Source organism: Andrena cerasifolii, chromosome 6, assembly GCF_050908995.1.
Source record: "Andrena cerasifolii isolate SP2316 chromosome 6, iyAndCera1_principal, whole genome shotgun sequence".
NCBI lineage: Eukaryota > Metazoa > Arthropoda > Insecta > Hymenoptera > Andrenidae > Andrena > Andrena cerasifolii.
The window spans coordinates 13,136,787-13,422,823 of NC_135123.1; the positions used below are offsets into that span (position 1 = coordinate 13,136,787).

At 48.3% G+C, this 286,037-nt stretch overlaps 10 protein-coding genes and 2 long non-coding RNA genes across 36 annotated transcripts in view; 8 read left to right on the forward strand and 4 right to left on the reverse strand.

Annotated features, from left to right (window-relative positions):
• Positions 1–28,507: 28,507 nt before the first annotated feature.
• Oli (basic helix-loop-helix family member olig) lies at positions 28,508–31,955 on the forward strand. Of its 2 annotated transcripts, none has more exons than XM_076814259.1 (5): positions 28,508–29,309; positions 29,403–29,625; positions 29,862–30,100; positions 30,232–30,455; positions 30,548–31,955. In XM_076814259.1, exons 2-5 carry the CDS (start codon positions 29,488–29,490, stop codon positions 30,775–30,777), a joined length of 831 nt encoding a protein of 276 aa, XP_076670374.1. In that variant the 5' UTR covers positions 28,508–29,309; positions 29,403–29,487; the 3' UTR covers positions 30,778–31,955. The 2 variants fall into 2 exon arrangements, with proteins under 2 accessions (XP_076670374.1, XP_076670373.1); XM_076814258.1 differs by having other exon boundaries at positions 28,508–29,305.
• A 971-nt stretch (positions 31,956–32,926) lies between these two features.
• Positions 32,927–65,405, forward strand: Axud1 (AXIN1 up-regulated 1). 3 transcript variants are annotated; one of them, XM_076814232.1, is made up of 6 exons: positions 32,927–33,062; positions 58,745–60,920; positions 61,026–61,276; positions 61,542–61,958; positions 62,433–62,838; positions 62,984–63,306. In XM_076814232.1, exons 2-6 carry the CDS (start codon positions 58,760–58,762, stop codon positions 63,166–63,168), a joined length of 3,420 nt encoding a protein of 1,139 aa, XP_076670347.1. In that variant the 5' UTR covers positions 32,927–33,062; positions 58,745–58,759; the 3' UTR covers positions 63,169–63,306. The 3 variants fall into 3 exon arrangements, with proteins under 3 accessions (XP_076670347.1, XP_076670345.1, XP_076670346.1); XM_076814230.1 differs by having other exon boundaries at positions 62,433–65,405; XM_076814231.1 differs by lacking the exon at positions 32,927–33,062 and adding an exon at positions 57,095–57,935 and having other exon boundaries at positions 62,433–65,405.
• LOC143369854 (uncharacterized) lies at positions 33,938–34,689 on the reverse strand. The gene is made up of 2 exons (XR_013085514.1): positions 34,462–34,689; positions 33,938–34,158 (listed from the first exon to the last, which is right to left on the reverse strand). It is a non-coding gene; the product is annotated as an uncharacterized LOC143369854 (long non-coding RNA).
• A 538-nt stretch (positions 65,406–65,943) lies between the features above and the next one.
• On the forward strand, positions 65,944–99,831 carry Rgl (Ral guanine nucleotide dissociation stimulator-like). Of its 7 annotated transcripts, none has more exons than XM_076814243.1 (7): positions 65,944–66,760; positions 86,594–86,810; positions 95,222–95,326; positions 95,527–95,956; positions 96,385–97,007; positions 97,157–97,471; positions 97,790–99,831. In XM_076814243.1, the coding sequence occupies exons 1-7, from the start codon at positions 66,744–66,746 to the stop codon at positions 98,441–98,443; spliced, it is 2,361 nt and encodes a 786-aa protein (XP_076670358.1). In that variant the 5' UTR covers positions 65,944–66,743; the 3' UTR covers positions 98,444–99,831. The 7 variants fall into 7 exon arrangements, with proteins under 7 accessions (XP_076670358.1, XP_076670357.1, XP_076670362.1 ...); XM_076814242.1 differs by having other exon boundaries at positions 86,598–86,810; XM_076814241.1 differs by lacking the exon at positions 65,944–66,760 and adding an exon at positions 79,200–79,540.
• A 147-nt stretch (positions 99,832–99,978) lies between these two features.
• Positions 99,979–176,200, forward strand: Dysc (whirlin protein dyschronic). Of its 7 annotated transcripts, XM_076814234.1 has the most exons (16): positions 99,979–101,993; positions 123,178–123,525; positions 124,337–124,626; positions 127,989–128,000; positions 133,961–134,091; positions 143,683–144,006; positions 144,195–144,427; positions 144,607–144,907; positions 145,149–145,208; positions 148,214–148,365; positions 152,733–152,814; positions 152,965–153,075; positions 169,529–169,759; positions 173,562–173,867; positions 174,026–174,104; positions 174,432–176,200. In XM_076814234.1, exons 2-16 carry the CDS (start codon positions 123,203–123,205, stop codon positions 174,572–174,574), a joined length of 2,778 nt encoding a protein of 925 aa, XP_076670349.1. In that variant the 5' UTR covers positions 99,979–101,993; positions 123,178–123,202; the 3' UTR covers positions 174,575–176,200. The 7 variants fall into 7 exon arrangements, with proteins under 7 accessions (XP_076670349.1, XP_076670348.1, XP_076670351.1 ...); XM_076814233.1 differs by lacking the exon at positions 127,989–128,000 and having other exon boundaries at positions 124,337–124,686; XM_076814236.1 differs by lacking the exon at positions 127,989–128,000.
• On the reverse strand, positions 156,059–162,623 carry LOC143369852 (uncharacterized). Of its 2 annotated transcripts, none has more exons than XM_076814262.1 (2): positions 162,206–162,623; positions 156,059–156,949 (listed from the first exon to the last, which is right to left on the reverse strand). In XM_076814262.1, exon 2 carries the CDS (start codon positions 156,924–156,926, stop codon positions 156,741–156,743), a length of 186 nt encoding a protein of 61 aa, XP_076670377.1. In that variant the 5' UTR covers positions 156,927–156,949; positions 162,206–162,623; the 3' UTR covers positions 156,059–156,740. The 2 variants fall into 2 exon arrangements, with proteins under 2 accessions (XP_076670377.1, XP_076670376.1); XM_076814261.1 differs by lacking the exon at positions 162,206–162,623 and adding an exon at positions 161,272–162,063.
• A 9,953-nt stretch (positions 176,201–186,153) lies between the features above and the next one.
• On the forward strand, positions 186,154–212,647 carry LOC143369847 (uncharacterized). 2 transcript variants are annotated; one of them, XM_076814255.1, is made up of 9 exons: positions 186,213–188,183; positions 188,452–189,078; positions 190,767–190,870; positions 192,090–192,266; positions 192,534–192,716; positions 193,152–193,334; positions 209,124–209,303; positions 211,768–211,852; positions 212,044–212,647. In XM_076814255.1, the coding sequence occupies exons 2-9, from the start codon at positions 188,672–188,674 to the stop codon at positions 212,111–212,113; spliced, it is 1,389 nt and encodes a 462-aa protein (XP_076670370.1). In that variant the 5' UTR covers positions 186,213–188,183; positions 188,452–188,671; the 3' UTR covers positions 212,114–212,647. The 2 variants fall into 2 exon arrangements, 1 of the variants encoding a protein (XP_076670370.1); XR_013085512.1 differs by lacking the exons at positions 211,768–211,852; positions 212,044–212,647 and adding an exon at positions 201,352–201,500 and having other exon boundaries at positions 186,154–188,183; positions 209,124–209,267.
• On the forward strand, positions 209,321–211,540 carry LOC143369853 (uncharacterized). The gene is made up of 2 exons (XR_013085513.1): positions 209,321–211,266; positions 211,450–211,540. It is a non-coding gene; the product is annotated as an uncharacterized LOC143369853 (long non-coding RNA).
• An 85-nt stretch (positions 212,648–212,732) lies between the features above and the next one.
• On the reverse strand, positions 212,733–219,277 carry L(2)k09022 (HEAT repeat containing 1 homolog l(2)k09022). The gene is made up of 3 exons (XM_076814229.1): positions 214,465–219,277; positions 213,146–214,369; positions 212,733–213,011 (listed from the first exon to the last, which is right to left on the reverse strand). Exons 1-3 carry the CDS (start codon positions 219,244–219,246, stop codon positions 212,841–212,843), a joined length of 6,177 nt encoding a protein of 2,058 aa, XP_076670344.1. The 5' UTR covers positions 219,247–219,277; the 3' UTR covers positions 212,733–212,840.
• A 293-nt stretch (positions 219,278–219,570) lies between these two features.
• On the forward strand, positions 219,571–222,313 carry Galla-2 (MIP18 family protein galla-2). The gene is made up of 3 exons (XM_076814260.1): positions 219,571–219,978; positions 220,642–220,721; positions 220,781–222,313. The coding sequence occupies exons 1-3, from the start codon at positions 219,858–219,860 to the stop codon at positions 221,048–221,050; spliced, it is 471 nt and encodes a 156-aa protein (XP_076670375.1). The 5' UTR covers positions 219,571–219,857; the 3' UTR covers positions 221,051–222,313.
• Oxa1l (OXA1L mitochondrial inner membrane protein) lies at positions 221,229–223,363 on the reverse strand. 2 transcript variants are annotated; one of them, XM_076814257.1, is made up of 8 exons: positions 223,204–223,363; positions 222,933–223,110; positions 222,770–222,853; positions 222,346–222,663; positions 222,200–222,285; positions 221,833–222,102; positions 221,561–221,726; positions 221,229–221,498 (listed from the first exon to the last, which is right to left on the reverse strand). In XM_076814257.1, the coding sequence occupies exons 1-8, from the start codon at positions 223,267–223,269 to the stop codon at positions 221,335–221,337; spliced, it is 1,332 nt and encodes a 443-aa protein (XP_076670372.1). In that variant the 5' UTR covers positions 223,270–223,363; the 3' UTR covers positions 221,229–221,334. The 2 variants fall into 2 exon arrangements, with proteins under 2 accessions (XP_076670372.1, XP_076670371.1); XM_076814256.1 differs by having other exon boundaries at positions 222,770–222,868.
• A 913-nt stretch (positions 223,364–224,276) lies between these two features.
• The window catches only part of LOC143369846 (LIM/homeobox protein Lhx9-like), a 103,430-nt gene continuing 41,669 nt past the window's right edge, over positions 224,277–286,037 (forward strand). For 4 of the 7 annotated variants that reach the window (XR_013085511.1, XM_076814248.1, XM_076814251.1 and 1 more), the window contains exon 1: positions 280,057–281,488. Coding sequence is in view for 3 of the 7 variants with exons in the window: in XM_076814248.1 (XP_076670363.1) it covers positions 281,441–281,488 (48 nt within the window). In the remaining 4 variants the exon portion in view is untranslated. Of the gene's footprint in view, positions 224,295–224,614; positions 225,093–225,243; positions 225,357–280,056; positions 281,489–286,037 lie in introns of those variants that run through there. The other 3 variants (XM_076814252.1, XM_076814253.1, XM_076814254.1) reach the window with 2 other exon arrangements.

The window sequence follows — 286,037 nt, forward strand, 5'->3', positions numbered from 1 at the left end:
CGTGCGCTGATTTCAGTGGCGTGCGCATCCCTCCACCGCCGGAAGCGACTGAAATAGTCGAGCGTGGCGGCGGAATGGGACGGAGGAGCACGGTTACGCCGATAATTTGCGTAATTCGCGGGCGCTTCGTTGAAAGGACGCGATCGAAGAAAGTTGAAGGACCGGGGAAGTAAGGAGTTGGTAAACACCGCTCGCACTCGCGTCACCGACCGACGGGGGAATTAGATTTCGAATGTGTTTAGGGGCTTGAGGAAAGGGGATGATAAATATTCATTTATCTCGATGGCGGGCGATGTAACGCCGGGGGGGAGAGGCTCGAAAGGATGTAATTAAAGCCTGCACAGGAATCGCGATGCTTCGATACAGCGCCCGGGATATTGAACTAGCTGCGCACCGTAATTGCACCCCTCGAAATTTCCGTTTCGGGTAATTTGATATCGCTGGTTTAAGGAACTTTTAATATTTTCAAAGTTTTGAGCACCCTAGGAAAGCATTCTTTCAGAAAGTTTCGTATAAAGCGAACTTTACGGCCACTAGTCCGCGAGCAGCTCGTGTACTTTACGGTAGAATAATCGATGGAATTTAATGGCGATCTTGTTCGGAAATATTGAATACCGGCAACGTTACGGTTCCGATTTTGCTAGGACTATATTAGGGGATTGATTCACTGATCCCATTGGAAAACTGTCTTACAGGTGTCGACTCCTATTACTTTTATAGATTCCGAGGTGATGGTTTCAGAAAGATGCTTTGGGAGCCGTCGATGTCGTGGTAATATTTCATGCGCTACTGTGTCCGATTCCCGTGAAATTCCGCGAGTAAGCCCGCAGAAGAGGAGCGAACGTGCTAGTTGCATCCGTATCTCTTCCGCTACGTTGTTTCGATTAAGCATCATCATCTATACAATACTCCGCGCTCCTACTCGATGCCAGTGCTAGGAGCTAGATGATGCCACCCACATTTTACTTCATCCTTTCGATAAAATATACCCTGTAATGAGCATCCTCGTTACGCAACTCCTTCCTCGACTCCAGATTAAATTTCTAAGACCATTTGCTCCACACACTCAAGTTCTACTCAGCTCTCCAATCGATGTATTTTATTCTACTCGACGATAGCCAGAAAAACTACTGTCAGATATAGAGAAATAAAGAAATCTCAGTAACGAAATACGGTCCCCGATCGCGCCTCCCTGTTCCATAAAATCAACTAATTTAGGATGAAACGCGTGCCCGAGCGCAGCCTCCTCACCTGAATGAAATTTATTCCTTGATCCAGGAACGCTCCAGGGGGATGAAAGGCCCACCTGCCTCTCCCCTCGCTGCTTGTCTCACCGAGAGGCCTCTTTGCCCCTTTCAACCCCCTCCGGGTTCTTCCTATTGGTAAAGTGACCTTCATCTGAATTTCTTTGTCGCGCCCACGCTCGCCGCCAAGCAGATGGAGCGAGAGAATTTCAGCGGTGGTTAGAGGGTGGTGTCGAAAATGGCATAGCCTTCCACTTTTACCTTCGAACGGCCTTTGGGGACGGCGTTTGTCTACGGTGCACGGATTACCGTGGCGGTGGTCTCGCGCTCGAGTAGATACGATAATGGTGCACCGGTGGTCCCTGCGCGAGATAATGACCACGATTTCACCCCGCGAGCGAGGATTAAAGGAGATTTGATCGATGAGGGGCGCGGCGCTAGCTGAATTACGGTTCGCGGATGCGAAATTCTTTTATGGAGTTCTGATAGTCGAGGACGGATCGATGGATTTCCCATTGTTGAAAATAAGTTACATAAATATTCCTCCGCGTTCATCGCGAGGAAGCTATCCTTTTTCTTTCTCTTCTTCAGAGTTACATGGACTCTGATTCATTCACAGTGCCTTCCAGAGAAGTCTTCTATCCGCTTCGCGTGAATTCATACGGTTAAGGGATCCTCGGTGAATACTACCACGCGAGAAATAAAAAGGGCCGACGAAAGAACGCCAGAGTCAACAAGCGTTTGCTCGGATTATACTTTATTGCGCGATCAATCTGTCGACCGTTTCTAATCCCATCGCCTCTGCTCTCGACGAGGGAAACGGAGACAGGGTGAACGGGAAATCGGCGGTACGGTTGCAAAGCTACGCGTGTTTTATTCAGAAGCGACGGGAAAACAGCTGCGCGATTACGGGAGGAAGGTTTCGATCGTTCGGTGCATTTTGTGATTCACTCAGAGACAGTACCACGATGTTACGTATGGGTCGTTTATTCAAGTGACATTACACGTCATGCAGTCGGAACATGTTCCATTACACTCCATTTGTATATACAGGTCAGACAACTCTTCTCGTACGCAAACAGATTACATTAAGTATATGTACAGCTACGTTCAAGTCTTAACTACAGACAAGGAATCAAAGGAGCCCGTAGAATATACAAAATAAGTAGAATATTCTATTTGTAGTACTAGCGCTACTTCTACGTGTGTCTACGATCTAAAGTACCATCGGTTTTGGCAAGAGAATCGATCAAGCAGAATTAATAGCCGACGGTCTCGGGAGAAGGATGCAGCAAAGTCGTATCGATTCACAGAACCCTCAAGCAACATCCAACTCACTCGCTGATAATCATTCCATTACCTTCGCAGCAATAACTCTCGCCTCTAAAACAAACCCCTCTATCGGCGCTCTTACGTTTCATAGCGACCCTAATCCACACGTGTAACATTAAATCCAGATGATCGTTCCGCCAGCCGAGATCCATCGCACGAGCCACCTTTTTTCCGGCAGTTGTTCACGCTCTCGCGTGTCCGATAGGAAAAACGGGAATTCGCCGGGTGTTAATTTCCTCGTCCGCGACGATCGTCAATAATCCACCGGTCCAGCCGCGGGCAGAGGAGCGGCTAATTCGCGTTCTCAGACTTCCATTATCCCGGGGAGAGGAGTCCTCGGCAGCCTCCCCCCCGATGCCGGTGAAAGCTGGAAGAAAAGAAAAACGCGGGCATCCCGGTGTGCGGGGGTGGGCGAGCGAAAAAGGGACAGTGGTTGAGCATCGGAGGCCCTGAATAATGGAGGAAGCTGCGTGGAGTGTTGGACGCTTTGGAAAGAGGCAGAGGTGCTCCCGAGGACAGGGGGGTGGCTCGGTGGTAGGCAGCGTATCCGGGGGTGGCGGCGGTGGTGTTGGTAACGCGACGTCGAGGCGGTCCAGGGGGGGATGCTGCGAGAAGGGATGGGTTGCCAGGCAACGTACGTCCACCCTTAAACCTCCGTCCAACCCCTGCCGCCCTCACCCACCCTCTTCCCGCCTCCCTGGCCGACCCTCGCTCCCTCCATCGTCCCGTGTTTGCCCGTCCCGCGGAGATGAGGACTCGGTCGATACAACCAGCCGCTTTCGTCGTACGCCCGGGAATCCCCCAATTTCCATTACGAGGGTTCTCCGACTTTAAGCCCGCGATCGGCGCCCACCCCTGCCCACCGTTTGCGCCACCGTGGGACACTTAAAACGATTGCTAACCCCGCTTTCTCTCTGGCTATCTGGCTCTCTATCCTCTGTCTCTTTATCCGCTCGTCGTCGATGCGCGAATCGCCACTTGAAACGAAGGACCGCGATATCTTCGACGGAGTAAGGTCTCCGATGGTCGGGAGGAGGTCGCGGAGGATCGACTCGAACGTGTCCTTGGAAGGTATGCGACGAGGAGAGGGTAGTGATTCGGGTGCGACGTGACGCAGGGAACAGATCGAGAAGATGTCAGGGGGTGTGGAGTCCTTGGAAGGCGATCGGGTATTGTGATTTCTGAATGTCTGGGGTGCACAGGAGATGTGCGAAGCTGGGAGGCTGAGGAGTGATAGGTTGGGTGTAGCTTCGACGAAGCGATGAGAGGGAAGGTTCGAGGGGCCTTACCTGCTGGAGGAAGCAGTCGATGGAGAAAGAGAGTTGTGATGGAGAAATGATTGAGAAATGCAGTAACATCGTACGGAGGACGACTTTTTTTTTTATTTGAAAAGAAAAATTGTATATACAGAGTTGAACGGGGGATGGTTGCTGTACGTATCACATTGCCCAGTGGAAGAACGAAACTGTGCACAGGAAGCAGGATGAAAAAAATCCGAGAACAATCATTAGCTTAATCCGTAGAACGAACTGAACGTTGGTAGGCGAACCTATTCAGGATGCTACTAGGGTAAACATTCAACTGGTTGCGGTAGGCTTCGAGCAAGCTATGGAACGAACGAAGGAGAAGTTAAGGGAGCCATGGAACTCGATGGAAAATAATATTTCAGCCTCTACTGACCTGTCTTCTGAAATTGCAACGCGCCGGTCACGCACAACGCGCGATGCGCCTTGGAGTCTCCCAGTTCTCTGATCGGACTCGTTAGTGGAACTCGCCGAATTTGGTCTGCTCTTGGCATTCACCGCGTGCCTTATGAATTTTGAAAAGTTGGCACATGGAAGCCCGCAGTGAACGCCAGGAGCACAGACTCACGCATCTTCGATCTTCAATGCCTCCGCATCGACCACACATCTCCTTCCCCCGAAGTAATCCACGAAACCCGAGTCTAACAGCTCTGAAAGGTACACTAGCATCCTCGACGTTCCTCTCTCCATATTAGATCATCTCGTCGTACCGTTCGGACGATCCTCCGCGACGTTGTCTTATCCGAGTATCTCGAAGGAGTACAGTCACGATGACGAAGAGAACAGGAAAGCAAGAAGAGAAGAATCGAAGGGAACCGTGGAATTGTAGCAGTCGTTCAACATCGCGTCACAGTTGGCCAAGTGTTCACCCTCCGTCACCGTTACTGGCCATAGAAACCACGATCCCGCAGCAATGTTCCACCGGCGCGTAGTCCACCGTCAATTCGATCTGGTTATTCCCAGGTTGCGGCGCGTCGCGTCCCGGTTGAACGTTCGATAATCGAGAGGATCGACGACGAGGGGGTGAGAAAAGAGCCGGGGTACACGGGGCGCGTTGCACGTCGCGATGCGAACTGAGCTTGATGAGCGTCGAAACTGTACTATGGAACGATACCACTCGTCCCATTGACCCATGATCAAAGGGGAGGGCGGCCGAGGTGGGGCGGGGTGCCGGGGGGCAGGAAGGAGGGCTGCAGGGGGTTCGTCAGTCCCGCCATAACTTATTGCTTATTTCGCGGGAGGGTGTACGACCCCGTGATATCCAGGACCGGGGAGCAGCTGACGTTGGGGTTCCATTGTCTGTAGATATTCGCATAATCAAGAAAGCCACCCCATCCCGTACTTTTTCGCCGCGTGGAAAGGGACATATGGGATGCCCTGACTAATATATATCGACGCCGATCTTGATGGATGTTCTGCCCGGAGGACGTTCCACGACCAGGAGCCGTGTATTTCCCTTCGGCACCCTCTATCCCGTTTCGACACGGCGTGCAACTTTGGAAGCTGCGGGTTTTATGGTCGACGGATCCGTTCGATCGGATCAATTCTGCGGCCAAGGTTCCACGGGCGCGGAGAAATCGCAGGGAAGCTAAATAACGCCCCTGCAGGATTATGCTCTTTGATTTTTGGGGTAGCGAAAGGTTTGAAGGGAGCGTTGTCCGTTGGAATGTCGTTCTTAGCCCCGAGTCGAGTAACTTCTACGCACGGTCTGATATATAAAGGGAACACGTAACTTCCCCGTGACTTTCAAGGTGGAATGTACTCGAGCTTTAACAACTGCCGCTCCGAAAGTTTCGCCGCTTAAAAATCCATCGTCGCTGAGCAAAGCTTCCCTCGCCGACGCGGCAAAGCGGCTCGTTAAAACGGACACATATGCGCGCGCGCGCGAGTATCAGACGATAAAGAAGATGGTGTATAATGGAGGAACGCAGCGAACGAGCCGGAAGCCCATAATTTTCGCCGCTGAGAGAGGTGACTGGCCGAGCGTGTCTCTCTGGCCGAGTGTCCCAGAAAAGGACAGGGGTCCGGAGACCGAAAACTCTCGGCCGAAATAAAAAAAAAGGGTGTTCCTCGTTTTAAAGGGCGCGTGTCTGGACGCGAGGGGTTCCAGGCGCGTGCTCGAAAGCTACAGTCGCCCTAAAGCCCAATTCACATCCGTCGGGCGAGGAAGAAACAGAGGGGGGAGGGTACCGGTGGCACAATGGAGCATTCCCTCAGAAGGGCTGGGACCTCGTCTGTCAGAACTGTGGGTCAGGGTTATACCAGGGGGCTGGTGGAGAGGAGAGTGGGTTTCATCCATCGATTTAAACCCTCCTCGTGCTGCACCCCCCTCTTACACCCCCTATCCTCCACATACTACCTCACCCCTGGCCCGATATCTCAGCCTATTAACCCCTCGGACGAGAGACACCCTTGGAGACGAGGAATTTAATACCCAGCTATTTAAACCCCGGGCGTCGTTGATGTTTAACAGCGCGTCGAGACTGTCGTTAATTTTCCGAAAAAATTTACCACGCTCGCTTGGAAGTGCCCAGCTGAAAACGATCGGATTATTCGTTCCAATGGTCGGATAAAGTTTCGCGACAGAAATAGTGCAGAGGTTGCATTGAGAATCGAGGATATCGCGTATCGGCTGGGGCAGATGATGGCCTGCTTCGTTTTCAGGCGATCCGGCTACTTTGGCGATACATTCTGGGGGCACGAAAGTGACGTCTCAAAGGGAAGGTCATCGGAGTGCGAAGAACAGGGGTGTGTAATCGGGCGCGTCGATACGAGACTAATCGTACGACCAATAAAATCTCAAGGACGCGAGCATTTACGGTGTTTCGACAGCGAGCTTGAGAGTGTTATGGGAGACACGTTTGAGAATTGAATAGGGGTAGAGGAGCATTCTTTTACCATTTTACACCCTAAAAGAAACTCGGACTGCCTCGAACTATTTAGGAAGTAACATCGACCCTTCGAAAGAAGATGAAAAGAGCGTTCTTCCTTGATATGCTTACATGAGGAAGTTACCATTAAACCTTTCCAGTACCAAGTGCACAAAGGACAACCCTTCCCATTCAACATCTACGAAACAGCTCCAGTTGAATGACCATAAAACGAAGAGACGTTACAGAATGTAAGATTGCCCGAGCGAAAAATAGAGCTATCGACCCTTACCACAGACACCCGTCTCGTTATCGTCGCGGCAGCAAGAGGAGGACCTTGAGGATCGACCAAGTCCCTGTCGAGGCAGGATAAGCTGAATGGCTCTATTCTCGCCCGAGTCCGTGGTGTCCTCGTGACGTAATCGAGCACGTGCTCTCCGTTTGCGGCCTTCTCAGGTGGGGTTGAAAACGTCACGGATACCAATCCTCCCCTGAAGGCACGCCCTCTTCATCGATCCTGGCGAACCCTCCTTCATTCATGAGAACCCTGGTACCAGGCCGACGAACCGTATGGCTCTACCTGGTATCTGGAACAAATGAACAGTTTTCACGAGCGGAACAGAGAAACACGGAAGGGAGGAAGATGAGGCAGCGACAGGGGGGAGGTGAAACGCGGCGAGACGGCCCAGGTAGCTGTGTGGTCGTAGGTCAGCAACAGCTTTTCGTCGTGGCTATAAATCCTCACTTTCCACAACCTTTCAGCCTTTCCTCATCCAATTAGAGTGGAGGAATCGAACGTGCCGACGCGTAGGGCGCCATGGAGAGAATAGGGTTGTCACTCTCTATGATTATGGATTTGCTTGTTGAATGAATCCGAGCTGTGACTTGGAAGAGCCTAGCAGCACGGATAGGGAACGGTTCTTAAGGGGAGGATATCGGATTTGGGATGCAGCTAAAGTTCGTCCAGGTGACGGGGGAGGCTGTCAAGGGTATGGATCCCTCGCACGGTTAAGAATTGAATTTCTCTAGTGCAATCGAGCTGTCGAGCAACGTTTCAGCGACCGTCGGTTATAAATAGGAGTCCGCTATGAAACCCCCGATCGAGTTCGTCAGCTGATCACATATTGACAGTACGATAAGTTGCCTAGATGGTATCGTTCAATCCTCGAAACTCCTTTCCGAGCAATTAGTCGTACGAGCTCTCTAAGACTTCCATCTTAATCTAGATGAATTTGGAATATAAAAAAAGTCGCATCGAAATGGGGCCAGAAGTGGGAACTGTTGGAGACTTAATTATTTAAGAGCGTTGATCGATCAGTACTTTAAGTTGTACAAGTCTGAAAATATGGGGGAAGGACAGTGTAGGTTGGCTATCGATATTAGAACGATCGATAGATCCATAAGGATTGCCTGACGAAAGATTTTTCTCGTCGCGGCTTTCGGGGTACTTTGGGCGCGATCGGGCGCCCGCTTTGGATGGCGGCTGAAAGTCAGTTTCGTGACAGAAAATTACGAAAATGGTAATTAGGCAGCCAGCGGCGACGTGCCGGCAACGGCTTATTCATACTTCGTAGCCATGGCGATCCTGCACTACTGATAAAACAACAGTACACACCATAATGTACTTACGCGGAATAGGGGAACACCTTGTCTACCGGGTGTCAGAGAAATCGGGACGTTTCGCGGTGGTTACGAAACGGAACGAGGAGGAACGCTAATGGGACATGTAAGGGGAGCTTCATAAGCACTCGTTACCTGATTTTATAAAAAGTTATATTTATATTCATCGACAAGCACGGGATATTGTTACGTGCAGAGACGGTGGCCTGGGGTAGTCGAGTTATTTACTTTTTCATTTGGGAAATTGTGTTTTGGAACTCTGGCATAGATTATAGAAGAGAGTGCTGGTCTAATGAATTTTGTTCAATCTATTACAGTGGACTTTCGTGCTCAGGGAAGGATCATTTTTTTCCAAATTAATTTTACGCTTTCTGAGAGCATTAGCCATATGGCAACATATGGTGACTCTATGGAATGTAGATTCTCCTTTTTTTGTCGAAATTTATAGTCGATCATATGCCATTGAATTTGTCGTCTCGGATGGTGGAACTTGGAGTAAACGATAATGAATTGCGGGTAATTATTTCCAGACTCGAATAAATTACGAATTTCGTGGCGATTATTTTTTACGATATTATGTGCGATCTTCTGAAATGGAACAAGATCAAAACTCGATTTTTTACTTTTACTTTTTTTTCTTCTGAGTAATAAATTGATGTGTTATCATTGTCTTATCACATATGATACTTGTAAAGGTGTATTAACAATTTGATGACCAAATATTAAATTGCCCATGATCGATAATTCCCCCGAAGACAAACTACGTCTCACGAATCTAGGGGAAAAACTTGCGAGCGCATTAGCGATGACCCTGAAGTAACGCGAACGTCACTCCCTGCTCTCTGGATAACCTTGAACCACCAGAAAATTACGTATCGACAAGAATCCTCACCGAGTGCCGCCACCCAGAGACCAATCTCCACGCTCAAGCATCCCCTAACTCCTACCTCGAACTCAAGACACTAACAAGAGAAATTTAACCAAACCATCCCTCCTGAAGACTGACCTTGAGACCGCCGACGTTAGAATCCTGAAATATATTACCTGCGAATGAACTCCGTTGCCCCAGAGATCTTCATCCTACGGTGTCTCGGATCCTCCGCCCCGAATCGCCGTTTGGGGAACGGTTCGCGGGCCCAGCGGTGCGGCAGGTCCAGATGGTGGAACTCCGGTGAGAAATCTCGGGTGGAAATCCATCGTCGGGATGACCTGATGGACGTCGCGTCGCCGTCGGATCGACGCGAAACGGAGGACGTGGCCGAGGTGGTCGTCGTCGCGGTCGACTACAGTGGAGCAGGACGTGTGGACGAAGAAGAAGAAGCAGCAGGCAGAAGAAGAAGAAGGGGGCACAGGAGGATGCGCCGTTTTGTGTCGGGACGGTGTTGTTGGTTTGATGGTCGCGGGACCACTGCGCCCTCTCCGTCTTCGCCCACCTAGCCCTGCCCCTCGATATCAACCCCCAATCCCCCTGCGGGTGCCCCAGGGATCGACTGTTCTCCCTCCTACCAAGCCGGCTCTCGTTTTAGCCCTCTCTGGAATCCCCCACCAGCCCTCCGATGCCAGCGGTTTCCACCCTGGAACGTGGGATGCCGGCTCTGGAGCCTCCCCCCTTTTATCCAGTCAGCCCCCTCTCTAGGGGAGAGTACGTTGGTCTGGGCTCGTCGCGAACAGGCTGCCGCGCCGCGCCGTGTCGTCTGTGCCGAAAACCATCGGCCAGCCAGCCAGGGTGCACGTTCTCTCGTCGTCGGCCCTTTTCCACCCCTGCCGCGCATTTTCCGCGGCCAGACGCGGGGTTGGCGATGCTCGTGATCGCACTGATGGTGGTGCCAGCCGTTTCTCTGCCAGCGGTTTCGTTGCCCGCCTGGAGGATGGCGGAGGTGGTTGGTCACCGATGCTGGTGGTGGTTGGCTGGATGGCGCGAGCGCGGTTTAATGCTCGTCGCGCAAGCGTCACCCAGAAAATCGAGCCTCGTACACCGCCGCCGTCGTCGACGACGACGACCAGCGTGCTCTCTCTGTCTCTACCCGCGGCCCGGCCGCCCTCCGCTATATTACACCCCCGATGCGTTCGTCTCTGTTCGAGGGATGCACGTCGTAACGCTCCTGTTGCCCGTCTTCGTTCAAGGGCGTGCAACCCCCTTCCAGCGTGCAACCTTCAGGGAGAGAGAGAGATCCAGCGGCTGCTGTCCCTTTCGCGCCTCCTCGCGCCATCCTTACTTCCTTCCTTCCTAATTCTTTATCTCCCTTCCACCAGCTACCAGCTTCACTCTCTCCTCTCTCCTCGCATCTCCACCCTTCGCCGACCAGTCGGCGTACCGCCCGTAATGTGCTCCTCTGTTCCTGCGTTTCCGCGCGCCCCTCTCGCTTTATCCCAGCATTCTCGTCGTCATTCTTCTTTCACCCACGAGTCACCCAGAAACGAGAATCTCCGGGCCGGTGTTTTCGTCGGGTCCCTTCGGATTCTGCCCGCGTAGAGGGGTAAATTTCGGGGTGCAAGGTCTCATCGCTCGCCACCTACACCTTAGGGGACTCGCCCCCTCTTTGGGAAAGGACCTGCTCGTTGCTCGCGCAACATCTCCGATATTGCACAAGCGAACGAAATAGATGGATGATGATGACAGTAATAGCTCGTTTTTCTTAGGCACACTTTTACAGAATATTCGGGCTTCTTCGACCAACGCACAGTGGGGAAATTTTGCGATTTTATGGCCAAAACTACAGAAATTAAATTTTTTAATTTTACAAATTCAATACAAATGTCAATTGAAGAACTATATCCATTTTCGTGGTCAAAACCTCGAAATCGGACACTTTTTGGAGTAACATTTCGGACGTGGCTGAAATTTGAATATGTTGTAGTCTTTAGGGATATATAAACATATCTCGAAGGATTTTTGACAATTTTGAAAAATGTCGATTTTACAGCTGTTTGAAGGTAAGTGCTAACTTTTATTTCAATAAATTATAACTATGGAAGTAGTAAACGGATGGAGATGAGGTTTACGGAGATTTGTAGAAAAGACATTGAAGTTGTAAGAAAAAATTATTTCAGTTTCAGAAACAATTTTTTTTAACGATTTTTGTGCAATTATTTTAAACAGATACAGTTTTTTTTAACAACGAGCGCGATTTTAAAAATTAGAGAAAAAAACAGAATATAGTGCTATCCCTCCCCTTCGTGGTCTAATTGTCAAAATATGGGCATAGGGTCATAGGGTACCATATGGTTGAATTTGTCTTGACAGTCGCTTTCATATTGAGTAATCAAATATATTACATTCCATTTCAAAAAACTAAAAGTGCTTAGTGTAAAAACCCTCGTTTCAAGGAAAATATTGCGAACACCAAAAATTGAGATACCGTATTATGTTGGATATAAAAAACAGTAAGAATTTTCCTCCTTCAGTTTTTTTTCAAATACTTACCATTTTCGAGAATCCTGTATAAGAATATCAGGTATATTCTGTTTTTTTCAGATTTTTGTAAAATTGGTGGCATTTGATACTCATATTAGTTCTTCAATTGACATTTGCATTTATTTTGTCGAAATCAAAAATTTATTTTTGTGGTTTTGGCCATAAAATCGCGAAATTTCCTCACTGTGCAACAGCGCGAAGAACTAGGGGGGACCGTGCTGCTCGGAAATACATACTTATTCTCCAAGCTACCTTGGGATGTAAACGTTCGAATGATCCTTAGCAAAGTGTTGTAACGTTGTAATTAACCGATATATAGGAACGGGTATGCTTCTCGCGAATTTTCCATACAATTCGTACTATTCATCCATTATTTCGTATCCTATTCGACGGGACAAAGGCGCCGTTCCTCAATCGACTTTCCTTACCTTGCAATTCTAAAAAAAGCCACCTTTACACGGCGCGAGGCGAGATCCTTTGTCAAAGTTTTTGTTCAGCGCGAGAAGACTACGGGCGTCTTGCGCCGCACGCGCAAAAGTATCCGCCGGCAGAGAGGCCTTTTACCAGATTATTTCTCCATCGTGCTCGGGGCGAAAAAAAATTGACTTTGATCCCCCTGCCTCCCTTTGTACGCGGAAAACCGAAACGACTCGTTTACGCCGCGCCATTTCCGTTTCTTGCACTCGGCATCCTCGCGTCGGGGTATTATTAGCGACCTTTTCTTCCTGCCCCTGTCGCAGAGTCGGACAAGAAACGCGAAATACAAAGGGAACGGGGGAAAATTAAAATCCATTTCCTCGCCAACAGGTAACAGCGCCGCACCCCTCCCAGCGGCGTGTACGTCGCGTGCAAATCGGTTAGAAATTCGTTTCCCACGCCGTCGGTGAAAAAAAATCGTACGAGACTCGAGTCTCGGAAGCAATTAGCAATCCCGGCCGCGATTTTCATCGGGAACAAACAAGAGCCGACCGCTCCAAGTTTGCTATCCACTACATTTTTAACCGCCCGTTCCGCCCTATTTCCTCGGCCTTCCCTCAACTTCCTAATATCAATTAGGCTTCGACACACGCTCCGCGGAGCCGAAGCAACGTTCAGGGAGAAAATCTAAGTTTCATCCGGTCGCCCCCGTTCTGCTTCCTCTCGCGAACACTATCGTCGATTGCCCCTCCTCTAATAATCATCTCCACCCACGGCTCCCTCCGTGGGCTGCCGCCATCTTTCGAGTTCGAAAGTTCTTTTCCTGTTGGAGATGAAGTTCCCGAGAAGGGAAAGAGTGGCCCTGGAAAGCCTTGCCTCGTACTTCCACCGGATTTCCCTCCTCCCCCCTCCCCTCCCGCCTCTCCCTCCACTTTTCCTTTATGGATCGTTCCCCTGGCGCGAGTACGAAAATTGTACGTAAACTTTTGTTTCGGCGTAATAAGTCCGTCACGCGACTGAGAGGCTGCGAGCGTCCCTTTTTCCCCGCTCGGTAGCGCGACAACGCCGCGGAAATTGGAAAATTGATCGGCAATTAGCGGAACGGGGCGATTGCTCGTGGGACTCGGCTGCTCGAATCGAGCGGTGCAATGAAATTAATGCTGCATTCATGCGACGAGAGACTTCGCGATTTAACGCGCGGCAATGCGAGCGAAGCGAAGGAAACTGGCTCTATCTTGTTTAAAAGTACGGTGCAACTCGTATTTCGCGGATTGGAGAGCTTGGTATTGGCTCGCGTTCTTCCGCAGCAAAGTTCCTGGATTGTTAACGGGGCGTGATATGGGAATTGCGGTGATTACGCGCGCTCTAACATTTTCGCCTCTTTGAATGCGGTCTAACAATGTTTAGAGGTATAGTTGCATTTGGATGCTATACGAGGGCCAGGTAACGAGGTTCCCTCAATGGTTTATTAATCATCGATGTGCAGAAAATTGCATTGCGTAAGCGCGTGCACTTCGAGGCACACAACCGTGTTATCTGTCACGAATATGTGGGCATATTGGTCGAGCACTACACTGAGCAATTAACTGGTAGTTGACATGGCCACTGTGTAAACCAAAGGCACGCGAGGGCAGCGACTACGTAAATTTGGAGACAGAAGGGCAGTCCATTATTAAATACGTGCCCGATATACATGGGACTTCGAAAAATTCTTCGCGAACGCTATGCGGCCACGTTAAAGAATTTAAAGGGCATTCAACGTGCACGGGCCTCTATTTACGAAGCAAATTCGGTGGGCGGACTGGTCGAACGTAACGGCGATTAATTATTTTTAATGGCAGAATTTAATGGGTACATTGGGAGGGATTAATGGCCCCGTCGATAACGAAGGAGAATATTAACATCTACTGTAAACGTTTCCGTTAAAAGTGTGATAATCGCTGTCGATTACGCAATGCTGCGTGAAATGAATTGGATACCTTACATTCATTTATATTGATGGCATTCAATTATTGCGCGGTCCGGTGCCTAGATTGGCGGTAAGTAGTATTGGACACTTGTTGGTCAGACGCAGGCGTCTGGTGATGATCGAGTACTCGTCAGATCTACTTTGTTGTCGGAAGATTTCTCCGGTGTCATTCCCATATCCACTGCGCGTTAATTATATGAAGGCTAATATCACCTGCATAAATTTTTGCACTATATTTTCACGCTTTTCTCGAGCACCGGCAACGAAGAATCGAGGATCTTAGCATCGCATTGGCATCTAAAGATTTCCAAACTTGTCGAGGCTGAATCTCAAAAATGCAGTTGTAGGTGATAAAACGCGATGGATACAGTTTTTCCTTCCTCGAGCGGAGCGAATCACGATCACCAGGATTATCTCAATCGCGTAGGATTGTGGGCATCGATTCGAGAAAATCGAATCCCGAGAAGAAGAGCCTTGGGAACCATAAAATTGCAAGCCCGAGGTTATCAGTGAGTGTCCTAGGCGTCGTGGGGCTGTCTAATAGCCAGCCGCTGTTATAGAAGCGGAATCCTCGTGTCACCTGCGGAGAGCCAACAGGATTTGTGTGTCTTGAGGATCAGGGACGCGTTGATGATAGGTCAACGGACGTGCAGACGTGAACCTGGTCTCAGTTTGCTACTGGCAGATCGATCTTTGTGGTCTAGATACCGTGGAGTTAATAACACATCGACTTCGAAGGTTCATCTTCTCAAATACAGCCAGTCACGGTTAATCATAGTTCTTCGGGAACAGATTTATGCGTCACTGTAGATAGAGCGAAGTATAGGGAGTTGAATGCGAGTCAATTCGTTTGGAATTTTTAATTTCTGATTGAATAATGAAAGCTGTCACTCCTGCAACGTGTGGAAAACAGAATTTTTGCCAAAGATCCAGCGGGAAATGGAGATTGGTCACCGAGCCGGGCTCACCGTGACCGTTGGCTCCGTTCCAGCCGACCTCCGCCTATCATCAAAGGGATTATTTTTTATGTTTGAATTAAATTGCCCGAAGCGACGAGCGTTATCGACGTTGGCAGAGGTGATGATTGCCATTCTAAAAGGGAATTGGCCCACGTTTCGGCCAATTTTGAACTTTCACGTGCTCCCCCCGTCCGTGTGTTTTGTTTCCTACACTCTCGTCTTTTTTTTTTTCCACCCGTCCTTTTGTTCCTCCCCCGGCGAGTCGAACATGCCGCGCACGAGTTTGTCGCGTTCCGAATGAGCACGACGCGAAAATTACCCGTTCGGCCAAACGGTCATTACGGGCTAATATCGGACGCCCGCGATTCATTAGCAAAAGGGCTCGCGTATTTCATGCACGCGCACGGTTGAATAAAATTTCATCCGCGTCACGGCTGATATATGAAGCGAATCTGCTTTAAACAGAACCACAGTCTCCATTATTCTCGCGGGATTGGAAAATGCTCGCGCGGTTAAAGTAACTCTGCGCGTATGCCACGAATCGTTGACAGTATTTGGCCTTTTATCGATGGAGATATTAATCTCTATCGCCAGAGTAACTCGGTGGCTTTCACTCGTTAAGATATTCTTTGCGCAGGATTTCTGTTCCTATTACTCCGCATTATTCAATGTACAACTAAACAGGAATCGAAGTAAACAGAGGATCGTCCACCGGATCATTTTAAATAAAATCCAGCTTATCTTGCGAAACACTCGGGGCTCACGCTGCTTCATCGAGCAGTACGCGCTTCCCTCGAAGAATGAAATTGTCGCAGGCGAACGGAGACGATCCACGGGGACAGAAATTTGTTACCTGCACCATTGGCCGGTGATCGAATGAGAAATCGAGCTTCACACCTAACCGGGCTCGCGTTCGATCGTAAAAATCGAGGGGAACGAGGCTGGTGGTAACCAGGGGGTGGCTCGACTGTTCACGGGGCCAGGAAGCCGGCCAGCGGCGTGGCAAAAACAAAAACATGTGCCCGGTGTTCTGTGTGCGTACGCAATCTCTTAACCGGATCTTTTGGGCGGGTGAATGAAGCTGAAGGCTGTTGATAGTAGGTACACAGCGTGGGTCGATAGAATTCGGGCCACGGCCTCCTTGCGAGAGACCGTCAGGGCTAGTTTCCGCCGAGCTGGTGCGAGAGGAATCCCTAAAGGGGGGTAGGAGAAGGAAGTGGGAAGATAGGACGGGGCGAAGATCGTGGCAGGGGGTCGAGGAGCGAGGAAGAAGGGCACGGAGGATGGAGGAGGACGGGCCGCCTATTCCCGGTTCTGTCGCGGAGTGAAAAGACACGGAAAACCGACGAGGAAGCTGCCACTCGTCGGAAGGAAGAGGAACGAGGCAGAAAAAGGAAAAGAAAGGAAAATGGTCTCAGGGTTGTGGAACGGGAGAGGGGGCGATGGACGATCGCCGGGTGAAGGGTGTGGGCGGAAGAGGGGCGAGACTAGGGAAGAGTACTACGGAGCGTCGAATGGAAAAGAGATCAGGGAGAAAAAGAAACAACGGAGGAAAAAAAGGGGGTGTACGCGGTAACGGTGGTGGTGGTGGTGGTGGTGGAAAACAGCGTAACGGGAGGGTTGGAAGAAGGAGGAAGAGGGCATCGGTATTTCGAGAGACGGACACGCGAACGAGAAGGAGCAAAGGGGAGAAAGACGAGCGGAGGATCGTGGCTGTTGGCGGAAATGGGACAGAGAACGCGAGGGGTTGAAACTGGGGGAGGCAGCACGAGCCAGTAAATAGGGGGATTGGAAGGGAAAGAGAGGCGCTGGCGAACAGAAGAAAGAGAGTAGGGATGCTGGGGTCGCTAGGCAACCCCCATGAGCCGCTCGAGGTGCACCCTCGGTACACCCTTATTGCCTTTCCAATTTTGGTGGTTCCCATGCACCTATCCCCCCTCCGTCCACGTGGACAACCGATACCGACTGTCAAGGCTGCATTCGGAGAGCCCGCCGTTAGGGGGAATCGATAAAATTCTGGGGCCCCCTCGATTCAACGTTTCACGGGCTCACGATGAGAACGCGAGAAACTCGCGGCCCGGGTTAATGAGCCCGAACAATCGGATAAAGCGAGTTTTCCACGGCGTTTCTGCGACGAGCGTGTTACGTAACGATATAAATAACCACTCGATACGCCCTATCAAACGGGACACCTTCATCCCCCGACATCCTTTTAAAATATGAAAGAAAATAATGGAAGCACTCGAAGGACTACAGCAAGGCTGCACAGAAGAATTCCCAGTCGAACGTCCGAACATTTTACATATCATTTCAAGCGTTCCCCAGCTAATAGAGGTGTCAGCCCGCGGAATGGGGTGGAAGAAATTGGAAAAGCAGATCGAGAAAACCCCAGTGGCGTGCTTTCGTTCCTTTCCTAGACGTGGTTTCTCGGTCACAGTACGTAGCCGCGACCACCGATCCCATGGGGAAGAGAGGAGAGGGACGAAGATAGAGAGAGAAAAAGTGAGAGAGAGAGAGAGAGAGAGAGAGATGAGACTGTGGAGGAAGAACGCGGCGGAGAGAAAGAGAAGAGGGTTCCGCGCAGTCGAGTTCGTTCCGAGGGTGAAAATCCGTCGGGACGACTGGCGTCACACTGTCTAGCTCCATCGTGTGCGGGACACCGACCTCCTGATTGGTCACGGGGGGTGATAAAATTTGGGATCAGCTGTAGGTTGCCGGGGAACCACGTCGACGGATCGGCAGGAACAGCACTGCGTATCGTCGCGGTCTGTGTGGTAAAGAAAAACACTCGAGGAAATGACGTCTCGCGGTGTTTCCTCTTCTCCCTGAACTCCGGTAAACGTCAGAAGACGATGCCCTCCCCAGCGTCACCGACCACCTCGGGCGAACCCTTTCTACCCCGATCTTTCGCCGGGGACAGGTGCGTCCCTGTTCAGCTTATAGACGTTCAACCCTTGGTCGTTCCTTTAACCCCATTGTGCCGCTGGAATTTTCGACGATGAGATTTGAGCTTCGATCTAGAGACGCGGTAGCGTCTCGACGCCAAGTACACGAAAGACACCCTGTATATGTCGACTGTCAAACGGTAGGATTTTTCTTCTGATTCGTCATCTTATTCCCCAACCAAATTTTGTCGACATAATACGTATATGCGTGACACGCACACCTTCAGCCAACAGAAAGTAACACATGTTTCGTTCGTCAATCGCTATCTTCACTATAACCAAGTTATAAATGTGTTTTTACAAATATGTATCGTTGTACCATTGATTTGCAACCAAAGTGCAGACTCAAACACAAGGTAACTTGCCGAAATTTGAATCGCGACATATTTGAATATCATCAAACTGTTTTTCATTTGTAACTAAACTGAGGAGTTTATGTATATATAGATAATCGAAGCGTGAAATGATGCTGTGACTGAATTTATCCTTAATTCTGTCCCGTGATAATTTGTAAGTTAAAATATTAAAAACTATCTGAAGTCATTCCCTATGCAAATTATATTTGTAAAAAGAAGTGAAATCGTCATAAAAAAACTTCAAAAAAGTAAAAAATACGCCAAGTACATACATAAAAAAAAGTCTAGATCGAAAAAGAGTATTATCAAATAAATCACAAAAAATATAAGATAATAATAAATATAATATTAAAAATTATCTGAAGTGCAGTTGGAAAGCATCTTTATGTACTTGCAGCTCATTTTGATTTCACATCATTTTTATATATGCTAATTATTATTATCTTCTATTCTTTTGTGATTTATTTGTAGGTGAAATACAACCCCTTGCGTACCGAATTAACTTGTCCATTTCTTGTGCATTATAAATGGTCCTAGCTCCTAAGGCCACTGCTGCTATCGAAGGGTTTGAAAGTTGAAATGCAGCGTACAGACCGTTTTCTAAGACACTCGAGCGGCTATGGAAGAACGACTTTTTACCTGTTTTCGAGAGAATAATCTCGCGGGGGTGCAGAAGAAGGCAGCGATGTAAAAAACTGTATGATCGGGGGGATTGAAGACGGCGGGAGGGGGGGGGGGGATATTTACCGCGTGTTTCACAGTGGGAACTCTCAGGAGGGACATATATAAGAGGAGGAGAAAAAAAAATAGAGTCAAGAACCACCGTCGTGTTCCATATAAATTGCGCGCTTAACCGAGGATTCGATTAACGAGGCTATAAGCGGCGCGAAACGGCGGAAAAAGACGCGGCGAGTTTTTAATGAAATTAAAGGGAGGTTAGAGAGCTACAGTTAGAAGAGTCATCTGCGTGGAGCAAATTGTCGGTTTAATCCGTCGGATTTCCATCTGTCGGAGGCCCTTTCGATGTGCACGCGGGATTCATTAAGGCGGGGCACAGTGGGGAAATTTCGAGATGTCCCAATTACTAATAGTTGCTAATCTTGTAATTATATGCATTTTTTGTAAACACGATCCTGTGTGTCTTGTCTAACGTATGACATAACTGTGACCGAGACTGGTTCACATGTTATACATTACAATCCTTTTTATTCATTTTTAAACGATTTTATTCAGCTTCTGTTTGATTGTTTGTATTATGTATGTTTGTTTGTCGTCAGAAGCGATAACCCTTCTGCTATGCTCTGCTGCACTGTAGTAGACGCATGCTCGAACAAAGAAAAATGTGTATAAATGTAAAGAATAAAAAAATCTTTATCGTTCGTAATTTTTGTAAGTGCTGTTTTTCGGATAATTTATTTTCTCATATATTAGAACGTAAAAGAGCCGAATTTTATATATTAAAAATAAGTTTTGAAGTTTTGACCACGAAAATGGATATAGTTCTTCAATTCACGTTTGCATTAAATTTGTAAAATTCAAAAATTTAATTTCTGTAGTTTTGACCGTAAAATCGCAAAATTTCCCCACTGTGCAGGGCAGAGAAATATCGAAGGTATCCACCTTAACGTGCCCAAATCCTCAATAAACTAATGTCCAAAACTGCTTTCGGGCCCCTGCCGACTCCCTTCCACCCGCTATAAATCCGTCCGATCAGAATGACCCGGGACAATCCGCTAAATAAGTCCGCGATACTGCGATATCAATTTTCATTTACAAGCGCCCGCGTCCTCGTAATTTAATTCGCCACTCGAAAACATCCTCGAGCTCCACGTGTTCCCGCGCCGCTCTGCTCGGCTCGTCGGCGTCTAAGGGCGGTCGCGCCAACGCCGCCTCTTTTCACTGCGACTCGGATTTAATTAAACGCCCCGCTTTCGGCCGGAAATAAGAAATAAAGTGAAGAATGTTGCGGGAAAGACGGGGATCTACGAGGAAGCTAGGTGAAATTAGAGGAAGAAGCGCGTAATCGATGATATAAAGCGTGGAAAAAGAGGAAGTGAAACGGAGAGGGGTCCATAGAGGGGGAGGAGGGGTGTCGGGGGTGCGTCGGAGCCCTTTGCCCCTTTCGCGCCCATCCATCGATCGATAATGCGATCCGGCGAAGGGTGCACCGGACGAATCGCAGAAATAAGGGCTGCTCTCTCTTTCTCTCTCCCTCATTCGCATCTCCCACCTTTTCCCTCGTTATTCCTCTCTGTACCGTGTTCATCTTCGCGACTCCACCCTCACCTGAGCGAAGGTAGACGAAAGGTGTACGCCAGGCAGCCAGGCAAGGTTACTCACTTTCCCCCGATGCGTACTACCGCGGATGCTGCGTGAGTATCCGCTCGTGTACGCCCGTCTACGTGCAGGACCGGCCGCGTGTACGCCTGTGCGTGCACCCTCGTCCGTGCACGGCCACGCGGGCTAGGGGTGGTTGTGAACGTAGAAGGAGAAGAGTGTAAAGAGCGGCACACCGATGAGGTATACAGCGGAGATCGGTTCTGATGTCGTCGGTGTTGGTGATGGTATCGAAGGTGGTGTTGGTGGTGGTGGGTACGGAATACAGTGGTGGCGATAACCATAGAGGGGTTGCAGATCGATGGAGCAGTGACGTCACAGGGAGCGGGAAGCTGCGTCTCCATGGTGACCGCCAACGGACCCGGCAGCTCTCTGTGTACGGTTCGACCAGCGAGCTTGAAATTTTATTAAATTTCATTTGTGCCGTTCTTCTTGCTCCTATGTTTCCTCCCTTTCTCTCCCTCCTCCTCTCTCTCTCCTCCTTCCGTCGTCCTGTCCCATTCCGGCCGCGGCTTTTGTCCTCGTCCCGCTCTTGAACGGCCACTGTTCCCTCGCCCTCCCCCTCCAGGCTCTCGTTTTATTTTCGACACTTCCTCGCCGCTTTTACGCGGCCCAAGGAAAAACGACGTTTCGCTTGTAAAAAGAGGGAGGAAAAAATGACACGGCACGCGGTCGACCACCGAAGGGATGAAGAATCGGCCCCAGCCGCTTTAAGAAAGGAACTTGGGCCCTTTCTTCTTAATAACACGCCTTTCACCCGCCTTGTTTGCGTTTCAGGAGTGGCCCGGTCAGCGTTAATAAATAAAGTAAATCAAGTAAAACGCCGTTATCGAAACCAGGTTACGATCGACGACGATTCCTTTTGATTTTCCTTCTCCTATCATTTTCGCCTTTTCGATGGCACTTTTATCGCCGATTCGACTACCCTCCGTCGCTGGAAACAGCCTCGCTTGGAATCAGAACGATACAACGGGTTTCCGATTAGCCTTTGATCCCGCGCTAGCCGCCATTATTTCTCCCGATGACACGTTCCTCGAGGCACTGCCGTGGCACGAAGATGTAAGGAGAGGAGGAAGAGAGGCACGGCGGAGGAAAGCGTCAGTTAATCTTCCTCCTCTTCGTTAATCTTCGAGCCGAGAGAGAACTTCTTTTTTGGCACCAGTAGCGAGTCCTCTTTCGCCCCCTTATCCCCGTTGAATTTACGAGCGAAATGATGGAGAGGGTGTCTCCTTGTGTTTTCCATGGCAAACTCGCGGCGAAGTTCCGCCGGTTACCGCCGCTGGAAGTTTATCCTTTTCCACCCTCTAACCCCGAGATCTGTCCTGTGTACCGTGGTGAGGAGGTCGTTGATCATAATCAAGAGACCTTCCCCGAGCATTCGTTTTAATCGGCCACTGAATTTCGAGCATCGTCGCGAGTTCGTAATCTCTTTATCCTTCGGGGCGAAATTCGGGGGGGGGGTTGTTTCTTTTTCTCCCGGTTCACTCTGGGGCGTTGAAGTTTTCGGCGCGGGCGAAATTTTCAAGGCGAAGGGCAGCGCTGCAGTGTTTGGGTAAGAGTGCCCTGGTTAAGGGCAGAGATTAATCTAAGTTTCGGCATCCCGGAAAGTTCTAAGCGCTGATGCGGCTCAGTATTGCGATTTCACGCAGTTATGATCTCGCCCAAGTTTCCATGGGAAACGGAGGCTGCAGATCGACGAAGGCAGCGCCAGTTTCAGCCAAGAATCATCAATTAAGCTGCTCGACGTATGCGATGACCTTTTCTCTCTCTATCTCCGCGATAACCACCCTCTTCCTCCTATCATTCTACTCTCCTTTTTCCCTACACCACTCTGTCGTTGCTCTAATTACTCTCGCGCACTCACATCCTCGTCGTCGCATTTGCGGCGCTGAGATCGCGCCATCGAAAAATCTCTGGGCGAAGTTTGGAGCACCCCCCTTGTTTCCGTGATTAATTTCAGGGAACGAGGGAAACAAGACCACCGCGACCGCCACGGTATTATGGTGGGAAGAAAGTGAAAATCAACCCTCTTTCGGCTACCTGTCTGAGGCTGTCTCATTACCACACCCTCCTTTTCTTTCCATTCACCGTGACGTCACTTTAATTGAGTTGAAAACTGTAATTCCAGCCGGCCGCGATGGGAGCGGACAGAAAAAGGGTGGAAGGAACGTCTCGAGAAAGCTGGCGATTTCGACGGACGACGAGCCGTCGACGCGACCTCCCCTGTTTCTCTTATTCCTCCGCTCTTTGCTCCTTTTAATTCGCCGCCCGCGACAAAGTGGAGGCTCGCGATGACTCAGAGAGATAGAGCCGGCGAAAATGGAGCGGCGAGCGTCTGCTCCGAGTGATTTACATCCCTCGCGTGCTTTCCACCGTATAAAACCGAAATGATCAGTCCGATTGAATTTGTTCATCCGCCGCCCTTCACCCTCGTGCGTCACGCTGCCAACCAAGGAGCGCATTACGAGCAACGAGACACGCTATTCGGACAACGGGCTGCAATTTATCTGGTTCGACGTTTAGAAGGACGCGAGAGGAGGCGCGCGTCGCGGGACGAATGCGATTTCGGGGGCCGTGGAGGCGAATTTGAATAAACTATGCCGCGCCGAGAGCACTCCGGTCGTCCTGTAATTGCTGGAAATTCCTGGTCGACCGAATTCCATTAAAAAATAATTAAACCCGAGAGGAAATCATATTTCAGGTTGACGAGGATGTCAATCGATCGGTAAACTGCCCGATGTGAACGACCGTAGCTCCGCTCGCGAATGCTCAGATATTTTTCCGCGAGCGTGACGTTGGATTTATCGGAGACGCGGTACGTCTAGTTTCGGTCTGTGTGTCTGGGGTAGTTCTAAATTTGAAATCAATTGTCGCGAACCCCGTACATCCCGGAGCGGCTGCGATTCACCCCGAGACGGTTACCACTGTGGAAACCCGTCGATGATCGCCACAGCATTGATGATCGCTGGGGATACGTCGATTTCGTATCTGCCCGAATTTGGATTGTGTTCCTGATGGCACCGCGCCGCCCCATCCGTGCCAGCTGCGAGAATAGAATAGTCACCCCGATGTCGAATGCCCAGCTTAAGGGGGTATTCTACCCAAAAATTCGATTTTCTTTTTTTTTGATTTTCTAATAGTTTAGGGTTTCGAAAATATGTCTCTAAAATATTAAGTTGAAATTCGAAAAACTTCGAGAGTTATAGGGGCTTAAGGCCGCAGCGTGGCCGGCAGTCGTTCCCTCGACTCTTGTATCTAAAGAGGCTATGACTGCCAGCAGAGAAGAGACAGCTGCCCAACATGATTTTTTTTAAGCTCAGGAAGGTTTGCTCTACGGTCCTGGTATACCAGATTATGGATAAGTTGCAGAAATTAGTTGTTATCTACCGCAACTTCAGTCGTATAGGTCGTACTGCATGAAAAACTTTAAACGCGTTTTTCTCGAAACAATATTTTTAGATCTGGCGCACATTTTTCTGAAAAACTACTGGACCGATTGAGCTAAAATTTTACACACATTCAAAGTGAATGTGTACCTATAACCCGAACTAGAATTATATCAATAGTTTTAATACAACCTCCCCCACACCTTGTTTTAGCTCAAGAAAATTCGAAAAAATCAAATATAAATTTTTTAACTGCTGCGATTTCGGTAACAATGTCCGGAATTGGTTACATCTAGTTCGGGCGATAACTACATTCATATAGATTAAAAAAATCTTTGGTACTTTCGTTTCAGATAACTAGAACGGCCGCAATTCGTGCGCCTGATGGGGCCGGTTTTTGATGGCATGGCCTGCGCTTCGGCGTGTAGCTTGTACAAATTTCAATATAACGCATTCCAAAAATTTGTGTTGATGGTTCAAACACTACGAAATATGTGTGCGAAACCCCTGCCCTGTAGGTGCGATAGGTTTTCCAGAATTAATTTCCAAATATCACCTCCAAAAACGAGTATCTAGACTAGAATACCCCCTTAATATTCCACGACTGCTGGAAGAACGGCTGTGAAGATTGTCTGGAATGAAACGACGCTACTAAATTAGAGGGACGAAATCCATTTGCTTCCTAGGACCGGCAAGGCAGGATTTCGTAACTCCTCGCGAGGAAATAAAAACGAAAACGGTTGTCAATAGGGACTTTAACATATATAAGGTGAGATCCGAATATTCGGTGAAAAAGGAGCAAGGTGGCGATAGAGCGTCGAGTACAAAATCCATAAAAAGAAAAAACAGCCCAACTGAAATCGTCACCTACCAACGTCGCAATCGAGAGCTCCGTGTCCAAAGCCAATTACAGACTTCGAACGTTTTACGTCCCGTCATTAAATCCCTAATTAACCGCGCCCCGCCGCGCTAGCGAGCCCGCGATTGTTTTCGAGGATGACCCACCGAAAACGGCGCGATAATTTTTGCGATCACTGTACCGAGAGCCCGCGCCGGACAGAAGCGGGGTCGCCGGGGGGATGGATAAAGAAAGAGAAAGAGGCCGAGTCACAACCCCAGAAAGGGGAGAGGCGCGTATACATTCAGCGAATAAAAGAGAAAGAAAGAGAGAACGAGAGCGGGAGAGTGGATAGAGGAGCAGAAAGAGAGAGAGAGAGCGAGAGAGAGAGAGAGAGAGAGAGAGGTAAAGAGCCGGAGGGTAATCGAGAAACGAGGCAGGAGAGAAAGAGAAGAATGGTGGTAGAGAAGGAAGATCTCGGGAGAAACAGCAAGGATGGAGCGGGATGGAGGAAGGGGTGGTTGGGTTGCCAGTGGGGGTGGCTGGGTGTCGAGGGGGTGTGTTTGGTCCGGGAACTCACGGTGATGCTGTATTGATCCGAGTGCACGAGCGGAGCTAAAGTAAGCCGAGGCTGGCAGAGCGTTGCCTTGGCAACCTCCTCCCTCATCCCTCAGGACTTTCCACCGGTCGCGGACCAGCCCCTCGCACCGAAAACCACCCCCGTACGAACCTGGCGTTTCTGCGCGCCTATATTCCTCTCTCTCTCTCGCTCTCTCTTCCTCCTTCTCCCTCGCTACCTCACCCCGTCCCATTCGCTTCTCCGTTCCTCTAGCCTCTCTGGCCCCTTTGGCCTCTCTCTGTCCTCACCAGGTCGATCTATAGGTGTTAAACGAACGCCTGGTTTCGCTGTCTCGTTCTCTCCGCTGCCTCGCGTCCGCCCCCCTCGTGCACCACCGTGGATTTCGTTGTGGACGGAGGTTTGTACGTTCTGGGCGTACGCGAAAGATCCTTTTTCCAGTCGCGCGCACGTAGAATCGCTCCTTCCGGGGTCTTCGACACGTATCTTTTCCTTTTGCTTTTCGAGGAAATAATCTCGTCTATCCAGCGGCCCCCAGCCGCCCTTCCCTGGTTACTGGCAACGTCTACCCGTTACTTGCCGTTGTTGTTGTTTCCTCGAACTCGTCCCGGGGCACGGGACCGCGGTATAATTGCAGAGAATGTTACGTACCTAAGCTTCATGGATCGGCTGCTGGTCCTTCGCGCGTGATTGGCTTTCGCTGGGGCGAACTTCGAGTGGAAGTTGCTAGCGTTAAAGTACGACGCTCGTGATTCAGGATACGGAAATTCAAGCATAAAGTTTGGAGACTGTAGGTCGTTTTTTGTACTCTCAGTATTATGAGACACAGGGCGGGTTCTATCTGCCGGAATTCTGACCCCCTGCGCGCTAGAATTCATCTATATCCTGCTCGTAAGAACGAAAGTGAGAAACCGTCAGATCCAAGATCGTGTTATCTCGGAAAAGTGCGACTCTGTTGGACATCTCGCGTACAAGATAAATGCCCGCCGCTTTCCCGACTGCCCGAAATTCGAGAGACTCCTCCGTCGAACGAGTCGTTTACGACGGAGGGTGCTCGACCCAGAAAGATTCTGTATTTATTTTGCCTGAAATAGGAAGCTTGCCACGCAGAATTTATCGACTGCAGTCGTCGGGGCATAAATTCTACTCTATTCGCTGTCACTATGCAAGAGAAATTTATGGGGATGCAATGCAAATCTATGGCGCCTGAATTCTACTATCCGCACCAACTCTTATTCGAAGCGAAATGCTAACGACAAAATTCTGTCAGCTCCAAGCGCAGGAAAATTCGGGGAAAGGGATGTTAGATGAGGGTGCAACTTCCGCAAACTCCTTAAACAATTCCAGCATTCTCTCTACGTATCACAGCCCCTATTTCTGTGCCAAAGATTCGACCACCTCCAGAACAGTTGGGGTCGGAGAGACTGCAACATTATGCCGGATTGCGTACAGTAAACACTTCGGGCAGAAGTAAGACCAACCCCCCAGCAGCCACTATTTCTATTAGAAGGGATGGATCCGCCGTATGATTCAGACGCGAGGGATGTCAGGGTAGCTCGATATTCTAGCAGACGGCACATCCACACGAATCTCAATAAATCAATCGTACATACTCGCCAATTTCCAACCACCCTGTATACCGTACTTTTTGGGAAGACAATATATGACGAAGAACAGAATCTTCGAATAATATCGCAGACTCGCGTAGATTTCATTCTCTCAAAAAATCTCTGGCCCTCGCGAGTCCGCTTTACATATGGTTCGGTGCCAAGTGTAACGTCGCTGATTTTTCCCCCGATACTTTGAAATTCTGAATGAATTTCCGTAGCAAAATCCTCTTCGTTACGATGTGCGCGATCATACCAGTGGCCCAGTGTTCCGATCCAGCTCAGAGTACCTTCGTGCATTTATAAATTACTCCTCCCAGTAGATAGATATTTAAACAGGAGTCTATCGAGAGGAGGAACGGAGCACAGAACTCCCGCATTTTTCCCAATCACAAAGGGACTAACAAAAAAAGCGGGGAGGGATGATGTTCGAGTTTATCGATTCCCGATGTTATTTTTACCGTGAAACTTCGGCGCGTGTAACACGTAGAAAAAGACCAGGAAGAAATTGAGGAAAATCCTTTGTTCCTCTTTACCGATTTCACGGGCGCGCCTCGTTTCCGCTCGGCATTAATTAAAACGAAAACGGGGTGGGCAGGGGAAAAAAATGTTTTCGCCACGGCGAAAAATTCCCATTGTTCCATGGGCAAAAGGCGGGCGATACAGAGTTTTCGTCGAACGTGTTCGTTGCGAATGACAACCACCACCCCCCCTCACCCTCCCTGCCGTGTGTGTCGTGCACACGACAGATGCAGCGGACAATATGGCACGACAGTGTGCGCCCGTAGTCGGTTTTGATTTCGGGCGTTATTATGCCCACGGTCAGGTATAACGCACGCGGTGAAACGTGTCAGCCGTCGATCCGTCGTTATTTCGTGCACCATCGCCGGGCCTTCCTCCGTTCGCAAAAATTGATCTGCAACGTTACGCGCGACCGTGCCCCTAGCTGGCTGATGCACTCCGCGCTGCATTTCCGCGCGCCCGCCCACCAGAGCCCATTTATGAAATTTTCTGCATCCCTTTTGTCCGCGCACTTCGATCCCTATTCTTCCTGTCCTTCCTTTCGATGCTATTTCGGAATTTGCCCTCGCGCCGCTCGTGCGACGGTTCGAAATACCTTTGAAGCTACTGCGGCTGATGAATGCTCTTCTCTCAAGACCTGAAGTGTCCCATGGAACATTACGAAAGTCCTTACTACCGTCAACATTCGGAGAAACTGTTACAGCATAAATTTTGATACACCTCGCGTGGTGCGAGTGGCTTCCAAGCAATTTTCTGTATCGTGAAACGACAATCAGCGTGACTCGATGGTCGCTGATGCCAAAGAATCGAGCCATCTCAGAGAATATCGGGGAAACGTCCGAGTGACGGCAGGGCAAAAACCGTGTTGCACACCCTGCGAAGGACGAGGGTCCCTTCTCGATCCATCTGGGCATCGACCTAACCAGATGGTAAGAAGCAGATGTAGCATCCGTTGTGAAACTTAGCCGGGCGTTCGCCAGGGTTCGCCAGCCGTTGGTCCAGGCCAGCATCCCACGCTCGACACTTACTCGTCCTGTCGGAGGCGGCTCGAACTACATTTGGGGTTGCACCGGGTGCAACCTCTGCGCAGGCCATCCGCGAACAATAGACGCGTGCGTGTTCTGCTCGGAAGTATCCCGTTCGTGGGCGATAATTTCGTTAAGCCGAAATGTGTAACGGCCGCAGTGATGGTAAAAAGAGAGATGAACGCTAACCGGCGCCAGGGAGGCACGCGGTCAGATTGAATAACCAAGGCGAAGAAAGGAGTGGGCGGAGGAAGATCGGCAAGTGGACGCGAGATGAACAGCTGGACCCCCTAACTCCCTCGCGCGAATGGAACATGGCTGTGATTAGCGTCGCCTGTGGTCCTAAACAGTGATTTATGTGCGCTGCTCGGGGTTGATGGGAAAACGCATCGATTCGCAAGATAACAGCTAAAGGGAGCTTCGATTGACTCGAGCTGGTGGTGGTTTCGATTGCACGCCGAGGAAGGGTCTCATTGGAGGGATGGCTTGTTACGCGGTGGTGCGCAAAAAATTTTGCTGATCCTCGCTGCATTCGGAGGATCCTGCGCCGTGCATGAACGGGCGGCGGAAGGCAATTTTTGGGTAAGTATCGCGGTTGCTATTGATTACGCTATGCATATCCGATATTCACGCGTGGGGGATGATAATCGAATCGGGGACTTTTACGCGGTTCGCGCAGTTACCTGTGCAGGCGGATTCGTAGCGATTGCGGGCAGAGGCGAAGGAGAAGTGCAGGTGAAGTTTAGACGAGTATCGCTTGAGACATGAGGTCCTATGACGGTGAGAGCAGCTCGACGGAGGACGACGACAGGAGAGAGGGACTTCCCGAGGCGCATCTCCAGCAAGGATCCTGGCAGCGATCCGCCTCGCATCCTACATGGGCCTGGGAGCACCGTGCATCTGTGGGTGATAATACTTGATAGTTAACAATTCTATCGGCTTTGAAATTAAACTTCTATGATCAATGGAACGCCTGGCACATAAGGTTGTTTTGTTTCGAGATGATGCTAAGATATTAAGAGCTTCGACGATGCTTAGGTACTTGGAAACGAGCAAAGAAGAATTAGCTCGTTTTGTACCTAAACAGCAGCCATCGTACTATCTAATCGAGTGCTATAAACATAATTGGACTTCGCAGCACCCGTTACCGCCGCAATCCACAGCCTCTCTCGAGTCCATGTACTCCGTGCCGGGGGCGTCCCACCCTAGCGTTTCCGCTCCTCCAGCTGGCTACTCATCGGAGCACCCTCAGAGCGCACCTGGAAGGAGGACTCCCTTGGGTGCCGTTGGCCTCGGTGGTTTCTATTTTCAGCAGCAACCGCAGCCCCACGCTTCCTCGAGCGCTCTGTCCGATGAGAACAGACCAGGCCACGAAAGGTATATTAGGAGAACTCTTTCTAACAATTCTATTCCCTAGGATCTGACGACCTTGTGGCCGCACAGCGGCCATACCTTTCGAAATAATACCGAACTAATTAAAGATGACGAGAGTTCTGCATCGTTTCCAGACCAGGGGCGTCCCGATTGAACTGCCCGCCGAAATCCAAGTCCACTAGACAGGGGAAAAGCATGCGACTGAACATCAACGCGAGGGAGCGCAGAAGAATGCACGATCTGAACGATGCGCTTGACGAACTTCGGTCCGTCATCCCTTACGCTCATAGTCCGTCCGTGAGAAAATTGTCCAAGATTGCCACGCTGCTTCTGGCAAAGAATTACATTCTCATGCAAGGTGACGCACGGAATATTATTCACGCACGAATGTCCCTGAATTTCGCCTGCTGGTACCACTTCGTTTGCTCACGAACGGTTCCCTTCGTCTAGGAAACGCTCTAGAGGAGCTCAGGAGAGTGATAGCTGTTCTGCAGTCACCCCACGCTCACACCACCGCCCTGCCACCCACACCTGTCTCCTACGACCTCCTGCACGGCTTCCCAGGCAAATTGTTCCAAGGTGTGCAGGACATGCAGGGACTTCCTACCACCGACCATCACAGCGTCACAGCAGGAGGACCTCCGAACGACGGCGCCGTCACCAGCGGCGAATCGAACTAAGCATTCCAGGCCTTTTCTCTCTTCGATTAGATGTAAGATCGACGCGAGGGTCTTTATAGAGGGGGATGCGGTAGACGCGTCGGAAGTATCCAAGTATTTCATACCAAGGCTAATTAGCGTAATATGATAAAGGGGGGAACGGCGGAAAGTAATTACTTTTAATATCCGCGAGATCTTTGCGGAGATTGCGGAGTACGCTGGAGAGAGGGCTCGGAGGAGAATCTGACGATGGTGTTAGAAATGTTAGCCCGTTAGTTTCGGGCACCGAGGCCGCTTGTTGATAAACGGCGAAAGTATTAACCAAAGAATTAACAGGTCCTCTGGCACACTCTGTTACGAGTTCGATAAACAATGAGTCAATATTTGCGATAGGAGTTACTAAGATGAAAGTCGATGAAAGTACTAGCTATTAACGATTTAAAATTTACGGTCTATGATTACTAACACAGCAATAAGCGACAGCACGTTTCTGTCTCTGGTGAACGGAAAGCTGATTCCTAGCGAGAAAGGCGGTCTTAATGGGCGAGTCCTCTCAGAGAATTTTTGTCTCCCGTTTTTTTATTAACAGGAACTGCCAGAGAGAGAGATGGTGTATGGATGAGGAATGAAACTTCCAAATCCCGTCCGTCAACGCGATAGTCAATATAGCATGTGATACATGTCGAGATATTATATATATATATATATTATATTCTAGTCATACAGATCTTAAATATTCATATACATATTATATACATATATAGATTATATATATATATATTTAATAATTCGAATTGAGCCATCGATCTTATAACTTATTTATATACATAATGCGTTTATTAAGAGTTTACTAAGATGTGCCAAGAGTTTCTCCACTTCTTTCGTGCGAAATAACAATCGAAGGGCGAGATTTCGTGAATTTAATAATCAATTTAATTTATAGAACTTTGCCCCTTGGAATTTTCGCCCTTCGATAGGCCTCTACGAAGGAACGTTGTGAAAATGTTTCACGGCAGCGTTCTAACGTCAAGCAATAACGATTCTTATTTATTTCTATGGGATTTCCAATGACGGCGGTCGTTACGTAACAATAAAAAGCGCGCGGATATTGCTGCTGACGGGTGAACAGACGAGAATGTTTGTTGTAGAGTGTAGATATCACTGTTTAGTGCTCGAATAAAATCTATTTAAGAAAGTTACGGATCGAACGGACGCTCTGAGAGAAGATCGTTGAATTCTGTTACATTATCAGCTTTGCAAGAGGCGCGAGGTCGAACAAAATTATGATACCGATTGGTGTTCTATCAGAGTATTCGTACTGTACGACTTGAATTCGTGGGTACGCGTTAAAACGAGCCCACGTGTTGATAACATTCTTTTTCAATAATACAATAGTATCAGCGTGCAGTGTCGTGCGAAATTTCCGATTTCTTCGCGCGCGCGCGAGCCGGTGTCTTATTCTCAAACAACGAGGCACAAGTTCATCGCTGAGCTTGCGGTTTTTCGCTTTAATCCGACGCGAAGATATCGGAAGCATGCTTCACTTCGAAATAAATTTGTCGGCTAGTTTCGCAACGGTGAACGCGATACTCACCGGTACCGTCGCCGCGATCGCCGAAGCAGCTGAAAAGCACAAGAACGTCGCCCACGAAACGATACTGGCTAGAAATCCGACTAATCGCACAATTACCCAACAACTTATTTCGCGCGGTGCGTGACGACAATTGCGAACTTCGAAACGGTAACTGTCAACTAAATCGTAACCCACGCGACCGACTAGTGGCGCCATCGCGCGAACCGCGCGACGAAGTAGCGATTCAACTCGTTTCAAAGACTCCCCTCGAATCCCGCGCAATTCTATCGCGAAACGTGAATTAGAATCGACGTGATTGCGCATTGTATCACACTGTGTTGTACGAATCATTACATCGGACCGGGCACGTTGATTCCCGGGGGGTGCCAAACGAATTTCCCTCGTCATCGAGGCGTTCGACCAGTGGCGCCATCATGGCCGCCACTTTGGCGGAGGCATTCACTCGTTCGTCTTCCGTCCTTCTGGGAGGACCTTTACGCCGTGTGTGCCTGATCTTGACGGGGTTTATTGTGTGCGTGCCTCGCCAGTAGCTTCAAGATGGCCAGCAGGCAGCTACTACGCGCCATGGTGTGATCGTTTTACTCAACGGTGCTTGGTGTCCAGCCGTAAACGTTCCGCGGAGAGAAGTTCGCCTTGGTGGCAGGACGACGACGTGCAACGGCCGGCTGGTAACGCGGGGCAACCTGGAAATGTGACGATCGACTGGAAACCGGTGAGTCGTGTCACCTACAATGCCCACACACCGTCGCGTGTTTTATTCCGCTCCGCGAGATCGCTGGGGGCCCGCCAGTTAAGAAAATGGATTTTCGCTGGCCGGGCTCTAGCTACGTGGGTCGTCTCTACGGAAACGTTCTATCCGCGAGAAAGCGAACGGAAATCAAAGGAGGTAGCGGTAGTCCGTGACAGATAGCTTCGCTAAACCACGATCAAACTGTCGTCTCTCCGCGACGAATACACCGCGGTGCGATAAAACAGTAGTCCCCAAGCGCGATTGTTTTCTTGTACGAGCGCTGCTTGATAGGTTATGATGTCATAATCGTCCGATGGTCGCGTAGTCTCTTTGTCTCCGTCGCACGGTCCCGATCCGCGTACACGTTCGTTAACCTTGTCTCCCTTGCGCTAAGTAGAACGAAACCAGACTAGGCTAACTTCGAAAGAAGAGAAAAAGGAAAGGGGATTGCATTCCGCGGACAGTATCGTGGCTGCGATTGTCCCGCTGCATTTTACGCAGACGTACAGTGCACACTTTCCGTAGAGTAAGATTCTCCGTGGCCGCGAGTGGGAGAACTAACCTTACCTCTCGATTGGCCGAAAGACGCACGACGGAGCCGCTATTGGTAGTCCTTTCTAGATACCTGGCACGTAAATGATAGCTGCATTCTCGGTTCTGCCAAGCTTCCATGCCTTCAGCCAAGCTTTTCTTTCCCTCGTCATTTCCTACACGCCGAAAAATCCACCTTTGCCGTTTGAACTCCGCTCCCGATGGGGGCATGCGCGTCGAAACGCTCACTGCCAAAAATATCGATGTGGAAACATTCGTGTCCGGACAATTCGTGATGGATCCACTCGAAATGAATATAAACGATATTCTAGGCAGCGAGTGATTTGCATTTAATGAAATTTTCTTGTATTTAACTAGCTTTCGGTAGGATGGATAACTGCTGGCCTCCTCGGTTGGTATGAGAATGTCGGTTTCGCTCGTGAACCAGCCATTGGCAATGCTTATTTGCCCGTTGACGTCAATTAAGATCAAAACACCTTGAAACTCTTGATTCACTGCCTCGTGATGTTTTGTGATGCAGGATTAACTGTGAATGTTGTAGGAACATGGTAGCAGTAAAATGTATAGAAATTAGAAACGCATAGTGATGGGCATTAGGGCAAATAATAATAAACACAATATAGATATATTCGATCGTGGATCGAGTCCACTTCCAACGAAATATTTGTATTCCTGTTTGCTATATTCGAATGTCTTTCATAGTAAATTGCATGGCTTCACTGTCGTTATGCAAAGGTGTAAAAATTCATTGGAATGGAAGTGCAGATTATTGGGAATATGATGAAAAGTGGTGGAACTTGGCGCGTGTGGTGTTAATTGCAGAGCTTACGTACGGTGCTTCCACCCGTACTTCGTGTATGGTCATTTTCCTTGATCATTCGTAGAGAACAGCTGGTGTGTACTTTTGAAGGGATAAAGGTGATATTTCAGCCGCGTGAACCGTGTTTTCACGGCATCGGAACTAGACTCGGTGGAAAAGAATGCAGGTTCGGTAACCGAGCGGGCAAAAGAATTTCCATCGTTATCTGTTTCGTTCGGGTTGACCTAAGTACGAAAGAAGTCGTTCGTGACGCATTTCCGGTGAACTTATCTCAGGTGCACGCGTATGTCGGGCATTCGGCACGCGTGACGTACAATTTATGATAAAAACCGCTTTACGTGCACGTGACTGCGCGTACGTAGGCATTCGAATAAGAACATTACAATGTGCATTGAGCAAGTGATAAGCATTCAGATGCATTGATTTTCACCAGCTCGCGTATCTGTCGGCCTCGAGGTTCGCCATCGTTGCGTAGAAATTTCGCAACTACGATATCGTATTATCAAGAAATTCTTCCGAGTAATAGATTTCGTTCTGAGCGACTAACAATAAGAATGGAAATAATTAAATAATAATCCCGGCTAATTGTGGAATAGGGATAAAAGTATGAGTCAAATGTCGGAAATGAAAGACCTACTGTGCACTTCAGTCCGTACAGGGTGCTCCGAAATAACGAGCACGAAATGGCTTTCGAAGTGGAGCTATTCGAGAATTCGAAGCAGTAACATTTGTCGTGGTTCTTGAAACGTATACTACCCGGAGTTGCCACCTTATCACCATATAAATCCCGGAGTGCCACACATTCCAACCCGGAGATGGAAAAAGCAAAAAGAAAATTTTCTTCTCGAATATCCGGAAAACAAATGGGCAATTCTCTTAAGCTCAAACAATTCAGAATTTAAAAGTGCCTGTTTTTTTAATAAATAATTTTTAATGCCACATATAATACCACAATTTCTTATTATCTCATTTTTTTCTACAATCCGGAGATTTTTCCAGTAAAACCGGAGCCCGGAGACTTGCTTCAAAACCGAGGGGTGGCAACCCTGATAGTACCTAGCTTCTTTAGTGCCTTGAAATTCTCGATTATCAAGGATTGAGTTTTATCTCCGCTCGAATTTGTTTTCGCCCGAAGGACGTTTATCGGTACGGCGTAAACACGATTCGAGGAGACGAATGAAAAATGGCTGCCACTCCAATTGAGCACACCGAGTCGCAACATTGCGGGCTTATCAATCGCGGAGTAGAAATTGATGTCTGCCTGGTGACGAGTCAGTTCGTTATCGATATTGCGTTAACTGTCTTCATCGTTTGCGCACGTGGCTCGCGTTAGTTTGCTCGAAACTGGAATGCTTAGGAGTAGCAGGTATTTCGAAATAATTACAAAGCCAACTACTCCAGCAACTTTGTTGCGTCACGAAATTTAGCAGATATATAGTTACTGTATTAAGTCCTGTATATAGGGTGTTCGAAAATCATGGGCACAGACTACAGAAGCAATCGGGGTAAAGATTCTGCTTCCCATAATTATTCCAGCTTCCTCCAAGATATAGAATTTGCTGGGATCGCGTTACGAAATGGGACAAGGAAGGGCAGAACAGACGGAGGATGCGCGATGCAGCCGCAGACAGATATCTCGTTATTATGCAGAGATATCGCGCGCAGGCATTTTTTCGCGACGTGGCAGCGAACACGGTTACTCCGTTCGCGGAAAACTTTCTAATACCGTTTCTGACGCTTCCAATTTGACCGCCTCCTATACACTCGGCCGGCAAACATTTGGCTTGCGTTGCGTTTCTAGAGAATACGATGCTCCGAAAAGCTCGGGGATCACGTTTCTGGATAATTCTGACCACTCGCTGTCGCGCTGCGAAGAACGGTAAATGCGCTATTGCAAAAGGTAATTCGTTAAAATTGCTTCACGTAATTAATCATGCTACCACATCCCTATCGCACACCTTTGGATGAAGGTAAATACGTGGAAGAATTCTTGGAGTGATAAATTCAGGGACACCCGCTTCGTAGCTTGCTTCTGACCACAATGTTCCATTCCTTCTTTCCACCAGAATTCTTTTGCCTCTCGCCTTAAACGTCGTAAAATATCTGTTTGCGGGTAGCATTTCCGCGATGACCCAACGTCTCTTATCAGAAGAAACAGATAAGCCGAAGAATTCGTAAGTCAGTTTAGCAAACGCAACCCAGAGCTGTCCCACGGTCGAGCGGTTTTTGGCTTTATTATTTCTCGTTAACGAACAAGCCGAAGGAGATCGGCCGATCGGTGAGAGCGTCGAGCGAAAAAAAATGGTGAAACGGGAGAGCAGACGAGAGTCAGAGCAAAGTGGTGGGGGGAGAGAGACAGTTGGAGGGGGGAGAGAGAACGAGGAGAGTTGGAGAGAGGGAGAGACGAAAACAAAGCGAACGCAGCAGCCAGGGCAACAATGGCGCATCGACCCGCCAAAACTCGCGCTGATGCGCAGAAACAAGCGCGTCGCGTCCGCTCCAACTGAGTGATATTCTAAATCAGTCCCCTGTTTCCCTCCAGCGACGGTAATTCTCCCATTCGGGTCGGTTTTACCGCCCAGACTGCCGATCAAGACAAATCGATCTCGCCGCGAACAGAGCAACGCTGCCTGCAAAAGAGATCGAATGGGGAAAAAAGAGAGTAAGTGCTCGCTTGATGCGTAAAAGCATGCGCAGTGGGGGCGTCCAGAAACGACTGACTCTAGTAAACCACGGTAGATTCTTCGGGGCTTCGTTTCCTCCAGGCTGGTCGGGACGTTTCGTTCGGGTCGATCTTTGGGAGCCTAGGTAAAGTGGTTTCAAATATTGCCAGAGAAAATGTTGCATAACAGGAGGAGATGGGAGCTCTAGAGAGAAGGATCTATTCCTAGCCACCTCAGTTTCACTACCCTGGAACTGATGATCGAGACGTTTCCTTGAACCTGGATAAACGGACCTGTGTTCTGTTGAGTAGCCATGTTGGTCGAGTCTATTGGAGCAGACTCGGGAGAGAGGAGAATGTTTATTGCTACTTGCAGAGTAGTCATTTCGATGGTACTAGGTAGTACGGTCTGCACAGAGCACCAGGGCAGCGCGAGTAATTCCGTAGGACTGGGCCTGGGATCCGCGTCGATAGCCGCCGATTTCATGTTCTTTTACTGCTTCCCACCCACATGGTGGACTTTTTCTGCCTCCACGATCGGGAGTAAAAATAACGTTGCTGTCATCGGTGGAGAGGAGATACGACGTCGGGGCAGGTCAAGAAGGGAAAGGAGGGCTAGTAGATGTCGCCACTGAGGCAGGTAGCGACGAGCATGAAAACATTGGTGCACACCGAAGACGCGTTTCTCGCGGTCTCCGGATCGATTTTCCCTGAATAACTTGCTCCTGCATCTATCGTCTGCGTTGCTCTGGCAATTGCGAATTCGTTGCTGCCTTCGGATGTAGAGAGTGCACCGGCGAAGAAGTCCAAATCGAGGGGTACACCTAGGGGGAAGATTGAAGTGGTCCCTCCCGTTCGTCGTGAAGTGAATTTCGTCTCTACGCGCGGCGCAGCTGTCTCCAGAAGTCGCTACAGGTATCCTGAAGGACCGTTCGTCCCAGTTGGTTCCCGTGCATGGGCCAGGACTGAGAAGTATGGTCCAGGATGGATGAAGATCAGGTGCCGCGGTTACCCTGGCAACCGGCATTGATCTCTCCCCTCTTGTGTTCTACCGTCCTTTTCCTCTCTCCTCCAGCACACATTATTGGTCTCTCTCTCTCTGGCTCTCTCTCTCTCTCTCTCTCTCTCTCTCTCTCTCTCTCTTGCTCTCTCGTTCCCTGGCCCTCTTTCGCTGAACACACGGCCACGAATGCGTGCACGGCTGCAGGAACGTTGAAGAAGCAGCGAGAGACAAGGAGAGGAAAATCCTCCTTTTTGCCTGGTTTTCTGCGTAATTTCAGCCTCGTGTCTATCTTAGCCAGTCCCTTCTCTTCGTCTGCGTTCAACGAATCTTGCCTCCTGGTTAGCTAGAACCCAGCGTCGATCATTCTCCGCTCGATTCTGAGCCACGGAGAAGCCAGGGGGTGGAAGAGTCTAGGGTGCAACGGAGCGGAAGGACCGAGGAAAGTGCGCGAACGCGCTCCGGGAAGAGGATGGTTGTGTTTAGCAGAACACGGCGGCGAAATCGAAGAAAGGGGTTGCAGAGGGTGGGGGAGGCGAAAGTAGAATGCGTCCTCTTAACAGACCGTTGCCAGGCAACAGATATTGTTCTCATTGTGGCGGCCACGGCGTAAATATTTGAGGCGAGCCACGAAACTCCTTCGGCCTTCCTTTCTTTCCTCATTTCCCTGCTCATGGAAGTGCCGAAAGTTATGAGTCCTCTAACATGGAATCGCGTCGGGATTTTCGGGCTTCCTGCTTGATGATACGCTGCTCCAGTGGATGCTTGCCGCGTTAGGACCTTCTTTGTTAGCGCTGCGCTGTCTAATACGGATTACTCGAGGGTGGTTTCAACCCTTAGCTGCTAAGATAGGTCAGATGACTCCATACACCAGGATCAGTTGAAGAAGCTGCCACAGCTTGATCACTTCCTTCTGGGACACTGTAACAGTCCAAGTGCTAATCAAAACTGGAAACCAGTTCTTTACTGAAACCTATCCGTTTCACTTCTACTTCCTGGCTACTTTCTTCGCTGCTCCGTTCTCCGGTTCTCTCGTTAGCACCCAGTGGCATCCGTAGGAGGAAAGGCAAGCTTGTTTACCAGCATTTGTTCCTCCGATCCCTTCGGGGTGTAAACGAACACCGCCAAGCGCTGACCTCGCGGTCAGGGGTTAACCTACCCGCGGTTGGGGCGGATTAGGGTAGGTTAGGGTCATGGACCAGTGGATTACCATGGGAGGAAGGGCTCTCGTAAGGCGACATGGCTCCTCCTAATCCATCTGCGAGTCCTAGAGGGATTGGCCTGGCGTTGGAGCACGGGTCTGCGAAACGACAGGCTGGATTTTATTGCGCGACTTAAACCGTCTTTGCGACTTGGCTCTGGATGGTTCAAGGTTAGCTCGTAAAGCGGCGCTTGTTTGATTCGACATTACTTCTCAGGAGATGCGCCGTAGTCTAACGATCCATTTTCTTTCGATTTAACAGCGACCTCGAAGATTCTTCCACTGCAAATTTGATCACTCACGGTATTCGATATCCTCTGGATGCTCCCACGCTTCTCACGACGCGCGAAGGTCGATTTTCTATAAAAGAATGGGACACCGCGATCAGACAATTTGATCCAGATTCGACAGGAATTTGGAGTATCCGTTCACCGACCGCGTTTATCCATCGTCTCTGCACCTACCGGTCAAAACGTTTGAAAAATACGTGATTTTCAGGAATTAAAAAAAAAAAGAAACTGAACGACATACAGTAAAAATCATTTTTGGACTGTATTACTTTATATTTGAAGAATAAACAAAAAATTATTCTTCGAATTTTATAAATTTTTGCCTTAGATATATAGCATTCATTGTACCACTACAGAAATTAGAGATTTTAACGGGCGGCCTGTAAGAAGCTTAATTATGGACCGATTTCAAAAACTCTTACGGCATTCTACTCATAATTAGACTGGCTATCGCCTTATCGACAAAGAGTAATTTTGGATCACCCATTTTTTTTTATGGGCAGATTTTTGCGCAGAAAAACTGCTTTTTGCAACATTGTGCTTAAACAAGTGCTAAAAATCGCCGGATTGCTTGTTTGCAATGAAGACGGATAGGGCGATAACCGTTCACATATATTTAAAGAATATTTTTAGTTTTTTTATTTCAGACGATCCTGTCACGAGTTCTGATGGCGCCCGTCAAGAGCTCTAATTTTGTACAGTGGTAAAATGAATTCTGCATGTCTAATGGAAAAATTGATAAAATTCAAACAATAATTTTTTTGCTTGTTCTTCAAATATGTAGTAATAATGTCCAAAAAGCTTTTTTGCTGTATGTAGTTCAGTTCCTTTTTTTTTAATTCATGAAATCACGTACTTTTCAAGCGTTTTGACCGGAGAGTACCCTTAAATGAAAAAGGTTATCAGCGAATTCCACGGAAGTAGTTCAATCGTTTATTCCCCAAATCGATCAGATTTAATTGCACTTGTCGAGTGCGGCGGATAAGGGCGAGAGGGAAAGTGAAGCCTCGACGGAGATTAACCCGCGAGCCACGGCAAAAGTTGGGAATTAGGAATGGTCAGTTACCCGGGAAATCGAGACCCACCCCCTCGTTCATTCTACGCGCTCCACGCGTGGCATCATCTGCCCAGCGGACGCTATCGACGCGAGTTCTTCACGGTCCACCTTCTTGCCTTCCTCTAAAATCTAAAACTACTCGACAGATCTCCAACCCCTCTGATCTAAACTCCAACGACATGGGATGCCTGCGTTTATCAATCGCAAACATTTCATTTTGGAGTGGGTGCATACATCTGGCGGATCCACTACCCCAGCGTGAAATTCAATTTCGGCGAAGAGCACAAAGGGCCCCGAAGCTTCGGCGGGCTTCGTCCTAAGGTTTCTATCGAATTTCATTCGACGTTTCGAGGGTCGATGCACCAAGTCGCCATCCGGGTGTCGACTCGTGGAACAGTCTTCCATTTCGTCCTCGCCGCCTCTAAAATTGATGCGGTTTCGACATCGTTCCATCTAACAATGGCCGTTGTGAAACGCTCGCAATGCACCGGCCAGCCAGCCGGTCGGGGCCGAGCGATCTCAGGATGATTTTGCAACAGGCCCGCGCGCTCGTGCGTTCGTTCTACTTGCATTCTGCCTTTACTGGTCCGGCCTAGGTTACTTTCACAACCAACAAAAACCGTCGTCCTAATTGCTCGTTACTGATAATTCCATTCTGTCCGACCGAGAGGCTGCCGATTAAGCAACGTGCTCTCGCAGGTGCCATCGATAATTCGATACCCCACGCGGGAAATGCGCTCCGCCGTTTCGCCGAGAAATTCCAGGGACCCTCCGCGATCGAAGATCGTCGTGATCACGAGGGTACCGAGGAAACAAGACCTTGCCCGGCATTCGGCGAGAGGACACCGAGGCTGTAAAAAGTTTCGGCGGCGAGTAGTGGGGGAGGAAAAAAACATAGGAAAGTCGAGGGATTTGAGTTTGCTGGGGAGGCGTGAAGGACAAGTTATTGCAAGTTCTTTCGCGGCGCGGAGCTAACCTCAGCGGCCAGAAGTGGGTCAGGCCCGTTCTCTTTCATCTCGGCGAGGTTTCTGCGGGGCGCGTTCAATGATTTTTTTTCTGCCTCCTGCTGGTCGAATCGCCGGCGATCGGTAATGACATTACATCGCCGCGTAACGAGGCCGTGGAGCTTAATTAGCTTCTCCCTGTGTCGTCCACAATCGTCCGCGATTCTGCACCGTGGCTGCGGCAAAGTTTACGGGCGAATCCACTTGTAGCATTTTATCGCGAGGAAATTACTTCCTCAACTCCATCTGCAGTAAATTTGGCGTCGCTCGGGTGGAGACGTTCAGCCGAAAGTTTTGGAAGGAAAAGCGCCTTCCAGTGACTGTGGGGGTGGAGAATGGACTCTTGTAACAAGATTGTACGTAGTTCCGGTGATTATTGGCGGTGAAAGATCGTACTAGCTGCCGGGTACGATGTTTAATTGGAAATGTCAAGCTTCTTAGCCATATTCCGTTGGTGGGAAAAGATGGAGGTACAAGGGGTGTCAATTAGTAGCGGCTGATACCCCCAAGTATATACCTTTATCATTTGTAAGCACACCCTATTCGATAGAAGCTGTGCTGTTAATGGAGAGTTGATCCTCATGAATATTGCTTCCATATTTTACGAAGCCGTGCTCTATATTAAAACATGTATAATTCCCCTTCGAGCCGATAGTAAGTTACAACTAACTGCGTAGTAATTCCTTTCCTCGTTCACCCTGCGTTTGAAACTTTTCAATTTGATTTGCACAACTGCGACTCGTTCAGAATCCGTTTTCTGGCGCTTCACTCGCCAGAGACGTGCTCTCCTGAAACCTGTAGCTCGGCCGAACGCCATCCTTCGTCACTGTCCCGAGAATACAGCGCATTAACCGGCTGCGGCAAAGCAACCCCAGGGGTTAACCGCGAAGGCTCCCTCCCGGTTTGTTTTGGCGGCGGTCCGCGCGGGGTTTTTGCCCCCGAAAAACGCGGCGACGCGCGTGCCCCGCGAAAGTGGCGTCACCCCCGCGGATACGTGACGGAGCTCGCACAACACGGTGCTTCATATAGACGTGTGCACATGCAGATGACGCGTACATGCGCGTATCGCGCGAGCTGCATGCGCCAGCGTGCATGTGCAACGCGTGTAACGCGAGCTGACGGAGCCGCCACGGTATTTTCAACGTTTGTCATCCGTTCTGTTTGGTCCCTACGTCTACGTGACGTCAGGCCCGACGCTATTCTGGTCCGCGGAGATGATTCCTACGTTCAGCCCATTCCCCGGCCTCGAATCGACGGGAATCATAGCGATCGTTTCGCCGACACTGATCAGCTCGATTTCTTCGGCTTGTCGAAAGAGTAATTTACGTGTTACGATGAATATTTCGCGGCGAAATGCAGGGGGAAAGGATGGTAGAACGCTTGGGCGTACAGTGGCGGACGAAAGAAGGTATACAACTTTTAAAATCGCATAACTTTTTCGCGAAATTTCTGAAATCAGTGATTTTTTACCTTATTCTGCGGTCTTTAAGCGTTTATAGCTCAGAGCAACGTTAACCGATTTTGATGAAATTTTAGGCAGGTATACAACTTACTTCAATCCTCCAGCGGGTTTTTTGAATTTTCATTATAGGCTCACAAAAAAAGTTTAAAAAACGGCACTTACTATTTTTTTTTTGCTATTCCGGCCAATGCATTGTTTTCTAACCGACGAAACACGTCACTTAGCAAACTAATCCTTCTAGCTTCTAAAAAAAAATCATGTCGTTTGGACCAATTGCAAAAAAAGTTATGCGATTTTAAAAGTTGTAAACTTTCTTTCATCCACCACTGTATATGAAGTGGTTCTAGGCTATAGGTTTCTTTCAATTATTCGTGATAGCATCTGCGTATGGTTTAAGCTACCGTTTCTTCGCTTGGATAGCTGCAAGATCACCCCAGAGTACTATATTTCTCTGAATGTTTAACCGCCACTGTTGAGAGACTCTGTGGAATGAAAAAGTGTGGAATTTTTATGCAATATCGACACGTTTCGTAATCGAAGAGTAAACATTCGTAAGAAGTAAATGCGAGGTCGTGACAAGTCGGCGTTGCTGATTCCACGAGCGCGTAATTTGCCTGGGGATCGATGCTACGCTGCACCCGACGCTTATCGATCCCGTGGAATCGTGGCAGTCCAAAATTTCCCTCGCGCGAACCTACCGTGGATGACTCTGGTGGAACTTTCGTCCACGACGGGGTCGAGGGGGTTGTTCTCCCTTAAGCACAGATATAAATCAAGGGTGGACTTAACGAACATCTCCGGCATCGACCGATGCACGTTCCGCGCTTCAAACGCGGAGCTATTGAAAACGAAGGTTCCCTTTAAAATTCTTCAGGGGGGAAAAATGATAACAAGCCCTCGGCAAGGCGAGGCTGGAATATTCTAGGATGTTTGCCTTATTCTAAGGGAACCTCTCGACATTCCACCGTTATTGTATCGTTATCGTTCCATGAATAAACCATTGCCGCGAAAAAGGACCGAATAATAAAGGGAAGAAATTAATGATTACCCCCTTGCCCCACGATTGAAGTTCGACGCGACGGGTTGACGATGGTTCGACTTAGGCGGTGATCTAATTAAGAAAGGAGGCGCTCGCGTGCTTCGAACGGAGGCGAAGTTTTTATCGAATAATAGGATCCCTCTTCTTCCCCGCGCTGTTTTGTTCGATTTTATGTAAGCTGGCCAGACATTGGGGATCTTGCGAGCGGCTGCGACCCTGAAGAAGACCCTCGTGGGACGATCGACGCGTGTAAGACGGTGACGAACAAGTGGGATATGGAGGATAGTCAGTTCTCCGCACGAGGAATATAACGGTGCCTCGCGTGCTTCCGTTAAACGAACGATATTTCCGCAAGAACCGCTCGTTTGATTCCGTTTCATCGTTCCCTGGTCTCCTACCACAATTTTCCAACGGATCAATCGTAACGTTCCCTTACGGCTGGCGTATTAGTCGTTCAAGTAGCACACCGAAACGCTTTTTACGCAACTGCAGCAAGCCACCAACAATTTCACCTCGGCCAAAGAAACGGATGGAATTGAACAGTGGATAGAACATTCCGAGGGCACCAACGGCGAACGAAACTTTCCACGGTTCGGGCGTCGTGCAATTTGGCCCGACGATTAGCATTCGCGATGCTCCATTTATAATCATTGAGAGTTGCAAGTAATTCCAGGCGAACGAGGCGAATTGCGACGGATAAGCAGAAAGTACAGACTCCATTTGCGAAGGAAAAAGAGGGAAAGGAGGGACACTGGCGACGACGGAGGCAAGGAGGCTCACCTGACCCCACCGCTACGATCCCGTTAACCAGGAGTTCATTCCACGGTCTGGCTCTTTAAGCGAGGGATGTTACTTCTTCCTTCGGCTAAGAAGAAATAATAAGAATCCGTTTCGAGAGGCAAGGGGTTCTCTTTCGGGGCCACGATGTATGTACGTGCGCTGTGCCGATCGATACCGATGTATTTTTAACGCCTCGATGCTGCTAATATTTTCCAAGCCACGGCGCTCCATGGCCGCTATATTTGTTCGGTGGGCAATTAAAGTTTCTCTTTCACCTGTAGGTTTAACCAATTACGGCGACGGAGCTGGGTACCATTCCGCGCACTCGCTTCATAGGTGTATACGTGTACAGACGATTCCGTTCGCAATTACGGAAGGAATCGTTTCGTTTCTGCAAGGATTAGGAAATGAAGTTTAAAAATGATACTTTATCTTCCTCGTCGTTCGTATTCTCAATTTCCTTTCGACCAGCGCTGCAAACGAACTGAAGCTAACTTTTGTCAGCGCGAGTATGGTTACGCACTTGATTAAATAATAATTCCTTTGGTTCAGATTAAGTTGATCCCTCTGCTGGTTACGTACCAAGTATTTCATTATCTTCTTCACCCTCCCCCGCCAATAGTCTCTGTATCCACTTGAGCCCCTTCACTACACCCACCCATCTGCCCTACCCCCTGGGTCATTTCTTCTCCACTTTCTCTCTCCTTTCCTCCTTCCTTCTACTTCCACTGTCGGATCACTCTTCCCCTCGTCATCTTCCACCCCTTTATTTTCTCCCCACTCCAATCATTTTAAACCTCCCCTTCCCAAGCTTCCCTCACCACCACTTTCTCATCTCATCTCTCCCCTTCCACGCTTCTCATCCGCCCCCTTTATCTCTTTACTCCTCTCCCTTTGTTCCTTCCATCCCCTAATAGCTAAAGTTCTTCCTCCATAACCAACAGGTCATGAATAAATACGTGCAACCTCTCTTCCAACCCTTCTTTCGGTCACTTGCTATTCTAATTAAGAAAGGCTGTCCATTTCGTCGAATCCACCCGCACGCCTAAGTCGATCGAGCTGCACGCTCGATCCACGCGTGAGCAAACAGGCTAGTGCACAGCGCGCATCGTCGATGAATGATTTGGACACCTCCCTATATCCGCTGCGGCGCGCTGCTCTTGGTACTCGAATTTAAATTTGCCGAGCAATCGCAGGGAAATCCTCGTCGTCCCTGAAATTCGTCGATTTTGCGTGGCGCTCGATCGTAGCCCTGTGTCATCTTTCGTTTACAGTAAAATTCTGCCCCCGAGAGCGACTACCGCCGACACACGCCGGCCCCGTAAATTGCATCGCAGTTAAATGTGAACGAAGGCTCCCGTACAGCGCGTAATGCTCTCAAACCGGAGAACATGCACTCTGCGCTGCATGCACGTACAAGCGTGCATGCACACACCGGGCTACGAGAAATCTATAGCACCGTCTATTGAACCGAGTACAATGAGCGACGGCTATGGCCGCTGTACCAGCCGGCGTAGCCTCGTATTTATGCCCGTGTTAACGTTCCATATAATCCGTGGAAGCGTGGCTTTACGGGAGGTGAACGTAATTAGGGAAGGCTGAGTGCGTGAACTTGAGTCGTAACTGGCCGTTAAACTCGTTACTTGCGCGATAACCGGCCACCTTGCTATTAATACGTAGGCACGTGTGGCGGTCAGGTGCATTCGTTAATGCCTCCATCAATGTACCCCCGAAACATACTGCAAGCCCTGATGTTGCATCGATAGATCGTTGCAGATGTCACGGAGAAATTAATTGTTTCGAAAAAATAGTACCTGGTCGTGTTTCTTCTGTTTCTCAAATTTCCCTGATTTCTACCCCCAATGAATTGTCGGCCAAAGCAGCCTGCCTGCTACTGTGAAATGCGTGCGTCCATTGTGCACGACGACACACGTAATAATACTCCGCGCCCGTTATCTTCCCACACCTCCCCGTTTCTCTCTTTCCCACTCCCACGCTTTCGATTTGCAGCCTCGATATATAGGTGCGTTTTGTGACTGCAGCCCCTGCATCAGCCGTGCACGAGTAGTACTACGAATTGAATGAACGCGTGAGTAATCCTCGTACAGGATATCCAATCAGCGCACGAGGATACAGCGTGGTAGTTTCGCTTGTATCGATTTATAATAGCACCATTCCGCACTGTATTGCTCCGTTTTCGTGTTAGCTGATCGTTCGGCTGCTTGCAAGCGCTAATTTCCAAGTATTCAGCTCTGAGACAGCACAGAGCGCTTAACTTCTAAATCTGACGCGTGGCAAATGAAATATTCAGCTTCGATGCCCTGACCACCGACCCGATCGACAGATCCTCTTCCCTTCCTCGCTCCAAGGAGTAATGACCAAATCTTTGCGAACTTCTGAACCTGAATGGACTCATAGATACTGACCAAGGTCTCACTTGGTAGCTCAGTAAGGCGAATGTCCCAATTTCTGCTCATTTAAGAGGTTAGTCATTATAAAGAAGGTGTAAAAAAATTGTTTGTGATGAAAATTTGCAGAGTAATTGATTAATTCTTTAATAATAAATCAAACAATTCAAAAACTGTTTAAGAAAGATATTTCAAGATGTTTAACTATTAGTAATTTGTAATTGAATATAATGCTCTAAATGTCCGTATTTCTGGTCACGAAAAATAGCGATGTACGTATTTCTATTCAGCATTTGTACCAATTTCTGCTCACATAATATGTTGCATTTTCAGGTTAAACTAAGTTACATCTTTTATGGAGAGGTTTTATAACACAACAGTAGAGCATAAAATAATGATAAACAAAAAGTAAAGTGCTTTCAAATAGAAATAGGGTTTACAGCATACATTGAATTGCGAGGTTACGTTACTATACCTGTGGTGAGTAGAAATGCGGACACGACGGTGATTCACTTGACCCTAAACCTACTCATCTATTTTCTACTTAAAAAAAATAAAAATAGTAAAAAAATCTAAATCCAGAGCACAATACAGTATCTGTTTTTGTTATTAAATAACAACTTTTACTGCAAAAAACTATTTTCTTCCCAATTATCGAATACCAATAGTGACGCTGTTCCTTAGCGCAACCAGCTAGAACACGATCGAAAAATCCTGAGTCTCTCGTTTTAAAAGTTTTTCGTTGCTTATGCTGCGCTTCGATTAGCCCCAAGCTCGTGCAGCACTCGCATAAATGTTTAAATTACTTAGAATTATTTTGTTGCAACTATAGTACAAACGTAACGCTTATAATAATAAGAAAAATACGAAATGAGCAGAAATTGGGACATTTACCTTAACCTAAAGGAAATTAATTGTGCCACGACTTTAGTATAAAACCCTCAGAAACCCTTTCGCAATGATCCCACAAGAAAATCACCCTTCATCGAAAGGTTTAACACCCTTTGGTGCCGGCGGATCCATTAGTGCCACAGCCTAGTGTTCCGTCCAGAACCCCGAGCGGGGCAGATCGTAAAACAACCGGCTAATTCGAGGGTGGAGGCCCACGACCACGATGGAGCGTCGAACGCATTAATCACGATCATTAAAAAATTTCATTCAGAGTCCTGGACTACTGGCTCCGCTGTCTCGGTCGCGCAGCTGCGCCGATTTGCTACGGTGTGTAGCGCTATGAGCGTGGATAGTACGGGGGAAAATACGATGGCAAGGGGTGAGAGAGGGAGATGAGAGAGAGTCCATGGTATGTATGCACGTGGACTGCTATAGTGCTACACTGCGGTGGGATCGATTCGGCCGGAGGTGGAACCCCCCACCCCCATTTACAAGCCCCAATATACACCCCCGCAGCTCAGCCTCCGTCTCTTTCGCACCCCTGCGAAATATCCGTGGGTTCGTTCGTCTCCCCGCCTCTCTCGCACCCGTTTTTCCACCCTTGTCCTTTAGCATCCTCGCGGTCGTGTCGCTTCTTGTCAGAATCTCTCTCCCTTCGCGTTTCCTCGCTCCTCTTTTTTCCTTCCCTCGACGAGAGGCAGATTTATCCGAGGGTTTCGCGCGGGCGACGATTGTTTATCGCCATTGCGATCATTCGATTCATAGGCACGATTATGGAAGAGGTTTTTGTGGATCCAATATTCGATCCGTTTTCGGGAGGTGGTTTTCGTGGAAGGTGAGCTGTAGATGTTCCGGGGGATGATCGCGGTGGGGAGACAGTTTCCTTTTGTAAGAAGGAAGTTTATGTCGAGTGTACGTGGAACCTCGATGCACTGGAACTCATTGAAATGGTGTCAGGAGACTTAGAGCTCGAAGCTAGCAACCGTGTATATGGAAATTCTATTGCAAAGTCTAGACCATGTGAAAGATTGATCGATAAAAACGTGAACCATGCTGAACCATAACAATGAACAGCAGCCTACAACAACAGCGATCCGATCAGTTTACACGGCTACGCTATGCAGCGATGTTCGTGAAATCAGAGTGCTGCTACCCAGCGGGTTATTAAGCAAGACGCGTAATGAATGGCTCGCTCGCGTTACTCCCGGTGGCCACCGAAATTCTCGGTGTTGGCCGGCGATTCGCGCTAGTAATTGGCGGAATTGCCCGCCGAACGAGGTGTCGGCCGAGCAGAGAAATTAGGAGATCGATCGGGGGATTCGGTTACCCCTTTGCACGGCTGATCAGAATGATTGACGCGATCAGTTTTACAGTCAAGTGATCGTAACACAGTCGATCCAATCGTCCAATTGATTTACAAATAAAATCTTACCCCCACAACAATGGGGAGTGTGATGGTATCTGTCGATAAATATAATCGAGCGTCGTCGTGTCTTTTCCCTCGACGGACCGGAAAGGTCCAATTAGTTTCATTGGCCCGCGAGCTCAACAGCCCTGATTCGAGATTTTTTTAGTATTAATGGGTCCCGAGGAGTGTTTACAACGACCAGCGTCGCGCGCGTCTTCTCTCTGCTGTATACAGGTTGGAAGGACAGGGTGGGTGGTACATTCCACAGCTTCCAGGGAGGCCACCGAGAGCGCAGGAGCCTGGCATTATATTCCGCTCCCTCGGTCTTATTATGCCGAACCGACCTATACCGGCGTGTTCGCGGTGTGTTGGAGAGGCACACACACGCCCGGCGCCGTTCTCCATTCGTGTAGGGGATGCCAACCCTCTTCACGCACACGTCGAACCTCTGGCGATGGGCACAATGGGTGTACGTGCCTGTGAACGCGCGCTCGCTAGTGTGCGCGGACGCAGTATCTCGTGTACGTGTGTTTCTGAAGTGTACAGGCCGTTCCACAGCGCAGGATACAATGTAGGGGAGAGAACGGACAGGGGGAAGCGTGAGTCTCTATCCAAAGATTAGTAAAAAATACGGAATGAGATGTTTGGGTGTGATGCTTCGAGTTCGCGAAGCTCTTTGTGGATTTCTGTTTCGCACCACGGACAATGAGACACCCTGTATATGGGTTTATGTACAGACGTGATTTGGGTGCTCTTTCCGGAGGGGGTGACGCGCGAATGTGTCAGCGATCGGTAAACCAGCAGGTGGATGCCTACAGATTCGTTTGCCAGCGAGTGGGGTTCAGTAGTACGACACGATAAATAGGTTGGCATAGTGAGAGGCGGTGTTCCGATATATCGATCCCTGGGAAATTCGCGATTCGGTTGGACGCGGGCAGTGATGGTCAGAAGAAAGTGTGATCATTGGACGATAGAACGCCGTGGTTTAAGAAAAATGAATTATATACATCACGCGCCTACATGGAATTTTTAAGGTGGGAATCCACGATGAGATTTTACACGAGACTTCTCTATCGTGAGACAAAAATGCGAGTAACAACTAAATGTAAATAGTCGCGAGAGGTGAGATTTTTGAAAATATATCGCGAAACTTGCCTCGCGAAAGTCCAACTTCGTGAAATTAGTGGCAAACTAATTAAAAAATAATAAAATCTTAATATATAAAGCAGAAAGTGTTTGTGTGTTTGTCTGTCGCATAAAAACTTTCGAGCGGTAAACTGTGGGATCGCGAAATGTGTCCCAGCTCATTATGCCACACGAATGTGACTATTTTCACAAAAAAAAATTGTAAAATCATAATTTAAATTTCGAGCGAAGCCGAGTAGTAAAGATAGTAATGAAATAAGTGTCTCGTGTGAAACAGGATACTTTTGTTTCATCGTGGATTTGCACCTTAACTCATCTGCCAACGTGAAAACAGTACGACTGCCAATTTCTCCAGCACCTAGGGTAGATGCACCATTTGTGGCCACTTTAAGGTATTGTACCAGTTTTGGCCACTTCTTAAAAAATATAATATTTTTCCGTGTAAGCAATAAATGTAACCTTATATTTCTGGCGGTATACTAAACAAAATATTTATCATGTGAAATTCTCCACATAATAATGATCTGCAAGCAGTTTAAAAATAAGATAATTATACACATGGCCAAAAACAGTGCAATGGCCACAAACGGTACATTTACCCTACTCCTCGTTCGAAAAGAAGTCATCCTACAATATCGATCTGTTCATCCACCGGTAATCGGCTCCTTCCAGGTCGCAATCTGATTAGGTACCATCCTGCGAGTCACCCGATTAACGAATTCGACTCGTCACAACGTAGACACGAAAATCGGCCGTTCCTGCACCGATTTCGCATATATTATCCTCTTTTGGTTCGGCCTTGTACGTGGCGCGCGTTGCACAGAGGGACTGCTATAGTCGCTCGTATAGTTGCGTCGTGCTATAGTGGACGCGGCATAGTGGCCTGCGCAGAGGCGATATGAGAAAGCCAGTGCCTGGAAAGTTGTGCGGAAACGGAGATAGAGCAGGCGGTGTAGATAGAGAGCGAGGGGAAGAGGGAGGAGCGAGAGAGAGGGAGGGGGGAGGAAAGGGGAAAACACAAGCATAGGCGAGAGAGGGACTAACGGAAAGATCGAGCGAGACGCGGTTGGCTGCGGCGGATTTGTGTGCGAGTAGTGGGTGAGAGAAACAGAGAGGCCGAGGGATAGATAGAGGGGAGAGAGAAATACTACTGATGAGAATGGGCCAGCGAGGGAGAGGGAGAGAGACCGAAGTGAAAGAGTATGCGCTATACATGGCGGGGGAGAGGGTGTAGCTCGTGTTCAGACTTGTGTGCGCGGTCGTGTGGGTGAAAGAGCAATGGTGGAGCAGCAGGGGAAGAGAAAATGAGAGAGCAGCGTAGGAGGGGAGGTAGAGAGAGAGAGAGAGAGAGAGAGAGAGAGAGAGAGAGAGGGAGAGAGAGAGGACGCTTCGAACCTTTCCCAGAAAGCAGAAAGCACGACGGAGCAATATCGCAGCGTCTACCGGTGTTGTAAAACTGCTTTGATCCCGTTGCTCTCTCGCTCCTGCGTTGCTTCAATATTTTCCCTCCCGCTCCCTCTAGCCAGCCGGGTTCTTCTTCGCCCCGTTTCTCTTTGGGAGTTTAGAAAAGCCGGCCGGAAACCGGGGCCAAGCCTCGCCTCGGTTCTTTTTGATGAAAATTCGTACCAAGGCCCGATCAAACTGTCCCTTTTAGAGTGTCTTCGCTTGGATTCTGCGCCACGGGGGTGGGGACCGGGGGAGGTTGGCGATTTTCGGGGGACACTGAGGCGTGCGCTGGGCTTTGTTGACGAGGGGATAATCGATGTTCGAATGAATATTGAAGAAAATTGCTATACAGTTAGAACTCATCGATGGGTGCATTGAGCGAAGGATTCGGCTCCCATGCTTCCAGAGAACAAGCTTCTGCCGATTCTCTTATTTCGCACACAAGGCGGGAGCACATCGAATGTTAAGTACACAAATATTGTATGTCCACCTTTAGTGTTTTTGAAAGAAAAAAAAAACAGGTTTAAATATGCAATGGTACGTATGATTCAGGGACATGCAAAGAACAAAGATATTATTTTTGACAAATTTATGAAGCAGATATAAATGTGTGTTTTATACAGCATAAAGAAACAGTCGAGAACTATTTGTTGCGCATAAAAACTGAAATTTCATAAAAACTGAAAGTCCAGCTTGAAAGATGCGCGGTGTGTACAAAATTAGAGACCTTACACAGCCATTAAAAAGGATCAACAAGTTCAACCCTCCGCGCTTCGACCTATTCACACGCAGAGACTCCAAATTGCTACTTTTCACTTACACGGTGTTTAAAATCCGCACACGAGGTTAACTCAAACTTCGCAGTGCCTGGGAGATATACTTGAAGGAGAACGTAATGCACGGCCTGGGAGGCGTGCTAGTAGTGCAAAGGGTTAATAGAGCAACATTTTTCTGGGCTACCTTCCTTAGCACGCCAGGGTTCAAGGTTCAATCAGTGCATACCTTTCCATCAACCATTCAAACACGAAATCTGACATCATATATTGCAAGGCGCGCATTCTTTCCTCGCATGCAAACGTTCGCAGAGGCCTCTCTGGCACAGCCACTTCCAAGATCGTACAGGAAGCTAACGGTACACGCTGAATTGTTTAATCGTCGGCGTAACTTGCAACGAAACCGCGAGAATAAACGTAATGCAAATTGGGTGTTGGCTGGAAAGTAGGCAGGATCACAGTCGTCGATTTCTTGACCCGTCAGCCTTTAAGTCGCACGCACCTGTTCGTCGCGTGCACGTTTACGTGGAGCAACGTGCAGCATGCACGTATGTACTCGGTGCGCGTACGGAGCGGAGTAAACAGAAGCGAGGGGCGGCGCACAGTGGGACGGATCGACGTTTAGGTAGGCATTCAGTTCATTTCTTACAGATTTCATCGTTTAATGATTATAATCTAAGATTACAGGTAATATATTGTATAATAAATACAATAATCTTTTTTTTTTCTCGTCGCTCTTTTTAATAATGGGACTTCAAGAGTCCCTTCATGTTGATTTCCATATATATGGATCGGGGCTTATTAATAAATTATTTAGAACATCTTGATTTGTCATTTTTCGGCTGCTCTTTTTGCGTATAATTCGCAGTAGTTTTTAAAATTATTTCGGGCGTTCTGGGCTTCCTCAGTTAAATATTCTAAAAAAAAATTTAGATTTCCATTTTTAGAAAATGATCAGCTTTTACACATTGGAGTAATTTAGAAAAATACGAATATGGTAACAAAAAATCTTAATTTGGCGATAGAATATAAGTGTTTATATTTTTCGTTACAAGAAAAAGACTAATTAAAACTATTCCAATGTGTAAAAGCTGATCATTTTCTAAAAATGGAAAAATATTACCTGTAATCTTAGATTATAATCATTAAACGATGAAATATGTAAGAAATGAACTGAATGCCTACCTAAACGTCGATCCGTCCCACTGTGCGGCGGGGGAGGCGCGCAAAATTTCGCGATGTGGCTCAAGAACGCGACCTTGATGTTCAATCGAAACGACGACACACGCGGATGGCAAAGAAATCGAACACGGGGCCAACTTCGACGGTGCTCAGTTATGTGGTTACGTAACGAATTGTTCGCTCGTTTAGCGTGAAACGTTGGAGCGTCCCGCTGCTCGAGATTCGGTTTGGACAGCAGGCTGGGTTTCTGAAGAGAATCCTTGAAATGTAAAAGCCTTTGCAACTTGGAGACAAGATTCTGCAGTGCTCCAAGTAATTAAGTAATTAGAGAAGGCTTATCGCTCCGATACAATATTTCTTCGAGGGGTGCTTTCTTCAAATTTTCCCTCCGATTCATAAATCTCACCCCATCGCTCCAAGAGGAGACTCCAATATCTTCCCGAGTGGCGCAGCTGCGTCTTTCTAAATTAGAATATCTTTTTCACGCGCAGCAAAGAGGAAATCAAGGCTGCGGAGTTACATCTGATCGTGATCATAGTCCTAAACGACGCCAAGCTTTTCAATTCCTCCGTAACACGGGGAAATTGGAGTGCAGCGGGCACCGGGAGGAGGACGCGGCGCTGGATAGTCGCTGGCGGCCGGGCCAAGGGTTTCTCGCTGAGCCCGGTGATTTTGATATTTTGTCGCGGGCACGAATGTGCCATTACTTTCTTGACTGGCGGGAAACGAAAGAAAGGAAGGAAACGAAAAGGGGAGAGATTGAAAGAAGACGAGCAGGGTTGCGGCGCTGGTACGCCTTCTACTTTCGCAGCGTAGCGACAATTACGTCGGCCACGGAGGCCCGCGCAAGCGCCACGCTCTCTCGTTCGTTGAACCGCTCGCGAGAGAGACTGGTCTCTCTCTGTGCCCCTGTATGCGTGTGTGCCGGGTTCGACAAAGAGAAAGAAAAATATAAATGCGAGAAACGAGGAGAGATAGAGAGAGAGAGAGAGGGCAGGAGGGTTCCGTAGACAATACCGCGCCAATTCTACGAGTAGCGCTACCAATGCGGAGCTTTCCACTTTTCAAATGCATTACGGTCGACGCAAGACTCGGAGGACCGTGTCGGACCAGCGAATTTTCACGCAGATCGCGTTTCATGCGAAACAAATCGGAACGGTCCGGATCACTCAGGTATTACACGAATCTTGATCGTGGAATCGAGCTTGAGGCTACCAAGGGGTTCAAGGTTGCGAACGAGAGCCTGAAAGCTCCGAGATCCCTTCCATCTGAATCAGTCCTCGTCTCGGCAACAATGTAGCTTCTGGATCATCGGGGCCGTCGATGCAAATCCGCCGCAAAAGTCCGCTGGGAGGGTAATGATAAGAGTGATACAGCCACTTGGCGAATGCTTGCTTATGTAACGACGGAAACCTGTTTGGTACACCGCGAGTGTATCGGCTGTATCAGTGGTTTTCATAGTCCTCCTCTTGCAAGTTCTATGACTGCTCCGTTTCCTCTCTGTATCCATTTTGTCGCGCGTCCACGTGACCGCTGTTATCGCGCCACGTTCCCGACGATATCGCGGCGTTAGCGCGACGAGGAACGAAGTTTACGTTCGGCGTTTCCCGAGCAGAGAGGCTGGTCAATCGGTGGGATCGATGGTGCACATATAGACTTCATACAGATACTCGCGGCTTCTTCGGTTTCGTGATGTTAGAAGACGATGACAGGCATGGAATTCTCTTGCCATGATTCGTACGACCATACGCGGCAGCGTGACTCGACTGCGGTCAGCTTTCCACCGATGATGATAACCCTCGACCGTCCACCGGCAATTGTAACGAGGTTAATTTAAATAACACGACGCGCTGGCCTTCTGGTCGTGAGCGTTCTATCCCATTGTTTCTCCACCGACATTTTCATTAATTACGCGCTGCAATTCGGGCGAAAAGTTGCAAGATCGATTCCGCTGTAACCATGGGGTTTCACTCGATTGAATTGTAGCCTGAACCTGACTGTGCGACAACGTGAACGGTGTCGGTGTCGGTTTCAATTCAGTGATAGGTGTATACAGAATGTTTCAGAAGCTTATACAGATACCGAGTATAACCTCGGTTCTTAATTATTAGACGAGGAAGTATGCGTGAATGTGGCGAGTATCCTATGGAAATCGGACTTATCAATCGAACCCTTCAGCGTCTAAGACTCAGTCGAAGGCTGATAATCCAACGCACGTTCGTAGAGAGAGAGAAAGAGGGAGTTTGGAGGTCTAGTTCCCGTTTCATGGGATCCTCGATCGATGCTTCGGCACAGGAAAAAAGGGACACTCCGTACTCCAATCTAGGAAGGTTAATAATACCCTTCCGTTAATTTTACAGGCGCGTGTGCGCGTAGGCGTAGCCCACGTTGCGCCTCCACACTCGCGAGCGTGTGCAAGACCGTGCAGAAAATAGAATTACTCTGGAAACGCCGCAGAATTTCACCGGCCAGCAATCAATGGGTCCCTCGTTCTGAAATCTCCTTTCAACCCCCTGTTCCAGCTCCTTCCAGATGAACCAGCTAATCCAAGGGAAGCGTCTGCGAGCGTGATTTTGGGAAAAGCCTGGAAGATCGATCGCCACGCGGTTGAATTCCGCGTTCGATCCGCGAACACCGTTGAGAACCACGGCGTTTCGTAGCTCCCCCGTATACACAGTGTGTATTACACCCACATGTGCACCGACGGGCGCGTGCGGGCGTGCTTCTTGGTTCTACGTGTGTGTGCGCGCATGGGTGTACGCGTTCTGTGTAAAGTACGCGTGTACCCTTCGCTAGCGCGGAGGAGAGCCGAGGCAAGCCGAAGCCACACGAGAAGCGGCGCCGAGAGGAGAATCGTCATCGACGCGGCGTCGCGTCGCGGGCACCTACGCTCACTCTGCTCCGAGCTGTCGAACGCGACGCACGCGCCTCCGCTTCGCTTCTTCTTTTCTTCTCGCCGAGTACACCACATACTCTCTCTCCACTGCTAGAGGCACATTTCCCTCGCTTTCACGCTCGCATCGAGTATCATCGTCGCCCGGGCCACGTCTCTGGAACGCTCGGTCTCTTCAGTCTTCGTGAACGTTCGTCTTGCCCCGTCTCTGGGGCCCCATTAGCCAGCCGCATATCCGTGTTCGATTCGGCTCCTCCATCGATAGAGCCTGGCCTCTTCTGCCGCTGCCGCTTCTCTCTGTGTCGCTCTTCTCGGCCACGAAGCTCCTTACGACCGCTGCGCGTTTAATCTCGCTGCTCAGGGCCTCGCTCCTCGTCAGACACTCCTCGCGTCCGCTCGGAGGGGCCACCTGACTCTCGTCGTGTACCTTGGCATTCTGCTTTCGGGCCCGATCCGGTCGTCCTCCTCTTCGTTTGTCTCCGAGCGATATTTGGACCCCGTACGTGACTCCCCGCGCCTCGTTGCTTGCGCCCGACCTCCTCGAGACCCGAGAATCTCGATCGCTCCAGGCAGCGAGACGTTGTTTCGCATGCCGGCTGGCGCGTGGCCCGCGCGGCCCTCATCGATGGAGGGCGCCGATCGCGCGACGGCTCTCGGCGACAGGCTTGCACGCGGGAGGAATGGAGGCGGCTGGATTTGCGAGACGACTTAAAGCGTCCGCGATAAGGCATCGTCGAGGTCTGGCCCCGTGCTCGAAGGAGATTGTTCAGCTTTCGCGAGGGGACAGAGTGGTGCGTAAGGTAGTGGTGGAGGGAGCAGAAGATCGTGCCGGGGCTCGAAGGTAAAAACGATAAAAAGGGGGAGTAACGGAAAGAGAAAAGAGCGTAAGGCAGAAACGAAAGAAAGAGAAACGGAAGGCAAGAACCCTTTTTCTTTTTTCCTACACCTGGTCCGTCGTCGTGTTCTCTGGGGTATACATGGGGTACAAGGTGCGCATGGTAACCGAAGGCAGACAGAAACCTCCCTCCCCCCCCCCCTTTCCTCCGCGTCACCCCACCCCCTCCTTTCCTGCCAGCTTTGAATCAATAATCTCCGGCCAGGATTACATGCAGACCCACGCTCCTCCTCCAACCACCCCCTTTTTATTTGGGTGTTGCGATAAGGAAGATATCGACTGATCGAGGCAGCATCGATCGGAGAACATCCGACGACGTTTTCGATCCGGAAGGGGACCAATCTGGATACGTCCTTCCACAGGGATACACGCCGATCGTGCCCCACTGTCTTTCGGCCTGTTCACCGGCGCGCGGTTATCAGCGCGCGGATTATTGATCCCCTCCGTCCTCCTCCCCGTCCTTTGCTTATGATATTTCGAGGAAAAGAGGCAATGCAGAGGGAATATGATTACCTGGGAAGGGGTCGGGACGATAGTACCTGGAGGACGCCCGGTTCACGGGACGACGCAGTTGATGAACTTGGATCCTGGGTGACGACCCACGAATAACACGCCTTGTATTTTTTTTTTATTTTCCGTTTCGAGTTGGAACCTTCGCGACTGCTATCAGTCCACGGAAGGTTCCACCGTTTCTGATCGTTTCCACTCTGCCCGACACTCTCTGTAACGCAGCTCTGTTTTCCTGTTCCTCGCAGATCGAAACACTCCAGATGGAATCGCCTTCGACTCAGCAGCGCATCGTCGAGGCCCAGGAGCGCGTCGACGAGGCCCAGGAGCGCGTTGCCGAGGCCCAGGAGCGTGTTGTCGAGGCCCAGGTGCGCCTCGTCGAGGCCCAGGAACGTCTTGTCGAGGCCCAGGAGGATTCAAGCGCGGTAGGATCGTCGGGGACGGTCGCCGCGTCGTCGGCGACACCAGCCGCAGAGGTTATTGCCGGGGAGGTGGATAACGACGCCTCTCCCGCGGCTGCTTCCCAAGGAATGCACGATGTTGGCCGTCAAGTCATCGACGACCAGGGATTCGTCAGCCTAGGACCGTGCCAGGCTTCGGTCGCCCCTCCCGACGCACCCTCTGCTCGAGAAGACGCCCAGGACACGCTCGACATGGGACTCAAGTTGGGAAAAGGCGTCGGGCAACCAGTCGAAGATGAGGGAACGGATGTGAAGCCGAGCGAACAGCTCGAGGATCAGCTAGGAAACTGTTGCGAGACTACGTCCACGCCGATTAAGTGCGTCGTTAAAAGCGAGGACAGACTCGTCACTGGCATCGGTTTCATTGGTGTGTCGCCTCTGTCCAGGAAGAGGCCAGCCAGCGACTTCTTGCCTATCAGCGCCGAGATCAAGAGAATCGGCGTAGAGATCCCTGAGATCGAGGCGAATCAATTGAGGAGCGACGTGAGGAGGATCTCGCCGGTGCTGGTGAGCCTTCGAGAGCGAACTCTTGGCGAAATATCCCTGTCCTCGGACTCGTGCCTGTTCGACGAAGACTCTGGCAATGGCCGGTGCATCTCGAGGAACAGTAGGATTCTCGACGGTTCGTTGATGAGCGCTTGTAGACTGAAGGCGAATACGAGCCTTGATAATTCCGTGCACACGAACGAGGCGACGGACCCTGAGCCGAAGCGCAGGGTTTGCGGTGCTTGTTCGCCGGATGGTGAACGCGCGGGCAGTCCCGAGGAGGTGATAGACTGCCACAGGAAGCTCGAGTACACGGATGATGTGTTCATCGACGAGAACTCCTGTTGTTCCCTGCCGCGGGAGAGCCCCGAGAGGGATCTCGATCCACGTCAGGAAAAACAATGCGAGGAGCCGGTCGAACCGAGCACGTGTAAGGAGAGCTCGTCACACGCGGACAACGATTGCACTACCGCGAAGACGTCCGAGGAGACGGACACCTCGGTGCAGAACGCGATCTGTTCCCATGTAGTCGTTATGCTAGAGCGCATCGAATCGCCCGGTGGTCTGACACCGGATAGAAAAGACAAGAGGCCGATCGTCAAGAGGAAGCTGAAGAAGAACGTGGCGTGCGACGACGATGCTAGCGACGTGGATGCCGGGAGCGAGCCCACGGATTCGCCCAGGGGGTCGCGTCTCGCCCAAAGGTGCGCTTACAAGAAGAAAAACGCCCAAAAGACTGAGCCAGAGGACCATTCAAAGAAGGACTTTCCCTCTGCTGCGGGGTCCAGACAGGAAACGACTCACGCTGAAGAGCAAGCGAAATCTGCTCACTCTATCATGGAGTGCAAAGTGATGCTGGAGAGGGTGGCGTCGCCGAAATCACCGAGGCCGACAGTCAAAGAATCAGGCAAGGAGAAAGAAGCGGCGTCTGGTGTATCTACGGGGAAGCTGGACAAGGATCAGAAGATCATATTTCCTTCATCTTTGCCCACCGCGCAGAATGTACAGCCGTTGAACAACATGGATTCGTCCGAGGCGAGACCCAGCTCGCCAACGGAGACGTTGGAACCTTCCACCGATGCTCCAGAAGCAATAGACACGGAGACGGAGACCGAGACTGGATCCGACAGCTCCGAAATGTCGTCCATGGCGAACGTTCGCATTCGAAGCTGCGACGACGACACCGTCTCCGACCAAATATCATGCCCAGAGAGCGAATCCATGTGCTGCGTCGACATCAATCCGGAGATCATCACTAGGTTGGAGGCTGAGAGGCCGGAGGCCTTCACTGAAGACTCAGCGGAGAGTCTGGCGCTTGCTACGGGTGCTAGGGATGAGGTCAGGTCGGATGGAAGCGATTCTGGCCTGGGAAGCGAGATACCTGGGGACTCCGGGCCTGCGCCTGCTCCAGAGAGCGATTCGGAGACTTCTTTCTTGGATAGGATACCCGATGATATTCTCTCAGACAAGGAAAAAGGTAATTGCTGCTTTTTGGTGAATGGTACTAGTTGACTATGTCGAAAGTATTTCGATTGAGAATTACTAGAAGACTGGTAGTAGCAAATGTATTTTCGCATTTCAGCCGTCAATCAATTAGACACATTTGTGCCCAACCCTGTTGTCCCTGGTACGCCACAGCCGCCGTTGGCGAGCTTCCCTACTCCCCCGAAGAGCAACCTAAAGAGAAGATTGACCGACTGCATGGAAGGTGCTCCTACCCCAAAGAGAAGCAATACGGACGAGGCGATGAAGAAGAAGCGAAATATCCAGTTCGATGCCGTCACCGTGTACTACTTCCCCAGGGCGCAGGGCTTCACCTGCGTGCCTTCTCAGGTAAGGATCGCAATGAAACTCATTCTGAACTCGCAATTTAAAAGATCTTGCGTAAACTGTAAAAGTACATCGATGACGCGTTATTAACAGCACGAAAACTTATCGCTACTTATTTATCCACCTCCTCGATATAGTACAACTGTGAGCACAGTTACTTGAATCCGATACACGTGAATAATAAAGAAAATTTCATACAAAGATGCGTTTGTTTTCCAACCTTCCCATGCAAATACGATATACCAGATTGATCCGTCTTCATCCATAGGGTGGCAGCACCCTTGGCATGAGCGCGACGCACACCCACGCCGAAAGGTTCTCGTTATCGGAACACGCAGCGGAGCAAAGGCGAATCCATCGTGCCAGACTGGCGCAGTTGCGCTCAGAACGTGCCGCAAATTGCGTGGCTGAGGCGGCTTCCAGTTCGGAGGATCCCAGCGACGACACAGACGAGGAACCCAGCGACACCGAGGAGCTAGACATCGACAGTTACTATTTCCTGCAGCCGGTGCCCACGTGGCAGAGACGAGCTCTACTCAGAGCAGCAGGAGTGCGCAGAATAGACGCCGTCGAGAAGGACGAGTGTCGCGACATCAGAGCCAGTAGAGAACACTGCGGCTGTGGGTGCAAAGGTTACTGCGACCCCGAGAGCTGTCCCTGCAGTCGCGCTAACGTCAAGTGCCAGGTCAGTAGACTGGCAATTAATATACTTAAGCAATTGGTCCTCTTCTAACGAAAACTCGAATGCTTCGCGTATGCCACGTACGGAAATCGTTTAGTCGTATTTTCTAATCAAGTTAACCACCGTAAAGAATGCATGGACATACCAAACGCATATACGCGACCATAACACTTTACAGTTCAGTACCATGTGAATTTGAAGCACGCCTAACGTAGAATCGATCATATCTTTCTTACTCACGAAGTCGCAACGACATCCTTTGAACTCATTCACGCGCACCACCAATTCCTGCGTTACGTTTCTTTTAATGTTCCTTGTAGCTCCAAGTCCTCTCCCTTCTAGCATGGATTTGATTTTCCCTCGATTGGAACATGTATCTACTACGCGATATTCGGGATTGAATCGTCAAGCCCTTGCGGTAGTCGGATAGGAGTGTTTGTCAGACGTGAATCATGGGAGTCTGGTATGCTTGAATAGGTGGATCGGGCGGGGTTTCCGTGTGGGTGTACACGGGATGGCTGCGCGAACAGTTCAGGCAGGATCGAGTTCAATCCTGTACGAGTGCGGACGCACTTCATCCACACTCTGATGCGGTTAGAGCTGGAGAAGAAACAACGGGAGGAGGAGAGCGCGGATCACGACGCTTCCGACAATCAAAACGGTAGAAGCCCCTTAAGGGAGATCAATCTGGGGTCCGTGATGGAGAACAGGAACGCACAGCCATGCCTAAACGGCGGCGGTTTCACGACGCTGCATTACGAGAATCACGAGGCGGCGGACGGCGGGGCGAATTGTCAGCCAGAAGCACCCGGCACAAGGGAAGATAGCCTGGATCTATACGCGATCAGAGACGATTGTTACCCTAGCGAAGACACCGTTGATGGTACGCAGGGGCCTCAAAGGAAGTTGCATCCTGAATTTAGTCAAGCGTTCCAAACGTTCTCGGGCCAAACCGGCGCTGGTGTGAACTTCCAACAGCCCGCTTATCAGGACTACCAACCTTACGCTAACCTTCCTTCCACGTCTAGGGTGCAATTCCAGCCACAGTTCCAGCCGGTGCCAGGGAACGCAGGGTTCACCCACTACGCGCCTTATGGACAAGATAATGGATCGATTCCGGGGAACTGCCAGGTCCATCCTGGGCAGCATGCTTCCAGCTACGAGGCCAGTTTCGCCCAGGACGAAACCACCGGATCCCAGTACACGAACTTGAACTCGGTGCAGCCGATGAACACGGCCCAGCAGATTGGTAAGCTGGAGCCGTTCTCGGAGCTTCTGTCCGCCAGATACTCGTATTATGGCGAGATCGAGCCGCAGACGCACGGTACTTATCACGGGAACGGGGCGAAGGTCGAGGCGGAGAAGAGCCAAGGGAACGAGCAACAGTCGGAGAGCACGGAAGAGTGCGACGAGAACTTCGGCGAGATCATCAAGAAATCGATGGTCGAGACAGTATCCGCTTAGGTCGAACACTTGTAGATACGAGGTACGTCTGTACGCGGCGGTTTCAAACAAATTTCTCTTTCACTCGTAGTGATTCATTACGAGAAAACAAAAACATAGAATAATTTCTGACGGGCTCGAGCCTCATCGGAAATCTCGCATGCGTGATTGGGGGGGAGGGCGTGGGGTTGAGGGAAGGTAACGGAACTCTCTGACCGGAGCCGTCCTTCCGGCGCGTTAGATAAATCCGAGTAAATTGTTTTACGTGGTTCTCGTCAAGAACGACGGTGTTCTGCTGGAGAATCACTCGCGGTTAAACACTACGACGAGTCCCGTGGATATGTCGTTAGAAAATGGAAAAAGAAAAGTTGTGCGCGTCCGCCCGGGATGGAGACTCCGAGACATCGTTCGTTGTCCCGTTGGTAGAAAGTTTGCCGATCGTTCGAATCGATCGGGCGGGCGGAACGATGCTCCGGAGGCAAAAAAGAATATACCGCGAAGAGAATCCGGGACCGCGAGGTTCGGCGATCGATTTTCGGTGGACGGTCTTCGTCGAAAATCTCCACGAGTACAGTCTCCTTGAAACGGCCAAGGGTTCTGTAACCGGGGTTACAGAAGTAATTCAACGAGGTTGTGACCAAGAAACAACATGGGATCAGCTTTAGATTGCAGTTTATAATACCTTAACTTTAATACTTTAATCGTAGGATCGCGGGTCACGCGTCTTTTTAAACAAAACAAATTGGACAACGGCGGCGTTAAGTAACGTTATTTATTGCGGCAGCGCGCGAGACTGAAAGTGTTCGCTTGGCTGATTGAGAGGGATGGAAATGGAACAGACGATCTATGATATGTACAACAGATGAGCAAACACAAACAAATAAGAAGAGTAACATTTGTACACGACCACGGAACGTGAGCGATTGTGATACTTGTGCATATTACACGAGAGATGCAGTTTGCCAGGCTAAAATAGGTTAAGGAATAAATTATGGGACTTTTTTATGCCAGTTAGTAGGGGGGGAATCGAGTTTCGAATTGTTTTTTTTCCAACCAACGGCTGATGGTAAAACGGCGACCGACACGGAATAAGAGATTTTCCACTCTTGAATGCACACACGTTTCCAAATGTTAGAAGAATCATGGTTGGCTGGCATACCAAGCGCACGCTGTCTAACAGAACACGTAACGTTAAGCCCTCGTACATTATTTTTCCCCTCATTGTTTTCACGGCACCTTGAAATTGCAATATCTTTTGGTACCAGCTTGCACACGTATCAAAGACGCGCGAAACAGTTTTCGGCGGGGGTATAATTGCTTTTATTTTCTTGGATGTTATATGTGTCTTCTCGCGTACTCGACCGATCAACGGCTCAATTCTGTTCCTTAATCGCAATTTCAAGGTAAACGTCGACACGAAGAATGAAAAGAGAAACCCGCGCGGAGTTTTGTTATTCGAACGAAGTCCAGAAGGCAGGATTGCCTTAAGCAGACGTTCTCTTTTGCACACCCATCGTTATTCACCTTGTAGATTTTCAGACACAGACCTGTTTAGCATCCCGGGACGTTGATCGCTGTACCCACGATTAATTGAAATAATTACGCATAAGGAAACAACAATGATAATGACGATAGTATTAAATTTATACATACTGGACGTGTCAGCTCCCGAGCACACATCCACGCTGTACGGTCTTCTGCGTCCGCGTTTTACACCGTGTGTTCATCGTATCGTCGCTGATTGGTGCCTAAAATCGTTGCGCTCGTTGTCCGCGGACATCCAGCAGCAACGAATTCTCTCACGTTCGGGAATAGAAGAGTCGAATGGGGAGGGCGGATGAACCGTACAGTAAAATGCGTTGATAGAGTCGCGAGGGATGTGACACCTCCGTACGACATAATTATACATATAAACTACACACGTATGTAAGTAACTTTTAGAGTATTTGAGTAAAAAAAAAAGGCATACATAGTTGATAGCGTTTTATTAAATGTTGTGAAAAAGTCTCTTGTCTGTCGTGTAATGTGTTGTCTCATTGTGTATGTCTCTTCTCACCGTTCTATTATTTCACTCCCATTACGTCCCCGAAACGACATAAACCCCCCACATTCCCTTTATTTTACGCATGATCGCTGCGTCGGCATTAGTACGCCGAAAGAGCAATCTTAATCATGTTTAATGTGATTCCATCGCATCCTCCAATCCATTCACATTCACATTCACATTAATCATGTTCTAATAACGTGTACATATCCCAACAGAAACAACGTACAAGAACTGTATTCCGTCCGTTAATTACTCTTATATAAAATAACGTCATTTGCCGATCGCGAAACATTATCTGAATCCACGATACGCGGACATTATCTAAACCCTGTATTACAATGATGCAAGAACGTCGCGTTGTGAATCCCCGTTCAAATCCCCCATGCCGCGCGCCGCGGCTGCGCGCGCAGCTGAAGCCGCAATATGGCGTCCGTAGCGGGAACGAAGTGCGCGTCGCGTCCCCTTTACTCGCGATATTTTCCAAGTCGTCTGTCACATTCGGAGCCGAGTTCCGCGAAAATAATCGGCCTTCGTGACACGCTAAACGATAACGCGCCCGACGTAACGCACCGGCCAGATAATTGGCGTGAAAACGTGTCATTTGTGCATCGGTATTCGTACGAGGCGGCCGAGCAGTGGGGGACGACGGGATGGGAAGGGAACGGCATTAGCGAGCGGTCGGGTCGAGTGCCGCTGGAAGTTGGCGCCTGTCCGTGAGCTGGTGCAGAGGTTAGTTTATTTCGTTCGCGGAGCGTTATTGTTCCGCGCCGGACGGTCGGCTGGGAGGCGAGAAACCGGACATACCGAAATCGAAATCGTGCGGCGCGTGGTACGGGCCTCGTGTTCGCGGCGCGGCACGAAGCTCTTCGGCACGGTTTCCGTGGGAACGAACTGAAATACTGGTGTCGTTGACGTTTCGTGTGTCAGTGTCCTCTCTCGCTCCGCTCGCCTGTCTCCCTCTGGTTCCTGGCCTCGTCCTTTCTCGGCATCCCTCTGTCCTTTTCCCCCCCGCACTCTGTCTTTCCCTTGCTGGCCTCCTGCCGCGTACGTTTACCATCGTCGGAGCTACACGGAACCGCGCGTCGTTCGTTGCAATGCCAGATGACAGGTGCGAGGCGGTGGCACCGGTGTCTGCTAACGAGCCATCCGAGTGTCCTGCGGATTTAGGATACGCCGCAGAATGACGAGAGCAAGGTTGTTGGAGCGGAAGGGCGGCGAAAAGGACCGAAGACGACCGCGACCACGACGACGACGATCTCGAATTCCCTCGCGCTAGCGGTGGGCTATGAGCGCTGACAATGGGGACGACTCCTTGGTAATTATCATACCTTTCTCTTTTTTATTGCCCTCTCCCTCTATCGCGCACTTTTTTCGTCTCTGCCGCTCTATGCCTGTCTCCGTTTAATACTGTGCCCCGTGCCTGGTATCGCGGGCAACGAGGCTGGCTGGTTGACAGCACGCCGTGCGGAAATTATCGTGCATTTCGAAGCTCTTTCTCTGATGTAACGCGGTCACGGAGGAGCCGTACCTCCTGGCGGCAATTTCTATCGAATTTGTATTAGATCGGGGCGCGCGGCACGCTTGATTTTCGTTCGCTCTCGACGATACGGCCGTGAGATCGCCTCAGAGAATTCCGTAGGATATTTGATCGAAATGGGCAGCCGTGATTAGAAAGCTGGCGCATACTTGTCGAGGTCTCGGTTTCAACGAAACCGCGCTGGTTTTAGTCGCGAATTCGTGGGGAATTCGTTGGAGCTGGGCTTTATTAAAAAAGCGTTCGAGTAACGCCCAACTGAGATTGCAACGGATCGAATACCTCTTCCTCAAGTTTCAGAAGAATCGCCTCTTAGGTATCGCCTTCGGCGTTTTCCTTACGAGGTATTGGAAAGGCGAGGTAATTGCGCTGATAATTGTGAAAAAGCAAAGGAAATTATCGGCTATCGTTGCTCGCGCAATAACGAAGCAGGAGTACGTTTGGAACTAGGGAATCGCAACACTTGGGGACGTCCGTGTAATCGACTTCGATTCACCTTGTAGCATAACAAGCTTCGACCTTTTGACTTATCGCTAAATAGGATGACTAATCACGTCGTGCGGTATTCCAAACACGAATGTTGTGCTTAAATTCGGTACTTTCGGTCTGCCAGTAAATTCAATGGGCCTCGAATCATGATTTATTTATCAGCCACATATACGTGGCCATCTGTCGGCCTTTGATCTTATATAAATCACTAACTTCCGCGTATCATGAATAACAGATCTACGGATCTTGAAAATGATGATCCTCCGTTCTAAGAAATCATGCTTCTGCGCTTCTGCTTCCTCCACGAGAAATGTAATACAGTCTTTCGATGGCTGAAATTTCTACAAATTTCTCTCTTGTTAATCGGGTAATGAATGAGGAAACGTGAGAGTTTCTCGATGGCCCCCCGACTTTTGAATTTGCGTTCAGCTGTTCTTCTCACAGTCTGACTCTTAGCAACAGCTTGTCCCAGGCTTAGACGAGGTTCAGCGAAAACAAAAACGGAGCTTCGCGTTTATGTCCTGATTACACCGTTCGCCTGACGTTAATCGCTAATAACTCGAACTCCGTCACGTGGTCCACGGACACGTGACCCCGCCACGGGCTCATCTGTACCGAGTAAAAGTAATTTCCACGGCTAGTAATATTTCTTGCTCGATTGCCGTAGGTTGCGAAACTCGCTTTACGTTTCGCAAGTTCCCTGGGAGTTAGAGGGGAAAACAAAATGGAACGAGTGTGGAGCAGAATTTTTATTCAGAATCCATTAGCATCTACGGGGTGATTCGAGAGACTGGATCGACAGGTAGCGAATATTGGAGAATATTTCAGGTCGACCTGGGAATCCACGACGTTCTCTCCTCTTTATTAATATCTTATTGGGAGAACGTCGGGAGTTCCTGCTTCCAAGTCAGGTACGCACCGTTGGCCGTTGTAGCCGAGGTGGATGGAAGCGATCGTAACGCAGCGGGTAGCTTGTAGTTCCATGCAACACGCTCAATAACTCGAGAGAGTCAATGAAACTCGCGCACGCGAAGGTATGCCTACTTGTTAAGGGATGGCATTCTGTTTATGTTGGAGATCAATCTGGTGGGGGATATTATTCTCATGCGCTACACGTCCTCCATCTACTAGCTGCCATATATTAAAATTAGGGTCTCGGATGGTACACTAATATTTTCGATACATTATTTGGAGCAATTACAGTACCTTCGTCATTCAGTATCCAATATTTTAAGGCTTCGGTATAGCGCACCGAGTGGTCTATTTATTTCGATTGCCTAGTTTTTTCAACGTCGGAAACAGGCGCAGGTTCAGAGTTTGCCTTTCCCACCTCCGCGTGTTCCCGCGACTCGACCCCACCGCCGCGTGGAAAGCTTTTTCCCGATTGGAAACTCCTCGATCGCGTCGGCTGCTACGAGCTCCCGATTCCTCGGCGATCTTGCGCGTTAGCTATGAGAAAGGCAGGGCGGGTATATAACGCTTATGAGAATGCAAAGTAATACGTGTCAAGTCTAACGAGGCGCGTCGCGGAATGCAGCAGGCGAAAAAGAAGCGCGAGCGTCGTGTACGTAGGAGCGCGTGCGGCTACTTTCGTACAGTGTGCTCCAAAATACGCGCTTGAAACTGAAAGAATCCGATTCCTCGCGAAAAGTAGCTTGGAAACGTTCCGCGAAATGTTTTCGTACGAGCCTCGGTTCGCGAGGAAACCGACCTCGAAGTTGCCCGAGCAAGCGTTGCTCTTGACTAAAGGCGCGCTCCCACTTGCGAGACACGTGGCGCGGAAGTAATCGCGATTATTAAAGGAACAGCTCTCTTGGAAGGCAGCGCGGGACCTCTGAATGCGCGCTGGAGATGAGTTTCGAGTACCTTTCGCGTCGCGGGTTGCACGAGTGAAGTTTGGCTTTAGTCAATTTGGTTTAGGAGATGAAAAAGGGTACTTTTAAGTTATATCTAAGCATACAAAAGCCGCTCCTTTAGGAAGAGCACGCCTGTGCGAACGTTCGAAACGTGTAAGGGAAACAGAGTAGAAGTTTGTCGGAGGAACTCGAACGATAAACGAGTCGATCCGCCGTGTTCGATAGATGCTAGCCGTGCCAATGCCACGGGTACTGTTACTTCTAGTTATTCGACCCAAGGTGAGGAGAAAATCCACCGTCTCCTCCTACCGACAGAACAAGCCAGAACAGTTTCGATCTTCTTTATCTACCTTCAACCATCGGGCTGCGATAAAATGAATTCTAAAGGAAAGTGTAAAGGTGCAAATCCACGACGAGATGAAAATATCGTGTCCCGCACAAGACTTTAATCTCACTTTTATCTTCAATTATTTTGTCATTAGTTTCATGATTATTTTCAAAAATCTCATCTTTCGCGATTATTTCCATTATTTACATTTAGTTGATGCTGAGATTTTTGTCTGCAGTAAAATCTCATCGTGGATTTACACCTTAAGGGGTCTCCCTACTTTGACGGTCTGAAAAGGAGCGCGATATTTGGGATTTTTTAAAAGAGAAACACTTAAATTATATTAATTGAAAACTTTATATCTACATTTGCACATATTTAGGCAACATTTAAAAAAAATTTAATTTAAAAAAAAACGGTACCTAGAACTTTAAACGCGTTTTTCTCAAAATGATGTTTTTTGAACTGGTTAGCATGATATCTCAAAAACCAATCATCCGATTTAATTCGAACTTCCTATATATCTTCAGTAGATGTCCCATTATCGTTGGTACTAAAACTAAGTCGGTTTCTGCAAGATTAGATTTTTGCGACTTAAAAAACCAGCGAATTCTTTGCAGAAATCGATGTCTGTTTTAGATGCTGCCATTTCTTTTTAAATTTTCAGTATTTCTCATTTAATCTAGTTCAAGCGACAGCCACACTCATACAGACTACTCCAATTTTTAAATTTTCTATTTCAGACAAATACTACGGCTGATTTTATGCTAACAATGCACATATGATTTTTGTAAAGCACTCTAACTCCGGATATAACCATTATTTTTGCATACAATTTTTTTCCATATCTAAAGATTGACAAATAAAGCTACAAAGTTGCAAGTAAATATATTTAATGGTTTTGTATCATAAAACTCCCAAAGTTCGCATCATTTTTCATCCGCCAAAGTAGGGAGACCCCTTAACAGGACCAGGATCGAATCATTTTCCCGAGCGATCCGAATCTCTGCTGCACATCGTCTCCACGCAAGATTCGAGTCAGGCCTTGAATTTCCCTATCGACAAAAAAGCCATGAAAGTTTGAAAGTTATATCACTGTGCCACTTCCCTGACCCATGCCAAGCAGAAAACCAGCCACCCCAGCGCTCATAATCCGTTCGTTTCGCAATCTCGGCCAATTAACTCCATGTAATCCTGCTCCTTCCTCCGTTCTAGTTGCTCTCCATAGGTCCTCGAGTTCGAGGCCTGGTATCGATTCTCAGTAGGTCGGTTCCCGCTGGCCATCTTCGCGTTCGGAGGATCCGGTCCGTCTCGATTTCAGCATAGGGGAAAAATACAGGCGCGTGTGTACTTTCACGTTTCCATCGGGCGACCGTCCGCGGGAAACGGCGATCAGGGAAAGGGGGAAAGGAAGAAGGGAGAGAGGAGAGATTCCTCTCGTTTCGTGCTGAATTCTGAATGGACATCCGCCTTTCTCACGATCGGAGCAGACTCGTGAGAAGATCGATTCCGTGCGAAGAACGCCAAGGTGCGTGCGTAACTGGAGCATCGGTACCGCTCGCGTTCTTCCCTGCCATTTGCCAGGCCACTCTCTTTCGCAGTGACAATATTGAAACGGGCCCTGGTAGCGTTTGGCCAGCGCAGAGGATCGCACCGGTAACGAATCACCGTGGTAATGCCTGCGAAGGGGCACGCGTTCGCAAAGGAAACGACACCGCAGGATGGACCGCGTGGAACGCTGGGCATCCAGTCTACGAGAATGCGCGTCCCCGTATCAATATTTTGCAAACGCTCGGTCAGTTGTCTGGCTGGGAATTCAGCTGGCACCAGGATTGAGATATTAGATCCACTTAAAGCGTTTAACGCGATTTTCTGTCCCGGCGAAGGACGCGCCGCGAAGGTTATAATATTTAAACCGTTGCACGTTGCGCAAATGCAGGCAAGGCGGAGAGCAATCGTTTACGTTGAAACAGTTTATTAACAGCGCCTCGTATCTGACGCTTGTCGACGGTCGATTTCTTTAAGTGCGTCTCAAGCTCAAGGAAGTCGGAATGGTGTTTTCAGGGGAGCTTATTTCGAAGTTGCAGAGCCGTAGTTTATTTCCACGGCAAACTTCCTTGGTAATTAGAGTTAGCTTAACGAAGTCTCGACAGGTTCCGACCAACATCCTCCGCGATTTATTTCTTGCGATCCGCTTTGAGGATTCTTATCGCGGTTTTCAGAGAGTGCGATATTCTTCACGAAGCGCAGGTTCATGATCGTCCTGTTTGAACAGAAGTTGTTGGGTTGAATGGAAAATCTTGCTGTTGTGTACACAGAAGCTCTAGAGCCTAGATTAACAGATGTTAATGTGGAAACATTCTGTGGTGGATGAGTTTCTTATTGACACTGTGAAATTGCTATCGGCTGTTTAAGTCAAACATTTGCACAAATGCCTGACTGCAATCGTTCAAACACCGACGACTGCCTCGAGTAACAACTGTAATTGTAAACTTCTGCGTTGGATAGAACTTCAACCTGCTCCGTATTCGATCGATAAGAGCACTACTCCCTTATCGAACTACCTTGCAATTTCCTATTAATCACATCCCGAATATAAAACCTTATATTTTCATCCCAACTCGGTATCGTTTCAGATCGATTTTATCCAGTTCCCAAGCAAATCTCGCGGACGAGTATATAACGCAAACTCCACAATGGAACATTCCCCGATATCGAATTAGAATGATTAGTTTATCCGTCAATCGACCGCCGTGAACCTTCTAACTGTTTCGACCGATTCGACCTTGATTGCAATATCGCTTCCGCGAGGATTCGCGAGCTAGATCGTTGCGATCCACGCGGGGCGAGGGCGGATTTGAAGATTTGACGCCCTTAGGCTAGCAAGCGTCTGCCGCCTTTTCCGCGAAATACCATCAGATATTTTAATTTAAAAGAGTAGAGAGAATTTCAAAATTAATTCAATGTGGCCACTCACATTTAAGTCATTGCTAATTTGCTGCATGAAAATAAGAATTGTTTTTAGAGTTGTCTCAAGCTTCGGTGTTTAAACCTTTTTCAATTTCTTTCGCTCAAAATTTGCCGCTCCCCAAAAGTTATCGCTCTCCAAAAGTTATCGCTCTCCAAAATTTATCGCTCCCCAAAATTTATAGCTCCCCAAAATTTATCGCTCCCCAAAATTTGCCGCTTCCCATAATTTGATGTTCCCCAAAATTTTCCGCTCTCTCAAATTCACCGGTCTCCAAAATTTGCCGCTCCCCATAATCTGATGCTCTCCCAAATTTGATGTTCCTCAAAATTTGCCGCTTCTCAAAATTTTATGCCCCCCAAAAATTTCCGCTCCCCAAAATTTATCGCCCCCCAAAATTTATCGCTCCCCAAAATTTATCGCTCCCCAAAATTTGCCGCTTCCCATAGTTTGATGTTCCCCAAAAATTTCCGCTCTCTCAAATTCACCGGTCTCCAAAATTTGCCGCTCCCCATAATTTGATGCTCTCCCAAATTTGATGTTCCTCAAAATTTGCCGCTCCTCAAAATTTTATGCCCCCCAAAAATTTCCGCTCCCCAAAATTTGTCACTCTCAAAAATTTGCCGCTTCCCATAATTTGACCCTCCCAAGAATTTGCTACTCCCCGAAATTTGCCGCTCCCCAAAATTTGTCGCCTCCCAAAATTTGCCCTCCTAAGTAGGCTGCAACCTACTTAGCCTGTACCCAAATCCGCCTCTGGATCCGCAACGTCCACCTTGACGATCGCCGTAGAATCTGTTTCGCGTTGGAACACCCGGGGGGTGCGTTCGAAGCCGCCAGGCCCCGACCGCACAGTTTTTCGTGCATCGTGAAAACGCCAGTTGTGGGTCACGCGTGGGACACGCGCGACTCTGTCTCCTCTGTGACTCATTGGACTCCTACGCGGTGCTTGCGAGACCCGTCAAGGTTCCCGTGTGGTGCAATTCGGACGGCGAATTTCGCGTGCCCGGCGGAACGGAGGCGAGAATCCGCGGCAGGACGCGTGCCTCGTGATCGGAGACGTGGAATAATGAATTCGTAACAGTAAGGAGTCTCGAGCGATCTCGGCCGAGGTAATCACTGGAGGACTGCTGGTAATTAGATTCCCGATGTCCGTGCGCGCAGGGGACCGTTTCTGTCTGCTCTAATGACTGGGAACGCGGGTTGATTACCACTGGCTAACTTATGTTCCGTGGCGCTCGTTCTCGTGTGAAAGTGGAGAAAACCTTTCGCGACCGACGACAGGTCTGACAAGGATCTAATCGTGCCTTGGATCCTGACCACTTTTGCGAAAGTCTTTTTGTCGCAGTAGTTCATTTGGTAGGAGCCTCGGCATACTTCGACTAATTCTTTCAACAGTCCCAGTGGACTTGGTCTGCGGGGAAGAATGCGTTGGCAGGTTTAATGCTCTGGTGCTAGTATTTAGCAGGAAGTCGAGAAGTTTAACTCGTGGGGCGAAGTGTAGGGTCATGTGACTTGGTTTCACGAACCATTGTGAAAGTAATAGGCGGAGGTACTTTATCTTCTCAAAAGGTACGGTTCTAGCGACAGAAGTCACCGAAGTCGAGTAAAGTCTTGGTATTATGCATAGATTTTATTTAAAACGTTGAACAAAGCACACTGGAGCAATGATTTCTTTCTTTCTAGTACAGAAATACCTGAACTGAAACATATCCTTTTCACTGAGGAAACAGGGTGGGAGAAACTCCACCAGAAGTGTATCCCATTCCTGCGGAACGGTAAAGGGCTCTGTATAGGATAACGTTAAGCCATTGGAGCAACAACCTCGTTATTCATAGCCCTGCTTTCGGACTCGGGGACTGCCGGGAGCAATTACCATCCAGCCTGTGTGCTTGTCAGTCGTAAGGTCGTTTACTTTCGGTGGCACTCGCCGCGTGCGTGCGCGCCAATATGAAACGCGAGCTAGAAAGCCTCGAACAGCGGTGAGGATAAAATTTTCGCCCTAGGCGAGACGACAGTGTTCATTAACCCCTGCGCGGTTCGTCGAACGCGGATTTATCCTCGGTGCACGGATCCCCTCGCGGACTCGATGACTCTCCAATGATACCGCCGTCTGAATGCCATCTGATCGATGTGTCTGGCTCACCTTCGTGCTCTAAAATATTTAACGAACCTTTCACGCGAGCGTACGGGAATCAATCCGACCAGTGATAAACGGTGTATCGGTGTTGGGGTGAAAGCTCGGACGGCGCGGGTCAGTAAACCAGACGTGTAACGAACGGTGTTGATCGATACTGATTAAGGAAATGGGGAAATAGGTTCGCTGATTAGCGATCTTAATCATGGGCTTCCGATCGGTGGGATAAAGTTCCAGCAGGTCTACATTTCTCGTTACCGAATTATGCTTATCGCGCTGTCACGCGTCGCTCTGATAAACCGTAATATCCCGCATTAACGTGGACCGAGGTTCTTTAGCGCAGCATGCCCTCGCAGGTCCTCGAGGGTGGCTGCATTCGCTTGCCGGCGCAGGCTCAGGTTTTCAAGGAGGGAAACACTTGGAGGATATCTGCGCTTTTTTGCTCGTTATTTGTTTGTACTACAGCGGAGGCTGACGTAGCACGGTTCGGCAAGGCGAAATCCTCGTTTCGCGCACAGTTGGCGGCGTGTTTGCGCGCCGCGCGAATCGCGTACGTGACTTTATTCATCGCGCAGTGGCACGTTTCGTTTCCGTTTCTCGCCACGGCACCGTGCAATTCAACGACCAGTAAATCTTGTTAGCTGGTGCACGTACTCTCGACGAGAGTATATGCCGTCGCCGCCGGACCACTCGTGTGTCAGTCTGCGCGAGAGAGCGCGGGGCTCGACGTAAAATCGATACCGAGCCTCTCACCCCCGGGATTAACGGGATACGAACCCCGCTCTCTCTCTCTCGGCGAGGAACGCTCGCCACTCGAGTTATCCTCGATCCCTTCGTTCAGGCTCCTTTTATCCGGCTCTTTCGCCTTTCAAACGCGCGCTGCCTCGGGGCGAAAACTTGCGGCCGTCCGATTCCACCTAAAGGTCCTAAAGTTTTGCATCGGACGTGTAATGCTATTTCAATCGAGGACCTTGCAGCAAGAGGGGTGCAGCTCCATCTTGAGTTTGAGTGAATTTGAAAAACTGTTTATAAAATTATTGCCTGACTTAACTTTGAAAAGAGAACACTGATTAAAAACTAGATTTTTACGCAATAAGTATGTGGGAGTTATTGACTTGATAAGCTTTTATTTCTATTTTTGGCAAAAATATATTCTATATTAAAAATATTAATCTTGATATTAATATTTCTATTTTGATTTATTTGTAATATCGCTCATTTGTTATCCCATGAAACGTGCACCAAACGATGTAGAGCATTCTCTAAATTAAAATGAACACGCCTTTAAAATGACGGTCAAGACTCCTCCCTGGGGTAATCAGTTTTCGAATGCACGGCCTCCCACTGACGTCCATTCATATCTCGTCTAATTATGAATTAACTTGCGGCTCGGGTGCAGTAGGTGTACGCGCGTAGAATCGAGTTGCAAGGCGATGACGTAGGTGGTGGATTGCGTCACACTCGCGACGTCACGCGTTCGTTTATCACGTGGGACGGCGTGATTCCGGCCTGTCGCGGGCTGATAACGAGTGAAATATAACTGCTCGCCAGCGGCTACAATTGTTTATCGATCCTCGTTGTAGTAAGTCGTTCAAGTTCGTACCACGTCGTGCATCGTGCCGCGCTCGGTCATGCTTTATTAAGAGGGACGAGTAAACCTTAACGCCGTTACGTGTCCTTTGAAATATTGAAAACAAAGATGCTCGGGAAATGTAGCAGGTATAGATTATGGAGACTGTAACGACTGTAGAGACTGTGGAAGCACAGAGGGTAGCTATAGGGTGGCTATGGAGTCGGTCCTTGGATGACCCAGGGTTAGAAACACTGTCTGCTGACTATGCAGAGGCTATAAAGAATGTATACAATACTAAAATCTACATTTATCGTATACTCTATCACCAAGGATCACCTTTTTCCCCAAAAAAACTCAATTTCCCTCCCCATTCCACGGAGCTTTCCAATCTTTAAAAAAATCTAATTTGACCCGTTGTTTTCCAAGTATCTGCGTATATGGGCGTCGTTTCACGGGGAAGCGTTCTTTTCGTAGGGCAAAGGTAGAGTCGTAAAAGAAAGTGGCGATTCACTTATGTAACCATTCGCGCGATACCGTCTATCCGTGCAAAAATGTTCGCAGACATGATTCCATGGTCTGGTTTCGCGACGAGCCTACGTTGTACTCCAGCCACCCTTGGGGCACGGGTTCCATCGCCCCTTAGCACGGTATAGGGTGAATTTGATGACTCAGAGCGCTTTATGGGGAATGAAATTACGCACCCCCATCTCGACGCCAAGGGACCATTGTAGAGAGCAGACGAGCAAACATCTTGACGGTTGTAGTAGCGAGTTTGCTCGAGGGGGTGGCTCTGCGAAACGGGGGGTGCTCCAACAGTGCTCCGCTGCATATGATTCAATCACTTTCCTCTTCTTTATTATCGTTCCAAGAATGCCCTATTAAAAAAACATGCTCGGGCTAATAAGGCCGCAGGATCGGAATAAAGAATCGGTTTTTGAAAAGAATTTTGCCTTTAAGCACCTGAAATTCTCCGACCCACCGGCATACCTCGAGCAATTTAAAAGCATTCACCTGGTACGTGCTGTCGCAAATCTTGCGACACGGACAGCCTTGGAGCTGCATTTCTTTCGTTACTTTGTTTTCGGTGGATGTTTTATAAACACACGTTCGCCGGTGTAATCGGATATTTGCCAATGCCTTTAATGTTATCTCACGCTTCCCGTGTCCCACAAACGACCAGCCGAAGAAGAGGAAATCCACGAGCAAACGAACCCGACCGAATTTTTTATTACCGATTTCCTCTGTTTGGGGACAAATATTTGCTGGCTCCGCTTCGTTGTCCACGGGGATACCTCGCGCACTCCAGATAATGTCCCGATTACGTGTAATCGTGGGAGACAGAGTGTCGGGTTTCCAGGATTCGCGTAGAAAGCGTGACCGAAACGAAATCCAGCGATTCGAAGGCGACCGTGCGAGTACCGCAATAGAGACACGCATAAATTCTTCTGCGCTCACGGTAATGGGCCACGATGATTATGGCATTATCAGCACGCGATGCCTGTATCGTGAAAAAATGCGCGATGAAATTGATTCAGGCGAATTGAGCATTAGTTTACATGTAAGTGCAACACGGTGCTCTTTATGATCGAAGCACCAGCTACTCCGTTTTTTTTTTACAATTTAGATAGTGTGCGATACGCGGATACTGTTGATAGTTCCTTTCTCATTAAAACTGAGTCGCTTCTACCGCGTGTGATTTGTGTTAGCGTATTTATAGGTCGAATTCAACGTAATTCGGATTGTAATGGTGAATTACTTGCTTTATGTTCAATGTCTGGTCAATTCTGTGGGATTCTCTTTATCCTACATGGTAGTACGTTTACTCTTCTTCGTGAATGAACGTAAAGTGTCTCTCTGTCACCTTCCCAGATGTAATTCATTTCCCGAAGCGACGCAACGATTGTTCTTTCCAAGCGCATACGCACGACAAGATCTATACAGTTTTGCCCTCGAGAGATCGAGCTTATCGATCGCTCGTAGCTGCTGGATCCTGCCGATGGTAACGTCATGGATCGACTTTATCCATTGCGTGGGACGAGAGCCAGTACCGTAGCTAGTGAGTCTTGGTTCACCATATCGCTGTGTTCAATAGAATTTGTAATTTTCTGGTATTTTTACGCAGTGTGGAAATTAATTCAAATCCTCGTTCAATCATTCGTAATTCTTCACTTTTATGAAAGAACATCGTACACAGACAAGCCTCCAATTTTATTACAGTACAAATTCCGAGGTCCATTAATATCTAAGACATTTCTGAACAATTGAAGATTCCTTGTAGAAAGCACTGTAAGTGCCAAATTTAGAAAAGTTTTAGTTATGCGAAAATTTTCTACGTGCAAACGGCAATACTGTAATATAGAATTTGATTTTTGGCGCTTACAGTGTTTTCTAGGAAGACCCTTCAATTATTCCATAAACCCTCAATTTCACAAGTTTTCAGTTTCAAAACAAACTGCACATTCCTCGCTAAAAATGTCCACAACGCCACAAAAATCCTCGATGCTGTCGATGTAGGATTAGATCATAAAGCGCAATGAACTTATATCACATCGCTAATCACCTCTATCAGCACTTGAGTCGATATCCGACGCTCATCAGAAAGAAAGCACGAGAATTCAATTGATTAAGATAACAGTTCCGTGATCCCCAAGAATCTAAGAAGGGGGAGACTGTTTACAAGTTAAACTACCCTCCGACACCCTCTTCTTTCTCGCCCAGGTCGCTGGGGATCCCGAATATTTTAAGTGGCTCCCGCGTACTCTCTGATCGCGAGCGTAGATTTGCGTCAGCGAACGTCCCACGCCGTGATAATGGTCGGCGTAAGAGCGTGGTCAGTTCGATTGCATTCAGCCGGCTCGTTCGAATCGCGTGTTTGCGGCGGAGCCAGTCGTTGTCGAGACGGCGAGCCGCGCGGTTCGACCGCGAACAACGTTCCTCGACGCTTCGACACTCGCGTGGACTCTCTTCTCATCTCTTTCGGCTTACTCGACGCTCGTGTACCACCTGCGCCCGCTCCTGTCGATCGAGTGCCTCGAGTTTCCACGACATTGTTTACGGTCGCATGTGCCGGTGCAACCTGATTAAATATATCGAGGCGAGGGGGAAAGGTACGGGAGCAGGTGTCCAACTTTGGCGAGGATCGGACCATCGAATCCGTTCATCTCCTGAGGTTCCAGTCTCTCCGTTCCGTTCTTCGCAGGAGGTTCGAAAGTAAATTTCTTTGCTCCCCAGTGATAACGTGGTATAAAGTAATGGTCCTCTGAGCTTACGATCGTGAATAGTGGTTAATGTATTTCCCGGTCTCGCGATATCGAGCTGCTTCTTTCTTTGTCTCGTCGGAGTCATCGAGGTAAAGAAACTTCGCTTTTGTGAGCAAAATATGGGTTTACTCGGTTTATACTGTCCGCCAGGCTTGGCACAGATGTTCTTGAAGGTGCAAGTGCTGAGCTGTGAGTAGATATAAAATGATAGGGGAATCGTAGAAATTAGAGGATTTTGCAGCGCGCAATAGAAGTGAAGGAACGCAGGGATAACTCTAAGTTGTTATGTCACCCTTGATGCTATTATGCTCTGATAAAACACTTTAACAACACTGAAAACTTCATGATGGAAGTGTTTACTCTGAACGGCGAGTTAACTCGGTGCGGTCAATTGAAAGACCGATTACATTCCCACGCGTATTGGCGCCTGTCGCACAATTGCGTATCCATTGAACGTCGCTATTTACCTTGGTATCGTCAACAATTTTAGTAAGCAAACATCGCGAGGGAGCATCCTGCCGCGGTGACATCGAGCGTCGCTTATCGCCAGTTGAACGTCACATTCGGATCCTAGAAACGTGAAAGGTTATCAGAGCGGTGGGACGCGTGACGCGAGGGTGCACGTGCGCGCCCGACTAGGTTCCCTGATTCTAGGAACACCTTGGAAAAGTGCTCGTTACTCGGCGCACATGCCAGGCACCTCTACGCCTGGAAATTTTGCACGTGCACAATCGTGCATCTAGGCATTAGCGATGTATGACTAACCGTGTGTGTCACGCGTTAGCCACCCGTAACCCGCTAACGCGCTTATTCGTCTTGTCTTAATTGGGACCTGCAGTTATCTCGTCGAACATCGACCGTCAGTGCCGTTCGATACGCCAGGCGAATGATACGGCACAGGTGATAAGCGAAAATGTGGGCTGGCCTCGGTGTGTCGATGAACTTCGAGTACCAGGGGAAAAACTGAATATTTTTTTCAATCGATAATAATTTTGCATAATGAGCTTGTCGTGACGTTTTCATAAGGTGAAGTCTTCTTATCCATGGTTACTCCTAAATTAGGATGCTTTAGCTTAGAAATATCTTCACTTTACTTAGAATTATTACAGTGTATTCAACCTGATCGAATTTGAATTAACTCTGCTCCATCTGCAGTACGATACTCAGTGGCGGATTTAAGCAAAAAGGTGGCAAACATTCTGGGGGTTTATTATTTCCGTATAATAAGGAGGTAGTTTACTAAAAACGAGCTTAGGGTTCAGAAAAGTGCAGAAAAAATATAGTGTTTTGATAAAATCATAATTTTTATTTTGGAGATGGGGCCCAATTTTTATTCTGAAGATGGGGCCCAATTTTTATTTTGAAGATGGGGCCCAATTTTTATTTTGAAGATGGGGCCCAATTTTTATTTTGAAGATGGGGCTCATCGGCGGTCCGTTAAACCCGCCACTGAAGACACTGCTCCGAAAATGTTCAAATAAGAGAATCACACCTCCGCGAGCACCCAAAGCAGAATCGATACCCCATCGACGAATCCCCAGAAACCCAGTCCGATCTCCGCTAATTAAAACACTCTCGCTTCACCCTCTCACCCGAAAGCTCGCGGAAAGAAGCTCGCGGCCCCTAACAATCGATACACCGTGTTTCCGCAGAGAGACGAAAAGAGAAACTGATTGGTACACGGGATTGCAAACTGCTCCCCGTCCACAGACTCTTCCATTCCGCTTCGTCGACGACGGAATAATCCCGACCCTCGAAAGAGACCGACGACGAGAAGTCGGGGGAGCAATCCCACGAACGTAGCCGCTGACCGTTCTGCCAAGTTCGAGGGAATCCGTCGCAGAGACACAGCGAATCGGGGGGAAATAACATGAATTGTGTGGCAGGTTGCAACGTTCCTGCGCGCTTCAATGAATTCCATATCCGCGTGCTGCTCGTTGCACGTGCGGTTGCCAGCGTCCCGGCACGTTCAGGAAACGTAGAAAATAGCGCGATTTCGTTTCGGGCTTCTCGTTGGCACGGATTCCCAAGCGAAACTGTGAAACCGCGCGCGTATTATGGTGCCGCGGGACACGATCCAAGTTTCGCGGGCGGATAACGCGAAAGCAGTCGCCGAAGCGGGTTTCCTTCTTTTTCTGTGAATTTTTTCCTCGAGGGTAGGAGTCGAAAATTTTCGGCGGGAAAGGAACAGTAGCCGGCCAAGGTTAGGCTTATTTTCGACTACCAGATCGGGTATGCAAATGCAACCGCGACATTCTCGCTCGTCACTCTCTCTCTCTCTTTCTCTCTCTTTCCCGGGGTTTCCCTTTCTTTCGTTTTATCAGCGAAACGAGTGTTATCTGACGAGACTGTATGAATTTTAAAATAGCGACTCGCGTGTCGTCGCGAGAGCCTCTTGAATTACACCGAGACGCGACAAAGGCTTCGGTTTTGGTTTTCATTTGGTTGGAGCAAGCTGATAGGGTAGTATTAATTGCAATCCATTTTTCACACCAGTTCCTGGGCAAAGGGGGCAGCTAAAGGCCTGAGATTTACGCTGCTCTTGGATCTTCTCGCGATCTTTGCGCCCCAAAACAGCCTAAAGCCACGTTCCTGTACCGTGGAAATTATTCGCGAGCCGTAAATCAGTCCCATATATTTCCCTGGGGGTCTGTGTTTACTATAAATAGCGGGAGTCCGGATTTGCTTTCCTTTTTACGGCGTGTTCCTCGAACTAGCGAACCGATGCCTGACTCCGCGACATTCGACGCGGTTCGAGGTACAGTGGAGCGGCTAGTCTTCTTACTTTCTCACTGGGCAAAATTTTTCATTTGAATTTCCAGTGGAATTTAAGTGGAATTGGAGTGGATGACCCATTGTCTCGGAATTTTGCATGGAACTTTGCGAACAACTTTGTTCCAGTTCTCCAATTATATGAAAAAAAATATTCGAAACAGAAGAAAACCCCAAGAAAGCACCCGACCTTCTCCGTAGACTAAATCTGTATTGCGAAATATAAAATAACCACTGACTATGGTCGCTAAAAGCCACGGAGTTGATGCGACCTTAGATCAAAATAAAAAAAAACTTTGCCTCATTTCATTGTGAAATGTTTGTTCAAGCCCCAGTTAGATAAGGTGAATGTCCCAATTTCTACTCGTGTTCCCATTTCTGCTCATTTCGTATTTTTCTTATTATTATATACGTTACGTTTGTATTATAGTTGCAAGAAAATAATTCTAAATTATTTAAACATTTACGCGAGTGTTGAGGCAATACATACATCGCTATTTTTCATGAGCAGAAATTTAGAGGATTATATATTTAATTACAAATTACTAATAGTTAAACATCCTGAAATATCTTTCTTAAATAGTTTCTGAATTGGTTGATTTATTATTAAGGAATTAATCGATTACTCTGCAAATTTTTATCGCAAACAAATTTTTTACACCTTCTTTACGACGAGTTGCCGCTTAAATGAGCAGAAATTGGGACATTCACCTTACACGGTGAAGATATTCTTTTTCTCTCGACGCGTCGAACGAAATCGTTTCATTTCATTCGAGTACGGATAGCGGCTTCGAACCTGTTGCCCTGCATGGTGTCTAACACACGATGCTGTGTACAAACAGTCCTGTTAATGCTTACGTCCTGTGGCGAATAACGTGACGTTAACACCGTGACCTCATATTACGTGTTTATCGAACGAGGCAGCTACTCTTCGTAGGGAGTCTCTGCTGGAATGATCTCAGACTATCATTCGATATATTTGCTCGAGATACACGACGTAATTGGCTGTGCAAGAATTTATCCTCTTACTAAACGTAGCACACGCCTGTGACATATTAAAGTGCTCCAAGTCGAGCAGATTTTTGCTGCGTTATGTTATGCATAATGCTTGGAATAATTAAAGGATTTCTCGTGCAAGATAACATTTAATCATTCCGGTGTGCTCACACTGTCACACAAGTGACGCAAATATTTTCATTCCACTTTGACTGTTCCTTCGCTGTTTCTTTGTTCGAGGCCTGACGCGATTCTCACAACTTCAGCTCCATTCGGAACAGCGTTAACATTCTCGGATTCGCGGGAGCAACAATTGAAGGGAAGAGTGCAGAATTTCTCGTGGTCCTAGTGGCACGCCATCGCCCGCGCGTTAGATAAGAAAATAACGTAACAGCCGAATCATTCTAGTCGCCAAATGATTCATGCTCGCATGAAACGCGCAGGCAGCTTAAAGCACACTTCCTGCTGCGTACCGATCTACCGGGCCTCTCTTTATGAACAATACCTACGTTGCATAATGCACACGGATTGCCTCCGTTTCTCGAGCAGCCTCGAGATAGCATTGCGCGAGTAATTTCCTGACTAATTGACGGATTCTCCAGTTTCGAGGGCCTCCATTGTCGCGAAGCTCAGCTGGATCGACACACTTTGCGATATCTAGATATCTCTCAGGTTTTCTCGCAACCTTTTGTGCGCTCTCCCGATGATCGAATGTCGTAACGGTTACCGAGCTCTGCTTAATACTATACTTACCTTTGTGTCATCAAACCGCGACGTGATTCACGCTTCCTTTTATTCGAAGACCTTTCAGCAAGAACGACACAGATTCCAGTAACTTACACCATATCGCTTACCTTCGGAGCTGCTCTAATTCTCGAAGAACTTTGTTTAACGCAGTCCAGAGTCCTCGGAATGCGATTCGCGGGAATAATGAATGGACAGAGGGTTAAGGTCGCGATGTACGGCCGCGTGTTTCTGGTGGCAAGCGGTGACAGGGCGTTTGTTTTATCAGAACGAGGCGTCCACCGGGCATCGACTCTTTTATCAGGCCACCGGGATCCCGTTTAATCGTTTCCACGCTTCAAGTCCCTTTATTAATCGAATCGGTTTTCCGTTTTATCGTCACGCTGATTCGCCTGTTTATCGTTTATTAAATGACAGCGCCGCTTGTCTAAATTTACCGCACGAAATTCATCGAAACAATCAGAATTAGTAGACAATTTCGTTGCGGTTTTTTTCTTCTTTAATTGGAGCACAATCCAAAGAGCAAACGAGCTGAATGTTATAGCAGTGCTGTCGTTTCTTTTTTAATACGAAGGTGGAACTAGGAGGTACTCATCGTTGAGATAGATGCGTTCGCACAGAGCGAGTTCCTGGAAATTATTCTATCATTTGCATTGCTATATTGCATTACTACTGTGTTATGAATCGGCACGTGGGAAATCGTGGATACGTACAATCGACCGACAGTCATGCATCGCGAATCGGTTTGATAAATTGAGAAAAATGCTCCCCTGCTTTGCACGCAGCTCAAACTGCCCTCTCGGAAATAACTTTTCAATCGTTTGTGGAAGGAAATGATTCTTTCTCGCAGTCCTTTACGATCTCCTCCGCCGACACTGACCAATCGCCTGAGAAACTAATGCGTTCACTTTGCTGGCTGTCTTCTTTCGAAATTTCAACTTCCACGTTTATACTGATATAATTTTAAAGGCCTTAATTGAATCGCTACTGCGATTACTGTCTTCTACTCTCACATTCTCCAAAGTGGATTAAAAAATTGGCATCTTTTTCCTGGAGATATCAAACTTCAGACTTGCCACTTTACTTTAAACGAAATAATCGCAAACACTTTAATTTTCGCAACAACTCTCTCTCCATTTTCCTCTATGGTATAACGAACGGTTCATTTTCTTTATTCGAGTGGGTACCCGTGGGGGTGGATGTTTTTTCTTAATGGAAGCTCGTTTGTAGGTTGAATTAATTGTTTAAAAGGTCGAAACATCACGAGGTTGCCCCGACATTTAGAAAATGCGCGAGCTTCAGACGCAGGACTAATGGTCGGAAGTGCAATTCCGCCCACGAAGTAGTAACATCCTCTTTAACGAAAGCGTTTTCCGTCGTTTTGCTCCTTCGACCTTTCGGGCAGTGGCGTATCGAAGCATCGATTGCGACGGGGAGACTCGTGTCCTTTGATCCCTCCCTCTAAATATGAATGCACGTGGGTGGGCGAAGCGATCGTTTCCAGAGGTGCAGAGAATCGTCGGGAAAACGGAGCAGCCCGGCGAGTCGAGGCGCAGTTTGGGAAATAAAAATGATAGCGCAGACGTAGATAGTAAGAGTACGTCTTTATTTAGTCTTCGGCGGAGACGGCGAGACGGACTTCTCTCGATGTCTCAATTCGATTTCGATATCGCCGCGTGGTCTCGGGTCGTCGTTACGCATTAACGTCATCGGTTTCGCTGGGGATCGAGCGTTCAGTCGCTTCGAATGACGACGATCATTCAGTTTCGCGCTGGCAATAGCGCCGCGACGGTGTGCGAACTCCAGGCGCGATCGGACGGTGGCCTCCGCCTTTGAAATTCTCGTATTCATCCATCCGTGCGCGTCGATTCGAGTCCTTGGTTTCGTGGGAACTGGCGGGAATTAACGAAACAATGGGAAGATGGAATGACGCACGTCAATCGAATAGTTAGCGGAGTTCGAAGGATGACGATGCATTAACATCTTTTAAACGCGTCGCGCGGAGCTCGATGCTTGTGTTGGCACGCCTGAATTCTGTTCGTGTCGTAATCCCGCATTTCCCAAGCAGTCGCAGGATAAAACTTGCGTTGGAAAATTTACACAGTTTCCATGAAGGCCACGAAACGAGAAAACGACGCGGACTTAGCTGGGTCTTTATTTTCATAACAGGCAGATAGGCAAACGGTAAACCATATCGCTCAAAGAAAGGTGCAGCTCGAAAGACTCAATATGTAATCTGTAGTTTAGTCTGACGGTGGTGCACGAGGCTCGCGCTACCCTCGCGTACAGTTAGCGGGGACCGTGTGCAACAGTAACCGGAGCTTTTCGCCCTCAGCGTGCAACGCGTTACTACACGCGGTGCGCGCTAATTGCACGGAAAGATTCGAAGCTCGTGCACGAAGCCTCGCGAGAGCAAGGTCGATAAATCGTGGCGAATCTCGCGAGCTATCGGAGGACAGTCGGCAGAACAATCACGAGACAAATTGCACAGGCAGAATCGAAGTGACGGCAGAAGGGGAAGTTCCGCGGACATTCAGACGTGGATGCTGTGGCCCGTGTTGGGGGATGACGGGCTGAGCCCAACGTCGCCCCCGGCCTCGGCCAGCGTCAAGGGGGTTAACAAACTGGCGCCCCTGCTCCTCTGCGCCCCCTGCAAGCCCAGCAGCCACAGGAAGAACCAGAATTCCACGCAGTGGTACGTGCAGCAGGTAAACAGACACCCAAGAGATTCATCATCATCCGTTTTGTTTCCTCGTCGGGGCATTCTTCTTTTCTCGTTTTTCAATTTCTCTTTGCTCTGTATTTTTTTTCTCTCCACCCCCTCGCTGTTTGGTTGCCCGTCGACGGAGCTCTTTGTGTTCCTGCCTGCTGGTTACTTGTTTTCACTGGTTTTCGCGTCTCCCGTTCGACGCGCGGTAACGTTGCAGTAGAACCGAGTCGAGCCTGGTACCCGGGTTCGACGCTCTGCTCGCTCTCTTTCCTTAAATGGAGAACGCCGGATTGCATGGGGATTGTGTCTTGAATATTCCAGAGCTCGTAGTGCCCGGGTTTTGTTTCAGTTCAGACAGCGCCCCTCTGTTGAATTTGTCGGGGATTTCTCGCATCGTATTGAAGTAGGTACATACCGCAAAATTGTTAAAACGTTCATTAGATCGATACGAATTTCTTCGGTTTGTAAGAATAACTTGCCCAGCTAGCCTTCTGATATAATTCAATGAAACCTTACACCCTTCAAACATCAGAAATATCGAACGCTAGCACGTCGAACCCGTTGCTGGAAACCCGATTCCACTCGGTTAGAAAGTGTCGAAACTTTTGCAGGCTGCCTGTTTTCCTCGGTAATGCGATTGTCTCGGTGTTGAGTAAGTTCGACGGTCGCGATTCTGTCCGATAAATCGCGCGAAAGTTTCCGCGAACTCCTCGAGGACTTATCAGGCTCGACTTGGAATCGTTTCCCTGACAAATCCAGTTTCCAAAGATTCCGGGAACCCTCGCGACTCGGTCCAGAGGCGCGGGACTTCGGTAACAGGCTCGTTATTATTCACGATCCCTCGGTGACTGCACGCATCGGCAATCCGAAACGTCGATGCAACGAGATTACCCGTAGTCCCGATAAGTTATCAGCCCGCCGAGCAAACCGCTTTCGCACGCAGAATTTGTTTAGTATTTTTACTGGTGAATCGCAACTGTGTGCCGTGTTGGTTGATGTGTGCATGCCTTGGTCGTAAGTGTACCGCAGTTTCCCGTGCATGAGAAGCGAAGGAGAACTGTCGAGCGCTGCTCAAGCGTAGCACGCTCGAAACTTGTCGGCTTGTTTGTTTGCGCTGCGAGCGAGGTACACGGAATCGGATGCAGTGTATCGCGGGGAAATTCCCAATAGTGCACATGATTTCCCTGGACATTGCAGCTGTTCGAACTTATTAACAGATAACCTTGCAAATTCCTTGCAGCAAATGGAATCGAAGACTCCTTTACCATTTTGCAATCTGGAGCTTCGTTTTCGAGACACGAGCAGCCGAAGCTTGACGGTCCATCAACTCCCGGCGCGCGCTGCTCGATCCTCGGCTGGCTAAGGGCGCGCCGGAAGTCGCTGGACCCTGAAACTTCAGTGACATATCTCGGTAACGGGGCCACGGATTGGAAAACGGTAAAGGACTTTTGGGTCCCTTTGGACGCGAGGAATTCCTGTGTTTCAGCTTATCCGAAGAAGAAAGCAATTCGATCGCTGGGATCGGCAAGAAAAAGTAACGAGCATCGATCGCACGCTCCTTTTTAGCTTGCAGCAAACAACGCAACGAATAATTCTCCTCGTCTCTATCTTCACGTTCTAGGGGCAACTTTTCCATTACTTTCAATGCCACTCCTCCCCCAGTTATCGAGCGTTTCTTCTTTTTTTTTATCCATATCAACCGTGCATTACTTTTGTTTCTTTTCGGAGTACACTTACCGCGCGTTGTTTTTACTCCCGCGCAGAATGTTTTCATACGCTCGCGCGGGCGTGAGCGATCGGATGAATTTCGGGGAAATTGCAAATCCTCGAAGCTATTCCCCCCGTGGAAAGCAAACTGCAAGCATAATAAACGATCGAAAGAGAATCGTCGATCTTGGGATCGAGCGTTCAAGTGCTAGTGATTCACTGTCGCAGCGTGTACCGAGGCTCGTTTTAGTAGTCGCCGATCGGAGGAGGCACGTGGGGAAGTCGCTTAATCGGGCAATCAGGGTCAGAGTGTCATCGGAACTGTATCGTTGTCATTAATGGCCCGGGAACAGCGTGTAAATAGCAAATGAATTATGGTTACATTGACCCAGTTTCCGCGGTGCCGCTGAACGAACTATAATTGCTGGTTAATTAAATGCGAACGATGGGGAAATTAGTTTTATTCGGCGTATCGTGACGGACAATTAGGTGCTATCGATATTTTCGCGCCGGTGACGTTTCTACCCGGCGATACAGTAATTGTTTCCTTGATCTTCGCCTATTTCGTTCCGCGGCTCGCGACTCGATGGCCCGCAATTTACCAGCAATTTTTTAGAATTATCTTAATCGTGTTTAGTACTTCGCTTCGTATCAGGTACCTCTTCAACTAATGTCTCGCGTTAACGTCAATAGATAGGTGTCACTCCAACTATCACTCGATGCACATAAACTCCTACTAAAATTCCACCTTCGGCTTACCATCTCACTCAGTTCCGAGCACCACGATAGCGTCAATATTTCTTTAATTCAAACAGACAGAACTATTTCTGCCACGAATTGACTCACAAGTGCCGAGGGTTCACCTGACTCGGAACTGGATCGAACAAAAGTCCGCCCACGCTCTCTACGGAACGGAGGAAAAGGTGCTTTGACACCTTCTTTTATCGGTGCGCACGTGAGTCATCGCCGACTGTTGCTACCGGTTGGTTTAATTGCTTATCTGGGATCGTACTTTGCGTACCGGCTTATGGGCCCGTGTAATTATGCGTTGCCTGACCGGAAGCCAGGCAGGAGCTTGCGTCTAATAGGACTCCCTCGAGAGGCGAGGAAATTCCTTTGTTCGTGGTACTCGGAGCACGCTGCCCGCGAAACACACATACCGCCGTCCCGCGTGTTTACAAAACACACAGCCGTTGCTTCGCAGTCGGCGTATCGTTTATGCAAAGTCCCTGACGCGTGATATAAAATTACTTGATTAATTACGCGGCCGCGCCGTGTTCTTGCAACCGCGGCCACGCAGGACGTTGCAATACATCGATTTCTAATCACACGGATCGTTATTCCGCCGCGGGAGATAGCGGCGTAGGACCATACGTTTCTTCGTAGACCTTCAATTTATTTTACCTTCCATTGGCAGGAGCAGCATGTATTCGTCAACAGTCGATAATCGGATAATCCGCCATGTACAACGCCCGGCTGTCCTTCGAATTTCATGAAGAGAGAATAGAATCATTGACCCTGACTTCCCTTTGAAGGGTTTCGGCGGCGTCGACACGTTTGCCGTATTGTGCCTCCTGCAGAGGTGTTTTCAAGAGCAGGCTACGTGAGTGGCTTTTGTGCTCGACATCAACAAAGCTTCGCTTTATCACCGTTCGTTCTTTGAACTTCCGGCGTGTCTCCTAGTGCACGCGACTCTTTCTCGCCCGGCACATGTCGCCTTTCTTCTTCCACCTTTCCCTTCGATTCGACGATTGTGGCTATTACAGTTTGCCCGAGAGCTCCTTTGAATATTACATCGCCTGAGTCACTTGGCTCGAGGTGGTAGCTTGTTTTCGTCTTCACTGAGGAGAATGGGTAATTCTTTCTGGATTTGATTACCGCTATGATTCAACTTCTACGTTCCATCTGGATAGATCCCCTAATCTTCGATCTGACATTTAGAAAATTGTATACAGACGTCTCATAATCTAAGAGTTAAGGGAATTAGGATTCATTTGAATCTGGCCTCGAGTATCGAATGCAAAATGATGGAGCAAGCTGAATATTTAAACCCCTTTTGATATCGAAACGTCTACTGTACCAAGTAGCTCGCCTAGTGCGTTTCAGAGGTCAGAAATAAAGTATCCGCGGGCGAATGGAAAAACCTGAGGAACGCCCAGCCCACCGGCTCTTCCGCGACGATAACGCGAGCTGAAACGCCGCACTCAGACAGTCCAGGGGATTAGATCACCGCGCGGATTTATCTAACAGGCTTCGGAAAATTGTTGCTCGGAGCCGTTGCGAAACTCTTTAACCGAATGACTGTTATCTGCACGCGGGGCGGCTCTTACTCTGTCGTATCCTCTTTATTGCACCGCAGGTTCCCGATACACGCCAGCCAATAATTATTAGATCTTATTTATAGTAGCGCACCGGTCCCCGAGTTCCTTGGAGATCAGAGATCGCGTATCGTTTATCGCGGTCCTCGATACGCCGCTCTTTCGCTCTCTGCCGTGCAATAATGGCGGCCATTTACACGCCGCCCGAGGTAATAAAATAATAACGACTTCTTGAAACCGAACTTAATGGTTGGAATAAAAGGAGTACCCTGAAAGTAATCGCCGCGGCGGTGCTCCGGTTCAATTTCCGCGCGGCAGAATGGGATCACCTTTTACTTTGTTTTGACGGGATAGTCTTTACGCATCTTCGGAGCTATAGTACGCTGATTACCGTAGATATAGAGAAGAGAATTCTCGTGACCATCTATTAACACCAGGTTTACGGACATTTCATATAATATTAAGCTGCGCGTTTAAATCAAGTACTAAAAAGTATTTTCTCAGAAATTATCACAGAAGTGGTAACAATAATATTAACGTCATACGGTATTTATTCGGTGTATTTTTGTTGCAAATATACTCATTTTCTTCAGAGCTAGCCCCAGAACAATTTTCACTAATGCGGACATTTTTATTCAATACTTTGTTATTTCTTCTCGACTTAGTCATGATTGCTAAAGAAGGGTGATTGGTCGAAATAAAATAAATACTGTGCCTACATTCCATTATGTCATTGCAGATACTTACAATAAATGGGTAGTTTCTTCGCAAATATATCAAATATATTCACAATAACTGAAACTTTTGTTACACTGTGTGAAACGTTCTTACACTGCGACTGCTGCTTACCTACTGAAGATCGTTCTTTATCCTCGTGCATATCGACAAAGCAGCAATAAAAACTGAGGTCATACGATATATCATTTGAGATATCGGAGCCGGAGTAGCAAATATATCTCCGACATATTATGATTTCTATTCAGTAAGCACTTTTCTATTATTGGAATAGTAATTTCACGAATGAAGCAAATATATTAGGATTATTTATGCAATTAGTCGATCCGTAAATTTGACGGGTTCCGTAGAAACAGATATACTACATATAGATCTTAAAAGTTAGAAGACCTAAGAGGAAATAAATGTGTGTATAAATTCTTTGGATAGAATTATTAATTTACGGTAGAAATTCGTTATAATTAATGCTATGCTTTTTCGCTATTCCTTTTCGAAATTTGAAGTCCGTCAACTCGACGGGTGCCATATACCTAAGTAGCGTTAGAAACATCGAGGTGGACTAGATATTAGAAGCCTGCATGTAAGGAGCCTTGGCCTAGGTATTATCGAGACGTTTCAACGTTATCAATTGAGTCACACCTAACTGCTATCTTCGCTTGTCGACTAAAATTTCTAGGCCACGAGAAAGGCCATTTAAAGAATTGACACGAAATTTTTCTGTTTGCAATTCCTGGGTGCTCCATTCCCGGATTAATGGCTAAGTGCTCGAAAACAAGGAGAATCTAAACTCGAAGGAAAAGAATCATCTCTACCTCGTCCCACTCCTTTCTCAATATCCAGCAGCATGAGCCCACTTCTCAGAGAAATTCAGCTTGAATCGGAGCGACGATTACAGCCTCCAGAATTTAATTCGTGAAATCGATGGCGGGCCGTCCAATTTGTCCTCTGTCTGGTTGGAATATTCCTCGGGTTTCTCGAATCGCGACTTCACATCGACGTTTTCGCGACGATGGGAGGGAGGCACAGACTGGTTGATAGTCAGATATATTTCCATGTGTATCGATCGCCGCGACTCTTCCCCGCGGTAATCCGATGTTAAGCTTTTTATAGGCCGATGTGGAATGATAGAGGCGATGCCAGTTTGTACACACGTCGGTTTCGGTACCTTCTTAGGATTGACTGTTCACTTCGCCCCGCGGGGGAGTCTGAAAAACAGGGGGCTGGACGAGGGCTTCCTCTGGAAGCATTCGTGAAATCGCAGGGGAGAGACTGTTACGCAATTGTATCGCCCTGTATCGACGTAAAACTCATTCGAACTTCACAAAGGCTAGTATCGATTATCCTCCCTTTTGCGAGAATTGTTCGAGCGGGCAAACCATCTATTCGCCGCGGCAGCTCTCCGCGAACAATGGAGAGTTGACGTGTCCGAAGGAGCCGCCTCCAAGGACGAGGGGTTACTAGGACCTTAAGTCACGCTCGGGTTCTCCCTGTAAGCCTCTAATTGCTGCTTCGTTCCGGAGCGTAAGCCGCCTTTTTCCACCGAGTTTACCGCCGTCTGGGCTCCGCAACAGTATCATACTCGTCATCATCGACGAACGTGCCTCGGTTTTACTCGGGACCGTAGTTTCTGTTTTTCGTTGGCAACCTTGCCGGTAGCAGAGGAGGGATTATCTTCTGCCGTTCAGTTGCAGTTGTCCGCATCCTGGGGAGTGTTTCTCGATGGTTCTGCTGCTCAGGTGGACCACCAAAAAGGGAGGAAGTTGTAAGAAGGGATCTGTTGCTAAACGTTAAACTTGGAGGAAAGAGCGGGGCGGACTTAGAAGCATTAAGAGCATCGGGACTAAAAACAGTATTAAGTCCTAGATAAACACAAGCCACTCCTTGTTTTTTCTTTTGATACTGCGGCACTAAAAGAACTAGTCGCGGCAAGAAGAGTAGCCTTGAGCCAGTAATAGAACAATCACTGCACCGATCCACAGTGTTTCAGTTTTATTGAATCGGAATCCACGGTGTCGCGGCGCCATGTTGAGCCTTCGTCTTTGAATCTGTTCGCCACAGTCCCCATTATCCATGCACAAACGTTTTCCTTTTGCAGCGGCATCGATCGAGCAGCGGCTGTATTGTGTGCACACCGCTGCTTCTGCCGGCGCGGTTAGTAAATGTTGCATATTAGAGCCAGAAGCGGTGAACGGCAATGACACGATTCGTTTCTTTGCGCATCGATTCCACAGAGAGCTAGGGGAAATCTGGTACAAGTTCTCGCTGTATTCGCGGGAAACGTATTACGATCCTCTCGTCCTTTGTCGAGTAACTTATCTTATCCTCCCTGCCAGATAACTTTGCCGGCGCTCCGAGCGCTGAAAACGAGGCGACGAAACTGCGCGAACCGCCTGCCTCCCCGGAATACTATTTTTAGTGGTTCCTTTGAGGGTCCCCAAATTTATTCCCTTTGGGGCAATTTTTGAGATGGTAATTGCCACGCAAACATCCCATTGTACCCTCGCAAAGGGGCCGTTCTCTGTGTGACTCGCTGCAGACAGGTTGCGCTCAATTCGTCAATGAAAAAGTATCCGTGGAATTGACTGCATAGAGGACTCTAACGAGATCATTAAAGAATTTATTCGTCATCGATGAATGACCATTGTTACGTAGATACGTAGTGTCAGGAAGGTTAGCCGACGAACGAAGATGAGCCACGAGACGCAATTAAAGTTCCCCGGCGCAATTCTTAAATGCCAATTAAGTATCTAAGTAGTATGAGGGTGTTCATGGTTCAGACGTCCCGTAGAAAACACCAGAGATCCCTATCCCCGGTGCTCCCCCAGCGGAATGTTTATCGTTGCACGGCGATATTACGGGTGTCCCGGAAGTAAATCGTGTAGACACAAGCTGGCACGTTTATTTGTCGTGAAATCTATTCGCGTTTGCATGGACCCGACTATGTTGCACGGTGCTTGTAATCGCTTCTCTCCGTCTCCGTTTTGTCCGTTTTCGCTTGGTTCAGCTTCTGCACGGACGAGGAAGCGGGGCCCTCGCCTCGTTCTCTCACTTGCACGGGCGTCGAAGTAAAGAAGCCCTGCGTCAGTGGCTTCGGAGCGCTTCAAATTGTTGCCCCACCGAGTGGAATCCTAGATGCACCGTTCCGAGTAATTGCGGATGCGCTGTTTCAAAAGCCTCTATTCCATTAGCAATCGAAAGGGTCCAAAACCGTTTCGCTCCGTTCGAACGGCGCTCGTGAATCTGCAAAGAAAAAAAAAATGTGAAACGATTATAGACTCATCCGGGTGATTGCTCGAAGTCGTTGCAACGTAACGAAGCCTGTAGGAGGCTAGAGCTCGAAGATAAAGCGGTCTGCATCCGGCTAATCGCGATTCAAGCCGTGACATGGACGGCCGAGGTCAGTTTCGACCTGGAAGTCAATTATTTCAATAAATCTGTCGACTGCACGGCCGTCCATTGATTAGCTCGTCCTCCCATTAGAGAGACGGTTGCTCGTGACAGGGGGTAGCCCGTGAAATTAGCGGCGTAAATCATCCCCCGGGGCGACGGTTTTGCTCGCCCGTTGTCTTCGCCGCCCACCGGACCTCGCCAGGGATTTAGTCTGCGTGTTTCTCGTTGTGTAATTCTGCCGTTTGCTTTTACTTTACAGCCCACGTGGCGCTTATGGGGCGAGGAAAGGGGCGACGGCGTCATATACACGGTGTACCTGAAGAAGGTCCGGTATCACAGGCCGACCAGGAGCCTCTCAGCATCGGTAAGCCGATCTTTTCAATCCTATTCTTTCCTCCAACTCACGCGCAGTAAAACCATTCGTGCTTGAAAGTCTGAGCAGTTTAATCAGTCAGTTACTTGAGAAGTCAGTCTGCTACTTAGCTGAGGAGAAAAGATCCCGTAGCTTTGCCCTCAGACGTCCCTTCAAGTTCCCCATGCATTAACAGTCGAACTCCTCGACAGGACTCGGACGACGAGATCTCGCACCTAGAATGGGAGACGGTGAGAGTGCGTTTCCTGAAAGCTGGCACCGTCCAGCGTCTGGTAGAGAGTCTGGCCAACGACGACGGGGAGCTCGAGTCTACGTACATCAACGTCTTCTTGGCGACGTATCGCGCATTCACGACGCCGCGCGAGGTTCTCGAGCTATTGTTAGCGAGGTACGACGCCCTCGACGAGGGGTCCGCCGCCCTGACAGGTGAACAGCATCGAAAGACCCTCGTGCAGGCTCTTCATGTCTGGCTGGACGCGTACCCCGGTGACTGGAAGTCACTACCGAATCACCCTCTGCTCAGTAGGCTCTTGGACTTCACGCATCGACGGCTTCCTGGCTCGGAGCTCGAGCTTAAGGCAAGGCATCGGTTGCACAGGTTCCAACGTGAGGATCAGATAGGTAAGGGAATCCACGATTTCCTATGAAAGCTTGCAACATGGCATCCTTGTGGATTGTAAGGAGGATTGCACGTGGAGGAGAGTAGTGGATCTAGTTTGCCTGCTGCTCCTTGTAGTTTCTAGTTGGAAAAATGTCGATCAGCATTTTGGGTAATCCTACTAGAATCACTCAGTACTTTCCTCGTATTCTATTCTGAGTATGTAAGTCACAGCATTCAGCGGTGTCAATCTTTTAGCTTGGATGTCAGACGGATGTTTGTCATGCTGCGTATCACAATTCGGTATGTTTACCCAGATAAAAGCTGCAACTTGACTCGTCACCGGCTGATTCATTAATGCGTCGTTCAAAGAATATATATATAGTCTTTTTAATTCATGTCGTACAGACGAGTTGTTTCATTAACCCACTTCGTCGCACGTTCTCCGCAGACTCCTGCATGGTGTACGACAATGGTCGACCACCACGCGGTTCCCCGGATCCTGTCGTGGATCACTGGGTGAGCTACAACTTCCCAGAGGTTCCGCACCGTCATTTCGCGGAGCAGTTGACCCGTATGGACGCCGAGGTGTTCAAGAAACTCGTGGCACACCAGTGCCTGGGCGCCGTCTGGTCCAGGAGGGACCGTTCGAGGAGCCACGACGCCGCCACCGTGTTGGCGACCGTGAACCAGTTCAACGCTGTGTCTCTTCGCGTCATCTCGACGATACTGATGGACCCGACGACCAAGTCCCAGGAACGGGCCAGGGTCTTGGAGACCTGGATCGACATAGCTCAGGAGCTGCGCGTGCTGAAGAACTTCAGCAGCCTGAAGGCGATCGTGTCTGGTCTGCAGAGCAACCCGGTGTACAGGCTGGAGAAATGCTGGCAGTGCATGCCCAGGGAGAAGCACGAGCTGTTCAGGGAGCTGGAGAGGATCTTCTCGGAGGAGAACAACGCGTGGACGCAGAGGGAGCTACTGATCAAGGAGGGCACCGCTAAGTTCGCGGACACTGCCGGTAGAAGCGACAGACATCTGCAGAAGTTGTTCCAGAAGCAGAATACTCATGCTGGCGTAAGTGATACGTCTGATAGAAGTCTTTTTCGAATGTACTTGCGTGACTGAATGCCGATGTAGAATTATCATTAAGGAAATTCACGTATTGTATAATATTTATGGAAGGAATGATTTGTTACAATGGGGGATCGTTTCCTTCTGTTTAGAACATCAGCTACGGAACCATACCGTATCTGGGGACCTTCCTGACGGACCTCACGATGATAGACACCGCGATACCCGACACGATAGCCGACGGTTTGATCAACTTCGACAAGCGGCGAAAGGAGTTCGAGGTGCTCGCTAGGATACGATTGCTCCAAGGGGCGGCGAACGCGTACAACTTCCGCACCGATCCCCTGTTCGATCGTTGGTTCCATTCTGTGGTGGTGCTGGATGATCGGGAGGCGTACAAGCTGAGCTGCCAGATCGAGTCACCGCCTCCTGGGAACACCCTGAACAATCGTGGGAAGAAGAAACAGGTTAGCACGTTCCCCTTCGATCCTCGAACCTGTTAACTGGGTCATTCCACGCCCAGACATGCCTCCTGCCATATTCAAAAGGCGATCCGACTTGGTAGGTAGTTAAAAGAATCGAAGAGACAACATAGCCCATGTATCTTGATCTTCAGTGACCTTAATGACTCGACATAGGAACAGTAAAAACTGAAACTTTCGCGCCAAACCGGGAGGCATTTTCGAGCGAGTTTACTCGTTCCTCCCAGTGAACAGGTTAACCTGCCTCGTCCACGATTATCCCCTTCCCGGTGTGGAGAGACTGAGCCCAGACTTGTCTTACAGAGTCATCAGGGTCACCGTAAAAACGACTCGATAGCCTCTACGTCGAGTTCGAGCAGCTCCCAGTTCTACTGCGACCTGGATTCACTGCCAAGCTCGCCGCACAACTCTCTCGATCGGCGGACCTCGCCGTCCCAGATGTCCAGCTCCTCGTCCAGCTCCTCTTTACCATCTCTGGACGTGTCGTTGAGCTCCGGGGGTGGCGGAGGGGCAGCTGCCAGCCAGCAGAACCGACTGGCACCGCCGACCGCGATCACCGCTAACGGGAACAGCCCGAATCTCGTCGGCCTCTCCAGCCCGAGCCACTCGCACAAGAGCTCGCCAGACTTCTACATCATCAAGGTGACGATGGAGACCGACAACGTCGAGACGGAGGGCGTGGTGATGTACAAGTCGATCATGCTCTCGAACAACGAGAGAACCCCGCAGGTGATACGGAACGCGATGCTCAAGCTGGGAATCGAGGGCAGCCCCGACCAGTACACTCTGGCCCAAGTGTTGCCGGACAGGGAGATGGTCTTGCCAAACTCGGCGAACGTTTACTACGCCGTGAACACCGCGCACAATCTCAACTTCATCCTACGGCCTAGAAGGGAGCCTAACGACATCTCCACGGACAGCCCCAAGAGCAAGTCGAGTCACAGTCACAAACGGTAGTGCTGAATCGTTCGGCAACTCATAGCTGATTCATCGACACACGATGGTGAATTGAACACGGCTGGAACGACCGTGGAATACTCGACCTTCCTCGTACTCTCTTCAGGACAGAGAGAAAGAGAAAGAGAAGGAGAGATAGAGAGAGAGAGAGAGGGAGAGAAAGAGAGAGAGAGAGATAAAGAACAGTAGCGCGAGGAATGGTGTTCCGGTCGAAGCTGAGAGAATCTCGTTACATTGCGATGGTGGGTCACCACCATGTTTCGTTTTTAATAACCATGACAGTACGTATTCGTTCGGTGACAGCCGCGTAAACGATGGTGCACAACAGTCTTTGCCTGATCACCGTCGTGCAAATTTACTTTCCTGCCCCGATTTTTCGTCACACGTCGCACACCGCTCGCATCTCACGCGAACGCGTTACCCGCCTAATCACACGGCACTCCGAACTCGACGTTTAGATCGTTACGGGGATGTACTTTAGCCGTTAGGTGTGTTTAGCGTGATTCATAGGTCTGTTATCGGCGCACATGCGAAACGAACGGTGGATAAATGGCAGCAGGTTGCGAGGTGCGCGAATTGTAGCGACTTGTGTGTGTTAGTCACGTGTATTTATGTGTGTCTGCCTCGCGGATTCCACGGTGATCCCATGGGGAGAAGAGGGGAACGGCGACACGTGCGATGGATGTCCGCGGGTGGATCATTGTGATTTTGTACATACCTTTTTAGTTCCGTAGCGCGGGCTTCGAGCGTGATCGATCAATCGAGCGGACCAAACGGACTCAAAACGGGAAAATTCAAGTCAATTAATTATTTCCTCTTCGTTGCAGAAACAAGTCGGGATATTGCTGAAACGGTCGTTCGCCCATTCCGTGGTTGATTTTTCTAGCCGCGCGGCCGCGACGACGCGCGGCACAGAGAAGCTGCAAATTCTGTGATATATTGGAATCTCTCATTTCGGCTTTGGAGTACGAGACAGAAACCGAAATCGAGCACGCGTTTTCATAAGGGAGGGGGAAATTCGAATACTCGTTCCGATATCGAAGCATAGGGCACGTTAGCACGTGTGTGTACGTTGATATATTTTTACAAGGGCCTCTCTGCATGCGTTCGTAATAGGGGGCAAAAGAAGCACAGAATAATTATAATAATTGGGAGGATCCAAGCTCGACGGGGTGGCATACGATTCAACGCTCTCGTCGGGCTTGGCTACTCGATGCATCGATTAGCTTAGGCAATTTTGTACTTACCTCTGTCGACCCTGATTTTTCCTCCAGTCGTCTAAGTAGCGTCGTATTTGTTCGTGTACACGTCAATTCCTCACCGAACATTCGCGCAACTTGTGTGTAATACGAGTCGATGAAAGTGACAATAGATGGCCTACGATTTTACACGGCGTTTCGATCTTGGCCATGATTCTCCTTGCAGTACAATTTCCTTCGGCGATCCCACAGATCCCGTTTTAAAGAAATAATCATTCTTCGGTCGGTCATCAATATCCGATACCCGCTAACATTAACCCATCCCGATGCAGGCCAAGCTACGTCACTCCTCATCTCAGAAGTGCCTTCTTACCCAACCGTGACTCGGTTCAGAAGATCAGCCTGCATCATTCCCCAGTAGAACCACTCCTTCACAACCAGGTATATTCAACTCTATCTTCCCTCTTTGAAATCCCCACCCCAGTATCGATTACATTCATCGAGCGCCCGCTCACCTTTACCCATCCACTCCCATTCTAATCTTATTTTGTTACCCATCAAAGATCCCCAGAAATCCCGCAGCTATCCCAGCGTGTCATCGTCGCTTATCCAAGACCTCATCGAGAGTAACACTTTTACGAGGCTGCTATCTCGCCGCGAGGGATGATCAGATCGCGGCCGTGCGAGGTAGAAGTCGTGGCCTCGCTGATGACTTCCTGTACGCCAGCACATCCGGCACGCGAACCTGTTGATCCCTGTTCAGCCAGGGTGCAAGTACCCCGAGCCAGGTAGGTGCACCACGCTCGTCTATGTTAAACAAGGAAACCTGCGGGGTGTCGGGGAGGTTGCCAGCTGGTTAACCGTTCCTACCGGGGTGGCTCGCGATCATTCAGCAAAAGGCCGACGGAGAAGGGCGATCCACCCCTTTTCTATCGTCACGATCGATGCGATAAGGGCGAGCTTCCTCGGGGGAAACCGCGGAGCTAGCCACGCGCTGCTGATATCGCGCCTCCGGTCTGCCAAACTGGCTCAAGGTCGTGCTTGCGTCAGAGCTGGCGATCCTGAGGAATTCGTACGTGCATGCTCGATATATGTACGAAGGCTTAATTGATCCTGAGTATCAATTCCTACAGGCGCGTGCCAGCGGTTAATGGGACCGTAACTGGGTTATTGGGAATATTCCGAGGATCGTGTGGGAGGAACATTGAATTTAATATTCCGGGATATTCACATCATAGTCCGAGGTTCTGTGTCTTTGGGAGTGTTTCGAGGGTGTATGATACTTGAAGCATAAAGTGCTTGAACGCTGAAGTTTGCAGATTACGGTACTCGAAATCTTGGCCAGTCTGTCTTGTTATAACTCTGCGTGTAATTGACGCCAGATGCTCATTTGAAAGTGCATCCATGCACTCAAAACAGAGTTTCGATCGAGAAAGTGTACGCGTGTAAAGCTTTCTCGGTTGTCGGTCGCGCATCAGGTATCGCGTCACAGTTTTAATTTAGAGAGTTATCGCTAGCATCGCGTGCCTGGCCATGATCGACAGCTTCTACTGCGACGCAGAATTAACCGTGACTACCTATAAGTAGGTCTCTTTGCCGTATCATACAGTTTACAGAACAGTTTATCGGGAAAAATTACTGAACTTCGAACAACTCACTCGATCCCTGAATCTAGATCGTCCATAATGTACGCTGCTCTACGTACCTCTACCTAGAGACATCATTTAATTTCCAAGCACGATTAGAACGCAGACTTCTGCTTTAAGGAAATTCCAAATTCACGTGGACAAGTCGATAAAGTGTACCCGAAAGCAAACTCTGAGGACTCGAGTAGCTTCATCCCTCCGTCCCGTTGGAGGAACCGAAAAGCTCCCGCTGCGCGTTCCCACCCTCACCCTCGCCGCGAATCGTTGCAGAGCTTGCGCGCTCGGGGGTCGCGTGCTTTCGCGGGGTAGCCTGCAGACGGCGGTGGTGTATGGTTAGCAGCGCGCCCCCAGCCACCCCTAGCCCCCGTGATTGAACCGGTGAACTGGAGTCGAAGCAACCCCCAGCTAGGCCCTCGGTCGAGAGAGAGGCAGTCGTGAGCTTGGTGCCGAGCTGGGGCGATGCTCGTCGCTCGTCGCTCGTCGCGTGTGCCTCGCGATTGCACCGTGTGCTCGACATTCCGTGTTGCGCGTGCCGTTCGTCCCTAATCGACACCCCCGCCGGTCGATCGTCCTCGTCGTCCTCACGGTTCCCCTCGTCAACGTCGTCGCCGCCAAGGAACGCTGCCGCAACGACCAGCGACGGTGCAACGACCGTGCGACGATCGGACAGCCGCACGTGAGCACGTCGACTGCGAGATGAGAAACGTGAGTTGTCGATTGCACACGTCGATACCGCGATTCAACCGTCCTCTGGATCCCCGTCCCTCGATCCAAGGACGCCTCTCGGGGGTTGGTGTCCAGCGGCAGCTACGGTGGCGCGAGATGGCAGTCTCCTTTCGCCACGCGAATTTCGAATCACGGTTTCGCACCTTGGGGGTTGCTTCTATATTTTCCCGTCGACGAGGCCGCGTAGTCGGCTTTTGCTTTCGCGACGGTTCGTTCGGGGAATCAGGAGGCCCTGTGCACCTGGGTCGAACGGTTTCCCGAGGGCTCAGGTCGCGACGAGAATCCACCGCCTCAAGATCCTCTAGCGACCCTGGTATTCGATCAAGTACCTACTCTGTGCAATTCGAGCCCTCCGAAGTGTCCTTGATCGGGTAACTTGTTGTACGTGGGTGTATCTTGTCGCGGTTTCTAGGTCTGATGGCGGGTTTGTTGAAGGTCTGGTTGCTGTTCCGAGCGACTGAGTTCCTTTGCTATGGAACTGGGTTGAGAATGAATTGTTGGACAATGCTGTTTGTGGCGATCTCTCGCAGAGATCGTACTTCCAATGCACGTAGGTCTTCAATGGTATTCCATGTGCTCTGGATCGAACCAGTTTGACATACTGGCGCGAGTAAGAGCGCACTGACAGGTGTTCGGCGACCTCTTCGAGCGAAATTCGGAGTTGAATCGTTTGATAAGTACTATCCAATGCTTGCGCTCAATCTTCGCAGTGACTTCAACTATTTTTCTCCAAATGCTTCTACGACTTCTCTCACGGTACTTCGCGAAGTAATATTTACCCATCCACCCCAAGCGATCCCACTGAAAAACATCACACTCCGCTTTCTGTTTGACGTGACACTGCATAGAGAAAAAAATTGCATCATGCACTGCCGCGAAATCGATAACCCTGTGTTCGCTTGGCCAATATTTATAAAAACAGGCGCCGTTTCCACTAACGATGGACGCGACGGCGTTTCGTCGATCTGCTCGATTCTCCAACTGCTCGCGAACGAGAGAAAGGACCGTGTTTATTTATTTGGAAAGGGTAGTGCACGAAGCAATCACGTGCGTCGAGCTAAATGCAGCTTACGCTCGGCTGCGTACTTAATTCCGTGATATCGAGAAGAGCCTTCCGTCGACTCCTGGAAAACCACCCCCCTGGCTGAGAGTTGCTGCACTCGTGCCGGTTATTTCCACCGAATTTCCAACGCCTCGCTGTCTTCGTTCCAAGCGTCGCTCTTTGTCTTCCTAGGCCACTTCCGCCCGGCCAACGAGTTACTCGGCCCAAAGTCAAGTGGCCAGCATCCCCTCACACGTCCCCCTCGTATCCTCCTTTTTCTCTTTTTTTTTTATATTTCACGTGTTCATCACGTAACGCTCGCCGCAGCCCCTATTTCTCTTTCGCCCGATATTTTATTCGCCTTCGCTGGGCACTTTCTCTCGCCTGTTTTTACGCCCCCCACTTTCCAGCATTTTTCTCCAGCTAATTTCCAGCTTTTATGTGTACTCGCAGTTATTTGTCTGTCCCGCGCGCGTGTTTCTCCTTCGACGAGGATTTCGACGTTATTCCCTGCTAATATTCCCCTCTATTTTACGTCCCTATTTTCCGTCTTTATCTTCCTTCGACCGCGCTTCGAACTTGGTTTCATTTTCACTCGTAGCTTCGGCTATTGTTCCCTTCGCTCCTTTCATTCTTCCCATTCAGTTTACTCGTCCCTTTTCCATGTAGGCGGGTGTTCCTACTTCATCTTGCCGATTATATTCTCCGTCTGTTCTTTATTGTGACTGATCAACCCCTTTCTGCGTTTTCCTTTTCAATATCTCTTTGCCTTTGTCCATCATCTTGGCTTTAGGTCAATTCTTCTCTGCGCTTTTCTTTCCCTTCTTGTTTCACGTCCCACAATTTTCGTTTGTTTTACACAGTTACTTATGTATAGTGTCTCTTTTATTGTACTGAATGACGCTGAGCAGTAACACAAATTGTATACTGTGGACAAGCTAAAATTGTTATTTAGATCATTCAGGTAAGTTTCTTCTACTTTGTTTTTTTTTTTGTTAATATTCTTAGTTAAACTATAGATATTAAACCAATTATTTGCTAGGGCGATCTTAGATAATCTCTTTAGAAGTTCCTGTACTTGATTTCAACAAGTCTTGTATAGTTTGTATGTTATAACAGTTCTATTCTGAAAAACATGGCTGGGGACAAAAGTAACACGTCACTGTGGGGATGAAAGTAACATGTTACTCGGGCGAGAAAAATAGCATACAGGTTAGGAATTCTTCGGATGATAATGATTGTCTATGTCTGGTTTGTTTGGACCCTGTCAGTGAAAACTGTTCGAGAGAGAAGTGGATCAATGTCTAGATTTTAAGGGTTAGTCCCGCGCAAACTGGGCCATGGGTGATCTTCGCTACGTATGTCAATTTTAATTCGGTGTACGTAAAATTTAATACCTATCATTCAACTAAATACACAATACCAAAGAAATGTCCAAAGCTGGTTATGCTTTCTACCTTTCGTTATTTAAAATTTATTTTTTTTGTTGTTACTTAAAATATTTTACTTAATTCTCCTCAAAATAATTAGTGTTACTTTCGTCCTACCCCTGCAGGACAAAAGTAACAATGACAGTCACTGCGGAAAACTGCCACAACTCTTTGACTACTTATCACGTAAGGGTGAATCTGGACTCAAATGACAGACCAAGAAACATACTATCTTAAGGCATAATTGTCATTTTTATATCTATAAAAGGTAATTGTAGGCTAGGCCAAATGTAAAAAATGTTACTTTTGTCCCCGCTCTCCCCTACACTCAAATTCTTCCCTATTTACGTATTTTAACCGCGAGGTTCTTTGTTCGTTCGGTATTCTCGGTCTCACATTCATTTGCAAGCGAGTCCAATGGTTTCCAGCTCTCCCCGCCATTTCCACCCCCTTTGTTTCTATCAATTTCCCCGCTCCCATCGCTGCTATCAGTCTCACTCGTCGTTCTCCCTCTGTCCATCACAGTCTGTCCTTCCCTCGGTGACACTGCATGTCCACGGCATACAGGAAATATTCCTTCGCTTTTATTATTAGCTACCACCGCCTCCATCACTGCGACGACCCTCCCCCGACCCATCTTTCTCACCCTCCGGCCACGTACTCGCATCCCGTATCGTGTTCTCTCGATATGGTACAGCGCGATCGATCTATCGCGCACGGCCACAGCCGTCGAGCTGACGGGCAGGGCTTGAAACCGTTATTATAAAGATTTCGGTTCTTGAAAGAGTTATGAGGAACCTTTATTCGGAATAACCGTTATAAAGAACCTAAATATCAGACTATATAAGTATAAGTTACGGTTCCTATATAGCTCTATAACTTTTATTTTTTAGGTTCTATATAAGTTACAAAGCGGTTATAGAACCGATTCTTGTAACGATTGTACAGAATTTTACAGTAAATGAAATCACAACATATTACAACTATAGATTACTCTATAGCCGAGTGTATATTTGCTTACTTATTTATAATAATTTTTAAACAATTTGGTTACACACAGTAATCTATAGTTGTAATATGTTGTGATATCATATACTGTAAAATTCTGTACAATCGTTACAAGAATCGGTTCTATAACCGCTTTGTAACTTATATAGAACCTAAAAAATAAAAGTTCTAGAACCTAAAAAATAAATGTTATAGAGTTATATAGAAACCGTAACTTATACTTATATAGTCTGATATTTAGGTTCTTTATAACGGTTATTCCGAATAAAGGTTCTTCGTAACTCTTTCAGTCAGAACCTTTATATAATAGTTTGAAACAGTTATTTTCGAAACCTATTCAAGCCCTGCTGACGGGGCTCTCGCCCTGTCCGACGAGTTTCAGTTTCAATGAATTTTCCAGCCGAGATTTCGAAGGAAAACTCAACGTCATAGTTGTCCCGTTAATTGCACCTTGCTTGTCGCTCGTGTAAACGAATTTTCACGTTTACCGAGGAATCTGTCAATGTACCCGGAGTCACTTGTTTCTGTGGCGAGCCTGTTCGCGTGTGATTAATTCACCGACAGGATATCGAAGCCTGTACAAAATGCCCACTTTGCTCTCGTTTCACACGAGGCATCCTTTTCCTTAGAATAAATAGCTCCAAATGAAAATTAAAAGTGACCCATTCTTTCGACTGATATTTCCACATTTTCGAATTACTTTGGAGAAACGAGGAACCACCATACAAAAGAGTCAATGGCGAATTATTCATTGGCGGGGCCGGATGAACAGGATAAACGGGACGATTCGCGGGGGGGGGGGGGCATTTAAATTGCAAATCAGCTTAGCCGGAAAACTAAACGGATTTTCGGGGCTCGATCGGACCGCGGCTATGAATTCCCAACTCTGGGGGCGGCGTTTCTCACGGCGTTGCTGCCGATCCCTCGCGGAGACTGGTGCAGCCTAATAAAAGTTACGCGAAATTGCTTTGGACGTTGATCGCGACGCGATTACGTATTCATGATCCTCGCACAAAGTATCACGGACTTCTTGGTGGACGGTTTACGACGCCAGGCGTGCCGCTCGAAGCTCTACTTTGAGCTCGTAAACCGCCGCAATGTATTAATAACAGATTTTTGTAACGAGCATCGGCTCGTAACAGGACGTCTATAGTTATTCCGAGGCTTGACGCCGGGACAGAGGACTTTTGCATCGTTTGCTATTACCAGCACGTCTCGGGTCCAGGGGCGCCAGGGGTGATCCGCGGAGGATCCTTCGTCTAGGTTGTGATTTTCACTGCCAACGATGGCAGCCGCCTCGGGGTGATTGACAATAATTGGGTCAATCATTCTAGTAACCATTCTTCGAGCCATTTAGATGATATCTGTAACGAAACCGTTTGCTCGAATTCTGTAACAGGTTTGCAACGTATTTTTCTCTGGCATCGTTCGCCGCCCCCGTTGCATCAGTACCTCGCGGTATAATTGCAATTTAATCACAACTATTGGTGTCCCACCTCGTAAACGTTAATACTTTGTCCCAATTAGCGAGTCCATTCATCAAGAACTTCGTCGATTCTCGACCAATTCCAGCCTGTTCACTCATTCAAATAATCCTTTAATTAGCGATACAGGCTTTCAGTAAATCCCGCATATTTCTCGATTTCGCAACATTGCCAGCTAATTGCCGCGGCGAGATATACTAGAGCCGCGATCTGTAAAATAAATTATCGTGTGTTACACAAAATTTTAATCTTCTTTCAAACCGAAAAGGCACAACGCTTGGACTCTGTAACAAGTCAGCGACACCAAGAAATCCCTTCGGGTAAAGCAACTTCTCCAAAGTAATTTACACTGCCCGACGCAGGGCGGGGAAAAAACACGTTGCGCATCCCCGAGGAGTTGCCATTAACGTGGGCTAATATTCGTTTGAAAATAACTTTCCGCGATAAGTGCTTGCGAGACGGGCAGAGGGGGCGGCTTTAACAGTTCTGAAGAAGGGGGAGACTCGCAGCCGCGATTCCAAAATCGATAACACGTCTCTTAGGTGGTCTTTTTCGTCGCGGGAGCACAAAGGTACGTCGAAATCACCGAACGTCGAACATTTCTGCTTCCGACGAGCGGATCCAGCCAATCGGCCCTTTTGTTCGCCGTTTCCGAATAAAAAGACGCCGGGTTCACTAGAAGTGCATTCGCGTGGACGTTGCTGCGATGTTCCGGGTATTTCCTATAGCGATTTTAAACTAGTCAAATCGTTTCGATTTGCCGTAGAAAGGGAGGCTGCCGGACGGCGCGCTCTCTGGAGGAGATCGAAACGAGAGAATTGAAGAATGGACGTCGTTAGGCGCATATGTTTCGGAAGGAAACTTGTTTCGCCAGCAATTCTTCCGCCAGATAAAATATAACGCAGGGAAAGATCGCAAGGAGGGTTGCGCGTGCAAAATGACCAACGCTCCGACGAGCAGAAATTAAGAGAACCCCCCCCTCGATTCCTACCGTTATCGCTTACGAAATCTTTCTCCCGAGTAAATTGGGTTAGAGGTGTTTGCATGCTCGTGTAACCGCGTGTGCACAATATTTCAGGGCTTAATTGGTGTCACGGTAGCCAAGTAGCCGTCGCGTCGCCGTTGCTGAATCGTTATGTTTTCTTTCGCGGAGGGCGAGCCCGCTTCCAGCTCTGTCGTTTCCTTTTCCAATTCCTTTGCACGTGCCTGTGGTTAACGAACCGCCGCCTCTAGAAGAATTCAAGAGCGTTCGCCCCCGCCGAATAATTGCGCTCGTAATCAATTAGTCGGCGCAGTTCCCTCCAGACGGTAGCCAGCTGCTCCGCTATCGTGTGAAATAAACCTCGGTAATGCATTCGCCAAGGTCCTCTATTTCCAGACGTTCCCTATATCTCCTTCTTTCTAGATCATGGTACCCCACCTCGGGGGCACAGCCAATCTAGAAATCGAAACCACGACAATCACGGCTTCCCACCACCGGATCCTCCTCATTTCCAACGCGCGAAATCTCCGCATCCCCCGCGAGAATCCCCCCAAATGGAACCATCGACTCGCTTTCAGCCCCTTCGAGTCTCCGTGCCGAGAACGGTGACACGCGGTGAAACCACCGACGTCGTTCGGTCCTCCCTGTCCCGGTGACCTTTCATCCTGGCGTCTCGAAAGATGCTTGGAAGGCTGAATTTTTCTAAGAACTCACCCGCCATGCCGGCCCCCGCCACCCCGCGCGCGACGGCTAATAAGCGTCGCGGGTAGCCAAGCCTCTGGCGTTGAATCGGCTCGTTTCCTCCGGGTAGGCAGAAGACTAGGGTCTACCTCCTCTCCTTTCTCCTCTCGTAACACTTTCCAGCCCTCGACCTCGTGGCCGAGGATCGATCCCTGTGACGTGGTGCGTGAGCGCGCCTTGGTGGAAAAAAACGAAGCGGCAGAGGGGGGCACGTTAATAACTAATAGCAATGCTCTCTGAGCTCGGCGTGTATATGCATACAGGCGGCGGCAAGTGCGACGGTCGCAGCATTAACCCCGTTCGGTGATCGCCCGCCGCGAGTACGCTCCGACCCTCGCGATTCCGACTGATTTACAGCCGGCGCGGCTGAGAACGACGCCCGTGAAATTGCTGGGCGGCTCTTGAAACCCCTCGCGCGAGAATCAAGCGTGATTCTTCCTCTTCCTCTCTCTCTCTCTCTCTCTCTCTCTCTCTCTCTGTCTCTCGGGGCAGCTTTTCAGGGTAACGTGATGTTTGAATTCTGGTACTTCTGGCGAGATGGAGGCTTAGAGGACTTGTGTCTGAAGGCTGCATGGATTGTCCGCGGTGGCGAAAGTTTGTAGACCGTAGTGGCTTCGAGGTTTGTCTAGGAGATACTTAATTGCGAGGATTAGAAATATTTGGTCAGAATCATTTGCATAGACTGTGTCATATGTTAGAGAGCTGTGATTCATTCACACTTTCAGACTGTTTATAATATTAATATTGTGGGTTGAATCAGATACTCCTGTCAGGGAAACCTTCAAGTTAGAAGGAGCCAGCACTTTTTCTTTGAACTTGAAATTGCGTTTCTCTAGCCATAGAGAAACAATCTGCATAGAGTATCGCGCGAAGAAACTTCCCACAAGTCTATTTCCACAGACTGAAAATTATGCCCCCCGGCGTCGAGGGAACAGGTATGGGGTGCGTTCGCGTATTATATACGCGGCGCAAGTTGGACGCCTCTATAGAAACAAACGCAGTGTCGTTCGTTACCCGGCTTTCTGGCTGCAGCACGGCGAGCCGTTTGTACATTTACCTCTCGCACACGTGCCAGACGAATCACAAAACCGATACGCCCAGTTGACGAGGCAGCCACGTCGATCGTATTGTTCTGTCTCTCGTGATTTTCGCGCGCATTACGAACGTTGTTGCGTTCTTCTGAAGAGGCCGCTCTCCAAACATTCGCGATGCTCTTGTTCCCGGAAAAGTTTTCCTTTCGTTTGCTGTCAATTTAGCTCGCATATGGTTGTTTTTTTTTTGTTTCACTGTGCTTCGATTTTCCCGGATTTTTATATGGCGACACGATTAAGTATCGTGTTACTAATTTGAATCGCTGCCGTTCGAGCAGTCGAAGGTTCATATCTTCTCGGGCCGCCCGAGAATATAAATATTCCACGCGCAATCTCCCAACCTAAATCTCGGATCACTGGGGAAGTCGATGTTTGTACTAAATGCGCCAATCCCGGGCTCGTGGAAATCAGGAGCAACGAGGGGCCGACGGAGCCCGGTCGAAATATGGAAAAAAGACCCCGAATATATTTACGTTGCACGATATTGCGAGCTTTCAGCTCACGTGGCGCGGGTGCACTAATATCGCGTGATTTCGTGTCGTTTCGCATTCGACGAAATCCCTTCGTGATCTCTTCCACGTTTCATCGATTTCATTGAACAACTCGGAAACAGGATTCCCTTCTTATAGATCGCTTCCTAATTGCATCGTGCAACCGAAGACTCCAACGGTTCACGAGCTTCGCTAAACCCTGGGAATTCATTCGACTATCGTCGCTGAATACAGAGGCTAGGTGAGACCGGGAGGAAATTGTAACATGCTACTAGTTACTCCGCTCTAAAAGCTATTTGCTGACACACCAGAAAAAGGTGCTCTAGACGCACAAGAGAACAATCGAGAATCCAAAAAGTATATGAAAGTATAAACACAAAAGTAAAGAAAGCGAAAAAGAAGATTTCGATAGAATCAGACGAATAAGCAATAATTATTGTTTAACTCATGTATAGCAAATGTTTAATAACGATATGTGCTTTCATTTATATTTTTTAGAAATGTTTATTTGCGTTCATATTTGTATTCAAATAAGTAAAATAGATGTGTTACAATTTACCCTGAGACTGAGGCACATTGTAACAAAATTTCAGATTTGTTTAAGATGAAGCTAGATCTCTAAGTGTCCAAGATTTTGTCACGTACTTTCGCGCAATTAGTTCACCACACATGTAAGTAGTAAATCACGCAAATTACATCCTGACTGAGGAAAACACTTTCGAGAAAAAACTGTGAAAACGTTTTTTGTTACAATCTGCCCCGGTCTCCCCTACCACGAAAAAAAAAACACTCGCCGCTAAAAATCCACGTGAAAATCGCAGGGCAATAGTCACAGAAGTGTGTCAGAGGGTGGTAATCGAAAAGGGAGCAAGCAGCACGGGAAAATTACCCTTATCTTTGCCATCAGCGTTCATGCAACAGGCAGCTAACGAGCACCGCGATCTCGAAGCGAGAAAATTATTTAGCCGGAGAACATAGAAGAACGTGCGCGAAAAAGGCATCGAGGTCCTTTTTATAACGGGGTTTCCCATGATTCGCGATAATGTCGCATAATTCCTCTGGTCGGGGTATCGCCCTTGGAATCTAAACGCGAACCGGCCCATGGCGATTTGCATCGAGGCAAGGGAGCACGTTTTCTGTTCACCCATATTCCACGTTCCTTTCCTCGTACGGTACTCCCCGGCTCCCTAATTCCATGTCTCGCTGGATGAACACTCGGCGAGGCCTCTAGGCCTCCGTTCGTAAATAACATAGCCGCAGTGGCACGTAAACGCTACGTGGACGGATCGGAACTGTCCCATTGATCCGGCACACACGCTAGACCACCCTGAATACACGTGAAGCCGTCACGCTAACCGGCACGGGAAATTGGATTCGATCCCTCTGTTCCGTTTAAAGCTCGGTCGCTCGCTGGGCGACTCCAGATCCGCCGGGACGTTTTTCCCTCCATTCTGCCGGCAACCAGTGTCCGACAGGGGCTTTTCAGAAAGCAGAACAATTCGTCGGACCGTCTTTTTGTCCCGTCTCGTCATCGGCCAGCCTGAAAGCTGCCCTGATCTATCCCGGTGCTTTTTGTGCCTAGCTTCTCTAGGACGGTGCGGATCAATTTGAGACTGCTATCCTCGTCGGGCACTCCAGATTCACGGTCGTTGAAGTACAATCAAAGCGATCGAGTTACCTCGTTCACGCTGGTTAATGCGAATAATAGGGGTGCTAGAGATGCTAAGGATAATGGTGATAATAGAGTCCCGTTTCTCTGTTTCAACGCTTCGGAACACATTTGAAACACCAGCCGTTTGAACCGCGCTATATACAGCGCTCTCCGCATTGCACGGGCGCAGCCAGGCCTCGTAACGAGAGGGCCTCGGGAATCATTCGAACGAACGCGTTCCACGCGCACTCGCCGGTGCAGTCTCGCCCGCATGTGCAACATTGCGACGAATGTCGCCACGCAATGCAGTGGTAAGCCTGTAGTCACGTCAGCGTGACTTCTTAATGCGGTCGTGCACGAATCGCGCGAACGGGGTGAATAGAAGCTGGCCACGGGGACGCGGGGGGCGCGCGGGGCGAAAAGTGGCGTGTAAAGGAGACGCTGAAAAAAAAAGGCCAAGGAATTTTGCTACTGAATATCGCCACCCTCCTCCGCGATCCTCGCTCCTCTCTCCCTCGTTACCCTCTCTGGGTTTACTTGCTGCATAATCCAGCGGAGTTTCGCGACGCGAGCCACGACGCGGGGAAATTAATTTCGACGTGTAAGCGGTCGCCACTTGGGCGAAAATTACATTCTTAACGCGACGGAAACGCTGCGAGATCCACTCGAGAAAAAAACACGGGCGCGCGTGGGACCAGAAGTCGGAGGCCGTGCCTTTTGGTCGCGAGCGGAGTTCCGTTTTCCCTGACGTTTCTTGGTACCTACCCTTGTGAATGGCTCCGCGTTATTGTCCTCCTCGGTCTTGTTACTTTCATCGATTCGGCTTTATTTCGATTGCCTTACGGCGGTGTATTTTTGTAAGTTCAGTGTCGCGAAGCTCGTTGAAAGCGATGTGGTTAAGCCCGCAGTTTGTAGGTCTGTCGGCGATCTCCTCGTAGGAACTAATCTCGCAATTACTTAGCGAAACACTAACTTCGTAGATTGCGCTCTCCGGCTTAATGACTGTGCTTGGTTTGTGCAACGCGCGTTGCGCAGTGCTCTTCTGATGCTATCTAGGTACGGTTTCCGTTTTAAAGTGTTTACAGGGAAGCGTCTGCCTTTATTAATTAACTGCTGCATTAAATCGCGGTAACTCGTCGTTATCGTTCGCGAGCGTTGCGTTTCCGGTGCGTATAGCGGGAAGAAGATTGATAGAGGATAGGAAGAAGGTGCAGTCCTTTAGACATTCGAGAAAACGGTACAAACAAGTACAGATAAGTTTATCCACCGAATCGGGGTCTCTTAAAAAAAAAAAAAAAAGAAACAGACACTTCGAAAAGACAATTTCTCACGGGGGAAAGTTCCTCCTCCCAGTGGAAACGTAAATCCAGGAGTTCGTGCCAACTAATTGAGATTCAAGCCGTTCCACGGTCATCGAGTACCGAGGAAACATTTTACAAAATCACTTTAACGTTTCCTTCTAATGGAAAACCGTTTCCATCCACTGAAAGAAGAGCCTCCGGTTGCAGGATCCGTGGATAATGTACTGGGCGTCCGAAGCTAGACCCAACGCGCAACCACCCCGAGCGAAATGAATTTCCTCGTCCGCGTTTTTAATGGTTCACGCCGGCACAGCAGTTTTAACCACCCTGAAACGTCACCGTTGCGCCCGCTTCTTTTTGTCAATAAACCGGGGAACGTCGAAAACGCGGCCGGGAGAGCGTGCACACAGGATTTGCGTCGACTGTTTTCCGGTTTCCGCGTGCCGTTCCACTCGGAGCCCGGCTTCACCCGCGGGGAAACGCACGCTCGTCCTACCGCGTTACCATTTCCGGCACTCGAGACGCCGCGGCGAAAAAGCTACGCTTCTGGAACGCCGGGGATAATATTTAGGGGACGTTGAAGCTTAGCTTGGCAACGCGCTCCTCGATGGGTGCCGCTTTGGGCGCTGGGGAGCGCCGTTACTTCATCAAAATATAGTTTCCCTGGCGAGCATAAATTTCTACTCTCATCTATTTCTGATCGAAGCACCGGCAGCTTCGTACGTGGAGCACGTTCCCCGTGCCTCGACGGAATGGAATTCGAAATTTCGGGGCGGAAAACAGGTCACTGGGAAGAAATGGCGAAATTTCGGAGCACGGTAGCTGCTGCAGGGTCTATTCAGTTTTCTGAGGGACAAAGGTGTTATGGCGGGTGATATTGATCAGAGGTGAACAAATTTGGGGGACGTTGTAGTCGCAGAAGTATACATCCGCGTATTGATAACAATTCTTGCAAGCTTTTACAAACACAACTTCTGTCCGACCACGTACACTCTTATTCTACTTAATAAACGTTTATTTACAAAGTCGCCTTTCAGATGGAGAGACAGGCATACAAATACATAGGATCATAAACCTCCCTCCTCCTCTCGCTATATACAGTGTTTCTTACATCCTAATTAAACGGAGAAGTTATCAGATTGTTTTTTACGGCTCTAATGGCTCCACATTCCGGAGCGTCTCTACAGCCTTGACCATGTACACACATTTCTCTGCACGGTGTCTATGTACACCTAAATGGAGGGAAAATCTGAATTCCTGCAGTTGCTGCTCCACATCCCCAATCCCCGTGCACCAAAGCCATCATCAGCTCGCAGAGGCTCTGGAAACAGGCCTCTGCGCCGCAACATCCATTTTAATACGATTCACCGGGGGGATAGCGTCCACTGGTGCAGCAGCGTCGTTCAATATTTACAAACGCCGGGTTTATTCGTCTCTGAGAGGCTCGCCGAGACACCTGAGCCACGTACGCGCTCCCGTCGTTGCACCTGAAAGTGCACTGAGGTCAGGCATGCCCCTTTCCGAGGGGCTCGTGAAATATTGTTACTGCAGTCGGCCGCAGCGTTGTTCGAAGGCCCGTCTTATTCCCAGCTACCTAGGAAAACTCCTGTACACAGTGGTGGTCAAAGGAAAGTTCAAAAGGTGAACGACGCCAGAAACGTGACAATTAGTCGGCAGGGATACAGATCCGGCGCAGAGTCAGGGCATTCGTGAGAACAAACTAGAAATAGCTGCGCGGTAAACGTAGTATTAAACGTACTTATGTATGCGTATAGAAATATGATCTTTAAAGTCTCTCCTGACCACCACTGTGTATCGATGCAACGAGGGATGCTCCAGACCATCGACTGCGGATGCTTTCCACGTTTTACGACCCCCTTTACGCGCTTTACCGTGTGCCCTTTCGCCTGACCCCCTTCCCTATTCCTTGTGTCTTCCTTTTTCTTGCGCCTCTGCTTCTCTTCCGCACGTTCCTTCGCGCTTCTCGCGCGCGGCGTTGGCAAGCCTGCCTGAGGAGACCGATACAGTGGGATGGTTTATTAAGGTTCTTGGCGGCGTACTTTATCGCGCGGAAAGTTGCTGTAATTTATAAAACTGGACTTGCTTTATTGGCCACTGGTACGCTGGGTGGTTCATACCGCTCCGCTGCTACTTAATTGCGGGTGATCTAAAATCAGGAGATCGTAGGTTCGCTATTTTTATCTCGCCTCGTTCGTTTCGTCCGGTGTCTCCGAACGTTTCGAAGATGTTATACAACTCGTCCCAGTTGCGTGGGGACAGAGCCGCGGTACTGTCCCAGTTTTCGTGTGTAATTTTTTAATACGAGATTAAAGACCCCTCATCAGGTTTCACTTCGTTTATTCCGTCCGAAACGACGCGCGGCACTTCTCGAGGGGGACCCTTTAATCGCGCGTAAATGGCTGTGTACGAATGTTTACCCTCCTGAATGCGAGAAACAGAGTTCTAACGAGCTCATTCATTAACCAGGCTCGTTAATAAACAGACCCATAATCGATGGAGGCCGAGTTTGCCGCGAAAACGACCGTAGCCCGAGGCTTCTCGCCGAGCATCGTGCCTCTGAACCGAGGATTATATTTAGAACGCGTTCGATAGTGTCACCATACCGACAGGGGTGATAATCGTTAATCGACGCGAAAAAAAATCCGTCGCTGCTGGCTCTGACGACACCCTATCGAAATTAACTCCGGTTTCAGATCGTTCCCGTTGGATTCCAGCGGCGCGTTTCATAATACCGACCGCGATTCGTGGCGTGCCGCGTAATCCTCTAAGATCATTTGCACGGTGTAATGCGCGGGCTCGAAAGTTTTCACTTTCTTCCGTGGCACGACAAAACGTCACGCTCTCCGGCCAGCCGCGCGCACCGTTAGAAAATATATAAATTTCACGCGTCTCTTTTACGAGTTCCGCTCTCGTCGAGCTTCAATAAAATTCCGTCCTATTCTTCGATCAATCTGCGAGCAATTCCCAGGCTGATTCTTCGTTCGAGCCTCCTGTCCGTGCATCCGAAATACGTCAGAGTCGGTCAGGCTGCACTGACGATCATGGAATACTGGCTGACCGACCGCAACCTTACCTCAACGCCGCGGGATCCCGAATTCACGTACCGCGCACCTGTGCCACCCAGCCCCAGCCACAGCCACCCCCCGCATCCAGAGGTGGCCAGGAAACCGAGCAATTTCCCAAATAGACGCGGACGCTCGGTTATTCGTGCCGTGGCAGCAATCAAACTCGTTTCCTCATCCGCGAGTCGGCTTGACCCAACCTTGACACTGACAGAGGGGTGGCTTGTTTGCCGGCGGGGGCTGGTCGCGGTGCAAGTTGCCCCTGGACGTTCCTCGGGGTTGTTGGAGAGGAGACAGAGACGGAAAGGCAGAGGGGTTGGCAGCTGGGATGGAAGGGATTTTGGAGGGGGAGGAGAAGGAAGGCAGGAGATAGGAATGGAGATAGAGGGTGACAGGGGCAAGGTAGAGGAAGAGGGGAAAGAAGAATGAAAGTGATGGAAAGAAGAAAACGAGGGTTTGCTGGTGGTGGATGGGAAAGGAGGTGAAAGAGGACGGGGAACGGTGACGGAGTAAAGAATGGATGAAGAAGGATAGTGTCTGTCTGGGAGGGAAAGTGATAGAATGAAGAAGGCCGTGAAAGAGGGGCCGAGGGTGGACGCGGGAGAGAGATAAAGTTATACCGGGCGACGGTGTGGGTAATGGTAGGGTGTGGAGGGCGCGGAGAAGGAAAGGAGGGATGCTATGTGTCCCGTGGTGCGAGGGTGGGGCGATCAATACTGCAGGAACACCCCCTGAAGCCGGCTTCATTCAGTAGCTCCCTTTCCACCGATTCTCGTGGCTCCGACCGCTCTCACGGCGCTTCTATAGCCGACTATAGTGGCCCGGTAAGGGCGCGAGGGGCAACCGCCGCGATTGTACCGAGATAATCGCGCCTTTCGATTTAATCGTGTTAAAAGGATGAAAGAAATCGCCAGGGAAATGCGTGCACCTTCGTTCCCAACTGTTTTCTTTCTAATAATCGGAGATTCCGCCTGAGAATACGAGAGATTCTTCGCGTCCCTGTGTTCGACTCCGTTCCCCAGTTCGTTCCAGTCACCTTTATGTCCACAATTATTGGAAATATTACCACGCAGACGTCCTCGAAGGCGTGACTGCCACGTGCATCCATTACTGATCACAATACCTGCCCATATCGATGGTATCGTATAATCCAAGACTCCACGTGGACAAAAGCACCCTGACAACCGTGACACGAGACACATCTGAATATCGATATTTCTCAGCACAAACATGAGCAGAGGTACCTACTCCAGAAGAAGATCCTTCGAGTGCAAGCAGAGCCAAGTGCACGCGCACTCGGCGCAAACATTCCACGTTACTTTCCCCGAGAATGCGTTGCCCCACATTCTTCATTCCTCCTGTTCGTGTGTAATCTTCCATTGTCGTACAAGACCACGGAAATCTTGCCGGAGCTCGCGAGAACTCGCCAGTACGTAGCTTCCGCGCGGTGTGGCCCACCGGGACTCGTGCCTCCGCGGGCGGGCGCACAGTGGTCCGATGCGTAGAGGAGAAAGTGGAGAAAACTCATAACTTCGACATTTCTCAATATTTTTTAATCGGAGACATTCCAAGCTTAAGAGCTTCGTCATTTAATGACTGGCGCCTATTTACAAGTCGCAACATGTCGTTCATCTGCGATGGTGTGGCTCAACAAATAACGCAGTTGCTGGATGATGCTGTATTAGTTACACATTCAGCGACTTTCCCATCTATCATCGTAAAGTACAGTGTATGCTCCGCATTAAAAATGCGCCCACGCACATGTACTTCCCTTTTATGTAGCCCTTCGATTTCACTGTCCACACGAATTTTCTCTTCTATTATGCTTGGTGTCTCTTTGATAAATTCAAACTTTACGGCTCTACAATACCTCGTTGAAGACGGTCGAAAATTGTTCCAGACATATTTGGTTTCTTTTTCCGTAGCGTCATCTTCAAAGGTGCAATTGATGTCATAAATAAATTAGACGCAGCAGTATCCAATTGCGGGTCGCAAAATTTCTGAAAACTGGTGCCGATTTCTCGGTAATCATTATGTTAGAAGGGTAGCATTTATTTTTTTATTCTAGTAGCTTCTTATAACTGGGAAATATATTGTGGCCAATATCTGCAGTTGCTGTCCTGAGAGTATTGTATCGGTACTTGGTCAGTTTCATTTGAGTTATTAGTGCCAGAGCAGAATCCGCATCAAAGGCCCTAGTATTAGCTTCCGGAGCAGATGAAGTAGCAGCAGCGTCGATAAGGTCCTGGGAAAACGAGTCTCGGTGCTCGCTTACTTTGTATTGCCTCGCTAGATCGCAACAGTCTTCAAAATTTTTCCTTGGTTTCTTCCAGGTTGGAACCACTGTGGGGCGGTGCGCGTTCCTTTTCGAAGCCAATTTCTGCCGAGAGCGCGCACGTCGCCACGGGGGAAGGTTCGTTTAACGGTGAATCGATCGTCACTTCGCCCGTATATGAATTAAATAGGGGCTGTCGATTCGGCGGTGGCGGCCGATCGATGCGCGAACGAAGCACCGCGGCACGGCTTTGCATACTGTGCATTTACCGCGAACCGGATGACTCCGAAAATTTCTTCCGGCGGTAACAGGAGGCTTCCTAACGCTATTAGACCCTTACCGTGCGGGTAATGCCTCGGTTGTTCTAGAAAATCGAGACGCGGCCGGCGTCGAACCGTCCCCGCCCGACACCTCCCGCCAGATTAATATTCAACGCGCTTCGAGTTCCTGCTCGATTTCGCTGACGCCAGAGACACCCGTTATTTATCGGCCAGAGTCACGAATTCCTTCGGTAATGGTGCTTCCGACAGCTACGAGAGCGCGTTCGTTTGATAACAAGTATTTAACGCTCGGAGGCACCAGGGGGTTGGCGATGACTGGGGGCGGTTTGTTCGTAGATAGATGAATAAGGAAGCGTTAAGAGATTTATCTCCTGGATTGTCTGGTGGGACGAGGGAAGGCTGAGGGGGGACTTGGAATATTTTCGATCAAAATAAGCTGACTGGGAGTCTGAAAGGAGGGTCGAGAGTGGGCGAGTGCTTCGTTTGCTATTTAATCGCGTGGGGATCATCTTCGAGATTAGATAATCAGGATGTTAGCCTGTAGCGTCGCTGTTAAGTTGTAAGTAATAGGTGTAAGCTCCTTAGAGGGGTATTTTTATCGAGTAAAGTGACCGAATCATCCATCGGCTTTTGTATTTAGGAAGAGTTCTTGAGCTTTAAATTTTGCGTTCGTTGAAGTTCCTCCGTAATGAGAGCTTGTTTTACAACTTTCGTGTCCACCCGGAATCTTAATTCGCACAGAATCGTGCAGACTCGTTTCGCTAGGGTTCCGAGTTCCTTTGGGGTATCAATTATTCACTGTGCCACTTTGCAGAGCACATACACGATTACGTACACAGCACAAGTTGTTAACATCGTGAACCTCTTACTCTGTTTAACCTTTAAGCAGCAAAGTCGGACTTACCTGGTACTTCTTTTTATACTACTTATCTTCGTTGGCAGGGACGAGCTAAGTCCCCTTCGGTATTATTCGTTTCGTAACAGACAACGGACACGGTGGATAACCGGATAGCATTATTTGATACGGAAGATTTTGCTCTTCCGCCACCAACAATCGCTTATTTAGAATTCTAGCTTTTCAAAGCAGAGTCTAGCTTTTAGAAAAGCCTCAGGTTCTTGGTATGTTTCACGCGATTGTTAATCCGCTGGCATATATTTGAAATGTTAAAGGTGATTCGACTGGTTACAGTTAGCGAGAGTAATGTCTGCTTCATTCTTTTTATAGCTAGCCGATATAGGATTAGTATTTTACCGGACAAGCGGGAAATGTGATATCATCCAAAGATAGCATCAATTCCATATTCTGATGCGCTATTCTGAATATCGATATAATATCGACATAACGAATTCTGTCACAAAATACGAAATGCTTTGGAAACGGGACACGGTGTTTCATAATGTATGAAACGAACCCGTGCGCGGAGTCGTTCAACCAGCAAACAGTTTCAATAAACCATGAAGCATCATTTTACATTAGAAACATCCCAGGTCCCCTAATTCGGTAACAGTAGCCAATGTTCCCAAAAATTACACATTCTCCGTATCTCGATATTCCCCCCGCAAACGCATTCAATCGCAAAATAAAATATGAATGTCGATGGGAGCAGGACGGTGTTTCATAAAACAAGAACCGTTACCAAACAGTGAACAATTTTAATGGATGCGTACAAAATTTGCGTTGCATATCACACGCGATATTTCCACGTGCCCTGCAATATTCGCGTTCTCCGTTATTAAAATTCTAATTACAATACAATTACCATCAGCATACAGAAAGCAAGAGAGAGAGAGAAAAAAAACGAACAAGAGGAAATATACGTTGACCATTTCAGAGGGAAAAGAAGCATCGCGATCGTGTCGTTTATACAGAATAAATTCTTCGAAACTTCCACCCTCGGCAGCATCGCTAAGAAATCTCAGACCCGTGGGGGGAATCCAGCCCCGCGGGGAGCGAGTAAATCGTAAGAGAGGAGCGTGGGTTGCACGGAGCTTAATGCCACGAACAAGGGAACTTTCAAATTTCTTCCGGCGATAATGGCTGGTTTCCTGGCTGGATTATGACATCGCCACGCCACGGAAAATCGCCCCCTTTGTCGGGGATCACGTGAAGATATTATCGGAGACAGGCGGACCCACGCGATAAGGGAATTTCACCCGCGACGAATTTCACGACTTGCCGCGCGTTAATATGGATCGATAACGACGCAGCGGCTCGGTAACGAGTCCGCTTTGTGGCGAAGGGGTTATCGATCATCTTCAGGTACTCCTCGAACCTTACCATCGATTCGATTCACCCCAGGGATAAGCTTGAAAAGCCTTTCCTTGCAATTGATTACTTAGAAACTATCAGCTCCACTTTTTAACGAATACTTTGCTTCGCTGTTTGCGTTGGGATAGAGGCTGCTCTTGGCTATTGAAAATCCTCTAATGTTGTAGCAACGCGGACCTTCAAAGTTGACCTGTGTATTACTCAGAGCAAACGTTTTCGAACCCGACTGAAGGAAAATTAATTCTCGGTGGGAATGCACGGTTTCGCTGCGTAGAGCCTGTTCTGTTTCCACGGTAATTTGAAAGCACCGTGTTGGTTGAAATTAAGCAAGAATCCACAGCTTCGGTTTAGGACGGATGACTGATTGGACTCGGATTAGTTATTCGAGGACATCCCCGTTTGATACAGGGTACAATCAATGTTCCTGGAGCTCGATCGAGCAACTGTCGGTGCAGGAAAATGTAGGACAAATGTTAAGTTTGCTATTCGGACGTTTTGGGGGGCGCGGATATAGAATTTTCGTGGGATTTCGCTCGGAAATAGTCAGTGGCAGCGAATGCACTGCTGAAGCGACACTTCTTGCGAGAATTTCCTACTCAGACGGGCATGGGTGTAGTTGAAGTCGACGTGCGAGTGTCGCAGGAGGTGAATATTAGATGCATGCGACACGAGAACGGCTTCACGGTCTCCTGAGAGCCTCAGGACCCGACTAATTTATGAGAATCTAGATCGACGGCATCGCTGTCTCTGAAATTCAGGTCGTGTTCTCCATGGAGGCCCTCTTTATCTCCTGCTAAGCTACTTTGATTATTATCAATACTCCCCCGACGAGACACCCGCTAATTGTGTTCTCGTAATTTCGAAATTTGCTGCCTTAAATTCTCAGGAACCGTGTGACAAAAGTCCAGGAAAATGGATAGGTACAGAAACGGCTCTGATATCCAGGAAAACCGTGCGATCTTAATACAGATTTATCCCCTTCGAATTTACCGTACCACTAGTGTTCCTTCTCGGGAATGCTTTCTCGAGAATTTCTCGAGAAATTTTATAATTTCTTATTTCTTATCTCTCGAGAAATACTATAATTTCTCGAGAAACTTAAGTCTAGGAGAAATATTATACATCTCATTTATTTTCGTAAATGAATGTATTACTAGTTAATCGCGAATGCATAAATACATCTACAATTTATAATGCATCTTATTAATAACATTAGATCCTACATGAATTTCAATAAAAAATAACAGTACAGAAGATTCGATAAAATTAACTGCTGAAGGTGTTATTAAATTCTTATTTAAAAATTTAGAAAAATTGTATACTGAATTAAGTACCTAATGAGTTTCTTGTGGCTGTGAAAGAAAAAATATAGAAAAGAGGAGACAAGACTATTGTATCGCGTATAAAATTTTTCCATGATCCAGAATTTCTTCCAAAAGTGTCAAAAGACGCATTTTTTCATTTAACAGCCAAGATAGATATATATAAAACGTCAAAATTATAACAGTAATAGATTTTACCACAAAAAGAAATAGATTCGCTGACGCTACATTAGACGCATTGTGCTATTTAAAAGATAAATTTTAAAACCAAAAAGTAATGCTTTGCTTTGTACAAATTTGGAATAAAATAAATAAATTTACCAATTATATTTAATATCTATTTTTTCATTTACAAAGGTTTTGTATAAATTAGACAGGAATAATCATTTAGTTAAAGTTTTCTTGTGTGTTTGATAAATATTATCAACATTATTCCAAAAATATAATTTTTGCAATATTCCTTTCAATTTCTCGAGAATTCTCAAGAAATATGATCTTATTTCTGATTTCTGGAGAAACAAAAAATATCTAGAACTCAGGAACACTGTGTACCACCCTCCCAACATCACCGAGCCAAAGAACAATCCCTAAATGAGTCGGCCACTCCAACATCCCCACGTATCCTGGAGAGGAACGGTTTTTTCAAACCCCTCGTGTTATCTGCTTCAACACCCCTTACGACGCTGACCATTCGTCTGGATTTGTTTCGCAGGTCTGACAAAACGGATCCCAGAGGCATGGCCAGTAGCACGGAGGATTACGGCTCGGAATTGCAGGAGTTGCAGTGGGGCGGTGGTACCGGGTCTAACTTCCTGCGCAGCGGCTCCCACTTCCTGAGGAGCGGCGGAGGCGGTTGCTACGAGGCAGAGGACCTGGAGCCCACCAGCAGGCACCATGGTGGCCAGCACAGGGGTTATTACAGCCCCCCGGGCACGAGTTACACGATCGTTGAGAGGCCGCCGAGCGCCCCTCATCATCATTCGTCGCACACCACACCGTACAGGCACAGGGGACACGCCACGGGGGGCAGCGGTGCCATTTCCCCTGAACAGGTGATCAGGTACGCTCTTATCCCTTGATTCCACGTAGCATTTATTACATACGCTCTTTCCTGGGTACACTTTACCGCCACGGACTGGGATAAGGAACGCGCAAGGGGCGGTGAGCAGCACGAGTTTTAGTGGGTGGAAGATGTATGGGGTGTAGGGTCGAGGGTGGCGGTAGATTCTGATGGAAAAGGGTTCACGGAGCAGGCGAAATACAGGGTACACGGTGAATGTAAATAGTCGAGAAACGTGGGAGGGTGAGTGGATCCACGTTGATGTAAGATCAAAATTTACTCTCTAGTGTTTATTCTTCTACTCATTGCCACTGTAAAAGCAGGTGCAATGGATGCTATCCAAACCCTCGAGGAGAACGGAAACACAGGATATATTTGCAGTAACTGGCGTATTTTTTACCACACCGACCTGTACAGCACGTTCTTGTCCTTGCTTTCTCGTTAATAATAGACCAGACGTTCCATAACAGAAGCCCCTTGCCTGCCTCAAACTTTTTGCACGCTATGAATAACAACCCAAACAGTAACGTCTCTAAAAAGTGGAACGCCCCTTCGGCAGGTCAGTGTTGTTTCGATAGCGCGAAGGTCTAACACTGAACACACCTCGCAAAGCACTGGATCCTACTAACAATAAGTCGAAGTATTAACGCGATAGCGAAGTGGAATTCGGGTTTGGTCTTCTAAAGTCGTGACACGAATGTTATAGTACTAAAGTCCTCCAAGTAAATCAAAGCCTGAGACCAAAGTCCTCGTTCGAAAGAGCAGAGAGAGAGAGAGAGAAGGCGAAATAAACCGAGAAACTTGGTCGCAGACTTTTCGGCAATGGTGTCGCGGAGCGTCGCCAAGGCGATAGAAGGACGCCAGCCTCGTCACCGGCCAGCGTCTCTGCCGTCAGGACGACGTCGTCCTCGTCGTCCCAGCAGCAGCAACAACAGCAACAGTCGCAGCAGTCCCAGTCGAATGCCGCGAATCCACCTACGTCGCCGAGCTCGCAGCCACTTAGCCTGCAGGACCTCACCGTAAGGACAATCACCATGACGAGAGATCCCCCGGACTCTCATCATGGCTTTGGGATCTGCGTGAAGGGTGGAAAGGACGCAGGTGAGATCCGAAGTACCTTCAGGCTACCTCCGTCGCCGTACTTCGCGCCTCAAGATCGAGGTACCTTCCGACAGCTGTGACTTTCATTGCCGTTTCTCGCCGTTCACTAGACGCCATTATCGAGCACCATCAATTGCGATTGCTGGCAGCTAGGCGAGGGTCGAAATTCACGTTTAATCGGGGGCGTAGGGGAGGTTCGAGGGGCGTGATTGTTTATTTTCTGTATCGTGGGTTCAGAGTCCCGTCGATGGATTTTAGAATTCATTGGGGACCTGGAATTCTTGGAACGTGGTTTATTGTAATAGGATATGGGACGATTATTCGATCGGAATTAGATTGTCCTTTTTTTTCTAGATTTCTAATCAATTCCCTGAATTCTAGATCGGGGAGTTCGTTATTTATTTTCTGTTTTTCCCTGATAAGTTCGCCGTCCACTCTGAATCGTTTGCAGCATTCGAGGTGATCGTCCAGTCTAGGCAACGCTGACAATCGCAATTGATGTAATTCTTTCGCGACGCCCACTGCGATCTTCTCTCTCGTATTTCTATCAGATTCACTTCTTCTCGTTGATGATCGTCGCGCCACCGACACCCTTTGCTTCCTGTGCTTCAGCACAGCTGTCGCGTGTCCTTGATTTCCGGTGTTATCGTCCTCGCGGCCACCTTTATGCTCATACTTTTCGCGTCGGGAGAGAAAAGTTTACTCTATTGGCAAGATACCTCCAGTTGCCGCAAGAACAGCAGATCGAATATTGACCTACGCGCTTCAGCTAAATGTTTTGGCAGAAAATTCATCGTGATTGCGAGCACAAGTGAGAAACAACAGACAAATATTTCTCGGTCGTGCTATCAATTAACATTATATCTTGTCAATGAAATTCCATCATTAATTTTGATGGGAATTAACGTTGATTAGATACAATTATCGGTGATCGTGCAAAATTGAAATGAAAAAGGGGACGACGATCGTATTCGATGGGAACTGAGCCGAATGGCGATCGTTACCGTGGGGACGAAAATCGGAATGCAAGGAAATGGCGAGGGGAAACATGATTTCGATCATTAAGCATCATTCCCATTTCAGCTGCGGTTCTCCCCTTGGCCGTGATTAAAGTTACATACATTCCGATCGCGTTTCTACTCAATTTTCTCCCCTCCTGTTGTTTTCTCTGCGCGCAAGAAGTTCGTGTTTGTTTCGCTTGTCGATGGCCAGAACGATGATGAAAGGAAAATAATTGAAAAACGCGGGATCCTTTTTCCCCGTCGCAGTCGATCGGGCCGCGCCGAGCTTCTCTGGGATACGTGGCAGCTCGACTACCAATTGTCAGACCAGACCGGACAATTTAAAAAGCAATTTGCTGTCCTCCGTTCTGAAACTTTCCATACGAATTCTATTGACCAACGCTTGCAAAGTCCATCGCTTAGTACGCAATCTCTCGCAATACACTCGCAAAAGGATGTGTCGAGCTCTAACAACTGAGACCAATTACCAGCACTCGCAGGTATTCCTCGGGAAGTGATTCGAAACAGGAGGACCCAATTAACAGCTACCCAAACGCCGATCCCCACTTTTCCCCCGGCGATCCTTCCATTTTCCCTTGGCCATATTCAAGGATATTTAAGCGGGTCGTTGAAATAGAGGCAGCCGTAGCAGAGACGGTGCCAATTCCACTTGGTTTCTTTGCGATCTTCGCGTGCCGGGTGCACCCAGCACCCCGCTGAAACGAACGACGCGATTCCGGGAACTGATTACACCGCCAGATACACCGGTCGCAATCATGCCTCGGCTTGATCCGTTTCACCGGCCGCGGAGAGAAGAAAAAAAAAAGTTACGCGACGGCTGCCGGCAATTAGAAGCGCGTCATTAAACGCTCGCCATCCTATCGCCGGTCAATTAGCCGGTATCGCTAATTACCCCGCCGAACGGTGCCCCATTGTAAATACGCGAGAGCAAACGCGTTCGAGTGCTTTCGCCTCTCTGTGTCTCTTTCCCATCCATTCCGCGACGCTTTTTGCTAATCACCGATAGAATTCCCTGGACCCCCCGCTCGAGTGGGATTTAATCGCGGCCCTTGGAATACAATTTGCCGGTGATTGGGCACAATTAGCGGTTCGAAGGGAGGGGTGGGGGGGAGATAGAGGGTGATTCTGCCTGGCGAAAGCTGTGTTCCCGTGTCTTTGATGGGTGGCTAGTTCTCGCGTTCCCATCCGATTTTCACGAACCTGCACGCCTGGGACTCCAACGAATTGGCATCGCCATTTTCGTCGCGGCGAGGGGTGGCGCGAGAGGATCTTCTTGTGAGTGTACGAGAAATTGGCGAATTGGCGCAAGGAAATGGAAAGGGAAGGGAAATAGAGGATTTGAGAAATTCCAGTGGAAGGTGGATGGAAACGAGGGCGGATAGGTACGCGCGCGGCTCTCCAGAGGAGTTCTTCGCGTTCGTGGAAGTGAAATAGAAATGTCCCCGGTCCAGGATCCACGTTCCGCGGATGCCAGGAGCAATAATCCTCGACGCGGTGTCCTACATCGTCGGGGTCCGGTTTCGCGGTTTCGAGTCTCGTAAACCTGGCGCTTGATCGCGGCGTTAGGGCACCGCGCAACGATCTCTCGCTTCACGCTCCGTCCTCGCCGAGATCTCGAGCGTGAAACCCTCGGCTTGAGCAGTGCGGAGCCAGCGAGAGTTATCGCGTCGTCCTGGCACGTGGATCCTGCGGAGGGAGACGCTCACCGGCCGGAAACGACGCGTTCCAGGGTGCCTCGTCGGTTTCTTCGAAAATAATTCCACGTGCTTTTGCTGCTCTAACGAACTCTAACAAGAGGAGAAATTAATGTTACGGACGGTGAAAGAGGTGTCTTATTGTTCAGCGTTTTATTTAGAAAACTGTTGCGGTACTCCCGTAAATAATATCGCGGGTATTACCAGACGAAATTTTGCACTGACACGCGATTATTTAACGACTCAGGGGTGGATGTTTTGCATTAAAAATCTCAATTTAATACGTGACTTGCTGGGGACCTTTTTGTACAGGCACATGAATCATTACTAGAGAAGCTCGTTTGAAATTTTCTTTTTTGTACTCACATAAATCAGCGTTCGAAGAGTTTATTTTCCGAGAATATTCTCGAGCAGCGATTCACTCGTGAAATATAGGGAACCGAGGCGTTATTGAATCGTAACTTTTTTAACGAGTAAAACTTTCGAGCCACGCAAAAGTGGGACAGGCGATCGTCACGCCCGAATGATCGATTCCGCGTTTTCGAAGGAACGTTTCCCCGGCACCTTGGCGTCGCCTCGAGTAGGCCGAAGTCGAAATAAGCCAACTGGCGGTGTGTCTTTCTTGTTTTCTGTTCCGCTGTACCAGAAGCGCAGTCAGGTAACTCATCAACCGTAACGAAACTGAGAGGCAGAGAGAATGTAAGAAAACTGGAGAGAGAGGGAGGAGAGAGAGAAAAATTAGCATATACAAAGAAAACCCCTGGGAAGCTTAGAGGAACCGGCCAAAAAACTTCCAACGAGAAGGAGCCGCGGTCCTCGCCAATTTGCGTACTTTCTTCGAACGGAACTGTGAATTACGAAGCTGCGCACGTCTCTGCCACGAATACATTATTTTCCAAAAATATTCCACGATTATCATGCGACATACACCGGTGTCCCTTAAATTCGCTGGAGAAATTTTACAAACGTTTTCCCATCAGAGACTCTGTTTCAATTTAATTGCAGAAAGGGAAGGATAGAGCCAGTGATACGTCAACAGAAACGATAACAATCCTGGCCCCTCTATCAAGCCCAAGTCAGTCATTAAGCGAAAAATAATGATCCGTAAAAAGCGGGGGGATCGAGGAACGTATTAACTGCGATCAAAGGCAGAGACTACTGCCTCGACCAATGACTCGCGATTTTTATGGACAAGCGCTCGCGATTTATATCCTCATCGGCCGGCAATCTTTAATCGATATGATTTATGTCCCTGATGGTGGCTGCTCCATTCGTAACGCCAGTTTCTCGACGGCGATTCGTAACAGTTTGCAGGGGCCGTTCGAGGGGACAGGTCCGTGTAATCGAATATATCGTGTTAAACGATTGATAATGTTTCTTCGGTCTTCCCTTAGACAGCTTCCAATCTCTAACTTACGTACTCAAATGCAGGAAGGAGAATTTACATTCTTAATCGAAATCCTTGAACGATCTATTGGCCATTAAATGCAGAAACGAAAGAAATTTTATATTCTTCATAGAACAGGCATTGCACCCCTTGTGCTCTTGAGTATTCTTTTTCTGCGTGCCTTTAAAAACCAAGTAGATGCGGTATTCGTAAGCGGCAGTGAGGAAATTCGTTGAAAGTACCAAGATCGAGTGGATCCTTCGGGAGAAGTTGTTTTCGAAGACGCGGAGAATGTGTGACGAGGACCAGCGTGGCCAAAGGTTCCCGTATCGCTCGAAATTCGTGGTCGTTCCAATCTCCCCGTGGTTTTCGAGTATCCACATACACACACGTACACGTGCACACGTTCATTGAGTAACGATCGATGTCGCATGAAAGTGTTATGCGCAGATCGGCCGGGCTTGGGACTAGAGGGCGACGAGCAGCACGAGAGAAAGGAAGCCGGTGGCAGAACTGGAGGAGCAACTTTCGTACTTCGGTCAAAAATCATTGAGACATTTATCTTTCTTACACTCGAGATGAACACTTGCAAGGAATAACTACGAATCCGCAGCCTTTCATAAATTGCCTGAAAGAGGTAGCAAATTTATACCTGAAGCAAGGGTGCACTATTTCGCCGAGTAACAAACAACCTTCCACTGCCTCCAGGAGTGTATAAGAAACGCCAGGATCACGAACCCTTCTTCATCTTCATCCCTTTCATGTCCGACACATCATTCACCACGTCCACTCTATTTCTGCAGCTATTTTCGTCTCCCAATCTCACCTGTCGCCACTCCCACCATCATCCCTCGGTTCGCAATTTTGCCCGAGCTTCGGAATATTTTCCGGGAAATCGGGCACGATTCGGTCAGTCCTCGATATCGATTTTTTTCTTTTGCACCGAGATCGGGTTGCTCGTTGGAATTTCGTTCGCGAGTGGATTCTCCAACGTTAAAAGTAGGAACAGGTGGCCGGGCTGACCACTCGTGGCCGATTCCCCTCGGTGATCCGAACGTGCGGGTCCGATTGTCGTCCCGGTTTCCATCGCGCCGACGATTTCGCCGAAACCTGCCGCCCCCCGTGCTTCGCTCCTTTTGGTATTATCGAGTTCTTTCGCCAGACAAATGCCAGCGATAAGGACAGATTAGCCTGGAAACGTCGCTCGCGCGCCTCTCGATTCGACGCCCCCCAAGATCAAAGACTTGATTTCGAGGGACTCGGGAGGCGGTGGAAAAGACGAGTGCACTCGGCTTCGGGAAATATGAGGGCGGGTGAAATCTTGAAACAAGTTTTGCACTTTGACGGTGGAAGAGTAATTTCTTTGCGAGAGCTTCCTGTGCTCGCCGTAATTCGATGTAGGAGGTTCTCTCTTTTAAATAGTAAGAAAGATGATTTCTTTCACGCGTTTGATTGAAATTGGAAATATCCTTTCTCTCTGTGCCCAGTTCATTCGGCGATTCATCGTCAGAATGTCGCAATCATAGCAGCCGAGAGTTCCTCTAGGCTTAGCACGCCGGCATTACGTTGCATGCCAGTGTATGATGGATATGCGCATAGTTTATGAATTTATAGAAGGACAGCGTACACACAGACACGGACGCATCTCTACACACGTGCATACGTAATTCGCATTGCGGGCAGGAAGCTGGGACGTGAAATTTCAACGGCCCAAAGGGAGTTCATTTAAGGATTCCGTGGAATCACATTAATCGCGGGAAGGAGAAGAAATTAACAGATGACAATTAGATTTCTTGAATAGAAGAGCTGGTGGATTGAAGTCATAGGACAGACAAAACATAGCTCCATCCTTTTTGATCATTCCTCAATTTGGATAATCGTTTTCTCGAAATCGGGTGTACCGAGGCGAGAGAAAGTACGCGAAAACAGTTGTTTGGAATATGAGAATCTTTCCTTAAATGGGCTCGAGACACGAACGACTTTTATTAACCCGTGGCGATGACACAAGTCGAGGCGAGGGCGACGCGACCCTCGCGTAACGAGCTCATTGTTCTTCTTATCTCTTTTATCAACCGGATTAATCCTTGCTCCCGACTCGGCCTGTCGGCGTGGAAGGAGATCAATTACAGGACTCCCGGGGCAGAGCCGAGTCGAGGCACAGTGGCACCAAGTTTCCCCTCGTTTCGACGTCCACCCTTGCCCGAGCGGGAAATTTTTTTTCCGCCCGAAACGCTTATCGATTACATCCGGCCGTGCCCCAACATCACGCGACCCGCGTGTGTCTCGCTTCGTGCCGGGGACAAATATCTGGAGGAATTAAGTATTCACGGTGTTGCTCGCTCTGCAAGTCTAATTCCGTGTCCTTCCTCCCCGCCCTTCGTGTGTCTAATATTTTATTCGGTAGCTTACCGTGGGTGGATGTTGCGGGTATCAAGATGGCAGATTACCATTTGACTCGCCGAGAGTAGACGGCGGAGGAGCAGAACGGGAGATGTGTTGGGCCGATCAAAAAGCCTGGGAAGCAGCTAATTTGTATAACCTATAGCACGTTCAAGTGCATGCAACGCGAAACTTTTCTAATTAGACGTTCGGCCTAATTAGTTCACGCTAACCAGGATCAACGACACTTTCTATGCTCGGGCTCTCCGCGCGGCCCAGGCAACATTTAATTCCGTGGGCAGAAATCTACGCGCTCAGTTAGAAGCCGCGAGTAGTGTTCCTGAGTTCTCGATATTTTTTGTTTCTCGAGAAATCGGAAATAAGGTCATATTTCTTGAGAATTCTCGAGAATTCCCGAGAAATTGAAAGAAATATTGGAAAAATTATATCTTTGGAATAATGTTGATAATATTTATCAAAAACACAAGAAAACTTTAACTAAATTATTATTCCTGTCTAATTTATACAAAACTTGTGTAAATGAAAAATAGATATTAAATATAATAGGTAAATTTATTGATTTAATACAAAATTTGTACAAAGCGAAACATTACGTTTTGGTTTTAAAATTTATTTTTAAATAGCACAATGCGTCTAATGTAGCGTCAGCGAATCTATTTCTTTTTTGTGGCAAAATCTATTACTGTTATAATTTTGACGTTTTATATATATCTATCTTGGCTGTTAAATGAAAAAATGCGTCTTTGACCCTTTTGGAAGAAATTCTGGATCATGGAAAAATTGTATACGGGATACAATAGTCTTGTCTCCTCTTTTCTATATTTTTTCTTTCACAGCTACAAGAAACTCATTAGGTATCGAATCTTCTGTACAGAAGATTCGATAATATTAACTGCTGAAGGTGTTCCTAAATTCTTATTTAAAAATTTAGAAAAATTGTATACTGAATTAAGTACCTAATGAGTTTAATTTATAATACATCTTATTAATAACATTAGATCCTATATGAATTTCAATAGAAAATAACAGTACTGTTAATGTTATTAATAAGATGCATTATAAATTGTAGATGCGTTTACGCGTTCGCGATTAACTAGTAATACATTCATTTACGAAAATAAATGAGATGTATAATATTTCTCCTAGACTTAAGTTTCTCGAGAAATTATAGTATTTCTCGAGAGATAAGAAACAAGAAATTATAAAATTTCTCGAGAAATTCTCGAGAAAGAATTCTCGAGAAGGAACACTAGCCGCGAGTAACCAGCCGTTGTTCGGCATTGAAAGGAAATTCGTTGTCGATCTGTTTAACGTCGAGCGTTTTTTGCCGTTTCAGCTACCATTCGAATATCCCGGTGGGAGCCAAGAGGAATAAATCGGATCACGGGAGATTGATAGCCCGTAATACGAGAATAAATTGGCTGCACCGTTGCAAATGGCCCGCCCGCGAAATCCATAAACGCCCTCTCGTATCTGCGATTTATTTCCAGCGAGGAGCGGAAGGGGTTTCGCGTGCATAATGAGAGGAAGAAGTTATTCATGAAATTCAGATATTTGTCCCGCAACACGAGCCCGTCGGTGTAAAACTAATACGTTCCAGGTGGACACTTTCATTCACGGTAGAACGTCGGGGGATGGACCGGCGAATGGAAGGCGAATCCTTTTCCTCGCGGCAATTTATCACGCGAGATAATGAATAATTCGCGCGCGATTCTGGCCAGGCGGACGTCCCCCGACTTCGACATTCATTGCGAATTCATGATGGTTTTCGAGCAAATTGTCCGCGGCAAATTAATTACGCGGGCGATGTTCGTTCGAGTCGTGCCTCGCGCATCCTCGCCACGGACACTCGTGAAACAGCATCGAAACATTCGCGACAGTTGGTGGCCGGTGACATTACCTACCCGCGCATTATCCTTTTCTGTGGAAACGGCATTACGGTGAGAAAGTATTCGCACCTCGCGGGGCGCCTGTCCTCCGATTGGCGCGGTTCAGTCGAGAATCGAGGCGCCCCAGAAAGGCTAAGTCGCCTGTTTGAACTCCCGGTTCGAAAGTCCCTCTTCTTTGCAATTAAACCGACGAAGTCACGCACGTGCACGACGCAAACCGCCCGATTTTATCGCCCAGTTTCCGCAGAAAAGGAACATCTTTTGCATGCTCCTCGCTCTGCGCGGGAAACACGAACAAGCACTGGCACAGGATCGTAATCTCTGTTCAGAACAGTCTCACTTGTATGCATCCGCATTTACCACCGTTCTTCTACTTCTGTTCTCGTTCCGTTCATTTTAACACACGATCATCTCCACCCATGGCGTTTCCGTTGAGCGGAGATAATTCCTCGGCGGCGTTTGTTAAAAAATGGGAGCTCTCTCGTTGTTACATTTTACTGTGTGTCTGTTGTATTTTAATCAGACCCGCCCTTTACGCGAATTTAACCAACCTGGAGTACTCCAGCCCCGGCCACTAAAATCACTGATAATTAATTACAGAAGCTTCTCACAACCCGTTTGACCCATGAGAAGCATTTCAATCCAAAGCTCACAAGCCACCGATTAGTGGATCCCAAGTTGGCTGTACCACTCCCGCGGTTATTAGAGGGAATAAAAAAGTTCAATTAAGCCGCGGCCCCCATTTTTAAACGCGACCCCGCCCGTCAGCTGCGCCCGAGCGGTTTCCAATGCGACAAAAGAGATTGAAGGAACGTTTAGGGTCCGCATGAAAGGCAGACTCGGAAAAGACGCGCCCTGGGTGGAAGGCTTTAGTCAGCACTGGTCGTGGACCAGTCGCCAGGCAGCTTCCGGCCTGATGGAAAGTCTGTGAATTGTTCTCAGGGGTGGGTGTCTACATTTCGAGGGTGGAGGAAGGTTCGGTGGCCGAACGCGCTGGACTCAGGCCAGGAGACACCATCTTGGAGGTGAACGGCACACCCTTCCGTGCGGTGACCCACGAGGAGGCCCTCAAAGTGAGTTTCAACTTTCATTTTCCAAACCGAGAGAAATCTCACGCGTCATAAAGCTCGTCTAACGATGTGTACTCTTGGCATCGTCGGCAGCACGCTGTCGATAACGCGTGGGATCAAAGCGCCCCTTGCTTTTGGCACTGGATACCCTCTGGAAATCAGCTTTTCCTATTTTCTACATTTAACGTAAGAATTAAGTTTAATCGTTCGATTATATTATCAGAGAATTGCAAGGTCCGACATCAGACAGTGGTGACTCTGGAGTATTAAGGGTTGGCTCTAGAGGTCCTTGGGTCTTGAGACAAAATAGCAATGACTCTGGAATAGCTGCGATCGATTTCAGTGATATGTCAGCGGTTCGTTGGAACTGATAACAGCGACCTAGAATCAGGGAAATCGATTTCTACGATTCTCGAGTCGTGGGAGTGGCCAGCGTCGATTCGCCTGATTCAGGGTCGTTGCTATAGGCCCCTGCGATACCAAGATCGTCGATAATCGACTCTTGTAACCTTGAGTTACTCCCTGCAAGTTTCCACAGCTCCGAACGTATCGATCTCGGCTCCTGCGATTCTAAAGTCGACATTATTGACTCGCTGGAGGCCAGAGTTGTCCTCTTTCCGTGTCTCAAGCAGGACTCCGCTCAGAAATGTCCATCGGGTTAATAGGAGGAACAAATAATTTCGTAAGTTTCCTCCAGCGAAAATTTGCAGTGCCGAGCAATTAGAGAAGCAGACAAGTAGCACAGCTTGACACGAATTTATCTGTCCTGCATCCATCACGTCTCAACTCACCCTCCCTTCGTTGCATCGATTCCTTCGATAGTTGGAACGTTTCCCTAAACACGATACCCTGGCTACGTGCCTGATCTCCCTTAAAAATCGTCGACGAATTATCCCCCGTCAGATGGCAATTGGCGTGCAATCGATTGGAGCGATCTCGTATTTATGAGTGACCTTAGAAGCTAGCGGAACCCCCATCGATTGCGGATACTGGTGAGGCTCTCAACTAAATTATAAGGGGTGGGGCGCACCATTTCCACCGATAAGAATTATCTGACAATCGGCTCGAGTGTTTTCCTCCTTCCGGTTCAGTGATTTCTCATTCGTTTCAGAACCTTCCGCTGATATTTTTTCCCTTGTACTTTGATCGTTACGAGGATAAATATAATCAGGGCAAATAGAATCCGCGGTTTGAGTCAGAGATTCGCCAGCAGAATGGGGAAGACGAATTTTCCAAATGACAGTGAAGGAGAAAATGCGACTTTAGCTGCTTTAAAAAAAAACCTTCTGTCCTGGTTGCTTTCGATTAACGCCAGGAGGCTGCTCTCTGTGTGGTGGCTATCTTTGATCTTTCTTCTCAATTATTCGAAGGGTCCTTCGTCACTTGTGTTTTACGAGCTGTGTACCTCCGCGTCACATTTTTCAATCAGCTTTCTCCTCCGAAGCGCAGAGCTTCGAATTACGCAGCAGCTTCTGCTTGAAGATCGCACGAGTTTTATCGGTTGCTTTGCGTTCCATAGAGATTCTGGCTTTCTAGAAATTAAGTTTCTTCACTTACCTTCGAGAATGCCTCCCATCTCTGCCGAGCGCATCGACGGTTCCTTGACCTTTGCCGAGGAAAGCAGTTCGCCGGATTCCGCTCTGTATTTAATTTAACTTCTCAGCAACTCCTTCAGATTCTGGAGAACTGAAGGTGGCACTAAGACGGTTATAGTAAAAGTTTCAGCAATATTATCACCTGCTGGGAGCAAAGGCGCCCAGCCCTGGAAATTTTAAAGTATCGCTTCCTCTGAAACTCCGCGTACTCTCCAGCGCGCACAGCCGCAACTAAAAAATTATTTCCTATTCTCAAAACTATCCCCGAGACATCAATACGCCTCCCTATAAGTGTACAGAATCTTCGACGATCCCTCAAGAAATTCTCAGAATACATTCCCGGGTATCATCCATCTCAAATCCATTACAACCCCGAGACCACTTCCACGAGAACCACCGAGTGACCTTTCCCGAAAAAGGGCTGACCATACCATCAGGATTCACGTCCCCCCAGCAATTCCCCGGCGATGTCCTCGGAAGGAACCCTCGTATTTCCATCGGTCGGGTCGTTCGATACCGACAAGGTCTCCGCTCGTCATCGAGGCCTGAAAATTCCGCGGCGTTGGGCAGAAAAAAAGTGGGTAGAAGGGGGAGGATTATCGACTGGCCAGATGGAAAGAAGCGTCGCCCGGAGCCACGCCGCGAGTAATCTCTGGTGTAAACGCTTCTGATGGGTATCTCTGGATCCGGTGGCTCGTCATACTCTCATAGTGGCTCGGGAGTTTCTAGACAAAAGCCCGTCGACAATGGGCCATCAGGGTATCAGGCTGGGCTGTCGGTGAAGAGGCGCGTAGCTCGGTGAAAACTGCCTGGGAATTCCGAATGTACAGGGTGTTTCTTCGTTGCCGGGGCCCACTTTAGGGATGAATTCGCCGCTTGAAAGGAACGCGCAGAACTTTCACTCAGAACCCCGCGAATCTCTGCGCTAGAGTTTTATATATTCATTGCTCCTGCATGATGGGTCCATCCATCAGCGAAGAAACATTTTTGCACAGCTCGAGGAGAAACGGTTAAACAGGCACTCTCGGTAAATAACACGGAGTGAAGCTAACGTCAGAATCCCCTGAAATCGACAGTTTGATGCTCCGCGAGGCAAGCCGCGTTGTTGTTTTGTATCTATCGCCGATATTGCTTCCACTTCTCTGCGCGAATTCGTTTGGACCGGCTCGGAGCGTCCCTCCCCTCGCGGCCTCGCCCGAGAGACTTATTGTATTTCTGAAAACTTTGGGGAGATTCAATCTCGAGAGACGGCGGATTGGAGATTTCACGCGGCCCCGAAGGTCGCGCCTTCTCAAAGTCGAGCGGGATAAACAGGATTTGTGACGCAGAGAAGTGACCGAGGGGGAAGGGATGTTAAGGAACTTCGTTGAGTTCGGTGGAGCGAAGGGTCTCGATGAAAGGGACCGGCTGGAAAGAAACGCGCAGTCGGCAGGGATTTGTTAATTAAAGGATCGGGCAGCCTTGACCCAGGTGTTGCAGGAAATTGGAGGAGCCGCGATTCCTAAACGATCGCGACAGGTCAAATGGCTGACCCAGTTGGACGATCCACGGATTAAGTTTCCGGCGCGCTCGCCGCGCTCGCGGGGAACTGTCACCTACTCGTTACCGTAATCAAAACGAAGTTTTGTTGATTCAAGGCTCTCCCATTGAGCTCCAATTTCCGCGCGAACTCGTTGCTTCTGCTATTCAAATTCGCCTCGCCTTTCTTGGGAAGCTTCTCGGAAAGCAGAGGCAGCCGAAGTTCTAACGAGCATCGAAATTCATCGCAGACCCTGTCGCACGGTATTCGGCGCAGTGGTCGCCACGGAATCGATTTCATTTACCCGCGAAATTACAGACTCCGAGCTGGTTTGCTGGAATCGCGCAAAAAGGTCTGCATTTAACTGTAGGTCACGGGTATCGATGTCACATCGAAGGCGCTTTGCTATTCTAGTCGTTGTTTCCAGGAGACTAGCATCCTGCCGGAGTCTACGCCTTGTCTGACATCGATCCAGCGTAAACGTTCGGACGATCCAACCGGATTAAATTGCACGGCTGTCGTAAAGCGTAACGGTGGCGGCAGCTCGTTATTTCGTAATGGCTCGTAGACGTGGCGGCTAGTAGTGTGCCGGAACGCACACAGCCAGAAACGTGCGCTCCCGAGCGCCGGCCAGGGGTCGCGCGCAAAAGTTCGCCGGATTTATGGGGCGTTTTTCTCCTGAATTCATTAGGGCGGCGTTAATTCTAGAGGGGAGGAAAGTTTCAAGTACATCCGGAACGTAATATTCGTTGTATACGACTATTGTTGCAGTGAGCGAAGCCTGTGTGCATCCGTTTGTAATTTTCTACTGATAACTTTCCAGAGATAAATAATAATATCTCTCTCGCATTTTCAGTGAAATAATAAAGGGAAAATACATGGGTACAAAGGTATTCGCATTAAAGTCTGAGTTTATAACCCCAACAGCGCCTGCACTCTGAAATCAGTAGAAAAACCCGTCAGAGGTCAGACAGTAGTACACTCGCCACCCAGCCAGTTATGCAAATTCTTTCTAGACCCGGTGCAGACAGAAGTTACTTGAACCCAATTAAATGCACTAAACACTCCTTTCTGCGAAATGATTTTTCCTTTCGAACTGTCGAGAGTGGAAGCTCGTGATAATTCTACATCAGGTTGGAGGAATCCATAAGCCTGGGGAATATTCTTCATTTTCCACGAAATCTTCCACAATGACCCACTCTTTTCTCTCCCACACACACACACACGCGTTCTCCACGGTCACCAACCGAGTACGTAGATTCAACAATGAAGCCCAGTTCCCCGAGTTTTCCCCTGAAAAAGCTACACACCCACTAGAGAAAAAGGAATGAAAGGACAAAGGGGGAGAACAGGAGCGAGCCTTGCACGCTTCCTGAGCACACGCGCGGACAAACAAAGTCGCCATTAGCCTTCATCCCACGATCCCATTTTTTCCTCGTCCGGCGTCTCTGGTTCGCCTTCTCCGCCTGCCCCGCGTCGTCGCGGCGCCAGCCGTCCCGGCGTCCCCCGGCGAGTCCCCCGTCATTTATTTCCCCTACATAATGCACGAAGCCACCGCGGAAGCTGCTTTAGAATCCCGTCATTGCCCGAATCGCGGGTAGGCAAAGGCGTCTTACCAACACTCGCGCGTCGGAGCGTCGCGTTTATACAGGGGTGATGGCACACGGGCGCACGCAGGGGCGACGATAGATCGATCTGAAATTGCTTTCCCTCCTCGCGCCGCTACGGGGAAAAGACTGTTTGCCCACGCTGTATCGAGCCCCGTCCTTTTCTATTTCCGGAAGCGGCAGACTCCTTTCCGGATCCTCTGCTTCCGTGCTGGAACATGCTCCCCAGTATTGCTCTTTTTGGGGCAGATTGGTTTTTTTAGGCGGCTCGAAATAATATCCATTGGACACTCGCGGTTCCTCGGACGCTCTGTGTTTTTCTTTCATTTATGTTGAAGGGTGTTTCCGAGACGAGTAGTTGTACTTTGGGTCTACTGATTTCGAGGATACACAGAGATGAGATGGTTTCAAGTGTGGTCCGAAAGTTTCGCGAGAAAATAAGGGGACAATCGCGGAGCATCGTGGTGTTATTGTTGCGAGTTTGAGGTACAACCTCTTTTTGCTCGCGACAATAGAAGCTCCAAGATAGAATTGATTTTTCTCCACGTCTCATTGCTCTTCCCCGCGGAAGCTTGTAAGCTCGCGTTTCCAATGGAACCCTGTTACCCGCGCCATTGGGAATCGGAAAGTGTTACTTTATCGCTTCGTTGAGGCACGCGGATCAAGAGAATTCTACTTCCATCGCATTCGTATGACTGCAATTCTGCTGCATGAATATATAAATGAAATGAGGGGTAAATATCGCCGAAATTTCGGCGAACAGCCCTCGCATTTCGAACCCTCTCGCCGCACGAATCGAGCGTCCTGCATTTTTCAAAGCGCCACGCACTCGTCGGTCAATTTGTAACTCTTCATAGGCTGAACGCGAGTTTTTCATGACAATCTCCGTGGATTTTCATCATTCGCGCTGCGGGGAAGGTTCCATGAATATTTAAAGCGTCAATGATAATATAATCGCGATATATTGTAATTCCGTGGAATTCAATCCCCTGTTTTCAATCGATGGGGAGTTCTATTTTCATGGTTCGATCGTAGACAGATTCCATGAACGATTCCCATATTTATAGACCATTCGCTTGATTTCGTGTCGTGTTTCTGGGTTAAGTACCCGTTAAACGGCGAGGACAGGAAAACGGGGCGATACTTTCCTTCGTTGGCGTGGAAGTTTTTCGCGGATCGACGCGGTATTTCTCGCATATGTCCCTCGGCTCGCATAATTCACCGCGGACCCGAGATGCTGCGATTACCCTGCGAAGCAGAGTCGCATGATCGCAATGCGCATTCCCGTGACAATCGGTATTTAGCTCGTGCCGTGGGATAACAGTTCGATCACATTCGCGGATCCTCGGACGACTTTTCTGGGTCAAGTGTTCCCTGCAATAGGGATAAAGGGAGGGAATTTATGGCCGACCATCCCCCGGCTCCCTCCTCAGGCGGCAGAATATTCGCGTTTGTTGAATCTTCTGGGCAATTTGAGGCAACAGTATCGTCGAGCTACGTATAACTCGCCAGCCTCCTGAGAAGATCTCTGCACACACTGGTAAAGTAAGGCGTAGTCAAACTTGAGGATCTTGGATTTGGCCGATCCCTTGTGTTTCAAATGCATTCTGACGTCGATATTAGTTTACTATTCAGGCCAGCAGAGCGTACTCCTCCTCCGTTCTGCATCATTCACAAACTGACTCTGCTCCACCAATTGCGCAACGAGTACACCCTGCTACTGATGAAAATTGGATCATTGGTTGAAACCATTAACTCCCAATCAGTATCTACTTCCATAATTAGAACCAATATCGAGCAGGAAATCAAAGATATAGTACCAACTCCCCACCAGCCCTGTAATCGATTACTCTGTCAGAGATACATTCCCCAGGCTCGTCTATCAGAAATTTATCCTCGTAGAACGTCGCCCAGGGACCTTTATCTCGGCAGACGCGGTTGATAAAGAAATATCGTGGAAAATGTGGAAAGTGAGCAGACTGATTGGCGCTGGTTTACTGTACGCCAATGAGGAGGGGTGGCTGGTTCGCAGGGAGGTCCGAAATCGCGCGGAATCGGGGGTGGGTGTCCCCGGGAGGTCCAATAACGCGTACGTATAGGAGGAAGGTCCTTCCCCAGAGATGTGTGACGTGGTCGAGCGGAAACAGTCCTGGCCAGGACACGATAACGAGTTTCGGCCGACTTGGCTCTCGCGGCTTCGCGCGCCCTTCGACCTCATGAATTATTTATTTAATTGGCTCGCCTGGAAGATGGACGGCGGACACGGAACGGTGGCCTATAAACATCGGCGGAGGCCTCTGAGCGTGCTCGTCGCGACTGCAATTTGTACGAGCGATTTTCGGGGGCGCAGAAATTGCACGCCTGTCAGCTGACACGCGCTCCTGTCCCGCAGTGTCGTATTAAAGCGCATCGTCGCAATCGAATGTAGGGAACACGTTGTGTGGAAGGAGTAGGAGAGCTGATTGCTCGTCGTGCCGTGAACAGAGCAGCAGACGAGGACCTTCCGATGCAATAGCTGGGAAATTCTCTGTCGGTTCATCGTCGGAAAGTTTCCGACAGACCGGGCAAAGGACAGATTAAACCGTGACGCGTAATTTCGATAAGCTGGTTCGAAGGCTAGCAGACGAAACGGACGAGCCGAACCGTGTCAAGAGTTCACGATGGTGTCGCTCATCGGAACGATATCGATCCGCACCCGAATGTTTCGCTGAAAAATCGCGAGCCACGTCCGTCGGGCCCGGCGCAGCGGAAATAAGCTCCGATACAAGGCGGGAGGGTAGGGAGGAACCGCTTCCCTCGATAATAAATAATTGATCCTTCCACGATATGTATTATTAACGACAGTGAAGTCCGTTCTTCGTTTCCCAGTCGCGCTATCTTGCCTCGCAATCGGCGAATTAAATTGTGACTGGGATTTCCTTTCCGCCATAATTACTTGCACCGGTAAACAAACATTTGGTAGATCGGTAGATCGGTAGCAAAACTGGCCAGCTTTCTACCAATCAAACATGCAAGACTCGCGGGGAACGAGAGGAGTGGAGGGATTTTCAAACAGGTCGGAAGAGTGCGCTTCGCAGAAACATAATTGGCTGGAAAACACACGATACCGAACAAACTTCCGCCGGGATTATTAACGATAAGAATCCGCGGGGCTTTTTAATCGTTGGAAAGCACGCGAAACGCGGGTTCCGTTTTGCATTTCTACCGGCCAGGCGACGACCATTATGCCGTTTCTCGTGGAAATGGCTGCGATAATAACGTCCTCCTTCGCGAGGGTAAAAGGATAATACCCCGGGAAACGGGTCCCCGTCGCTTTTGCAGGTAAACGATCGTTTGTACACGCTCCCCTACTGAAATCCGTCACGGACCACATTGCTGTCCGTCCACGAAAATACCAGCCGTAGACGCTTCATCCCTCTGAGTGCTCATAATTGTCTCGTCCGTCGACTTTCCTTGCTCCCTCGCAACCCTTCTTTTCTCCGCCCGGAAGTTACACCTGTGAACTGGACCGCTGCTTTCATTCCTATGGAAATTGCGGTATAAATTTCATTTTTGACTGGTCACAGGCGAAGTTAATTGCAGCTTAATTCCTAGAGATTGTGGGGCGGTAATTTATGGGCATTCGTGCAGAAAGTATTCCTTCGCGCATTCCTGAAGGCTCCAGACGTGGAATAGTGACGCCAGGGCGCATAGCTCGCATAGGCACGACGAAATTGCACCCTCGCCGGGCCAGAAACACGGAATCCTAAGGACGTGAGCCGGGCCTGGGTCAAGGATAGGCAGGATGTGACGTCACGGAGCGCCGGGAGATCGATATCCTAGCTACCGAGTGGCGTCACCGCAAAACGCACTGTCTGCTCCTTGTTGACCTTACACGTGCCAATTTTCCTCCGACTTCGGTTACAGCTGCCAATCCTCGCCGGACGATCTCCCTTCTTCGCCAGTGAAACAGGTGCTTCGTCCCTGCACCTTCACCTCCCACTGGCTTCTACTATTTTCCAAAGCATCTGACTTATTTGCGAAATCTCTGTGAAAGTCTCTTCTTCAATCTCTCGAATCAATTTTCATGGGGATGCTGTAAAGAGTGGAGGTCTGTTGAGATTTCTCTCGATGCGAGAAGCTGTCTCGTCCTTTGTAAGCGTTGATTCTCATCGACGCATCCAGTTAACCCTGTTACGGGCGTCTATGTAACAATAAGTGGGCTGTCCGGGTGGAGTAACGAGCCAAAGGACTCGCGGTCTTTGAAATCTCGCGGAGGATTATTCACCAGTGTCACAGCTTTCATCCTCGAGGAAGAGCACAGGTTCCTCGTTGACCTCACACGCGCCGATTGTCCGTCGTTTCGCTTGCCAAGGCTGGCTGGGAAGGAACCCTTCACGGACAATGATTTCTTTCAGTTTGCTGAGGCACGACATGTATAAGCGATCTATTCTGAGGTCGACAACGAGGAATCCTCTCCCCGTTGATACGTATCGCGGATTCTTTTGCATAAGAGAGCCGCTCTGCGCGGTGAATAATATTCAGAGTGACAGCCTTATTTCCCTGGCACGTTTATTCGCTCGAAAAGTGCCGCGGCGTCTTCCAAACACTGTAATACGCCCCTATTTAACCGCGAAATGGAACTTCGTCTCCTGTTCGAGCAAGATTTCCTACGATTTCCAAGGAACTACTGTACAATCGTTAATTCGTTAAAAACTTGGTAGAGTTATAAATGGTGGATCGCTCAGCAGACTAATTTCTTGCTTTTTTTTTTAATTTAAATAGTTCAATATCCACCCCTTTAAGTTTTAATAATTTTCTGCCCTACTTACAAACGTCTAAGTCTTCTAGGACTCGGGGCATTTCCAGTAACACACTTCGTCCCTGTGCGCAGATGCTGAAGTCCTGCAGGACCCTGAGCATGACGGTGCGTGGACCAGCTCTTGACCCTCGTTGCAGGGTGGGCCATCCTGTGTGGTCCACTTCCGGTCGCCAGCAATCCTGCAGCTGGATGGACCGCCAAGGTCGTCCGGCTTCGCCACCGCCCGTATACCCATCTAGGGACTCCAGGTACTGCCCCAGGACGAGGAAGGTCGAGCTCTGCATCGAACCCGGCCAATCCCTCGGCTTGATGATCAGGGGTGGCCTCGAGTACGGCCTTGGGATCTATGTGACTGGGGTCGACAAGGACAGCGTGGCAGATCGAGCTGGATTATTGGTAAGAATCGATGAACGATAAATGGCATTCAGAATGTTCACTAGAAAATCGGTAGATAGGAGGTTCCGAAGTTGAACTTGTGGTGAATTTCGTGTGAAACATACTCCCTGAGAATCCACCGCTGGCAGGTGTCTGAGAATTTACAAGATCCACTTGTCAACTGTATTCGTCCCACTTTCTGTGCTCAGGTGGGCGATCAGATCATCGAGGTGAATAACCAGAGTTTCGAGGAGGCAACTCACGACGAGGCGGTGCAGATCCTGAAGACGAACAAGAGGATGACACTTCTGATTCGTGACGTGGGGAAAGTGCCGCACTCCTGTACCACCAGCCAGCCTATCGTCATGCCAACGTCTAGGTACCCTGACCACGATCCTCTGCTTCTGGAGAGCCCTGGAAACCATCGACCGCCCAGCCCCACGTAAGAACCACCCCTTCTTCCGAAAACCGTATCGTTCCGTCGTTTCATTTCAATGATAACTTAAGAAGTAGTCAAATTAGAAAGCCAGTGTTAAATTCAATCACTTGGGCCGGATTCGCGGTGTTGCACTTCTTCCTCATTTTCCTACGCGAGAGGATTTCTATCGATTCTGTGTTCAGAATCGCCAGCGATTGGAGGCACCGAGGCGGCGTGCACACGGTTTCCGCCGCCACAGCTGCGATGGTGGAGGAAAAAGCGAGGGTGGTTCTCGCCAGGAGCGAAAGGGCGGCGCTATCTCAGCTTCTTGCCGACTACAGGACACGGAGATTGACAATCGAGGACTTGGTGGTCAGCTTGGGCGATCTGCTCAACACCCACGAGAAATTGACTCTACTCACCGAGCTCAGAGAACTCGTCGATAGCAAGGACAGGGCTGCCTTCGACGATCTGGTGTATAGGCCTCGCGTATCTATGGCAAGGGTACGTTTTATGGGATAATAGTGTCGTCGTTGTTGCATGGGTGAACGTTATTTAATAGTAGCTCAATGGGTCACCCATCCCGCTTATGAAGTTTCGAGTGTTCACTTTAAAATTTCCATCATCCATACGGAAGCATCTTCAACGGAAAGCAATCACAGTAGAGTAGAATAGCGGAAGACAGAAGCAAAGTCCAGAAGACACCTCCGTCCCGTAGCGAAATAATTTTTCCTATCGCTTGCAGAGAAAAGGCGACCGTGCCCACTCGGATCTAATAGTGACGCCATCCCTCCACGATCTTCCGGTGAGTGAACAATGCTGCTACACCCCAACACACGTCTACACATTGGCGACACTCTGTCACACACACACACACACACACACACAGACACACACGAGTCTCACCTGACACACGGTATTTTCTCTCTATTTATCTCTCCGTCCCTCGGGGCGTCTATAGAAAACTATGTTTTATCTGTCTGTCTCTCACTCTCTGTTCTCTGCGTTGTCCACTGTAACTGTTAGCGATCCGTAACTGTTTTCTCTCGTCTTTACCTTTCTGTCGCCGAGATCCGCGAGCAACCTGTGCCCCGGTGATCTCTCCCCGTGGAAACCTGTCCAGGGAAAGACGCTCGGTCAGGTTTCTCGCGAGTAAAGGACAATCTGGTATGCTCGTGCCCCCTCACTGAATGTATCCAATTAGAGCGCAAAGATTCCCACGATAACTGTCCAGAAACGAACCGTTGGAAAGCGTCGATCGTTTCTAGAGGGGGAGGGGGGTCGAAATGAACGCCGTGGAAAAAAAAAGATATGGGGAAGAAAGAATGAAAAGGACGATGAGACGGAGAGATGGAAAAGCGATGTGATCGTCGGTTGGAGAGGTGCGAGGTGGTAACGGATGTGTAACGTCGACGGAACGAAGAGATCGAGAGGACCAGGGGAAGAGGAGGAAATTGCTGGATAAGCTCCAAGGGAATCTTCGAATTACCAGACACGTCTCGCGTCGATTAAGGGGAAACGTCGGTCCGAGAGATGAACTTTTGTTTTTGCTTAATTGCTCTCGGCTATCGCGGTCACCCGTGAAGCATGACTCGGAAATCTTCCTGCAACCCCATCTTCTTCTTTCTTTTCTGCTTCAAAGTAGTCGCGTCTTCATCGCTGTCTGTCTTCTATCGCTTCTTCTGCTTCTTCTACTTTTAACTGCTATCACTTTCTCTCTCTCTCTCTCTTTCTCTCTCTCTCTGTCTCTCTTACTGTGCTCTCTCTTGCTGCGCTTATAATTTCGCTTGGCTTAATCAACTGGTCAGCGTGCTTTCTGTCAGCTACTCTTGCATTGCCTCCGGTCTAAGCTCGTCGGTGTTCCTTTCGAGTAGAAAGTCGATCGAACGTTCTTGCGTAGTGCTTGAGCACGCGAATATTCGAAGCCTGGAGTTTCGTACTGTCGAAGGGAACGGCTTCGGATACTTCAGCATTCTCTTGTGTCTCTGGATGCGATAGGTTAGATGCTTGCTAAACTTGAATGCGTAGAATGCCGCCGTCTGAACGGTCTGCCTCTGGTTTTCTTTCTCACGCTATAACTACATCGAGGGACACTGTACAAAGTGCGATCCTTTTCGGACGAGTTCGCCTGAGCTTTGCTGGATTTCTGTTTCATTCTGTCTTGCATCGATCGTCTGCGTGATCAGGAGAAATAATTACCAAAATCTTGCGCGAGAATTCATGTAATGTTTATTTATGATTCATGAATTCATGTTACTCCGCGATACTGCAACACCATTCGAGCATTCACACGATCGACCGACTGTTCCCAAGGGAAAGCTTCCTATTCACTTGGCATCCTTCGCCGAAAGTGCCTTAAAGCCCTCTGACTGTCTCGATACGAGCTCGATCACGCACTCGATCGCAAGACGCTAAGAGTAGTTCACCAAAAATCGGCCTAATCGCATCTCGCGGCTGGAAAGTTTCCAAAAAGCTTCCTCAGTTCTTGTCACACGGTGCTCCGTTAGTCGATTCCCGCACTGTGCTCGGGGAAGCGACAGAGCATCCGCGAGAGATGCTTGCCAGCCTCGTCCAAAGCTCGGGCAAGCTCGCTGATCGGCCGGTTTCGTAGCCAACGAGTCTCAAACGAGCGCCAGTGTTCAGATCCCGAACGATTCCTCGACAGAGTGGTCCCTGTCGGAACCAAGCCTGCTTCGGTTCCGTTCCATTGTTCTTTGACTTTGAGTTTTATTAGTGTCAGCTTCAACGGTGACGTTACCGTTACCTCGATATCGCGAACTTCGCGCCCCGCTTGTCAGAACTTTGGGGAATGATTAACCCTCGATAGAGCGAGGTAATGGAATTCTCAAAATTTGTCGAAGAAGCACAGACATTTAAACTGCGTGGTCAGTATTGACATTTGAATCACTCGGATCTGAATGTTCGAAAATAATTAATCAGGGATGTCCTTATAAAACGGAAGCTCGCGTGATCGCGTCAGTTTTCGTGATGATGGCAATCTACATTTATCACCTTAGTCCGGCGAGGGTTAATCAACTCGAAGATTGGGGGTCGTTTTCATCGGAATCGCTCGACAAATCGATCGTACGATGTTTGATTAATGATGCCTGGCCGCGCTTTCACGGTTCACGGTCCTGCTACGGCGGAGCGGGGCCGCAGGTTCCGTGATCTTTGAACGGAAGAGAGCCTCCGGAAGTCATCGTAAATCAAGCGTCGTCCGTGCAATGACAAACGTCACGCGCGCGACGATTGATAACAGATTGCCGCTAAATTGGCATATTGACCGGCTGCCTTTGTGGCTAACTGGGTCTATCACTATGATGAACGGGGGAGGGACAAATTGGCAGGGCTCCCAGGGATCGGTAGTTCCCAAAATAGGGGAGTTTGAAAAATTCTGAGGGACGAATCGATTTATTGATTTATCTTTGAAATTCGATACTTCGAATCATTTCAATTAGATGTTATATACTCTCGCTTCTGTCAGACTTTCAGTTCCTTGAGTTCAGACTTCGCTGAGATTTTATGTCATCTCAGTTGTCTTATCTGAACGAGTCACTGTCATTTTACTTTACTTCTGTATAAAACGCGGTGGAATTCACGGTACGGTCTCTCAGACCCGGATTTTCCACTTAAATATTCAGCAAGCGTGCGGCTGTGTCCAAGGAGGACAGTTTAAAGTAATTGGGAATGGTTGATAAAGGGGGAAAGCGGGAGAGGAAAGAACACGGAGTGCTCGTTGGCCATCGAAACCGGGTGGAAAAGTGGGAATGGCAGGCAAACGGCATGACGGGCTCTGGTGATTTCTCGCAGAGGGGTGGCGGTGGTTGTTGCCGTCCGGGACGACTGGTGGACGTCGAGGGAGACCCTCTCGGAGTGACAGGACCTCTCCTGCCGAGGGATAACCAGGAATATAGATCCCCCAGCGAGGACAGCGGTCTGGGGGCCGACATGCCCAGGACCAGGTCGAGAAGATTTCGAAACTGCACCTTCTGTCATTTATACGCGCCACCCATCAAGCTTCCCTTGCTTTCTTTGAGTCTCCTAAACGCGAAGATGCAAAATTCCTTTCTTTCTATCCGACAAACTCTGGGCGATAACGACACCGTACGGTTTAGGTGTTTCGGTTACCTAACGTGGGGGAAACTTCTTTTACGATAATTTCAATACCTGGCTACCGCAGGTAGTTTAGCCTTCTGTGTATATTCGACTGTTCCGAAGAATTAGTATCCTGTGCTTAGTACACGATTAGTTGGTAGTTCGCGGTACAAATCTCGGAGCTTTCTCTGCTTTCGGTTAATTGCAATTTGTAGCGCGGAAGCCGATATTCGATTACCTCGCGTGACGATCGGATTCGAACCGAGCTCAAGTCTGAAGTCTGTCTCCCACTGCGGGCGACAAGTTTCCAGCCATAGTTGGCGTAACTCAATTCTGCCGGGTGCTTCGATGAGAAGCGCAGAAAGGCAAACCGTTTTGTTGCTGTAACGAATCAGACTGATTTCTCGAGTACGAGGCACCGTTTGCCCGATCCGCTTCACCAGTGTCGGGACACTCTTCGAATTTCATAAGCAGCGTTGCAAGCTTGCGGAGGACACGTCTCCGTCCCTTAAGCATCATAGAAACAGGTAGCTAAGAAGAATAATGGATTACACAAGAATGATTAACGACGTCGTCTCAGCGACCGATTAATTAAATAAAAACTCGCGAGCCTCGTCGTTTTACCAATAACCGATTACACGAAACAGGGGCTGTACAAAACCGCGTTGTTCTGAACAATATTGAGGAACATGCTGAACGGAAGATGAGCCCCCGAGCTAAACAACCTTACCCTGCCGACACATCGATTCATCCTATAATGGAGGGCAACCCCCCAGGATCTCCCATCTCTCATAATCCATCGCCTACGATTCGGAGCCGAATTCCTCGACTTCCACAGTGTGCTTCGGGGAATCCTTAATTGATCAGCGAATTCAACTCTCCAGAGGGGAGGTGAAAAAGTAGGGACACGCGATTCGGGGGGAGCAGGGACTGCCGTAATGGCGTTTCTGTGTCGGATATACGTGGTACATCGATATTTCATTTCCTAGCAGGCTCGATCTGGCTTTAGTATCTATCCCGCACTCGCAGCCGCCCACCCCCCCTTCGACAGCCCCGCTCTGGTAGCAGGTACGTGCACAGATAAGCAGATACGCGTAGAATACGGCGGGGGGAGAGGTGAATGGCGACCTGTGCGCGCGAACATGTCTGTCCTTTGTGTACCCGCGTGGGCGGAGGTCGGCTCGTGTTGGATGTGGGTGGGCGAGCGATGTGTCGGTGGTCAGTTCTGTGTGAATCACTCGATCAATTTACGAGATGCACGACAGGCTTTCTTTCTTGTCGCGGGGGTGCGTCGAGGATCCTCGAAGCAGAGGCTGATTGGAGTAGAGCTTGTAAATGGTAGAGAAATGGATTTTTTGATGGGAAAGAGAGAATTACGGGTACTCCAGAATTTTATTGGAATAGAGAATGCTATTTTCTTAATTAAGGGGGTATTCTCGTCTAGAGGGCCATTTTTTTCCTTTCTTTAATCCTCGGTTGTCACAGTGGGTTAAATTGACCCTGCAATTTTTTAAGCAAAAAAATTGTTGTCAGAACTCTTATTGCTTCAATTTTTTTTAAACGCGATGACACTTTAAATGTCAACTTTCAATGATGGGCATTTATTCTACAATGTTCAAACTTTATCTCAGAATTTTTTAGACTTAATTTAACAAATAGTTTTTAAATAACAAATTGACCCAGTGCGACGACGAAGTTCGAAAAGGTAGGTGTGACAACCGAGGGTTAAGGACGATGCACAAAAAAACTACACAGTTTTCACCGATGAGCATTATCCACACGTATTTACTAACATTTCACTTAGTTGTAAAAAAAATAAAAATTCACAAAATGACGGGACTTTGAATTTAAAACTCATATTTTCCGTGTTTTCTTTTCGTCTTTAAACGGCCTTAAACTTGTAAAAAAAAGACTATTTCGCCTTGATTGTGCCACCGACTAGAATTATATGTTTTCTGAAGGTGTACGAAAACGATGTACCAGATTGGCCCACTAGAAGTTGAGATATCGTGCGTGCCGTCATGAAAAACACCGTTTTGAGAAAAACTCATATCTCCATTAATTATTACTATACATGACTGATTTTTTTAAAACTTACTGAAATGTTAGTAAATACGTGTGGATAATGCTTATCGCTAAAAATTGCGTAGTTTTTTGTGGGTCGTCCCTAAAGAGTATAAAGAATCTCGTCCCCCTAGACGAGAATACCCCCTTAAACTCTAACACATCCTCCCTTTAAAATATCTGAAGATTTAGGAACATTGACGTCAATTCTCCACATCGTTCCCAATTTTATCCACTTGAATCGCCACGAGCTTCGAGCACCTTCGTCACAACAGAAGCTACGCCTCCAATAGCACCGAGGATATTGTATCTGCGAAACGGCTCGTCGTCGGAAAAAAAAGCGCTAAACTTCTATTGACCCCGATTGCCGGTGCGGGGACGTGAAAACTCGTCATGCCTCCTGTCGATTCGTCGCACAGACATCTTGCTCAGACATCGGCGGAAGGGTGACGGACAGACCCGTGGCTCTATCTGTGTGTGTGCACGTGTCGCTCCATGGAATTGGCTGTAAGTAAATTCCGTCGAATCGATATCTTCTGATGGAACGGGAACATAGAGCGGCCGACGTGCCGCCTACGCGGATCGAAAACACCGGGAAAATGGAATTTGCATATTTCGACGGGCGATATTGGTTTTTCGACGGTATCCGATTATCGGGCGTTGGGATTAGGCCGAAGATGAATGGTGTCGTTTCTATGGAACGCTTGACAGGATTCGGACTTAGATATCTGATCGTTTACATTGTTCCACTCCTCCTTCGTTATGGTTCAGCTCGTGTCGCGTCGTAAATCCCACTGGTCCAGTAATTGATCATCCTTCGAAACGGAAAGCAGGGCGGTAGGTGTTGGAGAGCGAAACGAGCGAGTTAAAGTGCCAAAGGCCTGCAACTGTGGGGTATGCTATCGAGGGTGGCTCTGAAAATCTTCCTACCGCAGACTGCGCTGAGTTTATGCGGCAAAACGTGCACGTATAGGGAGCACGAATGGCCCTTGAAAATTTAGTCGACCCAGGCTCTAACACTAGGTCGTATCCCGGGTAACGGAATGAAACAAATGGGCCTACGGGAGAGTTAGTGCCGCGATCGTTCCGCGAAGGAAACGTTCGTCGAAAAATGCTGCTGTGCGCGTTGATGGCCGCTCCAGGTCTCGATTTAGATAGAGGAACGAGTCAGTGTCGTTATAATTGAAGGGAGACCTTCTACGATTCAGAGAATCGAAGCGTTTCGATCGAACATCACCGCCCGACAGGTGAACGCTGAGGACATTTCGATTGGAGCGGACGTTGTGGGCGATATCAGCGATTGCTTTCGCCAAGTTTCGCTGTGGCCTGGAGAATCGACCAGCAATTTCGAAAAGTCAGAGTGCAGAATGCAGGCTTGCTGGGCACCGATGAGTCGCGAATTGTGTTCTACTGACTCCTGACCGTGTGCTGGCGCGATATCGACCGATCGATGGGCACCTGTGACTCTTAAACTTCGACGAAGGACGAACCAGCGAACGGAAATAGATTTGGCTTGCACGACTTATGAGCATCTGCAACGGTGCCCGCTTATTGATGGCTGACGTATGCGGTGCTCATTAAATAATCGATAGCAAACATATGCAGGAATAACTGCAACAGTCTCCGTTCCCTGTGCCTCGTGCCTCGTATGTGTTCGACACTCCTTTCGAACTTCACTGGGTAAGATAGGATTCCCTTCGTCGACTCGATCCTCGCAGCATCCAGAAAACGAAGGAGTTTCATCTGTTTCATTCGCACCAACCGACTTCCACTTCCATCTACCATCCTCAATTCGTCGACCTTCGAGCTTCCCCGCTCCCTAAGCAGGATTAAATTGACAGGATCCCCCGGTTCATTAACCAGCAACTCTCTTTGTTCCCCTGGAAATCTACTCGAAGCTCCAGACCAGGCACAATTCCGCCCGCGACGTGCTCAAGTCCGAGAAATCAGTCTGTTTCCATTAAATAGTAATCGATAGGCAGTCCAGAGCGTTCTCCCAACGAACCACTCTCGTGGCGAAGCAAATCGACGAAGAGCCACGCTCGAGACGGGACTTCGCTCGGGAAAGAATGGCGAGGAGATCTTGCACGTGGTTAGATCTAGAGGAAAGGGTTAATCTGGGCGAGGCTCAGGGGTGGGTGGTCTCAAATCGCAATTTTGGCAATTCCAGAGCGGGCTGCAGGAGGGCACAACAGCATCAAGTGACGACCTCCGACCTCGCCCTCTCCAACGACGACGAGTGTGACAACCAGGTACAGAAAGTCGTTCGGGGAAAACCTTTCCGACCTCGGTGCCCTCCAAGACGGTTCTTAGGCGAAGCGTTCGTTGACCCTTCCCCACGAAACATCCTACTCGGCCGGCGAACGCGATAAAAGTGTGTTTTTTATCGGTTTCTTTTGCAGGACTACGAGGACGACCTGGAGAACGGCCGTGGACGTAGGCACAGCTCCCCAGGCGGTTCTCGTGGCAACCCCAGAGACTACGGCCACCACCATCTTCATCCGGATAATTTGGTGAGTGGAGATAGTTGACGTTCTTGCCTCTTGGGACTCTGTATGACGATACCTCCTTGTCTCTTTGAGAACCTCTCGTTTCGATCGGGATTAATCGACCTGTTACACCAACGGGTGCTTTTCTCTGGGGTACATCATGCTGGATCAACCAATGAACAAAATAAACAACTTGCGCAGGGCATCGGGAGAAAGGGGGGTACGATAGAAATTTTCTGAATTTTAAAATGTAGCTTTTATTAGAAACACATTTTAGTCAAATTATAGGAAATGCCTGAGAAATCGTGCATTCCGTTGAAGTGATCACCCTGTATAAGGGGGCCTCAAAATCTTTTGAGTGTTCAGGGCCTCTAAAGGTCTTAATTCGGCCCTGGGTATATTTTGCATTGATCACTGGGGGGAAAAATCGAGTGCAAGGATTTTCGTCGAGACTTACGTTTCGAGCTTTCGGTGAGGAAAAGAACACGATGGATAGGTTTCTTTATCGATATCCCGGAACAGAATTAAGTTACGTGCCTATGTCGGATCGATGGAACAAATGGTTTTCCGTGTAGATCGCGAATGTGAGATTGAAAATGTTCAGCAATTGGTAGAATATTCAGGAGTCTCATTTAAATTGTAGTAGCATCTGCCGAGTAGCACGGCGAACGAGGCATGAGTAACGCGGAACGACTTCCGGAAAGCTGTTTAATTACGTAACTGGAAACTTAAAGCGCTAATTAATTAGTTTCAATAGCGTAACGGCGCAACAGAGGCAGCGGGGTGAAATAAAAGTTGAACGATTGCACAATTTATCGTGCTGAAGCGTCCGCGGGCATTTCGCGATATCCCAACAATGTCTATAATTAAACAAGCAGGTATTCCTCTGGCCACAATTCGTATGAAACGGCAACCCACCCTTATTGCTCTCCCCTTTCTCCGATATGACAATGCCCCGCGTTGCTGCGAGATCCACGGAACTGAAGTTGCAAATAATATCGCGCCGTTTTAATCGGATTCGTTAATGAAGCACTTAGTCGTCGCGCGCATTTGATTGAAAGACACGCACAGGTAGTAAAACTCAATTTGCGGCTGATGTATGCGGGCACTGTCGTAGTAGCTAACGGTTAGCGGCAGTTAACGACGCGGAGAGGCGATGTTTAATATAGGCATCAGATATATGACAAAAGTTATCACCGGTTACGGAGGAATAGCGCGGGTCCGCGCAGGTATCTGCGAAATAACAAAGGTTAACTCAGACAAATGGGGAATAACGTTGGTTAACGCTGACAAGTGAGACTGAACGCAGGCAAACGCAAGTAAAGGCAGGTTACTAAATTGTACCTCGATTAAACACGGATTTTAATCAGATGCATTCTTGTTCTTCTTTCATTTCGAACCAAAGATTCGCTCGATTCATCTTAACCCGCAACCGAATGATATCTCCCCGACTACTTGAGACGATCTGCTTTTGAAAAGAAAGGAAATAACTGATCGCTTGTTTTGTAACAAAAGGAAAGAAAGAGTAAAGGGTGCGCGTGCGGTGCGCGCGAGAGCAGAACAAATAGATAACTGAGGCTGCAGAGAAATCTCTCTAGCAACATGCTTCTCCGTCTGAATTGCTAAATCAATTCCACGCCCCCTCGCCTCTTTATCAATTAGTTTCGTGTTTCGTCGGTTTACGGGGCTCCCAGTGCCTCTGCTTCGCGTCATCGGTTTCCTTCGTCGCGATAGATCTCCGCGCTGATCGAGGTAATAGGATTGATCGGAGGCAATGAACCGCGGCATTTAAATGAACAAGATATACCGTTAACTCGATCGTTGTCCCGCAAGAATCGACCAATTAAGGAACTGTTGTCTGTAACGAGCCACCCTAATTAGTCAGCAGGTCGCGGCTCAGTTCTTGGTACAAGGCGTGCACATCGATTAGAAGCTTTTAGTTCGACAGTTTGCTTTGTAACGCCTCGGAAGTAGTCGCAGAAGGAAACGGTCGTTTCTCGTCTGAAACTGCTGAAATTACCGCCTGACAGAACAATGGGGAGCTCCATTAAACCAATTAGATTCGCCGATCGGTTCTTCGATCCCTTCCACATTTATTCATAAACTAATTTCCTCCGTCCTCTTCGCAACTCCCTCTTGTAACTCGGCAACTCTATCAGTTACTGCGTTTACGCATTCTCTCGAGGAACGACAGGAACTTAAAGTGACGATCAATAAGCAGAAATCTTTCAGACAGGGCCACTTACCTCGAACAAATTCTCGTCGTTTGATTCTTTCCACTCGATGTGACTTCTAAAACGTGGTCTACTTAAGACCAATTCGGAGAACACGACTTCCAATGGCTCCATTCCTCGAGACCAGCATTTTGTGCTCGTCGCGCTAATTTCCCTCGTATTTATCTCGATGGCTGGCGATCGAACCGGTCACGAGATCACGTTCCCGTACGGACGATGATCCAGACCGATCGACTGGATCTTCTCACGGGTCCATCTCGAAGCAGCTGGATTTATGGACGTTGATCACGCCAGGTCGATCCGTGTTTCCCTCCCCGTGCCGCGTATATCACTTGGCGTACACGCGCGCCTATCTCCGCCGCGAGATCCTGGAACCAGCCGACGAAGGTGTTCCAGGTCGGAATTAATTATCGAGGCGCGATCGATCACGGTGTACAGATAGCGGCCGCGAAATGTCTCTATTTCTCGGTGGTTGGCGTCGATGGACCATTCGCGGCCTTGAGGAAGGATCGTCGACCGAGCAAGAGTTCTTGATATCCTTGAAGAAGAACCTGAGATTGAGGGAAGACCTCCCTCGATTCTCCTTTTTCATCGCGCGAAAGATGGAGGAGAGGCTCGACTCCGGTGGATTCCCGCGACGATCAGCGCGCGAACGCGCTTTCGAATAGAGAAGCCTGGCTCAAGGGTGTCTATCCGATCCGCCGCAATTGCAAAGGTTCTCTGTGATAGGCGAAGGGTGGAAGCGAGATAGGAACGATCAAGAAAGGCGGATGTTTGGCTTTGAAAGCTGTTTCATTTGCGACACTGTTACAAGAGTTACAAACGTGTAATAATAGCTCGTCAGTTTAAGATAAAGTTAATAGTATAGCGAGGGTGATATCAGTAGACTGTATGAATGATAGACTCGACGATGACTCTTAAATGTAGATTGGCTACAGTGGCTTTTGGGTACAGTAGAACTCTGGTTGTTCGAGTAAAGTGGGGATCTGCTTCAAGAATTTCTCATCAGCTGCCTAATGCACGCTTCGACCTGCGATTCTTCCACGAATGTTCTACGCTTCCAATCGGTAACTTGGATCCCGCATGACCACTGCCATCACCGTGCTCCAGAATATCCATCGGTCTACTGTACCTAGCAGGATCACTGAACAGCCCCCCCGCGCGTCACGGGGGTACCAAATCGCTGCGTTTCTCCTCCACTCTGGAGCAGCACAGTTCAACCGATTCATTGAACCCGCCAAAGCAAACTCCATTGTCCGTTTCTCACTAGAGTAGCAACTCTGTCGCGGGCATTAGTAAAGAAAGCAGAGAAACGACTCGTCCTCGAACCACCGGATGAGAGGCACCCGACGACGAGGCGACGACGTGGCCGTGTACCCCGGCACGATGATCCACGAAGGGTGGTGATTCGCTCGGTTCGATAAGTTACGGTGCCCCCCAGGAACGTATCGCCGATCAGAGCTTGTCCTGGAGCGCCTGTCGGAGCTCCTCCGTGGCTTTCGCCACGTCCTGGTTCAGCCTCATGTGCACCTCCGGCCGGGCGTGCTGGACAGACGAGTTGGACCGCCTGACCGAGTTGCCGCTGCCGAATTTCGGCCGTGGGATTCTCACGCGCTGCACCTCGCTCAGCCACGATTCCATGGTTCGTCTCCTTCTTCGGCAGGCTGCAACAAAACCGATAAAGTGGTTCCTCTTAATCAAGGCTCCTCCACCTTAACCACGTGACCGCGAATCAAGCAAGGAGGGAGGCAGGGGCCTGGGAACTCTCGGATCTCGGTGCAGGAGGACATTTTCTGGAGGAACTCGTTTGCTCTCGGGACGGATGGTGCGAAAGGAGCACTTGTTTTTAACGGGAACAGATTCATCTCGATATAAATAAGTACAGGTGACTGTCTGATAAGTGACATTGTGCTCGGTGGAGACTTTAATGCTAGCCTTAGAACTTATTCTACGTATTTTACGCCGATGTTCGTGTCTAGGGGATTGCGAACCTTTGCCTTTCAGACTTCTGTCTTGACGTTATCTTTACGGCACTATCGGGGCGACTTTCTACGTCACCTCACTAAGAGCATACCTTCTGTTATCATTCAGCGTTTTAAGCGTTCCCGCAGAACTTTAACGATGCGATTTCGCACATGGAAAGCGAGATATCGTCCGATTCTAAATCGCCACTTTACCCAATTTCGTTCCCCTTTCTAAACAGTGCACTCTAATTTCCGCCGAGTCGCATAATCGTGAATCACGACGCTCTTATCCAGCGGTCTTCTGTAACGCAACTAAACGGGCAAATGGGAGCATCGTGGCCATTGCCAGTCGAGGGCAACGGGTCAGCCGAGATACGTGACGAAAAAAGGGAAGAATGTCACTGGGCCAGCTGGACATTCTGCCGTGCCTGATCTGAATCTTAATCAGCCTCGGAAAAAAATCGGGCGACGTGCGTTACCCTTCAACGTTACTGGGTCACCTTCGTTAGCTCCTTAATGAGTAAAGGAATCCTTCCAAGCCTTCCGATCACACCGAGCTCGGCTAAACGTAATCCGAAGGTGATTATGAAAGACCAGCTGGTCGCCGTTAGAAAGTTGCGACTGTGTAATTCAATTTGCAACGCCATTGGTTCCTTATTCGCCGCCTTGTAGTCGACTTTCCAACCTTTGAGGTTCAGCGACAGCTTCGATGGAATCTAATTCTCCCGGCTCTATTTTCTTTCCACCCAGATGTCTGCGGGAACACCAGCGTCCCGCTTGTAAAACATACGGAGATAGTGTTTTACGCCCCTTTTTCGTTTCTCTTTAATCAAATACACTCTCGGGTATCCCTCTGCCGCGGAGTTAAATCAAAACTTTTACCGACGCAAGAAATTCGAAGCTCTTTTATCCCCTATCTATTCCCTTCTGTCCACCCTGCGGTCCCGCGAGACGTAACTTAATTTGCTGAAACAGCGGACTGCAGAAGGAAGCCCGACGCAATTAACTGGTCGGAAAGATTGAAGCGTGGAGGCGCAGTCAAGTCGCTTTCGACTCGGAGGGAATGCCTCGATCCACCGGGGTGGTTTTACGATCTTGTTTACGTCCGGCCTTTCCGGAGTAAGGAACGCGTATAATATGTCGATGGTGTCGCAAAGCTGAGGGCGCAGAAAAGCTCTGGATTTCTGGATCTCTCTCCGCGGATATGACGCTATTCTGCTCCGACGTCGTAATATTCCCGGGGAATCGTGTTTCGCCGGGAAAACTGGAAAACCGAGGGGAAATGGATGGCGTAGCGTGCGGATGATGATATTCAAACAGAGAATACTATTTGCACAGTACGCCAATTTTAAGTATACCTTGCGGCGAACATACTTAACGTTGTAATTCTATAGAACGTTGGACAATCCTCTGTGCTCCTTTTATTCAGAAGAATTCAAGTACAGTATCGTGTTTCTTCTTACAAATTAAGGGGGAAGCCCTGTTTAGGACGCTAGGAATAAGGTGATTCTTGGGAATTTTTTTCTAAGAAACTGTTGAACGGATCTTTCCCAAACATTCAGGGTATTTTAGTTCACATTCAAACAATAAAAATTAATTTTTTCGTTACAAAGTGTTCGGTAGAAATGGAGATATACGAACACGTTCGTTAGGACTCGCGCGCCGGAGTTGCAGATTTGCGATTGTAATGGTGGCCCAAATTCTTCCCTGAAATAAGAAAACCGAGGTTTTTCTTGTTTCTAGTATAATTACATTGTCGATGGACCTATAACTTTGATAAATAAATTCAATTGAACAAGTCTTTTTTCATAAATAGTACGAAATATCTTGGAGCAGAATCGTAACTTTTTCTTTCAAGTCCCACCAATTTGCCAACTTTTAACTTTTTTCCCGTTTGTTAGGTTCATCGACAATGTAATTGTACTAGAAATAAGAAAATCCTTGGCTTTTTCATTTCACGGAAGAATTGGGGCCACCATTACAATCGCAAATTTGCAACTCCGGCGCGCGAGTCCTAACGAACGTGTGTGTATATCTCCATTTCTACCGAACACTTTGTAACGAAAAAATTAATTTTTATTGTTGGAATGTGAACTAAAACACCCTGAAAGTTTGGAAAAGATCCGCTTAACAGTTTCTTAGAAAAAAAAATCCCAAGAATCACCTTATTCCTAGCGTCCTAAATAGGGCTCTCCCCTTAAGCAATCACAGCGCAAAGAGTTGTTCTAAAGCTTCGGTAGCATGGAATACTCCAACGCTACCGAGTGTATTCAAGTTGGACACGTTATATGCACATGGAAGCGTAGTTCATGCCCAATCAATATCCGTAAATCGCTGCGAATGACTCGCGATACTCGAGGAACTTTCCACAGCCGCTCTGTCCTCGTTAAAGTTTTCCAAGCTGCTTGGGCAACACCGAATTTCGTTTGCCAACCGAGGCAAGACCGAGCGGAATTCACGTGGCGAGCGAATTCGACGGCCGCGATCGATGCTTTCGCGTCGAATTTCACGGTGGCCGTTTCGCTGAACGGTGAAAGGAGCGTTTCGAGGGGCGATAAGAAGAAACGATGGAACCGGTTAAAAAATTACGGATTCCCACAGTCGGTGCTCGGATACCGTATAGAAGAAACAGTTAGACGTAGTCGGGAGGGCAGCCACGTTCAGCCGACCAGAAGCTCCGCGAAGGTGCACGCGAGTTTTCGTTAATGGGATCGTTAGTCCCGTCGCTGACGCGGATCATTATCTCGCGGATCCATTTTTTCTTCCGCGGCTACATTCAACGCGGGACTGGCCCAAGGTAACGTGAGCGCGAAAAACGCGAGGGAAACGGGAGACTAGATGGAAAAACCGCTTGAAACTTGGTCGGTGCATAGGTCGTTGCGAAATGCGCGAGGTCGTTATTGCAGCCGCTAAAACAATAACGAAACGCGCAGAAACCGCGACCAAGCCCGCGATAACGTCGACTATCTACGCGTTTGTCTGCGACTGAACGCGTCTCGGATGCTCCGCGACTTCCGTTTCGTTCCTCCTAGGAAGCTAAAATTATTGACAATTTTGGCAGATGGTCTGGCACGAAGGTGTTCTTCTTGATAGAAAAACTATGTACATCTGGCAAAAGTAGGATGACTACGAGCGCCAGTCTTTGTGCTACACTCGAAGGCCAAGCACTGTGCTAATGAACAAAGAACATTTTCAGTCGATTTAATCACTCTTCCAACAAAGTATCGCTGGATTATCCTATCAGCAGGCCAAGAAGATAAGGAGGAACAGAAGCATCAACTTCCTTTCGTTATCTCTGCAGTACTCTACCGAATTCTATCGACCGGTGATCCCGAAAGCGATACTTGCAATTAGTCCCTCGTTTGGAAAAGCTGAGCCTGGCGATTCTTTGCGCTCAGAGGCACAGAGCCGAATTACACTCGTCTGGAAACGTACAGCATTGCGGGGCCCGTTAAAAGCAACCACGTGAGACTTGCGATTTTCTAAGCCCCATTGCGAAATTCTGCGCTCCTCGTCTTCACTGGCGCCAATTAGATGCTTGCGTCACTGGCAAGGCGACAGGCAGACCAATCGAATCCGGCGAAAACAGGACAAGAAACAAGCGCACTTGGCGCACGTGCATCTCATAATGCACGCACCTGGAACGAGCCGCGAGCGGATTAATGATTTCTCCGCGGCTTGAGATTTCATCAGGCGCGCACTGATTTCCTAATCGAAGCGCCGCTGCACAGAGCCGCATCTCTTTTTTTTCGCAGCGAAAGTCGCTCGCGAGAAATGAAAATTCGCGAGGTCTCTCGCGTTGCGCCGGCGATGATTCCATGAAATACACCTTTGGGACCGGACGTTCCGAGCGAGCTGCCGGAAAATGCACAAATACGCGCCGCGGATTGTTATTCATTCTGATAGTGGGAAGCTGTTACGTTGCACGCGTTTGGCGAGCTGGGGATTTTCAGAAGTTGTTATGGAGATCAAGGCGATACGAAGAATGTTTCTAACTCTGCTGGTCTGCGATCGATACTCACGGCACAGGAGAAAATGCATGGAGACGGTCGTACGGTTTTCGCTGCGCAAAATTAGTCAGGCGCAACGTCAGGTGAAAGAGCGACTCGGTTTTGTTACGGCATTCGTAAAAAATACCTGGGCACAGACTGAGCGCCGATCGAGTATCGGTGGAAATTCCATTTCTTGATAATCATCGAGGTGCGCGCGTTATGAAATCGAGCGCCAATCCAGGCGCGGGAACAGGAAGATCAGCGGAACGTTGGATCACGCGTTATCTTTGCTGATTAGCAAAGGCGCGTGTAAACAAGGAGGCTCGCGATTTCGATTCATGATACGTGACAGTTCACTTTGCCATTGAAAAATTCGATAGCAGCAATTGATCGAGTCTTACATTCACTTCTGAGTCATTTGATGTCCATAACTGTGTTGAAAGTGTGTCATTCTGGATGGAGCGAAGGATTAGAGGTTTTCAAGGATTATCGATTTGAAAGCTTCGAGACGATCCAAGAGATTTTTAATTCAGAGATACTGAATGCCCACGAAGCCATCGCACCTCTTTGAGAAACCACGCGACTTCTCTGATTCCCCAATAAATATTCGCTGGATCTCTGCTAAAGATCTTCGAATGCTGTCTCCGGATCAACAACGCCCCCCGAGTCCTCCAATTTCGCCCGCAATAATTCGATCCCCGCGAAACTTTTCGAATTACAAGTTCCCCAAGAGTTCCACCAGCTCCCAAATGAAAGTCCTCGGCACAGAGGACATTCAACAGTTCTCAAGATTCACCTACTTCAACTTGATCTACTCCAAACGATCCTCGCGCGAGATCCCCCAATTCCCTCGAAGCCCCACAGTTTCATCGAAAACAATTCGACGTCAACGAGCACCTTTGAATGAAAAGTCAGCCGAACGAAGTTTCGCGCGGCCCCCTGATTAAAAGCCCCTGAAACTCACCTCAGAAGCTTTCAGTGACAAAGGTGACTCGGCCAAGTAGTCGTGTCCTGGCGCGGCCCAAGATCCTCAGCGAACAATTCCAAGTCGTCGACGTCCCGGGACTAAATGATCCTCGATGATCCCGATCTGGGGAAGGAGGAAGGTAGACGCGCAGACGGCTCGACGTCGTCGCCACGACTGATTCAAGAATCGAGCGTGAAGTGACGGTGCGGCAGGGCTGAGGTTTACGTTTACCTGATCGTCGGAGTGCAGCAGCGGACAGGGACAGGCCGATCCTCTGGTTGGCGGAAGAGAGAGAGAGACGGGAGCCCAGGTGGAGAACGGTGGGGACGGTGGACAGGTAACAGGTGAGAGGGGCAGAAGGTGGAAGAATGGGCTCTACAACGTTGCCAGGTTGTCTGGCTATCCTCGAATGCGGGTTACGTGTACGACGATGAGTGGAAGCGTCGATCCCGTCGGTGGAAGCCCGAGGAGGATGATAACAGCCGCGGCGACGGACAAAGGGGATGATGAGGCGGCTGGCTGCCACCCGGGACGTTCCGCGTGCAATGTACACATTACGAGACGATGCGCCGATACCGTCGCCAGTAGGACCGGACACTCGAGCTTCTTCTATCTGTCAGGAAACGCTCCGCTAGCGAGAGATACTGAATTTTCCTGGCGGCTCTGGTCCAAGCATAGGTGTGCCTCGTGGGTGGACTTGGACCGGTGGAGGGACCGTCGACGAACACAGAAGGAGAAAGTCCCGTCTGTAATTAGGCAGAGTAGTTGATCGAGTATAAAGTAGGCTGAACGCTGGGGCCATATTTTGGGACACTGTAGATAGGCACGTAGCTCAGGGTAGTCGACGAAAAGCTGCGGAGCAGGAGAAGTTTCGATTCGAAGCTGAGATGCTTGTTTGAAGGAAAAATATTGAACCGGCGTAATAATCATAAGATAACATCTCGAGAAGGATTGCTTAGTGCTCGCTATCCTCTGACTCGAGCAAACAAGTGGAGGACCTTCGTTAATTTATTTCCGCAAAATCTTTCAGCGTTTGCAACCCAAACCAATCAACCGAAGAACACTCCGTGCAGCATGGTCTTAAATAACTTCCTTCCTCAAGTAGAATCACCACGATTATCTTTAATGATTTACCCTAGGCGAGACAGTGAACAGTTCGACGTAATTCGAATGGACGGTAAACAGTGATTTCAATTAACCTTGGTGACTCGTCCCTACAGAGAGCTCTCCAAAGAAGCCAGGCGTTGGATCATCGATAAGCGAGCAAGATTAACGACGCCATCGATCATGCACGTAACAGTCGCGAAAATTGGCATTCGCGTGCTTTCCGCGAACAGATTGATTTATCCCCCGGTTCGAAGCGGACACTCGCGAGCGTCCGGGGATAATTCAGTTACGCTGCTTCGCGCGGCTCGGCCGGTCCTGCGAAATCTTCATTTCCATGGAAGCGCGGAACCGTCGCGAATTTTAATGAGCAAAACGTCGGTGTCTAACAGTTCTCACCGAGAGAAACTACGATTCGTTTTTGCTTCTTGGTCGAGGGGCCAACCAGTCCAGCCGACGAAGTGGCTCTCCTCGATGGGAGCCGTGACGATGAGTCAGTTCGTCGATCAGGGCTTACCTGGAATCGACGGATCAGGCGAACGGTACTTCTTCTCCTCGCTTCCTTGGGAAAACTTTTCGACTCTCCCCTGGCCGGACTATTCCTCGTTAATTGGTCTTGCCGATGTTTTCTCGTTCGGAACGTTTTAATTCCCATCGAGGGTCAATTGGAATGGAAATTATATCCCGGCGATTTAAATGGGGAGGGAAAATCCACCGGAAGGGAGAAGGATTAACGAGACACTCGACTTCATTTTACGCTTTCCTCGGGGCTCGGTCTCACTTAGGAACGAGTGGCAAAGGAGCTTTGGTAACTCGAGCATTCCTGTACATGGGAGCTAAGGAGGCATTGCACGTTCCTATTGGAAGTCCAAGAAGAATTTCTTTCCGACGAAGGCAGCATTTGTCGCTCTCTTGCGTAGATTCGCAACCCTTCTTTGGATCATCTCAAGAGCCACTAGCTTTCAGACACTAAATTTCTAAGTATCGCGAGACACGAGCCGGAGAAAACAATAATGTACCGAAAACTTCTCAGCGCACGGTATCTCCGCGAGCCGAAAAGAGAATCGAATTCACAGGCAACAACGAACGAACAATCACAGCTGGTGTTATCACGATCTCCGTTCACACGGCCAATTAAACTCCCCAGGCCGAATAAAGTTCGCCAGGGCTCGAAGCGAGGCGCATTGAAACGCAGCGACATCGAGCCACGATCACCGCACAAAGGGGGCTGATTCTGCAATTAAATCGATTCATCGCGAGCTTTTGGTCGATGAGAGATTACCTCGAAGCGATCCCCCTCTGCCAGGCTGCGGCTCCCTTTTTCCTTTTTGCGGCCGTAAACGTGGACGCTGACCCTCGAGTGGCTCGTTATTAATTGCAGCTATGCATACACAGTGAGTCATCGCGGAGGCAGGGTATAAAGGGTAGCCGCGAGATAGAAGGATGATCCGCGGATCGAACCGGTTCGTAGATAAGAGATAAACCGTCGAAGGGGGCCGCTCGGTCGGCAGATCGATCGAGAAACCGAACTCGTTCCAATTTTCTTGCCGGGCTGAAAGCCGACAAGCGCCTCGGAGCGTAGCTTAGGCTCCGGTTTTTCTTTCCCCGTCGCCGTCCTCGCGAGGGATCCTTAAACAGTCGCCGGCCGGCGTAATAAATTCGCTGCCACTTAAGTCATAAACGCGAACCGAAGATCTCCTTCCGAAGGCGTTCGAGTCGCTGCTAGTTTATCCTCGGTCCTCCTTTTTCCCGTCGCTGGGTGCTTTCGTTTCGAGGCTGGGTAATTAGGCATCGGCGCGGTGGTTGCTTTTCGGTGTAAAATATGCAGGGCTGTCTAGAGAGCCGGGACGAGGGCGACGACGGCGGACGGCGCTCCGCAACTGAACGACGCGTTGCGAATCTGTGAGATGCGCGGGATAATAGTTGAAATGTGGCTTGCGTTTTCAGGGCTCGTATTCGGGGAGTGGGGTGCTGGGTGATCGGGTGTCTGATAGATTTTAGGGTAGGGGAGACCGAGGCTAAAAGTTCCGATTTCGATAAAACATAAAAAATGACTGGAAAATAATGCAATTATTCTCTTCACTATTGACTAATTTCTTGTTAAGGTTATTATATTTTCTGATTTTAAGCTTGTATTTAATATATTGTAATAGGTTTTCCGTAGAGAGTAATTTATTTGTGGCTAATCGAAGCGGAACTTCTTACCCCTGTATGGGGCAAGTTGTTATCGCATTCGAGTAAGTTGTTACTAAGATATAAGAGTTGCCTTTTAATGAAATATTTCATTTTCTAATGAAATAAAACAGAATTTTATTAGTAATGTTTATTTATGAAGCTTCGGAGCAACAAAAATGTACTATCATTAAGAGAAAACCAAAACGATATAATAGCCATAAACATTATCTTTAGTATAAATCTATAATCTACTAATCAGTCTTACATCCAACTGTACGTAGGTACCTAATAATTGAGATTTGTACTTGTAGCCTACTGTGGCCTCTTGTCCACGTTGTAGTATTTTAATTTCTTTTTATAATATAATTATCTATAATATCGACTTTAAATAATTGAATTAGACCAAAAAATAATGATAGAAATTTTTTACTAATCTGGTACGCGACTAATAGTCCTTGCTTACAACCACACAGTTCGCTGTCGCGGACGCTATTAAACTGGGCGACAGAGTGGCGTGATCAACTCACGCGGAAAAAATAATTTAAAGTACAAAGCTCTTTTTATTTTGAAGATAGAGCCGTCGGAACAACTTACCCCCGGAACTTTTAGCCCCGGTCTCCCCTACTCGATTATCTCGAGTATCGATGGCCCTTGCGCGGACCAGGTTCTGTAGGTGGGTAATGAAGCCTCTATTTTAATTCTCCGATCCCTGATCGTGAAGGGTATTAATTATTATTCGCGGAAAGCGCGACGATCGGGGTGCATCGGTGCATTCAATTGCCCCTTTCTTCTGACACGGAGCAGCTGCGCTTAAATTATCATCTCATCGCGGTCCATTGAACCAAAGTGTTGCATAAGAATTGGAAAGCAGTCTACGAGTGACACCTACGTGCAAAATCTATCGTAATCCGCGAATCGACTCGCATTCGTGGAATTGATATCCCGTTCTAGGCGAGGTCGATATCAATTCCTTGTTATCGCTGTTTCAACACTCCCGCCGTGCACTTGCTCGAACGTAAGAATTCTTGGGAAGGTAAAGCTACACGATTGAATTTGCTAAAAATCGATCGCCTCGTCGCTGGAAGAAGCGACTATCGACAAGGAAGATAAAGGGACTAGGTGACCCCTTTCTAACCAGCCGCACCTCTGTTTCGCGGCCTTTTTAAAAACTCTACCGCTGGATAGTCCGCTTCGACTATCGCCGGCAAGTTTGCGCCTGGTAATGCCGCCTGGTGCACGGTGAATTTCTATCGCGGTTGCTCCAGCTCGGAGCGTCGTTCCACTCTGAAAAACGTCAACCTCGTTCGAGCGACACTCGGCTCGTAATTCAGCAGCCGCGGTTACCCACTAACCTTAACCGACTCCGCGAAACAGCGATGATAATGGCGAGAGTCGATAATAGGTCAGCGTCGGAGAAAGTTTTCGGCGCGTCGCGTCGTTCCGTTATATACCAGGAAGGCGAAGCAGGCCAAAAAGCGGCGAGCGTCTGGTGTCTCGGGCGACGCCCATCGTCTCACGATTTCGCGATCTGGGTCGCTCGTCGCCACGATCTATCCAACATCCTTCGTCGGGTCCATCGAAAATTCGAACAGAATCGAAACCGAACAGTTCACCCTCGGAACAAATTTCTCACTCCCCAACGAATATCTGAATTCGGAGAAACACCTCACCTAGCCATCGGTGGCTTCGGCTACTATCAATCACAAATTCCGCCCGATTTATCGGACGAAACGCGGAAGAGGTAGCTAATACAGGAACCTCAGATATTCCTCTTTATTCCACGCCGATGTCACTTATTTTTATTTACTACCCGCGTTAATTAAAGCCATTCCGGCGAGCAAAATGTCAGACGGCGGAGCACGAATTACGCCCGGCGCGATTACGGTACGACGAATTACGCTTCGCGCGTCCCGTTAGCCCAGCGATCGGTCGAACGGTCCCGACGTTCCGCGTAACGATCCAGGGAACGGTTACCGATCTCCGTCCCTTCTTAATTGCGATTAATCGTCGGCAGCTAATTGCACGGTCCGAGGCGCAACAGCCCCAGCTGGGTGAAGACGATTTTCCGCGAAACGCGTCGCCGATTTCGCGGCCCTTTGCGCTCCGACCGCTTCTCAACATCGTTAATTGCGAACACCTGCTCTAATTGCACGGTGCAATCAGGCATTCGTGCTTGAAAACAATTGGAATCCTAGGATCGCGTAACACGGCGCTCCTTTCATTGTGGGCTCTGGGTAACCCAAAGGAGCAACGACGATGGCAAATATTTGAGTACGTACTGGTCTGGCTATCAGTGGTTCCAAAGATGCATGGACGTAAGTAAAGAGTACAGTTTTCGGTACAACTTTTATCGCTTCGTATTTAGCTTGGGATCCTGGTGAACACGCGATTTTTATTTCACTTCGGACTAGCTCCGCGTCGAGATGCTTTCAACTGTTCGAGGACACCTCGCCACGTTTTTTTAATGTAATTTATACACGCGTCGGGGAGTTTTGAATACCCGCTTGAAATTTCTTTTTTGACTGGAGCCATTGGTTTTTCCCCCGTAGGAACAGGTTCGCCGAAGCGACCCTTTTCAGAATCACCTTGACTCGCTTCCAGCGTAGCGTCGCTTCTTTCAAAGACCGTATATTTTCGCGATATCGACGGTTCTAGCGCCGGAGCAGGGGATGAAAGCTCCGCTGAATATTTCAATCACGGGCCGAGCTTAAAGTGGATCTTCGAAATTCTTTTTCTACCGTCGGAAAACAAGATTGTTCCCGCGTCGATGCTGTGTTCGCAGCGTTTCAATGCAACCCCGCTGGATGCTGTTAATTACGAGCACGTGCTCCAATTACTTAAGACAATTGTGAATCACTGAATCTCATCCCCGTTAGGTGTTCGCGGACCGCGGATTCAAAGTTCGCTGTGCATCAACGCGATGTGCGTCGGTGAACCGATGATTAGGGAAGGCTGAAACCAAAACGAACTCGATCTCGCAATGTGGTGCGAGGAGAGCTCGCGTTCTTGCACAATAGACATAGAAATTTGAGATCATGGATGGTAGCCATAACTTTCCTCGGGGACTGCAATCATCTTTCACCTTCAACTACGAGCAGAACGTTTCAAGCACGCCTTCGGGCCACTGCACAGCCCTGAAGACTCGACCGTTCATTAAACGAGCTTCGACTTTCATTCACCTGCGGACACAACGATCTGTTCGGAATCGAAGGAAGGAAAGAAGTAACACGACGCAACCGTCTGCGAGCCTGTCTACTGCGTTCGCCTGCGTTTGTCTGAGAAACCACGAAGTCGCGAAATCACTTATGGCTATGATCGCACTGGTTTCCCTATAATCTCGGATTCTCGCGAGCTGCTCGGTGAAGCGGCCTTTTTCTTCCGCTGTTGCGTGCCGCGGCGCTTCGCCAGGGGTATCTGATGGGAACGGCTCGTTCGAATTACGCGATGTTGGACGCGATAATGATGATTACCGCGTCATGGTCGTCCAGGGAACCGCGGACATTTTCCTCGATCGCGATATAAATCAATCGCTTCCACGCCAGGGAATTAACAGCGTTAGGTGGATAACGGAATCGTGGGATGGCTCGCGAGCGTTTCCAGCGAGCCGCGTTTTCCGCGAATCATTTTCAACGCCGGGATTGCTCGTCAACCTTCCGGGAAACGATCGATCGTTATTCCAGCTGTATATAAAAAAAAAATCCCTCACACTTTTACCAATTCGTATCTACGTATTACACAGCTGGAAAGAAGCTGCCCCCGTTATCGTCACTTCGGGAATTAATCAATTGCAAATAGGATTCAAACCTGATCCACAGTCTTCTTATCCCGCAACGAAATATTGAAGTCGCAAGGAACATCCCTAGCCCCTCGAAACACTCTGCAAACAATGACGTAGAAAGAAAGGGGGGTGAGAGTTCGGGGTTGAAAGATGCTCCCCCGGAACGATGTAACCCAATTACGTAACGATGTGCCTATGTATCGGCTGACGGGGCTAACACGACGCTTTCGATGTTTTTCTCCCGACGGGGCGTCGCGACGCAGGAGAGCGACGGTGGTTGCGATGGTAGCGACGCCGAGATGATCGGTAACGCGAGACGCGGAGGCGGAGGCGGAACGGAAAGGGAGCGCGATATGGAGGAGGATGAGGACGAAGGAAGGGAGGAAAGGAGCTCGGAGGGTGGAGGTGGTGGAGGTTTCGGTGGTTGGAGGTCCCACTTGCTCGGTGGGCTGACGCAACGTGTGAAATCCTGGTACTGGGGCGCCAGGCCCCTCGTAAGTTTTCTAATCAAACGAACCACAACACACAGATCTACCACGCACAGATATACTTCTACTTTTCGTTCTTTCCGTCATCAATTTCTTTTTCAATCTTTCGATCCCTTTGCGTGAGTCGCGCGTGCTCGATCCTCTCTCGCGACCTCCGGGTAAACTTCCAGCCGCTTCGAGCGCGATCTTGGCTGAGTATCTTAAACGACGCGCGAGGCTCGAAGGTCTACAGATGTTTCGATCCGAAGCGCTTCGACACTTGTGCGTTTCCTTTCGCTTCGAAGCTCTGAGATCGTTCTGTATTTGTTAAGATCGCCGAGGTCCTCGGGAGCTTACCAAGATCTCGGGGCACTTATTGCTCGTGGCGGTTCGAAGTTCACTGGCCAGAGAAACGGCAAGAGAGACAGTCGACTTGCCCATCGCTGTTTGTGGCTTGCAAAACGGCGGGAAGAGGGGGAGACACAGCGGGGGTAGTTTTCGATAGGGACCTGACGCGAGGGAAAGTTTCTTCCGTTTACTTTGCCAATGCCTTTCACCCTTTCGCTCTCGCTCGATAACTAGAATTCCGAAATCCTTTCTGTTTTGTTTCTCTTGAAATTCTAACGTACCTATCGGGCGGAGCCGAGTTCCCGATTCTCTCGACGGGACTTGGGATCGGGAGCGTTCCGAAAATGAAAACTGGCAGAACAGTGAAGCGAAATGAAAACGCCTTTATCCATCGCTAGCCTCGTCCTTTAGATGCAACGATAGATTTAACGGTAGTTGAGAAGTTACGTAGCGAGCCTAGATAGAGAGTAACGCGTGATTGTAAAAAGATTCGCTAACGAATCTCGCCAGAAGTATTACTAATAGAGAGTAGTGTGCGATAGTTAGCCGAGCCTCGAGGTAGATGATAAATGTCTCTAATGAACGAAATTTAGTTCCCGACAGATAGGAGGGAAAAGTTCCAGCAGAGTTGCGCGAGTTCGACCCGGCGCGGCGGAACGTAACTTTTCCCGCGTCGAATGTCGCTCCCACGAAGAATGCATTTAAACGCGAGGAAGACTTTGGCATCTCAAAAGAAAAGTTTGCTTCGACGTTCGGATCGATCGCGGCGCCAATTAATCCTGATTACTAAAATAGGCAACTCTACTCCCTAACACTCCAATTGGCAGTCGGCATTTGTTCAGTCACCTTTACGGCGCGGTTTCTTTCAGAATTTTTTAATAAAACTTTCCCCGCCAGAGTACGCGATGGGTAAAAAAAAAAGGAAAAGAAAGTAACGTCATTTGCGTTTTGAAATTTTCAAGAACGGAGCATCATACTTACTCCGACAATAGAAAAGTTCGAGCCATCGGAAACGATCATCCCCTTTGGCATGAAGTTCTTCCACTTAGATCTCTATCTTTCTTTTACTCTATCTCTCTTTCTCTCTTTCACATTATCTCTCTCTCTCTCTCTGTCTCTCCCTCTCTCTCTCTCGCTCTCTCTCTCTCTCTCTCTGTCTCTCTTTTTCTCTTTTCTCACCAAGATCAACTTCCTTTATGCTCTTAGAGCTAGCGAACTTAGTCGAAATTAGCGATAGGTGTGTACGTGTTTTTTCTTAGATGTCTTGCACATGCTACTTTCGATTTGTCCTTACTATATTCAAGCACGACTACCGTATATCGCGTGTATATAGAATTACACGGCCGCTGGCAGATAATTCTATATATACGCGTAGATCAAAGTATATTTACATAGATGTCTTGGCATGCACGATCACTTTACTCACATCGTAAAGAAATGGATAAAAGATAGAGACGAAGAAGCGGTGATAGTAGCTGTATTCGACCCCCTCCCCTCGTTGATCACGTAGAGCCGATCGACCGAAGGAACGTCGCGTCGCCTCATCCGATTATAACGTTACAGTAGAGACGTACGATCGTAGATTCCCGATAGAGTGTCACTGCGGGTAGTTTTCGCAAAAGAAGAACCTTAGCAGGAAGAAAGTTTCGATCGGTAATGGAACGCTATCGATGACGGTAAATCAGTGGAGAAAGTCCGGACAGTTTTCATCGAGCATGGAAACTCGAGGCATCGCCGGGAAATGGTGGAGAAAGAAACGATTTCTCGATCGAGCTCCCTTAATCGATATATTAATTCATTTCTCACCACGATTATGTCGTTCGATTCTGCGTTCTCCCGCGATCGTTGAATTTCGGTTCCAACGAATGCTTCGCAGCACCCTTTCTTTTATTGATTTCGATCGCTGTTTACACGCATGGTCGACGGGGCGGAATTCGTTTCGATTTCGGTGAATTTCATGGGAAGAGAAATTGCGATGCTCGCGCGTCCGCGCGTCTCGCACGCCCGCGTCCGCGAAACACTTTCACCATTCGCGATGCACGTTTCTCCGCGGAGCGAGCCGCGAAACTTGGACCGCGATTAACTCGATTTCCATGCCTGTCGACCGTGACCTACGGTTCCTGGCTACCGAAACATTCGTGTCGATGGAGACATCGACGAGGGGAAATCCGATTGATAACGAGACACCTCGAAGCGGCGGCGTATCCGATCCAGAGATTTCGACGAGCAGCAAGCTTGCGCTGGGAGTTTAACGAATTTCGCCGGCCAGTTTAACGAGAGCTTTAAAATTCAAATAAGCAATTCGCAACTTAAGTAGGAAGCTTCAGTCGTGCCCGACGGGAAAGAAATAAAATTGGAGAACTTCGCTCTAAGCGTTTAGCAGTTCGATGAAGAAGTTTCGGAATTTCAGATACGAATCCCCTTGGTACGAGAATTTAGCGAGTCGATCGACGAGTTTCAAGGAAACCTCGAGACTTAACGGGAGGCAAATTCCTCGGCGAGGTGTCGCGAGCATTTAGAGTTTAGAAGCGTGCAGGTTCAGCTGCGATCATCTCATGATCCTTCTATTTCACGCGTGACAATCGATACTCGAGTCGTTGTTATTGTTGTTTGACGGCAAGAATCACGATACTTGAATGCAATGATTGCGCAACAACACCACCACTACCACAAACCACCACCACCACCACCACCACTCTGTCCGAGCACCACCAACACCCAACTGCTACCAGCCTATCAGCAAGCATGACTTAATTTTTTAATATTACTCTTGTGACCTATATCGATATGTATTGTCTCATACTTACGTTTCGTCTACACGGTATGTTATGTACGATTGCATATAGGCTGCACCGGATGGAATTATGTGCACCGTTGTGGAGAAGGTGAACCCCGGTAGGCGAAAGCAAGTTGGCCGTCTGGCAGCGTCGAAATTCGGTGTCGAACGCCCCCCCGATTAACTGTAACCCTCGTTCTCTCTTGATGTAAAACACTTCATTAATAACGAGCCTCGCTCAACTCGCAACCTCGACTCGTGTCCAACTTCACAGACTACCAGGACTCCCTTCGACTGCAGGGTGCACACGAAACTCGTCAGCATCAGCCTCCTTAGCTCTTATGTGCTGTCATCGTGCGCGTGCCTGACGTGACTTTGACGGGCTGCGTGACGGTAACCATCTTCCAAAACAACACCTCGAAATTCTCCTCGTCGCTCCTTCCATCTCTGATTGCTCTAAACGCGTCCGGGCCCTTGGCTATTACTCTGACGCGCGAAGAATGTTCGCTATCCCCTGGGAACGAGCTATCGCAAAGCGCGAGCAATCTTCCGATAGACCAGATAGCAATTTGCCAAAAGAGGAGTAGCATTCCTGCATAAGGAGGTGGAGGATCGTGGGTGGCCGTCACGTTGCTGCAAAGTCGAGCGGAAGCAGGACGGAGTGCTCAGCTGTTTTGCGGTGAAACGTAGCTTTGCCCGTTCCAGGAACTCGCGCACAAGCTATCGCGGAGCTTCGACATGCAGGAGGCTCAGCTGCTCGAGGAGGGTGGCTCCGGTGGCGGGCCCGCCGGAGCTGGGGGCGCGGGCGGGCCTCCTCGACGGCACCACAGCGCTCAGAGGCTGGCCAGAAGCGAGTTGTCCGAGAGAAGGGAGGAAGACGGCGCCCTGGTGGTGCCGGATCACCAGGGGAACCTGAGGATCACCGTGAAGAAGACCAAGTCGATTCTGGGCATCGCCATCGAGGGCGGCGCCAACACCAAGCATCCGCTGCCCAGGATCATCAATATACACGTAAGCTGGTCGATGTCCCTCTTGCAATCCACTGTTCCAACTTTCGTCAGGTTTCATTGCTGATTGAAGAGGGGGATAGAGATTTCTTTCTCAGCTAGCAGTACGTGACTCGCGAAGGGGGATCTAGTTGAGACGTTGACGAGGTGTTCTGTTCACAGGATAACGGGGCAGCTTTCGAGGCTGGCGGTCTCGAAGTCGGTCAGTTGATTCTGGAAGTTGACGGCCACAAAGTGGAAGGTAAATTATAGTTATTGTGCTGGATGGGGCGTAAGTCGATTCTTTGTGCTAAGGTAAATAGAAGAAGTGGGATAACATTCTTGTTTACGAGGCCTCGTTAACGAGAAAGTGGACGTTAGAGATGGGTGGGGTACGCGTACGACTTGGCTGACGTATGTCTGTCTGTCACTCGCCGTTTCTACTTGAACTCCTACTACGCTGCGAGTTACGAGCTACGCCCTGTCTAAATCACCGCGAACGGTTCGGACGAAACGGGAGATTGACGATGATACCGTCGCGGAGGCAGACAGGGGAACAGAAAGGCCGCATAATCCGCTTGTTTCGCAGGTCTCCATCATCAGGAGGTGGCAAGACTGATCGCGGAGTCGTTCGCCAGGCGCGACCGCAGCGAGATCGAGTTCCTGGTGGTCGAGGCGAAGAAGAGCAACCTGGAGCCGAAGCCTACGGCTCTGATATTCCTGGAGGCGTAGCAGGAATCTCCCACCTCCGAGCCGGAACCACCGTAGCGCAACGTGGCCAGAGCTCGACCATTGACGCGTCTGCACCGTCGAAGAAGCTGAGGAGATCGAGGGACAAGCAGGAGGTCCGCCAAGCTCGTCGAGGAGAAACGAGCACGCAAAGGGAATCCTGCAAAACTAACGGGGGACGAGCTTGCTCTTCATCTTCGCCGAACGCTGTCGATCAGACGGTCGAGCTCTTGGTCAGGTGCTAATCGAGCCTGGCCCTGGTGGTGGGAACACCCAAAAAAGTAACAGGAAAGAGGAGAAAGACAAGAAGCCTCGTAGAAAGCAGAGGGAGGAGGTTAGCGGCGAGGGAAGCTCGATTAGCGAGTCAATGGGATGATAATTGCGCGATCGTCGACGCCGTTGTTGCTGTCCTCGTTGACGACGAGCCTTCGGGCTAACGGAACCGGTACAGGCGCCTCTGGGCTTGACCTTTCTAGCTCGAGCAATTCGAGGAGAGGTCTGATAAGAGGAGGATCGCTGGGACGCGACGAGGAAGCAAGGAAGACGATCCGTGAACGAAGAGTGCGAAGGGATTGGTCCATCGCGGACGCTGTTGACGAGAAAGACACTTCAAGTGAGACGCAGTAGGACGTAACGAGGGGAGGAGGTGGTTGACTGTGCCAAACTATTAGGGATTGTTTCGTGTATAGTAATTATGATACTATTAATCCTAAGACATCCAACGAGGACGCTGTTCGGAGTACAGAGGCTGCGGGCCTATCTGTTCAGGTATCACTCTGGGATATCCTAAGTGACAAAAGAAACTCGAAGCTAATGGTCCCACGAGGTTAGTGTCACGTTCACGTAGGTGAACGTTCATCCCACCGGCGCTCGTAGCTCCGAGCAAACACGAGCGCAATCACGAGAGCAGAGTTTCCACGCGCATGGGACTCGAGCGTGCTTAAACACCGAGCACGTAGCGACTACGTGATACACGGAGATTCACCGTTGACTAATCCGTGATCGGAGATCCCGGCCGCTGTCGTCGATCAGGACTTTTCTCGACCGAGCTCCCTGGTAGATTTAACGAAGTCACGACGACGCTGGTCACTGACGTTAATCGTTTCAGCGAGATGATAATTTAGAAATATCTCCTGGAAGCTTGCTGAATCATGCGAATTAAGTTTACGTGTGACTGCTTCCCTTTGTCCAAAGCTATTGCTTTTGATTCTCTTTAAAACATCCGCAAATATATTAGAATCTATTCCACCTGGAAACCTCGATCCTACGTTTACAAGGCGCGTGGCAGAAGTTTCTTTAAATCTTCCTCCGAAACATTAGCATAGCAGCGGGAAGAAGGGGAAACGAGGCCGACGAAAGTCCTGACCGACACGGGCCCGCGAATAAACACAGACTTATTATGGGAATTGTTGAGGTTTAACAAAGTATGTTATATATACATATATATTATATGATAATATTATTGACTATCGTAGTGGAATTGCAACTTGTACCTACCGATCGGCTCCGAGCGCGCACGAACGTCCGCGCCGTCGCGTTTGTACGCGCGCGGGCCGCGTGAGAAGATGTAAGAAAGAATTCTATATGCGATATTTTCAACCAAAATAAAAGAAAAAAAAACGAAAAAAACGTTGATAAACATAGCGATCGCGTACTTAGCAACGGGCCTGCTCGTTCGAGTTCAAGGCTCGAGGGATCGCGGACGATCGCGAAATCGTGGCCGAGAAACGAAGAAAGGAAGGATTCCGTGGGAAAATCGGGCGAGAAAGTGTGAAGCGAATTTCGCGCATCTCGCGCATCTGTTAATCGTTTGTTTGCACACAGCGGCGCGCGGCAAATTGTTTAACGACGCGTCACGCTGCGGTGGTCCGTTTCGAAAGCGACGATCGCCCCGCCCGATCTTTGCGCCCCAGTTGGAGGAGCTGGCAGCAATTTCTTTAAACTGGAGCATGCTTCTTCATTCACCGATCCGTGCCCGCCCGCGTGGATAACGTCAGTGATTTTTGTTAGAAACAAAGGACGGAGGAGGAGCTTGATTATCACGCGCATGCCTCGAGTGAACTTGCTTTTGGTTATCGAAGGATCCGAGACGCCCTTGCATTCTCTGTCTTATCTTCACGATTCTTCGAAGTCTTTCTACTTCGTGAAACACGTTTGAATTCTTGAGGTAACCCTGCTGGGGTTCCTCCTCGGCAGCTTTCTCGACTCCTCTGTAGTTTCATCGTTCTGTACGCGATTGTTCTTTTCGTGGCAGGTGGTGCCTCGAAGTAGATGATCGTAGGATTTTCAATTCTGGTTGATCCATTTATTTCGGACGGTCCGGTGGTAGGATTTCTTTCGTGAATCCTCGATATCGAACAGGAGGGCCTCTACGGGATTAGCAGCGAAAGCGACGCAGGATTTAGTTTCCACGTAGAGCGAAGTTGATTTCCTTCCGGAGGGAGAGATGATCGTTTTAGGAGCCGCTTTGTTAGGGAAAGGAGAGTTTATAAAGTAATCGTTACCAGGATAGCTGTATCTAAAGGAGTAGTGGTTACCGATTATCATTCGTGAGTAAATGTAGCGACGTTGTTGTAGTAGTTACGGTTGACAGTTGTCTTGTTTAATATCTCTCTACCTGTTACCAGTTTAAACGTAATTTTACGATGTAGTCGACGCGCGTCCACGTCTGTCGATCCATCGATATCGATCGTCCGCGATCGTCTCGCTTAAAAAAACCGTGCAAGCTTGTGTAGAATTATCGCGAACGCGTTGCAGCCGAATCGGATGGCGAACCGACGAAATAAGCGAGGAGCGAGCCACGATCGGATAACGGGCACCCCAGCGATTCAAACATTCACTTACCCCTGAGTTCCGTTTAATTCTACCGATATACTCTGCCGTCAGATAATCAAAAAATCGCACGGTTTTACCTTGGTACTTTGTGATATTCGAAATCGACTAAGAAAATTAAGTAATGCCGACTATTCTATACAATATTCTACAAAGCAACGCGTCGTTTCGTTAGAATCTCCCGCACTATTAAATTTGTGATATATTCTCTACAAGCAACGACTCCTTACAGTTGTAAAGCTAGAGATTCGATTCTGAATAAAGGATAAAACTGTCCAGATCGAACGGAGGCGAGCGAAGGAAGCGCATTCACCCCGAGGGTATTAAAAACCGAATTATCTGGTCGTTGGTGTGCCATCGCGAGCCAAGGAGACACGTTCAGAACGACGATGTAACTGGGCGTGTGTACTACGTACTCTGGTAAATGTGCCAAAACAGAGAACCAAGAATAGAAGAAGAGGAGACGAGGCGAGAGTAGCCTGGTCGTTTCGGAGCAGGATAGATGGAGGCGCGAGGACGGCGTGCGATTCGAAGTAGAAACGGGGGTCGATACACGGACGGAGAGGGAAGAGAAGAAACAGGAATCGCGGAGGGAAACGCGTGCATTTCGTTTAGCAGTGTGCACCGGAGTTGTTTTCTTCGACGTTAATTTGTAGCACGCACAAGGATGCAATTGCACTGCTATCGCGAGCGAATCGCAAGTTGGAAGGGCGAGAAGAAAACGAGGGACGAGAGGATAGAAGGGGGGCGAGTAAACGTGGCTAGCTGCTTCTCCGGTTAAGACAAAAATATCTCGCACTAGTGCTTCGTTCTTTTCCCCTGGGAGGCATCCATTAGTTGATTCGTCGGAGGGATGGAAAGTCGAGGGGGCACGGAAACTGGAGCGCGAGAAGCGACGAGAAGAAGATATTTTTGTAAAGCTTTCGATGTGCCGCAATCGCAGGAACGGTCCGAAGATTTCAGCTGACATATCCGACAATGCCTTACCGCTTTAAACAGGACGACACTTTGAGAAATCACTGCAAAATGACCGTGATCGACAGTGCGAAGGAATACATTCGTCTGAACTTCCAATTGATCAGCGGACGTTGAAAGGGTTCACGGTGCAAGGACTATTAAAACGCCACTCGACTCTTTTGTAATTCGCGGAACTCGAGCCTGCGGAGTGGTTCAGAATACGCGCCGATGATCGTTCGTGGAAAGAGGGATGATTTCGAACGTGGAAGAAGCTGCGGTCCGAACTTCGGAGTAAACGACGCCAGCCCACTTCCCCGTCGCTCCGTAGGTTCGATTAGAAGAAAAGGTATCAGAGGAGGGAGGAAAAGCAATGAATTACAGCAGGCTCGTGGAGAAAACTGCCAAACATCGCAATTACCTCGGATATCAGCAGCTTCATCGCGCGGCGTGCACTTCACGGTCGCTGATCTTCCACATCTATCGAAATAAGAGAAAGAACATAGATTTTCCAGTAGCTATTTTTCCACGCAAGTCTCAACCGCCTGCCAGCAGACGGAAGTCACGGACATTCCAAAGACGTTCACTCTCGATCGATCGCTTTCCAATCCTCGGAGAACACAGTAGGAGCACAGCAAGAAAGGGACACGATTCAGCGCACCAATTAGAAACTTCTCTTTCCCCTGACAATATCGAGTCATCGGCTGCGCTCGACGCGGATCCGCGGGGAACGGAATCGCGTCCGCGCGCCGAACTGGCGTGTTTCGACAAGACGAAGGAAAAGCGCCATGTATCGCGGGAGGCCCGATTTCAACCCGCGGAAAGGATAATATTAGCCGCGAGGCCACCATTCTCCGAGAAAAGCACCGCGTACTTCTTTTTTTGTTCCAAAACGGTGGCAATATCAGTTTCCAATTTTGTTCGTCCAGGTCACCGCGCGCTCTACCAAGCGTTAAAGTCTCTGCGTTGAAATCTCCGCGCGGGACAAAGTTGGGCGTTGCTCGAACAGCCTTTTCTTTGAGTCTTCAGTATCGGAGTGAAGATTTATTCGAAGAATAATTTGTTCGAGTAAATGTTTGCTCGAGTATATTCCGCGGAATCGTACGGATAAAGTGGACGTCGTTCGTTAGTCATGGATAGTCTTCAGTTGCGCTGATGGACACCAGAGAATCCAGATTCATTTCGAACGATTCGAGTCGCGGATTATTTCCCCCAACTGGTTCCGAGAACGCTGGCATGGAAGGGGAGAGGAGCTCCCGCGTGCCGTAGGTACGCGCAGGTACGAGGGAGTGATCGTAGGCGAATCGATCAGCTCGATATCGGGCTCTGAAGAGGAACCAACCAACCAGTCGCGATAGATACGTAGGTGCTCCGATAGAAGAGTATTAGGCGAGGCGGAGGCGAGTGTTACGCGAATCGACGTTAGTGGTGTGTCTAATATAGTTTTAGCTCCCGCAGAAGCCGAACTGTCGAGGCGCGCGCGACAGAGAAATGAGAGTAATACCTAGCAAAGTGATTTATTTTTTCAAAGAGAGAAAGAGACAAACCCGAGACACGGACTCGTACCATATAAAACCTGTTCAGCTTTCGCACGTTCACCATCCGCAAACTCGCCTTTTCTCCATCGATCGTGGGCCTGTGGGTGCAGCGAGCACGGAAATCGGACACTGTCCGCGATCACCAGCGATTCGGTGTGCCGATGAAAGGCGATCGAACGATTTCGTGGCGGAGATTAGAAACACACGCGATGGAGGATTTACGTTAGTTGGGAACCGGACTCTCTCCCCTCGCGTCGATCAAATTTAATTTATCAATAGCCTAGTATAGCCTTTTGCTCTGAGTTCAGTTGCATCCAATTTCACGGCAAACTTACTGAAAATTTTCTAAAAAAAAGTGGCGCAGATATTAGAATATTGTGTGCGAGAAGGGTGGGGAAGGAGAGAAGAGAGCTCGATGCATCCACAGTGTGATATTCGTCCCAGGTCGATCGGAGAACAGAAGTCGCGAGAATCTTCAGCTTAAGCTTCGTTCACACCCTGGAGAAACGGGCTGAAACATCCGCGAAAACGTGGCAAAAGGGAGGCCAAGGGGGCGGAGGACGAGGCTCATCGAAGCACGACGCAAAACCGATCCGACTACCATTAAGACAAGCGCTAACCGAATTACAATGCAGATGTAACTGTACTCGTAACCGTTTCAAGGGACACTGTACATAAGCGAAACGCTCGTTCACGCGCATTTCATAGGTCATCCTTTTTGCAGCCGATTTCGTACACCCTTAACACCCTTAGCAACACAGGCTCGACACAATCTACCCGACATTCAACACACGGGCGGACACACGCGACGGACGAAAACGATGAGTCGTCGCGCGGTTAATTAACGACTCGTCTATTAATACGCTCATCGTCGCGGAACGGAGGATGGAAGGAACTGTTACAACGGCGAGCACAGACATAGACACGGGAACAGGCATGCACAGGGTGCGAAGAATATGTGTTACAGGTTCACTTCGTTACCCTTCGATTTTTACTTAAACGAGGATATCTTCCTGATGAATCTTCTGAGATCTCAGAAGATCCATTTTCATGGTAATGCTTCAGATTCGATCTTCGTTCTCTCGCGTTTCCAGAATAGATGAATGCTCGGAATATTCATGGGATTTTAGTTAATTTCTCTAATGGGCTAGTTTCTACTCTTTAATTCCATCTTACTGGGCGCTTTCGTTGAATAATCGTCTGAGAAACGAGGATGGATGGTAGTTACGTCTGTAAGTTAGGCATCGGGTAGATCTGAATTATTAATAGATTTCCATCCGCGAACAACAGAAAGTTAATAAGAGCAGCTTTAACGCGACTGATGCGGTAAAGTCACGATGCTTACTTTCCTCGCATCCTGTGCACACACACACACACCGAACCATTCGCGAACACCCGTAGAATATACATACACTCGTGAGAGGACAAGGAAGATTCATCTGAGCGTGCAAATCGCACGATCGTGTTGTTTGATTATTGTTAAACGCGAACGCTTTAATTGTCCGTTCGATTGTTGCCGTTCATCATTGTTACCGTCATTATTATTCTCGAAAGTTACGAGCGTAATTACTGTCACCGAAGTTGCGATTATGTTTTCGCGTGTCGTTACTATAATTCTGATTACTATCATCACTGCGACGATGGCGATTATTATTGTAACTGAATAAAACCGTTCATCACGGAAAGATGTGAATTCCTTGATGTCTGCAGTCTTCGGGTTTTCTCTTTGGAGTTTAAAAAATAGTCGATACCAGTAGTGACCTTTAGCAAGAATCCTTTAACCATCGCTTTTCGTAGTTCGTTACTTTTCAAACGAATTAGTTTTCTAGCATTTCTTTCGATATTCCTTTTTATTCGTACTGTAAAATCAAGTGGATTCAATTCGAAGGACGCTAGACAGCTTTTTACGCTCTTTTTTTTCATCAATGGATATCACGTTGAATATATAATCATCTATTATTAAAGAGTTGTGGGCATATTGACTCGCAAATGAAAAGGTAATTAATGGTAAGTTACCGAGCAGTTAAAACTTTTTATTCAGTTGTATTTCAGTACCATCGTACGTCGAATTTAAATAATTTCTTGTTTGCACTGTCATTTAATGAATGTAAAAAGTTTAAACTGGCCAGGAGATCCCCTGCTTACCAGAACACAGTAAACTTATCACCGATAAAGCAGAGAACACGAAACGTTCCCGTCCGCAGACAATTCAGATACCTATTCCCCGGAGTCTTCCTCCCGTTTCTCCCTCCGCAATCGGAAATCACTTTCGCCAATCAAGGCAGCCAATTAAAAGTATCGAACGGCATCTACGCAGCGGATAATGGGTAATTACTTCAAGTTCGCCTTGAATGGCGACGGGAAAGTATAAATTAATCGCTGACGTAATTCAAGTTACGCGTTAACAATTACGTAACACGGAGGTCGAGCGGGTTTTTATTAACAGCAGCCAGGTGTTTATTACAATAAGCTGTTTGCGGCGCGACACAATACAGGCCCTTTCTGTTTTCAAGCCCACGAATCGACGCGATTCGAAATCACGAAAAGAGAAATTCCCAGAAGCTGTCTACGTCATTTCACAATTCGTAAATATCGCGAAACATATTTCATTTCTGCTCAAACAAAGAGCACCGTTCGGTCCACAAACAATGAGCCGAGAAACGCGAGCAGTTGCCAGGTACGATTCAATGGAACGGCGACTGTGACCCATAAATCTATTGTAAAATAAACAAGAAGCTTTGTTCGATACGCGAACAATCGGAGCTCCGCCAAATTCGCGATGAAAGGGATAATAAATGTATACAAGAGCGAGACGCGACTGCGCCGAGAAGGGCTATTTATCGCCGGCGCCGCTATAATTCAAGGAAAAAAAAGCATCCGTATTTTACATCGAACTGAATTGTTCCTCGAACCGCGGAGATTCTTCCACTGGTCGGAAACCCATTCGGACTGGTCTGATTTACAGGGGAAAAGAAGACGGCCTCCGTAATTTAGAATTCATCCTCGCCTGCCGGGAACAAGTGTTCGCCATTGCGAAACCGTAGCGAGAAGATAAACAGCGGCTGGGTAAACGTCAAAATATCGTAAGGCCTATCCGGATTTCTCTTTTCGCTGCGCGTGGGCGCGAGATACAGGAAGTTTCACCGAAAGAGTTTCAGGAATTTTTAACTGCTCACGTCGCTTCCTAATTGAGGACCTTGCAGCTTAAGAGGGGTGCAGCTCCCAACTTGAAGTAAATTAGAAAACACTGTTTGCAAAATAATTGCTTTGACTTGAAATTAAAAAGAGAACACTAATTGAAGAATATATATTTTCACACTACACGTAGATAGCGGTTATTAAGTTGATAAGTTTTTATTTCTCTTCTTGGCGAAAAAATATGCTGTAATAAAAATATTAATATTAATATTTCTATGTTTATCTATTTGCAATAAACCGCTCCTTTGTTATCGGAGTTCCATCGAACGTGCGCCAAACGATGTTGAATTTTTTTACGTACATATATTACACGTCGTAACTCAAAAACTGTAAAAAATGGGGCTTCACCCCTCTTGCTGAAACTTACTTCTTGCGAGTACCTACGCGGTACAGGGACTTTGCCACATCGATCACGCGAATGTTTTCCTTCCGAACAACCTACCTGCTAAATTGTCGAAGTTTCTTGTACACGTTATGAACCTCCCTGTATATCGCAGACCACCGGGTCGATCGCGGGGGTGACTTACGCAAGAGTATCGTACATGCTGGAGGGCACACGTAATACGTAATCTCGTTAGGAATCTCCAAGGGGGTTGCTGTCTGTCGTAAACTTCACTTAAGTCGCGTACAGGTGGCATAAGATGCTCCACGGACTATATTTACGTAATTCGGTGAAGTTTTACAGCGGGCGAGTAATGGATCGGCATTGAGGGACGCTCTTTAGGACCAGAGGTTATAATTTACTTGCAAAATTAGAATTTTTTCCGGATCTTCGCGCACTCTTGTAGTATTATATTCATGGCCCAACGAATGCTCTGGTCTTCATCTTCGTCACTTTTACAATTAGTTCATTAAGCATGCAAATCCCCCTGATTTCCCAACACGATCTCGTTGCAACAAATTGAGCCTTAATCTGCGGAGACTCTCATCCCTCTTTGTGAAACAATTTCAGATATTCCTGCACTGTCGTTCATCTTCATTAATATCCTCTGAAACCTAATTAACCACCCCACTGACTACCTATCAGAGCCTATTAATCATACAACACAGCAGTTGGTAGAGGCCGGCACGTTCCCAGTGATCCGATCCCTTCTAAACACGACGCTGTAAAAGCTTTCGCCCTGTTACCTGCATCCTCCACCCGCGGGGAAAATAAAACCGAATTAAAGATCCAATTTTACTAAAGTTCGAGAGAATTTGCGTATCAAACGAGCCGTGACTGCTCGCACATGTCGCTATAATTTCACCGAACGCGTGCCCTAAGGGCTCCGTGCCCCCATTCAAGGGGTGGATCGGGGTGGAAAGGGCCGCAGGGTTGCTGCACACCGGACCGGATGCGATTCTTTTCGTTTCACTGGGGAATTGCCCACGAGACCGTGCGTTACTGTTGCTCGGCGATCAGTGGCTAACAGGAATGCAAATATCTATAAGCAAATATATATAAAGTGGAAATCGAGTCGCTTGTGATCACAGCATTCTTTTGCAAGGTAAACAGCCTGGATCAAGGGAGAACAAAGTCCCAAAGAATCAGGCGTTAGCATTGCGTTCTCTTTGATTAAGTATACTTACAGGAGATAACGTAGCCGCATCACTTTAGCCAGCGTTTAGGGTGAAATAAATTTCGGGGCCACGAGAGGCGTAACAGCGGCGCGATCTTAACGCGTTCCTCCTTCAGCAGGCGCGCGTGTAACACAGGCGGCAGATGCTCCATGTTCCCGTTTCCTGATCCTCGAAACATCGGACCACGACGGTGGAGAACCATCCAGGATCTCCTCCTTGATTTACGAACAACGAGGGATCGATGACAACCGGTGTACATCCGTGGAGAAAGGAGCTTCCTGGGACGGCGCAGATGCGCGCGAGAGAACGCACGTGCCACGGACAATGGACCAATCGTGTGCGGAGATGGTCCTCGACGCTCCCGGGGCCTCCCCTTGAACAATGGGACCACGAGGCTTCTTCGTGTTACCTGGAAGAACGGTAAGACACCAGGGAACACTCGTCCAGCGATGTCCTAATAACGGATGTCCACTGGACAGGGTGGAGGTTTTTCGGGGTGTCCTCTATTCACATGGAGATGCGGAATGTTGTTTGCGTGTAGTTTGGATCAGTTCCCTGTGGTTTAACGATCGTGGAAGCTGTTCCATTCGACGGAAAATCGGCACGTCATTGGGGGGCAAGACCGACAGCTGTCTGAATGGCGGATCGATCTGTACAATGGCTCAAGATCAGAAACGAGGGATTAAATGTGGGAATCGGAACAGGGGAAACGTGGAAACTGTGATTTCGGGATAAGCTGGTCGTATTGTTACCCGGCGTAGAATGCGTTCTCGTTGGAAATGCTAGTGTCCACCGGGTCTCCGAGCTGTTTCAAAACGAGGGTGGCAAACGAGGGGGTGTAATAACCAGAAAAATGTGCGAGATTTCAGAGGAGTCTAACACTGCGATAGGGCGGAGAATTTTAAGAATTTCAGCAGAACGGCTAACTTTATCCTGCACCCGCCTCGACAAAGAAGAAAGCCCACCCCATCGATGGAAAGGCGTCGAACATCGCAATAAAAAAAAAACTTGTGCGTCGCGATTCGCGAGGAGCAGCTGTCGAAATCACGGGCCGATCTTTCACAGAAGAAACCAAGCCAGAGATTAAAGGGGAGGATCCAGAGGAGGGAAAGCCACCCTGGCGCGCGTCCGTGCCCCTCCAACACCCTTCGTGTGCCCGAAAAACGTGCACGTGCTGTTGCAGGGGTGGCCCCCTTGAGCCAGAGGATCTCCAACCACTCGAACTTCTCGAGCAACCGTTCGAAATTAATTCTGTATATTCTAATCAGGTAATTAATAGTACAAACTACCTGGCAGGGTAAATTACGAGCTTCCCCCTCCCTCCATTCATCTCCTCGGTTACCATTCCTCGTCCCCATGGGGAGGGTGCGCTTAAGAAGCGTGTCTAATCGACCAACACGTGCTGGTTTCAGAAGGTTGGCGATCGCTGGCGGGGGCTGCCGGCTTCCGGGGGTAGGTTGGACGCCAATGGCTCATAGGATTCGCAGTTTAGGCTGTCAATGTTAGAGGAACGGACTGACAGCACGCTGGCTCGTGGCACACGGCGACGAATGGTCGACAGGAGCGGACACGGTGCGTGTTTCTTCAGTGACGGGCACGACGCCAAACAGCGCGCTCCTTTCATACGCGCTAGTAACCGATCGCCGGCGCGTTTTTTCCTTCGACGTATCGAAAGGGCGGGAAGCCTGCTCGGCCGAGGGAGCAGTGAGTCCCTGGACAGAGGCTCGCTGACAGCCGCTGAAAGAGTCGAGGAACGAGACTCGGGATCTGTCTATTCTCGTCTACTTTCATCCCAGTTGGAGTCGAGTGATCCGAGGTTTTATCAATGAAATGGATATTCGGTGTTTCTCGTCAAGTGTTTACTTTTCACGCGGAACAACGAGCTTCGGTTCTTTTACACCCGTTCGATCTGCTCCCGTTCTCGAAGCTGCAATTCTGTTTATCCTGGACTGTGAATTGTGAGAACAGTGACTACCAAGGTGCCGTTTAACATCGCGAATTCCCAGGGCGAGAGCTCGATTTTGTGCATCCACGGTTCTACACACTCTGTTCACCAGTTATCACGGAGTTATACGCTGCAACGAAGGCACAGAGAAAAAGCGTTCTGTTATCTTGACGAATGGCCCCTGGTCCCTGCGCCTGCTCCCAGTGACTTATCGCGCTGAAACATGCCGGCAGTTTTGAAAAAGTTTTATTCTCCGCCGGCCACTTCCTGCTAGGAAAGCCCGCCGTGGCGTTCCGCCGCTGGACGGAGCGAAAATTTATGTAGAGGAGAAGGGAAGCAGCGAACGGGATGGTGGAAGAGCAAACGACGATTTAGCGCGAGAAAGGAGGGAGCTTCGAGATGTCGCTGGCCGAGATTCGAAGGGGAGGCTAATCTCCGCAGAATGTGTGTACTTAGAACGCGGAAATTGTTCGCGATCGTGGAGGAACAGCAGAGAATGTTGGTCGACAGTGGTTGATTTCATGAATCGGATTACTGAAACACGATCGCGATTGCTAGATCGATCTGTGCCTTTGGGAAGCATATTTAGAAGTGGACCGATTAAAAGGGGAAGGATATTTCTGGAAATTTTAGATTGATCGATAAGTCGGTTGCGATTCTCGTAGCCGTGGCACGAGAATTTCATATTGTATTTTTCGAGGATTATTTATTGAGAACGATAGAAGTAACTTATCAATATATTTTCATACGAGAGGCTGGTATACGTGTACGTTTTTCGTAACATATTTTTGTAAGTTCCAAAGACATATCGTAAACTAAATAGCGAGTGACTGATATCTACCAAAGAAACTTCGATAGTAAATTTAAAGCTCCAATTCTAGACTCCAGATGCTACCTCTATAGAAAAGTGAAAGATTTCATATTAGAAGCAATTAAAGACTCCGAAAGCTTTCGAGTCTAAAATCCCCCAGCTGGAACGACCGGCAGTAAAAGTTCTCCGAAGCTGTATATTTGAAGTGAACCTCAAGAATTCAATCCCAATCGATACACACGTATCACTCCGAGAATAGAAAAATTCCAGGAAAATCCTCGATGGACCCAGTGCTCTGGTTCGACCTGAGGATCTATTTCGACTCGACGAGCGTCTCCCAGGCCGAGAATAAAAACGAAAAAAGACCGTAGACACGCGATTCCAAGTTGGCCAACGTTGGACAAAACGTGCAACTGTGCCCAGGCGTCCGGCATCGAAAACGCGTCCTCGATACTATTCTAATCCGTGCCCTTGAGGTGCGGGTATCCGCCGTTGTCTCGAAGCCTGGAACTTGGCCGTGGCCGATTGATCGCGCACCAGGGGTCTCTTCGTTGTAGCAACAAACCTCGTGGCACCGTTGGAGGGAACCCGAAGATGCCAGCAATCAGCGGGCACGGGCACGCGGGCCGAAAATAAAGAGAGGAGTGATTTTCATCGACAAATAATCGTACCTCTTCAGTCTTTCGGGGCTTATCCGACCTGGTGGCCACGTTCGGGAGCACCCCTTCGAGACTGCACCGAATAAATCTTCGCTGGGACTGCCGGAACGAGAAGGTAAATCACTCCACTCAATATTAATCCTAAATTAAGTTTCCCGTCTGAATCCTTTCTCTCCGGTGCCATCATCGATTCAGGTCCTACAGTAGGTAATGTCAGATTCGTAGAGAAGTGTTCGGAACCGTTTAGCGAAATTTCTCTGGGTGTCCGAGTATGGGAATTGAAATTGTACGAAGCTAGATGTTTTATTAGTTTCGAAAGTAGCCTCCTCCCAATCTCGACTTGCTTCCCACGCCCTTCACGCTGTGCTCCACGTTTCTCGCAGGCCCAGACCGTCGACCTGCCAAATAAAGTGGTCCTCGAGTGTCCGAGCACGGTTTGGAGAACAAGCAGAGCCTGCAGCTCTCCCTGCAAGAAGCAGAGACCTATGGAGGAGCTTGCTGCACCGTATCGACGCACTTGAGCCCCCAGCCCCCTCGAGGAGGCTAATTTTAAGACCCATCTCGAGAGGATTCCTTCGACCACTGTTGTAATGATCAACGACCATGGCGCCAGGAGCAACGACTCTGACAAGTCTTCTGCTGTCGCTGATGGTGATCACGAGGTGCTCGCTGACAGACTTCGTGGGCACCCATTCGCCGTTCGCCAAGGTTCTGAAGGGAGTCAGGCTCCCAGGCGGCTACATGGAGGTGGTCGAAGAGCAGCACTGCTCCCACAGTGTCGTTCGACTCACCTGCAGGTCCTTGAGAGCGTTCATCTTCATGCTGGAAGCAGACTACCTGTCCAACGCCACGCAAATCTGTGGATACGACTCGCAGATGCTAGCGGAGAAGAAGATGAGGAGTCGAGGTAGCATGGCGTTGAGGAGCAAGGGTCTCAGGGGGAACTACATCGATGATCCTGACGAACAAGTGTTCGGGATGATGGACATCCGACAGTCGTTGAACAGAAAGTACGTAATCCTTTTTATTATTCTTCTTTTGCACGCCTTGCAGCGTTCCAGTGGCTCCTAGGTAGACAAGGCTGCTGTTTTTCGTCGGATTTCGAGACAATGTACACCTCCCTGCGGTAATACGAGTCACCTAGGCATCCGCAAGGAAAGGAGAGAGTGAATAATATTCAATTACGCGCGCGCAGACCGCAGAAGTAGAAAACTACTCCAACAGCGTAGTGGCGCGAAGTTGGATTAAAAGCAGACTTTTTGCAATACCTGGCGGTCACAGAAATCGACGCTACTGACCCGGTAACAGAGCTTCCTCGATCCAAAACGGTGCACTGACTTCAATCTTTCTCGGAACACAAAACGTCACTTTCCCCCATTTCTGGAGCAACGAAAGTTCTCGCAGTTTTCGACGCCCCTGCACCACTGCACCCGCGTTACATTCGCCGCGTAGTTGCCGACAAACGTCCCGGCTCACAGAAAACTGCAGGGGTGGCGTCGACAATCGCGTCAGTAGACCCGGCCACCACAGTCGAACGCGGTTCCACGAAATTAGGCAGGTCGTCGCTGTCAGCGCTCACGGAAGTCGCATTTTTTTTTCCCCCGGGCCGGAAGTTCGAACGATCCCTTTGTGCGCCACGGTCACACGATCGCGAACACGCATCTTCGAGGGGGCGGGACGAAATCTCGAGCCACGCGAAATCGTCGTTTGATGTGCGCCAGCAAAGCGTGCGCCGAGTTTTAATTGCCTTTTAAGCGACGTCCGACGCTTGTCGGAGGAGAAATCGCTCACGGGGTAGTGGATCACAGCTCGGTGAACTTTGCAAATAAGGGGTTGCAGCCGCGATAAGGGAGGGAACGAGCTACCCTACCCACACGCTTTGGGACGGAGTTTCTGGGCGTCTTGGTATCGCACCGGGGAATTGATTTTGCCTTCTCCACTTTCGATAAATATCCCATTCAAGCTACTCGGATGATGCTTTTCAGAGACTGAGGTAACTTTTGTTTCCTCAAAATTTGTAAGCGCACCAGGTGGAGTGTATTTCGGCAACAAAAGGACGTGTGAATGCAGGGGCCACGACCCCAAAATGTCGGCTGCGTCGAAAAATTCAAAGGGATTCCTCGCGTGGGTGGCACGCGAAACGTTATTTCCCTTTTATTTCCGGCGCGGGGAGCGACGCGATAATATCGACGAGATAGAAGGGGAGGGCTGCGAGTTGCCGCGCGACGAAAGGGGTTAAAATCGACCCCTAGGACCATTGTCCCCCACGGCCAGGCCACTTTCGATCCCCCGCGCAACAATCATCTCGATCTGAAAACAATCGCTATTTCTCTTTTATTCGTGCGTGGGGTGCGCAATCGCGCCTTCGTCACCCGGTAGACATTCTAATGACCAGCGCCGCTTATTTAATTGACGACTCTGACGCGAGCAATCGATACAATCTCGCGCGCTGCGCGGTTTGCGATACTCGGATTTCCACGCGCTACGTGCGTATCAATCCAGCTGGCGAAAATCGTTTTGAATATTTGCGGATGACTGCGTTTCGTGGATTTTCGCTTTCATATTTGGAGGACAGTTCGATTTCGTTCGAGTTCTTTTGTGGGAGATGATGGAAGAGGAGTTTTAGGGGAATTTGTTTGCGGGGAATAGTAAAAGTGTATTATGTATAAATGTACTAACTTTCGTTTGCCCTTTTCAGGTGTTCCGGACTGAATTATTGTCGCTACAACTTCACCACCGACCAGCCGGGCGCAGGTTACTGGAATCCAGCCACTTTGCGGTTGAAATACGCCTGTATTCCTGGTGAGTGGTGCAAAGAGCTGTTGAATTTCTATTCTATAAAAAACAACCTTTTTCTCACCCACCTAGCAACTTCCTGCTCCCATCGCGCCAGGCAATCGATTTTCTGCCGCGTGTAATCGATTATTTGCAATCTAGATACTCTCGATCGAACGTGGAGAGTGTAGGAACATGGAGTGTCGCTTCACCCTATCAATCGAGGATTACCTGCATCAAATTTCAAACGCTGATTTGGAACAAAGCAAGGTGCATTGGAGCCTGTAATTTTAAAGGATTAGCAGATCGTTCTGAAGCTTCCATAATACCCACGAGATCTTCCGGAAAGCGATGTGTTGCGCACGACAGAAGGCAGAAATACCTGAAGGACGCACTAATCCGTCATTTCTATGCCAGTACGTGCGTCGTACCCGTGAAAGACGCGAAAAGGCTCCTGTGCCACCCGAATACAGATCCTTCGAAAGAGCAAAGCTTCGAGAAACTTTAATCGAATAACCCTCCTCGACTTCAGAAAGACGCTCCCCTACGTCCGGCATCAAAATAAAAAAGTGAAATATAAAAAAGCAAAATATAAATACACTCTTTTTATTTGAACGATCGTTGAATCCCGCCGATAACAAAGGCTGGCCCCAGACAACACCGCTTTTATCGAGCAAAGTCGGGAGGACAGCTCTTTTTCCTGAGGGAAAAGGTGGGAAGGGCCGAGCCACCCCTTCGACGCCCTACAACCGGAATCAGCCCCCTCCAGGTGTAGCTATTTCTCCGGTCGTTTCACCCCTCCAGTGGAAACTGGAGCAAGGACACCCTCGCCCGCCCCTGACACGACATAATGGTGGCCACAGTCACACTCGAAATCGGCAAATGGACCGAGACGGATGCAGATGTTGATCCGCGTCCTTATGCCGCCCAGAGTGTCGTCCTCTCGCGTTCCAACGACGAACAGCACCCCCGGGGCGAGCTGCGAGGGGGTCGGGATTCAATCGAGCCGAATCGAACCGTAGAGAATGGGATCTCCTCGCGTCGGAGACTAATCTATACCCTTTTTTCCTCCCGCGATAATTCATTCGCGCGTCCGGGGTGGAAATTGCATTTCTGCAGCCATCGGGGCGCCGCGGCTGGATCGTAACCAGGAGTATATTTATGGTCGTGGCACGATGCTGCTCCTGTTCTCGTTTTTCAAGGGGCGTTCGTGTTCTAATTTGCGCCCCCTCGGGGGTTGTTTCAGAGGCCGCCGTCAGAAGGTACTGCAACGAGGAGGTGAAGGTGGTTCCCGGCGAGGGTGGCTTCATACGTTCACCGGGGTACCCTCTGTACTATCTTGGGGAGAGCACGTGTGGATGGACCTTCAGGTCGGCTCCTGGGCAAAGGATCGCCCTCACTTTCCACGACTTGGATATACGGGGTGAGTATCGATCGGAGGGGTCCTGCGCCCCCCTCGCGGTGCCGTGTGATTAGGCGATTTAAAAATTATGAGGCGTGAAGCGGATCCCCTCCTACCATCCATTTGCCGTTTATCTTTAATTATTTACCAGTCGCGCAGAACACTCGGCCAATACCAACCGCGCTTTTCACATTCGATTGCGCGGCGACACGGAGGGAATTTTATTTTCTCAGTCGCAAAGGGGATCGTCATTTTTTCAAAACGAGGCGGTGGCTCTTCTCGTTGCAGGCCCTGAAGTGGACGGGAGCTGCGTGGACGTCGTGAGGGTGCGTGACAGGGGTAGAACGCTGCTCGAGTATTGCGGCACCGCAGCTGGCGTCAGGGTCGTGTCCAATTCGAATCTGATCACCCTCGACCTTGTTGCATCGAGCAGGCTCCACAACGCTCGAGGATTCTTCTTGCAGTATCAAGGTCAGTCCAGCCCCGCCGGGGATGACGGTGGACGCTTTTTTATAAATCGAGGAAACGAGATCCGCGCCACGGAGACCGATGGAACTCGACACGTACAAAAGTCGATGATTGCGCAATGAAACTCTTTCAACCAGAAATAACGTCCGACGGGTTATTTTCGGAGCAGAAGCGTGACTCGACGACTTTGAGACCCGCTCCAATGACCATTCCTCGTGATCAACAGAATTAATATCATGTCTCCGTATCGACAGCTCTGCGTATCTCGCGTTCGATTATTATTGGCGCTTCTTTGAAGAATCGTCGAGTTTCCGAGTAATTTTCTAAACGATTTTCGTTGCTCCGTTTCATATTTCACTGCGAAGCTATGGACTGGACAGTGGGCAATTCTAGAGCCTTTTCTAGAACTCTTTAGTAGCAGACGCTTTAATATTACAGTGCTGGCCTGTCCGGATATCTCACCGCCCAACGGAAGTTACATATTGAATGGCACCCTGACTTCGAGGACGTTTCTGTGCGAATTGGGCGCCGTGTTCCCTGACAGCAAAGAAAGAACGAGGATACTCGAGTGCAGAAACGGCAAGTGGAATGAGAGCGTCGTCGCCATACCAAATTGCGCGGGTGAGGATCGTTTCTTCTTTATAATTGCATATTTCATTAACGAATCTTCCTCCTGTCAAACTCTGCGCGTGCTGTTAAACGAGGCATTTAACGCGAGGGCATCTAAAAAAAATTGTCTCTAATTTCTATCGCTCAACACTGAAATTACAATTCTCTCGCGATAGATCTCCCTCCCAGCAACATCACAAAAAAAGGAATCGACCCAAATGTAAAGGAGAACTGTGCAAAATTATTTTCAATCTGTAGACACGCTATACCAGAAACACAGCATAAAGAAGAAGCCGTGAACAATTGGCGATGCACGAGGCTCTCGTACTTATCGATACGTTCCTTACGGGCGTCCCGGGAACCCATGGCTGCCCATCGTAAGGGGAAACAGTTTGGTGGGGGGTATCGTGGTAAATGCTGGATACGAAGAGGGGTTGGAGGGGTTTAGGGGGGCAGGAAGAAAGAAAAAGACGGAGGGACGGAATCTTGGGGCGGAGAAGTATTCGTGAAGGCACCATACATCGGTAGCGTCGAGCACGTAACGACGCCAGCCGTCTCGACGCCACGTGTCTCTGCGCGAAAACCTCGTTTGAAAAAGAAATATTCCGCCCGCGGCTCAATTCGCCGTGCGACCGTGCCTGCTGCTCACGTTTTATCGAATTTCCGCGCGTTGGCGATTAGATAATCAGTGATATCGGTCGCCGGCATTAATATTCGCGAAACGTCTCCGAAGAAGAGTGAGTCGTTCCAAGCCTGTGCTCCGAAAGACGTTCCACGCCTCTGATAACCACCAGGTAATCCGATTCAACATGTGTTCAAAACGTCACTTTGCTTATAAACCTGAGGGAACCGCGTTGCACGCGTTAGAAATCGTTTGATAATTCCGTCCAAGAGATCTGCTTACGCCTCAAACACAGTTGAGTCGACGAAACACGCTTCCACGCAATAAATCATCGATCGTCCGACCGCTTATCAGCAACTTTTCCGCGCTCCTCTTCTTTCTTGTTGTCGATAAAAACCGCTATCAAAAATGATCGACACGGGGTCAGAGAAGTTCACCTTCTTCTCGAACCTTCGCACTCTAGCGAAGAATTCCGAATTAATTGCTGTCACTTAACGGCTTCCTTCTTCCGTGCGACTATCGGAGAATGCAATACTTGCGGGGGATTATTAATTAGCTCGTTGAGCAGCGCTGATGGGGCAAGACTCTTTTGGGACGTCTTCTCCCGCTTGGGCTATTGATTGCTCCGTTTCTGGTTACCTTGGAGGGAAATTGTGAACGTGATTGGGGTCGAAATTAAATTCAGGGCGCTGCTTCTCCGGTGAAATTAATATTCAGAGGAAATTTCTGGTATTTTTTTGGTTAGCTTCAGAATGTTTCTCCATTCATTTGGAGCAGCGTAAAGGCCCCTATCAGAAGAAATTGTACCCGCAATCTCAGCCTCTTATCGGGACTACACTGCGCGAGCTTCGGTATTTACTCGGGTCTCGAAAAACTTTCCCTTATCGCTTCCTTTGCGCAAGCGTTATCGGTTCGACCGCTTCCTCGCCGAAAATCGATTCCGCACGCTAATTCCTATGCTTGTTCTGAATGAGACTGCTGAAGGGAGCATAGTCAACGGCTGCGGCCGAAATGAAAAGTTCGCTCGCGATAAAAAATTGCCCGAACCTCCCGCGGCTTTTCACGCTCCGAACAAAGGGGATCGGGAAGAATGTGTCTCCATCCTTTGTGCCCTCGGCTATTCTTCTCGCTAATAATTCGCGGAGGACCGAGAGGAATTTTTCTGCGAGCATATCCAGATACCTCCCCGTTTGACTTTCAACGAACGCGAGGAATGGCCTGACCATTTGCGTTGCTCACGATTATTGCCTTCATTTAGCCCGAAGCGATTGCTATTTAAACTAGAGGTCCCTATTTCACGTGTAGTAAACGTATCCGAACTTCAATCCGTGTAATTTTTAATACACGGATACCCGTGCGTGCAGACTGCAGTGTCTCATATTTAGATCTGTGAGACCATTCGTACAATAATGCTAAACAGACAAGAGAGATAGGGTAAACCAACCAGTGAATGACCGAAGTGTTGAATCTATAGAGCTTTGATATTAATACTTGAATATATTTATGTATAACAACAAAACAACTGTTGAAATTGCATTTAAATTTATTTTTTTTTGAAATTTCTATAAAAATAATTAAGTATTCTTATCGTAATTTAAAATAAAAAACAAAATAAAATGCAAAACGTGTAGAAGCCCAGTAAATGACCGCATACTTTTAATAAGAATTGTACTTATTAATGTTTGCTTAATACGCGTAACTAAAAATATAGGATATTAAAAGTGCAACTACACTGCATTTATAAACCTATATTAATTTTTAAATTTATAATTGACATTTCTTTGCCTAATGGTCATTCACTGGTATGCGGTCAATTACTGGATGGTTTACCCTATACCAACTAAGCAATCGTAAAATTAATCGTGATGAACCGATTTAAATACACGTGCACACGTATAATAGAAATACTACACGGGTATTCGTGAACAGAACTACACGTGTACTTATAATCCGTGTACCTACACTTGTATTAAGAACACGGACTTTTAATTCCTTGATACACGTTACACGGGACACGTGTACACGTGTATCTAAATACACGTGAAAAGCCACGACCTCTAATTTAAACTCATTCATACAATTTAATCGCATTGAGCCGTATAAACTACTCGCTCTGGACGTGGCTGCCTGGAAATCTTTTCTTGGAGCAAATCGCATTCTCTTCCAAATTTCCTTGCACGAAACATTGGTAAATTAATTCGGAACTGAAAAGAAAAAGTACTAAAAACTAGCAAACTCGTGGCATTTTTTAGGAGCATCTGCTGGCTGCCCGAAACCAATGACAGCTTCTTCAAATTGTAAATAGAAGCCAGGAAATATCGACGAAATCTCAGAATTACCGGTACGCTCTCGAAGCTGGATTCAAAAAGGCGCTTTCTTCGCGCGCAAACGCGGCGCTCCGATTTGCCGGCGATCGCGTGCTGGCGCGAGCGAGCGAACTTTCTAAATTTCCTGCCGAACAGCTGCTCGAGCTTGCGGCATCGCTGGCACACATTACATCTGCATACATTCCGAATGTGAATGCATAATTCAGTGGACGCGCGGTTTCGGGTGCAGCACGTTTTACGGTATGTAACGAGAAACGTGGGAGACGTGGAAGCCGACGTATAACTCGTTCTCGTCCGGGGTCGAGGGGCAGGGAGACGGGAAATGAGAGGAGGGACCAGCGATGGGAGGGGGTGATAGCCCCTATCGTTTCCACCACCATTTCAGCCTCCTTCCTCGCGCGGAGATAATTTTAGAGCCGACAGAATAAAACAACGGCACGGTTGCACATGTTTCGAACAGCTGCTGGGACGCTGATCAGCTTTGAAAACTTTGCGTTTAAATGCAGAGCCCGATGGCTTCGCAGAGAATTTCTCAACGCTTCGCTTTGAATTTTTAAAAGGGACAGGAAGCTTCATTGGTATACTTTGGTTGATAATAAAAAATTAAGCACAGGAAACGCGGGGGTGGGGCGTAGTTAAAAAGGTCTCGAGGCACGAGGTGTCTCGTAAATGTTGGAGCACCGTCTGGCACCCACGAGCCCACGGTGTTTTTACGCTCAATAGAATTTCAAATGAGGATTAGTGATATTAATATTGATGAGCCGTCGGATAAAGTTTGGCACCAACAGTGCCGTAGCGTGAATTATTCTGGTCGGCGTTCCGTCAACTTCCAAGCCGAAAATAGCCGCCCTAATGATTGTGCACCATGACCAAGAAAAGCTGAAGGCACTGTTCGGTCTATTCGAAGATTCGCAGCCTCTTAATTCACGCGTGACGATATTTCAAGGGAGAGTCGCGTTACTTCACGGCTGACAGCTACCCCCTACTTTAGGCAGAGCCCCCTACTCGTCGCTCTATCGAATTCTATCAATTTGCCACGAAAAGGAAGACGAAGAAGCGACGAGCCAGCTGGCGATTGTCGCGTCGGATCGAAAGAGGACAGCCTGCTTCTTATCCTGGAGGGAAGTTGCGTGGGAGGAGGGAGTAGGCGGCGAGCTGGTGGGGATACAGTTGCCCCTGTTTATCCTCCCACCATCCCGGCGACGTCTCTGTCCCTCTTGGCCTGCCCTCACCACGTATGTTCCCCGAGCGAGCGGCTCGGTGGCCGCCTAGGTAGGGAAGCTTCCTCTCCAGTCGTCGTCGGCGTTTCTGATAGTGGGACCACGCGACTCTTGCCGTCTTATCGCCTCAGCTTTTTATCAATGGAGAGCTCGTGTCACCGTCTTTCACGTTCACGTACGCACGCCTCGCGACTACGCTCAACGACGCACGCGCGATACCGTGAGGAGAAGAGGAACAGACGCTCGATTCCGAGGGAAACGAACCTGGGATCCCATCCGACGGGTATTCGGACGGCGACCATCGTCCACTCGCACAGACTCGAAGGAAAGTCGATGGAATAAGCCGCGACCGTGTTGCTCGCTGGGTCGGAGTGCCTTGAAGCCTGGCTTCGCTTCTTCGACGTCCAATCGGCTCGGCTGCCTCGCGAAACAGCTGCATAGAATGCGTCGCTTCGAGAACGGGCGCTGGTGATCTTTGTTCTCGCGGAAAGAGCATCGTCGGTTGCTGGCCGACAGAAGGCAGCGGGGAGGGAAGCAGGGAAGAAGGAAAGAAAACAAGAACCGTTCGAGAACTGAATGCTGGTTCCGTGCCCCGATTTAGTTCGATGGAGTTGGTCAGCCTGCGCTCGAGGAAACACTCGTCCAGGCCACGAATTTGATACGCGCTGGTCCTGTTACCCGAAAGGAGTTTCAGACTCGGGGAAAGTTCGCCAAGACGGCGGCATTGGAAGCGGATCGTTCTTAGGGAAACACAATTGGCTCGATTCGACTCGACCGAACGATTCACGAGCAGGCTTACCTTCGCTAATCCGATACGTGGTATCGAAATAGAAACGGACCGTCCGTTAGGCGCATGAGAGGCTGAAGGCGGGTGCTCAGAGGAGCGATGATCTATCGAGCCGCGATCGGCCGAGGCTCGGACCGTGGATTCGATTAGAGGTGGTTGGATCGGTCGATTCGGCCCGAAGAGAGGTATTTTTCAGGGAGTATTTTGTTTTTAGAATGGCCGCCCGAGTGAATCCAGAAAGCCTGTCGAGAGTAAATTAAGCCCGGGCAGAGTTGAAGCGAACATCGGCCCTTGAATTTCACGCGTAGCACGAAAATAGTTTAGGGAAAAGGCGCATCGCCGGCAAAAAGAGAAATAAAAAAGAAGAGGCAAAGAGGCAGCTGTTTTTCTAATGGCGCCGTAACCACGTTCCGCGCACCCCAGTTCCCAAGCAACAAAGCGAAAATTACCTTTCGTTCGCCTAATATAGCGACAGTCGGACCAGGGGATATAATTCGAAGCGAGATCCACGGAGGATCGCGGGACCCCGCCAGGGAAGCGTCGAGGAAAAAGTAAAATAGGACACCATTGGTCAGACCAGACGAACGCATCGTCAAGCAGGTATTACGAATATTCTTTGCGGCCGGAGAGAATGCCGTTACGCGGCACGAGCGCACGTATAATTATCCTTGTTGCAAAAAGGAAGGAGCGCACCAGTGGGACGGCGGAATGGTGTGTAGAATCCAGAGGATTGTAAAGTCGAAGGAGACGTGGGTCCGTTGTGCACGGGTCGCCTCTCCTTTCTGCCTCTCCTTTGTGTCTCTCTCTCTCTCTCTATCTCTCACTCTCTGTCTCTCTCTCTCTCTCGTTCTGCCACTGCACATCGTTCATTTCCTTGAAATTCGCGTGGCGCGGCGTATTTGTCAGGCAGCAAGGTCAGCTTTCGACGCAACGAAAACATGCTCCTCGCGGGCCGCTTCGGAAATTACGCGCAATTTGGGGCTTAAAATAACATCGACCAGTTGAAAAAAAAGAAGCAGCGTTCGCACCGTTTTTCCCCGAGGAATTTATCGGCAGCTATTATTGGCGGAAACTCTCCTTGAGCATGCTCGTTTCGCGGTCGATAAGAAGTCTCGCCATTTCCGCGCGATTTCCACGAAATGGAAGACACGCTTCGAGGTCGGTCGAACTACTGCGGCTGCCCCCGAAGGCGCTTCTCGTGCCGAGGAGCATCGAATGTGTAAAAGCGAGAAATAGGTGGGGGGATAAGGACAGGCCATGTGGCGTCGTTAACTCAGGGTCGCCTTCAACGTCCGCGATGCCCCGCGCGAGTGCCCGCCACGTTGCTAGTCTCGTCACGCTCCTGTCAGATTTGACAGTACACTCGCGGAGGCCCCGTTCGCGAAACACCCCCCAGTCCTTTTTATTCTCTAATTTGCATCGGTCTCCTGCATTCGCGGCAGGAGCGCCTTTCGCGTAGACGGAACTAACGTCTCGCAGCGCTGCTCTTGCCAGTCCGCGCGGAGCGTTCCGAAGTAGTCTCGGGGAACTGTCAAAGGTAGCCGCGGAATTCGCTCCAGGTGTTTTTAGGCTCCCTCGTCAGGCTCGTTTGTCACGCAAGTAGATTCAAAATACTCGAAACTAAGACCTTCTCTGGACTCCTCGCGATCTCGCTGTCGCGGAAGATTCCTTATCAACACCGCGCAAGCCGCCCCAAGTGTTCTCAAGTATAAAGGCATCCGTGCAAACAGATAAAGATACTCGAAATTGCTCGACCGGTCTCGACGGAACCGTAAACTCGCGGCAAGATGCCATCAATTATTCCACTGGCCAAGAGTCGCTTGGAAACAGGTAGTGGGGAGCGCTGGAGATGCATCGAGCGAGTACGAGCGATAAGAGATAACGGGCCGGAGGATCGTTGCTCGTTTCTTTTTCCAAGCGCGCGCTCGTTTCTTTTCTTTTTTCGCTCGCCATACTGCCCCCAGAGGGTCAAAGGGCATCGTCGTGCTCGCTGGAAACGGAGGCGTCGTCCCGCCACGCCACGCGCTCCTCCGCGGATAATAAAGTCGATGGAATAGCGACGATCCCGCTCAGTTTGCCTCTTCTGCTCCGCCCGTATTCCGCGGTCGCTTATCGAGCTATGACGAGGGAACAGACTCGGCTTTCCTCTGCGACGGTGACGTCACCAGTGTTGTGCCTTCAAACTTCCGGGGATCTTCTTTCGGGAACTATCGATCGAAGCTGAAGTCTCGTGCTCTTCTTCCATTCGCGCCCCGCTCGGACTCCAACTAGTGTCGCGCCTCCGTGCAGCAGGCAATAAAATTCTACTCCAAGTCGAGAACAAAGGATCAAGGTCCTCGGAGCTCGGGTGGCTCAGGAATCTCAAACAAGTCGAGCCCTGATAGTCTTCCATGAAGAGCCATCTGAATTCCTGAGTGATTAAGTCGCCACGAGGGAATCGATCCTTCGTATTGACTCTGCGAGGACGTCTGTCTATATTTGTTGGGCACCAACTTCCTGTTTCCTCGTGGCTGAACGACTCTGTCCAAGGAGCGGGGAAGGTTTTCGGTAAATCTGTTGGAGAAGTGATTGTACGGGGGTCGAAGTGCTATACTTTGTGATTAGTGATTTAAGAGACAGTTCTCCTGAAGGGAGCGTAGAAGTCGCGTGGAACGGGAGAAGGAATAAGATCGAGTGGACGAAGGTGACGGGAGAGAGAGAGAGAGTGGGGGGAGGCTTTGGGGAGAGACTCTGCGAGTGGTTTTTAGCGGGGCCCACTGATGCTATAGTACTGTCGTTTGCTGAGATGTTGCCGGCAGAAGCTTGGCGGTCCGATCGGCACACCCCCATAGGCCCACGTTCTCTAACAAAATCGTAGAAGTAGGGCACACCTGTGGCCCATTGTCGCTATTGGCTGACGCGACAAAGTCGACGAATTCAAAGTCAGCGAACGGGGGACACAGCCGGTGGGAGTGAATCCGAGCGAAGTAGCCCCCTTGCCCCTTGTATCGTCCGCGTTCCTTCTTCCCAGCAAACGACAGTAGCACGCGTATAGTTGTCAGAGGCAGCTAGAGCTGTGCTGTAGTAACCAAAGTGTCGTGCAGGGACGCGTTATGGTGGCGTGTACCAGCTGACAGCGCGCGGCCATTGACAAATTCGGTGTAAGGGAGGACCGTGAAGGAGCTTCTTGCCGATTCTTCATCATGATACGAATATTCACGGACACCTTCAGGAACCTGATAAGTGAGTGTCCTGAAGATTCTGCGCTAGACACTTGTCCATTTCGTTCTGACAATTTTCTCCTCCATTTACTCGCTCAAGGGTAGAGATCGCGCCGCGCGCTTGCCCCCTTCGGAAATGTGTGCTCTGTCTCCTCGGCGACAGAAGAGAATGGAAAAGAAAATTGTCATTTTTATACCGATGTAGCACCAACATCCATTCACCATATTTCAGTAAGATTCTATTGACTAATTGAATTGAATTTACGGAACAACTGCCTTCACACGAAACATCATCTGAACATCATTTCTAAACGTAGCGTAACTTTAGTTTTCAGAACAATACGATTCTTTTTTTTTGTATAAAGGCTATTGTGGGGAGACAAAGACCGGCAACGGACTAAACTTCGCTTTGTCGACTTTGGAATTGACAATGCGACGGTTCTGAAACGACCATGCAGCGGTCGTATTAATCAAATTATTTATACTCGGGGCAAGAGATGCCATCAAGTTCGTTACGCGGAATCACGTGGACGTGTTCTGTGGATCGCATCCGGCCAAAACACTCGGCTAAAATGTTTCTGTGCGCCTTGTCGCGTGTTACATCACTGTGCACGTGCTCGCCGCTCAACTATGACTTAAAAAAAGACCGACACGACCGGCGTTAGACAAAATTCGAGAAGCATCGAACTCTCCCTATTAATATCGAACGGTTTTCAAACGAAGTACTTAGTCATCGAGGAGTCGCTGTAGCCACGGCACTTTGTCGAGCAGAATCGTCTTCAGCTGACGTTGTGTCGTCTTCCACGAATTCCATTCGATCGGCGCTGTTCATTTCGCTGAGTCGATGGAAAATTGCAAGGCTGCGCTCTGAGGCGACATTTATTTCCACGAAATCGAAGTTAGAGTTTCCTTTCTGTTCAAAACAGAATTCATTTCATTTAGTCCATGACTCCAAACGTTGTAACGATTTTCTTACGTTCCAGAATTAGCTATGTTGCGCGAAATTTCTTTTTGAGTATTTATTTCCAAGCCTCTGGTAAATTTTCATCAGCCTCTCGCGCACGCGATCGACCTTGCCATTTTCTCCATGCGAAATTCTTCCTCTCGCCACGCGGTGTACGTGACTGATGCAACGTATCGAAACTCTTGTACGATCCCAATCTAGATCTCGATCCCCTTGCCCTTTTTACTCGAGCAACATTTTCCCTCGCGGCTTTTCGACGGCTCTAAAATTAGGTTCTAACGCGAGGAACCGCGTGATGCAATTTGGGAGCGCCTTTTCAGGTTCATAAGCGCGAGCTATTCTTACTGACGGGCTCTCGATTGACGTTTCCCGCATGTTTATTGCGTTTAACGCTCCCTCTCTTCTTTCTGCGTCTTCTACTCTGCTGAGCTATAGGCAATATTATTGCTATGAACAGGGTGGCGAAGGTGTGGAGGATTTTTGGACCAGTGGGGAATATTTTGTCGACTACCGGGAATTCTATTATCGCCGTGTTATCAAATGTGGGTCAGTTATTGATAAAGAGATAAACAGGGATTCTGACGCGTCCTTTTCTGGCACTTTTGGGTTCCGATGTAAAATCTTTCCAGAGAGGAAAAACACTAGTGAGGTAAAAGGCCGTGTTTTGAGACAGATGCTAGAGAGGGATATGATATTTTCAATGATTTTAAAGAATTAAAAACATAAATGTAGCGAACTTGTGCGTTATTCAATTATTTCGTGTCATCTGAAGTAGAAATAATTTTTATAATGTAAGTATAACGTTGAAGAATAATAATATGATTGAAAAATAGGAGTAATGTGCGCGTGCGTGTTAGAGAAAGTGCGGTATACTTGGAATACCAGTTTGTTTAAGAGGAATAAAAAAATGACGGCAGAGGATGGGAAGAAATACAACTGCGTAATATCATAGGGAAACTAATAAACTTTTATATTTCAAACTCTCAGTAATAATAAAAAAACAAAAAGTAGCTGAAATATTTGTCTAAATGAAAAATGATAGGAAGTACCGATTTTTTCACTTTGTAAACTTAAAAAAACATGTAGATAATAAAATTACTTCCTTTATGATCTAATCAGACTGAAAAATCACAATATAGGAACAATCTTAGGTAAATATAAATGGATAGCGCTGGCCAAAACCGACGCGGCGTTACGCGTGAAACAAAACCATCGCTAAGCTCTATAATATTCCAAATTACCTCCACATTCGGTATTCCCAATTAGCCACATGGCAGTGAAACCTACAATTGCATGACACACTTTGTCAGGGCCGGAGCGAGGATGGTTGGCGCCCTTATGCAAGACAATTTTTGGCGCCCCTAAATTTTTGCACCTGTTTTCTGTTTAATATGTTTTGCCTTTACGAGGTACAATAAAAAAGAATTACATTTAAATTTTGTTTATATGGGAGTTGGATTCCTTTATTATTAAATCTGCGATATAGTTTTTAGCGCCCCCTTCGGCTGGCGCCCTTATGTTTACCCCAAATTACTTGCATAATGGGTTCCGCCGGCCCTGCACTTTGTATTCTCGAAATTATCGCAAAACTGACACGGGACGCGCAAATGAGTAGATTAAGTGTTTAACTCTAAAGTTGTGACATATTTTAAGCATGGTTGGACTGGTTGAATAATTACTGAAAAAGTTTCGCAGATTGACGTTTTCTTACCCTGCAAATGTCATTCGTTGACAGGTCATTATCCTCTGTTGTCTACGGTGCTACAAATTAGATAACGTTAGTAGTTTATTAGATACTTCGGTATTCCAAATTACCAAAAACATTCCAAACATGCTGCACTTCCTCTAAGAAACAGCTTTGACACACCATGTCCCTGGTTTCGTACTGCCTTTACAGAAGATATTACATTTACACTGCAGTTGAATTAGTTTCGGTTCGGAATAGCGTTTAATCGTTTCCACGCGAAAATAGAGTCATTCAGCGTCCACGGACAAGGCATCGATTGTTGACAATCGTGAGCAATCCTGGACGCTTTTGTGCATCGCAAAAATAAGGGGCCACGAGATTGCCACTCTCGCATCGAGCGATAAAGAATTGCAGGAAGTTGTGCAGCGAATCGCCGAAACGATCTGCGAAACGATTCGTGGGACTGACACGAGAGCACTCGGCAAGTGATTTGATTCTAGGAGCTCGAAAGTTCGAAACTGGGTTGAATAGTTTTCTGCGTAGAAACGATCAGGCTCACCACCGAGGCCCGCGCGACGTTTTCGTTAACAATTCTTATCACTTTCACCTATTTTATTCAATTTTTCTAAGTAATTCATAAATGCAACGCACCGATCGTTTACGCCATTCCCGCGCATAATTTCTTCTATTACTGTCTTTAGTTTTAACAATTATTTACAAACAACTTACTAACTTTCTAAGTATCCTATTTATTTATACGTAGTATCTCCAGTTTTATGACCCGAAGTGTCGATTAGATCCCTGCTTCGTCTTAAAGTGGAATAAATCCGCAACCTACATCCAAGTATCTCAGAATTGCGAATCATCCTGAAATATTCAAGTCACCTTGCGCGACGTGCTTCCCATGTCTTTCTCTGACGCCATGCACCAGTTTCCCTCCCATCTTGGACGCGTTTCCACGAACCGAATTCGACACAATCGACCCCAGTTCCCTGAAACGATTCTGCATCACACTGGAGGAAACACTGTGCCCTGCAAGTGGCATCTCGACTGGTTGATCGTTCAAGGATTAACTAGATTAGAGGGTTACCGACAATTGTGGCTGATTGGACGATGACTAAAAGGACCCTTAGCTAGAGTACTCGAAACACGCCCGTTTCAGTTGGCCCGAGTGTCTCGCAAGACCCAGTCGACTGGTAGGAACCCTCCAACGCAATACACCAAAATATTCCCAGAAGTGTGCGACCGCTCCCCCTGAGAACTTTAATTAATTCAGTCACGGACGGAACAAGTAAATTACGGTTGAAAAAATTCTAACTAGTGACTGGTGAATAATTCCCTTAGAAGGTAAAGTATCTCTGATTCCTTTGTACTCTCGAATGTCGTTCATAATTATTAGGACACCTGCTGCATTTGCACCAAAACGTGACATTTAAGATTGAATACTTTTCACTGGATTTAATTCAAAATACCGAGTAAAGTAAAATTTGTTAGAGGTTCGATAAATTTCCAGCGCTTCTCACTATTATTCCACGCAGAGTAGATGCCCTAATATTTATGAATGGCAGCGTATCTTGGCACTTGATTGAACTCCTGCGCTCATTCGCGTCGCGCAGCCTGTCTCGCAATTTCGAGGCGAAATTCGTGCGACTATATCGAGAACCGTTTACGAAATCCAGCCTCGCCGAGCAGCGCGAAAACACTGTCATCGGCGATGAATGGGTGGCAATGTTTCGCGGCGGTTCGCTAATGGCAGATATCTACGCGGATGAAAAGAAGCGATCGTCGCTGGGCTGCGCGAGAGTCGAACGATCCTGTTATCGCGGCATGTGGCGCGTTACGTGGGAAGATTTCGATGAGGCGTACTGATCTGCCGCGGGTCACTGGATATCGCTGCTCCATTCTGCAATTATCATTCTCCGATTCACGATGGAAGCACGCGCCGTTCACGTTCCCCACTCTCGCGACGTTTCGCGTTCCCGAGACGCAACTCCATCAGCGGCCTCTTCCTTCTTCAGGCGCGCGAAAAATCATTGAATGGAACGGTTTTTGCGGGAGGCCTCTCCACTAACTCGCGCGATAATATCCTTTTGTCTTTGAACAGTAGCTCCGTACACTCGTCTCGGTTGAAGTATTCTCGGATCGACTGTGTTTACCTTGGCAATATGAATTTGTCCCGAGCTCACCTCGTTGGATTTATCTCGGAACATTGAATTTTTCCAATCTGGCGCCTAGAGATATGAGATGCATAGAAACTGCATCATGGAAATATAAGAGAGGTGGAGTAGAAAATAAATTGGGAGCACAGTAGTACGTACTTGTACAGGTAACTGAAGAAGAAGAACGTAATTCGATGGAATATCCGTTGCAATTAATATAGCAGGGTATCAATAACCGCCAGGTCCAGATATCGAGGTCGAAAATGTGTTTAAAGTTCGTTCTGCCAGGCTGATAAGCAGTCGTATGACATGCACACATTGGGCAGCTTCTATTTCTATTGACACGAATCCGAACCGCGAGGGACGCGATTATGAAATTCGAATTGGAAAATACAATGTTTCAATTAACTGTAGATAAACCGCGACGGAAATAGCGCGATCGATAGGAGGAGCGGAAGAAAAATTGCTGAAACTGGGTCAGCCGTGATTCGATGAGTAAAAGTTGGGCTATCGACAAATTAGCTGGGATAGGGGCGGATCGACATCTTCTAATTAAGAGTCACTGTACACCGCTGAAGTTAGATTCTGTCTGGCATTCAGATTCGCGTATGTAAAAGGAGAAATGTTTAAAACAAGATGATTATGTAAGGTTACTTTGATAATCTAATCTCGGTGTAAGAAAGTAACAAACACTTTGACACTGCTCTTGCGGCGTTATGTAATATAACTTCTTCGCAGAGGAGATTCTGTGAAAAGTTAACAGCGTATATTGCAACGGGATACACACCACAGTGCGCAGTTCTCTACCTTCTCACTTTTTTCACCAATTATACCGTAAACTGGGGCAACATTGGCAGGTTTTTGAAACATTTTGTTATATAATTTAAAAATTAACAGGTTTACATTTGCTTTAAGTATCCTATCACGACATTGCGTCTTTTGTGATTGTACTACAAGTGTCAAAATGCATGAAATTTTTGTCCTTTTCCTTATTTATATAATACATGTTAAAGACGTTAGTGTACCGGGGTAACATTGGCACATCACATAGATAGCATTAACGGGTTAAATTTCACTACACTGAAATCAGTAAGATACATTGACACTTAAATTTATTTTATTTTATTTTTTACATCTTAACTAAAGTCTACTCGTAATATTGGCACATCATGTAAGTAGCATTAACAGGTTAAGTTTTACTAATCTGACGTAAGACCCCGTGCTGTCAATGTTCCCCCAGTTTACGGTAACCGTGTGCCCAGTCATATACTTGGACTTCGTACCCTCGATCTATGGCTTCACATTATATTTCCACGAGTCATTAAATCATTAAACGTCGCGGAAGTTGAAAGAGTTCGTGGTCGTGTAGTGGTTCAATAAACTGAATTCCTTCGGAGCACTGTAAATTAATTTTTTTCTTTGGTCTCCTGTTTGTAATACAGCTATGATTGAATATCTATTTTCACATGTAAAATAGTTAGAACGGAAGCCTACGTTACTAAAAAGTTCCAAACAGATTTTCTCCTTTCAATGGGCGGTATATAATGAACGTTTCATTTAAATTGTCCGACTGGCTACCATTCGAGTGGCTGATTATTTGGAACAGTGTATTCGTGTCTTATCAAAACGTCATCAGCTCGTAAATTCGTGTTTCTCGCTTTCGGCTCGATAAAGACGCGTGCCTCGTCGCGGGAATACATGTGTAAACGATGGTATTTATAGCGAGCGTCGAATTTATTCTCTCGAACAAGGCGACAGATGAAAGACAGAGAAAGTGCTGCGTTTAATAGTAGTCCATACTCGTTCCTCGAGCGAAGAAGCAGTTTCCCTCGAATACCGCCGGTAATTATAAACAATAAGCATAATTCTAAAAGCATTCTATTAGCAGTTTTTTGGAGATTTGATATTATTTTAGAGAAGCAACAAGCGATAGAAAATGAATTCTCACAGTCCCCTCTTCTCGCACATCACTTTCTTAGTGGCGAAGCAATATTGCACCGCGCGCTATTCGAGCTCCCCGCGATTTACGTGCTCAGAATCATAAATCCCCTGGCCTGTGGATGTTAATCCTTGGAACGAAAGGGCCGCATTCGCGCGGCAGAGAAATCCCCGAGGAAGGAACACCGACCCACTCGATCGTAAACGTGTTTTACAGCCTTGCACGTCTGGTTCTAAGGTGATTCCAATATTATATCGGAAAATGGCGTTCGAGCGCGCTCCACCAGGGCGTTTGTCTTTCCGAGCCGCTTTTCAACGAATTGCAGCTGTAAAATAAAACGTGCGCGACGAAACCTCGCTCCCCGCGTAATTGCAGCGTACAGAAAGGAAGAAACCATCTTGCGTACAGTGCCATTATAACGCGGAAGTTAAAAAGAGAAGCTGAAAATACGAGGACGACACGTGGTTCAGGTTTTTCATATCTACTTCGCGCAGAGATTAATTAAAAAATCTTAATCACAACGACGGTAGAGTTTCCTTTCAAACTATTCAAACAGCCACGCTGAGTCAGAAACTCACGAGTTTTTAAGAAAACTCCGGAATGTGTATGACCCTCGTGCGTTGCAACATGCTCGTCCATTATCAGCCACTTTATCGATTACTCTTCTACATTCGCGTCAGCTCGAAAATGATAAGAGTTCTCGATAACCCTGCACCAACCATCTTTCTTACTTTTACTTAAACTGTAGACTCTCGCGACCTTCGAAATTGATATTCGCGATATTCGTCACTTATTTCGCGCAGGAAGAAAAAATTTGGATGCAGGGAACTACATATTTGTTTGTTACAAACAAGCATCCAATAATCATTGCTGTTTCTCTCCTTATTTTTCGACAGCCACCTCGGCGGTGATCCTGAAGACAGAACACGACCACCACCGGTTGTCCAGTCTCTCGGGGGACGTCATTGGCACGGGGGGTAGAATCGGCCGAGGTGAGGACGCAGTCGCGCCAGGCAACGGGTACATTATGGATTCGGCGCAATCAGCCATGATGAAGCAATCCGACTACGTCGTAGGTCAGTGAACCAAGTTCTTTTCTGTTCCATCTGATTATTGCTAAACAATCGAGTCGTTTCTTCTGAAAACGAATTGTCTCACTTGTGTTTCACGTATTGTTCGAGCCCTTACTGTTCGGGGTTGTTCGCGTCCGTGCCGTGGAATTTTATTGACGCGCGCGGCGAGAGCCATCGTTGCTGAAGCAGCGTGTTTGGAGTCGATGCGGCTATTTTGGAGTGTAAAAATTGCACGGAAACGAGGGGTTATCTGCGAGGTGGTGAAAGGAAGTTTGAGTGCAATTCGCTGGGCTGAGTGATTAGTGCCATTTGCCTATGGTAAATAATATCACTCGACGTTGCTTTGGCGCATGAAAAATGGGAGAATTTAAAAAGAGTGCCTTTTAAAGGCAATGAAAACTGGAAAATGCGCAGAAGTAATGGGTCGCGTTTCGTCGGGTCTTGTTGCTTGCGTGATAAGATAACACGTGCAGCTTGGCAAATGGCTGGGCAATAATTCTTGGCAAGTGGTGTCGAGCTTTCAAAGGAAAATTCTTGCCGCCGCAAGAATTACGCAATAAAGAAGCTCGCGTTTGAAAATGCAGTCCAGCACTTTGTGCGCGTATTACGTAACGTAATAGATGGTTCAAACCTATGAATCATTGTAACATATTTTTCCTGTCTAATAGTATCAGTGTCTTCTAACACGAGTTTCGCGTCAATCATTATTTCCCTTCAAGTGCCTTCCATTTATTTATTAATCGCTATTATTTACCAACCACTTCGTAATTAAACAGAAAGGTCTCGGCTCTTTTAAAATATCGCCCTCCGAACGTATCATCCTGTCAAGAAAGACAAATGCTCTCAATCATTTCGTCCTCCCCTTTTCCGCGTAATTTCTCATTTGGAGCATCGCATTGCCAGCTGGAGAACCGCCTGGAAATTTCTTGACTTCTCATCGCACGACGCTGTACCGATATTACGGAACAATTATCGGGGATAGTGCAAGTCCATTGGCCTTGCTTTGTTGAAATTAATGTCCCGAGCTTCCGAGATAATGGCCGTGATTGCGAAAACTTCACAGTTCCTTATCGCCCCTCATTGTTCGCGTCCCCACATTTGCATCGCCCGTTCTCCGCTCAATTTCACTTTAAAAGCGTGTAATGACAGCTGCGTAGATTGTATACGCCGATGCTCCTTATCGTCGATAGAAAGGGCGATTGGCTGAACAAAAATTATAGGCGCGAGGTTCGTGCGAGAAACTCGAACTAAATGTACGTGGGTATTAATTAACGTTATCCAGATATGATTTCTGATAAGAGACAGGTACGGGGCTGGTTCGAAGTATACAGCTTATTGTTCGAGAAGCGCGGAGTGCTCGTTGATTATTTCCTCGATGCGTTAATGACGAAAACAAGATTTCGATTCTGTTCCAGTCCCCGCGACACCGTTGCCCCTTGATTTGTAATTAGGTATCGATGTCGTTTTAAACGACGGTCACGAACGCTGCGAATGAATAACAGAAACGAGTGTAAAGTCGCCAATTTGCATTTATTAAAATTCATGCCCGGCTGCGGCCAATAAAAGTGACTGAAGTTCAACGTGACAGTTAATCTTGATTTGCAAGTGCTACTTGTCGATTAAATTCCACTGCTGAACTGTTGATTTCAGGGTACTCTGTAGCCTCTAACGCTTTCCTGCGTATTTTTAATTAATTCACTCTAATTCGTAAGCAGTTGATACAGATTCTAAGTAAACGCTTGTAATCAATTAATTCTAAGGCCATTCCAGGCACAAAAGAAGATGTTTATACCGAAGTTATTTAATCTAAATTGAGACTCTTTCCCGGATCGTTAGTTGTGAAGTGAGAATGTCAAAAGTATAGATGTGTTGTATACAATTCTGTATTTTTAAAGCTTCTGCTTTTATGGTACTTTGGAGAAGGAATTCGATGCAAGAAATCAGTCGTAATTGCTGATGAATCTTAGTGAGTCACTGCCATCAACGTTGCTACTAAATTCGTCGCAGTTCGTAGCTTCGAATACAAGTGACTTTCGGGGCACGTTGTGAATTATGAATACATCAGCAGAATAAAAGAATACAATAAAACCTCGGGAACTGGATCTCGTTTGGAGATCAACATGTTCCCGCATAATTCCACTCTTCGCAGAAAGAGGAGGAATTGTACCCACGCTCGGAATCCAAGACTCTGCATCGACTCCAAGCTGTTGATCGCAACGATGACTCAGCACCGCGAAAAACACATTTCCCTATGAATTGCAATTAAAATACCGTCGATTAAGAGGCAATCAGCGCGGAAACGACCGCGCGAGAACGGCAAACTTCGACCGATTAATCAGCCTCCGTCCAAAGTTCACTGTGCCACGCTGGAAGGCGTGGAACTGGACGACGGATGGCAGAGACACGCGATGAAAATCCGCACATGGCTAGATATTCCCTAATCGTATCTTTCCTTTCAACCTTACAGACATCGTCTTGCCGACTGTGCTAATTGCTCTGCTGTTCGTTGGCAATGCCATCATCGTCTACATAATCTTCCAGTACAGAAAGAGGTGAGTAAAGCTTGCAGAAGCCTGGCGCGACCAAGGCAAATCGCACCCTCCACAGTTCCCTTTCCTCCTTTTACGCTGGCCCTTCCTCGTGGTAATCCATGAAACCAGTCCGATACTCTGCCGAGAGGTCTGTCTTCGAGCGAAGACCGCGGTCATCAACTACGTCTAAAGATTTGAAAGTGATTTTCTAGGAAAGTCCCATCGGTCGAGCAAGGGGAGGAGATGGCCCTGCGGAACGCAGCTGAGGTGCCCCAGGTGTGATTCAGGGCGAGAATCGACAATTAAGTTCACGGTGCCAGCAAAAAAAGGAACGTCAGCGAGAGGAGGCCTACGTTGCATTTTTCTACGAGGATGATCTCCAAAAGGAATCGATCTCCGAGAGGGTCGTCGAGAGGCCTCGACCACCATCGTCCCCCTTAACCGTTAAGTCGCGAACAATGCCTGTCGAGGTGGCGGGAGACCCTCGAAATTCGTGTCTATTATATCGTTTGAAAATGTTCTCCGTGGAAAAGGGACGGCCGGGTGAACGAGCAACGTTCCATTCGCGCATGTATTGCGGACACTCTCCAAGAAAGACTATAAATGCGCTCACCGCCGCAAATAAATTCGCTGTCAATATTAGAACTCAGGCGCCTACTTAGTGTTGCCACAATTTTACTTACACTTCCCCACATACACACACACATACAGACACATGTACACTTACGATAATGTATTATAAAGTAAGGAAATAATATATTCTATATTTCGTCCAAATTGTGACTAAGTTACGAATAAACGGATGTTTTTTTAATACTCCTGCCTTATACTGTAATAAGAAGCATATTAAAAGGAAGCTTGCTCCTCGTCATGGTACGAGGGTAAAGAGATAGGAAATATTGTGTAAAAATGAATGACTTATTTTATTACATCGATGACACTTACGTGCGTGGGTATGTACAACTTTTACGTATCTGAGCTATGATGTGAACAGCTCTGTCAGATTAGTTTAGAAATATTTTTGCAGAGGTTCTCCTAAGATCTCTTCGAGTGTACGCACTGCATTCTGTGCACATTTCTCTGTAGCTTCATCTTCGTCCTCCAATAGCTCTGCTAGGAAAGGTATAGTCTCCGGTAACAGTGGCATGAAATCTTCTCCCAGCTTCCTTACGATCTCGACCTGTGTTAACCAAACGCCAACGGTGATCATATTACGTGTGCCATGCCAGATATGTATAGATGTATTCGTATGGCATTTAAGCATCGGAAGATCAATGTATCGGAGGAACGGATTAACAATGAGCCTCTACTTACCAAGGCGTTCAGCGCTGCGCTTCGTACAGACGGTTTCGCGTGCCTCGTCTTCAGCAACGTCTGGTACACCAGCTGTTTGTGCAAGGAATCGTCAGGAATGGCACTGGCGAAGGCTGCCACGCAAGGCACGACCAGTTCACTGGCCCTCTTCTCGTATTCCTCCTTGCTGCCCATCGTGTTCTCCAGCTGGTCCACGATGGGTTGCATGAGCGTCTCGAATCTCTCCTGATTCACGAAATTGTGCGCATCGTAGCTGAAGACCCGATAAAGGGTCAGCAGAATAGCTTCCACCAGCTCGATCCTGCTGGACTCTTCGGGAAGCGTCATTTCCTGGGGCTCTTCCGTGATGGCTGGATTGTTGCTGCTCAACAGGATAGCCGCGTGCTTGAGGAAGTGGCCAGCGAAGAGCACGAACAGGGACTTTAAGCATTCTGCTATATTGGCAGAGAGCCTGTAGAAAGTGATGCACCGTTGCTTGTATTGTGGATTCCTGGCAGCCCAATCGTACAGTTTGTAGTAGACAGGCCTGAAAGTGGCTTCGCTCAGTTTCAAAACCAAGGCGACTAACGATTTGCTAGCGCTCTCCTCCACCATCACCACGTGCTTCAGCGTCACTTCCGAGTCGTCCGCCATCATGCTGTCCTCGGGACTGGAAATGTCCTCGCGGAATTGCAAGACCTTCAAGAAGAATGTGCCGAGATCTGGGATGGCTGGCGTTAAGTCAGACGATTGCACGCTGCTGAAGGACTCTGCCAAGACGATCATGAGAGCTGGTATACACTGGTACGACCTCTTTGTCAGCAACGTGGCGTAGGTCCTGTTCACTGCTGGCAATAGTACACGTAGAGGCACGCAGCTGGACAGCTTCTGCGTGGTCGCCTTCAGACGCGACACCACGATCCCGATCTTTGGATGCTCCGTGTCGGTGTAGAGAGAATTCAACCTCGCCAGTTGGAACAGCAATTGGTCCAAGTACAGGGAGAGGAAGTTTCCTACGGACTCGACTATCTTCTGCAGCGCGCTGACTATGCTGACGACTATCACGTCGGGCACACCTTGGTGGCAGTGGGTCTCCAGTAGCTGTAAGATCGCTGGCACGAACTTGTTCAGCGAGTGAATGGCGTGGATGCGCATGGAGCTGCACAATTCTGCGACGCACAGTGCAGCGCTGCCTAGCACTGGTCCTTCTCTCGTTCGAAGAAGTTCGGTGGTCATCTCTAGGATCTAAAACAGAATAGTAATTCGTTGGAGAATTTCTGCAGGATTGGAATCGTTCTTCTACAAAGATAAAAACACTGAAGCCTTTCTGAGGAACTTACAGGTTTGAACACGGAAGGATGTTCAGTGGCTAGTAATTTGGCCAGTAGCTTCAGGGTGATGAGAACGGTCTGCTGGACGATCTCCTGTTCCTGCGTCTCACACTTCACTCTAACTTCGATGATCCTCAACAAAGATTCGATCAAGCTGAGCAAGTCCGGGTAATCTTCCTCCCCGAACTTCCGTTGCTGGAGACGCGTGTTGAGAAGTTCCAGGGCTTTCCTCTTGACTGTCATCAACTCGCGATCCATCAGGCGCTTGATGCTGTCCAAGAAGATTGCATTCGGCAGCAAATTATTGATCAGATCCAGCACATCGTACAAATAATGCAGGAGCACCTTCCAGTACTTCAAAAACGGTTTGCCCTGGTGCCGATCAGCGGTCTTCGATGTACTTTGGATCAGCAGAATCAATTCGACAATTATTTGATCGTAGTAGGGTCTTAAATTATCCACTTCAGCGGAGTCGAGCTCTGCGATTCTGTTGATGAAGTCCGGCGAGGATAGGAGGTTGCTTAAGAACTGGACCAGAGTGTATTTGTAGTGTCTCAGGTATTTGGGGCTGCTGTTGGCCACGTCGAAGACGTACTTGTACTTGAAGGACCTCGCTGCCTTCCTGTCTTCTTCCTCTTCTATGTCGATCGGCAGCTCCTTCATGAACTGCGCCAGCTTCATGCAGACTTGTATAAGCCTGGAAGGTGGAAACTCCTGGGACACCTGCAAGGCGAACTCCAGTCTCTGACCAGAAGTCTCCTGATCGGTGATGCGCATGGTTCTTGACAGGACGTGCCTCTCAAAGGTCAGCAGGTAATACAGATGGAAATGATTGTCCAGCAGCTGCAAGAGTTTAACGAACAGAGGTGTCCGCCTGTGCTCGGGGATGTCGGGCAGGGAAACGATGAATGTCCTTAGTACTTCGCAAGCGTGAGTTTCGTTCTCAGCTGCGTTTATTATGGGCACCACAGTCTCGATGGTCTTGGAGATGATCTGTATGGAATAAGCATCGTCCTGGCGCACCACCGAGCTGCCCATGAAGGTGAATATGGGCATGATGGTGTAAAGAGCGCAGCGCATGTCCACGACCTTTAACAGCTCCACCAGCACCAACAGCGCGTGATGATGGGTTTGAGGGTTTCTCGAGGTTCTGATGCATTGTGTTATCAAGTCCACCTGCAGATGAGCGTCCCTTATGGGCAATTTCTTCACCGCGAGTCGATGGATGGTCGACAACAGCAGCTGATTGGTGTACTCTATAGGGCTCTGTTCTTCGAAGCTCAGGCACGTTTTCAATAAGTCAAACAGAACTGGATAAAGCAGTTCCTCGCGTTCGATGTTATTAGCTCGTTGCACGAACTCCAGAAGCGTTACGCCACGCTTCCACTCCCTCCTATTAATTATCGTTGGGTCTGGCAGCGAACGTAGAGTCAACCGTTTCTTCGTCTTCGTCTTTGTGTCATTCTGTTCGGCGTCTTTAAGCTTCTTCATATTTTGCAGCTCATTGACCACGAGCTGCGCGTCCATGCGAATCCTCCTGATCGCCCTGTTGGCCGTAGAGATAACGTTGCTTATGTTGCAGTCGGTGACCACGTCCACCAGCTTAGCCAGGATCTTTTCCTGAAGCTCCGAGGACATTTTACCAGCGCTTCGGAAGAATGTCTCCTCGATTTGCCTCAAGAGGACAACGCTCGGCGAGTGTCGAGCGCTGGCCTCTGCGACTATCTCGGCCTTGTGCTCCACTATACTGGCCTCAAACAGTTGCCAAACTGGCGTCAGAGTCAGAGCTGCCACCGTTACGCTGTTGAATCTCTGTAGTATATTCTTCACCACGTTCCCAGCTGATTTGGTGTTGGATTCGGTCCGTAGGGTCTGTAGAAGCTGAAGGCCAAGGGGTGCCAGCTGCTGAACTATCGTCGGCCCATTAACGTAAACCAGGATGTCCAAAAGTTGCGATTTGATATGTATAGGAGTCTCCGGGTCCATAACAAAGTCGAACAACAGTTGTTGCGCCTGTTGGAGCTTCTTTCGTAAGCCAGAATTCAATTGTCCGCAGACATCCGGGTCTGGCGAGAGTAGAACGTAAAGTGTCAGCGATAGCTGGTCAGGATCCAAGGATATCTCTGGACTCCTGATCACCAACTGCTTTAGCAATGCCGACAACGGATTGTCTACCAAGCTCAACGTATGTGTGAGCTTCTTGAGAACATCCAACGCCGCTGCTCGACAATCGTTGTTTCCTCTGGCAAGGGATAGTAACAGGTTCGTCACGAAGACTTTATCTTCGAACGCCCATTGTATGGACTTGCATTCATTCAAGAGCACCAGAGTTATCTTCAGGCAATGATAGGACGTCTGCACTCTGACTGGTTTTATATACAGCTGGGATAGGAATCGTATCAGGTCCTTCACCGTGGAGAAGTGTATCTGGAAGAATATCTGCAAGCATCGGGAGTAATGCTTGCACCAATACTTGTTGTCTATCCCCTCGAAGAACATTTCGAGGAGCCTCAGGATCAAATTGCTGCGGTGTGGGTTGCTCTCGAAGTCGAACTTGGAATTCAATTTCAGATCGAGGCGCCTGTGCACCATTTCCAACACGTACGTGCCGACTTGCAGCGGCAGGACACCTTGCGACGTCAGCTCGATGGCGGTCTGTATGTTGTCCCCCGTTATGTTGTTGCAGTTCTGCAGCATCTTCACTTGGGGGAACTTCTTTATTATCTCCGTAGCCATTTCGATAACTTCCCTGGAAACTTCGGGCTGCAATGAACCGACGGGCACTCTGCACACCGACCCCAGGAGTATTAAATTGAAGAACATGGAGGCTGCGTCACCGTGAGCAATCTGCTGCTTCATAGCGCTCAGTATATGATCAGTCGGAGGCAGCAGTTTCCAGTTTAATATGTTATGAAAAGCTGCAGACGAGACCGCCTCTGCGTTGGGCGATTTGCCCAGATCCTTTTGCACGTGTTGCATATAAGGATTCTTCTTCGCGAAGTTCGAGTTCAGTACTTCCATCGCAATGTTCACGTCTGCGTCATCGTTCGGAAACAAATACGATAGGGACGTGATGAAGACACTAGTGTCGTCCCCTGCCTCGCATAGCTCTAACAAGATCTTCAACGCTGGCTTTGCTAACACCTTTCTGGTCATGCTGTGACACGACGACAGTAAAACTTTCAGCTCATCGATCAACAGATCTACCGGAAGAAGCCTCGTCAGACGTTCCGTAGGGACAGAGAGTAAAGCTCTGATTACATTTACCTCGCTGTCTGTGAATCTAGCTTGCAAGGTGTTCGTCATCATCTCCTGGAAGCTCTCTGGGATATTCACGTTATTCTCTGCCAATGTTTGCAACGCTACGATTCTTTGCTGTGGACTGATGTGGATCAGCCTATCGAGTATCCCCACCGAGTCCTGGGTGTCTCTGGCCCCGTAATGCCAGGAAGTCAGAAATTGCAGCGCCAGTTTGGAATTTTTGTCCGCGTCGCCGCGCTTCATGAGGCTCTTCAAGTAGTCGTCGAATCTTTCCGGGTATGTCTTCTCGAGGCATTGGTACAACCGCATCAGGAAATCTTTAGCCTCGCTCGATACGTCTCTCGTGAGAAATTCCTTTTCCAGAATATTCCACAGTATGGCATCCACGCCGCCGTTGTCCAGCTTTATTCGAGTGAGTATTTCGCTCACCATGTGCTGAACGCGCGACGTTCCCATCGGGTCGCTCAAAACCACGCGACAGCTGGTTTGGAGCAGCGGTACAATGAATTTTAATATATTCGTGTTGGAGGACTGGAGCTTTATCGCTGATTGAATAAACCAAGAAAACTCTGATAATCGAGTAGCGAGGCTCTTTGAAACAGTGGTGAGTTCACATGCCGGCGCGTTATACAGGAAAAAGAGCAAAGTCAGTGCCTCCTCCTTCAAATACGGTTTTTTAAATACTTTTAAAAGTAGCTTCTCTGTGGTCTCCGTGTTGAGTTTCACTTTCGTCATTAGTCTTGCTAAAATCATATAAGTGCTAGCTGCGAAATCAGCGACCGAACTTTCCAAGCCTTTCAGAATGGTTGGTAGCATGTGATTTATCTGAACTTCGGCAACGGTGGTCGATCTATCAATGGTCCCTAATATAGAAGTAGTGTAAAACGCGTACAATGTACTCAGACAACTTGCTCGATCGGAATAAACTTTTGTAGCGGCACTGGCATGGTTGCAAATAAGCTTTAACAGGCCATTGTCAGAGCTGAGGCGATTGATTAGAGTGAGCGAAGCTAATGGAACTCCAGGTTTCTGAAGAGGCTCCAACCAGTGCCATTTATCATCTGTGTCTGATAGATCTACCAACTGTAGAGCTCTAACAAACATTCGAGTCTCATGGTACGGTAGAATTAGCAGTAAAAACTGATCTCTATTAAATTCGTGTATGCGAAATCTGTATATCAACCACTCAAGTGCTTTGTGAGCATTATTTAACAGAAAGTAAGGGGAAAGGAAAATTAGAAATCTTTCAATTTCCCCATCTAACTTCTTGTTAACTTTAACATCTTGTACAGCTCGTTCTAGGCTCAGCGAGCTCTGCGCAAAGAGCGTTCTCTCGAATTCTAGGAACAGGTCGGTCAACTTAACCAACTCTTGCAACCCATTCTGACCGATACTCAAGACTGTTTCTCTATCTAAATTTGCAGCTTCTTTAGGATCGAACAATAAGCTAGCACGTTTTTTGTCCAACTGCAATATACTAGTTTGTGGGGTTCTGAGCTTCTTTAGTTGCTCCGCAAGTGACGTAGCCATTTTAAGTCTGCAACCAAAATTGTTGCGGGTAAAAATCTGAAATAATCGAGAAAATGAGGAAACGATGAAATTTAGAAAATACGAGGATAACCTCACTTATTCTTATATATTAACAAACTCACCGATTGGTATTTTTATATAGTATTCACTGTATTATCAAATGTTTTGTATGAAACGTTGAATAATGGTTCACCTATTTGTAATATATTGGAGTAATCATTATTAAAAAATCAAGCATGTGCCGACACTGTACGCAGCCATTACAACGCAGGCGCACTCTGAAAGTGGGCAGTCTGCATGAAATATAAATAATAGAGTAGCGTAGTGACGTTTTCGTACTAGGGATAGTTCAGATAGTACTACGCGTGAAAAAGCACCAATCACAGCGTTTGATTTCTTTCTGATTCTAGATTCTGTTTATTCATATCAGTTTTATTACGTCGCAGGTGCATTCTAATTTCTGATAGAACCTCGGCTCTACCAATAGCAGAACAGAGAGGGAAGGCCACGAGTGTTTTCCTTGCCGTAAAGTTAAGCTCTTTCCACGAATGTAAACAGTAGGAGTCTGAGCATTAGATCTTGCGTAGCAATGATTGTTTGAGAATAAAAAAATGGGTGACACTTTGGAGAACATCAATCCCAAGTTATATAGAAAGATAGACGATAGACAAGTTACCGCAGAAGACGAAGACGAGGATGTCGCGGACGAATTTGACTCTCGTGAGATCTTTGGTGTGTTTTATTAAAAATTCCATAGGCATAGGGCAGTATTCTCAGTCGCTACTTATTCTTAACCAAATGCTTAAGCATGCGGCATCCTCTACTAACCTAGTAGCTAGTAAAGGATGCCGAATGCTTAAGCATTTGTTTAAGAATAAGTAGCGACTGACAAGGGAACATCCCAAACCCGAAAATTCAAAAAATTCTGAAACTCTGTGAATATGTAGGGGAATTCCTCTTGATTACAACGCAATTTTTGTTTGCTGCCCAACTTCACTCGAAGGGAGTGAAACTGATCTCTAAACATCCGGTTATTTTCCGATTTTATCTTATAACTCGTGAACTATAAAATATTTTTTTTACCAAATGATAGCTCTAATTAAAAGAAGTAGCTTTTGTCTTGAAATTTTTTTCTATCTTTTACAGTTCGCGAGGTATAACTCAAAATCGAAAAATAGCCGAATTTTCAGGGGTTAATTTCACTCTCTTCGAGTGAATTTGGGCAGCAAACAAAAATTGCGTTATAATCAGGAGGAAATCCCCTACATATTCATAAAGTTTCAGAATTTTTTTAATTTTTAGGTTTGGGACCTTCCCTTGTGAGAATACCACCCTTAGATTTGACAATCCTAATTTCTGTGTCCGTACGCAACATTTACTTACTCCAATTTGTAGATCTCATTAGAAATATCAATGATCCCGAACATCCCTTAACGTTGGAGGAATTGAATGTAGTTGAGCAAACACTTATCGAGGTAACATTAATACATTAATAATGGTAGTTTCTTTCAGTTGATTGGATGTTTTATTACAGATTGATAATAAGGCAAGCAAAGTTCATATACAATTTACTCCAACTATACCACACTGTAGTATGGCAACATTGATTGGTTTATCAATTCGAGTGCAACTTTTGCGAGCTTTGCCATCGAGGTTCAAAGTTAACGTTGAAATTACGCCAGGTACTCATGTCTCGGAGACAGCAGTGAACAAGCAACTGGCCGATAAGGAAAGAGTAGCTGCAGCTCTTGAGAACAGCCATCTACTCGAAGTCATTAATCAGTGTATTGGACTTAAATGTTAATAGTCTTATAAGCTACATATAAATTCTGTAAGATATCGTTGGGCAGTATATCGAATGTTTCACCAAATTTAAGTATCTAAAATATTGTTAACGGCATTGACAGTAAAAGGAAAATGTCCGAAGAAAATATAAATTATCCAGCTTGTTAGACACTTTGTAGCTAATCGTAGGTCTGTAATTGGGTTTCTTATAATTTATTATCAGAGCGGAGAATCGTTGCAAATAAGAATCTTTCAACAAGTTAAATATTACAATTTTATCTACAGATAGCTACATGTAAGGTATTATCTCTTTTTCGTTAAAATTGCTGTTGCCGCTGTTCGTTGATTTTTTGTCGGATCGTATCTGAATGTTTTCTGCAAAGGACCTTTTCCCGCTCTGTTGAATTGCATCGAATCTGCATACTTTTTATCTTGCAGCTTTTTAGATATTTTGACGTTGGTCCAAGCTGAAAAGAATTTGAAGATTAATGCATTAAATACAAAGCCTGGGATTCCTACCGAAACTTACATTCGTTTAATCCGTGCACAAAGCCTTTCGGTTCCAAAGGAAGCTCTTCTGTTTTATGTTTTATCAAAGCTGGAATATTAAACAGGTTCCTAAGTCTTTGTGTTTTTAGAACTCCAACTTGCAACAGGGAAATGAAGTTTGTTGATACCCAATAGCACAATATAACCTGAAACAATGCAGTTTAGTATATGCAACAAATTTTAATAGTGGAAGTGTAGCAAAGTATAAGACAGCTTCATTTACGGTAATATATAATAGCAAGTGTTTCTTACCCCTGGGAAGTTTAATATAAACGGTAACATAATGACTGGTATCGCTTTGAATACATATTTCCCTAACCCCAGGTTACCCATGCTACCACTTGTTAGCATGGCCATTTCGATTGTTGTATACATTGTCAAGCTCGTGATTATAGGCAGTATATAATAGGGATCGGGAATTGTTAAGTCTGTGAACCACCACAAACCGCCAGTTCTTAAACTTTCAACAGGAACATTAGCCATTTGCTTCAGAGCCACAAAAAATGAAATGAATATTGGGACCTGGTAAATACATAAGAAAGAATTTCACTCGTTATTGTTACAAAGCAGATACTTTCAGAAGTATTGGAAGTACTTTTACGGATTATAAACTACATACTTGTGCGGTAGCTACTATTAAACTCTTCATAGGATTAAGCTCTTTTTCTTTCATAAATTTCATTAAGTCCTGTGCGCATATAGCAGCTGAAAATAAAATTATAATTTATTCCTATTTATAAGTGTATTAAAATGTTTCTTTCATACCTTCAATTTCATTTCCGCATTGTCTAGCTGCTGTCATCTTCACCTGTATTTTCTGCATTTCTGGCATATTATTGGTCATGTTTGCGGCATTCCTTTGCGCGATTATTACTAATGGAAATATTAGCAGTCTGACGCACACTGTGCCTGCTACAATTGTCGACCACCACGGCATATCACAACCAATGTGAAGCCACTCTAGACACGATTGTATTAATCCACTCGGAGTATATCCACCCAATCCTATACTTGCCAAAGTAGGCTCTCCATTTGTATGCACCAGAACTTCTGCTATTTCTGGAGTTGGCGGTGTAGGTGGATCTGTATGAAATATTATAAAACTAAAGCGTATGCTTTCGCATTTCACGTTTCGTTTGTTATTTTATAGATAAAAGTATTTGCTCGGGGAAGCGTTAAGCTGTTTCACCTGGTAACTCGCTTATAAGAAACCTCTCGGCTCCTGTTTCACTCGTGCTTTTCACTGCGTCTTGAATCTGTGCTACAGGTGGATCTGAAGACAGTTTTTCTATTTGATACAAGGTCGTCTGATAAGATGTGTGTTTAATTAAAAATCACGTAACAGTTCGTACCTTTCGGTGTACTTATTACAGTTTCATTCATCCTCGGCGCATCGACGGTGCTTTGATGCCGAACGGAGTAAATGCCAAGAAATTTCGAATGTTTGTGAATACTGAAGGCATACTGGTCCCTCGACGAGACGTTCAGCGTACTGCAAGCGAGACGACTGAATTTGCATTTTCCTATTTTCTGAACAGATTTACATTTTAACGTGAAAGTATGCTTGTTTATAGATTTAAGGCGCAGTAACATAACCACGACGACAGCTAAACCTCGATTTACCTGTGATCTTAAATTGATATTTACTAGCAACGTTCGGCCAACATTTATAGACAATCGCGACAACATGTCTCTACTTCTGTGGCTTACTGTCAATATTTATGTCTCTTCTCTTATTACAAAAACTCTAAAACATTCGGCGAAGTACTGCCTTTGCGTACTATATATGTCGGTATAAATGCGTGCATATATCGAACACCATGCGGTGTTCTGTAGGTAAATGATGACTGATATAAGAGTTTACTCTGTGCCGTGTCTGTCACTTCTAAAGAAAAGCGTTTCTTTAATTACACATTTACAGCAAATTGTTATTCCCCAATAACATTACAAATCTCTCGTTTCCAAAAGTACCTTGCCAAGGTATTAAATCTATCCACGTTGCTTCGATTCTCTTACATAGGCGTCGCTTCACAAGATGGTGATACGCGACACTTATCATACAAATTCTTAAATCTGAACATTTGCTGGATATCTTAATTTAAATTCACGGTAAATACGTGCTTGCCGTCAATTCAAATGAGAAACTGAAGTTCATAAAGTTATTTACGGATTCTAAGGTATTTAAACAAGTTATAATGCTAATCAAATATGCGCGGGAAAATTTCATGTTCATCTCCCTCTATTGCCACATCTTCCAGCGCCCTCAACAGACAGATTTTCGCAAAATTCAAAGCAGTGTCAGGACGCCGCCGCTCCGGTGCGTAAAATAATGCTTAACAATTGCGATAAACGTTTAAAATAAAAGATAATCTGTTTGTATATTGTACGATCATATTATTGTGGCGTCAGTTGCATAGAATATCGCGAATCAATTCTGAACAGGCAGAAATATAGATGCTTGAGGCACAAATGGCGTTAGGAATAGTACGTTGATCTATCGTGGACAATCTAACCACCAATCCACATTATATCTTCGTGTATTATTTATAACCAGTTGAATATCTTTGAGTTACAATGTTTTCTGACATTCGATATTTCCTTAGGAAGGAAATTTATGGAGGGAACTGTCTGAGACTCCCTCGGCGTACAATTTCTGCGAACAGCAATTAAGTATGTTGGTGGGGAGCATCAGTCGCTTGGCGGACGTTCGAATGGTGAGATATGTTTGGATTCCTTTACAATTGAGGTTAATATACCTCTACTTTCCATCATTTTTAATCACTATTACTACTCTTGTTTAGTCTCCATGGCTATTTCTATCTAATGCTAACACTTTTGATTAAAAATTCTCCGCTCAGTATGCGATTTCTTATGCAAGTTTAAAGTTTCGAAAATTTATGAAAAATCGGGACATATTGTGCTGTAAAATATTCGACAATCTTGAACATGCTTGCAGCTCCGCTGACGGGAGCCCTCGATACATTTCTTTTTTAATTCTCTTCGATTAAATATTTCGCTTCTGTAATGTTGACTTTGTGTTTCTATTACCAAGGGACAAACGATGTTTATGCTTCCAGGTTCATCAATAAACAGTCTCCTGCGGTTGCTGTGTCCCTTTCACCCCACTCCCCTACGCTAAACAGTTTTTCTTTCGGAATAGTATTATGACCGCGCGCAATGCGGTCTATGCAGAGGTAGAGTCAGTGTTTGATGCGTATTGCACATTTTTGTTTACGGTTTTCGGAGCACAGTTGCTCTACAAGGTGAATTCGCCGCTTATACATTAGGGACACTATTGGAGTCAGTATTTGTGTGGTATTATTATTTGCCGAGCTGCGGGGCTCTGATTTTTGTATCGCGAGGGTAGAGTCAGTGTTATTCGCTAATTGATCCCCGATCGCGTTGTAGTCTCTTATCTTTTTTTTTTTTAATTATTAAAAATGAAACTCGTTGGCATTAGCATCAGTGCATCACTGAAGAGGAGTTCGGGCACAGGACTAGGAAGGATGGATGTAAATACAGTTGAATTATATTTTATTCTAGTCATTGAAATTCTCAGTCAATTTTCTTCTTTTAAATTCGAGTACTTGCATTTGATTTGTTATTCAAACTGCTATTACTCTAAGAACAGATTCCAGTATTTTCCACTTTCTTTTACTTCAGGTCGCTATCCGTGGGCCCAGCAGAGCATCCCCTGGGGCAACCACGACGTCTTCCACTGGGCATAGCTACTTCACGCTTCATGCCCGAGCTACCAGACTTGTGCTCCACGATCGGTGAGTCACGCATGCAGTTTGGTTTCTCTACTTCAAAACAAAAGGAAACACATTCGTCTTACGACCATAAGCGACCATATCGAATGCGATAAGGTGCTGAAGCAAAGGGGACTTTGAAAATGTTCGAAATACCATAAGTTCCAGTATCTCGCTGAGATATTTCCAAGTTTCCAAAAGTCCGAAAAACTAAAAAAAAAGGTTTTTCCCTATAAAAGATAAAAAAATCGCATATTTCGGTACATGCCCCCCCTTAAATGTTTAAAAAAATAGTCCTCAAAAATAAAAATTCCATTTTTTTGTTCGCCTTCATAAATAAAAACTGTTCTAGAAGCATTTAACTTATAAAATTTGAGAAAAAAACACTTCTTTTTTTTTAGTTTTTCAAACTATTTTCAAAAACCGTTTGTCGTACGAGAAAAAGTAATACAATATAAAAGATGCTCTTTGTCCCGATCTTCAACTTTTGTTTTACACATTTTTTTATTTAATCAGTAACTTGGAGGATATTATATAAAATCGACTTCGCGAGCTGTTAACCCTTTGGGGCACCCTTTCCCGTTATCCGATGGAGCTCAAACTTTACACGGATTTTTTTATAATTATTTGGAACTATTCTGGAGGGTGCCCCGAAGAAAATTTAAAAGTCGAAAATAAGAGCCACTGTGACGCAAACGCATTTCAGAGTAGTTCCTGAGTTGGACGCTGTTCATGAGCAGATGCCACTATATTCAATCCTCAAATTATGTGTCGGTAACACAGTTTGCGTGCGACACGACTTCCATAAGGTGATAGGTCTATCCTATATCTCGTCTGTGCTTCGCTGTGTCCGTAACATTTGTTCGTTTTCTGGGGCAGAGATGCCACTATATATACGTTAGATTTAATTCCCTCTCTATTGACAGAAATAATTCTCATTGCATAATTTCGATTTCTAAATTTATCATTTTCTAGAGAATATTCTCTTGTTATGTTCTGAACGTGCTTGTCAGTTATAATCAAGACTACATTCGAGTCACTTATTTGTCGACGTTATTTTATGGTAACGAGTTCCGGATTTGGTCGCTAGATGTCTACAATCTCCCTCATTCGATAAATGTTAGGTAATCTTAATATAGGGGCATCCCTCCGCACTCTATCCTCTCACTTCAATCCAACATAAGATTCCCTTCTTCTCTCTGCTTACACCTCAAACACCAAATTTCCACGCTCTTTACTTAAAAAGTATCAATATCCCATCGCTATAACTAAATTCACATCATAGACACTCTTCAGTACCCAGTACTACGAACCCGCCTAGACAATTCGCCACCCCCACAATTTCAATCAGTTTCCTTTCCAATTCCTCTGCATTTGCACCAATTAAGGCAAACAAAAGCGATCGCAATGGCTTCTTAAAACTTCTTCATTCAAACCTCCGCAGCGTCTCGACGAATTTCCTGAAAGCCCACGTTTCCAAGGGATGGCAATGCTGTGCCCATTAGTCCCGACTAAAAAAATGAACTTGATCGATCCCAGTCCTTTTTCCTTGCACGAATCCAAGGGCCACGGTACGCCACTGGCATATTACGCCGACAGTGCCGACTCACGTGATCGAATCTACTGCAATGACAATCAGTTTGGGCCCCGGGACGTGGGTTATTAAGCGAGACCTACTATTAAAGTCCCTCTCGTGCCATCTCCTCGGTTTCGGGGGCCCCCTTTGCCCCATCGCCCGGGCCCCGGAGCTTCTTTTTGGGCCGCGCGCTTGGTACCCGTAGGAGCGGCTCTGTTGATTTAAGGCGATAATACCGGGGCTGCAAGAGATTTTACGTGAAGAAAAAAAGGGGGGGGGGAAAGGAGCGGACGGGAGGGGGCTGGCAGTAGAAGACGGCGCGCTTATAATTACAGATTCGCATTGTCCGTGAAGGCCCCCCTAACCATCGCGCTTTGGTACCGGCTGTCAGTCTCTCCTCGAAATAATTCGGTAACGACTCGTCTTCTCGATGGCGCAACCACGGCCTCGTTGTCGTCCTCCTCACGTCCACGAACGCCCGTAACGTTCAATTATACATACACGAGTCAAATTATTTACCGTGCTGGAGACTTCACCTAACGAATCGATTCGTAGAATCATCCTGACGCCCGCTGACAGGCTACCATGGGTGTCTCCTTCGGAGACGCTCGATTATTCTTCTTCTTCTTCCTTTTACTCCACTTCGTGGAGGACCAATGTTCCTCGGAACGTCGTTACGAAACGTTCGAACAGATTTACGTATTCCATGGCGCGCAAGGGAGCCTGGGAATTCGTTAAAGCTATCCCATTCAGAACCCTCGCGCCAGAAAGTCCTTGATAAACGCAACGAAATACGTTGAAGAATAGCGAATGAACGAGAGTGGGGCTTGCTGTTTCCCCGAAGATTCCCAAGAAACGGGGATCGATCGGTTAGAGATCGAAGATTGCTCGCTGGACAGGACTGCCCACTTTACGCCCGGGTAGCAGGTCAGCCAGCTAGATAATGGGATTGACCGTCCCCCGAAAAGAACAAGATAGTGAAGCTGTCACGGGGAAAGAGATGACACCAGGGCTCGGTCTCGTGTCAATGTCTCTCGTGTCGTATCTCGATCCCTTTGATCGCGCCGATAAAACTCGGGGTCCCAGGTAAACTCTCGCCGTTTTCGAACGCGATCTGATACGGAGGACACCTAGACAGTATGCACAATCATTACCTCTCGCTGTTCCGTTAACAGGAGATCGTGAAGATCCACGAGTAAGATCATAAAACCGCGCGGAGGATAGACGTTTTCGCTGGCGGATCGTCGACGAAACGCAAGATCTTGTCTATGACAAATTGCGCGTAATCCCGAACCCAGCCGTAAAAGCTCGGTGATCGATCCGCCCGGCGCGATTCCATCGCGATATTACCGCCGCGCGAATCACGGGCTCGCCAATTATCGCGGAAATTTGCATGCTGCGCCTTCCTCCCATATTGTTGTTAACGACGACGCGAACGGACGGCGGCGCGGTGACTCTTGTATAAATCAACTTTTAATTGCGACAACGTTTGATCGGGCACGCTGTAAAACTGTTGCTAATACCGTCTGGAATGGTCGTACAGTGGTAAAGGTTTGATTTTTAGTCTTCGGGATTTCAAATATATCAGGATGCATCAAGCAGAAAAATTAATACTTCATAATTGACACCATTGCCAGTAGTGCCTCTGAAACATTAAAATCTCGTTCACCTGGAATCTTCGGATCTCTCGGATCTTCAGATCTTCTTCTTCAGATCACTCGACAGTTTCGAGTCGCTCGCTTTTCGGGTTAAAATCTGAGTGCAACTCCCTCCGAGAATCCATAAGTTTCTTGTCTTTCTCGAGCGTAAAGGTTTGATTTTTAGTCTTCGGGATTTCAAATATATCAGGATGCATCAAGCAGAAAAATTAATACTTCATAATTCACACCATTGCCAGTAGTGCCTCTGAAACATTACAATCTCGTTCACCTGGAATCTTCGGATCTCTCGGATCTTCAGATCTTCTTCTTTAGATCACTCGACAGTTTCGAGTCGCTCGCTTTTCGGGTTAAAATCTGAGTGCAACTCCCTCCGAGAATCCATAAGTTTCTTGTCTTTCTCGAGCGTAAAGGTTTGATTTTTAGTCTTCGGGATTTCAAATATATCAGGATGCATCAAGCAGAAAAATTAATACTTCATAATTGACACCATTGCCAGTAGTCTCTCTGAAACATTACAATCTCGTTCACCTGGAATCTTCGGATCTCTCGGATCTTCAGATCTTCTTCTTTAGATCACTCGACAGTTTCGAGTCGCTCGCTTTTCGGGTTAAAATCTGAGTGCAACTCCCTCCGAGAATCCATAAGTTTCTTGTCTTTCTCGTGCTTTGGTACATCCCGCGGTCCCTTCACAATCACCCCGTATACACACAGGCGAATGAATATCGGTGAACGGCCTATTCATCGTCGCCGCCTTTCAAAGCGGCGCGGCGTCGGCGTCTGGCGACTCCGAAAAATCGATGGGCAAAGTGGAAAAAGGGAGATGGTCGGTGGCGTCCCTCCACCATCCCCGTCTTTCTCTTAGGCCACTTTAAACGTCTTTATGAGTTTCGGCTGTTAACACGCCCGTGGAAGCAGGTACGGCCTTTTTCTTGGGTGACCGCTTTCCTCGTATCTGCGGGATCTCAGGTGGCTAGTGTCTGGCACGCATTCGTGAGAGACCGATGAAGCAGTGATTGGACAGGAAGTATGGCACTGTAGCGAAAGAGCTCCGGCCGCGTCGCCTCCTCTTTGTCCCTCTATCGCCTCTGGATCCGTGTACGTGTCGGACAGGTTCTCGAGGAATTGCTCAATAAAAGTCAAATTTACTGGTTTATCTGTGGACGGCCGTGAGACCACGACCGGCTTCCTATAACACCTCGCGATAAGATTATTCGGGGTCCTCTCTGTGTTCCTCCGCGGAGGAATGTGAATTGAGTCGTTTATTCAGAGATGCCCGCCAGGATGATCGATTTTCAACCGCTCTCCCAAATCTTCCCCTTTGTCTTCTCGAACCTGGACGGAGACACTTCGAAAGGGGATCCTCTTTTTATAAGTGTCTAATAATGTTTGTTGGCTGCGCGCTGCTTGTACCTCTTTCTCTCCTCCGCTTGCTTCCACCAGTTCCACAGATCACATTTACGTAACCGGAAACGAAATTCACTTAACGAGATTCTGTTCCCCGGCGAGCGCGCCTAACGACTTCCTCGGAAACGCGCAGCCACGGTACGATTGAAGTATTTGAAAAGGGAAGTTACGAAAATTTAGTCATCCGTCAGTGTTCCCGCGTAATTCAATTGAGCCGCTTTTAAGAGCCAGCTCCTTTCGATTGCCTGCTTTACTTTCGCCCGCAGCGGAATACTTAGAGAGAATGATTAGGGCTCGAGTTTCAAAGTGAGCATTAATTTTTTTTCACGAGTAACTCCAGCAAATCTTCGTAGTTGTAGATGCATAGATTCGCTGATAAAAGCGGTGTCTGTTAATTCCATTACAGCCCGCGCGCCTCGAGCACCGTATCGGAGTCATCAGCCGCAATTTTTCCTGATCGTTGGCGACCGTTCACCGGCTCGCTCGTTTCCCTCCTCGCTCGCGTGTCGAGGTAATGGTATGTACAGAAGGATAATCTGGTGGATACGTCGGCGGGCAGCGTTTTCTGTGGGATCATAACGCGCAAAAGGAAATCGCTTTACTTTAAGGTAAATGGTCGAGGGGGAGGCAGACGGCAGCGACGTGCGTGCCCCGGCCTCGTGTGAACCACCACCGGTTTCCTTTCATTCACTAAGTTTCTTCATCGCGAGTGTCGCACGATTCCTGCGCCCGATTATCGTTGTGCGAGCATCATCTCCGTGGAAAAAAAAAGGGATTCTTCCGCGGAACCGATCCGCTCGGGGCGTAACGGGACCCCGGAAGCAATTTCTGCCGGTGAAAATGTTTCGAATGCCTCTCGAAAAGCTCCGAACACTAAGCAAATTACTGCCTTCGTCCTCCTGGCGATCCTCTTTGAAAAATTGCTCGTTCTTACGGCGATTCCGGCTGAGATATCGCCGCAAAATCTTTGGCCACCAGCAAGCTTAATTGAAGTACGCGCAGAAAGTGCATTATCTTCCCTGAATCGCGGTCTGATTTTCATTCGGAAGCGGAATCCAGAACGGGTTAATGCGCGGACGTGGTGCCTCGAAAATGACGCTGGAACATCGCAGAGTCTCGCAATTAATCGTGGAATCGGCATTGTCGGGCCGAGGGAAATCTTTTCGATTAGAATTTTTCATGAGCGCGCCCGCGATGCGCTGTTTTATTGTGTGCAAAACGTGAAATGTAGTTCAGGAGATCGTGCGCGTTCGATTGAATCGTGAACGATATTCAGGCTTGTAACAAGAGATGCAAAGCCTGCTGCACGAATTTCCCATTTTTTGGCCTGTTCCAGGGGAAAAGGCAGTGGCCTTTCACCCCCTTTCCATATTTTCAACTTGCAGCTTTAAATCTCATATAGCTGTACACAAAAGAAGAAGACTGTAACAGACTTAAGGAGTCATTCTACTTTGATCGGCCGAAAGATGAAGCTATATTTAAAGTATTTTCTCTCAATAAATACAACATATAATGAAATACATCAGTTTGGAATGTATTAAGCTACTCTTATATTATACAAAAGAAAAATTAAAAAGATTGTTTTTAATTTGTTCATGTTTTTTTTTATAGCCTCAATGTGACACCTACAAAAAAGAGGTATGTTCGAAGCGTAAGTGATTCCCCGGCTCAGGCTTATCTGAAATAAAAAGTTCGAAAAGATTCTTAATTTGTATGAGAGTGGCTATCGCCCGTAGCTGAATTAACAATTTTTGTTGAGGAATAACATAATGGCGCCGGTTAGAAAGAAAAAGTTCCCCGAGTGTTTTCTCGAATGTTCCCCGAGAAAAATCTCGGTTATTTTTCGACAAAAAATTGTTAATTGAGCTACGGGCGATAGCGACACTCATACAGATTAAGAATCTTTTCAAATCTTTTGATTCAGATAAGCTTGAGCCGAGAAATCACCTACGCCACGAACATACCTCTTTTTTGTACGGGTCACATTGACGCTATAAAAAAACATATGAAACAAATTTAAAAGAAACTTTTAAAATTTTTTTTGTATAATATAACAGTAACTTAATAAATTCCACAAAGATTTATTTTATTATATATTGTATTTATTGAGAGAAAAATCTTTAAAAATACTTAACTGAATTCCTAAACGTGGAAATTCAAATACTCTCTCGAGAAATTAAGAGCCCTGTGGTTGGTCCAGCGGAGAGGTGCGCCAACAGAGAACTGGATAAGAGGCACATGTGCAGCTCGGGGTTGGCGTGACGCGTCGCGTCGGCTGAAATTCGTGCGTGGGACAGCGGAGGCCGCGAATTGGCTCGCGAACACGCCACTTATCATAATGCTTGCTTAATGCTGGTCGCGAGGAGGTGCTCTCGCGTGTAACCAGCGCGGAGGAGCGCTCGTGGGACCAGCAAGACCTCCCTCCCGTGATTTGCTGGCGCGAGGATGTGCGAGACTCGCGCGATTTCCTCGCGGAGGCGCATCGAGAACATTCCCACAAATTGACAGTGGCCTGCCCGAGCGGGCGGAGGGGCAGGAAAAACGAGAAGCAAAGAGCTTGTCGTTATGCCAGAGGGATTAACGAACGAAAACTCGGAATGTTTGTTAGCTCTACCACTGGCGCTGGATAACACCGTGGGATTCCGCAGCGCGGGAAGGGTTGGGACCATCGCTATTTCCGCTCTACGCGATGTCCCTCGCCGAGCCTTTTGATCAGACTCGTTGTCACAGATTTTCTGTTGCATTTGTTCTCGTTTTGTTGCTCGTTAACGGCGCCGCCATTCTTCTGTTAGCGATAATGAAAGGTTGCAGCCGGTCCTCTGATAAACGATCGTCATTTCGTGTAGCGTAATGCAAAATTGGCAGCTGGGAATAATTGGGGATGCGTAGAGTTCTTACAGTGAACTGGAACGCGAAGATTGTGGGAGATGCCCTTGTGGACGGTAGGATATATTAAATGTTACATTATTATGGCAGAAATCGCTTCTATACTTTATCTCGGTTAAGTAGAGCACGTAATTCATCGCAAACGTATAGAGCCGAAACAACAATGAGTCAAAGATGACCCGGTTTTCATTGAGCGAGGGTTAAGCAAGCATTTAATTGTTTCCGTTCCGTGTCTCCGATCAGATTCCTCGATGCTCGATTTTTATAGCTCTTCCCTCCGCCTTTTCATTCACCGATTCCTCGTTAACCGTGGCCCACAGCCATTTCGCCTCCTTAGGCCCCGATCGAGAGCCCCGGTTGTCCAAGAAGACAGCTACTGGACTTGCCTCCAACTTTTTGCTCCCTTTCGGATTTTTACGGGGTCATTAAGTTTTCGAGACATCATCGAGCGATGCTCCTAGACGAATTTCGTTCCCTTGTTCCGCCTAATTAGTTAACAGGCAGGTAATAAATCGGATCCACGTATTAATTAGGACTTTGACATTCAGATTCCCCCTTGATCAGAATTAAACGATCTCTTTTAAAAGGCAATCGCTTTGCTAGAAGAGGGGGAAGCGTTTCTGGGATTAGAAAAAAGCGGTTTTTCAACGGCGTGAAGTTGAAAGGGCAATCGTCGATATTGAATTCCACTTTGGACGAAACGACGTCTCGGTTGTTATATGATAAACAGCGCGACAGTATTTTTGGCGTAGGATTGACGGGACGACGCGGTCGCTGGTGGCCGTTCTTCGAATTAGACGTGAACGTAGGTGGACCAGCAGTTACAAAGGAAATCGTGCGCAACGATTACGTGCCGCGGAATTGATATTTTGCCAGTAAGATTAAAGACTGCGACACCGTGTATAAATAGCTCAGGGCGTACCTTCATCTTCCCGTGGACTCTGCGAGTCTCCAATCCTCCGACTCGAACGTGAAAATTGATTCAACCTGGTGTGAACACTCGCCTTTCCTTCCCGCAGCTTGTTCAGAACGATCCCAGGTTCGGTTGTGTGTAACAGAATCGTCGAAAATTGCAAGGTAGGGCGTAGATAGCGTTTACATTGGACAATTTGTATGTAGAGTGGTGAAAGATTGCTTGGAGAAAGTGGAGCGACTAATTAGAAGCTTGTTGGATAATCGTTTCAACTTGCTCAAGAGAGATCTGCGAAATCGGTTGATTAGTTCTTTGTAGTGACGCGCTACAATGGTAACATGTGCTACTCGTTTGGCACGAGCTCCTCGTTGTTCTTTCACTTGCAATTTACACTTTCTACCTGGAAGAAAATTTGCGTTGCTCGGCCACGAAGCACCTCCGTGAATTCCAATTGCCGAGTGATTTCTGTCTCTCAAATCGCACTGTTTTCGGTGCGGAGTTCCGCCCTCTAAGAGCAGAGTGCCAAGCTGAAGGAGTCTCGTTCCCAAGATCTCGCCCGCGGGGTTTCGCATGGAAAAAGAAGTGGAGGTGGATGATTCTCGAACGGCAAGGTTGAAGGAACGTTGATGTGCTCGGGACTAAAACGCTATCGCAATGTTTCAACATCGAGGAGCTTCGTGCTCGTTATACAAGACGGCCAGTCTAACAACAACCGAGGCGTTATCGCTCACGTGCCCCAGAGATGTGTGTTATGAATGCTCGTCCGCGACGATGCGGATGAGCATTATTATTATTATCATCATCGTGTAAGGCATCATGCAGCAGGTGAGGCGAGGAGGCGTGGCGCCGGATGTGTATATATCATAGAAACGTATGCATTTCCGGTGGACAGATCTAGATCGATCTGTGAGCCGGTTTTCGGTTTCCTTCCTGCGCGCCCGAAATTACACGCGGGCTTTGCGGTTGCATTTTGCGAGGGTTCGGTTTTGTCCCTTGCGAAAATACTCGTTATCGCGTCGCCGGTGGGTAATTGTTAATTGCGATTAACGCGCTGGAGTCGAGGATTTTAATTAGGTGGATATTCAGGCGGATAGATATTGAAGTTGAATACAGCAGATTAAATGAATAAGAACGTTCAAACGTTTGTGTTCTAATCTCTGGGACCAGCGATGGTTAAAGCGAGTTGGATAAATTTCGTTAGAGAAATTTGAGTTCTAATCTGTCGACGAATCGATAAAGGAATAATCCTGGACGACGGGGAATAATTAATTAGTCGGCGGTGCGTGTTACAGATACCCACGTGTTAAACGGTCTCTCCTGAAGAGACAGTTTAAAGTCAAGGATGCTCGTCTTCGCCAACGGACGATTTTATCATCCCCTGCCTGAGCTGTAAATTAATGACGAAATGCCCGACCTTGCTTCCGACGATCCTGTATGCAGAGCGTTTTATCATTGTCTGCCGATCGATCCCCGGTATCGCGTATAAATTATGCGCGCCATTAATTAATTTACAAGTGCACCCATGGAGCACCGTATCGCACCATAATACACGTTATAACGCAATCAATAATGCCGCGATGCAGTATAACGAAGCATAATCTATCTGGCGAAAGGAATGAAAGTTTCTCTACCCCTAACGACGGAAGTACACGAATGAAAGTGCACAGTGATAGACAGGAATTGCACCGGTACTATTGCAGTACGTAACTAAAAACGCTGAATTTAGCACAGTGCACCTCTAGCTGCGAATAACCTGAATATTTGTGGTGGGAACCTGTGTAAAGCATCCGAATTTATAAATTCGAATGCAACGGCGGAAAGTGAAGAGAGGCACGTCGAAGCCGCAAATGACCAAACAGAAGCTCGGCCTCTCCGTGGCGAGGCATTTCCCTGCCCCTCCCCCGTGGCCGTGCAACCCTGCCGCATTTTGCTATCGATCCATCGCGAGATAACCACCCGTTTGCCCAGCCACCGAGACGATCGACGTTAATCGAAGCCCGGTAACCGCACGTTTACAGCTAAGCGACATGCAACTAGTGTCCGCAGCCGGTGCTGATGCTGTGCCCGCGACCCCGACACAACCAAAAAGACCAGGAAGAAGCGGAGGAAGGAACGGGCACGAGAAGAAGAAGAGGTTGCGCATTGTGGCTGGAGGGCGGCCTGATTCGATCAGCGGCCATGCAAGGCCATTGCGTCTTCGGGAAAAAATGCTTGTACCCTGATATGGTAATACTCCTAGAGCGCGCACCACGGCTGGTTCAGCTGTTGCTCTGGAGAAACTGAGTACGTACCTACGCCGCATACGTATGTTACGCGTGGGAACGCGGCATTATATAGTTGTCTTCCTCCAGAAATCATACTTGACGACTCGTAGGCTGAAGGAAACTTCACCTCGCCGCGCTCGGCCCACCCAGCGTATGTATACGGACCGAGGAACAGAAGGGACCGTCTAACGCCACCGGCAAGGGAGTTAGGGAGGAAAGGAGCGAAGCCGGAGGCTCGCCAAGTTGGACACTGCTGTCTCGTAAATTTCGCGTGCACCCGTGTCGTTGGATGCGGTAAGCCGTGTAATGCTCGACGGTGGCCGCGCAAGGGGGCGCAGGCACATATCGTGCGCATAAAAATGAGCGAACTCGGTGCATTAAGCCGAGTAATGGGCGCCTTTGGGAGGAAGCAGCGGCATAGGCGCCGCCAGCCTAGGCGTAATACGCCATGACAAAGTGGCGCGTCTGGGCCGGGGGTGTATCCTTGACCATCGTCCGGCCGCGTTTACAGCGCGGCAGCACGCGTTCCAAGAAAGCGTATCCGCCGCGCGTCTACTCGGCCGCTCGGCTCGCCGCAATAATTAATTCGATCGATTCGCGCGGCTCCGGCAATTAAGCCGGTGTCAGTGCGCACCGATAAGTAAACACCTCTAACGGACCATCGATATATTATATTACATAAATAATTTATACACGGGTACGCCTATAGACGGGAGGATCGGACCGTGAACCCGCCAATTTGCACGTAATCACGTTCGAAATTCACCGGGTGGATTAGATTATTAATTATGGAACAGGCTGCATTATGTAACATCGCGTGAACCGGTGCATCGTGAAACGGGCGAGCCACTGTCGAATGGTAATGTCGTGACGTTTAACCACCACTGGAACATTTGTAACAAGGAATTTCTGATCGGGGCATTTAAGTCTGGCTCGCACTGGCTGGTCACGGTGAACAAGTCTCTAAGGAATCGGTATAGTGTGTACACAGCGGTACTTTATCAGGGCGTCACAGTGGAAAGACCCCTTAAACCAAGGATGGGTAGGTTTGCTTCCGAACTTTTGCTCGGTCACTGGCGCGAAACTTCAATTCTTACAATGTTTTCGTTTCAAGAGACACGCTAGTGTCTCGCGCCAAGTTCATGCGCAGCGCGAGACGGCCGTGCCTATATTACGCTGAGCAGGTTTTGGAAGACCCCTTCGATTATCGAATCCCAATAATGGTTGATCCGATTAAGTTTCGAATGGTCTTAATGGGTAGCTTGGGTTTGATTTACATCAGAAAAGTGTCTTCGTTTTGTTCCTACGTGCCTTATGAGCTGAGATATTTCGATGCAAACTTGCAATTTGGCGAATTTTATGTTAAGAGATTTTCTCCATCGTCCAGTGTGGGCAAGAGGGGAACATGAAAGGGTGAGGAAATGTCTCTTAGACATGTCGTTCATTCGATGAAGGTTTCGGCTAATCGCGTAACAAATTGTTGTCACGTGATAGCCAGGCAGAGAGCACACCTGCCAAAGCAAACGTAACTTAGCTAGTGTCAAATACGGTAAGTTGTCAAAAATTTTGAAATAGGACACTGAATTATTGTCTCTGAATTATTTAAAAGAAGGTAATTTTGTGGAGATTATTATACACGGCGGGAAGCATTTTGTTAAGTACCTGCAATAACCCGTGTATATACGGTGCGCGACAAAAAAGTGCAGCCTAAGCGCTGCGCGTTTCGTCCTTCTACGGTTGGAAACCCCGCCTGTCCCTCGAACAGCAACGCACGCGACTGCGCCTGCGTCCTTTGATGCACTGCATGGCAAGTGTTTGGCGCCAACCGACGAAGTTCCCCTTCGCTCGAGCTCGCATCCTCTGCTTTTTTTCACGCGTTTGTTTGCGGAAGAACGCGTAGGTCGATGGCGGTTTTATGCACGGACACGCTGTGACCATGCAAGCGCCGCTCGATCGTTTTTATCGGGCTGCATTCGTTTCTTCCCCTTCGGATCTTCCGCGAAACGCGGCTCGTGAGAAGGAAGTGGGGTAAAGTGGGCTGCATCTATTTGTAGGATCGCTTAGTCCTTTGAGATCCTTCGCCACGAGCGGAGCTGAGATTGGTATTGGCGTCTACTATCAAAAGCTCCATCCCGCGATATCTGTTTCGCGCTTTAGAATATTCCTGGAACTGACGCTGAAAGGTAGGGTTCTCGGTGCAGGCCTTTGTCCATCACTCGTAGAAACGGTTTTCTCGAATCGCTGGAGCACCCAGGGACTTTATCGGCGATAAATAACCGCGACACGGAAAGCCGTAGCCTGCCGAGGGCACAAACGGCGCGGTGAAATAGTAATTATAAATTGTTTGCAGGGTTGTAAACGTTGGCGCCGCGGCAACGGCGATGCGGCTTTTGCGTCGTTATACGTTACACGGGGGCCATTCGCGCATCTCAACCAGACCGTAATCCGCGAGACACGGCGGATGGAAAGTTACGTTGCAAAGAAACGCCTCGGCCAATCCCGTTGCGCGCCGCTTACATAAATTAGAATATTCACTCCCGCGAGACCGCGAGCCTCTAAGGAATCGCGTTTTCTCGACCGTCAGATATCGAAGGCGTTGTAAAAAAGCGTTTTTCTCTTTTACGCCCGCGAAACACTGAGCCGCTTCATGAATATTTAGCCCCGACCGTGTGCAACTTTTCCGCGGGCGCGCACGAACGATGCGGCACACGGGTGATGCAACGTTACGAAATTCTGTTAAACACCGCTCCAATTAATGCAACGGCTCGGGTTGTTGTTTCACGGTGCGCCGGTGCATCGCGCTCCGATGAAAATCCTCCGGATCCCGGCATGAATTTCCATCGAGGATTCGAGGATTCTTCACGGAGGTCTGAAGCTTTATGCCGCGCAAATTGCACGTTACCCGGGTAGATGGAGGTAGATACGTCCTTCCGTAAATCGGGACCCGCTTCGCGGCAGGATTTAGGAATAATGTAACAAGCAGATTGCGTGGTTGAACAGCAGAGATGGTGGGAATCTGTTTTCAGCGATGAAGATAACGAAAGCGATCGAGGAGCGCAGGGGTGTTAAATGGCGGAGGTTTAACGAAATGAATAATTCGAAAGTAAATCAGCTTACACGGGTGTTGTTTGTCGGTGGACGTTTCGAGTGTTGCCATCAGATTATTTTGCGAAATGGGAACAACGTCCTCTATTCTCTTATTCCATCTATTTTCCGCCGGCTTTTTCTCTCGCTCGAGAATTTTCGAGTCGCAAGGATAATATCTGCCGCGAAATCGAGGGGCAGTTTAAAGGCGAGAGCGGCGAATGTTTCTTACTTCTCGTCCCTGGGGCACTTTAAAATGTAGTACCATTAAGAGACTCCCTTGCCTCCTTTTTTTTTCCCGCGTCTCGGCGATACACACTCCCCTTGGCGACACGGCCAGACGGCGAAGCGCGCGTGCACGAGCGTTCGAGCGGATAGTCGAAAAGTAAAAGGAAAAAAGCGAAGATCCGCGCTCGTTATTCAGCGTATCCTGGAGGGCCGTGTAGATGATTTCACGCCATGACACGGCCGCCCGACGAAAGGTGCGTTAAGTGTTGCATTCGATGCAGCCGCCTGCAGGCGCGTTGCGCTTTCGAGCTTACCCACTTCAGGCAGCGTCGTGCGCGCCTTGAAAGAAAATTCCCTAACCATGGAAAGGGTGATTCTTTTCCACGAAGATAGGGGCGCCAAAGTATACTCGCTTATCGGTGGAATCCTCTATTTTCATCTGTATCGAAAGCTCACATTGGTCATGCTTGTAAACGATAGGGCAAGTGTTTGGAAGGTGTCGGTAATTGGTAGTTTCCTGCGCTTTGAACTTCTCCGATAGCAATGTGACCTGCTCGAAACATCAGGGGCTGAGGAAAATTTTTATAAATGGCCAGAGTGACTTCCATTGCTGCAACTATCAGCTTTCAAGTGTTATTAACCCTCAAATATGTTACTAGCTTCTCACCAACGAAGTCGACCACAAAAAGCTACGGAAAGCTTCTAAATGGCGATTCACGGTCGAACAGGACGCCGATTCCGCTGCTAGCCGCCAGAAATACACCGTCAGGACCAAAATTAACTAGCCGACGCGTATCAATACGGCGCGGAATCGCCGTGAGAGCGTCACGATCGTCACCGCGAGACAGAGAGAGGAAAGCACTGGAAAAACGAGAACGAGTTATCCACGGGTGGCGGAGGTCGCAGTCGCCGGTGCAGTTGGGGTGCAACGACGACGGCGAAGGGGGAAGTGTGACGGTAGCCAAGTCCTCATTAGCGCATTCCGCTGCGACGCCCGCGACTCAAAGCGTCGTAAAAACGGCTGAGATGTAGCGAGACAGAAGGAGAGAGGAGAGACACGGCGCGGAGGGAGAGAAGAGGGTCGTAGCCGCGGAATCGCGCCGCTCAAACGCTCATCCAACCCCTCCCCGATAGAAAGGAGACGAGGCGGAGGGTGGCGTGCCTGCGACCTTCTTCTTCGCACTCGAAAAGCCCCTCCGTTCCTCAGCCTCGCTGGTCTATTCCGAGATGAGGCTCTCTCTGGGTAGGAGAGAGCTCGCCTGTGATCCGGTTGCAGCTCGCAACCGCGCCGATTCTTGGGCAACTCTGGGCGATTATTCCCGTGCGTGGATCGTGGAGGAGCAGAAGGAAGAAGATTTGAATCGAGCTTTGTCGTTGGACAGGCCGCGCGGTGTGGCCCTGATATAAAGCACAGTCGCCCCACGAGAGAAGTATTCGCTTCGCGGAAGAACACTTTGCCAAGGGGAACATTCAATCACTCAGCATCCGCCGAGCTGTCTGATCAGAGTCGCAGCCCCAATTAATCCAGCCGCGTAGATCCTCGTGTTTTCAGGGAAACGCTGTGCCAGCCGCGCTGTATCCTCTGGTCCGAGCAGCTATGAGGAACGAAGAGGAGCCGGAGAATTGAGGAATAAGAAAGGAAGAATTAATTAAGCATGGATTAGACCGCGGATACCGTCTTCCCACGGATAAAAAGTTCCACGGCGTCTGGAGGCTGACTTCCTGGATCGAGGCGGCTCGGATCCGAGCACGGGCGATCTCGTAACTAAGACGCGGACGAGCCGAAGAGAAATCTGGGTGATTTATGTGGAGGGAGAGAAAGGGAGGCGAGAGCGCGCCAGTCGAAGTAGAAAGAGCTCTCTCTGGGGGCGACGCGCGAGCAGACGCGCGAGTAGACGTGCTTCGTCACCGTGTTCTTTCGCGGTGGCTTTAAATTCATGTAGCGTGAGAGTGTTTATAAATACGGGAAGCCGGGCGGATTTGTCAAGTCGCGCTCGTTTCACTCCGCGGGATCAGGAGCTGCAACGGAGACGAGGGACACGTGTTACTACCGAGCCAAGGAGAAAGTATCGCGATTCCGCTGCTTTCGATCGTATCGGGACCTCCCTGTACCCCTTTTGATCGCGCTTTTTTCTTCCTCTCCGTCCCTTTCGCTCTTTCACCGGTCAAATACGAGGTTGTTTTTTGAGGAAACACTTACCCTGAGATTTCCTCTGCTATCATACACTGGCCACAATTAAAAAGTGATTTATTCCAGATAGCACGTTGTAAGAAAATCCTCAGCATTAATCAAAGATTTTATCAGTCTTCTGATATTTATGATAATGTTTCGGTTCAGCAAGGGGTCCCAGAACTCGCAGAACCAATCGCCTGTCCGAAGCAAGCCCGCGGTGCGCGTTGACGTTTCAGATATTTCGTAAATTAGCCCCGCGACGATTAATAAAATAGACGCTGCATTAGCATTGCAGTTTGACTGGTCGCCTTCCTGTTGAGAAATCGCCCCGTTTTGCTCGGTGACGTTTTATTGCCCGAGGGAGGGGGGAACGTCGGATCGTTTGTAAGATCGTTGCCACAAGTCCAACGTCTAATCGACGATCTTACTCGCTTTGCATTTTAGACAGCTTTTTTCCCTCGGTCGGCGTCGTTTAACACGATTTATCGATTTTCGCGAGCGTGTCCGATCGCCTGGCCAGTCAGTCGCCGATTCGTCGGACGATTTTACTGCGAAAGTTCGGAGTCGCGACGCGGGAGACCGTCGTTATCGTCGCCGTAGGATCGCTGATGATCTACGAAGATTGATCCGCGTCGGGCGGACAGCGACGATGACGTGTCCTGTCGCTAAAACGTTCCGCCTCTTTCTCTCCCTCTACCTTTGTGCTTTTAATACATCTTGTCCCCGACTATCTAGGAAGTAAATCAGCAATAAAAATAGCTCACCGCGAAGGCAATAAAAAATAATTAGCCCGGCCAACGATATTCACGGCGTATTGTATTCCACGGCGTTGATATTTTGTACAGTTTTACTGACGAGACCGGGGAAGCAGTAAAAAATGTACACTTTTATTGACTTGTTAATTGCAATTACTATTTTATTGTGTGGGGGAAAGATGTTTTTCACGATTAAAATTATTTGTCTCGCTAGCTATCTTATCTCGTTAATGGTAAACGGCTCGCTAAATGCTGGTCGTGCTTGTACTGTAATCTTGGGGGTCGAGAAATATAAAAATGGCGCAGTCAATATATTATGTAGTTTCTGCAGAGTGCATATATTGTTTCTTACAATAAGTCAAGTTCCGATGTTCGTCCTCGCATCCTCTTCCACAAGTCCCCGAAGTATAAAACATTTGAAAAATCGTGTCACCGATGTCGCTCGATTCAATTGCCAGAATCGCCGTTTCACGTGCTCTCTTCACTTGTCAGGCCGCGTTCCACCTCCGTTTGCCCAGCGATCAGTCATGTGTGCCCCGAAGATTACCGATTCTCAGCATCACCGATGCGTGGCGCGGTGTTACATTCACGACGGGAAGACCCCCGAGTGGCAATCCTTTCGCCCCCATCGCAGCTCCCCCCACGAGCGCATCGTTTATTTTAGGGACGAAGTTATAGTGCTGCGCACACAAACGTTTGCGGTCGTGTTTGCCCCGTAGCCTCTGGTAGCCAACGTAAGCCAGTTTGATGCTCGGTTGCTTCGATCCGGGCAGATACCAGCCGCCGAGAGGGGTGACTGAATAATACGCCATGATTATACCGGCCGACCCCGTGAAAACGAGGGAGGCACGGATAATTCCCTGGCCGAGCACGGGGTAGCGGTAATCTTCGCTAAAGGTGCTCGTTAGTTTTGCTTTTGCATCCTTCGGGGCCTGCTGTGTCCTCGCCCTCTTCACGCTGGATGACTCTAAGGGTTGCGCGCGCTCGCCTTTTCCCGAGCCTGCAACGGGGCTGCGGTTACGGTCCTACCAGCTGAACATCATGCATAATTAATTAAAAAGTATTTGATGAATTTTTTAGCAGACATATGTAGCTTGTCCGCTTCCACGCTCAGGATAACACCTCTTCGATTCCCGCCGTTGCCGTTGCGAAAAATATACTCGGAGATCACTGTTACCCACCCTGTAGAACTATGAATTTCGCGTACCTGCTCCTAATAGAGCGATACAAGTGGAACATCGTGTTACGCGTAAGTGAATATTTAACGTAACAGTCGCTTTGAAATATTGAGATAATCGTGCATCGTTAATCTAACGAAAGCTTGCCTGGTTACGCAATACCGTAACAATAACACTTACGTAAACGCGTTATTACGTGTTACGTCGGAGGCAAGTATGCACTTACATAGCTCGCGTCATCTCGATATCGTTCCCCGGCGAGGACCATTATTTCGAACAGGAATGCCATAACGCCGAAGAAAAGTCCGTCCACCGGGCGTCGTAAATTAATTTAGGTAGCGTCCAACCAGGCCGCGCTGCTGCGAGCGGCGGGATGCGTTAAGCGCATAATAACTCATAAATTCTGCTTCCTTGTTTCGCGCGACGACGTCCACGGTCACTTTGTTAGGCGATCATTGTTGCGGGGCAAAAGGACGGGACATGCTCGCCCGTACGCGACAAAAGGTTCAACGAAATGTCGAGAAATTTAGCGTTTTATTCGTTTATTGCACCGTCGAATCGATTCCACGAGGATCAATGAAGAGACAGGACGACGCCGGACGGCGGAAAGGATCGTGTTCGAGGCACGTTGTAAATTTTCGTTTTACTGCTCGGTTTTTGGGTTTCACGAAAGGTTTCGTGAGAAAACTGGATATTAAAGCGGGAAAATATTTACGAGCTGCTCCGATAGTCGTAACTTTGCCACCTCAAGTCGCGGTTAAGGGGACTAGGCAGTCGAAAAATCGATTTTTTTATTGCATTTTCCGAAAGTACTATCCTTTCTGAATAAAATGCCGCTTGGTTTATAGTAAAGTTCGCAAAATTATAGATTTGGTAGCTAAAAACGTCAAGCGGCAACCTATAGCGTCGCCTTTACCCAGAAACTTTAAACGCGTTTTCCCTGAATATGTGTTACTCTTCATTTTTTTCCTGATTGCGAACGAATTGAGGTTCAGATCGGCTTGGAAAAAATTACGGGATATGTAAAACATGTGTCATTTCGGGGCAAACCTCTTATAGTGTCCGTAAAAATACGAGATTTTCATAAAAAAATTAAGAAGTCACCGGATTTTTGTAGCGCACAAACAATGATGGTCTGGGTTAAAAAAACTCGGTGGCTTCTTAATTTTTTATGAAAATCTCGAATTTTTACGGACCCTATAAGAGGATTGCCCCGAAATGGCACATGTTTTACACATCCTGTAATTTTTTCCAAGTCGATCTGAACCTCAATTCGTTCGCAGTCAGGAAAAAATGAAGAGAAAAAAATATTCGAGAAAAACGTGTTTAAAAAATTTTCTAGGCAAAGACGACGCTATAGGTTGCCGCTTGACGTTTTCAGCTGCCAAAAATTTAGCGAATTTTACTGTAAACCAAGCGGCATTTTATTCAGAAAAGATAGTACTTTCGAAAAATGCAATAAAAAAAATCGATTTTTTAACTGCCTAGTCCCCTTAAGCTTTCGGGCTCTCGCTCGTTGTATTGTCCGGCACGAATTCTACATTCCAACTTCTTTTTAAGTTTAATCAAGATGGAAACAGAAGCTTAGAGGCGCCTCCGAGATTGTAGTAGCGATCTGACTCCTAATTGCAATTATGAAGCCTCGGTTGAACGTAATTCGCTGCTTCCCTCGGTACAGAAACCGATATTTCTCCCGCTGCAGAAAATACGGGTTACAACACGCGGCGGCACGATCAAACCGACAAATAAAGCAGATCGAACAGTATAAGGGAAAAAAAAGAGACGTTGGGGGGAGGGAACAGCAAATCAGGAAAGAAAAGATCCCGATCTTGGTGCTGCAGCACGAATACTAATTACCGCATTAGCGCCGCGGCCATTCCCAATTTGTCTACCCGCGAGACGGACATTTTCCCTCGCCGCGGCGTTCCACTCCGTTTAAATAGTTATAAATAAGCCCCCGGGAGGAGGGGCAGCTTTTACCTGCGAGCCTAACCGTAAACCCGCCCGCTGATATACGATTTCGCGCGATATTAATTGCGCTGCTAACAGCATCCGCCTTTTTACCCCGGACAACAACAGGCTGGCGCAGCCGGAGCGAGAGAGAGAACGGGAGAGAGAGAGAGAGAGAGGGAGAGGGGGGAGCGTGGAAGAGTGAGAGAAGGGAGAGGCAGGAGGCATGCCCGTTGCCCGTGTAAAAGCGGAGAATTATTGCCACAGGAAATTCAATCAGACCTGCCCCACGGCTCTTGATATTCGCCTTGATTTTCCAGCTTGTAAGCAAGGGGTTCTCGCTCCCCCCTGCCTCCCCGACTCACCATTTCCCTTGCCCCCAAGGGTCCCGATATCTTCGTTAAGGCCACTTGCATCGCGTGGCCCTCGGTTACAATGGCCCTCGCTAGCAATCGCTAGACCTCGCTGTGTGCCCAACACGCGTAATTACGCGCGAAACTGATAAGATCGATGATCCCGGGCCTATCATCCCGATCACCCTTCGATTCCGTGCCGTATCGATTGATCGCCGGGCGACGTCGGTGCAGCACGAGCGTCACGCCACTCGGTACGCCACGGAACAGTCGCTGCGCGTCGAGATCCCGCTCGACAGGGGTGAGAATGCTCGCCCTGTGAAAAGGATTGGCCGGTTCGTTAGCGGACCGGGATATTTCGGCGCGACGAGGCCAATCGGGCCCGAGGATCTGCCGTGGAAAAGCCTCGATCGCGATTGCCAGCTACCTCCAGCAACCTCTTCAATGGTCTTGCTTCGTGATCAGAGCTTGTGGGAATCTTTGGTGGATAGATAAAACCCGATATCGCGAGCCTTTTTTGCGTGACGTTAAGTGGATTTTGGGGGTGGGTTTAGTGGTGGGCATTGGTCTGCTTTGGAGCTGTTTTTCATGTTACTAGGTGTTGGATGAGGTGCGGAGTATCGAGGAGTTGAGAATTTCTTAAGGGAGGAAGCTACTGTGCCAGTCGAAAATAAAGGCTATTTTCAAGGCATTTTTGTATAATGAAATGTAACTTTCTACGAAAAATCTTTATTACCAACTGAAAATACATATATTTAACTAATATTTTATGCGTCTAGATTGAACAATTTTTGGGTAGTATGGCCACAGCATACGATGACGTTGGGCTCTGTAAACAAAATTTACAACACAGTCGTGTAACTTTCCAACATTTGCTCCGAATTAAAAAATTCGAAGGTTTTCTTAAAGTATATTACAATGGTTTCAGTTAAGCGTACAGATTTAAGAAAATATTAATTTTTGAAGAAATGGCGAGCTTTGAAAAAAAAAGTATTAAATATCAATATGGTTTTTCAATGTTATGATTAGACGAATTTTTCGATCAAAACACATGTACGCTTAACGGAAGATAATTTTATTACGAATATTCCGTCAAAATTTCAAGTGAATCCGATAAAAATTGACTGACTTATTAATGCGCCCGTTTGAAAAATGCCGTTTTGTGATAATCGCGTTTAAAGTTTTGACAGTAGTTATTTTCTGCAACCCAAAGATCGCAATTGTATGCGGTCTCGTCGTGGCTAGTGATTCTCTATATAGTTCTAAACAAAATATAAACTCATAATCACCAAAAACAATAAACTCATGACACCAAGTCACCTATGCGTGCACTCGATTCTGAGCGCTGCGCTACCTATACAAAACCTTCCGTATCGCATAGAATTTTTCGAGATCCACTTTATAATTGTGCAGGTATATTTTTGAGCCCCCAAATATTATGAAAATGCACAAAAAGACAAGTCAGAAACAAAAATTCCACATTTATTGCCATGGAAGAATACAATCAGTGATTCAACTTTCGTCGGTTCTGCGACAGTAATTAAAAGCTGTGGAGATCGATGGACCGTGTTTGGGTCAGTTTCATCCCCCGCCACTTCAGACTTTGCGTTCACACAACATCTAACACCCTCGAAGGTATCCTTTTACACCCTTTGTAAACATCCAACCTCTCCAGAAAGTAAGAGTGGACACCGTCGATAGCACCGCGCTGTAATCTATTTCCGTTGCGCTAAATCCTAGACTCCGAAGAATTTCTCCAAGCTACTTTCCGTGGAAAGGAAAGATCACCAGCTGTAAAAGTACACAGCGAGTGTAGATATCCTCGCAGACATCGTAAAAGTAGCCAAAGTTCTTCAGCTCGGCAAACTCCTCCCATGATCAGATTAATTCTCCCGCTCCACTCTGCAAACTCTAAACTCCAAGTTTACGCAACATTCAACACTCTGAAAAGTTCCAGCTCACCAGGAGAAACGGGCGAACTATCGCCCGAAAGTGTAATTAGTTGGAAGCAATTAAACTTTCAACTTTGTAACAATATTTTTCACGGTGAGAGCTTCAATCGCCCTATCGTGCGTCTGCTTTTATAAATGGCCCTTCTTTAAACCCTTCAACTTTTCTCTCTTCGCCAAAAACTACAAAATTACAGTCGACCTACCACCGAGCATCCAATTGCTCGAGATCTTCGAAATCACCGCGCAGAAGTTGGACCTAGTGCCTCGAAAGAGACAAGAGGAAAGCTGACGCGCGACTCCCGCGGCGTGGCCAGCTTTCCCACAGTTAATAAAGCTATTAACTTTATCTCGCCGGCCGAAACTCATCCCTGGATAGGTACCCGGGTCGCGCCAGTGAATATAATTCAAGTTGTCGTCTTATCCGACGGACATCTACGGGCCCAGTGCGAACTATGGGCTTTTAGGTCGACAGGGACTTTGGCCCCGTTGGTCGCGTGGCGTTTTACCTATGGCCACGCACACAAACGCCGCGCTATATTGTCCAAGCCAGGACTGCCGTTTCCTCGTCCCTCGAAGGACTCCACGGTTAAATGCTATCTGATGAGCCGTCCACCCCAATAAGCCTTCGCTTTTGTGGCTGGCAGAACGCGCTCGACGACTCTGCCTCCAGGTAGACGGAGCGCTCCGGAGACGTGAAAAGTCTCGTAGGAGAAACTCGTGTCACGGAATAGGTTACCGTGCGGATGACCCGGGGACTTGTTTCTCCCGCCGTGCCTTTTCCAGTTCACTGGGAGCCTCGAAACGCGTTTCACGGGTTAAAACGGCGCTGTACTGGTCTGGCCGGTGCTGTTACAGTTCTGTCACTCCGTGTTGCTTTCGTTCCTGGCGAGGCTCGATAGTGTCTTAATGAAGACGGTGTTTGAGGCCGTCGAGGAAAGTCGCAGCGAGACGAGCCGCGTCCTATAGGAGCGAGATGAGTATTCAAAATCGCGGAGCATGTAAAATTTTATAGTTTCTTCATCCCTGGACAGATCAAGCAATAAACACCCGCTCGAAGTTCTTTGACGATGCTGAAATGTTGTGGTTCTCGTTAGCACAGCGTTCACAGTTTGCTTCCAATTTGTAAGCTAGCCCCTAATTGGAGAAGTATCGATGTAAAATCTCTCAGGCCATCGGTCGTCGAAAGCTCTCCGGCCGGTTGGCTGGATGATGGGGCTCGGAAGGTTTCTCTAACAACCCAATAAACCTTACACCACCGGTCCGTACAAAACTGGAGTTTGGACGATCGACGGGACAATGGCCAGCGGTCCTCGCCACCTGGTAGCGCGATTATTGGGCGATAATCGCTTTTACCGGGGCCTGATAAGCACCGGCGGCTCGTCTTGAACGGACTTTCCGCGAAAGGGCTGGAAATGGGTAGCGCGTGCTGCGTTATACGCCGCTGCTCGATGAAGATTATCCACGGGCACAATGGGCGACCGGGGAGAAAGGGGCGAGCTCTCGTGGCTGCACGCGGTGCCCCGGGTTATAATGACATTTAAGAAGGACACATTTTCACGGCTGAACCTGCAAATGACCGGATTACCGGATCCAGGACGAGTGGCTGGCTTCCTACTTCGCTGCCATTTTTGCCGGAATGCGAGAACCGTCAAAGGCGGCCGCCGTGTCCTCTCGACGCCTTTTCAGTCGCTAACGGGGCGATTTCGGCCGATTCAAAGCAGTCAAAAGCAGATCACAGCCACTGGCGGTTGGTACGTTGAATTCGAAAGCCCGATAATTGTGAGGCCCGGGTAGCTGGAGTCGTAGGATCATAACGTTTCACGTTTATCGGCGCTGGTTCAAAAGCAACCGCGGGGATCTTTTGCTCTGCCCTGGTCGTGGCAAAGTGCACTGGGTAGTAATAGCGTATACGCGGGTGATATCTTTCAGCGTGCCCCGCGAAATGTATACGTTCCAACATTAATAGTTTGATAAATGTACAAGACACCGCATTACCCTATCATTACCATCGAGCAATCCGGCCTGAATGCCTACCTGCTCCTCGCTGTTGTCCAAAATATTACTCGCAACAAGCCGAGCATTATCGCTGGAGCGTTAAAGCAGTATCACATTGTTGCCGCCTGCTTAATGTATTCAGCGATCACAACACGATATACAAGCCAAAACGCTGGTCGGCGGCCCAGGAAGGGCTGTCAGGAAGCTTTACGATTTTTGACAGCCCGCCCTCCCTTTCTCTTCCATCGCCTCTGTCTTTCACGGACCGAAGGAAACAAGCCGCGTATACACATCTTTACGCTTTCCTGCCGTCGCGAGCGCTGCTCTTTCCGACGTATCCGGTGCACAGGCTACATCCCCCACCTCCGCCGCTGCCGAATAATTATCAGGCGCTGACTAAGCGCGTCCAGATAAAGATTTCGTCTGTCCAGCAACGGAGAAGGACGGGCTTACGTGGCCGGCGAGAGGAGAGACGCGGACAGAATTGGTCGCGTTCGCTTCTATCCCCGTGGCGTGGCGGAGCAGCGGCGAAAAATTTCTTCTTTTACGAATTAATGGAATAGTTTGTTTGGCTTTAACCAGACGATCTTATCGGGACCGGCAGACCATTTTTTTTTCTGCTTGAGATCACACGTGAAGCGCGGCTGGGTTGGTCGGCGAGCAGGGCAGGCTGGCTAGCAGGCACGCAGCGTGGTTGCGCGCTCTTGAGCTGGCTCGCGCGCCGACCGACCGCGCATGCGCGCTAGATCCCCGATTTCCATGCGCAGAAGAGACCAGGACGCGCGGGCACGACCGGTCTGTCGGCCGATCGAGACCGGGAGGAAGTGGAGAACCGTTAAAATGTAAACGGAAGGAGCCAGAACCGGCGAGATAGCTTGCCCGGCACGAAATAATTAAGCGGACGGCTTGACATTATTATGTAATAAATTCCGTGCAAGGTTTCCCTCGGTATCGGTGCGTGCACGAAATTATGCTCTCAATGGCTCCCTTTAGGTAATCGTGCTAGCTGAGAGTTTCGGCAGGATAAAGGGCTGGCGAATGGACTGTTCGTGGAAGAAGATGATTGGTAACGAATGAGGGTTGCACCCCTCGTTGGTATATAGTGTACAGTCTCTGTCATCTTCAAGGAATCATCTGTAGATGAACTTTCATGTACCTACATGAAGGTAAGGTAGGCGCGAGATGCTATAAAAGGGACAATGATATATTATAGGTATTTAAAAAACAAGTACATAAATAGAAAACGTGTTTATTTCCCTTCAATACAAGTATATTACAAACTCATAAATTGTAATAGAAAATAACAAAATCCTCGATTTTCTAATAAGTGGGAAATGTCCCTCTTACGACTAGGTGGTTTTAAATGGGACATTATAAGTCATGAAAGGGAGACGTTAATAAAAATAAACATATTAAGTATTACAATTATAATTGTACATTCTAATGAAACAAAACAATGGAATATATGAAAAAATTAACTCTTTGTACTATGAATCATAAATATTTTTGACAATCTTCATAGAGTGTGACTTATCGTTAATGCTTTAACAGCTTTTTCAATCAATTGTATTAAAATAGGTAGGTGCGTTTTCATATTACAGATTATAGATTTTATTATTTATTTTTTACAATAAAATTTGTCGCTTTGAATAGTCACTTTATTAATTCTTAAATTTGAAACAATACACCATCGACTAATAATTGATAATTTAAAACAATGCCATTTATGTATCAGATGATACACTAATAACTTTACAGGAAAGTAAAATATAGTGTCCAGCAGTACATGTATATGAGAGGGACAGCCATGAAACAGACGTCCCATTTAAAACTTGTTATAGTGTCCCATTTAAGACTATAAGTGAGTTTAATGTAAAATAACCTCAAAACAAAGTAAATAATCAATTAGGCTTATCTGTTAAGTATTTTCGTTTCAGTTGAATACAGGCTATTTTAATGAGATAACACTTTAACACTTTGTATGTATGTATCAGGGCTTGAAAACTGTTATAATATCGATTTCGGTTTTCCAAACGGTTATGAAGAACCTTTATTGTGAATAACTGTTATGAAGAACCGAAATTTCAAACTATTATCTATTTCGGTTACGGTTCCTATTTCCTTCCTCATATCGGTTCCATAACCGTTATTTTTTCGGTTGTATATCGGTTCCGAAACGGTTGCAGAATCAATTCTTGTATCGACTTTTCCCTAATTGATATCATTAATTATTGTAACTGCAGATTACTGTATATGTGCATATTCTTTACAAAATCCTTATAGAAAAAGAAGAAACATTTATACATATCATATATAACAAAGCGTTGAAATAAATAAATCAGCTACATAATTTTTACATTCACACACACTATATCATTCAGCATAGGAAGTTAAAAGTTATTCCTGTTTCTATAAGGATTTTGTAAAAAAGATGAACATCTACAGCAATCTATAGCTACGATAATGAATGATATCAATTAGGGAAAAGTCGATAAAAGTATTGATTCTGGAACCGTTTCGGAACCGATATAGAACAGAAAAAATAACGGTTATGGAACCGATATGAAGAGGGAAATAGGAAACGTAACTGAAACAGATAATGGTTGGTAATTTCGGTTCTTCGTAACAATTATTTGGAATAAAGGTTCTCCATAACCGTTTTAATCAGAACCTTTATATAACAGTTTCAAACAGTTATTTTCGGAACCGTTTCAAGCCCTGGTATGTATCTTGATCTCAGAAAACGACATAGAAAACCATCAAAAATTTTTCTTTTACTGCCGAGAAACATCAACCGTGGATTACTACTCTGTTGCCAGTGACACCGCAGTGAGGTTTACGTGAAATGACTGGGCACTAGTGTTGACATAAACAACAAATAACTTTCCCATTTAAAACCTGTCCCTGTTAAAACACCTCTCGGCTCTCCCCTACTTATTGCCGATCGATTTTTGCAATCCTCCAGATCCCCTGATTTTCGCACGTGTCGTTCGTTCTGCCACTTAGCAACAACGGTCGAGGGAGATGGTGTAAAGGGATATCGATTGAACGAGCCGTGAATCGTCCTCGCGAGATCCCCATTGTTCCTGCTCGCTGACGTGACCCTGATGAATCCATAACGCGCAAAAGCTTCGCGACTTAGAAGCACACGCGCGAACTCATAAAGGCCACGATAGTCTGAACTTGATGATGATGATCGATTCACGAGGCAGATACCGGCGCATACATAATCGCCCGGCATTATTTCGTGGTTCTCAGGATAGAGGCGCACGGGAGTTCCTCGTTCCCAGCTCTCGATGTGCCAACTGCATTAATTAAAAAATCTGGGATCTCGTTAAGTTCCCGTGGCACCGATCCGGTAAACCATGTCGAACCGCTGTTTCCTCGATTCCAGCCGGTTTTATAATAATAATTCGAAGCGCTCATCGGTCTCGCGCGCTGCCTCGATGCTGTTCATTTCGCTGTCGGTTGCTCGCATTCTCTGTTTCCTGTTTCTGCTACTCCGTTGCCATTATTCCGAGCCTGCATTTTTCATGAAATCATGGGGTACTCGATGGGAATTCGTTTCTCTTCAATCCTTAATCTACCGCGATGGTTACCTCGACGATCCCATTATCCATGGAGCCTTCGGAAGACCGGCGTCTTCATCTAGTAGACCACTATTAGCACCGCGCGTTTCTCATGGGCGCGCAGACATTGAAAGGTGGGACTCGTTTCTCTTTGATCTTTGGTAATTTTCCTTCGCGGTGATTAATATGTCGCCTTCCCAACCGCAGGGAGCCATTATTCACTCGAAAGCGTTGCTTCTGCGTAGAATTTCTCACGAAGTTGATAGACGGTCCGGATTAAACTGGTCCTCCTTTTTAATTTTCAATATTTTAATCACGTTTACTCGACTCTGTAACCAGTACATTTAATCGGCACTGGAATCGTTTCTGTATCGCTCCGCAGCGTATCTTTATACGAATCGACTGGACGATGAATTTCGATATTAAGCTGAGTCGATAGAGATGGCGTTCGATACAGTTTTTGGGATGTACGTTGCAGTTAATAATTATTCATCTATGGTACAGGTTCCGGTCACTGAGTGGAGATGTTTATCCTATATGACTGGCAACCACCTGCCAAAACCGATATGCAATTAATGCTAAATGTTCAGGCAGCATGCGATCTTTACATACTGCCCATCCCTCTGAGAGAACGGGCGCCGCGTCACCTTCTCCCTTGTGCAACGTGTTTCTGTATCCTGTTTTTTGCAAGCGTTTTGTTACGGTATTAAGACCGCGCGAGCATGCGCGAACCGACGAAACCTGCATTTCGATCGCATCCCGGGTAACTTATTCGGTCTGCATTGTTCTCGAAATAGTTGAATGCTAAGGGCACACCGGCGAGCCTCGATCGATCTCCTCTTTCCACCCGAACGTGACGCAAGCAGCCTCAAATGTACGACACCCAAATTTCCATGAAGGTTATCTGGACATTCAATTCAGATCCCGGCTTCTCACCAGCCGATGCAACGATTAAGAGGCTCGTTACCACGCATTATCCCCGCCGAAATTGTCGCGTTCAAACGTTTGCCAGAACAAACCGTGTGACACCCGTTATTACAGTCTGCTCGGTCACGCGATCAGACTGTCAGTCTACGTTTACAACATAATAAAAAGGTGGATAAAAGAGAGATGCCTTTCTTACGGCAGATCTTGATAGCTCGCGGCACGTTGCACAACGAAGATACGCGCTGAGAGTAATAAAAAAAGGCATGACCAGGGCAGTGCGGAAGGAGCAAATCGAATCGACGCGCCGAAGCACCGTATTTTGCATATTTCTCTGACGTATGGGACGCTCCGATCAAATGAAGCGTACCCATTAAAGTGAAATTGCCCATACAAAGTGGCCCATAAAGCCGGGGCCCTCCTATTAAGGAGACTCTCGTCGATGGCTCGTTGACCGGGGCTGCGCCGATGCTGCTTAGCGTAGCGCATCGCGAAGCACCTGCCGCGCCGTGACGCGACACGCCTGCCTCGTGCGCGATACCTACACAAGTATTGCTTGCCCCGTGCAATTTCCTAAAGTCACGGGGATTCAACCGAGCAGCTGTAACTCCGTGACGTCGATGTCCCTTCGAACGGTTGCTATCGATTTAGGAACGCGTCGAGCACGGTGAGGAGCCCAGAAGTTTCCTGGGACAGTGGATGGGTCCAGGACGCAGCAGCAGTTTATCTATCGGCAAGGAAGGATCGCTTTCATCTTTGCTCGCATCTCTGGAAAATTTCATCACACTCTGGATAGGATATAAACAGGATTGTCCATTACGAACTATTCCGAGCCGCTGCTATTGCAAGCTCGGTCTCCGTCTCCACCTAAACATCGGTGATTAAACCCATGCACCTCGAGCCGTGCAAGTCTCAGCCACTTACCGCGTTTCCACTCTCCCAATAACGATATCCACGGAGCAAACACTCGTTCCATTACCCGTGAATTATCATCGACGGCTAATTTCTGGCAGGAAATAGCGATGCCAGCGATTCCTCGTTGGCGAAGCGTGCTCGCCGAGGAGCATTCCGACCGCCGCCCCTCTCGCCTATCGACCGGCGGTGCGAAGAACAAGAAAAAAAAAAAAAACGAAGGATTAAAGCGAAAAGAGAGCGTCAATGACGGAAATCAACGGGAGCGTTGCGAGTGCCGGCGCGCCGAGGATCGCGCGATCCTTCGAACGGGTATCGGGGCTGAAAACGTTGGTAGCCGCGCGTCGCCGTGAAATTTATGTGCCTAAAGTCGGTAGCGTGCGGCCGGGGCATAATTTTCGAGAGATTACCGCCAAACGTGCATCAACCTTTTGCTGGAGCGTGTAATTAAACTGTCTGTAGAGCGCGCGGCGTTGCTTCATGGTAAACAGACAACTATAACGTTTCCTCGCGTCGCCGCGGTGCTGTGTTTTCTCGCCCAAACACGATGGCACTGCCATGCTTTACGTATCTCACTCATTGCAGCCCCGGTTTCTGCCGCGCTGCTTTTTTACCGTCCCGCTATGGCCGTCCGAGATCAGGGGGCTTCCATCGTTCCCTGCGAAATAAGACGTACATTTACAGGCATAACGAGACGTGATTTACGATAGAGCATCGCCGCGTGCACGCTTTTGTACGCGTCCTGCCTAGCGTTGCGTTATCTGCAGGCGAACAGGAAACGGGGTTGACGGCGAGGGAGGGATATAAAAAGATCGCGGGATCGCCCACGAAGAGGGGGATAAGAGTGGAAAACACCTTTGGTTTTTCTATTACTTTGTAGCTAATTGGTAACGAATTCTTGTTCCGCAATTCGATCACGGTTTATTGTGTTTCGGCCACTAGGCTTGTACCAGCATTCTGGTGTGCGTCGTATTTAGGTGGCCTCGTACCTGCTCTCCGCTCCAACTGGCTACTGCGAAAGGAGACCGTATCCAGAGGAGGAATACGACGGCGGAATGAAATTTGTGGCTGAAGTTTCCAGCTTGTCAACTTTCATTCCCTCGCGAGACAAATTAATTCCCCCGGTGATTGAGGCTCGAGCACCCACTTTGTAGAGTCGACTGTTTTCTATCCCCGGCAATTACGTTGCGCCGCGTCGGGGAAAAAAAGGAGAGAACGAGACGGGAGGAGGAAGAGATCGAGACCCGTTGGCGAACATCATCTGGACTCGTTTTCCGCGCAATTACGACTCCTTTTCCGGCGAGTTAAACGGCGGGAGCAAGGCCAAGGGCCGGCCTAATCACGTCTTAATTAATACACTTGGGCTGGAGCGATACTGGGAAAACGGGCTGATCGTATGGCTGACCGGGCCGTCTTGCTCGTGTCCGCTCCTCGCTGTAATTAATCTGATAAGCGTGCACGCGTAAGCGCGGACTTTTACACGTTACTTTCTCCGGCGGCGCAAACATTTACAAAGGTCAGAGGCGTGTGATCTATGCAAGATGCGAAACAGATATGCCGTATTGTCGAATACAGTTGCGCGGAGGCCTCCGCGCCCGGCTACCGCGGGACCAGCGCGGCCGTCTTTTCCACGGATCGGTTCGTGTTACTTTGCTTTATCGCTCGCCTTTTTCGCCCGCAGATCGACGGATATGGAGAACCGTTTGTACGCATCGCGGCATTAATGGACCGTTTTATCGTTACACTGCGATCCGCAATGCTGGATGGATTGAAGGAAAGGGAAGGAAGTGTTTCGACGCGTGAGATTAAAGTGGCTGGCCGTGTTGCTGGCGAGGCTCGGTAATCGTGGCAGAAGAGTTTGGTTAGTCATGGTCGTTTCCTGCGCCCTGCCACTTCAAGTAAGACTCGATTACCCAAGTGCCTACCTATATACCTACTTTCGCCACTCACTTATCGAAAAATCAAAGTCCTCTGCCAAGCTATCCCCGAAGCAACGCGGAATCGAATTTATCTTCATTCAATCGTTATCACCTTATCGAACGCAAACTACCTTCGGCAAAATGATCCAAGGATACTCGTTCCGCGTCGGAGCAGCGTCTCTCTGAGAAAAGGGAAGAACGGGAAGGACCCACGCGTTATACAGTCGAGATAGCGACAAAAATCGTCAGTCTGGTTCTCCATTCTTCGTCTCTCTCTCTCTCTCTCTCTCTCTCTCTCTCTCTCTCTCTCTCCCTCTCTCTCTCTCTCTCTCTTTTATTCGCTCTTTTTCCCCGTGGAGCAAGAGATCGCGCACGTGGGAATGCCAGGGCATAATGTAACAGTTTTATTCACGGCGTCCAATGTAAATATGCGAGATTATGAGCGGCGAAGCGAGCGCAAGACGGTGCCGCGGGGCCTAGGCCCGCCAGCCTGTAAATCTGCGATGCGTTCCGCGCCTAATTCTCGGCGATCTCCTGGGCCCGCCCTGATGATTCCATTAGCGGATGCCCGCGCGATCGTTTATCCCGCGCTCGCTCGTTCGCGTGCGCGCGCGCGATCCGCGATTTTCTGATAATAAATGGCTCGCGAGCTTTAATGGACCCCGCCACGGCGAAACGGGTGCAGCACGTTAACGACGCGCGGATACAGGTTGGACGATTGCGCGCTGGCATGCGGCCGCTGAAAGGGAAATTTCGATGGGTACCCGCGGTTTCTCGGTTAATTGGTAGCCGGACGATGAAAACGGAAGCACGCTGTCGCGTGGGAAAGACGATAGGCACAGGGAAACTCCAGCGATCGATCGATCGGCTCTTTTTCAGTGGCGTCGCCCTTTGAGGCTACTCCGACTTTAATCTCTGCAGATTAATCAGCAGCTCGCGGCACTTCGGTTTCGTCCATTATGAAAGGCGCCGCGGGAGGATGTGCCTTTGACGTTGAAAACATCGATGCGACAAACATTGTAGGGAAGCGAGGCTACTTTGTTAAGTTCGCTGAGAATTGAATGGCATTCTGTGCAATGCTTCTTGCGTCAGGATTAATTGTATATCCTACCAGGATACACGTGTAGATTGAACTCCCCGATGAACTGAGGCACTCGTAGGAGAGTACAAATTCCAGTACCCCTCTGCTCCCGCTGCGCATTCTCATGCACACGTCAGACTCTTTTTTATTAATATCGCTCGTACGAGGACTCGAAATTAAATTCTGCTTATCGATAGCGTTATCAGGACGAACGCCTCCGGTTCTCACCCCGAGGAGAGCTACTCGCGCCGACTGGTGCGTGCTCCGGGGCAATTCACCGGGTAGATTCGCGATTCGCTCGCGGGATTTAATGTGGAAGGAAGCGGGCATAGTTGTACTGTTGGCTGTGATACACCAACGCACCTCCGGCGTGGCTTCCCTCGATAGAATAATACACGGTACGCGTACACGTAACCCCTTGTGCACGTCGAGCTTTCTGGGAGCAACGGAGGCGTACGTGTTCGAGTGTGTTCTGGTTTGTGCTCGCCAGCCCCGGCTGTATCGGCTGATCTTCTATGTGTGTAATAATAATTCAAAGCGATATGCACGGTGCACGTGGGAAAATGTTACGCGTCTTGTCGAATAGGCAGATCGCTTTTCGCTGGTCGCGCAAAGCTTTACCCCCCTCGCGGGAGCTCGGGGAATTTTCTTTGAAATAACGACCCTCTTACTCAGTGGATATTTGCTTTCGAGTAATCAGAAAGTGGGTGCAAGGAAATGAAGAGAATAGGGGAAGGAGAGTAGAAACGAAAAAATACTTTGCGAATGACTTTTAATAAAATTCGCTTCGTGGATCAGTCTACAGACCTTGATCTTCTATTGCCGTTATTGCAGAGGGCTCGATATGCCTGTGACTTAGTGCCTCTGACAGCGACCCCCGTTGCAGCAACATGCGAAAATTCAAAGCAGAATTTACACTGCCTTGTAGACAGTTTTTGCCCAAGTTTCTTGATGCGCAGACACACGCAACGAAGGCAGAAGGGACACGGTTCGCGCCACGGTTTAATGGGAAGCCACGAACTAGATCTAGCGACCGCGACTCAGCCACCCGCGCGCGTATTTATTGCCCTCCGCAGACATGAGGGATGGCTCGCGCATAAAATTAGCGATACTCGTAATTGTTATTGCTTATGTGCCGGACGTCGCCGCGATAGCGGCTAATGTACGTTTATTCGTCGGGGAAACGAGCGCGTTTCATGCGCGCTTGCCTCCCCGTCCGCGCAATTAGCGACCCTTGACACGGTCGTCGAGTTCCATCGCCATTTTTGGGGGACCCCGCGTCGTCATATTTCCATGCATCGCGCCGATAACGTGAGAAAAGAAGCCACGGCCGAAGATTCCTGAAATTCGACGCCGCCATGAATATTCATTGCCGCTAGCCAGCGAAATACGCGTTGCAAATGTAAAAATTAGAAAACGCTGTTCGAAGGTTTTTGCCCGCCTCTGGATTTGGACACGACGAGTCGTTAACGAGGTTGTATAAATTGCCAAGTAAATTCTCTTGGAATCTTGGTTTTTTTTTCATTGCTACGGTTAATGTATTCGCGCAGAGTGTCCTGGGAACGGTATCTGTTTTAACCGTCGCATATTTCGCCTACTTTGGGCACTGCAAAATCTTTCGATCCTCCTTTTAATTCTAAAGGCAAATAACAGTACCTCGGGCGAACGAGTCGGACCAATTACTAACGAGCAATAAGTAATCTCATCAATTCCAAGCTTACCTCGCCTTTTTGTCACTTCTGTCTCGTAAAAGAGCCCTGCAATTCGAGACGAGAACCCGTAGGTGTACGCGTCCGCGATGCGTCGAATCTTTCCCCAGCAATGACTGCGTTCGACTAGTGCCGTTCGCGTTTAATTACGAGCAACGGGGAACAGCTCGCGCGTGAAATTTAACGATACCGGCAATTACGACAACCAATGCCAGGGATACGCACAGAATTAAAGTAATCGGGAGCCGACAAAGGTTTGCAAATGCAGTTCCACGGAACTTTTCTGCTCGAATTCCCGCCTCGTTGCATGCTCTGATCGTCTCTTGGCGTCGATGAGCACTGGAACTGGAGGATGCCGAGGAAAAACGCCGACGTTAGGAACGGTGATTCGTCGTATTCCATGGAACCATAGATCCTCTTGTGATTTGAGGAACGGCCGAGGGAAAGGGAAATCTGTGGTGTCCGATGATTCGACTGGACTGTCGATCTCCGATCGCCCAGCAACGTCGCTCCCCAGGATCGTAATCGCTTTCGACGTGTTCCATCATTTATCTCGACGGTCGCTCCATTTGCGAAACGAAAGTTAACCGCTGCTCCCGGCGAAAAAATTAACCGCGCTCTGCCACGGGCAAGTTAGCACGAACAGATACACGATATAACTCACTGCAGAATGCAATTATCTTGCATAAGCAGGCAAATCGTGTTATTTCATCGCAGCGCTACCGTTCGCTCCTCCGCCACTGGAAATTCACCGATCTTTCCGATAATCCCTACACTTTTCCTCCGACTTTTCCTTTCTTCACTTTGGTATTGCTGAGCGTGCTTGGGTCTAGGATTCTTTCGCGTGGCTGTGACGAAGAAATTCTATTCTGTGACATTTCCGTCCGATTGGGTGTTTTCCACGTAGAAGTCATGAACTGTATAATCGAGCATATCCACCTCGTTACTACCTTACCAGCTCTGGTCAGAAGCTCGTTCAGGAACACCCCTGAGGACTCCAATTCCCCCGTGGTTGCCGTTGCTGCGAAAGGTCGCCACCCTCGTCCCCCACCGAAAAAGCCAGAGAATAATAGAGGCGCGGGCCGCGATCGCGATCCTCGCAACAAGGAATCCCATCGTGGCAACACGGAGGAACAAAGGTGGAAGACGGTAATTTTAGTCCGTGAAGGCGAACGGGAAGGCAACGGCGGCGCGATTACCACGGGGATACCATGTTCCTGTCATCGACGGATCGAGATCTGCTATCTGATGCTGATTACGCTCGCGCACCTGTGTGCACACCCAGGCACACACGATGTATAATAAAAAGGAGTCAGCGCGCGTCTTAGCTCGACTGTAACAAATGTACCTTCTCCAGCGTGTACATACGGGTTTACCAGGCGTTCGGCTGGCTATTACGCATAAATACCGCGTACCGAGTTCCGGCCAGGGGAAGCAGCCGAGAAGGAATCAACCACGCGATCCTGGCGTCTCTGATTGGTAATTAAACGCATGACATCCGTCTGCCGGTATCATCGACTCCCTCGAGCTAGCTCGCTTCTTCCCCTGCCGTCGATGTCGCAAGCTTCTTTGTCCTGGCTGCTCGGCTTCAACGAGGAGCACCCCCCGCGTGCCCGATAGGAGGAGCCTGGCTCGTTTGCTGTACAATGAATTAAACATCGAAGAAATTGAGTGGGAAGAGAAAATTCTAGCCTCCTTCCAGTCACGGCTGCTATGAATGAGCTGGGTTAATGGGAGCACCGATGGGTGCTGGGAAGATCGAAGAGAGACTTGTCTTGGAAGCTTGAAAAGTTGGGGATAAAACTTGGATGAGAGTTGCGATGCCGAAGAGTGGGAAGATTGATGAATCCTACGGAACGATGTTGGATGGTAAGATGGTAATTAATATTCCGCAGGGGAATCGCACAAGTGCCTCGCAACATCCTTGCATCGAATTTATCCTTCGATCGAGAGAAAATGGCCGCGTCCAGGCCCTGGTGAAATTAGATCGCGATTATTTAAGAGCTTTCCCAGCCACTTCCGGCGGGGCATGGTCGCCCGGAAGATTTACGGTCGCACATTGTTTCGTAATCGTAATCAGCCCCGGTTCTCGTCAGGTCAGTGAACACTCACACGAACGCTATCTCCTGGATAGTCCGTAGAAGAAGAGCCTGGTCGTCGGACAACGGAATCAAGGAGCCGGTACACCCTGGCTGGCTGGATAGCTAGCGGTTCGTTCAGATCTAGATCGCAGATTTAACTGCAAATATTAATTAGGCTAGGCTGCGCTCGTGAATCCTAACGGATTGCGTCACTCTTGCGCCAGGTGAATCCTCCGCCGAGGATCCGGCCTTCACGAAATCCACGAGCAAAGCCAAGGAGGTAAGTGTTTCTTTGGGAACCGGAATTCGAGACGCTGATTTTTGATAGTTGACACGGCATCGGTCAGCATTTTATTAAAGAAAAAAGGATATACATTTCAAAGTGATATTTGATCTCAAAAGATCTCAAGCTTCTTCCCATATTCCAAAATCTCGATTTCAATATTCATATTTATTTATTTCAAAAATAGGAATCTTCGTTTCAACTTCTCACGTCGTTGAATGATCCTTTTCGACCATGTGACTTCTTCCTGTGTCTCGATTACCTCCAAGTGTCCAAGGTTCAGGTATATCTTCCATATCGGTCAGGTTTACTGATTCCCTCGGTCGTTCAGATTTGTTCCACTAACCAGGGACAGATTTCCCGGTTGTCGGCACGACAGAAAGCGGCGCAACGATGACGCGGAACATCAACCCTTATCAGAGGGCCTCGTTACTCGAGGCGCAGCGGCGTTCAAGGACGTCGTCCTCGAGACGATGCTCGTGGCCGGGGCATCCAGGTCGATTTGTTGAAAATAGTCGTGTGCACGATACGCTCCGCGTTATATATCGTGGTATGTCGCATAGCCGGGATTGGAGCTCGCCGGTTACAAGCGGCATCGCACCGTACCCGCTGCGCTAGCAGCACGTCAGCGCGGCCGCCACGAAATACGGCGGACTCATGCAGCGCTTCTCAAACCAGGACGAGCGGAAACGATGCTGGCGAAAAGTCCTTACAGGTCCTGAAGTTTCGTTAAACGTAGGCTAGGGGTGCTCGGCCAAACCTGGGACTCTAAATCTGCAGTTTAAATTAATGTTAGCGTGGAGGGTTGCGATTGAGAGTTTCCTAATTGTCCTAAACACGTGAACCAGGGTCCTTCACAGTAGCTCCTGCCTCTGAAACAAATTTTGCCTTCGGTTTTCCGTGTTTGCCCCGTCGGGGGATGGAATTATCTTGCTACTAAATTATAGTAACATGGCATCGGTATATTTAGGTAACGATCAAGGACTCGAAAAGACCTACACCCTCCACCCAAGTGTCTCCGAAGCAGCATCGACTGAAAACTCAATATCAATTACCGATAGCCAGTTCTAAGGAGAGCTGGTGTAAGTGAAAACACTCAATACAGAAGTTTACATCCCAAACAAAGCTCGCCCCGTCCCCGTCGAGCATCGCCGCTAATCACAGAGCCTTAACGATCGCCGAGTCCCCCCCGTCAGAACGCATTACCTAACGTTGTTTCACAACCGAAACGATCCCGCCGGCCGAGTAGAGCAAGAGAGAGAGAGACCTGTTTGAGTATCACTGGACGATTGGGACCGCATTCCCGGCTGGAAACCGCAGCAGCGTTTGAAGACTGCATTTGGAGCGGCCACGTAATGCAAAGAGATAACCTATATGAAGAGCTGTCGGTCCCAACCGGGCGGCAGTTATGCCGAATAAAATCGCTGATTTGTTGTACTGCCACCGATTCCGATTCCCTTGCGCGGCACGATGACCAACATTCCGTGGCGCGTTTATGGGCCTTCCACGTCGATCACCGATCGCTCGTGTGCTACGAGCCTCCTCACCTCGATCCTCTCTCCCTCTCCCCCGCCCCCCTCTCTCTCTCTCTCTCTCCCTCTACCCTTCCTTTCGTTGGTCGAGTCGGTCCTTAAAGGACGGGCGAAAGTTTCGCGTCGGGGACGGGAAAACGCGCGGCTGCACTTTATAGGATACTTAATAAGGGGCCTTATCGACCGGCGGTGAAGTTAGATACAGAGGGAACGAGGTATCCACGTCGATATTGGCGGAGATATATCGGGTATTAGCCTGGCCGCGGCTTAACCTCCCCGTGCTGTCCCCGTCGACTGTTACGCGGACAGACGCCCGAGTACATACGCTCGCGGATTATCGCCGCAGATAGAAAGCATCGAACGACCCGCCACTCGTTTTTTCCTTCAACCCTCCTGCCAGATCTAGCTTCGAGTGGTCCTCGGGCGCGTCGATTGTTTCTCTGCTCGAGGGTGTTTGTTGTTTGCTGGCGATGGTATCGAATCGCGCGGGTAACCCGTCACCTTGGCGGGGAGGTGGGCCCTGGGGCCAGAGGATCGGTGCTAACGCGCATGGATCGTAAAACTATCGTCGTAAAAAGACATTTTAAGCAGGAATTTTGATGGAGAGATCAACAGCAGCTTGAGTAGTATGACGCGTCGGATGAATCAACGGGATTGCAAGGTTCGTGCCTGAGGAACGGGTAGCTGGAGTCGTTGCTCGATCGGGTGGCGTCAGAGTTGGGTACGGCAAGCTTTTGTTGAGTGTCTGTTTCGATTCTGTGTATATGTGTCTTAGATAAAGTCTGGATTTGGTGATCATTGAGGTAGATTTATCTAAGCTTATAAGCGGCAAATCTTCATTCCATTTAGTATTTTTCTTCAGAAAATATGAACTCCGGAAGATTAGTTTTACAGTAATGAGTAAACTGTTACCTACTGCAATATGCTTGTATCCGAGGCGATTTCAAGTCAAAATGTTAACGTTTTTAATTAAATAATTAATTCATTTCTGCATATTAATTCTAGTATATATTATTATAATCGGTATTTTAAATTTAAAAACCGGTTTTCGAATTTTACAAATTTATAAATAAAAACCGGGTTTTAAACCCTGTTTTTAAAAACCGACAAACCCTTCGTGAAGGATCGTTGCTCGCTGGGTAGACAAATGATGATGATAACTCAGAAAATGAGCGATACCCCTTACGCGGCGAGGAAAATACAATCGAAGAACATTACGTATACTGTTCAAAGCTGAAAAGTGGATGATTTACCGTTTGGCCTCTCGCACAGCGAAAACACGCCGAAACGACATTCATTCGGTGTCACAAACAGATATAGGATCCCATAAAACGATTGCAAACGAACGTATAACGTAGCACAATGTAATTTATGCAATGATATCAGTCGCATTGGATCGTTTCACGGCTCTATGAAAATGTAGCTTTACATCTGCGAATAATATTACTCACACTGAAAGATTCTTGGCAATAAAACGAGAAGATTTCGTGGAGTACCTTTTTGCCATAAAGTTCCTCCTTCTTCAGTTATTCACAGTCAAAGTTCGATGCGCGCGCATCGCGTTCATATGTCGCGCGCCATTACTCAAGCGACAAGGTGATGCGCGCGCAACGAACTTTGCCAGCGATTTACCAGGCAACGAAGGGGAATTTCGAAAAAAGTTATTCTTCATGATCGTCTCAGTTTTGCCTACAGAATCATTTGTTACAAATCTCCAGGACGTTTCCATTGATCATCCACAATACGATTGCGTCACAGCATAGATGGAAGTTACGCAACACGCTTCGGCGTTTTAAATCCTGCCGCTAAATTTTCACAGTCACGCCAGAATAATTTTTATTGCTCTATCAGTATGGTATTTGATGAAGAGATGCGTACGTCAGCGTGGTTTATGAGCCGAAGCGTTTACGTCCGCCCGTTATCTGGCGTTTCGTTTCAAGGAAATCCAGCAGGCACGTTCGAATGTTCCGCCGCCGGTGGACACCGGGAGGCGCGCGTTCCTCGGAGATGAAAAATGCTCGGAGACGCGTATAGCGGCATTGTGTCGCCAGTAACGTGAAACCTCACGAACCTTACGCTCTCGAGCATAACACGGCGAGCTCGCATAACGCATGGCACGAGTCCCGGGGAAACGAGCGTGATAAACATGTCAGCGTGACTAGACCCCCTGTAGAGTGCCAGGGACCAGCGAGTTTGATGCCCCCTTACCTGTCCCGAGCTACCCTGGCCCCGTGATATCGGGCCCCGCTTTCACGAATTTTTCGGTTTCTCCGGCCTGTTTGCGGAATCCTTTTTTACACCTGTGTCTCGCTTCTTGTTCGCTTCTCGTTCCTCGTTCTCACGGTGGACGGTGTCGTCTTCTTCAACACCTCGCCCGTGCAATCTGGTGCACTCTACTCACACGATTTTGAGAACCCAAGATTTGCTAACCTGTTCCTTGTTCCCGTTACCCTTGTTTCCATAGGTTCAACTGGACAAGCTAGAAAGCGAGGAAGTACTTAACACAATCGTGTATTCATAGTCGAGCTTTTGGCTTCCATCCGTGATGTGGATTGAGCTGTTCCTGAGTTATTGGACTCCCAGTGGATTGTTCATGTGCGACCGGGTGCTCGTGCAAGGTGAAACGTTAATTCGCCGCATTTGTCACAGCAGAAGAGTTAATTATCTCCCCTCCGACAAGGATGGTTAGCGAGCTAAGCGACGACAGATGGTAGCCGTGTCAGCCGTTCCGGCGTTTTCGCCAAAATCACCGAATCATTTCCGGCCGGCGAAGGGGCAAAAATACCCGGGTGCACTCGTCTCGCCTATCATTCTTTCGCACACATAACGACTTTAATCGGTCCTTGAAGAGCAGTCAGGCGCCTGGACCTCTCGTAAATTGCAGTTCTGCCGCGTCGCGACGGTAACGTTTGATTAAAAGCAATTTCGACAGCGCGAGTCACTATTAGCGGCTGCTGCTGGACCAGTTGCGCATCAATCATCGATATTCAAACCGATTTGGCAGCATTACGCGCAACGACAGCGGTAGTCCATTTTGCAAGCGTCCTTTTTCAAACGCAACACTTTTCCCTCTTTTCGAGCACGTCCCATTACCGAAGTATCTGCCATTTAATTATCCAATTTATTCTCTGACTGGATTCCTCTGTGTGTGTGTGTGCGTTTTTTTTTTCACTCTACGCCCGACTTTGGCGATTTAAATAGCGTTCCACCGTCTCCACTACGGTTTTAAGCGCCACGTCGCAAGATAGATGCTTCCGGGAAACGGGGCAGAGTCAGAATTCAGTCAAAGCACGACTATCTGTACGGTCCAGATGTTCGGGAGTCTTCAGTCAATGGCCCGTGAAGCGGGAGACGACGCAGATAAGGCTTAACAACGATTCGCCTCCGAGATAACCGTTGGTCGCCTCTAATCCGCCGAGGAGATGCCCGTGGGGAGTTATTGTTGCTATCTCCTTGGATGCATCGGGAACTCGGAACAGTCTGGTCGGCGGGAGGGTAAAAATATTTGTCGAGGGCTGACGATACGATGCTTGGAATTTTTGTTTTAATATTGTGATCGCATGGTTCCTCCCTCTTCCCTGAGCAGTTTCACTTGAGCGAGCAATACCTTCTCTCGGAATCTAGATACAGTGATACAGATTCGTTATCAGACAGCTAAGATATTTATGAACTTAATTTTCATCCTCCTGCCGCTTTACTCGGTGTATTTTAGTAGCTCCCCTGCAATTTACGAAGCTGTTCCCTCTGATGAATCCATAGAGCGCGACTCAAATGTGCAGTTGAGTTTGTATATCACGGCAGAAATCTGTAGTAAATTTAATTACATTCTAGTTGCCCCGGTGCATAGTTAGACGTCCCAGGGGAAATGTCATCTATCGTTGCTCCTTTCACGAGCGGATGGCTCGCAAAATTGCCGTGCTTACCTGGAAAGATCGATGGTAGATCTCGCAGGTGAAGGAAGGAAAGCCGAAAGGCAAAGGATAATTCGATGTTTGCTCGGTCATTGTCTCCGTTACGGGAGGCTCTATAGAGGCTCGTCGAACGGGGCATCGTGACCTAAGAAAATATTTAGAGACGGCGCCCGACCCGCGCGCGACCCGGCCTACTAATTTTTGGCGAGGAAGAAAGGCGCGAAGTGGATGACGGTGCAGGCTCGATCACGAAAGGTTCGCCGTTTCCCACCTGTTTTCCTAAGATCTCCGCGACGAATCGCGATAAGGCATGACCTTTCGTACGTACGTACGTACGTACGTACTTCCCCTTCTAACTCTCGGAAAAAATCCGACTTGCAGTGATTTTGCAGAAGGACGCCCGCTGCTACGGAGTTACTCGAGGTAACGTCGCGTTAGGAGCGATTAAGGAAGCTGATGGGCTGCCAAAAACGAGGGGATCTAGAGTTTCGTCTAGAGGAGAGCGATAAAACGAGCGGAGGAAAAAAAAAATGATGGTGTGAGCGAAGTGCGCAGTCCTCGAACACGATGTCGTCGCGATAACCTCGGATTTTTTTTCCAGCTCTTCAAGGATCCAAAGCCGCGTACACCGTGTGCTTTCTCCGCACTTAATTTACTGGATCGTAAACGTCGCGGCGCGAGGAGACCGCGGCTTCCCCGGTTACGGAGGATTTTTCGAAAGGAACGACTACATCGGGCAAAAAAGTAACCCAACGCCTATCACACTGACACAATTTCCTCGACGGCCGCGTAGCGACACACAGGGGACACGTGAGTTATTTACTGCGCGTAAATGAAGATATATCGTAGGGAAATCCTTTTTAACGACCGTCCCCTGCTGCCCGTTTCGGCCTGCTCCTCTGAAAACCATTAAAGAACGCGGGCGCGCGTGCACGCCTGGTGGTTCCCTGGCTAGGTGCGCGGTCCACGTGCGCGAAACTCCGGCCAGGGGGTTTAAATCCCACCGGCAATCTATCGATTTGACGGACGTGGCTGGAGTCGCGGCTGCTTTACCTGGTGGGGAGGATCCGTGGCGCTAGTGATGGAGTGGAAGCCACCACATCGCGACTTTGATAATGAAATAGTAAGGGTAGAACCATCAACGCGTAGTTATTGATAGATAGAAGTCATGCTGAGATGTGAACAATGTTGATACTGTGTTTTTCATTTTAATACGAGCTTCTGAGACGCTCTAAATAAGAACATTTGTAAGAGCCCAGAACCGCGGTACCTCGTGGTAACTATAAGTTCGTGTCTGAACGGGTGCGACAAAGAATCGTCTTGTCAAAGAATCGTGCAACAGGCGCAGCCTGTTTCTACCCCAAGAAAAGTAGCGATCTGGATCGCTCGCTCTCGAGACACGACCGCTAAAAATTGGCCAGCTTCCCTCCGCAGAAGCATTCCAGATCGAGTTCCGATCGCCCCGTATCAGTGGTATATATACAAAACCGCCGAGCGAAACGCGACCCCTCCACCTCCTCGTGGGCCCGCGATCGATCATATCGCGGTCCAGTCGACAACGAAGAATTTCCATGGTATCAACGACGTCCGACTGTTAGCGTGGATCTCCAAGGGGCCGCCGAAAGGGAAAGATGATCAGGACAAGCCGTCGTCGCAGCTGTGCCCGCGATGCAGTCGCATAATTTATAGCATCGGCCGGGACGCGAAGCCGAGAGAGAAACGAGAGGGATTCGAGGGGAAGGGGCGCTGCACTCTCCGTGCCGATGAAGAACACGAAGGAACAGAGAGGCGCGGGAAAGAGAATGGGCGAGATGAAGAGAGAGGGCGCGGAGAAGGGAGAGGGGGAGGACAGAGGAACATTAAGATACCGACACTAGCTGGCAAGAGTGACGGGGGAAAGGCGCGGCCGACGAAGAGAGGGACACGAGGGACAAGCATTCTTTATGCGTCTTATCGGGCTTATCAAACGGCCGGTAGTGATGTGACTCTGGCCAACTCTCGATGCCCCTTTTCTCTCTCTCTCTCTCTCTCTCTCTCTCTGTTTCGCCGTGCTTCCAGGCATATTCCTCTCCCCTTTCGCCCCGTTGCTCCTTCCGTCGAGCGTGTTATTTACGAGCATCACCGAAGCGAAGGGCACGGGGGGTCTGGACGAGGACCCGAGAACGTCGTCTTCTTCTTTTGGTCCGCTCTAACTGGTCCACTTGCAGTTTTCGGATGGATTTAAGGCGAATTTCAGGAGTTCAGGGGAGGCTTTCGTGGCCGTGGCTCTGGAAAGGGGTGGAGGATATCTATGATGATATTGTGTTCTTTGAGTTTACTTTAAGCTCATTTTTCGGTTATCCAAAATTAGACATTTACAAGTTTGTGGGCCCACGTAACTAACAATAACCTTTTTATTCAAATTCAGTCGCCTTTATACTCTCGTTTCCCTGTTCCACGAGTGAGCTAGGAAACTGCGGTTCATTCGGTAAAGAAGCCCAGCCTACACTGTTTCTCAAGACGAGACAGCAACAATCCATAAATCAGCTATGGGGGGAGAATGCGCGCCGGTGTCCGGCTCTCTTCATGCACCGTTGGAGTTGGATTATTTATCACACTCGCATCGATGTATCCCCGGGCTGTCGCCGTTAATGCAACTGTCCATACGTTTACATTGTCGAGCATGCCAAAATGCGAATGCCCGCACCTACGTGATCGTGGCCGCTCCTCGCTGGGAAGAAGCGCAACGCTGGCGCATAACCCTCTGCACTCTCGCTCTCTGTCGAGGAGGGCTGTAGCCGTGGCTGGCGTCTGATTGATATACGGACTGTTAAGTGTTTGCAATAACCGACGTTTATATCCACCTCTAATACATCCAGCCATAAATAACCGGCCACTTCGAAGCCTGCACGCGGCACGAAACGGGAGGAGGTAGATTTTGCAGGCCACTTTCGAGGTGAGACGTTGACCAGAACGTTGCCTTTCGGGGAGCTGACAGTCGCGGGGGTTCAGTTGAACCTATTTTAACGCACTCTTAGCGGAATTTCTATCTCCTGTTGTTGGCTTGCTCGCCCACACGAACGGGATTCTGTTTCGGGGCAATTCGAGAATGATAGACCAAGTTGCAGTTCAACATTGCTTCGATTCTTAGGGATATTCCTCCGTACGAACTATGAACTCAATTCAGGGGTAGAAAAATAAGGGGTAATTGTAGGTAAGTTCTTCGCGAATTTTCTCTTCTTGTATTATGCTTCAAGGCTCTACAATACCTCGTTGAAGACGGTCGAAAATTGTTCCAGACATATTTGGTTTCATTTTCCCGTAGCGTCATCTTCAAAGGTGCAATTGATGTCATAAATAAATTAGATGCAGCAATATCCAATTGTGAGTCAGACAATTTCTGCATGTACTCGTTCTGGCTCGATGCTCCATCACAGCCCCACTTCGTGTGCAATATAAGATTTTGCTCTTCCAGTTCCTCAATTTCAGCTTGACTTTTTGTTTCGAAGATCCTTCTCGTTGTGTGGTCAAGTAAGTCTTGCAGACTAACTTGTGCCGATTTCTCGGTAATCATTATGTTAGAAGGGTAGCATTTATTTTTTTATTCTAGTACCTTCTTATAACTGGGAAATATATTGTGGCCAATATCTTGCCTTCCTGTTGCTTTCCTGAGAGTATTGTATTGGTGCTTGGTCAGTTTCATTTGAGTTATTAGTGCCAGAGCAGAATCAGCATCAAAGGCCCTAGTATTAGCTTCCGGAGCAGATGAAGTAGTAGCAGCGTCGATAAGGTCCTGGGAAAACGAGTCTCGGTGCTCGCTTACTTTGTATTTCTTCTCTCGATCACAACAGTCTTCAAAATTTTCCTTGGCCTGCCTTCGCTATGTGCAGATAAATCCACAGCTTCTAAATCGACACTTACTAAATTTACCGCAAAGACACCTTCCAACCAATCGCAGTATTTTTTATAAAACTTCGCTCTAATACGGTGTACTGACCGAAGTCTCAAGTCCAACCGTGGTAAAAATCTTTTATTAATTTCACCCAATATTTTATTAATGTGGTCGTCTTCGAAAACCGAATAATTTTCGTGTAAGAAGTGTTCGAATGATTTATTCGCGTGGAAGAGAACTTCGCAGAGATCTTTGTACGAAACTGCGAAATTATAGGATTTATTAATTTCAGTATACGACTTTCATAATTTAGGGTTTTTTCCAGGTTGGAACCACTGTGCGTTGGTGGGCGCGCTTTGGTTAATTTGCGTGAAATCAGCCGTTTACCCTTGGCACGCTCAGTGTGTCGTCACGCCCTTTTGTGCCCTCGGAGCCATTGAATCCAGTGATCTCTAGGAGGTCCTCCCGAGGGATCCTGGGACACCTGCGATCCTGGGATCCAGGTGTCGGTCACGGCTTGAAATCCTCGAAATTTCCTAAATCCCTGCCCTTAAGCGCCCCCATCGACGCGTCGAAAGCGTTTTGTCATCGGGAGAGCATACCACGGCCTGGTCGGTCACAATGTACCGTCATTAGCAGCTAATAAACGCCGTTAAATAGGATTCGGGGTGAACGAGAGTTGTTGTATTGCAATTTGTCGCCCGGTGATCCGTGCCTTCCATTCAGTGACCAAAGCAGAATGTTTGCAATTGCTCCTTTAACTGTCCACGTTGACAGTGCGCGGAAGTATCGAACAGGAACAGATAGATTTAGTTTCGCGGCTAGTCGCGCTGTTGAAACGAGTTCCTCGGCCCCCTCATGGACAAATCTCAGCGCCATCATCGGATTTTGCCTAACTAATTTGACGTTTTATCAATCACGAGCTGCCAGCTTGCTGTCGTTTTCATTATGCCGCAGGTTACGCGCGGCTTTTTCCAGCTTGATGGATGAATTCTGCAAGTCTGTAACACGAAACTAGGGGCCGAGGGTGGGAGGGCTGCGCGTCGACCCACGTACAGGGGGTTGATCGCATTGTTTATGAGATTTTTATGGAGGCGAAATGTTGGGAAAACGCGCGCCCTCCCGTGATAAGCCGGATAATAAAATGTCGAGCAATCACGGAGGCGTTTTTTTCTCTCTCTGTCGCGGTTGCATAATTAGTGGGTGGTAAGTCTCCTTTTTTCTCACCTGCCGGGATAAGAGAGGTCGTCTTGTGTACGTTACTTCGTTTTTACGAACCTGTTGAACTTACCGTGCCCATAAATTTCCAGCTCGCGACAAATGCACGCTTCCAAGAGGAAGGTTTAGAGAATATGTGATAGTTCTTATTACAAAAGATTACCATTTCCCCGGCGCTTGTACCTACTACTTTCTGCTCCCTCGAAGGTAATATCATGTAAACGGTAATGGCTCGCGTTTTCCCCCGGCTCGTGGCGGCAAATTGGACTCCGTGCCATCTTTTTTTTTTAGCAGAAGGATGAACGTAACGGGTGGCTACTAGCTTTCCGAAGCGTTTCCCACAATAAAGGGCACACGTGAGCTCGTTGCGGGGTGTAGGACGTAGCTTTTTTTACAGGGTATCCCTTACACGTCGGATCGGCTCTCGTCAGCGTCTCGTATTGCTTTACACGGAGGATTAAACCGTCAAACTGTCCAAGCACAACTTGGGCCCAGACACGGCTCATCAGATTTTCCACCTTACTTCACTCTCGCTTCGTCTCGCTACCTCCAGCTCGTAACTCAGCGCTACCGATTGGCATTGATCATTCTCAAAGATCAATTATCTCATTCCGCACGGCTCTCCGCGATCCGCGCAAGATAAAACACACCTTCTCGACCTCCGTCGCCCCGGAGCCATCGACTCGAGACAAGACCAACCGAACCCTGCCCGCTCGACCGAGTCACGAGCCCTCGAGCCCCCCCGAAAAAAAGGGGGCACGGATCGAAGTCGAATTCGCCTCGCCCGAAGGATTAACGCTCGCCAGCGCGTGTACGCGCGAAATCCAGCGGAGCCGGCCGACTGCCTTCCTTTATTTTTCGCCCTTTCTCTCTCCAGGATTACACGGTGCACGATGAAGGAGCACAGCACCGCGAAAGGGAGGAACGAGGAAGGAGCCGAGGCACCTGAGCTTGAGACCGGGCGTGCAGCGCTGCCCGTGCCCCCCTCTCGTCCCATCTTTCTCCCTTGAAGGCGGTCGCTTAGGGTAGCAGCGCCGACGGATATCCTCTTACCGACACGTGGCCTGCACGTGCCCCCTTTGCCGACCAGTCCTGCGAGAGCAGCGCGGAGAGGGTCCTTCGGGGCAACGACGCTCCCCTCCTCTCGCCCCCGTAAGGCTATTAATTAAGCGAGATTCGGGACACGTCAGATTTTTCGAGTCTCTCCACTCGCGCCAAGCCTCGGCCTCCTCTCGCTCCTGCTCGCGAACGGCTTTGAAATTCGGCACGGGGGACGTATTGTCGGTTCCTATTCTCCCCGGTCGAATCCTGCTGCCGAGATCTCGGACCCTGGGTGTCCTATCAAACTGCGATTTTCTTCCGGGGGTCTTTGTAATCATCACTTTGCTATCCCTCGTCTACTGGCGCAGATTATTAGATCCTGTGTAGTTTTATCAGCGGTTTGGAGTTGGAAGAAACAGGAGAATTTTAGAACTGGTTTATTGAATGAACCTGTCAGTCACTGTGTATAAGAATACTTCCTACATATTAGGTTGGCAAGGGTGAAATTTGTAGTTAAGAATATTGAGAACTTTAACAGCTTATTATTTGACAGTGGCTTAATATTTTACCGTTCTGCTTTTTCTCGTCACAAATCTGATCCATTTTTTAATCGAATTGTCACTTGTGATGAAAAATGGATCCAATACTTTGATGAATAAAATAATTCCTTATATTTGTAAGTTATCAACAAACTTTGCCTGTTTTTCTGCAAATTTCATCCTTGACGACCTGATATTTTAATATTTGTGGTACTCGTTAACGGTTAATAGCTTAAATACCCATTTTACATAAAATTCATCAAAATCCCACTGTGCCAATATTCATCAACAGATTTCGCTAAATCGCGCGAAAAATGCGCAACGGAATTACCCAGCGAGTCAACTTGCAACTGCTAAAAACGTTGATCACCGTGACAACAAACATCCCCTCGTTTGTTTGGTTATCCCCGCGGATTAAGGCTAATTCACAGCGGCACGCGGTGCACGCCCACGATCACGAATCTCGGTGTTCTCTCCGCGGCGAAGAACACGTCGAGCAACGCGTCAGAAACTTTCCACCAACAAAAGGGCCATGGACGTCCCCGTGGACTGTCCACTTGGAGGGATCAGAATCGACGAAATCCCGTAATCCCCGCGGTGTCCATTGATCAGCACGCGTTTCCTATACTTTGCAACCGCGCTGGTCACTGTTGGCCGTTCGTGCAAAACGACGATTTCCGTTCCAGGCACAATGGGGGCCCAGGAAAATTTCCCGAATGGGGCCACCGGGCCGAGAAAAGCGTAGGAGCAGGCCTCCTCGAACATTGTAATATCGTTGTCGAGGGCGAGCGTGTAACTGGCCCACGGTGGTCATTCATCGACCTCGACTCTGCTCGCTATACAGGAGAGCCTGGACGCGTGCTTGTGGGCGAGACACGAACCCCGACAATGCCGACAATGCGCACGGGGTGTACCGTTTAGGGGTGCGCCCGGGTAGCTTTGTGAAAAACGGCCGCCCCCCCACTCGCTTGAAATTGCCGCATTTCAGGGCCCCCGTGCTGCTCTGCTCTTCTTTGCGATGTCTGTATTACGCGCACCCTCTGCTACCCCCTTGTCCGTTTCCGTCTCTCCTGACTGAGCTTTGTCACTGGGGTGGCTGTTTTCGTCGCCGAGGCTTTCACGGTGGGAGTGAAACTGGTGTCATTTTTTTTTTGTGTTTGGTTCTGGTTTTAAGTTCGATCGTTGCGATCTAACGAGGTTTGTATTGCGAGCGACTCATGCTGGCGGTGTCTTTGATTCTTCCGCTTGTGATTCATCCCCTGGTATTCAGATTGAAAGAGCAGAGGAATTCTCTCCATGCACCAGTTTCCCCAGTGTCTAACTCGCTTTTCAACAAGAAAACGACGCAGCAGAGGGGATGCCGGAAGAGCGCATACAGGAGTCTGCAGCGCGACAGCGGCTTCCGAGCCGAGAAACACGGGTTCCGGGTCAAAGGGTGGAAGGCTTTTCTATTTCGCTGGCGTACCACGTTGTTCTCGGTGAAAACGTACGAGGAAAAGCTTGGTACTCAGTCTCAAGCATTTAATTCCTCCTCTCTAGTCCGTTCTTCGCGTTTTCTTCCGCCTGGAGCGTGCCTGCCTCTGCGGAGAGCAAAGTCACCAGCTGGTTTTGCGCGCGTTGAAATTGTTGCGCTCGCTGCCGCTGATTACATAGCTCCGGAACTCCGCCGTTTGCTGAATGCTGGACGTAAATTGCGGCACACGAGTCAGTGGCGGCGAGCTCGCACGGCGAAAAGCTAAAGAGGTGCACGGGCTGTCGCTGTGCTGATTTCGCTGCTCGGCCAGAAGTTGGTCAAGGTTCGCCGTTGGAGTTTAACGAAGTTCTGCTCAAGAGCTGTTTTAGCTGACGTTAGGAGCGAAACGAGAACCGAGAGCTAAAAGTTGTTCTATTTCGACGTTGCCTTTCATGGGAAGTTATCATTCATCAGTGTGTTCTAAACGGCACAAGCAACTGCTCCAGATTCAAACGTGCCCCTGAACATGGGTCCATCTAAACAACTTCAATGACCCAGAAAATTAACTTGGTTTCATATTTGAAATTAGACTCTAGATGCTGTACTCCAGACCCCTATGAAACACTCGTTACCGCTAAATGCAAATAACGCTCGGCTCGAAACCGACGTTCACCAGCATCCAAAGACATCAGCTACACCATTAAGCGCCGAAAGCGGCACGGTGATCGGTCAATTTATTTCGAAACGCAACAAATAGACCGGCAGGGGACAGAGGAAGCCGGGCCCCGCAACGCTGCCGAGAACAGGGCATTGTGAGCCTATCAATGAACGAACACAAATTTTAACAGTTCATCCGGTTACGTTGATCCCGAAGGTATAAGCGGTTTCACGGCGAGACCCCCGAAACGCAAGGTTTTGCGCTCTTCCATGGGGCTCTTTCACGGCTATCCGGCTCGAGTCCCCGCTCGTGGGGGGTTCTCAACGGGCGGGGCCCCATTCTCCATGGGGCGCCGGTGGTTCATTGTACCGTCACTGCGTGTTTAGTACTCACGCGTCAAGTTAACAGCATCCCTCCCCTTCTCACCTTTTTTCATCTCCTCTTTCTCCGTTTTATTTCCCATTTCTATACGTATATCGAGCGATCTGTTTCCCTCGCCCCGCGGCCAAGCTCTTCGCGGCGACGATTTTCTTAGACCTCGGAGCCGCGAATGGTCGCCAACTGTTTCTTTGCACCGTTACGTTTGCATGTTTTTCTGTTACTCGGCCGAGATTGCGAAATTCTCACTCGGCTCGGATCATCGGCCAGCTCTGCTTCGATCATTTAGCGAAGGATCGGGTGAAGTGGATTTTAGGAGTGTAATTGAAACGTGGCACAGTGGGGAAATTTCGCGATTTTATGGCCAAAACCACAAAAATAAATTTTTCAATTCGACAAAATAAATGTAAATGTCAATTGAAGAAATAATATGAGTATCAAATGCCACCAATTTTACTGTTAAATGTTTTAATACAAAGCTCGTATAGACTCGCAAATGTTTATGTTCATGTGAGGTTAGACCGATCGCAAAGAATTCATCCAGATTTTCAAGTTGCTTCAAACACTTATATTGTGTTATCCAAAGATCTGAAAATAATTTCAAGGCATGGATTCAATTCCGGGTGGCGCGTAAGATATCTTTTTGTCGTCAAAATAATTATGTTTCGGTTTTTAATACGTAATTTATACTATTTTTAAAGTAGTGTTTTAGAAATAACCTTTTCATATAAGAATCAATTTTCAATACATAAAATAGTTATCAATCCCATAATATCGTGCAATGATTTTCATATATTAGAATTATATATATTAAAAATAAGTTTTGAGGTTTTGACCACGAAAATGGATATACTTATTTTCAATAGCATACGCAGTATTTTATATATGTTTTAACTTTCCTTGAAAATGATCTACACCAAGATCGAAACGTCGGAAACTAATCTATATAATTAATTAATTGCAAAATAGCTGTATTATTTTAATTTATTAAAATAATAATTGTTTTAATCTGACCAATCCATTGGCGCCAATACCATTGTAGGAAATGGATATAGTTCTTCAATTGACATTTGCATTAAATTTGTAAAATTCGAAATTTTCATTTCTGTATTTTTGGCCATAAAATCGCAAAATTTCCCCACTGTGCGTGGGGGATAACTGTGGCATTCCCAAAGACTTGGGACTGTGCGACACGTCCCCGTCGATCCTCCTGGACACCACTCCACTGGGATGACAGTAACTCACCTTCGAGCAGCGCGCCGCGGTACCTTAAATCAGCATGGTACCTGAATCACTATCACCTCGCGCGATTGGTGGATGATTACCACGTGGAGAGCAGCCGTAAAACCCAGGCGACGTCTGAAGACACCCAGAGGGAGATAGTCCCGAGGAAGCGGGGTAATCGTCCTCGATAAAGGAGGATCCCGAGCGTGATCGCGCAAACTCCCCTCTGGCTACCGTTCCACGATCTTCTATCGACGATCGATCTCGCCGTAAAATCTGAACATACAGCCCCGAGGAATCAAAGCGGGCAACGCGACAGCACGGTCCACGGGCCGACATCTCCGCTTCGTCGACGTGTTTTTCTGCATTCCTCGCGCAGCCCCCACCCTCCCCCCTGTAAACACTGGATTTTAATCGCACCACGGAGCTGGGACATGCCACGATGGGTCAGAGGAGATGTTTTCACGGATTCCATCATTCGACGGCGTTATCGAAGCGAGCAGCAGGGCCGACGGTTTCCGTCTACGTTGCAAACGAAACCGGTTCCTTTTTATGACGGAATATCGGACGGTCGTCGTTCTGTTTCACCTGGTCGTCTCCTCTCGCCTCGTCCTTCTCCCTTCTGCGCTACACTAGCCATCTTCCTCTCCGTTCAGTTCCTCGCCGAGACCTGTCGTTTTTTTTTTCACCTCGCAGGAGACGCAACACCGGGAACAGGAGGAAGGAAGCGGTGGGCGCGTTACGCTCGAGCCACGGCTACAGGGGAAAAAGGACGAGCACCCCTTTTTGTTGCGCTTTTGTCCAGGATTGGCCGCGGTCTCCCAGAGTGGATCGAGGTTAGGAGATCCACGGGTGAATCGAGAGTGCTGCTGGTGCAGGATCCAGGGGAAATCGAGTGGCCGGAGACGAACATCGGGAAGTAGTATGTTGGTCCTGGAAATTCCTCGAATCATAATCCAACTTCCTAAACTCCATTGTCATTGTGTCTTGAATTCAACTTCGCGTCCGCAAGAGTGAACGCGGCAGAGTCTCGAAAAAGGCAACGTAAGGGAACGCAAGAGGAAGAGGAGAATGTAAACCTTAACCTGCAGACCCAGTGAAAAAGGAAGAAAAAAGGAAACCGCGCTCGGTCGAACGTCCTACAATAATTTCTGTCTATCGTGGACACCGGAGCGAGACTCGATCGTTGTGTAACGGCAAGAAAATCGTGGCCAAAAAGCGTCGAGTCGGTCGCGGATAGAGAGGCGAGCGAACAATGTCGTGTACAAAGGCTTCGATCGACGAATGGGGCAAAAAGATGAAGGCCGCCACTGTTCCGCCGAATCGACTTTCCAGAGAGGGAAATAAAAAGACCCAGAAGCCCGCTGGAGACCGCAGAAAGCGTGGCCGGATGCAACTGCCTGCTCCGCTGACTCCTGGATTCTCCTCGAGGCGTCGAATCGATGACGCGAATTTTACCGCTACCGTTCGACTCCCATTTCTGCCCTCCCGTCGCTGCTCCCATCCCCCTTCGGTGCTTCTGATTCGTGACGGAAGAAAAAAAGTCACGGCTAAACGACGATCCCGCGATGTCTCGCGTGACAAAAGGCGACGAGACGCCTCCCCGTGTAATTTGGTTTGTTTATGCAAATGCCAGGTGGTTAAGGGCACCGGTGGTTGAATCATCCGTCGAGCAGCGGACTCCCTTTTTTCCTTCCTCGAAACACGTACAAAACGAGCGTAATGACGGGGCGTGAACGTTCGGCTTTCAATTTGGAGCGAAAACGAGGTGTCTGGGCACTCGAGTACTTTGACGAGTGTCGTGGCGCTTCGAGGCTCCTTTTTTATCGATTTTATTGTCCCTTAATTAAACGAATCGAAGCTGTAACTGTGAGGCTCGGCTGTTTAGCGGGACGTAACGTACCGTGACTATTGGCTGAAGGTTTAGGGGGATTCGCGTTCGAGTTTATACGGGTTTAATTGGGCTTTATTCATCTACAATCATAGACACACAATACACGCGCACGTTTTCGCTCCGAATACGTGCCGGTGCGCTATATATGGTGCACGATGATGGATGAAACGCTCCCTCGCATCATCGTGAACATTAATAGTATCCAAGCCAGTTATACCACAAGGGATTCCCTGTGTTTAATGCATTTCACAAAGCGAAAAACCTAAAACTTGTGCATAAGCGCCTACGCCACTGCGCGCTGCAGCTGAGCCGCTGTCCTCTCGGCGCAGACGGTTCTCCGGTGCAGCGGCGTGGAGCGTAGTCGCGCGACGACAGAGACAGACAAGACAGAAAGGCAGGGATAGGAGAGGAGGAGAGGGTTCTCTCGTGGGGTTCCCTGCAGGGGCGGTGCTTGTCGTTGGCCCGCAGAGGGGCGCAGGGGCGCCAGTGGGACGGCCTTCGCGGAACCGTGTCCGCCCCTCCTTCTGTCGTCCCGGCTTTCGCGGTTCCGCCGCGGCGCGGCGCTGCGCCCGGCTGGAACCAGTTGCAGCTGTGCCGGTTCCCTCACTCCGCATCGCGGCTTCGCCACGGCAGAGACGGGCCTTGTGTATTTACCGTGGCGCGGCGTGCTCGCGCGTTACCTCGATTCCTGGCGTCGTTGCTCTCGTGGACGGTGTCGCGGTCGGTCGGGTCTCGTCGAGTTCCGGGCACATGCGCCATGAAACGGGCCTGATACGTCCGCGTCAGGTCGTTCCCATCGCTGGAGGACGCGAACTGAGATCGATTCCCGGTTACCCCGAAGCCTCGCGAACGGACTCTCCACGGGCAGGCTGGTAGAGAGATACTCTGGAGTGCAGGTGCGCGGACTAGCCGGGTGTTGTTCGCTCGCCCGATCGTTCCTTCGTCTACACTGTGGTGCTCAGTGAAGCGGTTTTCCGACCGGTCCCGACGATATGGGACCAGGGATTCTGCGACAGGATATACACACGTTACACACGGACTCTGTCCAGCCGCCACGGCACGCGTCGATGAACCTGTCCCTGATCAGTGATTTTGTGCAGTGAGGGGTGTACATTGGTCCCAGGGGGACAACGGTGACTCTGATCGAGTGCGTCCGTACTGTTCCCAGCCGGCCGGTAGTAGCTGGTTTCTCGGGGTGCTTAGTTCACGGCGAGATGTGCCCGCGAGGGCGTGCGTTCTACCCTCGCTCGCTAGACAACTCTCGGTTCTTCTGCATTGCCGCGGTCGCTCGCTAAACGGGGACCCGAGGTAGTTCGTGGTGACGTTGTTGTGCGCGGAATAAGTTGCTGGACCGAGGGGACCAGGGAAGAGCAAGGTGACAGCGGTGGTGAAGGCAGAAGAAGGAGGCAAAAGAAGCGAATCTGCGCAGCGGACGCCATCTCCGCGTTATCGGCAAGCGGATCCCCCGGGACTCCCCCCCAAGCAGCTTCGGCGTCGCGCACCCTCGGCGGGAACTACCCCGCGACAGCAGCCACCCTGATGGGAGTGTATGAGGAGCGCGCCCCTCCTACCACCGGCATGCACTGGGTGAGTGTCATCCCTCTGTTCTCTCTCCTTTGCTTATTGGCCGTGCACACAGGGGTCCTTTGTGTCTCGGTGGCCTCGATGATCTGTGGATGATGATCCTTGCCCAACCCTTTCATCTTCCCCGTGTCTACCCTCTCGCGACTTGACACTTGCGCTTCGGCAACCCTTTCGACTATCGCGGGCTAATTGAATGCTGCGTACTTTGCTATATTTCACGGATGATTAATCTCTCGGAGTTGGCTTTAGCTTCCCTCACATTTCGACTTTGTTAAGGGCTGTTTTAGAGTGTTACGTTCTCTGAATCATTCTCTGCTTCATCAGTCGCCCGATGAATCATAGTCCTTCACATTTTGACACGTGTTGTCTTACGCGGGCTTATTTCAAGATAGTACAATCTCTATACCTACCTCAACTTCCAAACTTTGACCCTCCAATCGTCCGAACCACTGTTAAAGCCACTGCCACCACAACTGTCCAATACTCCAAAAGGAATTAAACCTCCAAACTGCTAAAACACAGAATACGTCACGATACTCCAAACGAGACACCACATCACCTATCAACTGTCACCAATCTTAACCCTTTCGCGCTCCAAAAATCAGCAAACTTCCAAATGATTTCCACCAAAGAACAGCGCGATATCATTTAAAAGCTCGCGTCTCACATCGACGGCCGATCGAAGCCGACGCCTAGCGAACTCGTACGTACCTTTTAATGCAAACAAATGCTCGGCCAGATAATTCGGTGCGATGATTTCACTGCTTCGGATTCTGTAATCGGAATATTGGCGCTCGCGCGACTGGTCGCCGATGAATTCCGAAGCTTATCGGCGACGTAACGCCCTAGTGATACATTCACGGAGCCACAGCGACGCAGGCGAAACGGGTTTTTTGATCCGCAATGTCGTAGATCGGTGGCGACAGAAAAGAAACCGACGTAGATGGCCTTCGTGCCTGTCCACGCGATCCAGGATTTGACGGATCGCTGGCAGAGTCGCTGATTTTTGGACGCCAACGGTAGAACGAGTAGAATCGATTGTTCGCTGAACGTTAGAGGTTTCTGTCATCCGTCGCATTGAGAATTCTAAAAATCCATGGTCCGCAGGAAAAGTGATATAAAAGTGTTAGATGTAAAGCAGATAGCAGCATAGATGCGTTGGAAGATATTACAAGAAAATTAGTTCCAAGATTCATTCGGTGGTGAGGTGGGAAGGTTTTTGCGAGGAAACTAATTAATGTGGCATTAATCGTAAACTGTGTTGCTGTTCAAAGTGCTGCTTTATATGTACATACATGTTTAATGAGATCTCACGCTCCGAATAGTTAATTAGTGCATAATTGGGGAAGCTCAGAATGCAATGGACATTGTATCGCTGCGTTTTACAAATCGGAATCGGTAGAAATTTGTGACAGCTCCTTCGATCATAGCCTGTATCGTTATAAAACTGCCGAATGATGCTTGATACGAGAAAACGGTGAATTCGTGGAATGACGAGGGTGAAGGGGACGTTGGGGCGTTCTCTATCCACCTCCTTTGGTTGGCGTAGCCGCTGTTAATGCATCGGTTCAATTAGCGGCCAACACGGTGACACGGAACAATCAATTACGTTTGTTTACAAGGTGTACCCGTTAACGGCGCTGCCAGTGAGCGGCCATTTAAAACGGAATTAACATTCCTCGAAGATGAACGCGGGTTTCGCTGATCGTACATTGTTCGGGCATTCGAAACGCTCGCGTGAAACGAAGACGGGTGTCGCCATTCGAAACCTTCAGCCACGTTCTTCCATCTAATTCTCTGCCCTGTCGCTGATGAACTAAAGCTGTGATCGTCGCGCGAAAAGAAAAGAACAAGATAGTCGGCTCGTTTCTCTAAAATTACTACACTGAAACAATAATAATCTTCATTGCCCCAAAATTCATTTTCCATCGATACATCCGCAGCTCCTTATTTCTAACAAACAATCGCGTTGTCTTCCACGGCTTCCCACTCCGCACTCGGCGAAAAGATTCATACGTTTCTGCTCGATTTCAATCGCCTATTTCGTTGCCTCGCGGTCTCGAGGCCCTTCGAATGTCTGCGAAATAATTGCGATTAGGGGGATCGTAGATTCTCTCGGCCTCGCGTTCCAGCGAAATTAATTTCAGTCGAGCGATAAGGAACCCGGTAGCGGTGTCCGTCGCCTTGCCTATGAACGAGCATCCTCGGGCATCGTCGTTCGGAGCCCAGTGCCGTTCCTTTAATTCTTCTAATAGATTTCTGAGTGGCAGGGCGGAAATAGTCGATTCGCGAACCAGAGACAACGGCTGAACGGCGTAAATATTTTGTTTACCGAAATATCGTGGCCGATTAAAGACTATCGCGTAAAGTCCACGGGCGCCGTGCGTCGAACGTCCTAATCTCCTTCGACCAGCGATTATTTTATCGCACGAAGCGCTCGGAACGAGGGGGAACGGTTTTTCGACTGCGCTCCAATGCCTAACTGGATGCCACCGAGAGAGGGCCGATTTTCTCGCGGACGCTTGGCGCAAGCAGATTTCCCTATGTCTCATTCGGCGCTGCTCGGAGCCGCGGTCGCGGCAAAACACGAAGATAAGTGACAGACTCCGCGACAGTTTGCTTGTGAATTATGGCCAGCAGAGATGGAACTTTTGGAGCATTCTTCGCTGGTTTATTTAGCCAGTTGGGGGTACTCGGGAGGATGAGTTATGAGGATGTTGTTCTCCTCGAGGAGGATTCTGAAGGGCAGAACGAGGGGCAGTTCCTTAGGTCCATTGAAAATTGAAGATTGGGAATGTAGAACTTTCCCCTTCTGCCTAAACTTCTATTTACTAATCAATCCCAAAGCGAGCTTCAAGTGTTCCAACAATCGAGGTGCCTTGTCCGGCGAGGAACTTTTCAAGTCCCTAAACAGTCCTAGCGAAAATTCCACAGAATCTTGGAAGCCAAAATTTTCTTGGCTCCTCTGGAGAGGCTAGTGAAGCGTATCACCGATATCTCGTGCCTCTTATTTATTGGGCGTCGTTTAGTCTCACGACGCTCTTGATCGTTCTCCATTGCGCGCGATGTCGGACGTGTGCGTCAGCGTGGAGCCGGGGCTCAGCCGGCCGAAGAGAGTGTGATTATTGTAACTTCGATGAGATAAGGGCATCGTGGCACGAACGTGTCTGCTGGTGATAGTGGTCCGTTTGTGCGAGCGTAATTTATTAGCCGGCTGGCCAGAGATATGTCCGCCGACGCCGCGGCGGGCATCGCGACTCGCTGTTCAAACCATTCCCGCGTTTTAATAACACGTCAAAACGCGCACCAGAATCCTCCTTCTTCGTGATCTAATCCACCTGCATCTGTCACGAACATCCGATGCAAACGCGCTCCACGATCCCATTTCCTCTGCTCCTACTGTGGGCTGTCAATGGCAACTAATTCTCTACAAGATTCTGAAATATGAAAAATCACTTGCGACTGTAGAAGTTTGATAGTAATATCGCTGCTCTTTCGATACTGCGTTGTCGCCAGAGGCTGGAGAAGAACGTGCAAGAGAGTTCGGCTTGTTAGTGATATATGTAGGTCTATGGTCAGACGTGACGGAGTAGGTACCTAAAGGTGTCGTTTCTCTATGGACGAATTCCACCTACGCCCAAATCAGCCGCAACGCCCGTGATTTTCATTAAAGTAGATTTTCTTACACGCGACTGGACGCAACGTGAAGTATTTCAAAGTCGATTTTCTTGGAAATGAGGCGCGATAGAAGAAAAAGTTACTCTTTCTTTTCGACTTATAACAAGTAAATAAGTCGAAAAAGGGGAATAACATTTTTTGATACTGCGCTTCATTTTCGAGAAAAATGAGTTTGAAATTCTTGTCGTTAACTTCAGTTCTATCGCTCATTCACACCTTCTGCAGTTTATTCTGCGCCAGTTCAGACAAACTGTTTAGTCTTCAAGTGATATTCCCAATGTGTACTCGAGTTACATATGCAGAGCTAAACCGTCGTTTAATCCGCAAATCATTTTGCGATAGTTTCTTTGAATTATTGAAAAAGCATCTTTTGAGGCTGCTCAAAGTGGTAGTGGTTCTATCGTGATATTGTCAAATACAAAGTGTTTCTGTCGCGTGGAAGTACTTTTGCGAAATCGTGGAGCTCATTACGCTTTGCTGCCAGTAGCGTTCACTCATTCTTTCAGCGGTTTGATTAGGAGGTTCGGGCGTGATTAATATATAGGTGAATCGCAATGGTTGGCAAGAGAGACGCGGTCTGAATTTTTGCGGAACGCAAAGTGGACGTCGAAGGAGGGAAAGCAATATCTCGGGGTCGGGTCGTGATTCTTGGCCTGCTCGGTATGCGCCGCTTTGTGTCATTTCATCTCATCGCTCTCAGCATTTAAATAATCGTTTTCTGGTGACTCGCGTCAACTTCTCAATACGCGTTTCCATTTCGACCATGTCGCGTCAGTGATCACAACCCACGAACACTCCATTGCGTGCTTCATCTCTTGTCAAAACTTCGAGCACTATTAACAAACTGTCCTTTATTTTTTTAATAAATTGTTTA

What these genes read in the sequence shown, in the direction of transcription:
- Dysc (XM_076814233.1), top strand. Translation starts at nt 123,203, where the DNA reads ATGGCCAGTAGCACGGAGGATTACGGCTCGGAATTGCAGGAGTTGCAG. An exon ending in TCCCCTGAACAGGTGATCAG is followed by an intron (nt 123,526 to 124,336) that starts GTACGCTCTTAT and finishes ACTTGGTCGCAG; the next exon opens with ACTTTTCGGCAATGGTGTCG. An exon ending in CATCCCTCCACGATCTTCCG is followed by an intron (nt 145,209 to 148,213) that starts GTGAGTGAACAA and finishes GATTTCTCGCAG; the next exon opens with AGGGGTGGCGGTGGTTGTTG.
- Galla-2 (XM_076814260.1), top strand. Translation starts at nt 219,858, where the DNA reads ATGGGTGACACTTTGGAGAACATCAATCCCAAGTTATATAGAAAGATA. An exon ending in TGACTCTCGTGAGATCTTTG is followed by an intron (nt 219,979 to 220,641) that starts GTGTGTTTTATT and finishes TCCAATTTGTAG; the next exon opens with ATCTCATTAGAAATATCAAT. An exon ending in TTGAGCAAACACTTATCGAG is followed by an intron (nt 220,722 to 220,780) that starts GTAACATTAATA and finishes GTTTTATTACAG; the next exon opens with ATTGATAATAAGGCAAGCAA.
- Axud1 (XM_076814230.1), top strand. Translation starts at nt 58,760, where the DNA reads ATGGAATCGCCTTCGACTCAGCAGCGCATCGTCGAGGCCCAGGAGCGC. An exon ending in TCACCTGCGTGCCTTCTCAG is followed by an intron (nt 61,277 to 61,541) that starts GTAAGGATCGCA and finishes CTTCATCCATAG; the next exon opens with GGTGGCAGCACCCTTGGCAT. An exon ending in GCGCTAACGTCAAGTGCCAG is followed by an intron (nt 61,959 to 62,432) that starts GTCAGTAGACTG and finishes ATGCTTGAATAG; the next exon opens with GTGGATCGGGCGGGGTTTCC.
- Rgl (XM_076814241.1), top strand. Translation starts at nt 79,392, where the DNA reads ATGTGCCGGTGCAACCTGATTAAATATATCGAGGCGAGGGGGAAAGGT. An exon ending in CGCAGTGGTACGTGCAGCAG is followed by an intron (nt 86,811 to 95,221) that starts GTAAACAGACAC and finishes TTTACTTTACAG; the next exon opens with CCCACGTGGCGCTTATGGGG. An exon ending in ATCGTGGGAAGAAGAAACAG is followed by an intron (nt 97,472 to 97,789) that starts GTTAGCACGTTC and finishes CTTGTCTTACAG; the next exon opens with AGTCATCAGGGTCACCGTAA.
- LOC143369847 (XM_076814255.1), top strand. Translation starts at nt 188,672, where the DNA reads ATGGCGCCAGGAGCAACGACTCTGACAAGTCTTCTGCTGTCGCTGATG. An exon ending in CGCCATACCAAATTGCGCGG is followed by an intron (nt 193,335 to 209,123) that starts GTGAGGATCGTT and finishes ATTTTTCGACAG; the next exon opens with CCACCTCGGCGGTGATCCTG. An exon ending in GCAATCCGACTACGTCGTAG is followed by an intron (nt 209,304 to 211,767) that starts GTCAGTGAACCA and finishes TCAACCTTACAG; the next exon opens with ACATCGTCTTGCCGACTGTG.
- Oli (XM_076814259.1), top strand. Translation starts at nt 29,488, where the DNA reads ATGAGGTCCTATGACGGTGAGAGCAGCTCGACGGAGGACGACGACAGG. An exon ending in AACAGACCAGGCCACGAAAG is followed by an intron (nt 30,101 to 30,231) that starts GTATATTAGGAG and finishes CATCGTTTCCAG; the next exon opens with ACCAGGGGCGTCCCGATTGA. An exon ending in GAATTACATTCTCATGCAAG is followed by an intron (nt 30,456 to 30,547) that starts GTGACGCACGGA and finishes CCCTTCGTCTAG; the next exon opens with GAAACGCTCTAGAGGAGCTC.
- Oxa1l (XM_076814256.1), bottom strand. Translation starts at nt 223,269, where the DNA reads ATGTTGTCGCGATTGTCTATAAATGTTGGCCGAACGTTGCTAGTAAAT. An exon ending in TGTAATAAGTACACCGAAAG is followed by an intron (nt 222,869 to 222,932) that starts GTACGAACTGTT and finishes TGTATCAAATAG; the next exon opens with AAAAACTGTCTTCAGATCCA. An exon ending in ATGCGGAAATGAAATTGAAG is followed by an intron (nt 222,286 to 222,345) that starts GTATGAAAGAAA and finishes TTTTATTTTCAG; the next exon opens with CTGCTATATGCGCACAGGAC.